The 288358-nt window shown below is 42.8% G+C and overlaps 13 protein-coding genes across 16 annotated transcripts in view; 5 read left to right on the plus strand and 8 right to left on the minus strand.

Annotated features, from left to right (window-relative positions):
- Positions 1-1305, minus strand: part of aplnra (apelin receptor a) — a gene marked incomplete at its 5' end in the record, with an annotated part of 1459 nt that extends 154 nt beyond the window's left edge. The window contains one exon of the mRNA XM_080498980.1: positions 1-1305. This exon is cut by the window's left edge and continues 154 nt beyond it. Coding sequence (XP_080355106.1) covers positions 220-1305 — 1086 coding nt within the window. The 3' untranslated portion in view covers positions 1-219.
- A 33364-nt stretch (positions 1306-34669) lies between these two features.
- On the minus strand, positions 34670-44710 carry LOC308132485 (TBC1 domain family member 10A-like). Its single transcript, XM_080499603.1, has 10 exons — positions 44620-44710; positions 44052-44327; positions 42577-42676; positions 41211-41318; positions 40826-40932; positions 40599-40713; positions 39656-39721; positions 38958-39147; positions 38695-38849; positions 34670-37366 (listed from the first exon to the last, which is right to left on the minus strand). The coding sequence occupies exons 2-10, from the start codon at positions 44225-44227 to the stop codon at positions 36812-36814; spliced, it is 1572 nt and encodes a 523-aa protein (XP_080355729.1). The 5' UTR covers positions 44228-44327; positions 44620-44710; the 3' UTR covers positions 34670-36811.
- Positions 44711-45852: 1142 nt separating this feature from the next.
- Positions 45853-51084, minus strand: sf3a1 (splicing factor 3a, subunit 1). Of its 2 annotated transcripts, XM_080499801.1 has the most exons (16): positions 51030-51084; positions 50827-50902; positions 50051-50160; positions 49759-49963; positions 49429-49680; positions 49272-49346; positions 49032-49182; positions 48752-48945; positions 48472-48589; positions 48070-48377; positions 47682-47930; positions 47388-47595; positions 47076-47230; positions 46465-46566; positions 46282-46353; positions 45853-46187 (listed from the first exon to the last, which is right to left on the minus strand). In XM_080499801.1, exons 2-16 carry the CDS (start codon positions 50869-50871, stop codon positions 46086-46088), a joined length of 2346 nt encoding a protein of 781 aa, XP_080355927.1. In that variant the 5' UTR covers positions 50872-50902; positions 51030-51084; the 3' UTR covers positions 45853-46085. The 2 variants fall into 2 exon arrangements, with proteins under 2 accessions (XP_080355927.1, XP_080355928.1); XM_080499802.1 differs by lacking the exon at positions 51030-51084 and having other exon boundaries at positions 50827-51014.
- A 1407-nt stretch (positions 51085-52491) lies between these two features.
- ccdc157 (coiled-coil domain containing 157) lies at positions 52492-57936 on the plus strand (the record flags this gene model as incomplete). The annotated part of the gene is made up of 8 exons (XM_080499206.1): positions 52492-52739; positions 53156-53306; positions 53544-54081; positions 54349-54521; positions 54604-54771; positions 54861-55029; positions 55310-55449; positions 57898-57936. 8 exons carry the CDS (start codon positions 52492-52494, stop codon positions 57934-57936), a joined length of 1626 nt encoding a protein of 541 aa, XP_080355332.1.
- Positions 57937-61249: 3313 nt separating this feature from the next.
- Positions 61250-66638, minus strand: slc7a4 (solute carrier family 7 member 4). Its single transcript, XM_080499034.1, has 5 exons — positions 66539-66638; positions 63817-64880; positions 63007-63713; positions 62788-62896; positions 61250-61605 (listed from the first exon to the last, which is right to left on the minus strand). The coding sequence occupies exons 2-5, from the start codon at positions 64796-64798 to the stop codon at positions 61397-61399; spliced, it is 2007 nt and encodes a 668-aa protein (XP_080355160.1). The 5' UTR covers positions 64799-64880; positions 66539-66638; the 3' UTR covers positions 61250-61396.
- Positions 66639-68698: 2060 nt separating this feature from the next.
- Positions 68699-70495, minus strand: dgcr6 (DiGeorge syndrome critical region gene 6). Its single transcript, XM_080499595.1, has 5 exons — positions 70356-70495; positions 70112-70272; positions 69296-69396; positions 69079-69219; positions 68699-68920 (listed from the first exon to the last, which is right to left on the minus strand). The coding sequence occupies exons 1-5, from the start codon at positions 70454-70456 to the stop codon at positions 68843-68845; spliced, it is 582 nt and encodes a 193-aa protein (XP_080355721.1). The 5' UTR covers positions 70457-70495; the 3' UTR covers positions 68699-68842.
- A 696-nt stretch (positions 70496-71191) lies between these two features.
- Positions 71192-91166, plus strand: rasal1 (RAS protein activator like 1; the record flags this gene model as incomplete). The annotated part of the gene is made up of 21 exons (XM_080499594.1): positions 71192-71256; positions 71523-71579; positions 73251-73364; positions 73680-73741; positions 75423-75552; positions 76127-76208; positions 76618-76755; positions 76919-77010; positions 77787-77913; positions 78121-78274; positions 81585-81649; positions 81971-82083; positions 83150-83342; positions 83464-83601; positions 84990-85134; positions 85768-85940; positions 87684-87821; positions 89205-89340; positions 90268-90388; positions 90653-90732; positions 90855-91166. 21 exons carry the CDS (start codon positions 71192-71194, stop codon positions 91001-91003), a joined length of 2472 nt encoding a protein of 823 aa, XP_080355720.1. The 3' UTR covers positions 91004-91166.
- Positions 91167-98210: 7044 nt separating this feature from the next.
- On the minus strand, positions 98211-142600 carry dtx1 (deltex 1, E3 ubiquitin ligase; the record flags this gene model as incomplete). The annotated part of the gene is made up of 9 exons (XM_080500058.1): positions 98211-98435; positions 98514-98603; positions 100424-100585; positions 101956-102114; positions 102235-102291; positions 104496-104662; positions 104851-104912; positions 112991-113738; positions 142342-142600. The coding sequence occupies 9 exons, from the start codon at positions 142598-142600 to the stop codon at positions 98211-98213; spliced, it is 1929 nt and encodes a 642-aa protein (XP_080356184.1).
- A 2982-nt stretch (positions 142601-145582) lies between these two features.
- slc20a1a (solute carrier family 20 member 1a) lies at positions 145583-151563 on the minus strand. The gene is made up of 10 exons (XM_080498902.1): positions 151071-151563; positions 150838-150978; positions 150650-150735; positions 149324-149420; positions 148093-148212; positions 147158-147367; positions 146574-147048; positions 146296-146481; positions 146129-146213; positions 145583-146037 (listed from the first exon to the last, which is right to left on the minus strand). Exons 1-10 carry the CDS (start codon positions 151417-151419, stop codon positions 145882-145884), a joined length of 1905 nt encoding a protein of 634 aa, XP_080355028.1. The 5' UTR covers positions 151420-151563; the 3' UTR covers positions 145583-145881.
- A 5869-nt stretch (positions 151564-157432) lies between these two features.
- vgll4l (vestigial like 4 like) lies at positions 157433-161061 on the minus strand. The gene is made up of 5 exons (XM_080499829.1): positions 160932-161061; positions 159289-159412; positions 158933-159182; positions 158316-158397; positions 157433-158172 (listed from the first exon to the last, which is right to left on the minus strand). Exons 1-5 carry the CDS (start codon positions 160996-160998, stop codon positions 157889-157891), a joined length of 807 nt encoding a protein of 268 aa, XP_080355955.1. The 5' UTR covers positions 160999-161061; the 3' UTR covers positions 157433-157888.
- Positions 161062-166396: 5335 nt separating this feature from the next.
- Positions 166397-174884, plus strand: syn1 (synapsin I; the record flags this gene model as incomplete). The annotated part of the gene is made up of 13 exons (XM_080498962.1): positions 166397-166767; positions 167555-167612; positions 168278-168369; positions 168502-168658; positions 168747-168836; positions 169846-169908; positions 170864-171006; positions 171117-171191; positions 171278-171380; positions 171465-171614; positions 172371-172440; positions 172510-173035; positions 174749-174884. 13 exons carry the CDS (start codon positions 166397-166399, stop codon positions 174882-174884), a joined length of 2034 nt encoding a protein of 677 aa, XP_080355088.1.
- Positions 174885-185013: 10129 nt separating this feature from the next.
- On the plus strand, positions 185014-192478 carry unm_hu7912 (un-named hu7912). Its single transcript, XM_080499854.1, has 2 exons — positions 185014-185104; positions 187976-192478. The coding sequence occupies exon 2, from the start codon at positions 188028-188030 to the stop codon at positions 191238-191240; it is 3213 nt and encodes a 1070-aa protein (XP_080355980.1). The 5' UTR covers positions 185014-185104; positions 187976-188027; the 3' UTR covers positions 191241-192478.
- Positions 192479-195049: 2571 nt separating this feature from the next.
- On the plus strand, positions 195050-222867 carry gapvd1 (GTPase activating protein and VPS9 domains 1). 3 transcript variants are annotated; one of them, XM_080499334.1, is made up of 28 exons: positions 195050-195188; positions 200515-200732; positions 200963-201230; positions 201332-201904; positions 202008-202091; positions 202192-202326; positions 203886-204078; positions 204667-204747; positions 206336-206490; positions 206763-206892; positions 207130-207255; positions 207341-207514; positions 210187-210324; positions 211525-211659; positions 212334-212453; positions 212777-212854; positions 213581-213927; positions 214021-214108; positions 215584-215655; positions 215735-215863; positions 215946-216072; positions 216199-216311; positions 217183-217342; positions 217524-217711; positions 218049-218262; positions 219117-219189; positions 219326-219523; positions 219740-222867. In XM_080499334.1, the coding sequence occupies exons 2-28, from the start codon at positions 200548-200550 to the stop codon at positions 219878-219880; spliced, it is 4425 nt and encodes a 1474-aa protein (XP_080355460.1). In that variant the 5' UTR covers positions 195050-195188; positions 200515-200547; the 3' UTR covers positions 219881-222867. The 3 variants fall into 3 exon arrangements, with proteins under 3 accessions (XP_080355460.1, XP_080355462.1, XP_080355461.1); XM_080499336.1 differs by lacking the exon at positions 204667-204747; XM_080499335.1 differs by lacking the exons at positions 219117-219189; positions 219326-219523; positions 219740-222867 and adding an exon at positions 218332-218558.
- Positions 222868-288358: the final 65491 nt, after the last annotated feature.

Consider the following 288358-nt stretch of genomic DNA (forward strand, 5'->3'; position numbering starts at 1 on the left):
GAAGTCCACACGGCACCAGAGCACCGACCTCGCTCGCTCGCTGTACATTAGGGAGAACACGTAATGGATTTCATGACTGTAGGCAGTGACAATTTAAAGTTCATCATCTCCTCTTACCAGCTTTCAACAAATGGACACAGAAGTCTGTATTTTTACAAGTGTTCCAGTGGTTGGAGCCGGGACCGTCCTGCGGCCCCGCTTCAATTCTCTTCTTACCCTCTAAACCTTCGTCGCCAGAGACTGAACCTCTGATTTCTGAGTCTGGGCACTGAGGGTGGATGACATGGAGCTCATCTGACCATGCATAGCCTTCTTCAGGTTGAGCAGGCACAGGCACTGGGAACGAAAGCGCAGGTCAAAGAAGGCATACAGGAACGGGTTGAGGCAGCTGTTGACGTAGGCCAAGCATGTGGCGTAAGGGTGAGCCAGGAGCAGGAAACGCAGGAAGCCACAGGAGCTGGGAGCCAGGTTCAGATAGGACAGGGCGTCCATGCTCTTCAGCACGTGGAACGGAGTCCAGCAGATGGCGAACACCACCACCAGGGTGGTGATGATCTTCAGCAGACGCTTCTTCTTCTGGTCCTCCTTGCGCAGGTTGTTGAAGTGGCGCGTCACGGTGCAGCCGATGAAGCAGTAGAAGATGGTCATGGCCAGGAAAGGCAGGAGGAAACCCAAGGCGGAGGAGGAGAGGCTGAGCCCTGCAATCCAGAGGTACTCGTGCTTCTGGTTCATGGTCACAAGGCTGAAGTCCATGGCGCACATTGTCCGGTTGCTGTTCTGGTCATTCACGGTGGTGCGGAAGAGCAGCGTGGGCACAGCCAGGAGGCCGGAGAGGAACCAGATGGCCCCCAGGGACGCCAACATGGTCCCCCGGGAGCGCAGCCTGCTGCTGGACAGCGAATGCACGATGGCCAGGTAGCGGTCAAAACTCAGGCACGTGAGGCAGAAAACGCTGGCGTACATGTTGACCAGGACCACGTAGCTGCTGATCTTGCACAGAGCCACACCGAAGGGCCAGTGGTAGCCCAGAGCCGTGTACACGGCCCACAGAGGTAGAGTCACAACAAAGGTGAGGTCGGCAAGGGCCAGGTTTCCGATGTAGACGTCAGCGGCCCGACGCTTAGATTTGGATCTCCAGACGGTGAAGATGACCACGCCGTTACCCGACAGGCCCAGGATGAAGATGAGCATGTAGAGGACGGGGATGAGGGAGTAAGATGGCTCCCACTCCGAGAAGTCACAGGCAGTCTCATTATCATCATAATACTCATAGTTGTCAGAATATTCCCCAGTGGTGATCTCCATGCTGAAGTGGGAGGGGAGGGGGAAAACAAAAGAATCCTTTCTTTAGATTGCAATAATAAATACAGTCCAGTGAAGTTCCAGTCCCCCCCTCAAAAAAAACCAAAACAGAATCTGAGGCGCTGCAGGGTCTGCTGCTGCTGAAGGACAACTTGTGTGTGAGAGTGAGTGGCTGTTGGCGCTGTCTGCCTTTTTAAACTCGGCCCTCCACACCCCTGGTTCCCTCCCAGGACCACCTCCCCCCTCCTCCTACCCCAGTAAAACATCCCCCAGCTCCCTCTCCCCCTTCCTCCTCTGGCAGGGCCCATCCCTCTGCCCTGAACAAGACCAGCCCTGCATGAGAGACAGACAGGCCAATCATTCTGACCTTTTATTTACAAGTTTGTAAAATTGATCAATTAATCAATGAATCAATGAAGAAGAAAAAAGAAACAAACAAGGTTGTATTTTTAAACTATCTAAATTTGCACATTTTAGGAGCTCAAAGTTAAATGTATAGCAATTTTCAATTTTGATATTGTAGAGATGAATCAATAATAATAATCTATAATAATAATAAAAGCTGCTTTCCACCGTTATTAGTAAACAATCAATAAACAATCAATGCGCCACATGGCCTCATTGTCATGTTTAATTGTGTCTTTAATTGATATGGAAACTTACCTTATTTCATTGTCACGTCACCAAAGTCTGTTCCTGTGCAGAACACGCCCGGACATATCAGCTCCTCTTACTTTGCATCACAAGCACCAAAAAAAAAACCAAACTGCTAAATGTGCGAAAATGTTGTCCAATGAATAATGTCAGGTTTCATCCTGGAAAGAAAAAGAATCTTAATGGTGACGTCATTCGAGTAACATTGCGAAATGTTTGAAATTAGATTTAATATAGTAACTGAAAGGCGTGAGTTCCGTGTGTGTGTGTGTGTGTGTGTGTGTGTGTGTGTGTGTGTGTGTGTGTGTGTGTGTGTGTGTGTGTGTGTGTGTGTGTGTGTGTGTGTGAATCCTATTTTCAAGTCTGCGGATTCATTTCCATATTAAAGGAACACGCAAACACGTCGATTTCAAACACAAACAGAAGGAAACTATGCATTGATGTTTCCTTGATGATTTAAAAAAAAAAAAAAAAAAAGTGAAGCTCATGCAACTTCTCCAGCCAGCATCAAAAAGTGATCCATGCAGTACAGATTCAATTGCAGGAGATGAATAATGTATGTTGCAAAGACCATTTGCATTGTAAAATAAGCAGTTTTAACTTACAGGCAAGAAACATACTGGAATCATCAAGTCAGCACAAATTTAACAATTTTAGAATTCAAGGAACAAAAATATATCCAAAACTATGACAACTTATGAAATCCACTCACGGATTCTGTACATTTTCTCACTGCAACCAGGAAGACCAAAAGAATGCTTGAAAAAGGTGACAAACCCCGAGGTTAAGTTTGGATTATCTGCTCACAAAAAAAAAAAAAAACCCAGGCCGCCTAGTGGAGACGACAAGCAGCAGTTCCAAGACTCCTCAGTGGATCATCGTTACCAGAGAGGAGTCTCCCTCTGAATCACCTCTTATCAGCAGGCAGGGAAAGACTGGCGATTGTACTGTACGTGGAGCATCCAGAGCCGGCAGACAGGACTTGAACACCCCGGCGCCTTCAGTCTGGGAAGATTCCCTGAGCTCACACATTGAACATTTGAAAGTCACCACTGTGTAAAGTCATTGGACCGTGAGAGGATATCACACCCGTTCACGCACAAGGAGAACCTGCAAACACTGAGAATGGAACTTCTCACTGAACCTATCAACCATTTCAGGTTGGATTTTACAGTGAGAGTTGTTTACACCCTGCAGTTTCCTCTCCGACCCTCTGAAATAAAGCTTGTAATGCTCATTCTGCCCTTTCTGCACTTTGACCACAGAAACCCAAACTCAAGGGCTCAAACAAACCTTCCCACACACACACACACACACACACACACACACACACACACACACACACACACACACACACACACACACACACACACACACACACACACACACACACACACACACACACACACACACACACACACACACCAGGTGTGTCCCACCTCGGCCTCATTCCTCCTGGGAGGGGATTGGTGCCTGCTGCTCGCAGGCCCGCTATCCCTTACACAAATAAATTGGCAAATTTAAAAAATAAAGGGGAGCAGATAAGAAACAGATGGTGAGATTAGACCGTCAGTGTGGATATCTGCGGAGGACCTCCTCACTTGTTAATCATAGCCTTTATAGGTGCCGAGATAAAGCCCCGGTTCAGATCCTGAGGTGGGGGGGGCAGTGTTACACTCTGCTGCATTTCTTTCCAAATAGAATATATACAAACTATACACACTGTCATTTTAGACCCAAAACAATCAAAGCTGTGTTTTCCTTTTGCCACCTTGCCACTCAGGATAGCTGCAGTGTGTCCCTGGACCACACATGTGTCCCCGCCACAGCTGGGGCTGCTTTTGATCTGCTGCTGTCGATACGCTGATCGTCCTTATGTCCGCTGTGGGGTGGAAAACAAAATGTGGCAGTAAATAGTAAAAAAAACAAAACCCTGAACAGGGAGAAGTGTGTAATTATTGAGACATACAGTGAGAGGACACTGAGCAGGACAGTCAGCGTGGACACAGGTCAGCTCCAGTCTGCAGGAGATAAGGGGCTGAAGGTGTAATCTGTGACCCGAGGTTTGTTTGAAGTGTAAAAAGTTTGAGGCGGCACACCGATTCCCCACCTCGCCTTGATTTGTGGCCGGTGCAGCAGACGTCAGGTGGCCGCAAATCACCACGAGGGATCGTCGGCCCCGCGGCTGCCAGGAGACCCGGGGTCACGGCGTGGTGCAGTTTGAGAGATAAGTTTGGTCCTGTAAGTACACATGCTCTCTGCTGGAAGTACTTTGATCGAAATAAAGATAAAAAAAAAAAAAACGCAAACAAAAAAAAAAAACTAGACTTAATATGGAGCATACATTTTAATAGTTGAATGTAATGACGGGCTGTGAGGCACAGCCTGTTCACATCAGAACGCTAAATGCCGGCTCTGCCGTGTCAGACGACGTCGCACTCCTGTGCCGCAGAGCCAGTGCCACGCCCTCAGATGGGCGACGGCACGACTCCTGCCGAGGCGACCGGCAGAACATTTTGTCAAAAAATACAGTTTGTTGTGTGCTACTTCTGCCAAATCTGTGGCCGCCTGCATGTGTGCACGTATTAGACAGCGAACTGACCAACTGGAAGAGCAAAGCAGAACATAAGCAACATTCTTCCTCTGTGAAATGATGAATTCGGCGTAAATCCCCGAGAGCAAAGTGCTTTACAGTTTTATTAAACTCCTGCGCGAAGAAATCACAAGCGGATATCTTTTCCCAACATGTGCAAACTCTTGACCTCAACATTGAACTGCGTGGAGAGACCTCCACCCATCGTAAGAAGTGGTGGTGCAGATAAGGACGCCCTATTGTTTCATTATTGTCGCTCTAAGCACTTTTCTCTTAATGAGCAACGCACCTGTTGAGTGTTTCATTAGAATTTCAATACGCTTCCTGGGTTAAATTGAAACAGCGGATGCAAAGGGGCTTTTTTTTTTTGTTGTGTTTTGTGATTTCATGGACTTTTTTGGATCCAGAAAAAATGCTTATTTGCCAAATAAGGTCATTTCTCTGCATAAATGAAGAACAGAGCGCTCTTCTCTGTATATACTCACACACACTTGCATGTCAAGGCGATATTCGTAGTTTATTGTGACCCAACTACTCTCACGAGTGAAGTTAATGGAGGTCTCATTCTGACAAGGATTTTTTTAAATAAAAAAAACCCCAAAACTTTGCAGTATTAGTTTTGTTGCTTTCTATTTATTTTTTTAATTATGAATGCGTGTGAAGGGTAGCGCCTGAAACCTGTGTTCTTGTATTCTTTTCTCATTGAAGCGGCACTGAGCTCATATACATCAAATCATTGAAACAAGCCCTCACATGTTGAGACTCTGAGCTGTTGGGTTGTTATTATTGTTAAACACCGAAGGCCGTGTTTCAAATGGCTTGTCCTGTATGCAAAGCTGAACGAATCTTAATTAAGAACTTAGTTAATGTCTGCAAAAGCATTTCAGGAATCTCTTTGGGCAGCTTGAAGTTTAGCTGGAAAAGGAACGTTTTGACGTTCATGAAACAGCAAAATAAAATCTTATTTAAAAAAAAAAGAAACTGAAAGAGTGGTCAAGTGTTTTTTCGTGATTTAAAAAAAGAAAAAAGTATAACTGGGCCTTACGTTGTAGTGTTTCGTGCTCTTGCGTCACAGCATCAATGTCCCTGGTTCAAGTCCAGATGGGCTGACATGTGGAGATTATACATTCTCCTGTGTGGCTTTTGAACTCAGGTGTCCAAAAAAAACATGCATTTCAGGTTAATTGATGACTTTAAACGACTGGTAGGTGGTGTGAATATGAGAATGTTTGAATGCGTCTGTCTGTTGAGCACAGTCATGTCTGAATAAATGTATAGAAGATAGAATGATTGTATTTCTTCCAGGGATTAGGTCTGAAAATGTACTTAGAGCATTTTTTTTCATGGTCCACATTTCCTTCTTGGAGCTTTCAGACTGTCAGTGAGCTGTGCGGGAAAAATGGGCATCAATTCAAATTTTTCTTTGGATTTGGGTGAAGGGTGGAGGGTGGAGGGTGGAGGGTGGAGGGTGGAGGAGTTTATCTGCTGCAGGAGTCCTGCCGTCAGGGCCTGGGAGACAGTCGGCTCTGACATCCATATCAAAACCCAAACATGGTGCAGCCGGAGCCAAACTGCAGCCCTGTTCTGTTCGCAGGCCGATTGTTGTTGTTGCCACGAGGAACAAAATCTTCACTGTTTATTTGCTCCTTATCTGCCTTCCTCGGAGCGCGTCTGCCAAGAAGTGAGCGCACATGGTGGTGTTTTCATCCCCGCAGAGGTCGTTACATCGACGGATACTTCTCCTACACCAACCACAGCCATGACTGACATTTAATAGTAATCCTCCTGCTAAAGCTAACTGATAATAATAATAAACCCTGATGTTTTCCTTGTGGTGACTTACAAGCAGTGAATATCCAGCTATTATCCAGACATTCAGGGTTCATGTAAGTTCAGTCAAACTAAAAGTCGAAATGTCCATTCATTTTTTTCTTTTTTTTAATTTGCATTTTACGGAGGAGGATGTTATTGACACTTAACAAACATAGCAGATTTAAGAAGGTCCTTGTGGTGTAAAAACACACACACACACACACACACACACACACACACACACACACACACACACACACACACACACACACACACACACACACACACACACACACACACACACACACACACACACACACACACACACGAGGCAGCTGTCCAGAGGTCTGCAGCTCTGCTCTTCCATCCTTGTTGACTCTGAACCTCCAGTAGCTCGGTCAGGAACAAGCGGGTCACAAGGTGTTTCCCCCTCTTCCTTCACGGGACGGTGGACCACCCTCGCATCCATCCTCTGCGTCCCCACCACACCATGTATCTGTGTGGATGTTTATGTGTGTGTGCGTGTGTGTCAGTATACAAAACGTCATGTACCACAGGATGTGCTATAATAGGAGTTTTTTTTTCTTCCACAGATACATGCCCTTTGTTTAATATCAGCTTAGGTTAAACTATTTATTTGATAGATTGCATGATTGAGAAATAATATAAACTCATATACATCCCCACACAGCTCTGGAAGTAGGTCAAAGCATTCAATTTTACATTCAGACAAGATTTTAATATCTTGGCAGGGTTGTCCTAAATGTTTAAGAGGCTTCAGATTTATGTTTCACCTGCAAATCAGGAAGGAAACCTTGCAGACAACGGAGAAAAACAATAGCCCCGGAGAAAATAAAAGAAGTGGGAGATGGGTCTAATGAAAGAGGTGATGTTGGAGAAAAACTAAAGGGACAAAGGACGGGCTTGATGAGAGGGTCGCGGTTGGCAGGCAGGCCGGTTTTCTCTCCGCTGCAGAGTTAATGACAGGGATTAGGAGCCGGGGGGACTGCTGGGATCTGCAGGCTCTGCTAGACTCCAGCCCTGCCCTCCCATCATCCCAGGAGATCTGCGGGAATCTGACTCCATTTGGCCTAAAATCTCCTGACAAAACAAGGACCCTGCGGCTCAATTAGGAGGAAATTAGTCTCTTTTACCCCCCCCCCCCCCCGTTAGAACAGCTCCTCTGTTTCTTCCCTGCATGCCACTTCTGAAACCAGTGCCACTAATATGATATTCAGAATCAATTACCTGGGCTGCATGTGATATTGCCTGCCTGTTGCTTTAAAGTTGATTAGTAATCTTTGGTCTCGGGGAGTCTGATCTGTTGTAAAATGACAAGTCTTACTTTGGTAATCAACAAGCAGTTTGAGCTTTTTCAAGTTAAAACATGATTATCGCCTGTTTTCTTTTAAAACTAGACAAACAGAAACCTGAAGCCGGTCCGTGTTATGAGACAAAAACCTCAACGGTGACCCGTGTAAACCCCCCCCCCCCCCCCCAAAGTATGAGCAAAACCTTTGTGTGTAATGCGATAATTGCCTTTAGGACTTATAGTGAAAGAGCCACTGCAGACCCGACTGGTAGTGAGAGAGAGCAGAGTGTTATCCTGACAAAAATGCTTTTTCTGAACATTTTCCCATCTAAATGACACATTTATAATGATTTATAGGCCCCAAAATTCAATGTGTGCAGCAGGGCACATAAAGCTGGCTCATGGATGTAAAACAGTAAAGGCTGAAAGTGGAACTCAAACCTGGAGCCTTTCCAACAGAAACCTGAAGGACTCTTGTATAAAAGCACTAAAATAAGCAGCATGTTGTTTCTTCCCAGACGAACATAGAGAGAATATTGTAAATAACGTATGACAAAAATGGCCTGTGCTTGAATTTTGGACTTTTAATAGGATTTGCAGACATTTGCAGACTAAATCTGAGAGAATGAAATTGAACAAATACAGGATTATAATCTACTTTGATGAAAACAGTGGTGGAAGTAACAACCACTAAACATTAACATCACTGTCATTTAGAGCTAATTTTCTCAAGTATGCAATTTTATTCACACATAAGTACAATTTACACCATGAAATCTATTTCATTCTGTTAAAATCACAACTCGCTACAAAGAATATTCAAACTTTCTGGTCTGTTTTTTTTGTAGTCAACACATTTATTAGTTTTACAAACAAGAGTCCTTCATTTATGTCAATATTTGTTCGCATTTGTTTATTTAGGGCTTGTATATTTATGTTTATGTTCTTATTTCAGAAATACGCTTTGATCACACGTATTTTACAAAAATGTAAATTGAAAGGCTATAAATGCAATGGAGTATAGTATTGATTTACACAACATACTTTCACAAACACAAATACAGTGTACAAAATATATAAATAAAGCCAATGTAACTGAATGTGGATAAAACAATAAATAATACTTTGGGTAATATTTGAGACGAGTACAATGTAATTCTACTTGACCGTTTTTTAACAGCTGTACTTTTTCTTGTACTTCAAACAGTCAGTGATTATTTAGTTTTTTAGACCACATTTCTGCCCATGAAATAAAACTTATAGGACTTATATTAACAATTGGTAAAACCAGCATACATGCCTTCACAGATATACTGTATGTACGAGTGAACATGTATACAAATAACACATAAAAACACATATGGTATACGAAAATACTCAATAAAATCAAACAAAACATAGAAAACCCGAAGCAGTGTACAAGTGGACATTTTCTGATGTTAACCAAACTCCACTGAGTGATTTCATTGGTCGTCGTAGGAGGAAAACTATAAAATGTGCGCGCTGCTGTTGCTGCTTTATGGCAGCCGTTAACCTTCCCATCAAAATGAAGGAGCAGCGGCCGGCATTCCTGCCACCGGTGAAACTGCGAAGCATCTAAGAAGTGGCGACAGTGTGTCGGGGGCTGCTGCTTCCCCCCCATCTGTCAGCTGTTTGACAGACAGCAACAAACTGTAAATCAGTCACCTCTGAGATCAGACCCCCCCCTGCTCAGAGCAAACAAACTGCAGGGTGTGTGTGTGTGTGTGTGTGTGTGTGTGTGTGTGTGTGTGTGTGTGTGTGTGTGTGTGTGTGTGTGTGTGTGTCACAGTGGTACAGGTGAGCCAACTGGGGGGGGAAAAAATGTAGAAAAACAAAGAACGTTGAACTTATGTGGGACAAAAACAATAGCATTTTGTAAGTAATGTTTTTTTTTCACTCTCTGTGTAATCAGTTGCTTTTTGTGATCCAAGTTAACAAATTTGGCTTCAGTCAAAACATGAATATAAATAAAGCTGGCGTCTGTAGCAACAAGTGAGTGTTGAGGCTGTTTGGTTTCACAGTTTGTGCTGTGGCGAGAAACTGCCGACGGCTTTGAGAAGTCAAACAATAAAGTCGACTTTTACACTCTGTTGACAACTTTGATGTGCAATCACAAGGCGAGAGGAGGAGCGAGGGGGCAGAGTGGGAGTAAAAACATCCTCCGACTCACCCTAATTGTTTCAGCATCTGTTCTGCCGCTGCTATCACCCAGACAGGCCCAAAACAACTGAAAACACACATTCAAAAAGTTTCCACTCCAGTCCATTTCCTTTAATCAAGCTGCCCTCGCGGTGACTGATTGCCAGACCAGACCTTGGCCTCGCCTCGCCTGTCGCTCCGTCTCTGCTGACTGTACCACTCATTTCAAGGTCTACAGTACAAGGGTTTCCCCTTAATAACGTGACTCTTTTCTCCTCCCGACGGTACGGCCTACGCCAACACATTGCGACTAATGATTATCATCATGCGATGTGACTGCGGGAGGAAGCGGAGCATGTGTGCCGGGTCGGATTGGGACCAGCAGGAACAGGTTGTGTTTGAATAAGGGTCCCAGGCCGGGGTCTGCAAATGAAACGAGACCAACTGGTTGTGGAACGTGGCGTTCCCATTATACGCGTACTTCAGGTTTCTAAAAGAGGAAGCGGGACACTGTTAAAACACAAAAGGCCCAGATGTGAGGCCCCCTTGAAACACATCTCACTGTCTGCCCCGTGTTGAATGCTGACAAATTGGCCTTTAACGATCCCATAACAGGCTTAAAGTCAATGTCAAAGCCATGTGTCACTCTTCTTGAACCCGGCGTGGGACGGCCAACTGCCTCCAGAAAGACGCAGGGACATTAAGAAAATATTTGGACAAAGCCCTGCACTATTTCACCTCCCAAAATGGGTCGATCCGCATACTCTGCACTCAGCACATGTTGTTGCACTTCATCTCTCCAGAAGATTGAGGAGCTTTGAAACACAGCTGAGGGATTTTCGAAAGATTTCTTGCAGTATTATTGAAAAAGTCCAAGCTTTTGAACTTGAGGAACAGGTAAGACTGGCACGAAAACGTCCTCCGTCCTTTGGTGAGAACGTCCAATCAGCCGCTTCCTTCAGGGGTCACAACGGGAAGTCATTACAACTCACGCTGAAGACATGAGTAAGTACTGATTAGTAATCATTTTGCTCTGCCCTCATCATAAATGTTTGATCCAAAAGGGCAGCGATTGTGTTCCTGGATGTCAGAGAAGCCATGATGCAAACACGTGTTCGCTGGCAGATCGAACCCTCGTGAAGCTAAAAGTTCACACTCAATTAGTCATGATGAGACAGCTGCAGACCACACCCTCCCACCTCCACACCCACGCTTCTTTAATGAGGGTCCACCGCCAACGAAGAGAATCACCTCTTCGGGTTCAAATAAATCCAATATATTCGACATGCACACGCAGATATGAAGATGAAAGCTTTGCGTAATGAATCAAAGAGTGTCTCAAGCTGGATTTCAAACACAAATTAGGTCTCATGGCTCCTGAGAAACCTGCACAGCTACGTCATCGTATGCATGGCATCCATATGTTCACGATGCTGCCGAACAATCTGGGAGAGCCATCTCGAAATCCAAGCTTTAACACACGCCACTTTTGCTAAATAGTTTAGCGATACGATAAGCTTCAGTGTTTTTCTGCTGCTCTCCTATGGTTGCATGATGTGTGTTGCATGGACTTATTTTTGAGTTTCCATAGATCAACCAGAGCTATCATTCAATAAGTCAATTAGAATGCTGTAATACAAAAATGTGAAAATATCATTTTACTACAATGTCAAAAAGTCCTTCATGTTCATTCTATGAGTGTCGTATTTTTCATGTTGTGTTCACACATGAGATGAAGAGGCGTACTGGTGCAACATCAATGAACAAGCAACAATTAAAAACTTCAATACAATTAAAGAACACAAAAAGCTTCAGGTCCAGTTCAGGAAAAGCAATTAAGCTCTTTTCCTAAACAGTTTGTTAAGAGATTTGAATTCACTCAGGGAGATAAAAAGCCGAAGCAGCAGTGATTCCTGCACATCGTTGCAGATGTTTAAACAGGATTCACTTATCTTATGAACAGTTCTTAGTAACCTGATTAAACCACATGGTACACTATAGTTCTACTCACGAATACATTGGCCTGCTTGTTTCTCACATGACTAACACTGAAGTTGCGGTGCTTTTGTCTATGACCAGTGAGCCTGTTTACATGACCATAAAGATCTGATAACTGGGAGCAGCCGCATAATTGTCCTGCTCAGATCAGTTTACATGCAGGTCAGGAATGTATGAAGTTTCAATCCAATGTCAGATTTCGTCTGGACTAAATACGTACGTGAGCTTCAAACTTCCTGTTATTTCCAAAACATCTGGCCCTATCTCGTGGAACATGATGAAATTCTGCTCCACAAGTGGCTCCTGGTTCACTTTCTGTTGCTGTGTGTCATGTTTGTTGCTCAGTTACGCTTATGTATGATATTGTTGTCACACATGAGCATATGTAAAGAGAACTAAACAAGATAAACTGGTGAGTGTCTTGCAGTCAAATCTTTGCCTTCCGATGTGAATAGATTTGCTGATCGACAGAAAATACTTTATTAATTCCCAAAGGGGAACAATAGAAAAACTAACTAATTGTAATTAAATCAAATTAAAACAAGTGAGGTAGCACAGATAGGTAATTTAGGGTTTTGTATGATTCCCCTGTCCAAAAACATTTGTTGATAAGTGGCATTGTGTTTCCCATTTGTGTGTATGTGGCTGTAAGAAAGACGGATGAACGACAGTGGAGAATTGCTGAAAAATCCAGCCATCAGATTACGACAGTTTTCTGATTACACATATGATATTACACTGTTTTGAATGAATAATCTGATAACTTCAGAGAACACAGATCAACACAGTGTGCATGTAAACAGGGTTATTATTTAAAACAGGGTTACGGCTGAGGTTAATATGGAGGACATAAGCTTTGAAGCTATTGGAGGCATAAAAAGCACAATCGCACAATCGAAATTAATGTTCAAGAAATAATACGAGAAGTAAGGCAGCATTAAAAGGAGCGTCTCTGTCTCAGCCAGTCAATTTAGCTCCAGCTGGACTTTTTTTTACCTTTTAATACAAGAATAAACTCGTCAACCGTGTAGATCCTCACCACCAACTGATTCACACTGAATACTTCTCCCTCTTATTTGTAACCAATTATTCATCATAAGAACAAAGGCCTCACTTACGAAGCAGCTGCTCACAGCTCTGTATGTACACTTCTACCTTTTGATGTCTGAAGATGGACGCCATGAATTGAAAGTGTTTACATTGTACTACAGGAGAGGGAATCGTTTGAGAGCCGATTCTAAACAGGATAAACAGTCTGCGCTACCCATCACACTCGGCGGACGCTCCTGCGCGGCTGATGGATGCCGAGGCTTGGCCTGGCTGTGGGGTTCGCCTGCTCAGCCCTTCCTGCCTTTGTTTGTCTTTGTTTAGGATGGTACGCCCTCATCAAACAGGGATATGCCCCCCGTGTGTGACCTTTGCTCTACCGGCCTGTTGTGTATTTATTTGTAAATTTACTCGAGCTTTAAGGAGATACCTGCTTTTGACAGGTATCATAGAAACAGAACGTTTTTCTTTCTTCAGAGAAGGTGAGATGGGTAACAACCCCGAGGCCCTGGAGGATCCAGGGATGAGAGAGAGCAGGTCCAAACCTGCTCGCTTACCTTTCAAACTACGTGAATGAGTCGTACCGTGACGACCACAGAATCCACAGGTTGGAAACATACATGCACACGTATCTGAACGAATGAAACGTGTCATTAGAACATTCATGCCGTAAGCTTTTGACCGCAGTTGTACGCTGAAACGTCTGTAATTAAAGCAGAGGAGGTCCTCCCCCCCCCCACATGTGTGTGACTGTGGCTTCATGGGTCCATGCAGAGGGCAGCAGGCTGCTTGACAGAAAGATCAAGGTCAGAGAGTTTGTGAAGAGGGAAGAGGAAAGAGCCTCTTTTTATGGATAATCTCTGCGACTGAAACACAGAGTGACATGCTTTCACGTGCCCAAAAGACAAACAGCGCTCCGCATTCCAGCTCTGCAGACACACAGGGGTCTTTTCATAGGACTCATCCTGCCGCGCTCATCCTGACATGCTGAGGGGGATTGTGGGGATGGAGGAGAGGAAGCCTCACCTGTCGAGGGCTGAAAAGCCCCTCGGCCACGACACAACAGGCGGAACAGAATCTGACAGGACAGAGGTTTTCTATAAACACACACAAAGACTTTGGAGGGGAAAAAAAACACACCTTACCAATCTTGCCATGGTAATAGTTGTGTGACACGAGCCTGTAAACTGAGTCTGAGAGAAACGTATCGTAAACACTCACTAATTTGTACCTGTTTAAAATTGTATCTCCATCCGAGTTAGAATTGGTGTAACATTGCATGAGCTCTCTCACGTTTAAATAAACGTGCAAACAGAAGTGCTTGATCATATATCAGTGACCACTTTCTTATCACTGTCATATCTGTAATATCAGCAAATAGTAGCAAACAGGGTGAAAAAGCTTTGTTTTCTTTGTTCAAAGATTGAAAAATTCTCCCAGTGAGTCCCATTAATCAGAACGGTACCACAAAGCAAGTAAAATACACTTTATAGCAAATTTAAACAAGATTAAATTATGAGTTATAATATAATGTCATTGTGGTCAGTTTTATTTTTAAACATTTTTTGTATATAAATAGCATTTATATGTGTTGTTGGTTGTTAATACAATAAATCAGTATTGAAACTGTCTGTTCTTTAAAGGATGAAATATTTTTGACTTTGAATTGATATAGTGTTGAATACTCTAAAGACTCATGGAAGAGAGCAACAAATAAATAAAAAAAAAAGTTAAATAATGTTGTCATTGTATGAACACACCCCTAAAAACTAATGGGGGTCGTCCTCTTTTAACAGAAAACATTTTTTTGCTCTTGATAATGTGACTTTTGCTAATAAATCAGCCTCCATCTTTACTGGAAGAGATTATGTAGCTTAATCAATAAGAAGTTTATTCTATTTGGCTTAAATAATAAATAAATAATAATAAAGAAGAAGAAGAAGAAGAAGAAGAAGAATATCGATCAAAGACAAAACAACTCTTTTGACCTGAATATTCTGTGTTTGTCAGAGTGACTCAAAGACGATTCAAATATTATACAATAATGAGAAAAAGTTTTTTAAATCCTCTGGGCTCAGTGTCTTTTTATATAAATCAAATCAGAGTATATTTATAAGAAAGTGAAGTCACAGCATGTATGAAAATGTTACGCCCTCGCTTCAAAAATCATTTGAACAACATTGTGAATGCTGTGAGAAGTCAACAAATCATGTTTTCCCAAAATAAATCTTTGGCTGATGTTTTCAAAGCAATCAAGCTCTCGACTCCGGTATTGTTCGGAGAGGTCATTCGGCTGCTGCTCTGTAAATCATAATATTCTGCTTAGCAATGCGGAGACGGCCTGCTGACTTTCTTTTCTTTTTCTTTTTCTTTTCGCAGAAAATGAGAGAGAATCCAATTGTTTTCCGCCTCCCTCCCCCTGTCCCTCCGCAGCTATCAGCGGGTCTCTGGAGAAGTGCTGGTTTCCGTAAACGTGATGGGGAGATGTTTCCTGTGGCAGGTCTGTCTGCTGCTGATTAGAGCCCATCCATCAGCCGGACCTCCTTGGAGCAGATTGGAGGGCACTGGCCAGATCTGTCTTCCAGTCCAGATCGGCCCCTCCGCAGTGAGAACAAGGTGACAACAGATCCTCGTTGAGACCCTCCACCCCGAATAGCACGGTCCCATAAATCCCTCCATCAATGCTTCTTTTTTTTTTGAAGCAAGATGAGTCACAAACTCAAATTTAGACACAATAAACAATATGAGAACTAGAGACACAAGAGTTTTTGCTAAGTATACTTATTGACATCTTGCCAAGTGAGTCTTATCTCTTGTCGTGATCTGTATTTTCATCGTTCTCAGCTACTCGGCTCAGACACAATAACACAATATGCAGTGAAAATATTCACACATGCGTTTGCCTGTGCTGAAGGTTTTACAGTCTGAAACGGCTGCCTGGAGCTTTACAGAGGTCAGGGAGGCTTTTGTTCCTCCTCTGCAGACATGATCCCTCATCAGCTCTGGCCTGGAGGCGCTGATTGCTCTGAGAAGCGGCGCAGTGATTTGTCTCCCTCTCTGGACGTCTATTCCACTCCTGGGTATCAAGCACCCACAATAGCAGGATGACGGCAGTCTAAAAACAGGCCGCCATGTGCGTGCCTCCTGCGGCGCGGAGGCATTCTCTCCATCACTTTCTTCGGCCCTCGGCATGAAGAATAAACAGGAGGTAGTAGAGTATCCTCCCTGGCCGGGCAGAGGAAGCCACACATGGTCTGGAGACTGAACCCTCCTGTGGTCCGCTGGTCAACTGGAAGCGACGCCGTGAACATGTTGAGTCTGAGAAAGTGCGTTACGCCTCAGCTCCATTGTGTACGACGGCTCTATACGGAGAGATGTCCAAAACAGTGTGACCTTGCATGAGGAAGAAACATTCTCCCGTGCCGGCACCGCCTCAGGTGCCCCAAACAGGAAAGATTTCATTTGACCAGTTTTACCAAACGAAGGTTACTTATGGTAAAGCTTCCTTTAAGACAGATTCTTTTGTTTGACAAGGACATAATTGCCACGCAGGAAAAAAAGGAATCCGGTTAAATTTATGCCACACTTTGACTTTAAGATGCTGTAGCTTTTACGGGCCCCCGGCAGGCGTGCGTCTGTACAGACGGAACATTCCTGAAGGAGCACCGCTGACCGTCCTCCCCTCAACCTGTCAGCCTATTGAACCCGAGGCTGCCTCAGACAATGCCCGGGTCAACAGGTCTACGCTTAAATCACTGCAGGCAGCAGGCTGCATTACTCAGGTAAGACCTCTGACATTTCCAGAGCTGTCAGAGCGAGGGGCAATCAGAAAGGTCGAAACAACAGCAACACATCAGTCAAGAGCAGTTTAGTGGAAAATGTTCAATTGAGCGGACAAAAATGTGATTAGAAGTAACTAAAGTCTTTTATTGTTCTAAATACACAAAAAAGAAACACAGTGGGACATTTGCATTCACCTTTACTACTTGATTTAACTATAAATAGCAACTTTCAAGTTATGGACATTTATCTAGACTGTTGGACAACATCATTTTTGTACTTTAATGAAAACAAATAATTATGTTATTCAGGCCACATTACTGCTGATCACATCAGGAAGTAACTTGACGTTTTTAAGTTTAAAACCATTTATCTATAATATTTGACAGAAACAGTGGCAAGACTGATTCCAGAAAACACATTATATTTCAAACAAAACTAGAATCCTCAACTGACTTAAAATGAAAAAAACACAAAATTTCATTGAGAAATTTTGTTTCTGGACACAGAAATGTGTTAAATATACTTTTGTAAATCTATAGAAAAGTAGGAGAAAGACTAAAAAAGACTGAACGATGTTTACATGTCATATGATCAAATCAGCAGTTGTGTTGTTTATTGGTTGTTCAGGTGTGTGTATTTCACAATATTTCTTTGTAGCAAACTAATGTGGCAACTGCAATAATCAATCAATCAATAGTCCATTTGGCTGAGGTGAGATTCACGATACTTAAAGGTTCATACTACGGTAATACAATTTTATTTGTAATCCATTCTATGAAGAAATGTTATTAAAACAGAATATGTCGTATTCGACACATTGCATTGGGTTCAGGTAAGTCTGCCAGATGTTGGCATAAGAATTTAAAGTCTTTTATCGTGTGCCAAGTTGTTTTTTCCCCTACATGGTAGCTGATCTACAAGGCTGTACTTAAGATGTAAAGATAAACGTTAATAACAATTTAAACTGTGATAATCCATCAACGGGATTCTTTAAGCTTTCTTGCGATAAATGAAGTGTTGATGTCACTGGAAAAGCCAGAAGATTACCCAGGTCTCTGCATGTCTCTCTCTCTCACTCTACATTATGAACGTCTGCACTAATTTGAAGGAAAATCTTCAAAAGGTTTGATACAGACTCTCAGAGCTGCATTACTATTAAAGTCAGAGGATTACTGAACTCTTCTGGGGATCGAAGCTATCTGGTGCATATTTAACGGAAAGCCATCTCACAGTTGTTGAGATATTTCAGTCTGGACCAAAGTGGTTAACTGACCGATCTGCCCGGCCATCCCAGGAGCCTCGCCGCTATCATGTCTGAAATTTCTGTGGAATGTCCTCTGTGCAGGATTACGTGTTATCAGACTCAAAGCTCAAGTTAATTTCCTTCTGTGAGTGCATGACAGGGCCAAAGCTCGCCAGATTTGCATCACCAGCAGCCTCTTGATTAGACCTCACCTTCTGGTAGAGCACAAACAGAATATGGGTGAAGAGTGTGACCCCGGCACAGAGGAGGAAGTCAGCCTTTTTGGACGTGGAGTTATTAACCGGCAGAATATTGACATCTTGCTGCTCTGAGGGGAAAAACGGGACGGGGGGGTGAGGGAGGGGGGGGGCTCAGGTCTTCACAGCTGCATGGCTGAAGAGGGAAATGAGAGGTTCCCTCGGAAAGATTTATGGGCCTCATAATAAATTTCCCAGGAAGGATTACACCATTACATTGTACGTGTGGCTGCAGTAAAGGAGGAGCAGCGCCAGCCGGGGACAGTTCTGTTAATAGCACGGCCACCGTTGCTGTTATTGTCCACGGTGTGGACTTCGCTTAAGTTCAGATGCAAGTGTCACAGGCAGACACCGAGATTTCCTCTTTGCCATCCAGCTGCTGCTTCTCATGGCCGAGAGCCTCTGAAGTTACAGCCAGCTGCCCCGGCAGATCAACCCACTAAGTTCACACTGTTTTGAACAGCGTTTTTCAATGACTTCTTTTTTTTTTCTTTTTTTTTTAATGAAATGTATAAGTTCCTTCTTGCTTCGCAGGCTGTCTGGAAGATGTGCCAACAAATACAGCACACAGAACCTCCGTCATATCCTCCGGTTGCACACTCACTTTTCTTCTCCCTGGATTTATACTTTTCATGCATAACTCCGCAGAGGTTTTCCACATGTCTCTCATTCCATTTCAGCATCTACCTGACCTGGACAGTCTGTGGACAGACGCATCAAATTCCACCACCGACAGGCACTATGGGGCGAGATGACAGGAGGCTCATTGATTTCTAGAGGAGGAACATCTTATCATCTGATCAGACAGAATACCACCAGCATGTAACTGACCATAAGATTAATTTATTCAGTCAACAAATACTAACTTATTGAATCACAAAACTCTAATTACTCATCCAACTGTCACGGTTCAACGACACTGTACACGCACAGAATGGCCGCTGTCTCAGCTCTCTTCTTTTCTTTTGTTGCTCGGGCGTGGGTTGTCAGATCGCATGTACTCGGCCGCGGCACATTGTGTGAGAGGACGGCAGGCTGCTAAAAAGCTGCAGAAGCCAGTGGTGTGACCTGACGCTGGCCCCTGCCCTGCGCCCAATGAGAGCGAAGCTCAGTGGCAGGGTGCCACGGATGACATGACAGCTCCTGCTGGGAGGCGAACAGACAAGGCGCAGCTCACTTCTAATCCCCACCAGTGCAGGTTTTTCCCGGGCCGGTACCCTGTCTGCTGTGCTGCACGCCCCATAAGCCCACTGCTTGACTGAAAGGAAAGCCCCCCCCCCCTCCCCTCCCTGTGTGGTGAACAATGTCTAACTAGTGAAAAATGTCTTTGCAGGCATGAAGATATTTGCTCATACTTTGCGAGTGCGTTGGTAATTCGGTCATGTGTGCAAGGCCCGCATGCACCGACATGCTTCAGATAGCATGGCGTGTACACCGAACCTCAGATGTTGCCTTTGGGGCACAATGCCCAAAGCAAATACTGCTGATCTCCGAAGAGTTGAAGAAACAAGGAAAAGGCATTCAGTGGCTCCCTGTAAGCAATTATAGTGCCTTACACACACACACACACACACACACACACACACGGTCAGTCAGCGCTGAACGGCTTGACTCCGCAGGCTCCAGTTCTTCAAACACACCCTTTTCCTGTTTTCATAGGGAGAAAACAGGAGCAGCACTGGAGAGGAAGAGAGGAGAGGCTCAGCAGGGTGAAGGTGAGACAGAGGTATCGATACTCTGCGGTCAGGCAGGGGCCAGAAACCTGCGCTCGTCACTGCATCTGTCCTAACTGCGGTCGACAGAAACGTTATATAACGCACCAAATGTCAAAAGGTTTTAGAGCGCGATCAATTGTTTGACTCTTTTCTAAAAGAACAAAGTCAAACACACTCTGGATCCAACTTCTATAGGTGGACTGTTTACTTAGTTTTGTTTTTGTTTTTCTTCACTTTAGGCATTACAAATGTTTGCCTATAAATTTCAGGGACATTAGTTGGACTTTTGTCTTGATGCCGCCATGATGTCCGGTGGTGACATGTGTTCTTTCAGTGTGCAGTTATTGGTTAGTTGATCTACAATGCCACAGAAAAACAACAATAACCAATTGTGAGCCAGAAAGTTACCGTCCTCGTTTATGTATCAGTAAAAAAACAACGAAAAAAAATAACTCCACCAGTACCTCCAGTACCTTCCAACCTGCTGTTTCCTCTCGTTACAGTACACATAGTCTGAATACATGCGAGACGAGGACAACCTCAATCAATTTGCCTTTGAAAACCAGAAAAATACATCAAGCTGACATGTTTATATGTACTTTTAAAATCCACTTTTAGTCTGACAGCCCGTGACGTTACATTGGATAACGCCAGTATAGAAGATAGATAGCGTTGGAGATGCAAAAACACCTCAAGGAAAAGTGGAAACAAGGGAATGGATGTGTGACTGAGGAGTGTGTGAGTGTGCATTGACAAGATGATCGAGGCCGTGAGGAAATCACCGAACATCATGCCAGAGTAGTGTTCCCATCACACTCAAAACACAGTTTGGATGTTGCACATCGTGGTTTTCCCACGTCAGAGAACAAAAAAGAAAACAAAGAGAAACCATCCCTGGCTTTTATCCACCGGCTTGTATCCACAGGCTGAAGGTAGAGGGCCCGTCAGCGAGGTGGAGGATTTTACAAAGCAGAGGAGGAAATACCGGGAGTTAATTGCGTCAACATGAAAAGCTCTGTATGCTGAAGTGTTCGTATAACAGGGGATACAGTGAGCGGGTTTACTGTCCCGCAGTGTGGGAAGAGGCAGGAGGAAGACTTCAAAAGACTTTCACGCTCCGCTGCGTTCTTCATGTTGCCGGTCTCTCAGGAAAAGTAGTTTTGAAGATTATTAGCTGCTCTCATGAAAAACAGTAGATTAGTCATGGTGTGAAACAGAGGATCCTCGCGGTCTCTTCCTGGACCTTGAGAATTTTCACTCCTGTTTTCTCAGTTGTGTGAGAATAACAACACTTACTTTTTAGTGAGGGGGAAATCCTGCCCACAGGAGGCCGCTCCAATGTAAAACTGTAAATTGGAGCCCTGAGCAAGGCAGCAATCAGCAGAGTACAGTGCTGCATTCAGCAGTGTGAACACGGCGCGGGCCGGTGAGGCTCCTCCTGTCGTCACATCAGTTTTAATGGGACTTCCTGAGGGGCCCCTGGATCCTTCACAGCCAGTCATAATTACACTCACGGCATGAAAAGAGTGCAGGAGGACAGATAGCACCGGCTCATATCAACCAGTGAATGTGGAGATTTCCCTTACAAGTCCTCGTTAAAGACTGAATGGGTTTCATTATCTCTCGGTTTGAACGGTGCTGCACGACTGAAGGCAGGGCTAAAACTGAAAAGCCTGTGTGGATATTGATTTTTCTCCCCCTCCATATCTGCACTGGGCAACATCCTCACCCGAGGAGGGCCTCCTGGTCCGACCGCGGCAACCTCTCCCATGACATCAGAAGGATATCTGAAGCAGGCAGACCAGGAGAGGGGAGAGGTGGAGCCCCAACTGGGCCACTTCCACCTGGCCAGCTGCGTCCAGGCCTCCTGACAAAGAACCAACACACGTGTGCAGCACGGGTCTGTCAAACCAACACTGGATTATCCATACTTGAATGAGCTACTGTATTTTACACACTCTCGCCCATATATGACTGCAGAACAAGAGCTGACTGATGTGATTTGGCTAAACAGGTCAGAGGTCATGTTGATGTAACTCTAAGTGGGATTTACAATAGTTAAGGTATACTTAACTGTGGCCGAGATAGAAAATCCCCTCGAGTATCAGATAGCATACAACGAGATATAATAGCTATTTTTTTTATTCTGTAGGGAATCTTTAGTCAGTGAACTTGATCTTGTGTCTCTGCAACAGGCTGCGTAGAGGAAGAAGGTTTGTATGGAAGGAGAAAACAATCTGATGACAATACACAGATCGTTCCACCACACTAAGTTTCACATCCAGAATGTCCAACAAACAAACAAACAATAAAAAGTGTTGTTGATATATATTCTACAGATACCATTTAAACATCAGATGGCAAAATGATGAATAGTCCAAACACCTCAAAACAAAGCATCTGAAAGAGCTGAATGAAACGGAGAGGAGATCTAATATGAAAGCAAAGCTCACAAAAACAGGGGCTGCAGATGACTGATGTAGGGTTTTCTTGTTCAATGTGACAATAGGAAGACTTCCTGCAACAAACTTACAAATCAATACTATAAAACATATCAAAATAATGTAAAACCTGAGTGTCTCTTCTCTAATGATGATGTCTGCGTTTCCACTCTTCTGTTGGAATATTTTCACAACAACCAGATTAAATCTACCTTTCATTAATAGCGACCAAAACACCTTAACTAAAATAAAAAAAAATATCAATATGAGTGGAAAGAGTAGAGTTGCAAACTCTCGTGATCAATTGACAAAAAGAGTAGAGTTGCAAACTCTCGTGATCAATTCACAAGTAAACTTCACGCATATTTTTCCTCAAGACTTATCTTTATATATTGAGTTCATTTATTTTGGTAATATGTATTAATTAAATTCCTTCGATACTAAGTTAAATGATGTGTGTTCATATTTAAAAAAAAAAAAATCTAATTTAAACTCCACTTATTTTCTTTTAATCATCATTTCTTTACAAGATGTGCAAAAAAAGGCTTTGAAAATCCTTCCTGGGATATATAATGGAAAATGCCTCCCAGCCACAACCATTGACTATGAAACATATTTCTGATATGATACTTTGAGGATCCGAACAATCCGCTTCAATGCACCTGGCTGTTTTCCCTCTCCTCTCAAATGATCTTTGAGTTGGACATCTTTCCACCAGCACAGCTTCTTCCCGGGTGGCAACATTTCTCTAAGATATAATTATTCACAGCAGGGTTCGTTTCATGTCTTCAAGATGTATGTCACCTGTTGTTCACACAACCAAACATCTCTGCTGGGCCTGTTTCTCCCCCTGCTCTTCCCGCGCCAACGTCTTTGATCAATAATTCTGCGGCCACCCATCAGCCACCAGTGTGCTCACCAGAGAGAGGCTCATTGTCATCTAATTACAGGCCGACTGCTCGATGGCCGAGACATGCAGCGCCGTGGCGGCTCTGATTAACAGCTGCGGCACGCTTTGGTTCCTCGGGGCTCTTTCAACTGGAACCAACAGCTTGCAAATGCAACACATCCAAACAAAGCTTTCTTCAGCACGCTCCGGCTGGGAATGAGCTTCTTCTTCTTCTTCTTTTAACATTATTGGTGCCGGCGCTGTGCTCAGATGGGGGTTTATAGAACTTAAGAAGTTGTTGCTAATTTGTGATGAAATTGAGAGCACCTGTGGCATCTGGCGGGACTGGAACAGAAACACATGAGTTCATCTTTGGATTGAAAGGAAGCCGACACGGAGCCAACGACCATCACAGGGGGACGATGACAGTGAGGCTATATGATTGGAACCAGCCAAAAAAAATGTGTTAGAGCAAAACAAAAGAGGTTTTTGAAAGCTTAGATGTGTATTACAGCTTCCAGTGCCACCATGTAATCATGACCTACCAAGAAGTGGGCCAGGGGCCCGCTAACTAGTACTGCTACTGGAAAAACCACAAATCTGAAGTCAATTATCACAGGGATGCCAGATGACTTACTACAACTACAAAGTGATCCAAACCTAACCACAAGGAGATGAAACAACTCAAAAATAACCACAGATATTCCAAATCATTTACAGGCACATTAGCCAGGGAATGAAGTCACAAAGTTCCACTAAAAGATGCAAAAGTAGTCCAATAAGACGAGAAAGAAGTGTAAACGAACCCCAGAGATCAGGGGCAGATCCAACACTCATGAAAACAAACAGACACAGATTTTGTCACGTAGATGTTTACAACAGCATCGAGATGCAGAAATGACGAAGAAGAGCTGTGAAATAAAAACTAACATAACAGTGTGGTGAATACCTACGTGAGCTTACCAGCATTCTGAGGACAAAATGCATTAAAAGGTTAAAAAAAGAAAGTAAAGCTATGGATTCCTTTACAGTGTCTTCAGTGTGTGAATTCAAAGTTTCTCAGTGAGCAGCAACCCAGACCTACTTTCCAGTCTTTGTCCGCCTGCATTGACCATTCAGTCAGTCAGTGTTGGCAAATATTAAGTATAAGTGAAGTCGATTTAGCATCTATTTAACAGCCTTTCTTATACTTATACGTTCAAAGATGAAGTTCTGAATGGGTGTCGCTACAGCCAATAAGATGGACAGCGAGACTCCAGCTCACAGTAAACCAGTTGTATTGTGGCGGATGGAGGAGGGCTTTTCCGGAGGGATCACACAGGAACCACCTTCTCCTTTATTATCTTTCCTGCTGTTATCTCCGGCAGCGCCTACACGCTCTCTTCACTCCTTTGTGATCTACGCAGCGAGCGTAGCCGGCACGCCATCTCAGTGAACTCCTATTTCTCAGGGCGCCGCTCCCTCAGACGTCTACGTCCTCCAAGGCCGGTCTCCTCACGTCACCCTGTGATTCATCCAAAAAGGCGTCAGACAGCAACAATCATGCGTTCGGTATGTCAGGAAAGTGGAATCACATTTGACCCACTCAGCCAATACATGTTATCTGTTAGTGCTCCATATAATTGCAGTTAAATAAAAAAGGGCGATCCCAGTCTAGCATCTGTGACTCGCTTGCCTGTTCATGTGTTGCTGAGAGATTTAGAATTAGTGCGCTCCTCGCGTGCTCTGACATCGATCACGATCCGAGGCCAAAGAGCAGATGTAAGTCTGGACTGGAGCTCAGGTGACAACAGGACACATATGCAATCATGGCTACAGCGAGATTTATGATATGGTGTAATGAGTTCATACTAATGCAGGAACAGGACCGTAGCTCCAGATGTGCTCTGTTGTGGCTTCACCCACTGCACCTCCATCAAATTTATTTTGTCTTGTTAAGAAGTGGCTTATTTTCATTACAGCTGAGGTCAAGAGTCACTCATGCGGTGCATTAAAATTAAATTAAAACATAACCAAGCCATGATTTCCAGGTAGTAATTACTGTATGGAAGGGAGATCATACGTTGCAAGTACAACAAGGCTCTCCAACTTAACAAGTGGACATTGATACAGCACCAGTGATATTTGAAGTATGTTATGATGCATGCCCCCTGTAATACGATCGGGCTCACGCTATTTAACAACATTCAAAGAACAGACTTTTAAAATGAAAAATGGTGCAACTCTTTGAGCACAAAAGTCAGGCTGAACTGAAGTAGATTTCTTCTCCCTTTAGCTCCATCCTTCTCTAAACCTCTGTCTCAATGCACTTTTTTTTAGCTACTCAATGGAACTGGTGTGTTTGTAAGATGTGAGCATATATGTAGGATTAGACGTATAAAATGTGGGAATTGTCCTGCTGCTGAACCCGTCACTAATGCCTTTATTGACACAGAGAGCAGGCCAGCGGAACAGATTTGACTCACAATCACTCCTTGTGGGTCCTAATCCAGTAAAAACCAACAATATTTCTGTGACCAGATCCGGCCCCACGGGCTCAACCTGGAACCTGCGCCCAGCTCTCCCCGCCAGCGGCGTTAACAAGTCCCACCGCTGCGGCCTGATCCTCCACGAATCATCGCCGCAGCCTGGAGATGAAGGAGCTTTGTTCAGGCAGCTCGGAGGACACGACGCCGTCTGTGCCGATACATGAGCTGCTGCTTTATCCCCGCAGCTCATTGTCAATATCAGAAAAGCCCATCTCTCGCTCTTTCCATGGGAAGCGGCCCCGCTTTACGCTCCTCACTCAGTTTATCTGCCCGGCTCAGTTGCTGCACACCTCGTCTTCCTCGCAGTGCTTTGACTCCAGGGCCAGATCTTCTGAAAGGCCCCGTCTACATCGCTAAATATCAAAAATAGTCTGTTGGGTTTATGGCTCCTGCTCGCTAGCGCTCAGGTTTCTTCTCATCCGGTCTCCGTACAGATGAGCTGTGTGTGAATATATTGCATTTTTGAGAGTGTGTAGAGAGTGATTTCAAAACAAAGCGGCTCATAGCACATCCTTCGTCACAGCATTAGTCCCAGACGATTACTTACTCTCATGCAACACCACGATTCACCCACTAAATCAATCCGTGTGAGCATCCATCAAAGTAGATTAGTAAGGTTGGGAGCTTTTTATTTTCTCCATCTGATCACACTCACATTCACACCATTGGGGGTCACCAGTTAGACACGAGTGCATATTTTGTGGACTGAGGGAGTAAAATGGAGTAAATGAAGAAATAAAACATGTGCACATGGAGAGAACAGGCAAAGTAGAACACACAGTCGATAGGCCTGTGGGCATAAATTAAGCCGTAGACACTTTTTAAATAATTGAACAAAGAGTATTTATTGGCACTTCTACATCAGAGGGTGCTTCTTTTTTTTTTTTTATCTGTGCAGTGGCGCTGTCTGCAGCGCCGCAGTGTCCTGGCACAGTTTAACAGGTTATCTGGCTATCAGCATCCCGGCATGGAGGAGTGTCAAGCTGCCAGTCCAAAAGACACTTCACAGCTGTGAGGATGATGAATCACCAGAAACTGTCAAGCTTAATCTGTCAATTATTAGTTCATTTTAGGTGTGTGGATGCATCCCTGTCCTCCCATGTCAAACCTTTATCCTGCTTCACATGAGCTTATATTAGGAGAGAAAGACCTCATGCACTATTATTGTTGAACAATTTAACTTTCATAAATGAAAATGGGCTTATTATCTCCGCTCTCTGCTCAGACATGACATTATAGTGAAAGAACTAGTTTCAACCTAGTCTCTTGCAAAGACTGACGGATTGCTTACATGTGTATAAGATATTAATGTTGTTTTCATCAATAATATGTCATCCGTGTATGTTTCTTGTGCACAAATCTCTTGATAATCTATCTGTCTGACAAGAAGCGTTCATGTTCTTTGTTGATAGGTGTATTCTTTAATTTAAATGTGTATTCATGGTGCAGTGAGATGCTTTGCAGGAAAGCATCAAACCATCAAGCAAGAATATGTTTGTTTAACTCCTTAAGTGTTGATGGAAAGCTCTTGGTCCAGCTGAGAGCTGACAGTTGGGGTCATCAAAGAGGCTTTACTGCTCCTGCATCCCCCCCACCACAAAAAAAACCAAACAATGGCAGGAAAGGGGCTGCAAGACTCCAGGAGATGAGCCACACACAAACATCTTCAAGCAGGATTCATTAGACTGGCGCTGAGTTTGGCGGGCGGGGGGGGGGGGGGGCTCCGTTCATTTCCTGTTTTTACCTCCAGGCCAGGCGGTGACGAGGGTCCACGTGTGCCAGCGCCACTAATGACTACAAAAGCTCTTGAACCACTACTAACACAATCATTCAATACATTATTGTGCCCGGAATGGAAGCAGTGCAGACCACACATCCCCGAATCTGCACACGTGCATTGGCAACAACATGGACTCATCATTAGTGGCGACCAGAAGTGATGCCAGTGACGGTGCGTCTGCAGCTCGGAACACAATGGCTTGTTAAGAGCCTCCTAACACAGAGGACATCCTCCCCATATGGCTGACGGAGCCTGGCTCCAATACTAATCTACTCCCACTGTTTATAAAATAAACAGACCCCTGAACACTAACCTGCAGACCCCCCCCCCCCCCCCCCCCCCCCTCCAATCCCCAGGCTCCTGCACCCACTATTCTGCATCTGGCTGACCTTTGACCCCGGCCCGTTTGAACTGTGCTTCCTGTCCAGTGCAATGCGAATATAGCATCGTGGCAAAAATCTGCACTGTCGGCATTTTTATGCACAAGAGGAGGGGATTACCAGCACATCCTCACGAAGGTGGCACATGAGACAGCACGGGCAACACAGTTTCCTTTGTGAATCAAGGTACAACGCCGATATGAACAAAAAAAAAAAAACAGCTGGGTTGTCCAGAATTAAACATTCTATGAATGAAGTCAAAATTAGGAGAGTTTTCCCAGATAAGTTAAAATATTATTGGCAGATTCCCAAATGCAAACAAAAAAGTCTTTGTCCTCTTTAACATATGGCCTTATTTTTAAAGGGTATCAAATTACTGCTGAGTCGAAAATCTGTGGCACCGAAAGAAAACAGCATTACTTTTTCACAACAAGGCTGTTTGGGCAGACACCCCACCAGACACCCCCCCACCCCCTCTCTCTCTCTCTCTCTCTCTCTCTCTCTCTCTCTCTCTCTGGGAGCTTGGAGCTCGCTCGGCCCACTGCTGGTGGAATGAGACGAGATAAGCCCATGGTCGGCCTCCATCAACACACCAGGCTTTCCAAAGCGAGTAGGGTTACAGACAGGCGCTCCTCCGGGGCTCAGTGGGAGTGGGAGCAGGCAGCGGCGGGGCTGCTCAGACACCGGTTGGGCTGCTAATCTGCCCCCAGCCAGCCCGCTGATGCCCACCATCTGTGTCTGTAACTCATCACCCACCGGCCAGGAGCCTCCGCAGGCACATACCAGTAAACAACCCCCCCCCCCCCAACCCATCCCATCCCAGTGAGCCATTTAATGGCTAATTCTCTACCTGGCTCGCTTAATTACTGACTGTCAGAGCCACCCAAACTGCAGAGTGGAGAGGTGAAGGAGGGATCAGGAGAGGCCTCGTCCACTTCACATCGTTTCATTGTTGTCGTCAAAAAAAATAGAGTCCAATTAATCCTCACGGATATGTTGAAAAATAAACTACCGTGAAAGCTTCAGTTACCTTCAGCAGGGAACAAAGACTGAAACTAAGTCAACAAGGCTTAAGCGGCGTCGTTAAAAAAGCGGCTGCCGGTTCTACTCCATTTACTTGACAAGACTTCACAGTCATAATTGTGCGTGCCTCCAGCTCCGCTGAGCCAGGGGATGTAGGGGGGTTAGGAGGTCAGGAGGATGGGCGTAGGGGTGGTGGTGGTGGGGGGAGGAGGGGGGGCAACTGACGGAGATTAAATGAAACGTCTGAAACTTCTCAAAGAGTATGACAGCCACACAGGTGTGCTGCGTTTACCCCCCCCCCCCCCCCCCCAACACGCCCATCGTTCAGAGCTGGAATATCCTGCGGGCGCAAGCAGCCGGCAGGTGATTAGCAGATACAATTACCACGCTCCACTTACCTCTTCACCATTCACACACTTAAATCTCACTCGACAGAGACGAGCTCGTCGCTCCATGTGATCTGATGGTGGAGTTAAACGGCCGGGGCCTTTTTTACACAGGCCTGCCAGAGGACTGTTGTTAAAGTCCTTCTTTGGCTCATATGTTCATGTTGAACTAAAAGAGCTGCGGGTTTGAACAATCACCATGACCAATGCAGTCCAAAAATATTCAGAGACGCCTTTTTAATACATTGGAGTGGACTTTGACAACAAAATATTATATGTTTATCGATTTAGAGTTTACATTTTGAAGTTGAGGCTTTGTATTTCTAAAGGAACTCAGAGGTGTAGTGTTAATGTGACCCTTTGTGTACCGCGCTAATCCATGAGCTTATGTTTGACAACACAGCGTCCAAGATGAATAGATTGAGCTTGATTGAGATTGAACACTTGTTTATCTCAATCTATCTTCTAAACCACTTTATCCGACTCAGGGTGCTCCGTTGATCCCAGTTGACTATGAGTGAAGGCCGATTTCACCATCGGCGGATTAGAACCATACAGTCACCTTCACAGAATCACCACTGAACATCTAATGCCTGTTGTTGGACTGTGGTCGTTACCACACAGAAACAACAGGCAAACTCCAACCTGGACAAACCCATTTCTCCACTGTGTTAGCCAAGTGATATTAGACAAATATCACTTGGCTCCTTTCATTTCACCGTAAATCAAAACTAAATATACAATTAAAACATCTGGAGTCTAAAAAAAAAAATCGATTTTTAGGTTAATCATCAAAAAAAAAAGATGAAGCTATGAGTTGCTCTCATCTGTTTACATTTTGCAGTTTGGCTTGTTAAGCCAGGATCTAGAAAGCTAATGGTGAATGTGACTAATGACAGGCAGTATTTACTGTGACTGCTCTAATCCTACAGTGTTTTAATGGAAAGGAACTTTTGACACAGCAGAACCACTGGAGACTTAGCTGTCATTTACCAGTAAAGTGCCATTATTAAAAACACAAATATTTTTTTATTGAAATCTCATTAAGCTCCTTGAGCTTCCTTACTTGTGAGCGGAGTGTCTGAATCAGATAGGAGTAACCCCGAGGGTCTAACATTTCAAAAGTCAAGCAAAACTCCCTCCACACCTCAGTGATTTTCCTCTGGTCCCAAACACAGAGTCCTCTGGGAGTTCCTGGAATGAGACCTGAACTGACATTAAGAGCACTCTGCTGAAGGCACCCGGGAGAACGGTTGTTATTCTATGTTAAATTTACCAGTTAGGATTTTCAGCCACATCTCCAGTTATTTGTAGACCCTAAATGGAAGCTAAGTTATACAATGGGAACAGGGTAGGTGCCAAAATTACATTTCCAATGTAAGCAGAGCCTCTCAGTCAGCTGAGCCTGCAGGTCCTGCTCCAGACTCCGACCACTAAAACATATTTACAACATTATTTAACAGCAGACTGCATTTAGGATAGTCCAAAATAGCTCACTGGAGCCAGAAGACAGAAAATATTTATGAAGCTGGAGGAGGAGCGGCCATGTTTTCGTCGGGTCCAGACTGCAGACAATTACCTCTCATGGCATAATTTCCTGTAGCAATAAACACTATGTGTGTTTGTTCATATGAGAAAGAAGAGAGTGATCCATAAGGCTGAGAGAAGAGGATAAAGTGGAGGGCCTCCTCTTTGACGGATGAACATTAGAGGCCCGTGAAGAAAGAACAACACAGGGATGATTCAATTATCCACCCTTGACCGTGCGCAGGGATCAAATGCGTCCTACACGAAGACTAATGTCTTCCCTTCGCGCAATAAATAAGTGTTTTATTCCCACTGCGGAGGAAAGTTCACCTGCTCGGCCGATCACGGTCCGCCCTCGCGCTTGTTCCTGTGGCCTTTTTAACGTGACCTGGGCCAACCTGTCATGCTCCGTCAAACGTGGGAATCGGATACTCTCAGGAACACAGGCGCCTTTTTCGCGTTTGCATTATTGCCCCACCACCACCACCACCACCACCACCACCCGAGCCCACCGCCGCCTCGGCCACCTCCAAGGGCCTTCACACACTGAGCCTGGGAGCAGCGAGAAAGTCGCCCGCCTCACATGAATCAAGCACTGTGACTGCGGTCCGTTGGGTCTGGGATCACACGGAGGACCACAAGTCTCTCTTTTTACTGCTCCCTCTGCCGTCTCCATTAGCTGGGGATGGGAGGCAGTGGGGTGGCCCTCCAAAGGCATATATTTCCGTTGATGGAGAGATAAATCAGATCATTTCTGGAGTGAGGAAGGGAGCACAGAGAGAGCCTTCTTGCTCGTCCCCCTTTGAGATGTAAATGGCACGGTGGCACTGAAAGGAGGCCAGGTGTCCGATGCAAAGGAGGGAAAGCGTGACGGTGCATGCATTCCTCCGGGACCTCCACCATTAACTGTTGCTGTGCCTCGCGTGGCCAAACACCAGCAGACACCAGCAAGGTCCGTCATGGAGAGACAACAATGGGGATGAATTTCAGTCAGGTTTGTATTCATTTCTAAATACTCACACACTTGTAGTGTGATCAAGGTTTTTTTTTTTTTTTTTTGAATGTATATTTAAGACAGCAATAATGTTAAAATGAAGTGGATCTACTGCAGTTTGTCTCTGCTGAACCCCCGATGACCAGAGGTTAACAGCTGCAGCTCACACCTTGCTGGACAATGAGAAATGAGCCGGCCGGCTTACTGGGGTCGTCAAGGCAGCAATTTGCAACGAACCCCTTCAAGCCTGAGGCCAAAAAAAAAAACTTCAAATATCCCTTCACCTCAAGGTGGAGGAAAAAGTTCAAACAGTGAATTAAGAAAAGAAGAGCAACCTGTTATTAGTCCAAACGAGAAGCAGGAGCAGGGATGACCTCCGTGGTGGGCGGGAGGTCACGCAAGGCTGGAGGAGGAGAAGAAGAAGAAGGAGAAGAAGAAGAAGAAGCCTTAAAGGAGGAAGGTCAAATAATGTTGGCGATGCACTTGTACAGTGAAACACCATGTTTCTTCCACAGCCAGGATCCACAGACAGACAGACAGACAGACGGGCACCGGAGCACAGACTCTCACCTTTGTAGCATTTAATCACAGAGAGACGCTGTTATGAAACCAGCTTCAATATGATGTTGTTGAGTATTGTGATCACGGTGTGACTCCCAAGTTTATGACATTGACACGTTTGTGCTTCGTGAGTCGGGTTTCTAACCGCCAACGCTTTTTACCCTGTTGGACCCAATTCTGATGAGATGAGTAGCTTAATGTAAATTCTTCCTTAATTGTTGTTGTTAGACTAAAGACTTAGAGACTGAAAGTGACAAAACCCTGCAGTTCACTCAGTATTTTTTATTTTATTTTTTTAGCACACCTTATTACAACAACGTTCAAACTTTAATTTCACTTAAAATACGTTTGCGTTGTTTGGCATTCCCGCTGTGTGATCGCTTGACTGCTTAACTTGACAGAGGTATTTAAAACATGGAGAAACAGCTGGTTTGACGGTGCTCCGGAAAGTCAAACACACACATTCATGCTTGACGAGTCGTTACAGACACATGACAACAAGATATACAGGCCACAGGTTCTGGTGCAGATATGAAGGAAACGATTGTCCTCCAGTACACGATCAACACAAATAAGACTGTCCAACTGTCCATCCATCCATACTGCGTTTGTCCAGGTCCGCATGGCTTTGAGCCAAGGCAGGGGACATTGTGGACAGAGAGACAGAAAATCACTCATATTTAAACATACAACTTATCAAGATTACTGAGTAATAGTTTGCGTATATGGACTTTGCTTGACAATTCTAATCTTCCATTATGTGAATTTACACCATGTAAAGTCATAAATCAGTGCTGAAGCTCATTACTTAGATTCCTTGACTTACATGACCTCCACAGAGAGGGTTTCAACACACATATCAAATTATATTCATATGAATAGACTTCTGTGTCTTTTATTCAACTTTCTTGGTCAAAAATGAAAGATCATTAGAAATTAATAAGGGGAGAAGACAACGATTCAAACTGAACTCGGGTACATTCTCATTTGTCTGATGGACACACACACACACACACACACACACACACACACACACACACACACACACACACACACACACACACACACACACACACACACACACAACCTTCCTCATAGCTTCTATTTCATTGTGAAGCAGCACCATGTACCGTCGATAAACCATTAGTTGATCATACTGTATATTCTGTGATTTGATTTACATCACCACCGGAGAATCAAGGTGGGGTTTCAGGTGAAAATATCGTCAGGACAATCCCAGGATCAACAAACTATATACTGAAAAACAGTTCAAGCAGACTCTGTGTCCTATAAACTGCTGGAAGAATTGTGAGTGGATCAGTTCACACCAGTCCACAGAGCCATGGACGCTTCAATGTCCGTCTGGGTTATCACTTCCAATTGTCTTTCTAAATCCATTTCCTCTTGATCACGTTCACAGTAGTTTGTCAGGAACCCTTCAAAGTAGAGTTTGATGCTATTGGAATCTTTTGTAGGCGTTCAACACAATAACTCACAATATCCACCACGTGCAGAAGCCTGATTCAGTTATCAGGTAAAAACACATACAGATATACTCAAACATTGTAATTTGATAGTTCTTGTTGATTGTTCTTTGATATGATGAGACATTGTTCAAGAAACACTGTGAAATCATGCGTAGTCTTGAGATCATTTTCTTTGTGACTGTATTAAATTATAAAATGGTTCCTAAGCAATTGTTTTGACCAAAAGTAGTCAGTGATACACAGTATACTATATTCCGTCTGATTATTTGTTATTGTCAAAATATTCAAGAAATTCAATGCAATAAAAATGTCATGAAAAGAAAATCTAAGTTGCATAAGTTTTAATCGACAAAAAACAGTTATATGCATTATTGCACTATTTAAGATGTGTCTTAATAGAATGATCATTTTTGACATGAACTTGAGGTGTGTTCTTCTGATGAATATGCAGTGAATGGAGATTTTTATGCAGGCAAATTTAATCAAGTACCTCAATTTAAAAAAAAAAAAAGCAAAATTATTTCTGTTTCACTACAAAATTAAATTCCTCTTTGCTCTAGAAATCCTGCTGTAAAGCAGGGAAACAGCAGAGAGATCTACAAAATATAAAATGCTAAGATGCATAACCATAATGAGAATAAAAAGGACTTAATAGACTAAAAAACTGAACACAGCTGGAGATCTGAAACGGCCACAACAAAAATTAACTACCATGAAAGTATAATGCCAGTAAGAGAAAGAGAGACGCCAATAGATTTGCAACATATGTTGGATTATAAAACACACAAACACAAATCAAACGTTTGTACATTTTTATTTAGAAGTCGAGCTCTCACGTCACTCTTAAGTGTGGCAGGCTTGAAATTAAACAACAAAAACATTTAGCCAATAAGTGTTGATTGTTGTTACATGTGAGGAAACACTATCAAAAAGAACGCACAGTAATCAAGACTTTGGGCCAACATGGCTAATTCGTTTTATCTTGTAACATGAAGAAACGCTTCACTTTTTCAGGCTGACGACTCTCGCACGCCATCTGCTGGTGGGCAGAAGGTATTGCATACAGACACATCCTCCACATGATGACGAACATGATTTTTTTTGCAACTCAAGTGAACCTCGAGGCTGTCAAACATCTATGTAATACATAGACAATTGTAACTGGAAATGGAGAGTTAAAAAAAAGTCAGTTTTATTGTAACATTTATCCCAAATTACACTTTTTTTTTCTAGTATTACAAATTATTTAGAGACATCTGTGCATTTTCTTTTGTGTAATAACACACGGAACCAGAGTGAAAAATAAACTCATTAAAAAAGTTATTTCACATGTCATATCTACAAAAACAGCATTAAATTAAAACTTGAAAGTAAGGTGTGTAACGCAAAGTAAAAAAACAAACAAAAAACTATTGCATAAAGGCAAGTGACTGCTGTTAATTGTCTCTTAAAGGCCCAAAGTACTTTTGAAGTTGACCTAAACAAAGCATTTTTTTCCCAACAGAATTTAAATATATTAAACACATTTGACAAGTGTGCTCATGTTTTATACTCCCTTTACCGTTTTGATGAATTTAAGAAGGAAAAAAAAAACCTAATCCCAACTAAACAAAGATTGTCACGGGTTGTCAATTTTGCTGCTCGAGTCCTGCAAGCCTTAAATGTTTCCCAAACACATAAGACAGGCCGTCGACGTGGAAAGAAATGCTACAATTATCCCAGTAACCCTTGAGCTTCTCTGAGAGAGCGAGAGAGACAGAAAGCTAAGAGAGAGAAAGAACGTCACAAGTGGCGGTCGCAGATCGTCTGGAAAGAGCAGTCTTGATTTGCTTTGGGAATTCTAGCAAAAACACATGAAATTTAAAAAAAAAAAAAAAAAATTGACCAAATGTGATATTGGTTCCATATAGTGTCAGGAGGAAACGTGTCAGCACCATTAGATGATTAGCAATCACTCACAGACATGCAGCAGCACGTACAATATACAATCTGCATTTGGCAAGAGAGAGAAAGCTTTTAAAAATGGCCGAGCTGGAACGAAGGCAGGAATGTGCGATAGTGAGGAATGTGAAACCCCCCCCCCACCGCACCCCCCCGGTGACCCAGCGATCGGGAGGTTCTGCTGCTCTACAGTGGCGGGAGTGTCTGGCACAGTGAGGAGGGAACAACTGGCTGGACTGACTCACTCTGAATGAAGTGAATCTTTATGCAACAGCCATTTGAAGTGTTTGTTTAAATAAATAAAATCTGTAAAGAAAAAAAAAGAAAAAAAATCTATTTCATGACCTTTTATGAAGCCGGTGTAGTATCGTCCTCACTGGAGAGTAACGCCTCCCAAAAACAGTGAATCTCATCTGTGCAGCGATGAAACACTTAAGGAACGAACAGGACCAGCAGCAGTAAACCTCTGCAAGGCTGCCCTCTAGTGGAAGAGACCACCAATGAACCCGAGAAGCAGAGGAGTGTTTCTGGGTTTACGTCCTCAGGCGCACTGCCAGACTGGTGAATAGTGTTGAACTGAACTGGAAACAAAACACAGAAATGTTGAACCTGTAAAAAAACGGGAAAAAAAAACAACAAAACAAAACAATTTGCTCCCAGAAATTGAGTAACTGGTCTCACTTCACAACGACATTAAGACTTGAGAAGCGTCCAGAAGAGGCGACGTCCTGTCTGCTTCACGGTCAGCGATGGCACAAGCGTTAAAGTATTGACACTCAGCAGGTCTGCTTTAGTGCTTGCTGAGAATATCAAAGGCAAAAGTGTGTCTAAAACTGAATAGATGAGTACAAAGTCGTCCAATAATAGTGACGCAGCCAGTCAGGAAACTTTGGCGCGGCAGGCTGGTTGTTGACTGGTATCGTGCTGGTGCTTTGTCAACTTCCACACACACACTCTCACACACACACACGCACACACACACAGGAATGGCTGCAGAGTTACAGGTACGTGTCCTGCTCTGTGCTGCTAAGGCTTTGTGTGGATCTCTGCAGGGTGGATTCTTTGGCTGGGGCGTCAGCAGCGGGGGCCTCCTGCTGGAGAGGCGAGTCTGTTGGTGGCGGGGGCTCCGGCACCGCGCTGCCCTCTGGAGGTAGGGGCGGGGGAGGGGGGTCGGACGGTGCCGGGGGAGGGGGGTCGGGCGGCGCCGGGGGAGGGGGGTCGGACGGTGCCGGGGGAGGGTCACTGAGGAGAGGGTAAGGGTTGGGGACCTCCTCGATGGGCTTGGACTTCTTCACGCTCCTCTTCTTCTTGCTCTTCTTCTCCTCCTTGCCCTTCTTGAGCGGCGTGGCGGGCGGCGGCGGCACCTCCAGCACAATGGTGGGGTTCTGCTGCAGGTCCTGGCGCCGCGGCGGCTCCGCCAGCATGACCAGCCGGGCGCCGTGCATCCTCGGGGGCGGCTTGAAGTTCAGCTCGCCCCGGTTCTTCTTCCAGCGCTTCAGCTGCGAGTGGTGCTCTCGTTCCACCTCCCGCGCCGTCACCGGCACCTCCAAGACCTGCGGCGGGAAGAGACGCGTCACGTCGGGTCAAGGTCACGGCCGGGCGGGACGCGTCGCCGTCGCAGTGAAGCAACAAGGGCCAGAAAATGTGCCGCTTTCATGTTGGGCCACTGAGCTAAATAATCTGAACTTTGTCTGTGAATGCCAAAGGGCTTTCGGTCGCCGTGGATCCCCCGGCCCCCACGGGCGACTCGGCAACATATCAGAGGGGCTATTGTTCCCGCAGACAGAGACTCACACAAGAACCAGCCAGTGGAGAGCCAGCGCCCTGCTCAATCTGTCCATCACTTCATTTCCCCCTCTCAGGCAACATTCACCGCCACTCATTGTTTCCTCCTGCTTCGCGTCCACAACAAGACAAGGTTCTAGAAAACAATGCAGCACCTTCTCACCGTCCAGAATGCCACACAATGTGAAAGAAATAGAACTCATGTTGCCCGACGCCCCAAATATGAAAAGGGCAGTTTTAACCCTTTACTGGAATAGATAAACAGACTTAGAGTGAAGGAACGCCGAGTAAACAAAACAAATCAAACAGGCTCTGCAACTCTTCAGCTCTCGTAAGTGCCACATGTCTTCTCTCCATTCTCACATCTGCTGAAACCGCGCAGGCAACAGTTACCATGGAAACCAGTGATAGCCAAAACACTGGCTCCGTGCCAGCTCTCCTGCATGTCCATTTCTCACAACTCAGCTCAGAGTTATACAATAACCACAACAAGCCCATTCATCGTTTTGTTGCCAATTCTGTTGATGATCGTCACTGAGCCAAAGACTCGTCTGTTGAAGCAGAGCGGATATCAGACTCTCTGCTTTGTGAGAATAAAATAGTCTATTCTAGTGGTGGATTGTGACCAACATGCTGGGCAACCTCCAGCAAGACCGTCTGAACAGGGACCGACGTGGGATTTTTGCCACCAACAAACTGTTTTATCACTAAAAGATTGTCTCAAAAACACTTGGGGCATTTTTCCGCAGCGGCAGCATTTTTTTTTTTTCTCCACTTGTTCAAAATGAGGAACTACAGAAAGCTCGTATGACCACAGCTGTTTCTCAGAGCAACCAAACATTATCAGACAAAACAGACATCCCACCTCGACAACCACCAACATGGAGAAGAAACTCCTCCGTTTTGTTTTTGGGTTTTTTCCGGGCCGACTCTGTCTCATCTGACTTTTATGATCCGTGTCTAATAAGAGTCAGGAAGGTTGCATCACATGGTCGAATGTTTGGACCGAGTCATCTAAGGTGTAGTCGGCCTCCCTTTAACACACGACAAGCATTCCTTAAAAACAAGAGTGCGAGAGCGCCGCCTCAGTTCTTACCTCTCGAACCAGAAAGCCCTCCTGCATGTAACGGGGCTCGATGGCGCGGAGCAGCTCCATGGTCTCATACTGGCCCTGGCAGGCCTTCAGCTTCTCACGGGTTCCCAGCATGCACTTTAGTAGCACCAGACCAACGCGAAAGATTATTTTCACTCCTGAAGGAATGAGGAAAATAAAAGCAAAACACACGTTTTGTTTTTTTTAAGTGTGAAGGACATTCTGAATAACCCCCCCCCCCGCCCAGCGTGTGGGCACGCTCTTACCGTCACAGAGGAACATGTCCCAGACGCGCAGCACCGACGCCCACGGCAGCGTCCGGGTGAAGGCACACATGAACCATTCAGTCATGTAGAGGATGGGGTCGATCTTATGCTTCTCCAGATGCCGGAAGGCCAGCGGGGAAACGCGCCGCAGCAGAGCAAATAGGATCTCTCCATCCAACTGTATCGCTTCCTGAAAGGGAGACGGGTCCAAAAGCATTGACAGAGGGAAGAAAAACCAGTGTCCTGTGGATTAGAAAGGGTTGAAACACAATACAAGCTTATTTGTTTCACACATTTTGGACCATCTTCTTTGAGTCTACATGGTATGACCATATAGAGATAATTGAAGTCTTTTTTTACACTTGGAATAAATTGGATAATCCAAAAAATAATAATAACTCCACCAGATTGATTACAATCTTAATCCAGTCATGCAGCAGGCCAGAGACATTTGCGATTGTAAATTATGGCTCGACATTACGGACAACGCCCAGGTGGTGTTTTTTTTCAGTTTTTTTTCTTCATGACCACAGAATCCCTGTGTCAGACACTGCGGGAAACAAAAATGCATCCCAGCCTGACTAAAAACAGAGACGTCACTCCAACCGAGTGAGAGAAGTCAAAATAAACTAGATCCTCTCGGCATATCCAGCCGCAGCTGATGTCATCCCGCAGGCTTTCACAGGCTTCAGTCTCACCAGGCCAGGACTGTAGTAGCCGGGCAGATACTTCTCACAGATTTGGACCAGTCCCCAGAAGGCATCCTGTGGAAACAAATACTGATGATGTAAGGAAACTTTCTGTTCCTCTGTCTACGTGGAAGGCAGATAACGGGGAAAATGTTGACTTTTAACAGGTCAAAAGAAGTCTTTCAAGCCACGATTCACCACAGTGGAGAAGCTGATCAATAAATCAGGGAACTGTGCATGAATCAAACCTAAAATCCATTTATACCTTAAAACATTTGTCTTTAATGAAGTTCTTTGTTATTTATCATACATAACAACACTGAAAAAGCACTTGAGCAATAATAAATCAACCTGCAGGAATTGATTTCTATTCAATTGGGATGAGATATTTCAATCAGACAGATGTATGAATGGCATCTTGATATCTCATGACCACACAGGATCTGGGCACCGATGAGGTCACTGTGAACTCCAGTTGGGGATATTTTGGCTTCAAAGAGAAAACTAACCACTAACAAGCTACACAAGTGATGTATGTGTCTGATGTTCAGCCACATGCAGCAGCAGAGCTGGAAATGCCAACCTGGAATGAGTGGAACAACATCATCCCACAATAACAACCAGACGAATACAGTCAACACATCGAGTGACTGTGTGGGTTTGGCTAATTGGGCCGACTGTTCTTTCTTTAAACGAGCTCAGAAAGCCTAAAGCCTTATAAAGTCAACAGGACCACTATCAAAATGTTCTTAAAGCTTGTGTATTACTCAGCTGGCGGAGTCGCTCAAGGACGAGTCTGCAGATTGCGTCACATGCGTAGTCTACCTCCTGGTTGTTTGGCTCAAAAAAGGACTTGTACAGGGTCACACACACAAAAAGAAAAAAAATAGAGAGGAAGAAAAAGAGCAGCTGACCACATGGACGACAGAGAGGAGTTTACAGTGTGCAGTACCTCAGCAGGCATGTGCATGAGCAACACAGCAGCGATTGGGGCCTGAGCCTGGCAGTAGCCCTCCTCTGGTCTGTAGAGTGTGTACGCTTTGAGAACACGAAACAGGTCCTGCTGCCTGCGCACCAGCAAAACACACACACACACACACAATGTTTACACAAACTTGATGTGAGGCAACACAATGCAATCAGTTCTGTTTGGGGGGGTCGTCGGGTCAGGCAGCATACCCATGTCCTCCTCGGGAGACAAACATCTCATGAAATGGAAACTGTCGATGGAGGTCCTTCTCGATCACGTCCACCCATTTGGGGTCTCCCGGCTGGCTGTCCAGCTCCTGACGAAACAAATGGGGGGACACTTGAAATCGCCTACATAGTGACCGATTTAGGTTCTGCACCACATTGAAGATTCTTGACGATACTGAGCGGGTTTAGCATTGAAAGGAAACTGCGTGAACCCAAAAACCTGAGGCCAGATGTGCCAGCCACATCGGGCCTCTCGCACACAAAATGCACGTCTGATGCGTGACCACAGTTTCAATAATGAAATGAGCCCGAGATCAGCCCCCAAAAAGGAGCTTCGGCAAGGAAGTGAAAGAAGAAGCTGTCCTACCTGAAACTTCCCGTGGTTCTGCTCTCTCTTCACCTTCCCTCCCGACAGGTAGAGCCAGGCACGGCCTCGCAGGGCGGGAGGGATTCCTTTTTGGCACCGCAGCCTCACCTGGGCCGCGGGAGAACGGAGAGTCATCAAATAGAGCCGTGGATGAAATCACACTTCAGGAAACGAGGATGAACACAACTTGGCAATGAACAGTCTTAAAGCTGTTATGGGAGGTCAGAGGGTCAAGTCATGAAGCAGCCATTTAGTGAGAAACAGTACATATTAAGATAGCTACACACAAGAAATGAAATCGAGTGACCTTTATGAATGCATAATGTAATCACTCTGCAAAAATGGTAGTAGGAAACATTCCCTTGATGAATGCTTATCATTCGTCGTGTGATGTGTAAATGAAGAGCAGCCATTATCTTTCAAAAGACGAACAAGCTTTTGTTGAGGCAACAGACAAACTGATGCAAGATACACGTTCTATTCCTCAAGTATGTACCAGACATTAAATCTGATTCAACATACATTACGTTTCCATGACTAGTCAAATTCATTTCTAATATAAAACGAGCATACTTCCCTGCTTCAGTACAAGTATTATTACTAAAAGTGAGCACTATTATACTATTTTCACACAGAAATCACTTTGTTTAAGTTGATTCATTAAAACAGGTCTTCCCTTCCTCATCCCAGTCATGACTTCATCACCGGGGCATCAGAACGCAGCGAGGTAAACAAAGGTGGAGTCACGGTCCTGTAACGTGCAAACTAATCTCCTCCTCCACACAGATCAGCTGATTTTCCCTTCGTCTGTTGCCAGTCCAGCGCCATTTTTTTTTTTTTTTTTTTTAACTGAATCCTTAACCTAATCTACTCGCTCCCTCATTAAATTCTTGCCGGCTCAGAGGTTAAACCGAGCCCCACCCTGAACGTGAGACTGTTAACTTTGTCACGTGGTGCCCGGGCTGAGGAAGCGATGGGTTGTGTCCAGGCTTGCTGCTGACTCATGGAAATGAGGTGAAGCTGCAGCTCCGATGGAAATCGCTCAGAGCGTCTCGCTCACAAAAACCAGCTGAACAAGTGGAGGTGCAAACAAAGTACTGACCTTGTGCAATCAAACATTTTGGGACAATGCAAAATATATTGCGTGATCATGGACACGGAAGTCCCAAAAAAAACAGTTTGGAGATTCTTCCTGTGGATGTTCCGTCTCACACTCTCAAAAGCATATACTTGAGGCTAACCGGTAGCTCTTAACTGTGTGTCGGTGAGAATGTTTGTCTGTTGATGTTTCTCAGTCAGCTGTGATTGCAGCAAAGCGTCGGACGAAGCGATACAGAAGCTGGATGGGTGAACATCTGAAGCTCACCTTATCGAATCTCTTGATCATCCACTTGTCCCAGTGGCTGAGCATGTCCAGCCATTTCACCTCCCTCTGTCTGAGCACCTCTGGAGGCACATCCTGAGCCCTGCAGAAACCATGGGAGAACAGGAAAAAAAATGCCACATCACAGACATCAAATCACTATTAACCCCACCGAGGACTTAACAATATACATCTCAAACTGAAAATAATAATAAAAAAAACAAAAAAAAAAACAACTCAGGACAGTAAAGACATAGTTGGGTGGCTGCTGGACGAAGGGCCATAGCTTTTACAATGGAGTAAGACAAAAACAAGACAAACAGAGGCTGTTTATCTTTCTCCCTGTGCAGGCTGCTCCGCGTCACTGGCCATTATCCATACAGAGTCAATAAACCACCACTCAAAAATAACAACTCCTACTGTAGCTTAGAGAGGTTATAAAAAAGGTTGTAAAAAAAAAAATCAGACCGAGCTGGTTTATCTACGGTTTCTCCTAATTTTTCATTTTTTTAAAGCTTCCCTGCAGTCGTTATTTTCCTGTTTGATGATATAATTCAACCGTAAAGTGTGTTGACCTCACATTACATGACATTCTCTGACAGAAAAAGAAAATGTCGTCTTGCTGCCTATATGAATAAGGGCTTATGCTTTACTAGGATATGTAATTATCTCATCGGCACAAGCCGGTAATTGTGGGGTTTGAATGTCTTCAAAGAGCTTTTTTTGTATATTCAGGACAGCCCTCTTTCAGTTAAAAGCGGAGGCTCCATGTTGCAGCGGTAAAACTCCAGCTTCAGCCTCCAAAGCCCTGAAAACAATGAGAACTTCACTTTCATTGCCGGTGTGAATTCAGACTATCTAGAGAAGTGAGCAGAGAGAGAGCGAGAGAGAGACTATCTGGAGAAGTGGGGAGAGAGAGAGGGAGAGAGAGGCCCTGGAGAACAACGGGCACCAGAGCTGTGGATCCCAGTCTGCCAAAAAACTGCAACAAAACAGAAAACCTCCTTCCAGCTGGTGCTTGGCACAACTTTCACCCCTTTCAGTATTCCAGCACTGACATTTAAACTGAATGCCTCCATAAAAAGTGGAAGAAAGAGGGAGTCCCTGACAACAAAATACTGTACCGATGCCTCAATGGATCAATTCAAAAGTGACACCGAGGCAGGGAGAAGTGCTCTTTTACACTTGCTCACAATGAAATGAATGTGTGAGTAACAACGTATATGATAGAAAACCCGCTTTATCCTTAAAGAAAGAAGGGTGGACTTCGTGGTGTCCTGGTGGTGAAAGACACGGTGCCACGCAGCTGGAGGAAGACCTCCGTCTGTCCACACAACGACGACACCGCCTTCACGACCCGATCACACCGCCACCACGCTTTTAACTCACTCACACCCGGACTTCACGTTTCAAATTAACGTAAATCAACAATCCGAAGCGAGTGACTCGCGGCTGGGTGCGTTCTGAAGCGAACTTACGAGTCCCCCGAGTGCTGCTGCGCCCCGCCGATGAACCCATATTTATCGGTCTGTCGGTCGCTGGTGAAGCCGTTGATCTCCGAGTCCAGCGAGCTCTCGTCGTCCAAGTGGCTGCTGCTGATGGTCCTGATGCTTCTCGTGTCCGCCGACTGACGGCCGTTCTCGATCCTGGCCATGTTCGTTAGCGGGGCAGAGCTAGGCGGCTAGCCGGGGGTCGGCTAACGGTGACAGCCCGAGTCAGACGTGCTCCTCTCCGGCATCTGTGCTCCGAACACACTGCAGCGACGCCATGATGTTAAAACTTTACAGCAGCTTTGAAACGACATTCAAACAAACAAACAAAAAAAAAAAGCATCTATCGCCACGACACGAACTGTAAAAGCAACAACAAACAGACCAAGCGAACGTTCGCTCGTTTAACTCGAAGGTTTATTCTGATTTAACCATTAGCTCGCTAACGACGGTGTGCTAACAGTTAGCCCCAAGTACTCCAGGCTGCAGTAAGTCCAACTTCAACAACCAAACGACACACCAGCATCTCACTCTTCCGAGTTAACGGCTTACTGACCACGTCAGCCGGTCAAAGTTCCAGTTTCTGGTCTCGGAGAGCGTCTCCTGTCATCCCGGGCTGCCGGACAGATTTGTGGACTCAGAGTGGAAGAGTCTGGCGTCCCGCTGCTCGCGACTCCCGCGATGCTATGGCGACCTCTAGTGGTGACACACAGAAACACCCCTGAACGAGAGACAGAGACAGAGACAGAGACAGAGAGAGAGAGAGAGAGAGAGAGAGAGAGAGAGAGAGAGAGAGAGAGAGAGAGAGAGAGAGAGAGAGAGAGAGAGAGAGAGAGAGAGAGAGAGAGAGAGAGAGAGAGAGAGAGAGAGAGAGACGCCACTCTGATCATTTGGATCATGCATTTCGGGTTCGGAGTTGTGAGAAGTTGGTAAAACTCATACATACAAACTAATAAATACACGCAGCCAAAAAACTAAAACAAACACAATCTTCTGGGCCACATTTGTCACTATGGGATGTCCCATCTGAAGCTCAACTTTATATTAGATCCGGTTTTTAAAAAGCTGTATTTGTGCTCCACTTAATCGAGTTTCGATCTTCCATCCATCCATTCTGTACTGAGCAGGGTGAGGACGTCCTGGGCAGGTCGCTGGTCCGTCACAGGATAAACCACCACTCTCATCTACAGACAACCCATAAATAAACAACTCTCAAAAATTTTTGTTTTTGTATTGTAGGAGCAAATTCCCACACAGCAACACCGAGTGCAGTGATTGTCTGATGGAGGGAAGGACTGCAACCAATACACCAACCGTGTCTGGATGGGCTTTAACCCCTGTATTCAACATGTGATTAAAGTGCAATATAATCACACATCAAAATGGAAAGACTCTCCCTTCTTCACACAGTTGGCATAAAGAGATTCTAACTCGTATTAAACTTGGAAATATTTCATTTTCACTTGCAAATTCAAGGAAACCTGGCAGCCCTTCATAAGCGTACTTGACATTGCTATTCACCAAGGAAGTGTGTAGATGTCTCCCCCTTTGTCTTTTCATTTTTATATATTGTTTTACTTTAGCTATGTATTATTTCTGTCCTATATGTTGTTTTCCTGGTGTGTATAGGGATACCAGGTAACCAGAGAGTATGGGTCAGGTGTCGAAGCCTTTCTGGTTCAAGTCGTTTATTTTTTTTCTCCACGTGAAGCAAATATACCTTTCAACCCATCCATGCACAAATGAAAACTTTAATTAAAAAGATGAAAATAATCACAACATATTGACTTTTCAATCCTTTTATTTAAATGAACGAACAATGAGACTTTACATGTTACTAATTACTGTAGATCACAACAAACCAATATTGAGACACCAGGCTGGCTTGCTGGATTATAATTCGTCATACAGGAACGTGATTCTCCCCGTTGAAAGAAAGAGGTAAAATAATTTCCCACCAAAGTAAAATGACATGACGCCACTGAGGGACAGAACGTCGGCCTTTTCTTCTTGTACTGTGGCTCACTTCTTTCTCCCTCCTCTCTCTTTCAGGGCCAAATGAATGACTGAGCCGTTGTTCATGTTGTAAAAAGCCAGGGAGTTGGAGTCCTTGATGAAAATGCCCTAAAAAAGGAAACACATAAAACACATTTTATTTATTCATTCAACGTTATGCAGATGAGGTCACATGTTCCAGCACATAAAAAAAAAACGTTACCTCATACTGTAACTTCTGTTTTCCTGCAGCCATTCCTGTTGCTTCATGGATCTTCACCTTAATAACAGAAACCTGTGGGGAAAAAAAAAATCACATTTTCATAATTATTAGGCTCGATTACGTACGTTCTCTCTTAAAAAAAAACAAAAAAAAAAACATCACGATAAAACAAAATGTACACACCTGGTCTGTGAGTGGAACAGTGAAATTCAGTATTTGGCCGTTCAGCTTCCATTCGGTCTTGTCCTGCATGTTGGGCACTTGTACTTTAACAGCAACCGGACCCTGAAGACGAGAAAACAGGTTTCAAATTAACACAAAGCAACAGACGAAACAGGAATATAATGACATGAATGATGGATTCTCCACAGGAAAGGGTTGGATGTGGTTTTCACCTCATAGTGCGACAAAATTAGGTCAATATAAATTATTATTTGTTCGCTTGGTTTCCATCTGGACGGCCTTGAAATAAGACTGCAGTCTTGCATAATGTTGCAAATTTGTCTTTTAAACACACTGCATGCCGAGGCATGAATAAACAGCATAAAGCACATAAATGCGACGGGACATATTTCAACTGGGGCGCAACAATCAATTATAAATAAATAAAGGTCAACCGAAGAGGCAAGACGTGATAAAGCTAATGACAAAGGCCGCCATTTCATAAATATATCCAGTCTGTCCCACTACTGCTCAACGATGCAAATAGAATCACAACTTTCCCTTTAAAGTGACCATTTTATAAATGCAAGGCGAACCACAGTGTTCTGGCCGGTTAGTTAACCGTAACCAACCTTGTTTCTGCGGAGAAACTCCTCCTCTGGAATGAGGTTGTCCTCCGTCTTCATCTTCTTGTTGACTGGCTCATCGTCGTGGGGTGGAGGAGGGTGAGAGGGAGGCGCGGGAACAGAGGACGGCGGCTGTGGAACAGGCGGAGCCGGGACAAATGCTGGGAGGAAAAGAAGAAGAAATACACCCTTCTGTGTGAAAATTATAAAAAAATTAAATAAAGGCAGTCCAGTTTCCAAATGAACACAAAGAAAAATGATCGAGGAAACTAAAACCGTTCTTCTGAATGTGGCAAGCGGTTGGATCTCCGATCTTACCGGCTGGGACGACCATGGGAGGGGGTCTGGGGGCCATGATGTGAGGGGCCGACGGAGGCATGGGAACCACGTTGATGCGCTGAGCAGGGATCATGGGAGGCATCTGTGCCAGGACTTGTCCCGGTGCCAGGCGCACCACGGGAGACACAGGGGGTCGTGGGATCACAGGGACGGCAGACAGGAGCGTGGTGCGCACTGGAGGGGCCATCTACAGAACACACAGCAGTGAATTAGGAGCTATACAGTACGTGCGGCGGGGGCGAGAACAGACATTCTTTGACGAGAGAGGCTCACAGAGATGGGTGGACGAGGCATAGTGTTGATGATAGGACTGGGTTTGGGCAAACTGGCCACAGACGAGGGCATCGGAGGCTGGTGGTGAATGTCACTCGGCTTGCTTGGGCCGATCTTCTCCTTGGTGTCGTCCTCTCCCACCAGACCTTTGGCCTTGTGAATGGCTTCGATCTGCTCTTGCAGGGTGATGTTGGCCTGTGCGGCCTGCTGCGTGCGAGCCATGCTGCCCGAATGGCCGTCCCAAGTAACCTAGTGAGAGGGCAAGGCACCGATTAAAAAAAAAAAAAGAGGCTTTGTAAGATTTGTACACAGACTTTCTTTGCAGGATGGATTTTTTTTTTTAATACCTCGAATATTCAAAGAAAAAAAAAAATCAAACTCTTCTTACCTTCTCCTCTGGCTTCTGGATTTCTTCCTCGCCGATCTTTTTACCGATGGCCGTCTCTTCCACACCAAAGATGTCGGTACGCCTCTCAGCCAGCTGCTTCAAGCTGCTCTCGATATCCAAACCAGGGGCATAGACCTCATCCTCCGTCTGCCTCTCCCTGATGCTGCGGTCTCTCTGTTCCAACCAGCGCGGGTCCAGCAGACCAATGCGCATGTGCTCTTGCATTTTACTGGCTGGGATCTTCTCGCCAGTAATGGGTGAGATAAGGTACTCATCCGGGACAGCGATTGAAGGCGGAGGCTTGGAAGCTGTAATGAAAAGCCAAAACAAAAATTCAGACACATGGCACGAGGTAACGCCCAGATTATGCATTTCTTTTTTCTTGCACAGGGAGATCGATACCTTTTGGGTCGTAGTCCTTGCGAATAATGACCTGGTCTGGAGTTGGGGGCAGTGGCGGTGGCATGGGGTTGTCTGGTGGCAATGGCGCCTTCATGCCATCATCATCATCATCTGATCCCTTAAGACAGAGAAGAGAAATATGTAAAAAACCACTTATCATTCATTGATGACCTTTAAACCTAGAAAATAAAGGCGTTGAACTAAAAGAAAGAAGAAAGAAATATTATATTCTCGAATCAAACAGTTGGGGGAAAAACTCAAATCAAAACGTGTTTCTCACCTCATCCATGTCCTGGACTTGTGTGTCTTGATCAGGTTGTGAAGGATGACCGTCACCTCTGTGCTCCCTCTCGTCCTCTTCATCGCTCTCCACCTCCATTTCGACCTCCTCACTCTCCCCATACTTCTCGTAGCGCTCTTGGATCAGGATGCGAGCACCAAGCTCCTCCGGTGTGGTTGGCGGGGGGAAGTGGCCTTGAAAAACCAAAAAAATCAATACAGCTTCATTCTTTTCGCCATAATTAATATTTGACATGTTAAAATATTAGAATTAGAATTACCTTGTTCATTTGGCTGGAAGTCCACGGTCTCAACAACCACAAAGTCATGCCAGTCTATTTGAGCATACGCCACGCGCTCCTTTTCTCTTTCTTCCTCCTCTTTCTTCCTCTCGCGCTCCTGAAACTTTGCCCACTCGACGCGGTACCTCACCTGATAGTCGGATAAAAAGATAGTCGATTAACACGGGCCCTCTGCTTCGAAAAGCCCATTCAGAGCAATCCACTGTTACAAGAAATTACCTGGTCCATAACCTCTCTTGGGTTCTCAGCCTCCTTCTTAAGTTTGATCAGAAGGCCTTTGGGAGGAATCAGAATCTAAACATGACAGAGAAGATAAGACACAGTCTATCAGCACCTGTCAAACCCGGATGGCAACATTAGAGTGAAGTGTCCTCACCTTGGTGTACTGCTCAACCAGTTTGGTAAAGTAGTTGAAAAGGCTGTGTTGGGGCCTCAGAAAGTCAAACTGGTAGTTTCTCTGTTCTTTCTGCATAAGCTGAGTGAGAAACTGACGGCCGTTACGAGCAACAAACTGGGCAGTGAGCTTGACCACGTCCAAATCGAACGCCGAGATAGACGGAGGATCTGCAATGAACTCAAAATCGGGGGGAGGCTCTTTGGGGATTATCGCTTCCTGAATGACTTGTACCTGTTGGTGATAACTACACGTTAATTAAGAACATGGAAAAGAGTCTTGCAAAAAGCACAGTGGAATGTTGAGCCTTACTTTTTGCGGAAGCTGCTGAGACTGCTGCATGGCCTGCTGCATAACCTTAGGTACAGCTGCAGACGGCTCCTGCGCTTTGCCTTCCTTAAACTCATTGACTTTGTGTCGATAGTATGCATGGTAAGGGTCATTGGGATTAAGGAAGTTGAACTTTGGATTGTTGATTTCATTTTGACGGATTCTGGCTTCAAACTCTGGTCCATTCCTGCGAAATGAAAAGTAACCAGCCATGTCATACACGTACAGTATTGTTGAGAACACTGCTTTTCAGATCGAAGATGGAGTAACCAACCTGGCAACAAAGCTGGCGGTCTTATCAACAATGTTTCTGACTTCAGGAGGTGGGTATATGATGCCAACAATGGGTTTGGTGGCTGGGGTTTCTTCTGGTGGTGCTTCACTCTGTACATGCAATACAAATGTAAGTATACATATATTGTCATTATTTGCAAAGTATATATACAATTCAGAAATGTAAAATATAAAGACACTACCATTAGTAAACCATGACACTAAATGCAACCAGAATAATAACTGAGTTACTTGAATGGAACAAAGATTGTATGGCAATTAATCACATTTTAGGTTTGAGTTCAGGTCATCTGCAAGCTTCACTTGAACGATATGCTGATGGTCGCTGTTTTAATCTCTAGAAAGCTTAAGAATTCAATGTTGGCATTTAAACTTAGGTCAGTGCAAAAAAATAGCATCTAAAAAATACCATTTGAAAAGCACCGTTTTAATAAACAAACTGATAAAGTATAGACAGGCAATAGATGAGAACCCATTTGCTTTTGTCACAGTGAATTACAATTTGCTCAGACATTAAATGGGCCAGATATCAAACTAATAAAAATGTTGGTTATTTTGAGCTGAAGTTATTCAAAGCTAACATGCTAACATGCTTCAATTTCTCCTAAATGAGTTTCTACAATAGACGCTCGAGGTTGAACCTTTCAATGACTGACCCAATCTGCCTCTTAGAAAGCTGAAAGTGGACCGATCGATCATAATTTTGTGAAAAGACACAGTGAATGGTCCTGTTTCGTCACGTTAGCGGGTCTTTACCTTGTTGGGCTCCGGCTGGATAATCTGAACAGGCCCGGGTGGCATGGCGGCGACTTTCTGTTAGTCTACTAACTATCTGGAAAGATCCAAGCACCACAGACGGAATGTGAATTTTTTGGGGAAAAAGGTTTTCTGATACTTGGTTTTTCACGGACGCAATGTACAAGAGTAAAAAGTGCAGTTTTCTTGTGATTGATACTCACTGCGTCGCCGTTACGATGACCTAATGGAGGAGTATTACTTCCGGAAACAAGCCGCAGTGCATTCTTCTTCTTCTACTTCTTCTTCTTGGGTTTAGGTAGTCCAGACGCTGCAATGGCATTTTGCTGCCCTCTACAGTTTGTTATTCGCATTCCTTTTGTCAGTCATTCATATTTTCTGGTGCAAAATACAATGCAGGGAGTCCAACAGTTTTTTTTTTTATTTCTTTTATTTTAGTCCAGTTATCCAGGTGAAGCAATGTGCACAGATTAAAAACAGTTTCTCTTGCAGCTCCCACCTTTCTTCTTTGAATTGCGGAGTTCTTGCACTGGACGAGAACATGTCCTTAGGGCATTTAAGGCCTTAACACGCCTTAATTGGCGTGAATGAATCACTAATAAAAGAAAGAAAATTAAAAAAAAAGAAGCTCGGCAGTGCTTCATCGCCGCTGGAAATAGTGTGGGAGTCACAGAGAGATCAGTGACTGCAGAGGTGGAGAAGAAGAGTCTGATGTGAAGGTGGAGGCCAGAGGAGAATGACATCATGGTTGTGACGCCACCATGTCAGTCTTTGGCACCGTGAAAACGTGTGCTGCCGCTGCAGGCGAGGCCACGCCCCCTTTCCGCTGCAGACGCATGACCACGGTGAGCTGCTCTTATCAGGATATACAGCCGTGACGTCAAAATATACTAAACTGTATTACGTATCACGTATGTATAATAATAAAACAAGCACTATACAATCTAGAATTTCTTTATTTCACAAGTAACCCATTGGTAAATCATCTCAATTGCAGCTTGTTTTTTGCATGAGACTTTCCCAGACACTCACTTTGGTTCTTACCACATACTGTTGAGTAGATTTGTACGTTATAGCTGTAAATCCTAAAAAAAGCAGCTGGAAAAGAACAGACGTCCCCAGCAACGCCCGGTTAGTCAGTGTGCGCTCCCGACACCGCAGCTTTACGCACGGCTGTCACTGCGCCATTTATGCGCTTACCCTGAACTTAGACTGATTTTTACACACTTTGTCACAATTGATAATCAATCAGATCTAACCACCGCTCTGTGTCATTTGAAGATGAAGGTTTGACATTTGAACATCGTGCTGCAGTTTAATGGCGCACTAAAGAAGCACATCTATACCACTGCAGCTTGGCTGTTAATGATTACGTGGATGTGTAAGTCTGACATTTGAAGATATTAAATGTACGAGATGAATCTGGCTTCACTTCGCCACCTCACCATCAGCGCTACGCATAAGTACGGACATTCTCCCGCAAAGTTTATTTTTTTTAAATCACAAACTTTGCGTGGGAAGTGGCGTGCGCATCTTTGTGGCATCGCATCTGCGCAACATCCCGCAGTGCATTCTGGTACTTTTAGTCCACTTCGACTTGTTGCCGTGGAGACGAGTTGTCAACGATCGACAATCGACATACGAGAAAGACGTTCCGTGTGCGACATGTGTGACTTATTAGGACGTCAGGATGACATCGAGAGCCTCCAGAACGACCTGGTGGAGCTTCAGGGCGCCATTCTGGAAGTGTTTTCTCGAACCGGACCGGTTCGGTTCCCTTCCAGAAAGTTCCCCGACCAGCTCTCCTGTCACCTGGACATGCCGACTCTGCTGGAGCAGTACGACTACATGGACGGGGAGGACGCTTTCAATCAACACGCACACGTTGTTTTACAGGAGCTGGTAATTGACAGGTAATGTATATTATCTTTACAAACACAGCAGTTTATCTTAGTGTTGGCCTGCTTGTTTAATAAAGAATACTGCATTAAAAGTACCATAATTTGTCATAATCTGATATGCAACTGTTGGTGTTAAATTAACCTACGAAGAACCTTTGTCACTGAATGTTTGAGGGGTATGAGTTTTTTTTGTTTTTTACTTCTTCCAACTCCTTTTCATTATACAAATGTCCATCAAGTGGGCAGTGTTGTTTCATTGTTGTTGTTTTTTGTTTGTTTTACCAATTTAAATTAAAATGTTTCTGTTTTCCTTTCTTTCTTTTTCTCGATATTTGTATTTTCGAATTAAAGTTTCATTCATTCATTTAATATAATTACTGTAAGAGGTCATCTAATGCTTGCATTTTCCCACTTTGCTTGAAAACCAGGCTGCTGCTTCTTCTACAAAGCTTCAATTCCTATGTCGTGCAGCTGAGGAGCAGTGCAGGGAGGGAACAGGAACTACAGAAAGGATGCCAGTCAGTAGGCCTTGTTGCAAAAAGCTATTGGACCAATTTAGTTGAGTTTGTCAAAATGAAGGTACGCATATTACATAGTTTTGTACAATCAGTGTAATATGATGCATCATAAATTCCAGAACACTAACAATCACACTTCTCTTTTTGCTAGGAGAGCTGCAGAGAATTTGGAAACATCCCAATTCGCTCTTATGGGACAAAGACAAAAACACCCATGTCTACAGAGAGGAGCTCAATCGCTGATATGTCCAGACATAATTTATCTGCCTGCTCTTCAAAAAGTTCAATTCATTCACAGAAGCATGTCCCCCCCAGGCCGACACACGACGCCCCGTGTCCTCCTCCAAACAGCAGCCATCATAGAGGCTGCCAGACAATACAGTCGTCCCTCGTTCCCTGCGACGCATGTCGTGAAGTTCAGTCCGCTTTGAAACAGACCGGAGATTCTCTGGTGGATTTGCTGGATGGCGAGGGCCTCCCCTCGTCCCTGCAGCCTCTGCTGCTGGCTGTGGAGGACACCCTGGAGGTGGGACACATGACGGCCGCTGACGTTGCTCAGTGGGGCAACGAGCAGCTCAGGGACATGCGAAGGCTCGCCAAACATCTCGAGCAAGTGCGGGGCACCGTGAAGCCTCTTCAAGAGCGTCTGGCAGCTGCAGAAACAGAACGGGAGAGATTCAGAGCCCAGTTGGCAAAGTCACAGACGGAGTTCAAGCAAAAGCTTGACAGACATCAAGCAACCAGCGTCCAGCTGGAGTTTTCACTGCGCAAAGCAGAGAGAGCCGTGAAGGAAACGGAGAAAAGGCTACAGGAACAGCAGAAACAATTTCAGAGTGGTGAGTAAAGTTATGAACAAACATGAGGAGCTTTCTCTCACGTCACTTGTCACCTAATTAACGTTTCTGCTCCAGAAATTATGACCTTGGAGGAGACGAACTCCAGACTGGAAGAGAAAGTGGCATCACAGCAAGATACATTAGAAACACTTGGTAAGCACATGAGGTTTGGATCACCACAGTAACAAACTTGTAATGATCAGATTTTCAAAGTGCATGGAAATACATTGTATGCTGTGTAATTAATTGTGTTGTTTCTTTTTCTAGAATGTGACAGGAGTGGCCTGCAGGGGAAAGTGAAGACTCTGCAAGTTGAAAAAGAAGAAGAATGTTGTCAACTACAACAAACAATTCAACAATTAGAGCGTCAAAACTCTGACATTCAACTCCTCCTCGACAAGGAGTCTGACAAATACCAGAGTGCATGTCGTGAAAAAGAGGTCAGTATCAAAAATGAAAGAAATGTATCTTTATGTTGTTACTTTATTTTTTCTCTTTTGCTTCTTTCGGTTATGTGTCCAGTCAATGCATGCAAGGCAAAGATCTCTGGAGAGGAGAATTTCTACTCTTGATGAAGATTGTGAGGACCTGCAGAGGGAGCTACAAGAGAGAAAGGAGCTGGAGATGAATCAGCTGCAGCAGATGTCAGAGGAGAAGGAAGAACTGCAGACTCAGCTCACTGAACAACAGGTATATCACAACTCCTTATTATACATGACCGTAGCTACTTTTATTCTAATGCTCTTCTATACACATATATATTTTTTTATATCCATTAGGAGCTGTGTTTAGAAGCTCACAAAAGGAAATGGATCCTAGAAGGGCACGTAGGAGAGCTAAACAGCAGAGTTGCTAAGCTGAAGGAACACATGCGATCTTTAAGGGAGAGGGAGAGAGTGTTGGTGGCGTTCCCAGAACTCACTCCTCTGGCTCGGGCTCAACCACAGAGTAAGTAATTGGAAGTCACCTGCACACTAGCATTACCTGAAATATAAATACATGAATCCTGTGTAGTGAAGCAAAAAAGAAAATTCCTCCTGTCCACTTGCTCATGGGCGAGACCACCATCATGTCTTACATCACCAGCTGGTCTTGCCAACAGTATTACACGGAAGAGCAAAGTGTGAATTTAGAGCTCAATCTTGTAATCTTTTTGGCAGCCATATTTCTTTGAAGGGTTGTTGTTGTTTTTGAAAGCTGACTCGTATATGTTTTCTTTGCAAACAAGCTACAGGCAACGTGATTCTGGATATGAAGCAACAACTGGAAGCAAACAACATTCGAATTGAAGTTCTGGAGCAGGAAAATGCTACTTTGGTACAAAGTCTATTTAAATTGAAGGAACGAGACCAACATGATGGAACCAGGGTATGAAATTACCTGTACCATAAACAAAATAGTTTTTGGGTATATGGCTGGTAATGTTAAAATAAATAATAATAATTTAGAGATATTTCTGTCAATAGGAACATGTTCCCCAGCAGGCTTGGGCTGCTTCTCCTTCCACAACATCAGAAGAAGAACAACAAAATCCTCAAACACGAATGCAGACGAGTCCATTGTAAGTACTTTACTACTGAAATGTGTGCCGGCAAAACACGACCCTAATATTCACATTGAAGACATACTTTATGAATAAATGATGAATTGTTTGCATTTGGTTCCTTGGCTTGACAGGCAGAGCAGCAGTGTGGCGCAGATGAGATGCAGTAACAGAGGAAAGGAAGCAAGTGGAGGAGAAAGTGATCCGGAACCAGACAGGTCACAGGATCGAGTGTCCAGCTCCCACCCGGCCCTGCAAATTAACCTCCAGCCACTCCACCTCAACACAAAATCCACTGCCGTTCAAAGAAATGTGAAGAAGAAGAGCATTTTTCTGCACCCTGACTGCAGATTTGTGAATGACAAGAGAAAATGAAACCTTGAAGGTGTATTTTCACACGAAATGTACAAATTTCAATTCCTGCCCAAGGATCAAGATTTTGATTTTGTGCCGGGAATGACTGGAAAAGGATATGTAACTTGTCGTGCCTATGTGTAAATGCATCTTTAATAAAAATTCAGCAACCTCTTCCCAAACGTTCTGTAGGTTTTCGTATGCTTTTTGTGTCCATGCTTCCAACAATGCGGGACGAGTTACGCACCAAAAACACGGCAGGAAAAAAAAGCAAAGAAAATTCCCTTGCATGCCTGCTTCTCCCTGACGACTACCTGTGTTGACCTTTTACCAGAGATATTTGTAATCTCAGCAGCACGTCTGCTATCTTCATCCCCCATATCAGAGACAATCCCATGATGCTTTACGCGTGGGAGGATGTGACGTAATCGTGAGTGAGGTCTATTACATTGTGGCGGACGGCAGCCCAGTGGTTTTATCTGGCCTATAAAACCGGTTAGACATGGAGCGCAGATCAACACGAGCGATGTTTACTGTAAAACTCTTCATTCAGAGATAGATTGTCGGTGCCGTTCACCGTCCAGAAGGAGCTGCTGCGACGCAACACTACAGTAGTCCCACCCACCAGATGTTATCAGACAAAATGATGCAATATGGCGGTGCCCTAGTTCGCCCTGAAAATATTGACTGACATTAAACCGGTCTGTGGAGTTTGGGGCTTTTATTTTGAAAGCCAATAGCCGAGATTAGGTGTGTGTGTGTGTGTGTGTGTGTGTGTGTGTGTGTGTGTGTGTGTGTGTGTGTGTGTGTGTGTGTGTGTGTGTGTGTGTGTGTGTGCGTGCGTGCGTGTGTGTGTGTGACATTACATTACTTTACCTGTCCACATGTTTTCATTGTGAAAAAGTATCAATAAAGTACCAGTAGTGATCATTAAAGGAGCACTTCTCCAGGTGTGTGTGTCGCCAGGTAGATTAGGTGCAGGTGTGTCTGTTGCCACACAGGAGCAGAGCGCTTACATTAACAAACATGAATCAATGGTGTGGTGGCCTTGAACAAATAAAGATTGTCCCAGAACCATCAGACTGATTTGAACTGTTCTTTAACCTTGAGGGTTAAAGGAAGTTCATGGATTTACTGTGAGCGGCTCATGTTGTAAGATCCTCCATTTCCCAGCAAGGAGGTGAGACAAATATCTGTACTTTTAGTTTTCAGTGACAATTTGTCTCCCAAAAAATTCATGGGAGTGCATGGGAGAAAATCTGGCGCTTGCTGCGAATAAATGCATTTTTAGAGAGAATCATTGTCCTTACAGTCAAAAGTGGCCCCTTGTTTCGCAGCACAATGTCTGTAGCTTTGTTTTAGTTTGACTCGACTCGCACTCGAGCCTATCCACTCCGATGATAAAGCAACGTTTTAAAAGTTTCATCAAGTCTCTGGCTGAAAGTACAGAAACGTCACCCGGTGTTGACGAAGAAGGATTTTTTTCTCAATTCCCTTCTGCTTTGTATTGCACATTTTTTTGTGGGATTCTGCGAGTAACTATAGTCCTGCACTGTTCGAAATGAACCCATCTGAACCCATTTGGCTCATAAACAAGAACAATCGGAGATATCTCACATCCGCTAAAAACCAAATGAAATCCTGATCTAGAATCTGGATCCAGATCCCGATCACCTCGATAATTTAATGGAAGGAAATTTCAACAAATCTTTCCAAAGCATTGTTTTGTGTAAAGCTGGTTGGAAATAACATTTTTGCACCCGTTACTCAAGTTTTTGTAATTTTGTACTGCCGAGTTCTGACAATCTAGCAATAAACTTGCTGTGGATGCAAAGAAGGACGTCTGCTGTGTTACTGCCATGACAACGTAACGTTGAGGGCTGCTTCATGATGTGTTCAAGGCATTTTATCTGTCTCAGGTGCGGTTGTCTTCACAGCAGGTGTATCACGTGGCTTGAGGCAGACGAGCGGTTTGTACAACCTTGAAAGCGACACGTCATGGAGACAGATGCCCGTGTCATTGTTTGTATGCTCTGCAACAAGCGAGGGGAGGGGGAGGGTTTCCATAGAAACACAAGTGCATGCAGGGTTTATCGGCTCCCTGCTCGGCCTTTAGATCCGCCTCTCCAGTGTGTCGTGCATCAAGTGTAAAACCAGACACTTCGGCTCGTTTTAGATTTGTTGACTGTTGCTTCACACATCTGAAGGCTTTGAAATTTGAAACGCAGTGAGCTCGGCTTTGTCAAATGAGTCTAACAGAGAAAATGTTCGCGGCCACCTGATTAGAATTAGTCAGTTTCAACACTTTCATCTCTCATCAAACTACTTGAATGGACAACGGATGTGTCATTTCATTCCCCTAATCGACAGCACGTGACCTGAGAGTTAATCCTTCACTTTGCTTAAGTTGTGTGGTGAAGCATGAGGGAAGTTAATCTACACATGATTCACTTTCTAGTGGAAATGATTTCAGTAGTTTGCTTGACCAAACCATTAATTATAACAAGTGTTGTGCAAGATAGTGATTATGAAGAACAGTCACTCCCTCCAAAAGTATAGTGCAATTGTTTTCTTATATACCTGTAAAGTACCTCTTGTGCTACTTTTAATGATCTCTCTCAGTCTTAATATTGATATTTGTGAGGAAGCATTGCGGTGCCACATTAGCTCATTAGCTGTTGCTGTGTTTGTCAGTCTCATGAAGCATAATAACCTATAAATGATCACGTCGTCGGATGTTTCTTTTTATGTCAGTGCCCAGCTGTCTGAATGCACTGTGGGAAAGTCCACATTTAATTAAATATATTTTCAGAAAACGTTAAAACATGACGATGTTTTCAACAATTTTAACCTTCTATTTGAACCAACAAACTGCACTTTGAGGGACAAATAATAAAGATGTACGTCGTATTTTCTCTATGAATTTTGACCTCTACAAATCACCTGTATTTGAGTGTTATCTGGTAGACCTGCTACAATTGTTCCACTAACCTGATAACACTAACTCAGAATACACAAATCTGTGTATATGTACCCGTTTTATATTGCTCTTAATTTTCCAGCTACTACTTTCCCAGGTCTCCTTTGAAGAAGAGAATCTTAATGAGACTTCCTGGTTAAATTAAGATACACAATGTGTCGTATGTGATCTGCTAGTACATGATAAACAATAACTTTTTTTTTTTAGCTTTTATATTGTGTATGCATGTTTCTCACAAAAGAAAATTGATATGTTTTGTCCTTTATGAAAATTAATTTCTTTTAAATTTCCAATTATACCTGAATTCTTTCTTTGTCAAGGTTTATACTGTAAGAATATGCACGTTGAATTCCGAGGACCTGTGTCTCATATGAATGATCACTGAAAGACACACCACAATTCAGATTACTTTTTTTTGTAAATGCTGCTTCAAAACATTTTATTTTCTTTAACGTCTTTTGCATCTTAGACAGACATACACTCGAACAAAAGATTTCAGACATGAATGTGCATGTACCGAATAAAATACTATTTAGAAGTAAGAAAAAAAAATGCTGTGCCACACACACACACACAAAGAAAGAAAAGACAGAGAAGGTGAGAGAGAGAAAACTCAGCTTAAAAAAGCACCACAGTATTAATATGTCACTGGCCGCAACATTAAAAGCTTAACTGTGACACACAATTACCAGACGATTGTATGCAAACTGTGCAAAGTCGTACAAAAATCTCTTGAACTTAAATCCTTTATGAAACTGTGCTAAAATGTTTCCTGCTGTACATTCTCTTCCACATTAGTGTTTTGGTTTAATAATTCAAAAGCATGAAATCCTGTATAAGATTCTTTTTTTTTTTTCATCCGACAGACACATATAGAGCACAAGTAATCCATTTGAAAACAAAAAGCTTCAGCTTCTGAGAACAGTCTGCATTCTTGACAACACATTTAAGGCCATTGGTTTCTTACGTAACACATGCAAACATAACCTGGAGGATAAAATCAGAACGGACATCATCTTTATTTACTCTTTACACGTGTAATAAAAAATAAAGCCTCATTTGAGTTCACACATTGACACGAGTGCAGACAGTGGGAATGTTATCTGTACGATATGAGAGCGTTCTCACACACGAGGCCATCGCTAATCTAGGTCAAGCTGCAAACTGGCGACAGGGACTGTTGCAAATCTGCCGGGATTACCGAGGCCTCAGAGATACGAAGCAGACCGCGGCGTAATATAATGACCAATGTCTGCCCGCATGAGCGATCCGTGTGCGAAGACTCCCATACTGGATTTGTGCTGGCCTACACAGTTACATCTAATTATTTCTCAGGTTATATCAGTACTAACGACACTGATCATATGATCTAAACGGTCAACGTGCTTTGATATAGAATCCGGTGCCCGTGTGGAGGACGTGGAAAGTGCTGCTTTGTGAAGGAGCGTGGGAAAAATATTGTGCTTAAATGTGAGGACGGAGCAGGGTCACGGGATGAGATTTAGGAGATTAAGAGAAGAGCTGACTGTTCAACCAATGAAAAAGTGAGCATAAATTATTGATAGAGACTGATACGTGTCCATGCAAAACATTAAAAACAGATAGCGCGTCAAACAAAAACAACAGAGACAAAAACAGGAAATATCAAGCTAATAAGACCTGTATAGAATAGAACTGTAATTCATAGCGATAGAAAAATAAATGCGTACGGTATCTTATAATAAATGATTAAATACTTTGAGAAGTCTACAAATAAATACCCGAAGGGCAGGACGGAATAAATGGACTCGAATGATTTAATCCTGTTTCTTTCCTCTGTGGCTTTGGGCAGAGAATTCTGAGAAAAGGCAAAAAATGTAAACTCACAACTCTGTGCATTTCACTGCTTAACCGAAGACATTCATCAGATGAACGCTTACTCTGCTCAAAATAACATTTAAAAACAATGCAGTGGGGTCGTCATCCAGTCTGACAACAAAACAAAACCCCCTCAAAAAACGCCTCATCTTCACTTTCCTGCTCCAGGACTTTAATGATGTTTAAAAAAAAAAAAAAAAAAAGTCCTGCACTGTTTGTGACTAAGAAAGCACCACATACAACCGACATCTGTGTGGAATCAGACAAACTGGAAAAGCTGCAATAACAGAGCAGGCCCGAAAGGAAGAAAACAGGGTTTGAGCCTAAAAAGGTTAAAAGAACGGTAATAAAGCTCTCTACTGTACACAAGTATTACAAGATATTCAAATATGTTTCACCAACAAGACAGAGAGGGTGTATCCCATCCTGCGGTGTGCATACATTATTCAGAGCAACGAGTACAGACTGCCACGCGCTGCGGGGAGTGAAATACAAAGAATTACACTAGTAATAGTACGGAAAATGAGTGAGAGACGACAGACAGCAGAACAGGCAGTGGTAATGATGGATCCAGTCACACATCATCTCTGTGCTGCACTCTCCTCGGCTGCGGAGGCGCTGATGTGTTGCGCTGTGGCGTCGACTTCACCGTCGGGCTGGACGGACTGCACTGTCTCTACCAGGCTGCCGCTGGGGAGCACCACGTACCGGGCGGCCATGTCTTTGGGCTGCAGCTCTCGTATTCCCTCCTTACTGTGCCAGATCCCATAGCCGAAATACACAAAGAGGCCTGGAACGCAGACAGCAGAGCAACATCAAAAAATCAATCAATTTGAATTTAGAGAAGCGTGTGCAGAAAGAAGTGGGACTGAAATTATTTCATGTTGTTGTTACCTCTTTGTGCTTGAATATTCATACTCATGGAAGAGCAGTGCTTCGGGAGGAAATCTTACATTTACCGTAATACTTTTAAATGTAACATTTGTTATTCACCTCTCATTGGGAATGTCAAACCATTTGCGTGTATTACGTGAACAAACCGACACCACCTCTCCCTTTGAACTGCCAATCAGGTTTACGGTGGGATTATGCCGAAAGCTTTACACTTAATGTTGCTCAAATACTCTTGTAAATATACCTTCTAGGGTTTTCTCTCTCTTAGCTCTGAGAGTAAATGAAGAATTTCTATTCTTTTCCTTCAAATTACATTACGGAGGTCAGTGTCCAGCGAGCTTAGCCGCAGGCCTTGTCAAGCCTGATACTCTCCCAGTGTGCATCTTGTTAACTCGCCGCAGTGTGACAGGGACGTTTAAGTGGTTTACTGATCCAGAGAGGCCTTAAGCCAATTCAGATAATCGCGTTTGACCAGCGGCCCCGCCCTCGCCGACAGCATCAACACCAATCAACCACCATGTACATCTCAAGAGGATTGGTGACTTGATTGGATTAAAAAAACTGGATTGATTAGTCAGTAAAGTTGTACACATGTATACACTAATTTCACTATCAACAGGAAGCAGGTGTTTTCTGGTGCGGTATTCCAAATGTGTGCTAAAACACTGTTATAATTTGATGTTAATCATAAACACAATGAAGAACTTACTAAAAATACTATTAAGTAAAACAGTTAACTGTCTTAGTTATATCTATTTACCTGCTTAAAACATAGTCAGATACATACAGACTTAAAAAGGAGTGAGACAAATTTAATATAACCTCCTTAAGCCCATGTGTAACATTACTTATAACATCTACATATTTATAAGCTTAAAAAACGTAACTATGCTTTATGATGCATCTATAAGTATGAATAAGTTATTTCACTGCGACATCTAATATTGTACATAGAACTATGAATAAAAGAGACATTGTGTGATCAATAAACACTGTAAATCTATTTATTCACCTGTTCGGAGTAAAGATGTGTTTTTTTTAAAACAGGAGTTAAATTCAAAAGTCATTGTCTTCTTACCTATGGCAATCCACACAGTGAATCGGATCCAGGTGAGGTAGCTGAGCTTCAGCATGAGGAACACGTTAACGAGAATACTGAGACCTGGAGTCAAGGGGACCAGAGGTACCTACACAAAGACACAGTCAAGAGTGTTTATCAATGCAAACACAACAAACACAATTCATTAAATACATTTAATCGATACGATTTTCGATGATTGATTTGAAGGTGGCTCACCTGAAACGTTTTGTTGTTTCTTTGCGGCTCGTGGGCCCAAATAAGCGCCAGGCTGATAACGAACGCCAAGCTAAAAATCACGATCAGCATTGTGAAGCTCCACAGAGGCAGCTGCAGCTGCTTGTTTCCAAACTCCAGCACTGCACAGAGTGACGCTGAGCTGACGATCAGAGTCATCACGCTGAAGGCCACCACCTCGCCTGGCTCACAATCCCCCAGCAGCCGGTCGAGGTATGGTTCCCAGAAAGCCTTCAGCTGCCCGACGCCACGCCGCTCCTTTTGCTTCTGCCTCTCCACCAACTGGAGTTTGTCGGAGAAAGACTCGTACTGCTTCATCTCCTCGCTGTCCTCGTTGATGGTGTGAGACTCTGCAGGAATGGGGGAAGGCTCAGCGTTGGGATTGGGAGACGTGGAGGCGGTTCCCTTGGAGCTGGATTTTTCAGGCTGGAAGCGCAGCACGATAATGCTCGCCGCCACGAAGGTGTAGGCGAGAAGTGTGCCGATGGACAAAAACTGAACCAAGGCTTCCAGGTCAAAAATGAGCGCCATGGTCGCCATCAGGATCCCGAACACCAAAATAGCATTGATGGGAACTTTGGTGATGGAATTGACTCTTGAGAAGAAGGAGAAGAACAAACCGTCCTCGGCCATTGCGTACACAATGCGAGGCAGAGAGAAGAGATTTGCCAGGAGCACAGTGTTCATGGCTGGAAATGAAAGCGGCAGAAAGAAAGTGAAGCAATGAGAAGTCAATACATTTGCTGACAAATATGCACCGACATCTATCCAAATTGCACTTTTGACACTCACCACAAATGGAACCGACTGCCACGATGATCCCCGCCCAGCTGTAACCACGGCGGAAGAAAGCATCTGCCAGGGCTGAATTGGGGTCCAGGGTACGCCAGGGCACAATTAACGTGAGCACTGTGGACACCAGGATGTAGGCTGTTGTCGCCAGTGCGAGGGAGATGGCAGTGGCAAGAGGAACGGCCTTCTGTGGATTCTTCGCCTCCTCGCTTGAGGAAGCGATGACGTCGAAGCCTACGAATGCATAAAAGCAAGTGGCTGAGCCGGCAAGGATTCCTGATATCCCATAGGGTGCGAAGCCTCCTTGTTCCGGGCTCCAGTTGGCCGGCTCAGCCAGGATAAAACCGAACACCAAGATGAAAATGATGACAGCCATACTGATGGTGGAGAAGATGTGGTTTAGGTACGAGGACACTTGAACGCCGAAGGAGATGAAGAACGAGGCGGCGACTATAATTCCTGCAGCAAGAAGGTCGGGGTAATGGGCGAGGAAGGGCACGTTCCACTGCATGATGTGCGTCTCTGTGAAGTTCTGGATAGCGTGGTTGAAAATGGAGTCTAGGTAGCCACTCCAGGCGCGCGCCACGGCAGCACCACCGATCATGTTCTCCAGAATCACGTTCCAGCCAATGAGAAAGGCCCAAATCTCCCCCACCGACACGTAGGTAAACATGTAGGCTGATCCTGTTTTGGGAATCCGCGCTCCAAACTCGGCGTAACAGAAGGCGGCCAGCAAAGACGCGAACCCGGCGAAAAGGAACGATATGATGACAGCGGGCCCCGCCGTGTCTTTCGCCACCGTTCCAGTCAGGACGTACAGTCCAGAGCCCACCATGCCGCCAACACCCAACAGAGTCAGGTCTAATGTGGAGAGGCAGCGTTTCAGCGACGTTGCCATCATGTCGTCATCGAGCGTCTTGAGTCGGTTCAGTTTCTGACAAAGGCGCACTGCAGGCGCGCAGCCTAGTGGACAGGTTGCCATAGTTACGGAGTCAATGGGCCAGCTGGGCAGATCGGAGTTGTGCCAGTCAAATTGGTTCCATGTCCCGGATATGAAGGAAGACCTGCAAGACACAACACAGCATGTACAAATGTATACATTAGAACAGGATAAACAACGACAACGACAGGATCAGGATACTATGGAGTCGTCTAGATTGTTTGGTCTGTGGCAACACCTGACTTAAACATTTTTACCGTTCATATTCAAGGCATATAGAAAGTATCGTCCTTAAATATTACATTTATAATCATACAAAATGTTCTTGCACTATGTATGCTTTTCTTTTTCTTTATTTACAAAGTCAGACTAATAAAGAATTGCAAGAAATTCAATCTAACTGCAGGAGAGGAAAGAACCTAAACTATGTAATATATCAACTACGTATCAGTGGTGTATTTGACAGGAGAAAAATGAACAATTTAGCCTTAATAAAGGGCCAATAGGAAAGCAATGGAAATGATTTGTCAATAGAGGTCCAGTGGTAAATGAAAGTCTTTTGGGTTCCTTGTTGGGTCGGAGTGAACGTCTGATGATGGGAGGAAAAAGTTATGAAATGTTTCTGGAATGTCTTGTTTATTGTTAATAACTTTATACATAAATATGCATGTTTGTGGAGTTTTAGATGAAATTGGTAAAAGTTTGAACTTTCTAAACAGAGGTGCAGTTGACTCTTGACTTCTGGAATATTCAATGGTTTTTAAAAACTATGTTTTATACAAGTAGTATTTTGTTGAGTGAATAAGGCTGTGAGGCAGACCAGACAAAACTACAATATGTGAGGCGTTGACATATTAAACTGTTTTACAGTGACATTAGACATGAATTATTTATGAAATGAGATACAGTATCCTTCTGATAATACCATAGGATTTTAACACTTTGTCGTAGTGTTAAAATGTGGTTTTCCTCATGGTGCACTCTCATGAACTAAAACATTCAGATATTTTGTACCAGAAAGCGGTTTGATTTCAGTATCATTGTTCAGTAAATTTAGATCACTTTTGGGATATGAGGGAAAAAAGTACATTGCAAAACTAAAATGTGAGCATTTCACAATATATCTTATTCAATTAACACACATCTTATTGTGTAAACATTGGATTACAGCCATGATATATAAATAACATTTAGTCATGCATTATTTTATGTGACTTTAACGGTTGTATATTTCCACATGTTTTTAATACTAAAACCATGAGCGCTCAACATACATACGTCATCCAAAGCACAAATGTGCAAAAGTACAGCATGATAAAGTCTGACTTGTGGTATTTCGTTCCTCGGGAACATGCCAGCAGTCTTTATCCTGCCGACCTGGGCGGTGCAACATCCGATTCCTGGCCTCGGTCGGCATATGGCGACAGCAGGATGCCTCCATTAACATTACGTAACGCTTTATTCCCCCTCTAGAAATAAGACCGATGTAATAAAGTACAACAGCCGCTCAGCTTGCGTGTTGAAACAAAGCACCAATATTTTATAATAATAATAGTAATAATAATAGACGCCCACATGGAAGAGAAAGACGCTTTTTTTTTATTTATTCCAAATTAATAATTTAGAACAAAATGGAAACGCAGATGGTGAACGCACCACAGCTGTGCCAGAAAGACTGCGCTCATCCGCACTTCTCATATCCGAGTAAGGTGCGATTATTAGAATACACATAGGTTAAAAAAAAATAAATGGAAAAATAAATAAATAAATATATGTGTTTACCGTTGATGTTCACGGGCTGTCGGTGGTGCTGCGGCTGGTCCGGGGCCGGGAGAAGTTACCGGGCCACATCGTCTGCGCGCGGCGGCAGTGATGATGGAGCAGGAGGTGCGCTGGAGGAGAAAACCAACACGCGCTGCCTGGACGGCTTCTTAAAGGCGCAGCGGCCTTCACCGCCCCTCCAGACCCCACCCATCTCCGGCAGGAGGATCCAAAAAAATGGAAAGTAAATATACATTTCCTTTGGAACGCTAAAGAGGAACAATGTTATACTCATTGTAGAAAAAAAGTCAAACATTTCAACCGTTTTTGTGGTTTAATCATTCGTGTAAATAAATCATTCATCCATCTTTCATACTGGTCTACAACTTCCCACCTGACAATGAGTAAAGGCACATCCTGACAGAGACAGAGATATTTTAAAGTCAAAAGCAAAGGATCCATTCGTGTATCTTCTGCACTGGTCTATCCTGTTCATGGTCGCACGATATCACTGGGTAAACACAGAGACACAAACCAGCACACACATCCGCACCTCTGGCTAACTTGGAGTTAACAATGAACCTCAAATACATATTTGTAACTGTGAGAAGCAACAAGAGCTCTCAGAATAAACCCACGCACACGAGGAGAACGTGGAAACTGCAGTGGAAGGCCTCCCAGCCTTTACTGGAACTGAGAATGTTCTCACTTTGAAGAGTGCTTGATTACTGCACCATGTGTACGGCCTACCACTAAACTGTCTGCTTCATAAGCTCAGATGTTTTTTTTGTTGTTTTTAAACTGAGGGTACTCTAACAAAAGAGGAACAAATCTGTTTTTTGTTTTTATTAACTGTAATATCATCAATGAAATAACTGACTAAATGAGCATTTCAACTTTTTAATAATTATTTGAAATGCACCTGTAAATATTTGTCAAAACGAGATACAGCAGCCATTATAGGTTGCAGTATTAACCTCCACTTTACATTATTCATACAGCAAATAGACCTGAAACTCATTGAGCAAAACACACTGAAAGAAAACGCAACACAAACACAAGTGAATAGCGACTGATGAGGGCAACGGTGACTGCAGTCTTCATTGAAAGGACATGTCTTTAATTTATTTCAAACAGTTCCATCATACTTGCAATTCTAAAATCATGAAGAGGGCGGGACTCACAAGAAAACAATAAAACCTGATTTGCTTGCTGACCCAGAAAGATTCCTTTTTTACACCACTAAGCAAAGACAAACAGCCAAATCACCTTTTAGAATCTCTGGCAGCAAACTGCAGATATGGGTATGAGGCACAAAAAGCCCTCACATGTCTGTCCAATGTGTTTTACAGCAGAGCACCAGAATTCAAGTAAGTTAAAACAAGTTTTCACTCTTGCTTTCTCCAAAGCATTCAGTTAATTCCAAATGATTGTAAACCCTTTAAAGGTTTAGGACATTTTAAAGACAATTTATGATTCAGTAAACCCTGATGAATCCCAATATTGTCCGATATCAATCCTTGTATGTAAAGTATTCACCAGTATATGTGAAAAGATAAAAGCTGCAAAAAAAAAAAAAATCTTTTGAAGGATTTTATTCAACAAATAAAGAAACCAACACAGAAAGTCAGTAAATGTTGGTTCGTCGCAGCTTAGAGAATAAATCAATAACTTTTAAACATCACAAGACTAAAATAAAATGTAATCTGGACCAAAATTGAACATATAAAAAAACATGTATACATGATCATCAAATCAAAAACACATAGGAAAGCTTGTCAGAAAACTGCTCAAATACAATGTAATAACATTATTCAGAACATTATGGCAGTTAAACTTCACGCACCAGTGCAATAAACAATAGTGGCCACAAATTAACTTGTTTCTGAACAAGACACTGATCACCAGATGGTGTCAGAACACTGCTGCTGTGCCTCTGTGCACAACTGAACTCTACTCCTCAACTCAACCCTGCTGACTGCTCTCACAACCTCAAGAGACAGTTGAGGATTCGATCTCACTGCATGAAGGTTGAGAGAATCTCCTTTAGTCCTTCAAAATGTGCAGAATAATTTCTCACTAAATAACTTCCCACGTCAACACCGCGTGACGTAGCACTCAAGCCGTCACGTCTTGTTTCTGCTCTGATCAAGAGCTCAGTTAACATTCTTCGGCCTGGGCGATGACAGCAGGCGCTTTAATACTTTCTCAATGTATTGTAGCGCGCTGTCACGTTCACCAATTCAAGAAAGTATGAAGGCCGAAGCAGTTGTAGGTCTGTGTATGAGTGTCTTTCGGCGACACTGGCATTCTTCTTCATGGTCTTCATAGTAATCCTGCCTGTGACTCCCTTTGTTGCAGCTTGTGGATCAGTTCAAGTAGGTTCATCTGCATCATCAGCTCCTGAAAGGCAGTGGGAGAGAAGTTAGTGACGACATATATCGCCTCCTGCTGGACATTTGTATCCATCACATAATGCGTTCTCTAATTGCCACAGTACCACTGAATGTGGCATGAGTGAGCATTTGAGTGGCATTGAGAAGGCGGTTGGCGACACCGACCTGGGGATTTGTGGTGATGAAGAACCCAGGCACGCCCGCTTTCTCCAGGGTGTTTTGCTGGTCAATCACTTTTTGATCCATTTCTGCAACAATCTTTTTGTCCATCATCTTTTGTTCCTCTCTCACACGCATCTCTAATGCCTAGTGACAAAACATGTTACTATTAATACACTAATAAGAACAAGGCTTTACCATAGCCCTTTCAGTAAACACTCACCTCTAATTCTGCTCGCTGGTTCGACTTCAGAATTGCGAGGTTGTGTGACTTGCATGATTGCAGAGCGTCTTTGTGCTTACGAGCAAGCTCTTGCTTGAGGCCTAAACACACAAAAGGTATCACACAATGGCTGCGCACACAACAACTAAAACCAAAAGCCATATTACTGAAGTGTCTACTGTGCACCATACGAAATTACACTTTGTGAAAGTGTAAGATAGGTGGATCTAAACCTTAGAAAAGGTTGAGCTCTCCAAATCCCACTATTATGAACACCTCGACCATACAGTAGTGGAGTACTTGATTAACTATCAGTAGTTCACAAAGGAGACATGCTTAATCCTAATAATCACTGATCAGTTTTTCCACCCACAGATATAGTCTACAAAGAAGTAGCATTAAAATGGGCTCACAAGTGTATTGGTTGATATTTACTCTGATGCAGGACTACAATGTGGAATGAGTTGGCTTCTGATGTCACAGTGCAATTCATGTTAAAATCTAATTAATAATCCTTGTGTACTTTCTGCAAACCCGGTGTTTCGGGTTAAGTAGTTTCCCCGTTAACTGGTGACCGACTTCCTCAAGTGTGAGTCGTTGCTACTGGTAACAGCAGACATTAATAACCCGACAGACACCCGTAGCTGCCATGGAAAACAGCGTTTAACCGCATTTACAATACAGTTTCGAAGTTTCGTAAATTTTATAAGTCCTATTTTAAAATCTGCTGTGACGAGCAGCAACAACAGACGCGCAAGGGCGGTGGTCACCAGTTAACAGGGACACCAGTTTATCCGAAACACTGGCAACACCTACCCTGGTGTTCGGCATGTAGCTTCTGCCGTTGATTGTACAGATTCTTCTCAGTCAGATGTTGGATGTCCAGGAGTCCCTGCACAATCTCGTACACGGTGCCGTCGATGAGCGCCAGAGCCAGGTCACTGAGCGTGTTGTAGGACAGCCTTTGCTGGAAGGAGCTAATTCATACGAACAGCACCACAGTCCAGTCACAAATCACTCACCACGAGAACACTGAATTATGTGATTAAAGCCACAATACCTCGGTAGATCTTTGACCAAAGTTTGCAGCTCGGACAAAAGATAGTAATGTCTCTCTTGGTGTTTTGTTGAGTCGTCGATGATTCCCAAATAACCATCCATCTCTTCAAAGAAAAAACAACCCTCAATGCTTCAGGTTTATGATGCTAATCTAACTATTCAAACATTAAATATGCTCAGGGAAGAGCTATTTAACGTAGAGTTTTATGTGTCCACCGACCTCTGAAGCCGAAACACCTGAACCACTTTAATAGGAATTACAACTTTGTTTTTAGCATCTATCGCTCATAATGTTAAGTAGGACCCCAAATAGCTGGCCGTCTGAACGCCTGCCTGAAAAGACACCTAAAGTAGCGCAACGCGTTCGCCAGATGGCGCACTGTCCAAAAGTGGAGAGCCGATGGACCACGCGTTCACCAGGTATGACCATTTACGCTTCATTCAAATTAACACAATGTCATGGTTAACAATGACATGATCCCAGCCAATTGTGATGTATATAAAATGAGACTAATCGTCTGCAATATTTTTTCATCAATCTGTGAGTCATAGGTATTTAAAAAATCAGCTTTTTATTTTTTTTATTATTATTTTTTTCAATCGTTCGTCGTGAAACCGGTCTGCCCACGCCGCGGTCTGTGCGGTTTGACCAGCTCAGCCGACTGGTCTGTGGATGATGCGCGCCTGAGACGCGCGCCTCCGATGGGCTGTGCGCTGTCACGAGCTGAAGGTGTCATGAATCGAAGAAAACTCACTTGCGGAGGGGAAGAGCACTATCTATAAGGGCGCGTATGGAAACATAGGCGAAACTGGACTATTATCTCACTCGATTGAAAGATGGCCAGAAACACATCTCTTTATTTTCGCATAGTTGAGGGGAGGAACCTCCCGGCCAAAGACGTGTAAGTAATTTCTGAATGGCATGCACTTCTGTTCTCAAGTATTTTCCTTTATGATATTTGGTCCACGGCAATAGCATTGTGTAATTTTACCGATCAAGTAGGATGCAATCAATCCATCGTTCAACTGACATTTCTAGCATACAATCTGCTGTGAATTAATCAAAGCAGTTAGAGGTTAGGTCTGTGTAATTAAATACAACATGGGATTAAATTAAGGTTGCTCCTGGGGATATTGACAATGCTGTATCTCCCTTTCTCTTCTTCAGATCTGGTACCAGCGATCCATATTGCATTGTAAAAATTGACAATGAAGTTGTGGCCAGGTGAGTTCGCTCTGATTGCATAGAAATATGCACGGCATGCAGGTAAAGCATCTTGTTTAGTGCGGATCAACAGATTGCCTCGTGAGTTGATGGGAGTTTGATGCTTTCTTCGTTTTCATATGAAGTGAGTTTGACAGTGCTGCAATTTGCATCAGGATAAAAATTGGAGTAGAGTGCGTGTGATCACAGTGTGGTGGTGCCTTCAGCATGGCCCCTCCGACGCCAAGAACTTGATACTGGTCTGGCCTTTAAAACACCCGCAGGTAACCATGGAGAAGGTACATCAATTATTGCAGGGAGCACTGGTGTAAGCAAGGGGAATGCTGGGAGGTGGGAGCAGATCCCCCAGAGCAGAGAGGTGGTGTAAGTTTGAGTGTGAGACCTCAGTTTAATACAGTTTTTCTACGAAATACATAAACTGAGTGGCTGTTTTTCCAGTTGTTCTAGTGAGGAAAACGGCTCAACGATTCAATGCAGACACTCGACCAATTATCTTGCACTCGTAGCTTGTTACAGGCCAACTGACTCCTGGAGTGTGATGTTCATGGATGATGATGTGGGTAGTGATAATGGGTGCAGTGTACTCTCAGAAATCCAAGTGTTTTTTTATTATAACAATGCAGAGTGTGGTGAAATCATTTGATTCTGCTGACAATATGTTTACTCTAATAACAGAATACAAAGTAGTTTTTTTTTGTGACGCTCTTTGATAAGTGACTCTTATCTTGTGTGGATAAAGAAAATTGTTTGTTCAAGCAGGCTATGCAAGAATATGTTACAGTCTGCTAAAAACAACTAGTAACTGTTGCATGTTGACCCTAATGCCGAAGGAGCGAAGAAACCGGGTTTATATACACAAAGATAAAGGTCTTAGAGGCCTCTCTGAATTTTTTGTCATTGTGTTGTGGTTTCATCAAACTAAAAGATGCATTCAAGGTTAATTGTTGAACTCTAAATCCCATATGTTCTCTGTCTTTCTCTTTGTACTGTGATGGAGTGGAGACCTCTCTTGTTTGTAATCTGCCTTCACCCGTAGTTAGCTTTTATCGACTCCAGTTCTCTGCTCCTCTGAGTTGGATAAGGCAGTGCAGAAGATGGATGGATGCTCTTTTCAATACACTTGAATTTTGGGACGGGGCCACACACAATGAGTACAGTTACAGTCAGAGATTAGATCAGACACACAGGTGTTGACTGGAGCTTGATTTTCTGTGTTTTGTTGTAACAGATTTGCAGGCAGTGAAAGATTTATTTTTTTTTAAATCACAAGAGTCTTGCATGGTTCTACACAGATCTCTTTGTTTGATCCTAAATCCCGCTATGTTGATCCTCCTCATTATTTATAACACGTTCATTTTGCCATATCCTTCAACATCCTGCACAGTCAGCACATCAATCTGGCACAAACAAAAGGAAGTAAGCACTCTGTTGCATTGATACTAACATTTCATAAAACTATGTTGTGACTCATTAGCGAAGCTTTGAACGGTCATATTTCCTGCATATTACTTGCAAAGCCTGAGATCTGTTCTCACACTTCCAGGTTTGGTCAGTGAGCCTCTGATGCTGCCGTCATTGTGATGACTGCCACGAGTCTGCTGCTTTCCATGGCTGCGTCCGTTCATGTGATATGTTTTCTCTGCCAAAGCAAGCGTTTTTAACCTTTTTCAGGACCGCTACCGTGTGGAAGAACCTCAATCCTTTCTGGGGGGAGGAGTACACGCTGCACCTGCCAATGGGCTTCCACGCGCTCTCCTTTCACGTCATGGACGAGGACACGATCGGGTAACGCTGCCACGCCAAGCCGTCTCCAAACGACGCCATAATCAGCCGCAACTTTTCACATGTGGTTTCTTATCTTGGCTCAATAATATATTTGGGTTAGAGCCTCATGGTTTAGCAAAGAAAAACACAGTTTGAATAAACAACCATCAGCAGACAGATGGTCGTCCAGACTGAGTGATTAAAGGTTGTCCCCCCCCCCCCCCCTCCTCTTCTAATGACCGACATCACTGTGATGATTCAACTCAGCAGCTCTGAGTGTTACTTCATTACATTTAATCTATAAATCATTTTTTTCTACTTATCTTTTTTCTGCAGGCACGACGATGTTATTGGAAAGATCACACTGAGCAAAGACGCCATTGGAGCTCAAGCCAAAGGTGAATAGATGTGAACTCTTTCTGACAGGAGGAGTGAATGACGAAAGCTCAGGAGGTTAAATCCACATGGAATTCCCATGATGGGAGTCAAAAGTCAGAGTGATTGAAGAGATCGGACTTTTTTTTTTTAATGCTGGGAATGTTTGTCAGTGCTTCTTCGCAGGTTTATTTTAATCCGCTTATTTAATCTCAAATTCATCGTCGCAGTTGTTTTTGTCACGTCTGTCCTTTCGCCGGTCATAATAAACTATGAGATCTGTATCGTTCTGTATTATGAACCAACCTACTGTGTGTCAAATGAAGAAAATGACCAATGCATTTGAAATGGCCTTGAATCGCTTGCCACGCGGTTCTCTTGCACAGGAGCCTTCACATTCAGGATATCAGTCACAGCGTCAACAGTGGCTCAGCCAGACGCACGGCGTCTTAGCTGTTGCATGTCATGACCGTGTTGTAGTTCTGGTGAATTGGTTGAAGAGTTTAACGAGGTGCATTTGGTGCATATTGATGATGAATGGCCACCTGGCATGGCCTTTCCTTACTCTATCGCACAATATTTCTGACTGAAAATGTATCATTTCTTATGCTTTATTGTTAGAAGAACGAAGAAAGAAAGAAAGATTTATATACAAAACAACCGCATATCATTTTGATTGTGTATCATAAAGATGTTCATAATCAATTATGATGATACACTATTTCATACGTGCAGCAGTGGTTACCACTGTCGTCTCACAACAAGGAGAGTCCTGTTCGTTTCTCGTTCCAGGTCTTGCAGCATGCCTTCATGCTAAAATCCAAAGATATGCCTGTTAGGTTCATTGGCTATGAATTACCATTAGGAGAGTGTGTGTACGGGCGTGTGTGAGTGTGTGTGTTGGCCTTGTGATGGACTGGAAATTTGTCAAGGGTGTTATTTGGCTGTTGCCTCCAACCCCCTCCGAGCCTCGACATGAATAAAGCCACTAAGAAAGACAGATGGAATCATTTAACATCCCACCATTAAAAATATCCTCCAAAGTATTCCAAACGTCAAAGTGAGGGTTTAAATTAGTTTGTTTTCCAAAGAGACATCCAGATATTTATATGTAATATATCATATTGGTTTGAGATGGGGGGGGGCTACGCAGTGCTATGGTGGTTAGCACTGGCTGCAGGTTTTCACTACACGTACCTGGTTTCTCTCACACAGTCTAAAACATGAAACACGAAATGCATGCAAGTGTGAATTCTATTGAAATCTCTCCCTCCCTCCCTCTCTCTCTCTCTCTCTCTCTCTCTCGGCCTGGTGAATTGTCCAGGGTCTATCCTGCTTTCACTCATTGTGAGCTGTGATTGGCTCCAGTGGCCCCGTGACCCTGAATTGAACACAACAGTAGAAAAGATGAGTGGGTGTATCGCTCACTGTACAACTCCCCTCAATTCAGACACAAGAACTGGGAGATATTTGACTTTTCTCTGCGTGAAGCAAACAAATACAGTGTACATTTTCATTTCTCTTCAATTTGAGTGTTTTAGAACTACTTTAGTTTTTAATAATTGTGATGAACCCCCCCCCCCCCCCCCCCCGAGTCATCATTCAACTGACAACCGTCGATTTGTCATTAGCTGTCATTTCTGGTGTCTTTTCTTCAGATGCGTCAATGCTTGAGAGAGAAATGTGTCTGTGTGGTGTGAACAGGGCTTGATAGCTGGATGAACCTGACGAGAGTGGATCCTGATGAAGAAGTCCAGGGAGAGATCCACCTGAGTCTGGGGCTACTCAAAGACACGCAGAGGATCAGCCTGCGTTGTCAAGTCATTGAAGCCAGGTAACGTAAAATGCGGTGAAAATGTGAAACGAAATGAGTTGACGGAGAGATAAGGACGAGCTGCATCGGCCCAAACATTCGATATCAGCCTTGTGATCAGAGTAGTAGATTAACCTACACAGACTAATAGATATGAGATGCTATCTTGGGTGTACTTAAGATTCTGCAGCTCAGCTCCTTGTAAAAGAGACCTGGCTGCATCATCAGAATTCTGATCCCCATCCCCCCGCCCCCCCCCCCCCCCCCCGCCAGCCTCCACACTCCCCTTGAGTCATGCTGCCACTATCACACCACTCATTGCCCCATCTGTGTGTCCCAGGCTACAATCTCACCCTCTCAGGCGGGGCACTAATGAGCATGTCAGTCAGGGTTTGACACTGTGTTATTCAAACATGCCGAGAGACTGTAAATTCACTTTGAGGGAACAAGGTTAAGCGGGATGGAGCTGTTAGGCTTTTCGTCCTCGCTCTGCCACGCCGACTCATTGGATTTGCAGAGCAGCTATCAGGAGTTTGTCGAACATTTTCACGTATTGATCATTGCCCCCTGTCCTTTGGTCTGGTGATCCCTGCAGAGACTTGGCTCCCAGAGACATTTGCGGAACCTCTGATCCCTTCACCAGAGTTATTTTTAACAACCACAGTGCAGAGACCTCGGTGAGCTGGATGTTTGTGTTGTAATATTCCCACGTAAACAGTGCACAAGAAAGTAAAGCCACTACTCCTTCAATAGATCTTATATGATTATAAAACTAGACTGACCTCCTTTTTTAAATGGCGCCAAATGTACTGTATATGGATACAGTAAATTTGGCACCATTTAAAACAGGAAGTGAATAATCTATAATATTTATATTTTATCTATTATATTTATAATAATCTTATAAATAATCGATCAAACATACATTTCCTTTGTTTTTGTGCAGAGTTTATTGTATTTTCAGAACCAGAAAGAGGTGTACTTGTACTTGTTGACTGTTTATCAATCAATCTGTTATACATTTTGCATTTGGACACATTTCTCAGGGCAAATCAGTGTATTAATTTATGTGCATTTGGTTTGTAGATCATCAAAAAGACACGTTTCCCTCACTGGGCAGAGACTTTGGAGTTGGAGCTGGACCCAGAAGAACTGAGTGCAGAGACCGTTACTGTGGAGGTCTGGGACTGGGACATGGTGGGAAAAAATGACTTTCTGGGGAAGGTGAGAAGATGCTTCAGTTTTATTCATTTCTTTGTTTAAGCGTTCGTGCCATGCTTACTTATACGACTCCCTGGGAATACACCGTTTCCCCACAATCAAAGCAGAAGGATCTCCTTTAGTTTTGGTGTGATATTGGATCTTTATTTGTTCTTTCCTTCCCCAGGTGGAAATCCCTTTCACTTGTTTGCACAAGACACCTCTGTTAGAGGGCTGGTTTCGTTTGCTACCCTTGGGAAACCACGAGGTTGATGCTGGGTGAGGTTTATGGTTGTGCTTGTTAGTACAACGTGGCAACGTTACCCGTTTGCATATCCGAGAAAGCTGTAACCTTTAGATTAAACATTACGGTTTATTTATTTACTTAATTTTTTGCACCCAAGAAAAGTATTGTAGTTTCTCCAGGCGCTGTATCTTGTCCTTTAAATAAACACTGACAAGTATGTAGCCAGGTCTCCAGCAGCATCTATTTCTGGAAATAATTATAGAAGCAAGAGCTTCCAGAGGATACTCTCAGACTAAACTTAGTCTTAATGCTTCATTAAGAAATCACTTGCATCTTAAAGGCTTTTTTTTTTTTTTAATAGAATGGTCGAACATTGTTTGAGGTAATAAAGCAGTATGTTGCAGAAGATATTCACAGACCACATGTTTTTGACAGCAGCGGCAGAAAACCTGAAAGTTTTCCTGAGAAAAATAAACAAGTGGGTTTCCCTATTATGCAAAACTTCAAAGATGGTAGTGTTTTTCCAGATAAAAGTATTACTTTCATGAAACAAAATGAAAATAAAGCTTTAGTTACAGTGCTTAAAATGATAAGACTGGTCACTGGTCATAGATTGGTCATATAGTACAGGAAGTTGAGAATATTGTTTTAATTGCTTGAAGGTTCTAAGATACTTCATAGGGACACTGTTTAGCATTAGACGATAAGCTGGATTGAGGACTTTCTCGATATTGTTGTAGCTGTTCAAGTGACTATTTTTCCACATCTGCACTGTTTGAGATGTTGAGGTCCTGTTTGTGGTTTGCAGTGGGAAGCTCGGAGCTCTGCGTCTGAAGGTGCGCTTGGTGGAGGACCGGATCTTACCGTCCATGTACTACCAGCCACTAATTGACCTTCTGGTTGAGTCGGTAATCTCCCCGACGGAGGTCAGCATCGTAGCTTTCCTCAGCACTGATTCTCATTTGTTCACGAACCCCCATCTCCAGAGACCGCCGTGTGCATGACTTTCTCCTCTCTGAAGTGTCTCTCCCCCCCACCCGACATCATCCACAGTTGCCTCGACTCCGCCGCCGTCACTTATATCCTCACGCTCGTCTTCACGGACGTTCTCAACACGTAACACGAGTCTCCTTTCCCACCAGGTGGAGGACAGCAGTGCTCTGACCATGCTGGAGGACGTGACCACGGTGGAGAGCAGGCAGGATGTGGCGATGACCCTGGTAAAGATCTACCTGGGACAAGGCTTGGTGGTGCCCTTCCTGGACTACCTGAACACCCGCGAGGTCAACCACACCAGTAAGATCATATCAGGGGGTCTTCCACCTGTGGCTCCGGAACATCACGCAGTTCGGCTCCCTGGCACTTTCCTTTAGTCACATTTAATGTGTAGTTTTGATCAGATCGTTCCATTTTGTCGCACCGGCAGACAATCTTGCAGTTTTAAGTGACAAACGTGACACAAATATAGAATGGTTAAATTGTTTTAAAAAAATTAAGGAGAGATTACGTGTCATCATGGCCGCCGTTTAATGCATTTGTGTATATTCTTTGGTTTTTATGCTCGGCTACCTAACCAGAGTTATTTCCAAATAAAGAAAAGTCTTGGTTCAAAATAGACATTTTAACAGTTCAACAGAAACTCATTGGCTTTCACTGCCAAATGAGGCTGGTTTAGGTTTATGTTCGATATATATGGAGCGATAAACAACAAAGAGCGAGAACAGGTCAAACTGCTAAATTGGCTAATTAAAAATTAAAATGGCTGAAGCAGCTAAGAATAGTCGTGCAATGTCAGCGGGTGGATGAGTGCAACATCAACTACAGTTTGGTGGTCATGAAGCAGAACCTTTTAAGAGTTTACAAGCTGTGCTCATTTTATGTTGAAGGTAAATATGATTTAGGGCTTGTTAAACAACGACCCAAATTGTTATAAAATATAATGTAATAAAACCTGAAATGTAATAACTGGTCGATAATGTAACAACAGTGTTAAGCCTGACATGTAATACATTTTTTTTAATAAAACCCACAATGTAATAACTGGCCAATAATGTAAAAAGGTTTAAGAGGAATTTAAATGTGATGTTAATGTGTTTAATGCTTTTACATAATTTTGTACAGATGTTTGGACATGCATAAAGACTGTAAACTGTATAAATATATATATATATATATATATATATATATAAAAAACAAATAGTCCAGAGATGATAGTTCAAACTTTTCAAATTTTTTCAGTGTTATTCAAATTGAAACAGTTCAAGTTCAATCCATAAATTGTTGATTCACTTTATGATGTAATACAATTATCACACTGTGAGGGGAAACATATTTTGCCTGCCACATAATGAATATTGAAACGTTTTTAAGTTTTTTTGGGGCTCAGCACTTTTGTTACATTATTGATCTGATATTCCATTTCGCGTTTTAATACATTTTAATGCATTTTCTAACAATTCAGGTTGTTGTTACTTTCTGGGTCGTTGTTACATATTGGGCTCTAACGGGCGTCGAAACAGATTGTCTTTGTTGTGCGTTAGTGGAAAGCAGCTTCAGAGCCGTGAAAGAGTAACGGAAACACATTATATTGAATTACTTGAAATTAAGTGCAGCACTCAAAGACCTTTATTTATTCTGCATCATGTAGAGACACATTTGCAGTCTCCTCTGCAGTTCAGCAGAGTAAAATGCACAGTGGTGGCAAGCAATCAAGTATTTGTAATTTGGTACCGTAGTTGGAATGTTTCAGAAGGTTTTTACTCAGAACTGTGACTGACACGACTTAAATCATGAGCTGTTTTGTTTTTCCAATAGCTTAAGTTGGTGTGTTCATGCTGACAAGTACTGTATTACAAGAATAGAATAGAAATACTTAATTGATCCTGGAGCAAAAACCTTTAACCAAATGCTTTAACCATAGCTAATAAGAGTAGTTATTCTGTAGAGTTGAACTCTGGCCTCAGAGTGAGCGGTTTGAATCACAGCCGTGTCTTCCTGTGGGGAGTTTGCATGTTGTCATGTTCTCCCTCTGTGTACATAGATTTAATCCAGGTGCTCAGATTCTCTTCCACAGTCCAACAACAGGCATGTGAGGTTAACTGACGACCCTGAATCCCCCATTGGTGCCCCCATTCATTATGTACTGTCATCAGATGATGCAAACATTTTACATACAGAAGTTGTGTTTGCACAATACACAATGTGCGTCAGATCTAAGTTTGCCTCCATTAGTCAGACTGTATTAGTCAGACTTTGGGGCCTGCCAGGATTCTGTCAATGATCCCTTCAGGGTTCCTCCTGTTTAACACTGAATTGACATGAAGGTCTGCAGCCGGCCTGGTCTTTGTGTGGGAAGAAAAGCCTACCAGCGCTATATTTACTACCATGATGCCAATTATTCACTCACGCAATAGTCTTTTCATGGCTCCTTTGTGGTCGGGATTAGTCATGTTTTTGCCTCCGCACTGTACCCCCGTGACAATTCACACTGAGTTGTGTCGCGCTCTTTAGCTTCTGTTGGTGTAGTTTGAGATAATAAGCATAGTGCCTAAGTTTCCATGGCAACTCCACATGATCCAAGCGGTAACTGCTTGAATAAGGATGGAGAGCCGAGCTGCCAGAAATTAAAGTTGGGCACACGGAGGGCAAGAGTGTCCAGTACACCCCCTAAGCAGACAGGAAAAACCAGCCTTTCCCCTTGTAGGTCTGAACGTTGTACCTGGCAGCTCGGTCCGGCCATCATGGATATTTTAGTATCGCCACTCTGCAGGATTTACCTTGATGCTGCAGCAAGGTCACCCTGCCCCCAGCAGAGATTTTATTTATTTATTTATTTTTTAAAGGAGACTCCTCAGCAGATAAACATGGATCAAGCAGAATACAAAGTGTGTATTATTAAAATGTATCAGCCATAATATTATGACCATACCTGGTAACCTGGAGGCAAGTGCAAAATAGAAATACAATTAGAAGATAAAGATTCATGTGGAAATCATTATCATCATCATCATCATCATCATCATCATCATCATCATCATCATCATCATCATCATCATCATCATCATCATCATCATCATCATCATCATCATCATCATCATCATCACAACTGTTTATTTGAATGATGAATTACGATTTCCAAAACACTACATTACAGACTGAATGAAGAATTTTAGATTGACAAAGAAAAACAATGAAACCCATTATATTCAAGTTTCAGAATATATACTTATGCATTGTTTTAACATTTTATTTGCTAAACACACCCCAGATGATATAATATACATGTTATGTTCGCAAAGGTTTATTGCACTGATTTGGAGCCTTTAATACCGCTGGTACATATTGTTCCATTCTTCTCAACTCCGCAAACTAAGAGGTTTATAATATTCAATGTTTTTTACCATTTTCTCAAAGAACAGGGGGCCTTTTGTGCAGAGTTTGCATGTTCTGTACATGTTTGGGTAGCGAAAGATGACTATACAGTATGTATGTTGATGGATAAATAACTGACAGAAACAGAAAACTTTGCAGACTTTTCATTTAGTTATATTTGTTTGAGACGCACATGGATAGTGCTAATTATTGTACTGATGTTTCCCTCTCACAGCTGATCCAAACACTTTATTTCGCTCCAACTCGCTCGCCTCCAAGGCCATGGAACAGTTCATGAAGGTGCGTCGAGCTTCTTGGCGTTTCATTTTCCCAGCTTTGCAGAGTGATCGATTGTCTGTCTCGGCTGTGAGACAGTTTTTTTAAATAAATCTCTGTAATATATTTGAAATGCCCTCATCAATATTTACTGCTTTTCTTCCTCAACACCCTCGATCTCTATTAAATGTGCAGCGAATCAGTCACGCGTGCTGTGACCTCCTCCTGCACACTATCGCACCTTGTTCACTCAGCATTGTGTAGATTTACATAATTCTGCTATAATCCCTGTAAGCAGAGGTGTAAATGAGGTGGCTTCAACATGTGGTATTGTGTTGCTGGCAGGCCGTTGGGATGCTCTATCTGCACGAGGTGTTGAAGCCCATCATTAACCGCATCTTTGATGAGAAGAAGTACATTGAGCTCGACCCCTGTAAGATCGACCTGAACCGCACCAGGTAAAACTGAAATGCACACGCTGGAAATGAAAACACATTAAATGGATGTATATTTTATATCATGTTTTATTGAACTAAAAAAAAAAAGAAAGTAGTTATACGTTAAAATGATTTATTGATTTATTTTTTGTGCATTTTTATTGACATGCTTGTCACCGATTAAGTATTCATGTTTTTTCCTATTTTTCTGTTTAATTTAATTTAACATTTTTAAAGTAAAGGTAAATTTTTGAGGTTTTGGTGCTTTTTGACTCATCTGATTGTTCTTGCATTCAAGTCATTAACTTGGATTTTAAAAGTGCAAAGTAAATAATGTAACGTGATTGTTCTGGAAATACTTCTTTATTTTCTTTTATTTTCCTCCTTTCATTTTTTCTTTAATGGTTTTCCTTTTTAAAATGTTCCTATTGTATTTTTTTTTATTTTATATTCGTAATTGTTCCCCTGCTTTTTATTATTCCCCCTTTTTCTTCAAGTCATTTTTAATATGGTTTATTCTAGGATGTGTGTTTTTGTGCAGAATTAAAGTGTTAAAATGGTCAATTGGAAAAATCAACCACATGAGACTGCCCTCTTCCGTTGTACTTCCCCCTTGAGAAAAAGACGTGCATGTGAGAAAAGGAGGAAACTAAATGGAAAAAAAAACAAAAACAAAAAAAAAAAAGGACAGGGAGGGCTGTTGCCTAGCAACTGCCACGAGCCCCCCCTGAGATGTCTATCTCTGTCATGGAGTGAGATCCAGGATCTAACGTCCTCTGCGTCTGCAGCAGATTTGTTGTCTTCGGTCCCCGTCGGCAAATCTCACCGAGACATTTTCAAGACGTGAGCGTTCATCTGTCCGGGCTCTGAAACAGCACGCCTCCGCATGTAAAGACCTCGTCATGAACAAGGAGGTCATATGAGTCACTGTAAATAGAGGGTCGAAAGGAGTATATCTCATTAGCGAGGCTGGATCGAGTGCGGCCTTTACATAATCCCGCCACATCTATATACATTAGTGAGCATTGATTTTTACATTTCTCGGTCGGGGTGGAGTTATTCACAAACGCTTTCTCCGTCTGCGAAGGCGGATTTCGTTTAAGGGTGCGGTGTCAGAGGCCGAGGTGCGCGACAGCAGTGTGGAAATGCTGCACAGCTACTTAACCAGCATCATTGAATCAATCGTGGGCTCGGTCGATCAGTGTCCTCCCGTCATGAGAGTCGCCTTCAAGCAACTGCACAAGCGAGTAGAGGAGCAATTCACTCAACCTGAGAACGAGGTCAGTCCGTGGCGGCGCCCACAACCTCAGACACACGATGGAGTTCATGCGCCGGCACTATAAATTAATTTCATCTTCTGATTCGCTGCCCTTCACTGATTTGCCTTCCCGGTGTTTGTAGGATGTGAAGTACTTGGCCATCAGTGGGTTCTTCTTCCTGAGATTCTTCGCTCCCGCAATCCTCACACCCAAACTGTTCCAGCTGAGAGACCAGCACGCAGACACCCGTACGAGCAGGACGCTGCTACTACTGGCCAAGGTATGATTCAAAACACAGACATACGCAAAGACACTTCCATGAATAATTTATTCATGTCCAGACATTGCACTCGAGTGCAGAGATAAACAAACCGTAAAAGGGGGGTGTTTTGGATGTGAAGCTACTCGCTGCTTGCCAGCAGCGAGTTTTATGCTTCAGGTGTGAATAAATACATATGAAGCACAAATTGCATTTTATATGCAGTGATGGACGAAAACACCAGATACAGCTTGTTAAGGGAATTGCATAATGCCGATTTTGTCAGCCGTCTATGATTTTAATTAGCAGAATATCGTGCAAAACACAAACACCAAACTGAAATACAGTGTTAGCTTATATAACCCGAGCCCTCTGAGAAGGCACTAATTCATTTATTATATTTTATATGCAGAAAACACTTTAAAGTGGATATTGTTTTTGCCAACGTTGGCATACCTCCTGACATGGCTCCGTATTTTAATTGGGAATTGATTCAACAGCAACAGTCATGCAGTGATAAGGAACCACTTTCATGTCCTGTGATTAATGATGAATGTTTCGTATCAGAAGCACCAATGCTCCAATCTGATAAAGTCTCCATAAAATGGGAACAACACCGAACTATAGACAAACAAACAAATAAAACCATTTCACTCCGGAAATTAATCTTCTCTTTTTTTCTAGAGCTTTGCTGAGATATGTGGCTTTCAGATACAGCCGTGTCTACCCTCATATCTCTATCTGCTCCTGCTTGTAGGTCGCTGGATCATTTCTCTAATTCTCAGTTCAGAGTAGAGAGCAGGTGAAACAATTGAAAAGAAATGATAAATACCACTTTTGTCTATTGTGCTGGTGAAGTAGTGATGCAGAGGGAGATAGATTTAATCCCTCCCCGTGGTAAACACAACAAAAACACAATATGTAGACCTCATCACTCCCCTCAAGTCTCGCTCTCAGTCACCGAGAGGTGAGGTGACCAAACTGAAGTGACGTATCAGTGCGGCTGAAACAAACACCCTCAGTATCTTCAGCGCGGGGCGTCAGAAAGTAAAACATCGCTCTCGCTCGCATGTGGTTCGTGTGGTCGCTGTCCGTGGTACTGAAGTGCCGTTGCCATGGGTCCTCTACAGAGACGGGCCACAGGTTATTTTTACCCCCATGTGTGCAGTGGTCGGACTGCGGTTCAAAGCTGAGCATCAGAGAGCGCTGTGTGGAGGGACTTGCTCCGCGCCCGAGGCCAGGTGTGGGCCGGACAAAGGGCCTCACAGCAGGCTTGTCCCCGGGGGCCTTTTTTTTTTGATCCTCGACTTTGAGATATGCAGTCACTCGCTGAGTTCTTACAGCTGCTGGAGATTTGATGTGATGAGGATGTGATTGCAGAGGTAACGCCGCGTCCTTTTGGCCATCAGGCGCTGCAGAGCGTCGGCAACTTGGGCCTGCAGCTGGGCCACGGGAAGGAGCAGTGGATGGCGCCGCTGCATCCCATCATCCTCCGCAGTGTGGCCTCCGTCAAAGACTTCCTGGACAAGCTCATCGACATCGATCATGACGTCGGTAAGGCTGAACTCGGCTAAACTCACCATCAAGAGTGAAGCGTCGGGGTCACGCTCCTGAGCACGTCGGCCGCACACCATCTGTCAGCGTCACGGCTCCCAGTTGATGTCAGGATTAAGTGAAACAATACTGTAGCCATGTGGTGAAATATTCATAACTAGCTGGTCGTCCACAAAAGAGATGAAATGGTTACCGAGCTGGCAGGGAGCCTCGGGCGCTGCCGACAAAAACGTGTCTCGGCTGCTTTCTTACCATCGTGTGTCGGTGAGGCTGTTGTTGTGAAGCATCTTCCCCCTCTGACATATCATGTTGCAGCCTCCTTCTTCACATCGACACCCACTCTTTTCTCTCAAAGGCCAGTTTGACATTTACTGCTCTTCAGGTGGATTTGTTGAACAAAAGTGGACGCTTGTTATTCCTCTTTGAAGCCGTCTCTCGTGTGGAGATGGAAGGTGTCTGATATGCTATTATTAATAGCAGATGCAGCTTAACAACAGAATGTATGCCCTTTGTTTTTGTTTTTTGTTTTTTTTTATCCACATAGCACCATCTTGTGTCTGCCTGGATGTACATGCATTTACCTTACACCATTAAAGCTTTACGCCTGTTTCCCTTTCTCCTCCTCCTCCTCAGTGTCAGAAGTGCCTCAGAGGGCAATATTCCTGCCTTCGGTCACAGTCAAGGAGGGTTTCCTCTACAAACACAAGGCAGAAGGGCCCCAACTGCTGTCCCGCTTTGCATTTAAGAAACGCTACTTCTGGTTGACCAGTGAGACGCTGTCCTACGCCAAGACTCCTGACTGGCAGGTTTGTACAGATCCACCAAAGAAAATATCTGAATATTATAAAACCTATGTCACAATTAATGGGATTTTGGATGCTAAATTCTGTATCATACAAGGAAAAAGGTTGCATTAAATATAATATAAATATTAATCCATCCTTCATGCCATATATATATCATGTTCAGTGGCCCTGGAGCCAGTCGCAGCTGACTATACAGGCCGGACAGGTCATAAGGCCATCACAGGGAAAACATAGAGACAACTACAAACACTCATGGACAATTTACAGTCACCATGTAACCTCACATGTCTGTTTTTGAAGTTGCACACTAACCACGGTGCCACCATGAATCTGAGGGGGAAAAAAATCTAATTCTATTGCAAGAAAGAAATGCATAAATAGGACAATATATATATAAAGTAAAAGCTTGATAAATTATAAGGAATAAAATAATATTATGTAATTTTAAGGCCTGATTTTAAGGTTTGTTCCAGGAGTGAGGAGCAGAGCAACTACAAGCTGCTTCACCTTGTTTTTTTTCTTTCTTTGGTGCCTGGATATTTCATATTATACATATTGTATAGATCTGAGGTGTATTTAGGCCCGAGACCATTCAAGGCTTCACAGATAAGCAATGACATTTTTGAGTTAATCATTGAAAGACTGACGGTCAAGTGCTCTGACTTAAGCTCCTGTATAATGTGTTGCAGTTTAGAAAATTAACAAATAAACAAATAAACACACCATTATAATAATCCAGCCTGCTGGAAATGAATAGTCTAATCCTACATACCTTAAACCTCGTTTTACCACTATTGCTGGTATAGTGTTAATTCATCTGTACTTAGACACAGACATAGATTGCTTCCAGGAGGTTTTTTAAAAATTATATTTATATATAGTCTAGTTTTCACAATGAGAGGATGTTGTTTAACGCCGCCTATAATGTGGTTCGTTGAATGTGCAAATAGCTGTATTACTAATACAGGAACGGTCACAAAATGCAAGAACAAATGACTGAAGTTGGACGCAACAAAGCCACATTAAAGTGAATCATCCATTTCTCCACTCTCATATGTTGTAATATGATGAATTAGTTGCTGTTTTTGGGAGGACATTTGTCAACTGGGTTCAAACAAAGAGGAAACATTTGAGTCAGTTGCTTTAATGCATTTGTGTTGATCTTTTTGTGTGAACATCATTAATGTTATTACCATGTGTTACCTAACCTTGTGATAATGATCTCCTCTCATTCACCAACCAGTGACTGAAAGAGAGACGGAGCCGGAGAGGGGGAGCAGCCTGGTCCGGCCCCCTAAAAAGCTCTCTCTTTGAGCCAGTCTCCGCTTTGTGTGACTGGAATAAAGGCGAGGGTTAATTGAAGGCTGTGGATATTCATGCTAACATTGCAAATCAGATTACAGACAATATCCTGGCCCCTGTCCTCCATGCTGGAGCACTCCAGTCTCAGGGAGGCCAGCTCCCACTGCAAGAGGCTGATTTACACTTTAAAGTAGCCTTTGCTGCCACGGTGGTCTCATCTTCATCACTTCCTCCTCGTCTCGCGTCGTTTCTAAGCTGTTCGACTTTGTGTGAATTATTTCAGCATCAGAAACGGCCTCATTAATTTTGCTCTGTGATGAAATGTCTCCTTGATTTCACTTAAATCTCAGAGCGAAATGCCCGAGGCAAAGCATGACACATCACGAGCCTCGACATGCTTGTTGTTAATTGGTCTTGTGGTTTATGGCTGAACTGTTGCAGGTGCGCTCTTCAATCCCTGTTCAGTGTGTGTGTGCCGTGGAGAGGGTGGATGAAAATGCCTTTCAGCAGCAGAATGTAATGCAGGTCATCACCCAGGACAACGATGGACAGCTGCACACCATGTACATCCAGTGCAAGGTGCATAGTACCACCCACACAGGCATGATCCACTGCAGGCTCTCACTTGTTTACGCTTACTTTAGGCTTCGGCCATTATTGTTTAGACAAGCTGAAAACCAAACAATGGAGATGATGTGTTAAATGAAAACACAATGCAATAATTGGATAAATCTCACAAGCCTGTGTTGTATTCCCATGTCAGATGTAGAAACTGAGGCCACGTTTACACGTACCTGGGTATCTGAAAAAAAACTGTGATATCTCTGCGCATTTACACATAAACGCAGCTACGACTCACCACAAACGATGATTCCTGGAAACTCTGTCCACGATGGAGATCTGGATAAAATCCGTGTCTCTGTTTGCGTCTAAAAGGAGGGTAGGCGGATATTTATGTCACAATTCGTGACGTCCTGTTTTTTTTTTTTCCAGGATTCTGATTGGCTATCATAGCTTAATGCTTCTTGCTACACTGCCCCCTACAGGTTTGGCTTGGTCATAGCAGCTTTGAACCAGCTGTATATGTGGGTCAGTGTTTTTAGAGAGGGAAAAATCCGTTTAAAAAATTTTTACTGGGTACATGTAAACGGAGCCTGAGACGTTTGACCATTTTATAGAGAATATTTAGAAAGTGATGACAGCAACATATTAATAGCCAACTGAAAGAGCATTTTCACAACAAACCAGGCGAATTGGCAATAGATGAGTGATGTGAATGAGGATAAAATGAGTGGTTCAGTCTCTCAGATGTAAAACAAGGAAGATGTTCACGAAGAAAAATGCAAATGTAGGATGAACTGCAATTATAGAAAATGTGTTTTACAATGTAAAATTGCAAATTTTCATACCAACCATACCATACCAATCATATACGGCATCTCAGGATGACAATATTTAACCACATTCGTCACTCCAGGACTGCTGAGCAGCTTGGATCCTTCATCAGACAAGAATAGAACACTTTTTCTCTCTTAAAACTCCATCAACTTGTCTCCTGACTTTCTAGATGTTTACCTACAGTTGTGAAAAGAAAAAAAGGATGTGAAATAATACAAACATTGCCCTGTCCATCTGTTTTTTTTTTTAAATGCTTCATGCCATCAAATTCAAAATGAGCTCATATTTTTCATGAAATGGTCAAATGTCTCAGTTTCAAAAATCTGATATTTTTTTTATTATTATTTCTTTATTTTCAAATACATATTACAGAGGATTGGAAATCATTGCATTTGAATTTACATTAAACGGCGTCCCAATTGTACTGAAACCAGAAGCGTTGAAGTCAGTCTTTTATGTGCTTTTTTTTTTAGGGAGACAATGAGACATTTTACTGACCTAGTTTAACAGGCTGTGTTCAGTCTAATAAACTCATGGCTTGTGGTGTGTTTCTAATCTAAATAGAATGTGAATGAGCTGAATCAGTGGCTGTCTGCGATCAGGAAAGTCAGCATCTACAATGAGCGCATGCTGCCCTCTTTCCACCCAGGGGCTCATCGCAGCGGCAAGTGGACCTGCTGCCTGCAGGCGGACCGTGCTGGTAATCCTGCTTTTATTACTTCTAATGCTGCGCAAGCCTGGATGGGCACTCAGGATGTGGCCTGACTTATTTGGCTTATTTTTATGGTAATGTTATGAGAATTTAAGCTCAAATGTGCAATTACAAGTCCCCCCCCCCCCCCGGGTGTCACAAAGATTGTCTGGAATTAACATGCTCAAAGAGCATAAATGGTGCCGTCCATCAACATGCAGGCCTTTTGAGAATGACATGACACTTGTGTACCCCTCTTCCTGGCGGACAAACTTGTAACTGGCTTCCAAAAGTGGATGTGATCCAGGCAATCCATATTTAATGAGTCAAATTTCAAATTGTTGCAGCCATGTTTTCACTGCTTCAAAGGAGAAGAGCATGCCAGAATTATAATGACTTTTTTTTTTTTACATTCAGTCACTGTATGTGATTATGCTATGTTAAGTTTACTAAACAATAATGTAAATATTTTTGCAAAAACTCAACTCCTCGACTCCTCTGACAGGCCCTTGAAATACCAAGATATGTGATATCTCAAGCGGGCCCTATTTACCTCCTTGCCCCTACCTGTCCCTGATATATCTCCAACACGGGGTGACCAGAAGCGTTTGAGACCGAGTCTAGGAGTCTTCACTCTTGATTCACACCCTGAGGTCCCTCAACATGGAGAGGTTTCTTCACCCTCCTCCCTTTTTCCCACGTGTGAACCATGGCTTCAGACTTTATAGTTGCTGATCTGCATCCTCTCGTTTCCAAGCGCTGCTGGGTTCTCTCATACATTAGAGCCAAAAGGACATCTGCATAAAGCAGAGACGCCAGTTTCCGGCCTTTCTCCACGATGCCCCTCCTGACCTCAATTATAAGGGAATGTTGTAATTTCCTTGTGCGAGCTGCTTATGCAGCACATCAATGTTAAATAATAGCCCTGCGTCTCAGTTACAGGCTGCAGTCGGACCCACTCTGCTGTGACTCTGGGCGACTGGAGCGACCCGCTGGACCCGGACGTAGAGACTCAGACGATTTACAAGCAGCTTCTCCAGGGCAGAGACAAACTCAGGTTAGTGGTGTGTTAACAACCCCCCCCCCCCCCCCGCCCCCCCCTACACACACACACACGCACACACACACGCACTCCTTAATGCAGTTCACTCAGCGGACACTAGAGGTCAATGTTGCAACACAGGAGTGCATTGCTCTGCTGCTGGCGCTTCCTCACTTTGCCACGAATCAAATATTCAGCTGCCACAAGATGAAAGCATGAAAGCATCTCTCAGAGGTCAGGGAGTATGATCATATGACATGATTCTGACTGATACCGCAGGAAAAAATATGTGGAGATGCCCGAGGCTGACCAGATATTGAGCAATAATGAAAATACAATCAACTCTGACGTTCATCCCGGTGAGCATTTCTACTACTACTGTGATTATGCTTTCATTCTTATTGTTGTCTTTACGTTGTCTGGATTCTTGAAAATTGTGAAGGTCTGTGGGTTAATGTATTTATGTATTTCCATGTCACAGGCGGCGCCGGATGCAACGTGCATCTGTTGAAGTCCGGTCAGAGTCTGGCTGCTCGACTGTTATCGGTGATCGAGGATCTGGAGCAGGCTCATGCCACCTTCCAGCGCAGAGAGAAAGAAGAAGCCACCGGTGTGATTCTGAATCCCTAGACTGCGACGGGATACATTAACGGCTGAAAGCAGGGTCTGGGGGAGGGGCGCGGCGGCAAGGACGCCACATCCCACACCAACTGGAGTGAGCATCAGCTTAGCAAAGTGGCCTCATGGTACAACCTCTCCTCCGCCCTTCAGCACAATTCTCTGTCGAGAACTGAGGGAATTCTGTCACTTTTAATCTTTTTGTACTCTCCCACTGCCACCGACAACAGCGCCGGGGAGAGATTATGATACTTGACGGTAGATGGAGGCGAGGGACTTTGAAGCATGATCTGATATTTCTTATGTAGATAACAAGCAATCTGTTGCATGGCCTGCATCCACTTGTTGTGAAATGTGAGAAGGAGCTTTTATATTTTGAGATACTGTACAGATGTCCAGTCACACATTTTTTTTATGCAAAAAGCTTGTTTTATTGTAATCCACAGTACCGGATTGTAACTTGTTTTGATATGGCTTTTCTCCGCGTTTTGTATTTTTGAGGCGGTCGATCATCACGGCCACAGTGTAGCATCGACACGTTACAGGTTACGCCGCCATGAGATCACGAGGTGGTGAAACACAAGCCACTAGTATCACACAGCCTGTACAGCGAGTGAAACTAATATTTTCCATGTTGCTTTGGTCCCTTTATACTCAACCATGTGCTTTTGTTTGGTGCTACGGCCAGTCATCTGAAATGTTTTGATTCTGTTACATTTTATGTCGCATGACTAAAGTCATATGGGTAATATTTACCTGGCAATAATAGAAAGTCCAGACATAAAGGGAATTAATCATCAGGTAATTTTTGGGAGAGTTTGATGAATTTGACTCACAAACATCAGGATTTGTTTGAGATGCCAAATTTGCTTTGAAAAAGATCCACCCATTCATCTTTTATACTGCTTTATCAAATTCAGGGTTCGGTCGGGGCTGGATATCGCCAGACTATGGCGGAAGTCAAGTTACATCCTGGACAAATTGGCTGTCCTACTGAGACTGAGACCGACTCATAATCCCACTTCCAGACAATTTAAAGTATAGACATTGAAGATATTTATGAACCATTGGAGGAAACCCACTCGCGCACAGGGAGAACATGCAAACCCCACTTGGAAAGGACCCTGAACCGAGCTTATTCTCACTGGAGAGGCATTGTGACATGGGGATTCCCTCACGATACCTCTCCAGATTATAATCTGATTCAGATTTGTTGAGCAAACATTCATCACGCCTGTTTTATACTGTAGTGCGCACGCCAGACATCGCAATAGAAAGCCTATCTTGATATAAGTATCTTGTTATTTACAGCTATCCACATTCTTTAAAAAAATACTTATTCATTTGCCACTCAAGTCTTTGCACAACTCGAGAAGACGTTACTGGTTCGTGAACCTCATGTTCCATAAATGAAGGAAAAAAAATGTTGCCTGTACTTTATTTTGCAAATTAACATTTTGTTCCAAGTGGATTATTACTGTGAACACAGATGTATTATTCAATAAACTATTCATTAACCCTTTATAGAGCTCTCATAACATATTTGCTATAAATGCATTAAACAATGCTTCTCATACATCTGATTTTTGCCACAAATGCATTAAGATGGATCCATTGTGGTTGACTTGTGTTAAATGAGGTGCAGAAGAGATCAATCCCAAGTCTCTAATTTCATGACTCATGTCCTGTTGTCTTCTGGATCATATTAAAGTGGAAGGTCTGACTCAGAGCAGCGACGACATTAATTCAGCCCTTGTATTACAGGGAGCGTCACATCGTGTCTGACACACCACAGAGTCTGCTCAGTGTTATGGTTACAGCACCAGCCCCATTGTGTGAACTTCGAAATAGATTTAATAAATCCACCGTAACCACACTTCACAATTCAAGGCTCAAGATCTAATGTTGAATTATGGCACATGAACAAAGTGTGTCACCATTTCAGCTCCGGGCCTTATTTAAATGCTAATGAGAGCAGACCTACCTGCAATGATGCAGCAGAGTCGTCCTCATTAGGCACGAGAGGTGAGCAATGAGAGGAGGTGGGGTGGGGTGTTAAGTGAGGAAGGTGAAGATGGGGCTGCGCCGGAGTGCACAATACAAGCAAGTGTGACCTCCTATGGGCATGGCAGATCAAAAAAGGCATGCTGAAGCATGGGCTTCACCACACGACCGACACACAGCAGCCTGGGTCAGGAAATGACCATAAAGCAGAATGAGTGCGAGTGAGGAGTGTTCCTGCTGCACCCCAGAAAGCCTCACTTATATCCATATAACGAGGCGCGGAGCACAGGGCTATATGAAAGAAGCAAACACACCACCAGCTAGGAAATACATTTTAAACACACAAGAAAGATTCAAGGTGACGAAAGGTCAAACAAACCACCCCAGCCTGTCGGGGGCACATTTATTTTTCCACAAGAAACACACAAACATGCAACAAGGTCATCACAATTCAATAAAGACCGATAGATTAAGAAGCCCTTTATAGTTAATCAATGTCTCTCTACATCTCATTTTCTCTTTGTGAACCTTTTCAAATAGCAATATGCAGACACTGCTTAAGAGAAATCACGCAAGTCATGATTTGAAAATGTCATTTAAATGGGCAGTGAAAATGCAAAACATTCAGATGTTTCACAAAAGTAAAGGGGGGGAAGCCAAACGCTATCACATCCCCGTCTGTGGAAACTGAAGCCAACGGAGAAAATAAAGGCTTCTATATTTTTTTTTCTTCTTCTTCTTCTCGCTAACTGGAGTAAAGTTGCAAAAACCACAGTGCTAAATCACCAGTAAAACCAGGGCGATGTTTCTAAAGAAGCCATGATGGGTTCATGTGCAGATAAGCTCACAGTTCAGTCAACATGCACCTCTAGGAGAACATTACTGTATCTTTAAAGGACATGAACCTCAGCTTTGTCGACTGGACGCCCATTTGGCGCACACACACACACACACACACACACACACAGACACACACACACACACTCGCACGTACTCACACAGACCAAACAGACACAAACGCACAGTATATCCACACAAGATCATTTAGAGAGAGAAGTATAGTTTGCAGTAGACACCACAGGAGAGTACAACTGTAAATAGAATACTTCATATGTAAGGACAAAGCGATACTTTCATCCCTTATCCCACCTCTGATCAAATATAACAGAATGGAATGAATATTAATAAGAGTAATACAGCAATGTAATGTAAGAGTTCATTAAAAAAAAGACATCAAAAATATATGTTTTCTAATACACGTGAACATGTTCTGATTACAACCTCTTTATAAACCTGGAGGTCGGAACGCCGTAAAGAAAAAAATCCACTGTTATTCAAACCGAATGAAATCAGCCTTCTTGCTACACATAAATCATGTAATAGATCTTAAAAATAGTAAATTGCATAAAAACCATCTCTTTCTCTTTTTCAGTGAGACAAATATCAAACCGTGTTTTCTTTTAAAATTCACCGTTCCCATTTAATTCTGTACACACCTGAAAAGTCTAAAGGGCCTGCATCGTTCGCGTTACAAGACCAACACATGGAAAAGCAAAAGTCAAAGAAGCCAACATTTGGATTTCTCTAGTTGATGAGTCAACGTGGAAAAATGTCCCTGATAGATTAGAACCACTCGCTCCCGCTGCCCCATTTTTACGTTTTTCTTTTCATTTCAATTTCTTATTTTTATATTTTTACAAAGGGCATCTAAAAGTCATGAAGGAGAAAACTCGAAATGGAACAAGTAAAAAAAAAAAAAAAAAAAATGCAGTTTTAAAACCTGGGACTACAAAGACTGACAATTACTTTTAGTAGTTTGTTTTAGCTCGTGTACATTCAAGAAAGTTGAACTTACTCAGCAGAGAGAGAGAAAGCACGCACACACACACACACACACACACACACACAAGAAGTAGCTATAAAAGTTTGCATCCAGTTTTACTCGACAGCTCCAGAATAACGTAATCATTAATTTGAAGGCCTCTACCTGTCAGCTGGTTAATATGATTCCAATCGTTTCGTGATTGACGCTTGACATACTGCTGAAAGTGATTGTATTCAAAAGGTTTAATATTGCATTGATACATATGTGACATCTGTTGCAGCTGCAAATCTGTTGGGATCCCAGCCTGTGGTGAAGCGTTATGGATGCAGGTTGATCACAGCTGCGGTAATTCATGAAGGGTCTCTGTGTTAATGCAACACTGCAATGGCCGACCGTCAGGCGGCACAAGTACACCTCGAGAAATTAGACTACAATCCCAACCGTACAAATGTTGTCAAAAGCACATAAATATTGAATAAGTTTCACTTGAAAAAACGTTTTTTCTACAGCTATAAAAACAAAATGAATCCATGTGTCCTTCAGTAATAAGAGGGTTCACATCTATATGCACTCAGCGTTATTTGGGAGTCCCTGTAGGATTTTCTCAACACATCGTCTGGACAAACTTTGTATCCTGTGTCCAATTGGAAGTGTGCGTTAATGTGAAAAATGTTTCTCAAATATCCCGGGTCAGAACAAACTTTACTGTTGTTCTTGCCACCTCCAGAAAGCAAAAATGTTATTTCTGTTATTGTGACTTGGTTTCAAATGACAAATCGGCAATATAGTTCAGATTTGTCACACATGAGCTGAAATATTGCTTCTAACTTTTTGGTAGCATTTTTAATCATTTTAGAAATCAACCAATGAAAGTCAACACATACTATTTCAAATATATTCATTGAGAAGTAATTAAAAAAAAAAATTATACTTGAATTAATTTTGTTTTATGAGTAGAAATAACTGAAAAAACCAATGATATTCAAATTTGTCGAGATGCTCCTGTATGATGCACGGACGTAACTATAAAAACGGAGTAATAACAGAAGTGCTGAGCAAGAAAATGCATTTCAATGTGTACAAATTTCTGATCCTGGCATTAAAGTTGCTTTAGTTGGCTAAAACAAACTCTTAAGAGTATTTGCAGCTGATATACGACCCAGGTTGTTTTCACCATGACACCAAACCGAAATAAATGGCAGAATGAATCCTTTTCCCCATTTTTCTGGACAAGTAGAAAAAGTGAAACGGCCCCTTCGTGGGGGAGAGGTCGGCCCTCTTCATGCTGCTAAAGCTCCCCCACCAATCATAGAGACACACTGACTGTATTTATTGGTGTCCCTCAGGGAATCAAATACATAGATTCTATATTAAGGTAACGACAGCAGCATACGCTAAGACTATTTGTAATATAAGACGTCCATAACAAGTCATACATGTTTCAGTCCCTGACATACTGACAAAAATCTTTGCCAGATTTGTATGTATTCATGTTAATATGTGCCTGTGTATAGATATGTGGGACAGTCTTTATATTTTTCTATATAGAAGAGTACAAAAATAAATTAAACTTACACCATCCACTCAAATTGAGCTTGAATTTAAAGGTATATCACATCTGCAAATGTATATTATAGACATATATACGTATATTTATATATTTTAAAGCATCGCAAGCCAGTTTATAAACATCAACATAAAAAAAAGACAGATTTAGTTGCAATTAAATGTTTTTTTTTTTTCTAAAAATAAATGACAGATTAAACAAAAATGTTGCCTCAAAGTGCTATGGAAGACTTATGATTCACCCCAAGATTTATCCCCCGGCCGGGTGCGCACACCTGAACCCTAACCCCCAACACCCCTGCTCATTAAAACCCATCAGACACACTTAAGGGGAATTACGCAGCACTGGGTTATCTTTAATCTTAGAGTAAAGAAACATCACAAGGCCTTCAAAAAAAGTCATTAGCTCCTGGGCACCAAGTCTCAATGGGAGAAGAGAGCACTGGAGGAAAGATTTCCTGGCCAACAACACACTAAACTAACAGGGTTCCTCGACTGAAGCGCTGTGCAGATGAAAAGGAGGAGGAGATTGGGGGCAAGGCAATACAGCAGGATTGACCCTAACGACTCTGACTGAGCTCATCCAGGGAATAACATGTTTCGATGCTGCCTAACAGCAAACAGGCTCGCCAGAGACTTGCGGATGACAGTCGAGCAGGAGCGCCGCCTCAGACGGATCTCCAAAGGGAAATCCGTGTTTGAAAGAGGAGCGTCCATTTGTGTGTGTTCGCCGTGTTTCTCCTCGAGGACCCGGAGCCGGCGCATTAGTGGCTCGGAGCACGCGACCGCCTCACCGTATGGTCAGCATGATGGATCATGGCTACGCCTGCTCGCCGAGCTCCAACGGGGAGAATAATAATGCGGGCTTTATATTCACAGAGGCCGGCGCCATCAGAGTGTCAACAAAACAAATGAGTTTAACCTTGGAGCACAAGCACAGATTCCACTTCACAACCTCAGCTTTTCAAAATTACAACGCCTCGTAACAACTCGTCAGGAAGCCCGCTCCGCTTGTTCCACATCTCCCTCCTCACAGACAGTCCACAAGGTTAACCAGACAACGTACATTTATTACCACACTGTTCCCCGGCTCCGTGGGATCTACGTCATGCAACACCGAACGCATTCCCTTCATATAGAAAAACTGAGCTGTCGCACCTGAAGGGGAAAATGGCAGAGATGCCCAGAGTACGCCGCAATGACATCATCAAAGCCAAAATCCCCTTCGTCAATGTAAAAGAAAATTCGGGCTGTAACTGTCGCTCAACAATTCATGATAAATGTAAAAGATTTATTGAGATTTCTTTCTAAGTGGGAAATTCTCTTAAAATGTCTCAACACAACATCGAGCGACGACCGCTCCACTGACACCCCCCCCCCCCCCCCCCCCCCAGCGCACGTTTGCTCAACATTGGTTTTGCGGCGTTAGTCAGGACCATGCATTGTGGAGTTTAGCATTTACAAATATACCCTCATATATATATATATATATACATATATGAGGCATATATAAATGTTTCAGGTTGAATCTCAGATGGGTTTGATGCCAAATCCTAAATCTCGTCACCTCCTAAACCCAGTGAGACACTTTGCCGTGGACACAACGTACTCGACACATGGATCAGGGGACGGCGGGGGGATTTTTGTTTTGCTTCCTCTGCTCTCATGCCGTCACTTCTGCTGGGTATATTTGTTTGTGGAGGGGGAAGTGGGGGGGGGGGGGGTAAAGAGTCGGCTGCTTGTCGGCCCGTGTCGCTGCTCCCTGATGGAGACGGCGGGGCGTGGTCGGCCGTGTTCCTCCTGTCCACCGGCTCAGAACAGCCGTCAGTCCTTCAGGTTGTCCTCGCCGACCCCCTGGGCCGACAGCTCCGTCAGGACGTTTTCCAGGTAGTTGGGGTCCGGGTAGCCGTGGCCGGTCAGATTGGAGCCGAACTCTGTCTTGTGGTGAATCTCGTTCCAGACCACCGTGTCCGACTCCCCCGTGGTGCTGGACGTGCCGATGGTGAAGATGAGGCGTCGGTCCCAGGCCATGATCAACAGCTTCAGGACCTGAAGGAACAGGCGAGGACGATGGGAGGTTTCCGCCTCACCGCAGCACGGGCTGGAGCAGTATTTTGCGGGACTCACCTTCCTGCCTTTCTCGTTGTCCGGGAGGTAGCAGTGTCGAGGGAAGCCTCTCGCACTGAACTTCTTTCCTGGGTTGGGATGCTCATTGGTCTAGTGGAAATGCCAAGGAAAAAAAAGACAAACATTACAAGTCCTCCTAATCCAATTACCACTTAACGGTGTGGAAAATGTCAACAGCACCCAAAGGACAAGCTTTATTGTTCACGTTGCTTATAACAGCAGCGTGTAAGTATTATTTCAGAGATATGTGGCAGTAAATATCCAGTTATCTTCACTGATATGTTCTCACGGCTCCAGTGGGCTCAAAAAAGCTTCGCTGGGTTTCAGAAACAGAGAATCCTGGAATCCTGTAAAATAACCTGAGTCTTAATGGTGGAGAAAGCTGTGGTATAAATATAAGTCTCATCATCATGCAGTCCTTTATTATTTCCAATTTTAAATAGTTTGCCTTCTAACTGCTTTGTTTTCTATTTTGCCACCAAATATGACTCTCGCGAATGGTATTTTAAATCTTGATTGGTTGCAGCTGTTAAAGGATGATCAGATTGTTTACAGGGGAACGAGAGAGAGATGATGATCGCTGGCTACGCTGTGCCGACGCTGACCTCCGTGTGCAGATGATCTGCAGTTCACTCTGGCCCAGGGGACACCAGGACTCCGCTGGAGGGAAAAGGTCGCCCTAATGAACCCGTTCACAGGATGAAATACACAGCCGCCCCCCCATCCCCCGTCCAAACCCACCATCTCAAACTGGCTGCAAATTATTCTGTACAGTTACAGAGACCAGATGTGACCTTTGTCGTATGACGTTTCATGTGAATCCATTTGGATACAAAATGGATTTCTTTTAGAACATCCTAATTCCAGTTCATTAGCAGAAACAAGAAAAACACTTTGCAGGGCTTTCTAATGATCAACTGAACGAAGGATTGATTACTGATACTATGCTTCTTTTTTTTTTTTCTTCTTTTAAAGCTTCATGTCATGGTGCACATTTTCTATCTCCTGTGCTAATTTAAAGTTGCTGTCTCTCAACTTCCCCGCCTTGTGTTTGATTGCTGTTCCCCGCCCTGGATTCAGTGTATATAGATTTTTGTTTTTTGACGACTACGTCTGACTCGGCAGCTCGCTCCACCGCCCCCTTTCGCCAATCCTTTACATAAAAAAAGAGCACTAATCTCATCAGTTATGGTTTTTGACCTTTTGAGTCCTCCTCTCAGCAAAACCCGGGAGACCCCAATTTGTATTTAGGACTTTTTAAGTATGATTATTTTATCTTACACGTGTAATGGTTTCATCTGGTTCTATTGCGTGGTGCTCTCAACATTAATACCTTATATTGTGTGCGCGGTTCAACAAGAAAATGACATTTGTGACTGTCAGCCACGTGAGCTCAACAAGACCATGCATGAGGCCGTAACATAATTCATGGAGACATGTACAACTTCAACTCGACCTACACAACCTACTATTTCAATTTTAAACACAAAATACTAGTTAAAATACTGCACAGATGAATATAGGGATGCTCACAGCAGGAAGGAACTTATGGATGTTCGACAATGTATTTATATAGTATATATATAGAAAAAGAACTGACAGACTTCAGCTTTCTGCAGTGAACAAAACATATTATGGCAGGAGCCTTCACAAGACGGGCTGATTCCTTCACCCAATCAGGTGACTATATAAGATCAATGCTTCTGCACGTTTAGAGTCAGCAATTAATGTCTTTGAATATTTTTGGGCCAGTAACACTTACACTTACATTCTGAATTGTTGTAACTTTGATTATATCCACAGAGCGATGCCTAAAAATGCTGTTTCCTCAATGCCCAGACACTGCGCCGCCCTGCAGGACTGACTGTCAGTCAGGGCAGTGGATTTCGTAGCGTGAGTCTTGTTTGTACCTGGATCCCAGCAGGAATGTCGTAGACTATTCGGATGGTTTTGGAGTCTGGGTAGCCGGGCAGGCAGTGGGGGATGACGTGGTACTCCATCTTCCCAGGAGGTTGGGTGCCTGTTTTCTCCCCGTAGATGGTTTTGCATGTCGGACACTGAAGGCTGCCATCCTGTTTGTTTGGAAGATAAATAAAGAAGGACTGCTTAATACTAATGAAACGGAACAATCCCACTCTGGTGTGTGTCACTATTAGTTTTAGACCTTAGTAACACTGGTAAATAGAGCAAAATTCACTCACCACTTGTAATTAAATCACATTAAAAGAAAAAAAAAAAGCAGCTTGTAAGATTAAGACATTTTGTTTATGTATATGAATGAGCTCACTCATTTCATTAAGTCTCCATTTCATATGGAGGTTTAGGGAGACGTGGGTTTATTATCGTGCATTATATTTCCCTAAAGATAAAACAGGTTATGTTTGAATTTGAGTATATTGTTTAACTTGTATTTATTTGTGTGGGAAAAATGCGAGGCAATAAATTATAGTACAATAAGCCACTGTTCAGATAAAATCAGAATACAGTTGTAATCCACCTTTTTTGACACAAAAGACTAATTCAAAGCTGGTAGCAACACGAATCACTACAACAATAAGTATTTATATATGTGTGAAGAGAGTCAAGTAGTTAAAAACAATGATTTATCATGGCTGGAAACCGAAACTGTCGATTTAACATGCAACATTGTTTCTTAAATATTCATCTTGATTTGTTTCGGTGATTCTTTTAAAGATTTGTTGCCAGGTTGGTGCACAGTCACAAGCATCTTTTGGGAGGTTTAGTGGTGCATGAAATACAGATAACAGCATAAAACACTTTGAAACGATAAGTGGTATGATTATGAAAATAAAAGATCACATACAGTGAGTTACACTATTAACAAAAGTGGAACAAAAGTGTACTGTGCAATTACAGCAATCCACAATATGTTAAAGAAACAAGCCGCGATTCTGTAGCTCTTGTTTCATTTTCAGAGTTTTGTGTGTGGGTTTTCAATTGGTTGTTGATACCACAACTTAGCTGTCCTGGTTTTGTTTCGCCACTCTTAAAAGTGTTGTTTTGGTGGCGGCGGATGGCATTTTTTAAATATCGAACTGCACAAAACAAGATAACCGCACTGCACCGAACCGCAGACATGTTAACAACTGGCTGAAGCAAAGAGGCGGAGGTTTATGTGAAGAGCTGATAGCACAAAAATTAAAGGGACACATTTGAAGGCCAGTGTTATCAACAAGGCGTTTTTCCCAAAATGAAGTGTTTCAGTTTCATAACAGCGTTTTGAAAATTTTACAAAGTGATTTTTACAAAGTGCGATGCTTGTTACGTGGCTGATCCGAGGAGACAAGATAAGATCCCCATCTGTGCACAGCAATATTGAGCTCTGATCACTCACCACAGTCAAGCTGTAAGACGTCGGAAGTTTGTATTTTAATCCGAGAGTGACATCATGACAACGTCTGGCTCTCAAGCTTTTACCCACCTTATTGCCATTGTTGTACATGGCCACCAGGCACAACAGATGGTACATGTGCCCACATTTGCCAAGTTTGCCCACCAGCTCTGGCTTGATGCCTTTGTGCTGCAGGACGCCTTCGTAGCCGGACGACATGACCAGCCTCTCCATACAGATGGTGCAGTCCTGGGATAGCCAAACAAAATACTTCAGATTCCATTCGATACGCACACCCGTGTATGATTGAGTGATCTCCACCCCAGAGTGCATCTCGACCTTTGTTTGTCCATTGTGTTTTTCTTTTACCTCGTCTGGAACCACTTTAATCTTCTCGGTGTATCTCCGAACCACGTCCTCTGGGTTCTTCCCTTTGTCATAAAATACAAGAGACACCAGTGACCGTCAAAGAGGAGAAGAATCTGTATTTTACAGAAACTACAAATAAAGATGAGCTCCACTTCGGCATGGTGTCATTTACCGGACAACAATAAGAAACCCCCTGTCAGATTACGCGGCGTGAGTGTGCATGTTTATGAAGTGCACACGATTGCGATGTTTAAGAGGAGGTCACCTTCAAACTGGCACATACCAAACAGCCTTCCCCACAGTCTCCGATAATCCCCGTGTGCAACCGGGCTAGCATGGCTGAGAGCACACCCACAGCTTACACCCCTAATACGCTTACAGGCAACCTCTTTTCCCCCTGAAGCCTTTGTTTGCTCATTTGAGGGACAGCCAGTGAGCAGAGGAAGAGAGAGCAGTGGAAAGACACAGTGTGTGCAAAAACAATCAGAAAACGACTGAAGGTACGGTGGGTTGTGAAGAGAGGGGAGAAAAAAAAAGCAGGAAAAAGACGCACGAGATTCAATTATGTATTTCAGACGACCGCTATTTGACGGCTTCATTAGCTGGATCAAAAGCCTCGCCGAGCGTTTTCTGTGCTCAGAGCAAAGAGGGATAAAGCTAAATCTCTCTAAACAAGAAGAAAACAATCATCTGCAGCGATTTCAAAGCCCTCGAGTGAGTCAGAGTTCATGCATTGTGATCCCTCAATCCACTACATTTTCTCATAGAACTTATTTTGGGATGATCTACATTCCGTATAATGTTGATCGTTTAGTCGGACGTAATTGGAATTGACTACCATCTGCATCAAGTGTCAGTTTCCCCAATAATTAGTAGATAATGACTTTTTCCTCGGTAGGAATCTTCTTGTCAGTCCCGTCCGAGAAAATCATGGGAAAGAATGTGACCTGAAAAACAAATTGTCGCAACGCTGTTTGCACACAACAGGGTTTATGTGTACAGTAAAGAAGGGAACTGAAAGGGCTGAATGAAAGGACGAGTGTGGCGCAGCGATGGAGGCTCAAACAGCCTCACTGATCAATTAGGACAAAGGCTCCCGTGGGAGGGCAGCAGTTTCCACAGCTCGCATCGACCGGCACTTATTCAAGCCAAGAACCGTCCAGCGGAACACCGGAGCCTCTCTCAAACCGGCTCAATGCAACAGACCTTGTTAATTACTTTCTTTAAAAGCACCTCGGTCAATCTGCAAATAGTGCTACATCTATGAAACGGTTCATCGCAGTTTCAATATATTAACCCATAAATCTGAGACATTGTTATATATTTGCGTAGACCCGAGGATTGTGTGCGGCCCGGGGGATGTATGACGCCCTCTGAGCAGGAGCGGTCAGTGAGGAATTATCAAACAAGTGGAAATGAGTTCACCTGATGTGTGTAATGTAACCGCTTCGCTTGTGTGCATGACTTTAACCATCTTTGGAATGATTTGAATCTTTTAAAGTCACATCTCGGCCCTCCAAAGCAGTGCGAATCAGGCGGGCTCAGCAATATCACAAATTTGTCATCACAATAAACGTGTCGCGAAAACCAACTGAATGGCAATAAATAAGGTTTTCATGCACTATGCGTTTATGATCTACATGCCAACACATTTGGCCAATCAGATGGAGCGTCACTGTGCTGGAGCCCACCGGGGAAATGAGATTGTTCACAAAGATAAGTGAGGTGTGAATTAGTGGCAAGAGAAAAAAAAAAACAGTGTTATTCAGAAAAACATGTCAAAGTATTGTGTACATAAGTCTTTGTATTTATCGCAAATCATATAATTATCACAATACTCAGCAACATTATGGACCAATTGCTAATTATTAATATGCCCTCCTCTGTGAAACTAATTAAATGTGTAATAAATTATAGTTTTCTTTTAATCGAAAAGGATGTTACATAAAATGATCTGTATGCTCACACTTAAAAGCATTTTCTTCTGTTTAAATAGAAGGCATTTAAAGAACAATCATGAATCGTTCCAACAGTTCGTTTGGTGGTTTTGTTTTCAGGCTGAACAACAGACTCACAAACAGCTGATATGGAAACATCTTGCAAAACTTGGCAGGACAAAGAAAATCTGCTGACTGTCAGCAGTTGGTATGTTCCTGTCCTCCAAACATTTCCTTCTTCTTCTTCTTCTTCTTCTTCTTCTCTAAAGGCATGACAAAAAAAAAGTGAGGGAATTTCTGAGTGTCACTTCTTTTTTTGTTCACCTCACCTCTCCTCAGGTGCTTTTTCTTAGTTTTGCGGCGCATGCCGTTGATCCCCGGCACGGGCTTCATGTCGCTCTTGTTGATGGGTGGCGGGTGAAGGATAGGCTTCGGGGCCCGAGTCAGACAAACTGGCAAACCTGCAGCGCACATCAGGATACCCGTCATACCTGATGCATATATGAAACACACACAGACACACACAGAGGAGTGGAAAAAGAAAGAAAGAAACAAACAAACATACCCATTTTAAAAATAAGAATTGCACATAAACAAGCTTAGAAATGTCATTTTTGATTGGAAGAATTGACAGTTTTTGCGCAGTTACATAAATGCGCCACAGGAGGTGTTGTCAGACCTGCTAGTGCTGGGTGCACTGGTCCAGAGCCAGTCAGGTTCTTAACCGGGAGGGCAGGAACACTACAGAGAAAACAGAAAAAATAATGTTAAACCATTAACCGTTCAACCATAAGAAATTATTTTATTGTTGATGAGAAATCACTTTCTTTAAAGCATCTGGTTCAAAGTGTAACTTGAGGTTTCAGAGTATTTGTTTGCTTTAGAAAGTCCAATTCCGCGTGTTTCAAGTCTTGTTTGAATAATCGCTGTCTACTTTTAAAGTATGACAGTCAGTTCTAAATATGAAGTCTGTGGGTGTTTTAACGACATTAGGTGAGGTTTGAAAAGTCCAGGTCAAGAGTCTGTGAATACTTTACAAGGTCTTGTCTTGTTTAAAGAGTCTGGATTCAATATATCTGGAGCTGGTTTCAGCTCTGCTTTAATTTTTTTTCTTTTCTTTCAGAGGATGTTAAAGCGTAAAAGAAATGAAGCCTCTAACATCTACAGAAAAAAAGCCTGCTCAGATCAGACACTACACAGAGGAAAGTCCTTCTTGCTGTGTTCGCTTTCAAATCTATATTTTTAATATTCTCTCACCGCCCCGGGACCTCTAAAATGGGCAGTAAATTGTCCCAACAGCGCACCGCCACTTATTTCCCCACAGCTGAAAAACCCTGAGAGCAGCAGACAGCATTGCTCTGCGTGCCATGAGAAAACGCTTAAGCTAAAATGTCACATGTGCTTCGCCACAGAGCCAGAGACAAGTGCGATGGGATGAGACAGCCTGACTCATGTACAAAGCACTGCAGCAGAGCCTGATTCAGCGTGGCATTTGGAGAGGTTCGGAGTTCGTGGCCAACGCAGTCGACAAAGACAATTGACTTACGCACTCCTCCAGATCTGTGGAGCAGAGCGGACAGAAGTCCTCGGAGCATTCATGTGAATGAGTCGTCCTTCGGAAGCCCGGATTCAAACAGAATCCCACAGAAAGGCACAACACTCGGACGAAGTCTCCTTTCCTGGCGTACAAAGTGAGAATCTCACCACACAGCTCAGGTCAAAGCTCAACCATCACCAGATCCTGTTTGTATTTAAAACACACTGGACAACACGTCACTGAATCTCGTCTTCGGCACACAAATACCTATTTATGCCTTGTCATTTCCAGTTAAAATAAATAGGTGTCTGGGTTAAAGTCACAAAGTGTGAAATTCCTCGGAAACTGCTTTGAAATTTGTGGCTTCTCGCTAATTTACATACGGCTGGATGTCGTTGGACAGTTAAATTCAAAATGTTAGCAATTAGTTAGAGTTTGAGCATTATAGGAGCTGTTACAGTAAAATAAAGGGAATATTTGTAATGTTGAAATGAATATGTACTCAACATTTTCCCATTCAGCCCCAAAACTCAGTTTTAAAACAACTGACATTAACATGTATTTGTGGTTTGCAGCTTTATGTGATGAAGTAATAAGTTGAGACAGGTTTAAAGTTCAAAAAAATATCAGACTTATTTTGCACATTATGAAATTACTAAAGCAGGATGTTTTAATATTTATAACTTGGAGTGATAATATGTCACTTTTCAGTGGACTGATAAAACTAATACAAAGCAAGAACTTTTAGTCTTTGTTTGCAAAATGTGACTTTTGTAATTGAGGTTACGGGCTTTTATTCTTTCGTTCTTTGTTGCTGTTTGTGTTGTTATATTGACCCTTCAAGGCCACTGAACTGCCCAATAACACAGAGCTGCCACCTGTCAATATCTATCACTCTGTATAAATGACTGGTATTAAAAAAACCAAATGCTGTTTATTTCACTCATTGCTCTTTTCACATGTACAGCAAGCAAGCATGATGAAAAGTTACCGCGGCAGAAACCATCTAATTTAACAAACTGAGCAAAATGAAAAACAGTAATATTGACAGAGTGATCCTGAGCCCATTGGAAGAGCAGCACACTGCTGTGCATGTACTTCTTGAATCTTGCGGCTCTAACGCGAAGCAGTCGAAGTCTTTGGCCCAGCGGCTCCACGGCGCTGCGCAAATCCGCATCAAGCGACTGCTTTGATATTAGAGAGCTCTGTTGGTGTGCCAGGGGAAGTCTTTCAGAAAGCTGAGTGCAATAACAAAGAAAAAAAAACAAAGCAAAGACAAGACAAGAGGACTGATTGCAGCCGATGTGTCACATCTCACATCTCTGGAAGGTGTTTTAACACTGGGTCAGACACAGAAATCTGCTCAACCCTGATGCGAGTCAAAATGAATGCATGGGGATGTGCAGGTGGAGAGGGGTGAACTTGATTTATATTTTTTTTATAATGCAGCGACTACATGCAGGTTTTCACATGGGTGAACTCACCTCCTGCATTTATGGCTTATAACAGAAACTGCCCATGGGGCATCTGTGTGCTTCACAGCATATCGCTGCCCTTCACTCAATAAAAGATGTTGGCTGTCTATTGTTATGCCTGGAGAGTAAACACTGTATTGGGCCATTAATTAAAAAAAAAAAAAAAAAAAAAATCGGAAAAAAATATAAAAGTAATCAACTAAAGCGGAATCTAACTCTCAAAAACAAAAGAACAAAAGGTGCCGCCCAGGGGGGGGGGGGTTCTCCTGCAATTAAACATGCATTCAGGCTTTAATCAAATCAGAACACACCACCAACAAGCCCCCCTTTATGAGGGCATGTATAATTTAGGGTGCTCACAAAGAGCATCGTCATCAAAAAACATCTATTTTCATAAGCGGAGGAAATGGGACAACACATCACAAGAGCCCTTAACATCACTTCATTGTGCACATTTTACACAACTACAAGCAGTCTGTCAAGGAGCCGTAGCGTGACATTAATTAGGAATGTTTCTCATCTTTACAGCGTTTTTTTTTTTTTAATGAACGATCTCACAGCAAGCCGGAGAATCTTCATCCATCCTTCTTCCACGCCACTTTCCAGGGTTGTATGAAACCAGAGCATGCCCCAGGAGAACATGCAAACCTCACACAGAAAGACCCCTGAGGCCTGGAAACTGTCAAATGATGCACTTTATAAGATCATATGATTCTTCTCGTGTCTTTCATTTTACATTTTTTTTTTCATCCATATGATGAGAGCCTTGGCCAAGGCAATGTCTGTCACCCGTACAAAATTGTAGGAGCTCCAATCAGGAACTTCTTCCATACCTACTGAACACACTATTATTACTCTGTTCACTGGACAAACTAAACTAAATACTGTCTTTATATCTTTGCCTTTGCTGTAACTGTGGAGCTGCAGTGATTACTGACCTTTCCCTGATGAGGGATTAATTCAGCTTGGTCTTATCTTGAAAAAGTAAACAAACGCTGTATCCGTTGTGTTTATGGTTTATTCATACAAAGGTCTGTCCTTGTTGTGTCTTGCCGAGGACACACTTACAATCCTCAACACTGCACGGTCATGGGGGTGCAGTGGAACGCACTCTCGCCTCACAGTAACTATATCCCCATCCAGACTCCAGGGGCTTCCAGGAGTTTGCATCTTCTCTACAGTCCAAAATCATACGCTTGAAGCCAATTGGTGAATTGCCTGTATAAATTATTTGGCAGTTGCCAATAGTTAAGATCTTCTTCTTAGACATGAAAAATGATTTGGCTTGTTTTAAAAGTAATTTTTTTCTTGTTTCAAGACTCTTTTCTATACGGACAGATACTTTCTGTAGTTTTAGATCATTTTCTTCTGTTTATACCTTGTATTTTGGCTACCCTCGTACGTGTTGTCAGTGACGGTATTGACCTTATTCCGCACCGCCCACTTTTACTTCTGTCCCACACTTCCGTTTGAAATGAACTTCCGGTTACAGCGAAATCGAATTCATTTCAACGGAGAACTACTGGGAAGACTTTATATTAGCTTTATATTGGAAACAATTCAACAGACTGGTATCGCAAATCAAGTAGCGTGGAGCTAAACCGGAAGTGTGATTACATGCATGGCGCCGCCTACGCAAACTTCCGGAATAAGGTCAATAAGTGTGCATGCTTTATGGAGAAAAAAAAAACAACAACAAAAAAACCCGTTCCTATGTATACACCGCTCACCAGCGATCGCTACTTACTGCATTTCCATAAATAAACCCCCCCCCCCCGAAAGAAACAAAAACAAATCAATGACGCTGAACAACAGCCTGTTTGCTCGTGCAAGCAACTATACCTCATCATCAGTGAACAGACGCTGACCTTTGACCTCGTCTCCACGGCGACACTGCTGTTGTCGCACCTCCGTTTTGATGAGGTGAACTCAGTCAACCTCACTGAACTTTGTCACCTCCGCGCTTCTCTCGCACTGCCAGCTCTCATTCTTCTCTTCCTCCTGACCTGTGATCGCTCCTTTACTTCCTTCCCTTCTGTGTCGGCAAAAGAGAAGAAACAGCTGAGCCACGCAACAACCCATCCTCTCCTTACAAGGCGGCAGCGTGAGCTCCAACCCCACCGCCGGAGGCAAACGCTCCTCGTATCCAATGCTGTAATTTTGACTTAAAATCAATAAAACAGCTTAACGTAATTGTTTAACATCAAATTAATCGAGGCCCCCTTGGAAGTCAGGTCATAGGGGGTCACTGTCCCTCTTCCGTTTCCTGTTCAACCCCCCCCCCACTCCAGGTTTCCTGAGGGGACCTCCAAGCAGCCTTAAGGACATGATAAGATAAGACGTGATTCTCCACATTAAGCCAAGTTGGAAAAGTGCTGACAGAGGAGCAGTATCTCTTCATCTGTTTATTATGCACTATAAAGACATAGCGAGGGGCGGACGATGAAGAGAACTGCACGAGTGCTTAATTGCATATTGATGTCAGCAGCAGGAGCCCCCCCCCCCCCCCGGTAGATGAGCTGGGAGCGCATGTCACGCCGCACCTGAAATTCCCCCGAACATAACCAGTAACGGCACCGACAATCTCCCCCAAACGGTCCCCGTTCGTAATGCATGCGCTCTCAAGGTTTATTCATTTATTTCGGTTTTAATTGTTATTGTGAGGGGAGCTCCAGAGCACCGCGGTGAAGCGGCCCACTGAGGGATAATGATCTCTGCACTCGACACACTAACAGCCCTCCAGTCAAAACTCAGACCGGTGTTCCTCACACAAAGAGCTCGTAAACACAGCGCGCAGGCAGGCAGACACTATTCACAAGCTTTTTGCTTTAACTGAATGCGTTTTTGGATTTTTACCTCGCCCCCCCACTAATAAGCATCAAGGAATACCACGCAGTCGTTTGACCGAAGGCGTGCAGTTGAACAATTTTTGATCACTGATCCAAATGCACAGAGAAAAGGTCAGAGGGGTTGGTTTGATTGAAGTTGGACATCAAAAAAAAAAAAAAAGTCTTTCGATCTACTAAAGTTCCACCACAAAGCAAGTTTTTAACTTTTACACTGGCAGCTGAATCTCCAGCGTTTCTCCATTTCATCACATGATTAGGCAAAATCTTATCTGGAGTTCATGCTTCAATTTTGATTTCAGGATGAAATATTGATAAATGATGGCATAAACTTGTATTATTTTCATTATGTGATGTCTTGCTTTTAAATAAACAAAGTAAAGCTTCACTTAAGTGCCGTTAAGGATTATATCAACAATATTAAAGAACATTTTTAAGATTTTATCAAGGTATTTGTCAACTCACGTGTAGAGGCAAGTGTTTTGAACGCTAATAAAGCTTTAATCATCATAAATACATCCATGCAGGAGACATTATCAGCACACTTAATATTATCAGCATATCTGCCTCCTAGTATTCAACAAAACTATTACATCCGCTAAAAAAACAGATGTGAAACTCAACACTGTGATCTCATCTTATTGTAAAAATAGTTTGTTTGGGGGAGTGTTTGACATCAAAAGATGTTGATTTATAATTGAAATACTAGTACTAAATACAAAAGCTTACCTGTAACACACCAGTTTAAAGCTTTAATTTGAAAGTGATGGTCAATTTCCATTTATTTTCTGCAACTTATTGTTTATTTATAACTTTTAATTAAGGCATTTAGTTAATGTTGCTGAGGTGAAGTCAGTGGTTTGTGCCTTTATGTATTATAGGATATGTAGTCAATATGTTGTGTTCATTGTGTATCAGACATCAGCCATGATTCAGTCCCTGATTGCAGCTCTGCCTCCCGCGCATGAAACAGTGTGAATCAGATCTGAGCTCAATATTAAAAAATGTAAAAATAATCAAAAGCAGCCTACATCTGTCGCTACTACACCGTGCAGGTGGTGATATGTGGGCTGCACAGTAATAAAATGAACTGATGTATTGACACAAGCCAGCAGATGGTGCCACTTCTAATATTTGTGCATGTGAGACAGACTCATACAACACTCCAGCCCCCAAATACACCCCCCCCCCCCCCCCCCCCCATCCCCCACCGCCTGTGAGCGCCAGTTCTTTTAGGCGATAAAAAGATCAATATGTGAACTGCATCATTCATCTTCAATGACACACCAGTCATAAAAAAAAGCATATATGGTATCTCATGTAAGGATAAAATCAATCACAGTTTCAAGTTATAGGCCCGTATGGAAACACAGCATGGTGGCTTCATAGGGTTATTTATATAAGCGGAACAGTAAAATAAACTGATGTAAACAAGTCTGGATGTGCTAAATACCTTTGTTGTACCCAACAACACTTACATTAGGGCGTGGGCGCGTAAAAAACAGATCTGATTTTTTTTTTTTTTTTTTTACATTCTGTGTGGGCTCCTCTGTTATCTGTCGGTAGCGCGCTCGTGGGAATGTGCGAGGGAGTTCACATTTCAGTTGGTGTGTGCGTCTGCGAGCTCTCATGTCCTGCTGCTTGTACGTTAACCACACTCATCCTGTTCCGCCGAGCCACTCGCCTGGGAACCCGCGTACCCCGCCTTCACCCCGCGTCTCTTCCTCTCTCATGCTCTCGCTCCGTCTGCCTCTGCAGAACGTCTCTGTGTGCCGCGAGGTGAAAAAGTCACAAGGCTTCCACAACTCCTGCACACCTGAGATTTCACCGTTCACTCGCATGCAGAGGAAACGACTCCGAGCGGGTACAGGTACGCCGGTTTCCTCCATCACGCACGCCTTTGCTCAGTATACTGGATGATACATAATTTTCCAGCCATTTGCAGTATAAAATATATTCGGAGCCTGCCACGGTGAATAAAAACTTCCTGTGCGACACTGAAATAGGCCACAGAAAGTGAAAGAGTTCTCGGCCCGGTGAAGGATGGTATTATTCAAACGTGCAGTAAGTGTGTCTCTCCCCATGAGCGGTGAGAACAAAATGGAATCAAATTAGATCAGGAGAGGGTTTATTTTAGCAGAAGAAAGCAGGATGAGGGACTGAAGTATCGGTTACAACGCTAACACACTTCTCTTCCCGAGTTCCTTTCTCTGGATCGCTCTGAGGTCAGAGCGCTCTGCTGAAGCTCCCATTTTTCCTTGATCCATTATTCATTCTTCCCCAGTGGAGCTCTGCCTCCATGGCAAATAGGTTTCCACAGCTAAACCAGAGCCCGCTTCACATGTCTGACTGTGCGTACACGCTCGCGCGCACCAGCGAAACCAAGACGCCGCTAAACACGCGCAGATTCCGACGTGTCGCGTCGAATGTCAAAAACTGCCTCGTGTCCCGCGACACAACAATCACAGCAGAGTGTGATACCGGCAAATGAGTTCAAGGCTGAAGCAACAGAATGATCCAGAAGAGCTGCAGCATTTCACGCCTATTGGGGCCAACATAAGCTCATTATTGAGCAGCACCCAAGGCAGACGCACAGAAAACTGGGAGAAGAGGGTGACTCCTCATTGGAGTGGAGTGAGGGAGAATCAGCTGAGCTTTTCCTGCAGATCTATTGATCAGCACGTTAACGAGGGCCGTCATAAATCAGCAGAGCGGGAAGTCGAGTAAGAGAAAATGAGTACGGCACGCCAGACACACACGGGCTAAAGCTTCTTGAAGCAGACATGGAGATTGGCTCTTGGCTTTCTATATCCGTCCAAGGCCTCGGCGGAACTGTAAATTCAACTGAATCGGAGCATTATGCCCACGCCGTCGCAAGTGAAAGGCGAGTGCAGACTCCGGGGGAACCCAGAGGAGGAATCTGCGGGTAAAGCGTGATATCGTGTTTTCAAACATTATTACCCTGGTGGGATGGCTCCTCTGGCAGTCCCCACAGAAATGCGCTGGGTGCCGGGCCGGTTCAGGTTGTTCTGTCCGTTGATGGTGAGCGCGTGGTGGCCGTGAGCGGATGAGAGCGATGGCATCACGGGGGAACAGGGGAAGTTGGCAGAGGACAGTGGCAACTGCACCTGTTCGGCTTTGGCTTGCCCGCCTCCCACACTTATGTTATTGTTGTTGGAGCTGGAGGAGCCGGATGTTGGAGACCAGAGGGACGTGCCCGCGAAGGTATTGCTCTGCCTCACCACCGCGAGGGTTCCCGCGGCGCCCGCGTTGCCCGCCGTCCCCCCGTAGAGCTTACGCCGCTGAGAGGCCAAAATAGCGTTGGACGCGGCTCTCGTGCTGTTGACCAGGATGCACTGCTGACACGAGCAGGGCTGGCCCGAGCTGGCGCCCACGGGCCAGGACTGGGACTTGGGGATGGAGCCCATGATGAGCGGGTAGGCCAGGTCCATGCGTCTCCGCAGCCGCCGCTTGCGCTGGCTCTGCCTGTTGGTCTGAGACATGCTGTTGAAGTCGATGAGGTAGCAGAAGCCCAGAGAGGTCAGGTCCAGCCAGGGGTGCTGCTTCTCGTAGGCATTCTGGATGGTGACACAGATCTCCATGTCGTACGGCGTCCACGAGCCGTTGTCGTTCTCCCACTCCCACACCACTCCTTTTCCCGGGGCGGACGACGGCTCGTAGAAGTTCCTCTGCACCGGCCTCATGGTGCCTGGAAGTAAAGAAGAGGGAGGAGAACGTTATTGGAAACTCATGTGCTTTTACTGTGGTTTTAATTTGCTCACGTGTGGCAGTTTGAACACCAAATAATCGCACTAACACACCTTAAGGTTTGCCTTGGCCCACCTCCAAACCAAAAAACTTTGATGCAAGTCACTTTAAGTACTACAGCAAGGACCCAATAAATCTCAGCCAACCGAACACAGGGTGTAGGAACTGTTGGACCCGTCATCTCCTAATAGATCTTCACTGTTGAATGTAAAGTAAACCAAATTAGATGCAATATTGTTTTGGAGGCACTTGTCCAGTCTCCAGGGTGTTTCTCCAAAAGCCTCTCCAACAGCATCATTCATTATGTTTTTTTTTCAATTTTATTAATAATGCAGTGAAACAGCATGTTTAGTTTGACTTCTCCTCCTTCCTTTATGCCAGAATAATTCTTCCACACATTTATTCTACAGGCCAGAAAGTCTCAAATCAAAGGAAATAAGCGCCAGATGATATCATCCGATTGTATATAATGGTGTCTGGCTCTGGAGAAAAATGTCTAAAGGGTACATAAATCTCTCTGATGATGTTATCAGGGAAACTTATCTTGCATGAGTCAGACCTCTCAGGAGTGGCACTGCTCATGATAAGGAGATGGATGGAGGGATGGATGGAGGGATGGATGGATGGATATTTTATAGTTAAGAACAGTAAATAATCCTTCACATCTTGTGGATGATGTAGCTTTCATGTCTTTTTTAGCTTCAAGCTCATCAAATTAACTAACAAGTGTTGATACAGCAGTTCAACCAACTGATGAAAACGAGGTCCAGAATGTCGCCGTCTGCCCGAGGCACAAACGAGCAGGGAAGCACATTTAAGTGAAAGACTTCACAAATAGAAGTGTGTATTAAACTGCGTGCAGGGCCTCTCAGGAACGCAGACATCATACTTTCAATGTGGCTTCAGTCTGCATTCAGATCTACAGTATATGTCAACAGGAAGGAGGAGGAGGACGAGGACATTGAGCCAGTGGCTTTGTATTTCTGTTGCCGTGCCGATGGCCACTCAGCTCCCACCTCCATTATAACACAATTACAGTCGTCACATGGGAAATCAGGGCACCTTAGCCTATCCATCTCCGTGCTGCACGTCAGCAAGGGTAACCAGGCACTCCGGCAGAGAGCGTCAACCCCCCCCCCTCTTTCCCCACCTAATTTAACGGGTAAATGCACACTCCCATGCCAGAGAGGACCAGGGTGATAATGGAGGAATGGGAGTGTGTGCACGGGATGAATGGGTGTGGGAATGAGGTGGGGGGGGGGGGGGGGGGGGGGGTGGTGGTAGGGGTTAACCCCTCATCCCCTCATCTGGCAGCGTGGTGCGAGCTCTGGAGAATAAAATGCATCAGCAGAATCAGCAAGTCTGACCTTGAGTCGCTGCTGCAGACTGCTGCTCTAAAGGACTCAGCTTGATGGCTAATTTCATTTGGAGCTGCTGAGAAGTGCACGCGCACGCACACGCACACACACACACACACGCACACACACACACAGATGACTGCTCAGTGAGCCAGCTGCCTGTGTCTCTCACGTCTTCAGTCAGTCAGCCGTGCACAACTTTCTCAGCCAGTTGCATTCGTGCCGGCTCACAACTCGCTGGCTCGCTGTCTCACATTCCCAGAGAAGATAATGAAGACAAAACTTCAAGGTTCCAGAGTAAAACGCAGATTCCCTCAAAGTCACGGGCGTTTCTCGGTAATGTCAGCTGCAGCAGTGGGACGCTCCATCGCCACGGCGAGCCACGCGTTCGAACTCTCCAGCGGGACGCATCCTGCTCAACGCTGGGAGCACGGCGGCGTGTTTCTGTCCACGATCAATAGCGGAGCATCTCCACGGTGCTGCTCTGCGCTACGATTAACACAACATCCAAGCTTTATAAATATTTGAACATCTCGGGGTGGATGAAGACAGAACGACGGACCCTCGTTCAGACAGACGGTTGAGCACGGGTAATCGCTCACGAGAGTTGCGACAAAGCCGGATGAATGAGATGTGTTTAACTGGAAGATTTTCTATAAACACTTCACAGGGCTCAGTGGGACGGACTGCTTGGCAGTCAGACTTCTTGAGCGGAGCTAAAATGAAGCGAGGACCAAACGTTGCCCAGCCTTCACAGCCGGCGCCACAGTTTGAGAGTCTAATGTACGACGGTTGCTTTCCAGACATGGGGCCCAATTCTCATTTTGCCCACAAAATACCCAGATGGTCCTCTGACAAAGCTTACATACTGCTGTCCCCAGGGTGCAGCTGAGACCGTCCTCAAACATTTGTCCTGCCGCTTAGACTAAAAACAACACATCTGTTGAGCAGCGAAAACGGTGGTTGTGGTTTGATTTGTTTGAAGCTGTTTTCTTTTGCGGTAAGTGAACTGTGTCTGAGCTGGAAAGTCAAAAAGTACAACAGGTGCACCTAAAAAAAAAAAAAAAAGCCATTGTAAATTTAATTGTTTATTCAGTTATATCTTCAGCAATCAGTAGAAGGAAAAATTTAAATGATTATAGTGTATTTTTGATTTTCCTGATTTACAAGCGGAGATTTTAAAGATTCAAACAAGTTTTCAAATAAATGTAAAATATATGGAAGATTCACTGTAGAATAAACCTTTCCATCGTATCATGTTATTTAGAGAAGACCAATACACTTTCTTATAGTACTTCAGTATAGTTTTTTTTTCTTTTATCTGAAAATTCACCACAAACTTGTACTTTTCACTCTTGAAGTCAGTGAGATTTGCTTCGCTTTTGCCTACCCAACAATAAAACTGACTTGTTAATCAATAAAGGATAAATTCTCTTTGTATCCATGAGCACGTTTCATGCACAACAAGCACAGAAAAACATACGTAGAGCGCTTTCAGAAAGCAGTCAGATACTTTTCACTCCACTATTTGGTCACGTTGCTGTGAGATGGTGAAAAGATAAGAAGATCTCAATACGCTGTATAGGAAGTAAAAAGGTCGATCAGGAAGTAGATGTTTGTGGCTAATGAGTGAACTAAATAGAATTCAGTACAGAGACTATTTAGAATAAATAGGACACTTGCCATCAGCTGAAATAGTTGTCGTTTGTGGGCTAGAGGTTAGTGAAGCAAGTTTGTAAACAGAGGGTCACCACAAAGAAAGACTCCTGACTCTAAACTGCTCCGCTTGAGTCAGAACAGCTGTCAAACTTGTTCTAGATTAGATATTGGGATCACATGAGCTGCAGTCTTTCTCTGTTCATCTCTCTTTTGTGAAGGGTCGGATCAAAAACAGACAACAGCTCACAAAAGTCTCCTTCTAAGACAAGGGTGGGCTATTTATCCTACCAAGGGGACGACCATGACTAATACAGAGGGCCGACTAACTACTTCTACTAAATTCTTTTAAACCCTTTTCAAAAAGCAGGTAAAGTAAGTTATAATCTGCTGTTCTTGCTAAAGTTTTCTGTACTGTTTAAAAAGATAAAGGTGATTTCCTCCGGACACTCCCGTTCCTCCCACAGTCCAAAAAAACATGCATGTGAGGTTGATCGGTGACCCCTGATGGACCGGCGACCTGTCCAGGGTGTAACCGGCCCTCGCCCATAGTCAGCTGGGATTGGCACCAACGCCCCGCAACCCTAAACTGGATGAAGTGGCATAGAAGATGGAAGGATGGATGGATGGTTAAAGCTACACCCACTAGCAGGAAATACATATACTATAAAAAAAATATTGATCTCACCTTGGAAAAAACAACAAATCAAATTAATTGCATGCAACATTTACACAACTGTTAATCTGACTACTAGAGTGGGAACTTTGAAAAAAAAAAAAAAGAAGAAGGTTAAAATGGGTTTAAATCAGCATTTTTATTCATTTACTGCTTTCCAAGAGTTCATTTGAGCAGCTATCTAAATGTTTAATTTGTTACTGTTGGGTCATAAACAGGTACAGTAAATGAGAAATGAACTAAACTATGATGATAAAAGAACGCTGATGTCATTTTCACAGCTAGATTGCATGTTGCTCTGATGGTCCGTCTTGGTTTTGGTTGAGACTGCGGTTCCACAGCTCGCATTTATTTTTTTTAAGCACGCTGCAGTGAAAGCAGATGATGGTGATAAAAAACAAAAAAACAAAACACAACCAAAAAAAGCAAATATCCATTAAATACAGCAGGATTTGTTAATATTTGCATTCTCATTCAGGGACAAAGCAAAATATCCATTGGGGATTTTGGGGGGGTGAGAGCAGAGGCCAGAAAAACACAGCAGCCCCAATCAAAACACGCAGCTTTATTCTGCTGTAATTCGCTGCTGTATGTACTGTGCGACTGCCAAAAAAACAGGGCCGAGTTGTTGACGTTTTCCGTGTGACCCTCCGTGCGCTTCCTAACAGGAAACCAAGCGAGAGCGTGGCCACTTCCCGTCTGACCCTGTGTCCCCTCAGCGGCCATCTTTCCTGCCCCCCCCCCCCATCATCCACTTCAGCCGTTATCTCCCGCTCATGATGTCCTCCAGCTGTCCTTTCCCAAACACCAGCACGGTTCCCCTCGGGGAAACTGGAGCTGTGTGATGCATCGCCACATCGGGCCTCACTGCGGGACTCTCACCCCGCCATCAGCCAGGGCCAGGTGGGTTCAGGGTGAGCCTGGTTGACTTCTCACATCATAGCCGGGGGGGGAATTTCCTGCAGTCTGTTCGCCACATGAGGCCATGCCACGTCTCCATACTTAATGGGTTTGTTTTCCTCCCAAAGTGAAAGACGGCCTGTCTGAATCACTCCTTTAAATGGAAGGACATGCATCATTAAATGGCAACATCCTTCAATGCACTCAGAGGCAGGAACGGTGGGGGACGGGGGGGAGATGGGGGGGGGGGGGGGGGGGGGGATAGCAGATTGGTAAAATGATGGTTTGTAGTTAGTTTCACTTTTTTGCTTTAATCAGATCCGTTCAATTACTGCACATACTTTGAGGACGATATACACCGGGGCCTAACGATGTAATTTAGCCTCAAAGCAGAAAATCTACTCCACTGCACACCGTCCTCAGTAGCTCCTATATCTTTAATACTGAGTGTCGCAATATAGCATGTTACCATAATCACATTACATTTGTATTTAAATCAGTGAAAAAAATTCATTATTTCTGGGTATTTAGTAAGTACTCTTTGAATCAAACAATTATGTTGGAATATTCCATAGTTAATCATCTCTGCATGATTTGTGGGCCAAATTAGTTGGGTTTTTTTGTGACTGCCTGCTGGAGGTTTATGAAGCAGGTTGCATCATATTCCAGACTCGTGATCTTTGACCCGGTTTTCACCACCAATGCTGCTGTTTTGTCGCGGTAGCCGATTTACTGATGGGCACAATCGCAAAAAATTTTTTTGTACTTCCTTATCGTGACAGGGATTTGTGGAGATATGTGCTCACATGAAAGTGTTCTGACTTTTTCACATCTTGCCACAGCACTTTATATTACTGTCATACATGGTGGAATTTGTTGAGGAGAATGGAGAGACAGATCTATCTACTATCTATCACCTTTTAATGTCAATGCTTTCACCACAGAAATACCACGGTTAGTCGTTTTTACTCGACCGGCAGATAAAACATATAAGACAAATGTCTTTTAAATCCAAACAAAGCAGAGGTGTCATATATGTGAATAATTGTGAAATCACACTGATGACTCACACTGTTTGCTTCACACAAATGAGTAAGCTCAATAAAATTAAATTTTTATGAATTTCATTTATTGACAGACACTAGTTTAGAGTTTTAACCTTGTTTTCAGTAAGTCAAAGCACCTGAAACATAATTATAACAACATAATAATTCAACTGAAACACAAAGTTGTAATGACATTATAAAGCTTTGTCTTTCTTTTCAATTCATATATGTACAGCTCTATCGCTTCTTACAATATGCACACACACTTTGGGATGTGAAAGCAGGATATATGTATGTAAAAATAATCTGTGCAAATGATTTAAGTTAAAAGAAAAGTGGAGAAAGGGGAGGATACATGAGTTTATACTTCCACTTTTTTGAACACATTTGTTTCCTATCGTCACATTATTTTTGAAGTTTTGTTCTGAATAAAGTAATTATTCATGTTATCCATTTTTTGGCCATCATTGCATTTATTTTTTTTATTTTATTTTAAAGAACTGATAAAAATAGGTAAATATAACTTGTCAAAGTCATTATGTCCAGGGTTTAACCATCCTAACTTCAGCTGGGATGACTTGCAGAGCACTCACTCACTCAGACAAATTATCAGTGGATAAATGGACACATTAAACACATATCGGGAGTAGAGCAGTTTCACGTCGCACGGCGAGCGCGCACATCTGTCACTCGGCGTACATGTCGCGGACGCCTCTGTGGCGCGGCCATCCGGAGAAGCGAGATGGAGGCGACTTTTAATGGAAGCTGTCGGTGAAGTGTTACCGCAGGTAACACCTGAGCAGCTGCTCTGAAATGCACGCTTTGTTGTCACGGAAACACTAAAGGAAGGTTTTAGTTGTCATGGAAGCCGTCCCCGAGGCCGAGAGAGAGAGAGAGAGAGAGAGAGAGAGAGAGAGAGAGAGAGAGAGAGAGAGAGAGGAGAGAGAGAGAGAGAGAGGAAGAGAGAGAGAGAGAGAGAGAGGGCCGGCCGTGTGTGAACCTCTCCACGAGTCTTTTCCCTGAGAGCGGCATCAGCACAGTCACCTCCTCTCCTGCTGCTGACGAGTAGCTTTCCCCCCCCCCCCGCTCCCCTCTGTCTTCCCTGGATCTTTACCAACGCTGTCGCACTGAGCCATTCTTCACATTTTCCACTCTGTCACTCACTGGACCTCGTCCCGCTCGCACGCAACGCTCCGCTTTTTGGAGACGGACGAGAAATCTGTGTCATTGAACCAGAGCCTGCTTCACCTTGTGGTTAATACTCCGCCTGGCGCTGCGGCTGTGGGAGGAAAGTCAGACGAGCAGCTCCCAGATCGAGCTCTATAATATATCCTCATAATTGACAAGCTTCTCCAATTTCCCCGGAGCTGTGTTGAGTCTATTAGGCCAGGGTGCAGCATTTTTCCATTTAACCACAGAAGAAAAGAGGCCAGTAACAGGTCCGGCCTCGTATGTCTCCACGCTTTCTGAGGGGTATTTAGAGCTTCATAATTTATAGTTTCTGCTGGAGAGAGAAGACACAACATCACTTTCATGTTCTGAGGGGAAAAAAGAGATTTTTGTTTCTAAACTTGAAGCAGTACCTACAAAGATATTCCATATGCTCATGCGGCAAAGACTAAAATTTTTTAGTTTAAACTATTTTGAAACATTTGCGTCTACAAAATAATAACCTTGCTTAAAGGGATCATATTATGCAAAATTCCCTTTCTAATGGTTTTCCAACAGCAATATACGTCCTCAATGACACCCCAGAAGTGAAGAAAGTCTGTCATCTCGCTCCCTGGCTTGTTTCTTTTTTTAAAAAGTGTGTTGCTCCAATGAGCTAATCAGAAATCAAGCCCGATATAGTGTCACCAAGGGTTTAGCCAATCCCATTTAAGGTAGGTCCTCCCTTTGACACTCCCACAATTAGGCAGCTCTGCTCCTGTTCCTAAGATGGGTATGTGTGGGTGGAGTCAGTCCAGCTCACACAGACACAGCAGATTCTGAATGCAACTCATATGATTCAATATTCAAATGGATGAAAATTAAGGAAAAGTTGGATTTAAAAAACTTTGAATACAAAGCTTTTGGACCAGCGAGACCATGGGAAAGTGTTGAGAAGCTGAATAATATGACCCCTTTAACAAGATATGTTTTAAATGCAATTCAGGGGGCATTGAAGGAAGCTAGTTTTTAGAGCGCGATCCACTAAATAAATGCACTTTTAAGGTAGAAGACAGTACAACACAGAGTTTATCACATTGTCTATAGAGATTGGGAGCTGAAATTATTTCCTGGATTGTTTCGCTTCTAATTTTTAACACAAACACAAAGAAACGTCTTTTTCCAAGTGTGAAAAACACAAACAATTGCCGGGTAGAAAATATGGGGTACAGAAATGCTCTGTTGTTTATGTAAAAAATTATTGTATCATTATGATTCAAAAAGTACATCTCAAAAGAGCTTCAAGCTGGTGTAGGTGGATGAATCACTTCAGCCTTGCTCCACATAAATTGTGGCATACAGGGATTTTAATAGGCTGGATTTCTTTCAGCTTCCTGTTTGGCTTCACACAGTTTTGATGGTCGCGAACTGTTTCCAGCACAGTGGCAATGCTTCATTCAGACAGCAATCTTCAGCAAACTTGGGGAGCCAGTAAAGGTGAAACATCAAACTACGCAAGAGCCGCCTTCTCGGCTCACTAATCGGCAACAATACCCACCGGTCACGCAAAATGAAATTCATCACAGCGGGAAAACAAAGTCAATTTCTACTTAAGCTCTTCGCCGCAGAGAGGCAGCCACAGCGCGTCACCTGTGTGTGAAGCACAACTCCACATTCAGCGGCTTTGTGTTATTCTAACAACAAGGTCTGCTACACCACCGCAGCGCACGTCTACTTCAGCAGAAAACTTTTTTTTCTTTTCTTTGCTTGTGCATTGTGACTGAGCTCTTGTTGTGTAGCAGAGAAGCCCTGATATCTGTTTGGGTGATTGTTGATTAAAGCCGAGGCAGACGAGACAGCAAGAGGAACTGGAACCGGCTTGAACGTACAACAAACATTCATCATAGGTTGAATTCACAGACTCAAACTGATAGATATACATCACGTGCTGTATTAAAATACTTCTTACTCAAATGAATTTCCTCGGACTTTAGAAACACAAAAACAAATTGGAGACATTAGTTTAATCTTCGACATAAAACTAAGTTTGACTTCAAGTCACAAAACCTGCTTTATAACTAAGTCATGTGTGTGTGGTCCTGAAGTGATTATTTTTCAACTACCTCGGCGGATTGCCTCAGAGGAATCCAAGTTTAGTTTAGTTTAGTTTGTGGGCTTTATTTAATGGCGACTTGATACTTGTTCATCCATCCATCTCGCATACGGGCTACTTTCACCTATGGATTCAAACAGCTGAACAAAAACGAAAAAAAATAGTCTTTAAATACAAAATTTTTCCTGGTACAGATGTTTCATTGTGCTGTTTAAGATATAGTACTGGTTGTATTCCAAATTTAATGATTGCATGTAATTACCAGAGGTGGCCATAGAGGCCGCTGTTGCCACTGATGAACATGTTATTTATTGTTGCTTTAATGCAGATCAGAATGTCTAATTCTCATGTTAAATAAGATCTTATGTCACTATAAAAACCAACACGGCCTCTTGAATTAAAAATGCACACTATCCAAACAGTGGAAAGCAAATAAACTCTGCAGTTCAAACATGGTTGGACACACACGTTTGTTGACTGTCTCACAGAGCTGCAAACGACTCGGCATTACTACAGGCCCAGGCCATGAATTATCATCTTTCATAATACCCAACATGTGAATAGGGAACACATGATGAATATGCTAATAACGTCTACAGTATGGGGGGAAATAAAATAATTGAAGCGCGTTTGATGTTTTCAAATAAACCCCAGAGCACAGCTTGAGAAAAAAAAAACAAAGGACTTTCATCTTCCACAAAGGGCCTTCATAAACAATAAACCGAGCCAGCTATTAGGGATGATAAAGAATATTGCACGGTGGTTAAAAATACATCACAGACCAACAGAAAACATCTGTCTAAAAGACATCTGATGCTCCAGCATGTGGATCTGATATGAAGAGAAATTTTCATTTAGACGCACGCACCAGCGAGGCTTCAGATGTGAAAACTCCCCTCTTTCGAAAAGCCGTTGTCATACCTGTACATCAAAGTCTCGCAGATCTGTAAGCGCATTATCTGCTTATTAACGAATACCCAGAGATCAGAGAGCGTCGTAATGAGCATGACAGTCTGGCATTAAGCTGGTTTAACGGCATTCAGTGTTACAGTATTTCACTTCTCTGGCTCCCTTTTTTCTACAGAATCACACATTGAAACTCATTTTCAAGACTGAGATGACACTTTTAGCTTCCCCAGAATGCGGCTCTTTTATAATGAGCCACAGTGGTGAATAGTGACTCGGATTCCCTTAAGCGTCCTCGTCGCTTTGTTGGCAAACGTGATGGATGAACAAAAGCGAGGGAGCAGCCGCTGGTTGGAAGAGAAAAGGAAGGAGGAGAGGAAACAGAGAGGAGAGAAAAGGAGACTGAAACGTGAGAAAAGAAGGACAGGAGAGAGGAGAAGCTGGGGGGAGAGCCAGATGAAGGGGAGGTATGAGAGAAAAGTAGAAATGCTTCGTGTGTATATAAGGAGGGAGGGAGTGGATAGGAGGCATGTGACGAATGGAGGCTTTTTCGCCAACAAACAATAAAAATAAATAAATAAAAAGGAGGATGTCTCACTTCTGTCCGAGCTTAAAAAGTGAACACTGCAGTAAAAAACAGCCCAACTAATACAGTTTTGCTGCCAGCAAGACAAAGCGGTGAGGAAAAGTGGCTTAACTCCCACTGCAACCAACCTCCCCTCCCTTAAACTCTCCAAAGTCTCCCACACCCTGGCTCCAGACGCTGGCCCTTACTGTGCACTTGTGCAGAGTTTGCACTTGCTGAGGCAACACGGAAAGACAGAGCAGTTACATTTAAAAAAAAAAAGAAAGCAAAAAAAAGATATAATCCTGAGAAAATTAAGTTAGAGCGCTGTCCACCTGCCAACTTCATGTACTGCAGCTATACAGACCCTGAAACAACCTTCTGACGCCGTGGATGTCGTGACTATCGTCAGCTGAGCCGGGGCTCTCTGACTCACTCTGACTGTGTCCAGTTCATGCACACGAGGGGGTGTGTGTGTGTGCGTGTGGGTGTGTGTGTGCACAACAGAAGCGGCGAGTGTGACTGAATGCACAGTGTGTGCATATGTGCGTTTCAACACAATCGCTTCCACTTCACACCACTTCAGCCTCATCGCGTCCAGCGGGAACCTCGTTAGCATGTCCGCGCCATGCCGTCACGTCACCGTGGCACAGCTCAAGGCTCTCACACACACACACACACACGCACACACCTGCAGCCTCAGCCTCGCATGCCAAAGCCCAGCACTTCCAAAGTGGAGTGTCAAGGTTACAGTAAAACAGGTTTCTTGTTAGCAGAGGAGTCACTTTCACACACAGGAAATCTTATCGCATCACCTTCATCCTCTAAGGACGGGATCTGGATTACAGACCGACACAATGGACACATTTTACATGGTCAGTCTCATTTTGAGACGTGAGGCTGACTCATTTCTGGGATTTATGCCTGTGTACACCCCGTATGTTACAGAGACTTATTTTTATTTGTATTTTTTTTTTTTTTTTGCAGTACTTTTTCTCACCCCCTGATCACTGCCAATTGTTGACTTCTCCTGCCTGGGTGCTACCAAGCTTTCTTATCCTGGCATCAGTCCAATTTCATCACAGTGTCACCAAATAACAACACGCATTAAAAAAAAAAAAAAAAAAGTCCTTTTATGGCTGAATGCCAGGGTTGGTCTTTTTTTTTATTTTTTATTATATGTTAACTGTTGTTAATGTGCCACAATTCTTACTTTTTAAAATTGTACTCTCATAACTTCAGTTAGTCTCCAGTGCATTTACAATCATTTCCATTATAAAATGCGTATTTCTGCTAGCATAATCAGTAGTTTTTCCTTATATTTGGTTATGCCAAAATGAAGCGCTATGTTATCGCCTACTGGCGGCCTGATGGATGGATGCATAGGTGCATGAATATTATATTGATACATCCAGTGTTATATTAAATATATTATATTGGAATATTTGAAGAAAAAAAATCTTCAACTTAATGTGTGGGTAAGTCATTAGTGAGCTGGAACGTGCATGCGCAGTACATGGATGGGGGGCGTCATGTGCGCAAAGAAGACCATTCTTATACTATACGAAATGTACACATACTAGATATATGAAAAATATATATATAAAAAATAGCAATCAGAAATAATATAAAAAGTACATTGTACGATATTTATTTTTTCATAAAAAATTCTGAAATCTCATCCGTGGGCGAATGAAAAGCCCTCATGTCTAAAGCAGTGGACTGATGGTGGAGGTTCATCTTGACGAACTCCTGGTCCACCGGAGGCACAACGAGCCGGTGTTTTAGTCTGAGCTCGATCCCTCAGACTTCACTTCAGAGACCAGGTGAGGCGCGGTGAGACGAGTCGTCACGTTCATTAACTCATTCACTGAGTCTTGCTTGCTACAGCTGCAGAGAGGAAAACACAAATGTCACTGTTGTGCTGCTGCACCAATATAAATACATCACTTTACCCACTTTAGTCGCCCTGTGGGAAAAGTAGCCGTGCGGCTACTTGCTAATAGTTGCTAATTGCGGCTCCCAGCGAATTTGGATCTGAAAAAAGACCTACCTAACCTCATTCTCCTGAAAGAAGTGACATATTTTGTGTGTAAACTGACTTTCAACATCCAGCCCAATGAATAACGCGTTGCTACACGTCTTTTTCAATTTTCATAAATTTCGGTATTGGTAAATTTTTGGTTTATTACCTGGCTCCATGTTCTCTCCTGCGTTTCCTCCTCACAGCCCCGGAAGTTCTTCTTGGCCTCCCATTCACCGAGGCCATCCACGTGTTGGGGGTGGGCTGTGTCCTTGCCTTCTTTTACCCTTTTCCAGTAAACGGCGAATATCAGATGGTAGGTCTGCTTCTTCCAACATGTATCCCAAAGAAGTTGGAAACCTTGTAAGAACATCTGCTGATGTCTGTGATTCTGTCTGCAGATGAGATGCATGGTTTCGATACTTGGTCAGCCACAGGACCAGCAGCTCTCAATGGGGGGCGACACCAAGTACTTTTTCACGCAGGAGGAGGTCGATGACAGCTCAAGATGGTGGCTGATGGTAAAGTAACTTTTCTGGTTGGACTTGGTTTAATAATCTAATAATCCTACTTGAACATTTCTGTAACAGTTGTGGTATTTCTGTTCCGGCAGACACCTGAGGAATACACGGCGGTAAACACCATGCCTGCAAAAGAGAGGAATTCGTATTTTGAGCTGCCAAGCGGCCTGGATGAGCTGCTTGAGGTCAGTACTCTCTGTCGGTTGATTGACTCTCACTGCTTCCATCTTCTTCACTTTAAAAAGTTTCTTTTTCAAAAAATTACATTAGTTCAGTGGCTTCAAGCACCGGTGTGATGTAAACGGGCTGTGATCCGTCTCTGAACCGATCCACTGACCTGACTTTGTTTCTGAATGCAGATCTATCCAGTTGTTGATGACGCTGAGCTGGAGGACAGGAAGGCTCTGACTGACCCTCTGAAGGGACTCTTGCATCTCGACACAGAGCAGAGACTGACCCCCCCGTGCAGCGCTGGCGCACCTGTTCATCACAATGTCCTACCGGGACGAGGACCCCCCCCAGATTACCCTTGGAGGACAAGCTCAGTGTGTGTCCACTGGAAGAGCCAGCAGAAACAGGCACCAGCTCCAAGCAGGAGGCCCCATAGGACTCAGAATACCAGGCTCCCCAGGACTCAGACTCCTCAATCGACCTTCTGAACCAGGCCCCCCCCCCCAGCTTACCCTTGGAGAACGGGGTCAGCATGTGTCCACTAGAGGAGCTAGTAGAAAAAGACTCCGGCCCCCAGGACTCAGACTCGGGCATTTCTGAGCTCCATGACACCTTCAGTGACTTTGTTTCAGTCTCAGAACTGACTGACACAGACTTCCTTGAGGACAAATCTTTTGAGAGCTCTGATGAGTCTAGAGCAGAAGACGTCCCTCGGTCCAGCCCACCTCCACTGGACGCTTGAAGCGAGTGAAAGAGAGCGAATCCACAGAGTCTTCAAGAGGATCCAGACCACATTTTGTTGCTGTGTCAACAGTCAAATGGACTAATTGCTTCCTTTTTTGTGAAAGAAATTAAAAGGCACTGTTGTCACAGAATACACTTCTTCCCATCTGTGTTTGTCTACTATACTTTACCTGACGCCAGGCTACAGATATGTGGCTCAAGAAAGTGAATAGAAAAACTGAATTCAAATGGAGAGAAGTGAAACTGAAAAGTGAGAATGAATTGGGGAGTTTGTAAAAACTTACAGACCGAAACAGCAGAGTTTGTTTCACATGTGACAAAGATCGGACGCAAAAACATGAGCTTTGTTTATGTTTTCTTAAAAAATGACGAAACGCTGTTCTATTGTCATGTTCTGTAAAGCCTTGTATTTCAGTGTATTTTTCTTAATGTTTCCACTTCATTGCAAGTAAGGGTTTCTTCAAAATGAAAATTTAGTTCAACACAAGTGCACCAACATTTCCATAATACTGCAGGATTAGTATTGCAAGAACACATCAGTAGGGTAAAACTAACCTAAATAATATCAGAATCTATATTTCAAATAAGTGTTAACAGAACATATTAGATTCAAAATATAGAATTAAAAAAATTTACTTTCTTATAACTGTCATCTGTTTCTCAAAGAAACATGACCGACCCGGAAACATTGATACGCGCCTGAGCTGTGCACTGGTCTCTGCCACTTTGTTTAAGAATATATCATTTTCCAAAGACATGAGGATTCCTTCCTCAGTGCTCATGAGCATGAATGCCTCAAGTTTCTTCAGGGTCAAAGTGTTCCTGAGTCTGATTTTAATGAAATGTACTGTAGAGAAACTTCTCATATCTTCGAAGTACTCGCTGCTATAAACGTCCCTGTTCGGCCCTTTTTGTGCAACGCAATGATGACTGCAGGTAACCATGGATAACAGAAGAGGAACAATGACTGTCAAGCACCATCCTCCTTTTAAAGTGTCCAGGCTGTTATTCTAACTCAATGATGACAGATTGATCTCCAACCTTGTCCTCATCAACGCCCACACCTGCGTTAACGGAGGAATCATTGAAATGATGTCAGCTGGTCCTTTCGTGGCTAAATGCAGTGGAAATTTTGTTTTTTTTGGTGATAAAGTTCATTTTCAAGTCAAAGAGGGACTTTGTAATGAACTGCAGTTGAGCTGATCACTCCTCATAACATTCTGGAGTATCTGCAAATTGCCATCATCAAAAGAGAAGCAGCAGAATCTGTGAAAATGTAATATTTGTGTCATTCTCAAAACTTTTGGCCACGACTGTAATGCTTGGGACTTCTGTTTGGTGGAGGATGAATTTCATTCAATGTTCTATTGGCCACTGTATAGTGATCTCAGAATTGCTTTGTTTGAAAAAGAAAAAAGAAAAAAAATGAACACAATAATCCTGATCTCTTTTGGTTGGCAGACGGTGATATGCTGAGTTGGCTATTTAGAAATGACATTTTTTAGTTTGGCAAAACATGTGGAAAAAGCCTGGACAATGAGACTGAAAGCTTTGGATCCAGACTCTTGACTTGATGAAACGTTTGTGTTCAATTGAAGATGCACCATGACTGTCATCTTCCTATTAATGTATATAGTGTCATATTAGCCCATGTGGGGGCACATGTGTCCAAGACACTTAAATAAAAAGAAATTAGAATTTTCAAATGGAGCAGTTGTACATCCTACTCTTCATTATAATGAATAGCTCTATCCTGTGATTAGTTCTACCTACTTGGTGTTGCTGGATCCTCTTTCTGAGGAACCAAAAGACAAAGTTTCCCAGTTACGTAACGTTGCATCCTACTATTATTCAAATTCTATAATTTTTATGTTAAACGCCACAACGCCACAGAATTTATTGACTTGATAATTGAACTGAACAGTGGTTTGGAGGTAAAGTTACCGCTTCCGTCGTCATTCGTTGTTTTTGACCGTGAGGCTGGTTTTAATGAAAAAGTTGCCAATTTGGCACATTTTGTTGCATCTGTATTTAATTCTAGCCTTCTTAGTGCCACCTTGTTCTTTCTATCCATCTTCTTGCATTATTGATTTGAATTTCAAAGTATATTTGACACAAAAGCAGAAGATATATATTTCATTATGAGGCAGTTTTTATTGGACATCACAGTAGATATATATATATACACACAAATGTAGAGGTCTACAATAATCAAGTTGAGTTGTTCGGCAATCAGCCTCCCGTGACCCTGCCAAGCCACAGCTTCTTCCTCCTTTATACCACTATTTATTGAAAGATACTGAACACTGCAGCTCCGAAGTGACCCCGAGCCCGACCTCGACCCGTCACAGTTCCGTCCTTGTCTGAACAATTATAATCTTCACACTTGTCAAGTTGTCCTGCTTCTACCAACACATCAACTTTGACAATCAAATTTCACTCGCTGCCAAAAATATTATCCAAATGTCAAAAAGCAGACGCAACATTAGAGAACTACTTTGGCAGCAGAACCAAAGTGAAGCTGAAAAACTTCGACAGGTATTTAAAAAAAGTCCACACTGCAGACATCAAGACCTAATAAGAGTCTCACTGGATTAAGGGAACTTAGTCGACACTTCTGCACTCCAGAATGTGTCACAGTTCTCTTACTTATTATTTATTATGTGAGAGAATTCTGGAATGTGTATATCATTTATGAGAGTTCCATTAACTGATCATTCGAGAGCCTGTTTTGAAGTGTGTGAACATTCGATTATTGCAAGAATACTTGAATGTATAAGAATATTTCAATTTATGAGGGTTTTAAGAACATATGAGACTTTGAAGAATGTATTTCCATGTAAATAAAGGAGTACTGGAAGACCACAGGCTTCAGCTGATTATTTCTTCAATTGCTGGATGGTTAATTTTTTGTGAAACAATGTTCTTGTGGCCGTTTTGTATAATTGCGACTGAAATAAACAAAGTACTTTTTGAGTAGTTGTTGTTCTCCTTCCTTAGGCCATAATGTCATACCAGAAGAAACAACATGAACAAACTACACAATCAACGTAGACTGTCGGGAACAGCTTCATGTTGCAGCGAAGAACAGATTACCAGATTGGTATCCTGATATTATGTGATTTATATAAACTGTCCATTTGTTCCACCGGCCGTTTTATAAGGTATAAGTGCGACTGTACTTTTAAAGAATACATCTCTCAACGTAAGCTGGTAACATATATTACAGAGGTCAGATCCGAGGTGGCGCTGCACTGCATTTCATTAGACTAAGAGGGGTTATCCTCCCTTTTATTTACATAGTGAGAGTGATAATAGAATCAGACCTCGGTGTAATGTACGAGCGTGACACTTTTCAAAGACGCCCAAGATTTCCCCGATGAGAGTCGCGCACTGCATCGCTTCCTCCCTCCACTCAGCAGGAGAAAGTGACACACGTGTGCCATTGCTCACGCGTCGACACGCCGCAGTGTACGTCTGCAACGACACAATATTTCATGTCGGGCGTCGCACCGCGGAGACAGACTGTACATCAGAGAAGCCGTTTTTTTTTTTTTTTTTTTTTGCGCAGTCAGCGGAAACCTGATTGATGGCGAAACCACATCAGCGGGGACTTTGAGGAATGGCTCACGCGGCTCTCCGTCGGATGACCTCTGCCACGCCGCGCATGCGACGCTAACTGCTACATGACCGCGCCATGAATTTATGGCGGCGACTGTGAGGTGTGAGTACACGGGAAGCTGCGTCGTCGCGATAAACTGTAGATCACCGTGCGAGTCGGACAACTGCGGCGTGAGATTAAATTCCTGAAAGAGGAAGAAGGTTTCCACCTCGACTTCGTGCTTTTTAATCTCTGGTCAGTGTTCAGACGTCACAGATTTCTGACTCACTTCCTTATCCACAAAGCCACCTACATGCTTTCTGACTCCTCAACAGTTACTGCTCATAACATGCATAAGAGAGACGTTTTTGATTGAAATATGAATCACGCGGCGATAAAATGCGATGATTTCTAATGGCAGCAGATTGGAGAATAAGAAGGAGAACATGACGCAGTAAATGGGTCTGCTGAGACGGGCTTTTATGAACCCGCTTCATGCCTGTCAGACGCAGTCAGGACTTAGCAAAGGAAACGTCTGGCTACATTAAAGCAGATTGTCACTGTGCCAGAATACACCGCGCCGCTTCCATCAGCAGTAAACTGGACACGGTGCGAGGGAGGTCAGAATGCAGCGAAGCTCCACGCTGGAGGGTTTTTTTGGTTTTTTTTTTTTATGAACGACGACGGTTTGTCCACCTGGACACTGACAAACTGACCACATGCAACTTCGCCTCAAGCGCTGCATCCTGGTTAGAACACTGATCAGGTTATTATCCCTTGTATGAGTCCGGGTTCAGCTTGGGGAGCTTTCAAGGAGGAGCTTGCATGTTCTCGCTGTGCTTTCCACAGGCCCAGGATAAAAATTAATTAATTAACAAACAAATAAATAAATAAATATCACCCATAGTAAGTTGGAATCTGCTCACACTCCCACTTTCAGATTATATAAAGATATATAGAATCAGACTCGGATACACATTTATGGCCAGGAATAATTTTCTTTTCTGGTGCAAAACAGTGAAACAGTCAATTAGTGCAAGGAAAGGAAAGAAAATCGTAGCAAGAGAAAAAAAAAATATATAAGTGAATTCAAGAACTAAAATGTCCCAGAAATAGCATTTACAGTGTAGGAAACTAGCCTCTCCTTCGGTATGTTGTTCTTCCTCTTTGAATTTCCCTGCTGAATTACAAAGTTAATCACATTACCGTCATGTTACCTTTAAATTAATCAGGATAATTTTTTTTAATATATATATTAATTGCTCAATTTCCGAGCTCAGTTATTTTTAGAGCCATGTTTGAACGATGTCAACTTTTTCTAAATGTGAATATCAAGTCATTCAGGGGGGTGACGAGGATATTGAGGGAGCCAGCTCATGCTTGTCGGGGCTAAATGTCACGGCTGAATAAAATCAGGGTCATGTCCTCGTTGCAAAGTCACTGCTGGATTGCTATAAAAGCTTTGCATCGAGCTTAAAGGCAGAACCCCAAAATCCAGCGGCCCTCTTCAAAGCCCACCGAGGACCCCCCCCCCCCCCCCCCCCCCCCCCCCCCCGTGGAGGGTCAAAGCATGGAGAAAACCACCCGCTTCACAAACCCTCTTCTTCGAGGTCCTCGATTCTGCTGCCGAAGAAGGAAAGGCAAGCTGCTAAAATATGAATGATGTTGTGATGTGAAACTGTGCTTTAAAGGAAGACCGCGTTTTAGAGTGCTATTATCATAATGAAAGGTTGTTTTCGGTGTGATATCAGTTCAAGAGGATGACTCCGGGCCTTAACAGCTGTAGGAAACCTACATAATTTATATGGTGGTGTAATGAATAAATCATTGAGGATTTTCTGAGAAGGCGTAATTACTCCAGAACACATGAGGGTCAACTTTGAAATTCAATTTGCGCTGCACTCGCAGGCCAATTGCTGGGGTAGGATTAGTGGGCTTAAAAGCGATGCGTGCTACCCTGTTGCGATGTTACCTACCTCAAAGCTCCCAGGATCCACAGCTCAGCCGCGGGCACCGCCTGCAGCTGTAGATGTTTGGATATTAACCACACAACTCCACACCAAAGACCTGGATCACAGGGAGCATTTTACAGTGAAATACTATAAATATTTCACTTTAAAGGCTGGACGAAGAGAGCTGATGTCCGAAATCTCCAGCCTTCAGAAAATAAGAAAACATTTGAACTTAAAGTCCTTAAAATACTTAAAAGTACCAATAAATCAGGTTCAAAAATGTCAACGTGTATTTAAAAAAAAAAAAAAAAAAGACCAGTGCAAAAAAAGCCTCCACCGACTGAAGATATAAAACCTTGGAGAGTTTGTAAGCTCCCATTCATAGTGAAATATCTTCTTTTTTTTTTTCCCTTAAAGTGGCTGTGTGCGAGCAGCGCCTTTGAGTAGCTGAAGTGGAGGTTGGCTGCCTACAGCGTCCAGAAAAAAAGATTCCTCCCAACACATGCTACTGCAGGATGCTCCTCACGCCGACCCGTCGCGGGACTCGGGGTTCTTCCCACGATTTAGAGACGCTTACAGGCGACGAGGAGAGAAGAGGGAGGGGACATCGGCACTCAATCTGGGCAGCAAACTATCAAAAGGTGGTGTAATGGTGGAAAACGCACATGAAACCTTCCTGAGTTCTGACATAATAATTCATCCCGTCATTTATCATCAGCCTGCGAATTCGCGGTGATACGTTTGCACAAAAAAACAGCTTCCATGGGGATCAGAACATGTTGTGCGAAACCAACAACGTCGTGAAAGCCAGTTTTAATTATTGGCTCGTGTCCTGTGGTGGACATGTTGCCCAGAGCCATCTCGCTTTATTCGTGCGAGCTACTTCACTAATTTTAATCATTATAAAGAGAAGTAGTTCCCTACACTTGCCTTTCAGTTTGCCCTGAAGGAACGCTGCCGAGACCCTCCATGGTCTCTGATTACAGTGAAGCCTGATTTCTCTCAAGGATAAACTAAAGCAGGAACATTTAAAATAAAAATCAGACTTCTGGGGAATCTTGAAAGTAACGATTGTGGCAAACGCAACCACCCCAACGATAACAAGCGAAGAAAACTATTCCAGATATGATGCAAACACTCGCAAAAATGTGTGTCATGCCACTGTCAGATGAGTGTTTATGCAGTGCTGAAACGGGAAACGGCTAATTTAACTTGACACAAAGTGTTACACCACAAGAGGGAAAACAACTCTCCGTTCCACATGTATCATGCTGACGTCTGCCATGTTTAACCTGTATATCCACCCGTTCACAAACACAAAACAAAGAGTACAATTAAATCAGACGGCGAAGTCATTAGCATGCTCCTGCAGTCCTGCACATTGACCTTTCCAGTCTCGTTTAATATGTGCTCATGTTCAGTTGAAAAGTCCTCATGTGGAATAAATAAAGTTGTTGTTGGGTTTTTTTTTTTTTTTTTTCAAAACCATCAGGGAGAATATTCTAAAAGCAGCTTGTAAAGAAACTAAAAAAAAAAAAAAAAAAAAAACCCCAGAAGCGAAATGAGGACATTTCACAGCATCGCAGCGTGCGGCTGATCGTGGCTGCGTCTGGGCGAAGTCGTGTTCAGACTTTTCTCTCCAGTACAGTTGCTGACGCTGGGACAAAGACGACCGTCTCCACACTAACAAGCGTTTGAAAAAAACAAAAAACAAAAACCCTTTCTCAGTTTGGCTTTTAGTGATTTGTCACGCCTCCGCGGCGCCTTCGGTAAGAGTGTTTACTTATTTTGTTTAAAAAAAAAAAAAAAAAAAAGTGAAAATGCTGAGACCAAAACAAAAAAAGTCCCGCGTTGTGTTTTCTGCATTCACCGAGGCTGATCAAGGCAGTCGGAGTTTGGCTCGCTTCAGCCGCTGGCAGCCCGGGTTGCGTCATCGCTGCTCTGCTCGCAGTCTAAAGATGTTCCGAGTAAAAGTTCGACCACGGAGATCAAAGACCCTCGCAGCAGTTACGGCGGGAACACTGCGTCTCTTGCACACGTGACAGCAAACACTGTGCTGAAAAGTGGGAGCGCTACAAAGCTACAGAAAATAGTTCTATCATTACAACAGATGGATCAACATTCACTTCATCCTCACAGCTCTGTTGACTTTAGTGTCGCTTTTTTTGGTGTGTTTTTTTTAATGAATGAACAGATTTGGGAGTGACTCGGAGAATTACTTTTCGCGAACAAAAGCAGTCGAGATACAAGCGACGGCGCTTGGCTCAACAAGCTGTGGTGAGTCAATAACTGTAACCAATGCATGGAGGAGAGTTTATTCAAACAGTGGCCGGGGTGATTCCTCATTTCTATTCCGGCAGCAGGCGGCTGACGGGCCGAGGCGGACGCCAGCCTCCGATCAGAGTGACCTCCCGCACCGGCGCCGATAAGCACCCGGCACGGAGAGCGGCTTTAAAGCGGCTTCCTCGATCAGAACGCAAGATAGCCACTTCAGAATAAAAGTGGTGACTTGCCGGATTAGAAGTTAAAAGGAGATGCGGAGAGAGACGCTCCAGCTACGAGCGCCAGGGGCTGCCGGAGGCGGCGCCGCCTGCTCGTCACTCTAATGCAATAATTGCGTGCAGAGCCAAGAGCTGCAACCCTGGAAACAAGGTCACTCCTTCAGAGGACAGTCCCACTAAAACACCATCAAGTGGGGAGCGCTTTACAATATTTCTCAATCAATTGTTGACTTTCAATTTGTTATATTGTATATCTATTACTCTTGTCTTAGTGAAAGCCTTTTAATAATAAATAATTGCGTTTTGAACAGTTGACCGATTGGAGCCAGTAAAGACGTCAGCTCAGTGTGGTAATGCACTCAGGCTGGATGAGACGTTTCTTAAAATACTTGTTTGATTGCCGCATTTATTTTCACGTGAAGCCTGTCCCTCTGTATATAATGGATGTAACGTGTATATATTGATGTTTACCGATTCTATTGTATTTAAGTGTTTAACATTTTAGACATTTGACCTTCTAATAGTGGAATGATATTAACACAATATTAATAAAGTATTTTTATTCTATTCGATCATGGTGAATTTGTTTTTGTTTTTTTGTAGCAACACTGCTACAGTGTGCCTCAAAACATGCAAGTTTGACAGTCAGGTTGGGTTTTGTTTGGCAGCATCATATTTTTCATTTTAATCAGAAAAGAAACATTTAATTTGTACCATAAACCCAAGAAAGAACATCTGCTCAATACGTGACATCCTGTTTTGCTGTACAGACCAAAAGGGTTGCAACAAAATGTGGGACCTCATCCTGGAGGTGAAGCGGGACTTCTCTCGCCCTCAGGTGCAGTTTGATTGTTTATTTTAAATCTGAACGCAACAGTGCTGTAAACGTGCCACACACAGGACAGAACTGGTTTCAGAAGCTTGATAAGATTAAAAGTCAGTTAGAAAATATGTATTTAAAAAAAACAAAAAACTGAACCTCAGATGTATTTTTTGCTGCTTTGCCCCCTGTGATGCTCTCTGGCGCCTCCAGTGCGCGGAGGCTCGCCCCGCACTTTGAAAACCACTGAAATTAATCATTTGTAGTTTATGATCTATTTGATAGTCGGTTAATGTTTGTAGCAGTAATATCCAGACTGCATTAAATCCTCATTTCGCTGAGCAACGGTTTCAGCGTTCAAAGAATTAGACCCTTCTCACACGTGCCGGCATGTTTAATTCAGTCATTCACGCATGTAAAAGCCCCGAGTTATTACAGAAATTTTACAGTAAATGACTTTTGACTGGGAAACATCTGTCTCCGTTCATTAAAGTTGGAGTCAGATCATCGATGGAAGATACAGGCTTCAGGCGTCGAGTAATTGGAATAAGCGCACCTTAAGGGCCCAACGCTGAGACTCTGTGCGCGTGTGTGTGTGTGTGTGTGTGTGTGTCTCTCACAGCTGAGGGTCTACCAGTGTTATTATTTCTCCCTCCACTGTGACTGTCACTTTCCATCAGGAAAACGTTCCACCTCTCCCTCTGTTCCTCTTCTCTCCTCACCTCCCGGTGCTCCCACCCCTCCTCCTCCAATCTCCTTCCTCCCGACATGCAAGTGGAATTCGGCCAGCTGGTCGCGGCTGTAATGGACCCCTGAGCCCGGTGGCAGCTTAACCTAATGGACATGCACTATTTTGTTCTCTGCTAAAGACCCTCTCTGACCAAACACCGCCGCTGGTTTTATGTTGAAAGATGGCAGATTTATAATGGTCGCTGGAAGTGGCGTGTGATTACCATGTGGAGGCATCAACTGAAGTGAGTTGCATTTTCACAGATTCCAGCTCCGAGTTCATTTTCAGATGATGAAAATATGTCACAAGGTAAAATATATTTATTTAACAACTGCCGTGAATCCCATTGAAAGTTTTTACTGTGAAAAGCCAGACACATCTTGATGTTAAAAGCCTACAATTGGCAGTGGAGGCCCAGTGGTCAGAGAAGTGGGCTTGGGATTGGACGTTCACAGGTTTGAATCCCATTCTTGGCAGGTCACCACATCAGCTCCCCGGGCGCGGCGCCGTGGCGGCCCGCCGCTCCTCGTATGTGTAGTTAAGATAACTATGAAGAGCATGTGTGAAAGCAAGTAATTTCCCCAAGGGGTTAATAAAGTGTGCGGCTGGATCTGTTACAGTCACGGTGTTGTACGAAGAATTCATTTATGCTTGTGATTTGCCTTTATTATCTTCATTACATCACATTCAGTTATAAAATGGGTGTTTAAATATAGTAAATATCAGTTTTAGACTCCACTTTTTTCCTTTCAAAAACATCTCTGCTGAGTAGGTTGTAGACACAAATTCATATAATCAGCTGTAGCGACATAGTGTAGACATACAGTTGTTCTGTCACGTGTGACTCCACCTGACTCAGCTACGTCTTTATTTCGACTTGTTCCTTCACCTTTCTATACTAACTTTAGAGTCTAAAGTCTTCTCTCTACACGCTTTGCTCATTTTGCTTTCTTCTGACGCAAGTAGGATTTCACAGTCAGAGCTGATGCATACAGCCCCTGACCTTCAGCACATACATAGCAGGGATCCTTTTTAAAGCTTCCTCCCACAGACCACCAAAAGAGCTACCACACGCGCATACTACATACTAAACTACATTAAAAAATAAAAAAAAAAGTAAAAAAAGAACCAAATGCGCCACCCTCTTCGACGAGCTGCAGCATCACACATTCCCTGCAAGTTAACAGGTAGTATACAGTAACGACCACTACAGCGGCCAGTGTGGTTTGTCAGCTCAGCACAAAACACGAGACGAGATCTTTCGTCTTCTGGGGTGTTTCACTGTAATTAGTCAGCCAGGGCTTTTAGCGGAGGGGAAACAAGAGCCAGGAAGAGGAGGTTTCTCACGGCTCCGCAACCAAAACAAATAAAAGCTTTGCTCCGGCAAAACAGCAGCAGCCAGCAGCTGTTGATAGGGGGTTATCTCTGCAGTCACACATGGGCCATCGCCAATGAGCACGGGAGCCTTTGTAAGGCCACACCATGCAGCACTGCTATAACAGCACCGTAAATTCTCTGCATGTGCTTTCAAGGAAACGGTAACGACGTTGTGTAGATCCCATCACACAGAACATGTAACGACCGAGATACACGCGAGATGAGAGATGCATTTCAGTTTCAGTCTTCACGAGCATCTTCTCACACCGTTAGAGAAAGAAAAAAGAAAAAAAAAATCACCATACTGACCGTGTTCATCATTTAGAAGCATTTTGAGTTTGTTTGGCTGCAACATTTGTGAGACACAGTCTCTGTGCTTTGTAAGAGCTGTGTTGTGAATTTAAAACCTTTAGCTCTGCTTCGACGACGGCTCGCTTTGAAGCAAACATCTTCTCCACTAATGTGAAATGATGGCCCATCAATGCCGAAGAATGCAGATGATGTGGTTACCATTTCACGCGACCGCGCCGTCAAAAGGGAAAACGCGAGCGGTTTAAGTGCTTTAAAGCCGGGCAGCAGCGGTGCCTAGCTGTACGAAATCCGTGAGGCAAGCCACAAGTGTTGGTGTGTATGATGGAAATGGCAGATAAGCCCGTGTGTTTCGCTAGGAGAGTGGGTGTAGTGAAAGGGGATCAGTCCACAGCAGTGTTTAGAGGTTCAAATGCCCCTCTGGGGAAGAGAATGAATCGATCCCTCTTGGCTGGGAGTCAATCCTCTTCCCGCCTTCAGCCAGATATCCATCCACACTATACCTATAAAAGCCTCTGAGCCTTCTCTCCAATGTTATACTGGGGTCCGGGATTTTACCACAGAATGCTGAAACATAGTGGTCTGAAATCCCTCCATACCCTGTGCTTTTCAATGCCAACACAATGCAGACGTGTTGTTTAGGTCCTTCCTTCCAAAGAGGAGCCCTGCAGCGCCGTCTGTGGCATGTGTGTGTGTGTGTGTGTTTTGGTCATGATGCTCTGATTACAGGGAGCCATGGAGATAAAACTACAGCTGCTGTCTCATTAGTCGGAGTGACTGTGCCCAGTTACCAACCACAAGGAGATCCTCCCACACCCGCGGGCGAGCAGGGCGCCCCGACGCAGCCTCCAGGGAGAGCGAGAGGGCAGAGGCCACGCACAAACGTCGGCAAACTCAAGACTCGCTCACACATTTAATATACACCGCGACCATCGCGCACACTCAACCCTCTACGCCGCTCTTGCCGAGAAGCAGCCTCGAGAGGGCGAGATCATTGGCTCTGCGACAAAATGGGGGGTTTCCCCACAGGGACACTCCGTAAGCCCTGCAACAGAGCAGAGGCTGCGGGTGACCTGCTGAGCTGCAAATATAGCAAACACCCGACGAGAAACAGACGCATCACCATCCGCATTAGAACAAGCTTATCGGAGGCCCTTTGTGCAAACGCTCGCACGTCAGCATCACAACAGCCTTGGAGCCGGGGGGGGGGGCCTCGCGGGAGCCTCGATCGATGGCGAGGGCCGGGGCGGAGCCCCGCCTGCGTTTAAGGCACAGGGACAAGAAAGTGCGGAGAGGAGGGAGAGGAGACGAGGGGCGTCCGGGCTTGCCGTCCGTCACGGCCCCGCCGTGACAGGTTTATCCCCGCCAAGGGGAAAGGCAACACACCGAACGGCACAACGCGGAGCGATAAACGTCAGGCCTCGCCGCCGCGACGTGGTAATGGCTGACAAACGGCTCAGTGGCTCATCTCACTGCCAGTCATGCCCAGACACATGTGTTTGCCCTGCGTTATGTTCAGTCAGAGGGGAAAACACTAACAGCTGAAGCGGAGCCGGGCCGCTGCGAACGCTCCGATCCGCAGAAACACAAGTCCAGACTGAAACACCTGAGAGGAACGTCGTCTTCATGCCTGCTACAACGCCGCAGATGCAGGAAAGTTTTCATTTTTAAATACCTTCTATAAAAACTCCAAAAAGTGGTCACATGTGCTTGTTGTGGATGATGACGTGTTCATTTAGCATTAAAAAAAAAAAAATTGTATTATGGTTCCCATTTGACCACTTTCACATCCCACAGAGGTTATAGACTGAACCAGTTTGAAAACACCCATTTGTAAAATAAAACACACCCACTTCGACTTTGCACACACAGCGGCGAAGTAATACCACGGTTTCTATTTGAACTAATCAGAGGAACAAGACTGGAGGTGATTCAAACTGTATAGATAAAGATTCAAGTTCATTCTGCTTCTCCTGTATTCTGACTACTGATGTCGGCCAAAGGCACAAATATGTATTAATGCAAATGCAAGCAAACAATTTCAGATTCATAAGAGGTGACATGATGCGGATGCATGCAGAGTGAGGTCACCTTCTGTGTATCTCTCTCCCTCTCCCTCTCTCTCTCTCTCTCTCTCTCCCTCTGCTCTGATATTACATAACGCCTTGAGATACAGTAAGAAACCTGCCCGTGCCTTAAAAAAGTGTGAAGAGTTTTACTCCCCATGCTTCGCCCCATCAATGGAACGATAAAGCCTTGGTTTATTGCCGGCATGACCCGTCCACTCCCCACTGCATCTCAGAAAGGAGTTGCAATAAATAGCTAATAGATTTATAATTGACTCCGGCACAGTGATGAGGAGCTCAGTCGCAGAGCTGAGATTCATCCGAGGCTGATTCTAACAGATGTCTACTACAACCTCCTACATATTTCTGCTTCGAACACTGAGACAGCAGGAAGGTGAATTCACACACAGAGACCAACACGAGGAGTGTGCTGAGCCTTGGTGGAGCATGACAAAAACATCTGGTCGTATCTAAAACGGTAGCAGTCATCAGAGAGGATTACAGTGAACCAAACAAAGGCTGTGCCGGGTGGATTTTACTCTGAAGCCATGTGTCGTAGCAGGAGTGGGGGTGTTCAGGAGCGTTCGCTGTCAACGCGTTATGGCCAGAGGCAACCGATCCCTCAGTCACAACAATGCCGGTTCCAAGCCGCCTCACACGATCCACAATATAAACTTTTTTTCGATTGGCCTCACACGCCAGAGTGGGATTCGGTCTTGAGTTCTGCTTTACAGACGTGACTACACTGCACACGCTCCTCTCTGATGTGTGAGAAAGCTGAGAAACGTACCCCCTCGCACGGCGAGTTTAACAGTCACTAAATCACAATCCGCACGTGTAATATCACTCTTCTGAACCGGGCGAATACAGTGAGGCGAGAGGAATGCGGAGCGCTGCACTGAAACACAGCTCTTTGCCTGATGGATGCAAAGCCCCTCAGACGTGGTGACCTTTGGCAAGGTCGTGGCATCCCAGCAGCTGCAGGAGGATGCCCCCGAATGAATTAATAATTGATGGCATTTTGTCGTGTGGATGCTTCTTTTTCAGGTTTTGTCGCGGCGCCTTTCAGCAATACCTGTAGCTCATTTGCATGAGTCCCACAGCAGGCGGGGGCATTCGGGACTCATTTATTCCTTGAAAAGTGACACGGGGGTTTGTGCAGCAACCACAGTGTGGCTGGCTCCGCCGTCCCAAACAGATACCGCCATCTGTAGGGCGGGCAGCCGAGCATAAATTATTTATTAATGTATTGAAGACAAGAGATCCACAGGGTGCTCTGTTGTGTTTACGTCTATGTTAGGTGTGCTTGATACCTGTGACATTTGTGTGGACAGACGACACTCTCCCCCCGTCTCCTTACCTGTGTCTTGCCGGAACTGGTGCATGGACTGCAGGTCAATGATGTAAGGAGCGAGCTGGGCATCCACCTGTCCGAGTACGACACTCCCCCGGGCGTCCCCCTTCAGCACGTTCTCGATGTGGTGGCAAACCGCCGCGCTGTAGGGCCGCCAGCGCCCGTGTTCGTTCAGCCACTCCCAGACCACCACCCTGGCAAGGTTCTGAGGGGGGTACCCCAAACCGTTCATGGGCACCAGCAACCCCGATCCCGGACGAGCCATCCCTCTCCCCCCCGCCGCCGCCCCCCCACCCCTGCTGTGGTGTCTGCGCTTCCCCTGCCGGCTGCGTCCCGTTGCTAGAACACCACTGCAACCCTGTCAGTCAACTGACACACCGGAACATTTCTAGCAGTTCCGAACAGAGAGAGAGAGAGAGCGAGAGAGAGGAAAATAAAATGCTCAGATCAGCGATTAGGACAGTACTCCTCAGTTATCTCATGCTGCTTTCAGGCAATCGGCTCTGCCGGAGTCATCGTCTACAGGTACTTTCTGACGGCTGGACCCTTTGATCAGCTGAAGAGCAGCTTCGGTCCTCCGGTGTCTTGTCCTGTTTGAAGTGGCAGATGTTGATGGTGATGAGATTTGCGGCGTTGCAGAGCCTCAGTCCTCCACGGCTAACCAGAGCAGATCTGCAGCAGGTAGACGGGAGACTCTCCCTCTAAAACAAAAGACGAGGGGGACAAAAGACAACACCGGTAAACAAACGCTGTGATTTATCCCTGGAGTTATTCCTCAACAGTCAGGGGCTGTTTTAGGGAAGATGACACAAACCTAATATGCTCCCTGCTTACAAGCACCATTAATGGCCCGTATCTCTTGGCAATACTGTTCACTCAACATTGTAGTGAGGACAAACTGCCTTGTGAGTCTGTGTGCTATTAAAGCAGCAAAACCTTTTGTCATTAGATGTGTGGAGAGAGGGACCAGTCAGATATTTCCCACGTAGAGATCTGTTCCGATGGAGCAAATAACACACAAGAGACACTGTCTCTGTTGCTGCTGTATATCCTCCACAGTATTCAGTGCTAAAAGATCACATCGGATGCTTTTTTTCATGCACAACATGCTTGAATTGATTGTACAAACCTGTAGGCTGCTGTCGAGGTGCCACACGTCTGTCAGGTGGAGGCTGCATGACCACAAGAAGGTCTGATCGCAGTAGGGGAGAGAAGGGAAATAGAGAGGGGCAAATCTCTCAGCGCACCTGCCGTTTCACATCTGTGTATTTGCGATATCCTCACTACACACAAAAAAGAGAGAAAAAAAGGGGGAAAAAACTGCAACCTTTCTCCAAAACCCGGAATAATCCAGCACGGAAGGAATGAAATACTAAAAAAACAAAAGAAGAAAAAAAGAAATAAAATAAAGAACAGAGGGGGGAAAAAAACCGAGCTCAGACGTCGTTTTCTTCCCGTGGATCTGCCACAGACTACAGCAGCTTGTTGGTGCGCTGTGTTAAGTAAACGCATGCCCCAGTTGTGCGGTTTTCAGCCCGTGAGACGCCGCGCTGTGCACGCGCATCTCCCCCCCTGTCACGCACTCCCACGGTAAACACGCAATCCCCGCAGCCCGCAGACAGACGTCCAGGGACACCTGTATGTATGAGCGATCAAACCAGAAAAAAAAGTGTCAGTTCACGGAATATATTAATAACACAAGAAGAAGAAAAAAATACGACATCCGGTGTCCGGTTTCAGAATAAAACTCCAGGCTGGCTCAAGAAATAGAGGATGGAGGAACAGGAAATAAATAATCTAATACAGTTATATTATTAGATTATTAAATTACAATAATCTGCAGATTACTGTTTATTCTCACAGTAAAATGCTATTAAAATATTTGCAGTGTTTTTTCAACACTGTTCTGATCTTAAAACCGTATAAACATGTGTCAGACCACGCAACTAATCCCAGAAATGTGTGCAAACACGATCTTCAGAGTAAAGTGAATAGGGGGAAAAAAATACAGTTTGCAAATATCTTGCAAGACTACAAGACTCCTGAGATCCTTCAACGCTGACTTATCAGTGGCTTACCAGGAAACAACAGCTTAAATATAAACACGTATGTTGTTAGACTGAAATACTACAGAGCAGGGGCAACAACACATTTTAGTCCAGGCCCATACAGACCAATATCATCTAGAGTGGGCCAGATCGAAACAACACTTGATCTTTCAAGTTTTCACCAATTCACTGTGAGAGGAAACCCCCCCACACACACCGGGAAAACATGCAAACTCCACACAGAAAGACCCAGCCCCTATATAAATATGTGTTGTTGTCTGGAACAGGAGAAAGTGTTACATATTCTACTGTTCAAGGTTTATAAGAGGACCTGTGTGGTCCTCATCATAATCATAAACCTTGAACGTCTGAACAAGCAACATGGAACAACAGTGTCCTCTGCTGTCTCAACAATGTCACTGCATGATCAGCCAACCTGTACTACATCTTTATACGATAGAATTAAATAAATGATAAAGCATGGTCACAGGTAGGCCTCAGTCCAAATGAAACTCAATTTAAAAAGACAAACCAAAAACTGTTCCTTAGTATATTACTCCTATACCTCAAGAACCTGGACGTGCCTGATGGCAACGAGGTGAACAGCTGCTGTCCAGGATGTGAAGGGATCATTGAAGATTTGTGCCTCCCTGCTCAAACAGCGGGAGCTGGCAATGACCTCCAAATGATGCAGAGGCCAACCGATATTTCCAGTAGTTCTAGTGCCGCCCTGTCTGTAGCTCAACACACGATGATGCAGTCAGTCAGCGCACTTTCTAAGGTGGCATGATTGAAGGACACCAGCAGTTTGTCCTTCAGGTGGCTCTTTCTCAGCACCAACAGAAAGTGGAGTTGCCGCACTTATGTGTTAAATATGAAAATGTATTTGTATATTTTTTTATTTTAGTTGTGGGGGCATGATAGTCATGTTTAAGTGTCATTGAAGCTTAAAGCTTCATCTGTCTGTCTTCTGTGCCATTGGATTGTGGGACATGCAATGTATTATTTATACAACATCAATCATGTTTTGTCAGAATAGTGTTTTGTTTGTTAATAATCATTTCTTCCGGACATCATATACACAAGTCAATCTGTGTCAAAAAAAGAAAGTTTAATAGTGAGTAAAATATTTTATACAAATCAGGCAGATTTATACTTTAGTAAATTAAAATATGCAAACAGATTCTTTGTGTCGCTTCTTTTATCCTGTCAAAACTGAATGATTTTATGAACAATTTTATTTTACAAATATACAAAAAGATATACACAATCACAGTCTTCGATATTTAAACAGTGGCTTTAGATGTTGCATACGTCATGGACTCATCCACGAGAGATAAAATAGCGGTCTCGTCTGACACGGAACACGACAATATAAATCAATAAAAAAAGGGAACCAATGGGACACGTTTATTGATACAGGCTCATTGGAGTCAAAGAAAAGCCGTTGGAAGCAATCCATCAGTTCAAGAAACAACGTCGGAGTACAGTGGGAACCTCAAAGAATGACGTATATGAAGAGGGCCATGATGGCAGCGCTGATCAGCCCGGAGATGGGAACTGTCACGAACCACGCGATGAAGATGTTCCGGAATAAACGCCAGTCAACTGATTTCCTGGAGCGCAGCCATCCCACCGCCACCACAGATCCCACCTGGGTTCAAACAGCATGAGAGTCAAACAAACAAACAAAGTATGGCTCAAAGAGACCACACACACACTGGTGACTGAGAGGTCCTGGCTACCTTGCAGTGGGTCGTGCTGACGGGCAAACCAATATTAGACGCCACAACAACAGTGATGGCGGAAGCGAGCTCGATGCTGAATCCACTAAAGTGGGACAAAGATTGTTAGTACATCCTGACAACAAAAGTGGATCATTGTTTTTGCTCCATTAAAAAGTGCAGCATACCTGGAAGGTGTGATGGGAGTAAGATCTTTGCCCATCGTCTGGATGACCCGCCGGCCCCACACCCACAGTCCGGCGCAGATGCCGGCTCCGCCGTACAGGAGCAACCACATGGGCGTGGGTGCGTTGGACACCACTGAGCCGCTCTCATACAGAAGCCAGAGGGCCACCAGTGGGCCAATAGCATTGCTGGTAGCAACAAAAAGCACACAGAAAAAAAAAAAAATGGGTAAAGACGGATGTAAATGCCAATGAATTTCGTCAACGCAGCCTTTGCACACCTGACATCGTTGCCCCCGTGAGCGAAGGAGCCGAAGCAAGCCGTCAGAATCTGCAGGAACTGGAAAAGCAGGGAAACGGCCGGCTGGTCGACCTCCAGCTCATCGTCCTCCGGGCCGAGGTCCGCTCCAGTCTCTGGATTCACATTCTCGTCTGGGATGGAACTCTCGTTTGTCTCCGTCGAGTTGTAGCTGCTGCAACTGTCCACCCTCGACCTCCTCTGCTGCCCGCCGTCCACGGCATCTTTGTATTTGGGATCTCCTTGAATTCCGTAAATGGCCATGGTGTAGGAGGTGTAGCTGTTGTTTCTCCGGATGGGCCGCTCCTCCGTGTCGCTGTCGCCGATGCAGTCGCCAACCTTGGCCTTGTGGAGTTTGTGCAGCAGGTCTTTGTAAAGACCAGAATCCTTGTGGATGGTGTGGGACCGCCCGCTGTGAGGGTCAGTGATCATCATCGGGCCAACTGTGCCATTCAGACCTGTTAAAACACATTGTTTTCCCCCTTTTCAGTTGGTAATACTGCAACTTCCAAAATGGAATCACTGAAGATAAATATCTTAACTTTGACTGAACCAGAAATGTCTCACCATTAACGATATCCAGGTCTTTGGTGTCCATGTCATTGTTGTCTAAGTCAGCCTCCTCTGAGCCTCCCAGCTTGAACGCCACCTTCTGATTATCTGCCGGACGGATCTGACCTTGAAGGTCATGTGGCACGGGGGCCTGCTCTGCTGGCACACTTTTGGTGGAGCTCTTCTCCATTAGTGGCGTTTCACACGGAGCAGCAGCTATTTCCTCTGAAATGATTAGTTGGTTTAGTTTATTTGTTTATCTTTCAGGGACCATGTACAAAAAACATTATTCTTAAAGAAAAGACACTTTGTACCAGATTTAGCCATTGCTAGTTGCCGTTGCCAGAACACAACATTATAATACATATTACAAATATAACCCACAGTAGCATTAGTAACACTACCAATAACCATTCAAATGATTCACCTGGTTTCCTAAAATTCATAGAGAATACAAAAAAATATTATTTCTTATAATGAACACAATATTACAAAACACCTTACAAATACAACCTACAGTAAAATTACTGTTTATTCTTCATCATATGAAAGTTGTAGATTTGACCGTTATAGCAAAATACAACAAACTACTGAAGATTCAATTAATTTACTCATGGAGGCAATGGAATATAGAGTATTGTGTAATACACAGTCATACAATCGATTCCTTAGTTTTGTATCCAAGTCTTCATATGAACAATTTATTACTAAGAAACCAGTGATAAAACAAGTGTAGTAAAACTATAAATAAAGCATTTTTCTACTCTGTATTAAAGGCAAAACTGTGTTTAAGTGATATATATATGAATAAATGGGTTAAGAAGCTTTTCAAAAAATATTTTTGTGTTAATTTGTGCAACTCTTGGCTCTTCCAATCCCTCCATCTTCAGACAAGCAATACGTCAAGTTTCCATTCCTTGTCCTGCTGCACGGTGATCACATTTACTCACTCCTGATTTTCTTCTTGAGACGCGGACAGACGACGAACCAGACGACCAAAGCCGTGACGACGGCGAAGCCCAGAGAAATGCATATGGTTCCCCACCATGGCACTCGGTCAAAACCCAGCACTGCGCACACAAACCGAAGACACAAGAGGAAACGTCTGCTTCAGAGGAAAAGGGAGGCAAACTGTGTGATTTTATTAATATACAACTTTGCTGCTCCTTTAAACCAGTGAAATATGATCGTTAGTATAGATACAAAACAATCCTGTACTTGCTAAAAAAAAACAAGGGAACATATTCAGAGCATGAATGATTCAAGAATGAAAAGTCATCATATTTCTTAGCGAGCAGAAGGAAGCGCTCTTGTCTTGTTTCGAAAGCTGCCAGTGGTCTTTTGACAATTTACTCAGAAAGTCTCAACGGGCTGCTCTAACTATTCAGCATGTCCTCAGAGACAAGAGTATCAGTGAGCGTACACATTTGCACAATCAGATAGAGAGCAGTCTTGCACCGTGGCGATAAAACACAACGCTCCGTCGCACTTCGTTTCACTTTTACTCTCATGCTTCCTTGAATAGCTGTTAGTAATGCAGTCATTCAAAAAAACAAAAACAAAACCTCTAAATAGTGCGACTTACCTGTTTTACTTGACGACAGGACCAGCTTAACAATAAATAAAAGGCTCCATTGTAAAAGCTGACGCTTGTGCGGGTGTACTCCAGCTTACACATGCATGTGAAGCCACACTGGTTTCAAACATGAACAAAATCAGCTATTAAAAAAACAAAAAAACAACAAAAAAAACTTTTTTTTTATGTAACTTTGCAGTACCAGTGTGTAAAGTGCACTCGACTCTACTATGTCGTAATTTTACAAAGCTGGAGTTATGGTGTGTAAAATTCCCCGACCGGCCTGCAGCCTTCAGTGAAGGGCCCAGGCCAGTTGACTTCTTGATAAGTTCAATCCTGCAAACAAAACAAAAAGGAATGGAAATGTTCCATTTAATAGCCGTAGTTGCTTGGGACTTCCTACCACCTACTTCTGACTCATGTTTGCTCCTTTCGCCTCAACTTATATAAAGTGTGCATCCTCGCGTCTACATGCTGAGAATCTCAGTGCAGCCTGTCACATGTATTCACCTCATCTGGGAGCGGGGCTGCCGCCATCGCACAGTTCAGGTAGCAACAGTCAAGAGTGAGAGGCGGGTGTGTGTTGTTGTTGACGTGACACTCACAAGGTGCTCCTGTAAACATGATGGAGAAGAGGTTGATGCCCATTGTGATGGCATAGAAGAGAGGGAGGGCTCTCAGGCCGTTGGGCACCGGGTTGGCCTGTGGAAACACACACTTGTCTTGAGAAGAAAAAAAAACCTCTCAGGGAATCAGGGAACGCCTCGTCCTTCAACACGAGACGCTTTAAATACGAGATCTTTCACTTCTTAAACCATGAAACTCAGACGGCAATACCGGTAGTGATACAGATAAATCATGATCATTCACTTAAAGAATTACTTTGTTCATAATTTTAAACATTTGCATTTTATTTTTTTTTTCCAAACTGCTCCTTCATATCGCTAGAACACTTTTGTCTGTGATGTTTATTGGCTTCTCTCTGTACTAACAGATACACAGTTCAGCCAAAGCAGAAGAGTTTTTTTTTTTTTTTTACTCTTCTGCTCGTAAAGCCAGTTATGAAGACTTAAATAGTTTTTAATGCGGTCTTCTGAATGAAAATCGCCATCAATGACAGCCTGGAGCAACAAAGCAGCCTGTTCATGATGTTCTGATCTATTAAATAGGACATAAAGCAGGAAACTGTATTATTTTGTTAGACAGCGGTTGGTTAAACAGGAAAACTCCTTATATTTTATAGACTGCAGTTCAATCACAAATTATCGAAGACAAAACATGAATTACCTCCACCCCTGCAGCTTGCTGTGGAAAACAAGCAGCGTGTAACGTCTGGGTAATATTAAATAATTCCTTGTTTTAGCTGAGTAATTTGACAAAACCGAGAGCTGAAAATATGAAGCGTTTCACAAAAATGGCAAGATTTGATTTCGTTCTAAAGTGAATGAGCAGCTGAAATGTTCCATTAATCATCTTACAAGCTTTCAGATTGATCATGTGACGTTGTGAGAGAGAACGGCCCTTCAGCCTGAACAACTTCGGCTTTAGAAAAACTGTTAAACTAATAATTATGATCGCTTCATGGTCTAAACCATTATTCTACCTCTCGGGTTTGTCTGAAGCAGCTCTCCACTGTTGAATAGCAGAAACTCTTATTTGAATAGTCGTTTTACGCTGGTAGTATGTCAACAGTGTGCCAACAGTTAAGTCACAAGACCATGTTAGTTTGAAACACTAAATAATCTATATTTGGTTCAGGTTTTTTTGTTTTTATACTTGAGAAAAAGTGACTTTTGGATTAAGATGGTTTGTTTACTTTCATTTACAAAGCAGAATTATTAGCTATAAAAATGTGTTTTATCTTGTGAGAGGGGAGCAAAAACCTTCTTCCACTCCTTGATGACTCTGCAGGCTGAAGAGATAAGCCTCACCTTGTTCAGAATGTATCTGCGGACGAAATAGAAGAGGATTGCTGACATGATTCCCGACAGCACCGGTGACAGGAACCAGGATGACACTGGGGGAGGAAGAGGACGTGTAAAAAAAGGGAACATCAATCTTACATAAAATAACATATCCTTGCTTTAAACGGTAAACAAAAGCAACAGCATGTGCTCACCAATGCGTAGCAGTTCCATCCATTTGACCCCTTGGTGACCTCTGGCTACCATGGAGTAACCAATTGTGGCTCCGACAATGCAGTGGGTTCCAGAAATGGGGAGCTTCAGGAATGACGCAGCCAGCTGCCACACAGCAGAGCCTGTGAGTTTTTTTAAAAAAAAAGCTGTTTTTTAAAAACTTTGGCTGCACCATTCAGACTTTGAACAAGCACATTCCCGGGGGAACACCCACCAAACATGGCACTGATGGATCCCGCCATCAGGACGTGCTCCGAGCCGTTGTACATGGTCACGTCGATGATGCCCTTTCGGATGGTCTCGCTCACTTTGGCCCCCAGCAGCACCGAGCCCACCGTCTCGAAGACGGTGGCCAGGATGCAGGCCTGCCGCAGGGTGACCACCCCGGAGCCCACCGCCGTGCCGAAAGAGTTGGCCACGTCATTGGCGCCCACGGAGAAAGCCAGGATGAAAGCGATGACGAAGCCCACCACCAGGAGCCACGTGTAGCCGGACATGTCGGTGTGGAAGGCCACCGCCATGGTGGTGGCAGCCGCCAACGATGCGAGCGTGGTTGTATCCATTACGACTGGTTTGTTACAAAAAGTGTCAGTAAAACCAAGCCAATTTGATTTGATCACCGACGTCTGAGGTAATTATGTTTATTCAAAAATTAAAAAAAACACCAAAAATATATATATTTTTTTTAAACTTTAAGTTTATCTAAAGTGGCAAATAGGAAAAGAAAATATAAATGTATTGATATATTATTAGGATTGTTAATTTATTGCTAGCTATATATGTAGAGTTTGTGAGTGGGCTTCATTGTAAAAAGACGGGATATAGAGAAGGGAAAGACATCCATTGTGACTGCGAGCCTCGGACGATACGCACTGTGGAAACACATGAATGCACACAGGTTAGTGATTAATACTCCTCATTTACCGGATCATAAATAAAGGGTTAGAGTTACATTTTAACAGGCCTGATGTGACCAGCTGGCATCAGCCTGGATGATTTACTGAGGTACAGCAGAGGGAAGTGTTAATATCAGAGTTCAACCTGTGAGACACCCTCGGGTTTAACATGTGAATTGAGTGCCAGCGTAGTAAAAGATTACAGGAGCAAAAGAAGCTGTAAGTAAACTTTATATATGTCAAACATGACAGACCTGTTTACCTCGACATACTCCAACATTTAAGGGGTTTATGTTGATTATTTTCAGCTTAATGATGACGTTCAAAAACCTCCATTGGAACCTGAGCAGGTTTGAAGTGACTTCACTTTTTTTAAAGGGTTTTTAAATCACTGGAGGTGTTTTAATGGGATTTGTGATCTGAAATATAAAAAAAAACATTCATGCAACGGTAAACTTTGCATTTTGCGATCCAACAGGTGATAGGATCATGTCATATTAAAAAAAAGCCAAAGCAAACAAAGCCAGTTAAACTTGGGGGAGGAGGTGGCAAAAAAGACTGTTAATAATAACTCACTTGTTCAATATTCAGTTTTTTACCATCAGTATGGGAAACAGCGGTATGTTAATCCCCTCAGTGTTGCATAATTCAACGACGCCTCAGTGAGAAGTAACGGCAGAAAGTAGAGAAATGCAGGAGCGGAGGAATAAAACAAAAGTGTGACTTACATGCGGGGCCACGGTTTTCCTCTGCGATGTCTCAGGTGTTGGGGGGGGTCCTGCAGGTGAGGAGCTCCTCTGGCTGGAGGATGACGAGAAGCGGCTCGCGGCGGCCTGCTGCGTTCAGACGCTCGCGCTCCACGACGCTTTTTTTTTATACAAGCAGCTGCGCGAGAACACGCCTTCACAGTCATGAGACACAGGGCTGCACACACAGCAAAGCTAATGTTTATCTTGTTTGTTGTTATGGGGGAAGAAAGAAAGAAAGAAAAAAAGAAAGAAAGAAAGAAAGAAAAAACAACACAATTATAGTTTCTGTCGATTATGTCGCCCCTCTCGTCTTATCCCCAAATTGTGTTTTCCCAACAAGCGTGAAGAGACAGAAATGTCCCGTGTTTTGACTAAATATATCCTTCCACCAGTTCCTGGAGATAATTGGGAAACATATTTCAGGAGACGGTGTGTTTTGTAGTAATCACGACTTTAACACACACGAGTATATATGATCGATCAAACGCACCTAAATATTCCTGGAAACAGCCTCACAGTGTTTAAATGGACTGACCGGCCTGTTTATTATAGAAACTACCGTACATTCACATTGCTTTCACTCTGCTGCCACCTGCTGGTCATCTCAACCATCCACCCACCCATTTTTGGCCCAAACCAAATATTGACTTCGGGCCAAAGCATTTAGGCATTTAGGCGTATCATACACATGCTCACATTCACACAAACACGATCTGAAATACATGTTTTTTAGACTGAAGACTCCCACATGCATCCACAGAGAAAAACCCTGCTATCAAACTGAATCTTGAGGCAAGATGAGGAAAAGAACTGTGATGAAGGTTGTCCTTCTGTCATTCCTGCTGGAATCAGCACTCTTCTGACCTTAGGAACCAGGTAGAAGGACTCTCTGTGTACCCGCTCACATGTTTTCTCAATTAACCCTGAATACGGACTAATATGTTTGGTATTTATAATACAATTGATTAAGTATGCACACGTTTTAATTACATTTGATTTTCTTACCATCCATGAATGAATAAATAAAATGAAATTGATTAATTTAACATAAAAGTCTAATTCTCTTCTTGATCACACTCAGTGCTGCTCACATTTAATACAATTCAATAAAATGTTTTCTTTCTACAAACGTCTCCCTATGTTGAAAGAAGCTCCACCACCGGACTAAAAGGTTTTGCCGCTATATGACATGATTAAAGAAACATTTTGGCTGCAGTTAGCACAGCTTTTTTGTGTGAAGAAACATATGAAGCAACACTTCCAGACTGAGTTACTGATCAACCCGTTACTCCCCTGGAACACTCTGGGTCACTCTGTTGAGAACCTCCGCGAGGCCATTAGGTTGTCTTCAGCGTCAGCAGGAACGGCTTCTTTCCGAAATGCTCCAGTGCTTCCAAATCTGCTGATGAGTTCCTCTTCATTACTTATTTATTGACAGCTTATTGGATGATGTAGTTTGAAGTGGTGACATGTGCAGACAAGTGCATGCCGTGCGGAAACATTTTGACCTCTCTGAAGCATGTGACTTTTCCAAACCTCTTAAAACCGGAAATATGAAGCTGGTGGAAACAGTTTGTCACTCCAACATGCAATTCTTATATCAGAGATGATCATTATCAACATCATAATAATGACTCACTCTATCCATGTATGTACCGATACAGTGCAACAAAAATAATTGACATACTGTTGCTTTGTGTAGCAGGAGCAGATGATCTGCTGAATTCCACACACACACACACACCCACCCAGTCATTATGTATGTTATTATGTATCGCAGATAACACTCTGGCAATTGCAATCAGCTGAGAATATCCCAAATAAATGCTCATTATCCACTCCGATGGATAATGAACTCAGATGATGCAGCTTTTTTGTCTGACAGCCTCTTTGGCAGCTTTACATAAGCTATAAATTATACCCTTTGTGTTAATTATATGCTGATTATTGTGGCGTTTATCTTAATTATCCTATTTGCAGTACAAGAGTCACTTGTATTCACACCAGAAGAAGAAGGCAAACTTTTGTCTTCAATAACAAAAGGCAATTTGCTCTTCTTTTTAAAAACATTTAAACTCAATTATTCTTGACCAGACTTAAGTCCACAGATCAGACCCAGGGCCAATCACAGCCACGTCACATTTTACATGGCCCTCTGTGCTGAAATGTTTGGTAGTTTTTGTTTTGTTTTGCGCCGACAAAATGATTAAATGCATGAAATGAAACATGAAAATGTCTATTTATAACCCATGTTGGCAGCATGATTGTGTAGTATAGATGCAAATTGTGTAACGTGTGGACTAATCACAGCCGAAGTCTCCCGCTGTTCTGTGTTGTAAAAATAGTATAACACATTTCCCCCCAAGATTTATACAGTTTTGTCGCCCCTCCGTAGCTTGTTATGAGAGATTAAAGTGCTAACATCACATACTAAGTGACAATTTTGCATCGACTCTTAAAATAATCAGGGGCTATCGGCCCTGGAGCAGTTTTACATGATCAGATCTGGATCTTATTGACAAAAGTTTGGACACCCCTGCTACAACCTGGGACAATTTAATCCCAATCCCTAAAAATGATGCCAATCTGTGAGTCATATTTGCACTGGTTTTACTCTCAATTGGAAGATAATAGTTGAGTGTACATAAAATGCATCTGTGTAAACAGTGACTCCACAAAAAGTGGGCATAAGAAATCATTTTCATATAACATTGACATGCTGCAGCAGGTTCAGCAAGACTGCCACTTTGTGATTGTGAACACCCAGTTCTCTACAAACTACATAACCATTGTCAAACAATAAGCCAAGATGACAGTGTTTAATCAGTCGATTTAAAAAAAGCTTGAGAAAAACTTTGAAAAGGAATCATCCACAGGGCCACAGAAGCCACACCGTTATTTCACCCAATCATGTTCTCAAGAGATTTGCGCGTGAATTTTAATTATTTACAAAATCATTCTCCATTTGTTGACAGTCATCTCACTTTTGACAGACCAGAGACATTTCTAGCGCTTTCCCAGAAGGCTTCGCCCATCTCTCGCACTTTAAAGCACACTTAATTACCATTGCCACCAGTTAAATGTTGTTTTCTGTCAGGTTTTAAGGTATGCAGGATTGTAATTATCAGTCATTGTTGCCTGGCCACAACAATGTGCACTTGTTTTGCAGCAGCATGAGAAATTCCCCTCTTGGGATTCTCATGGCAGGCTTGAGCCATGCAAGCTGAACTATGAACTACTTTTATCGTAATCATGCTGAACAACAGCACTTAAAAGATATACCTGTTCCATTTAACACGTTTTCAAACAGAGAGTATAAAGGACCAATGGAAGGAGACATTTGAAATCCTTCTGGAACTAAACACTAAATGACCAGATGATCTCTAATATAGATTCCCACCTGAAGGAGGTGCCACGCAATAATTATTTGAGGACACACACACACACACACACACACACACACACACACACACACACACACACACACACACACACACACACACACACACACACACACACACACACACACACACACACACACACACACACACACACACAAGCTGCTGCACATTTTGGACATGCAACCAATGTTCTGGTTTATTATTTGAAAGACCTGTGAAATCACCTCGAGGTAGAAAGATGAGCGAAGCATGTTCTTCTGAATTTGTAAAGATATCTTCATTCATGCAGTGCTCTCTTTCACCAACAAGTTTACACACACAGTTGTGTTTTTTGCTGTTTGTGCAACACGAGACCGTTTGTCTTTGACGCAGTGAACTGCTGGAGGTGTACCTCGAGGCCTCTAGGTGGCATCAAAGCCCCTGTTCAGGTTACACTGGCTGGCGAGTGTTCTCAATGTCGAAATACCAGTTTGTGACTTAATCAGGAAAAAGTAATGATCAGGAGTCAGGTTTTTTTTTTTGCCCCACTTTGTATTAAAGAGTAAACTGAAGTGTCCATGCTCTGTGGATTTGGAGAGATTTTGTGCAGATTGAGGGACTCCACCCGCCACGACACCAGTTTGTACATATCCCGTCAAGTTACATGTAATTGCTTAATTATTTACAGCATATTCAGTTTCTTTTTTTTCTTTTTTTTTTTTAAATCCCCACCTTTGATGTGCAATTTTCATTTTCCCAAGATGTTCAACTCATCCGAAACATTCATGGGTAATCCTCGCCCTCTGACATTTGTCCAACACTGTAATTTAAAACACAGGACGTTTTGGACTGGTGTTTTTTTTTTTTTTTTTATGTTTTCTGTCGTATTGAAAATTAAACAAGATAGAACATGCAAATAAGCAACTGAAGAGCAATGCTGGTTCTCATGCTCAGGCCTATGTCAGCCCAACCCTTGTTTCCCCTCTTCCCTCCCTCCTTTCCCTTGCCAAACAGGATCTGTAGGATCTTACAGAGTCATTTTCTCAGGAGACAGGAATGTCAGAACACAAGGCCGAATGCCTGCTGCAACACGCTCCCCACATTCTAGCAAACTCACAGGGAAACAACCACACACACACACACACACACACACACGCACACAAAAAAAGTCCAGAATGAGTTGCTCACGCATGCATTTAATTTCCACTTAAAGTGAAGCAATAACTATCAGTGGCAGATGTCGTTTAAAAGCCGGACATGCTGCAGACGTACGGTGTGACTCACCACACAAATTGTCTGGTACAACACCCTCCTCGGTTTTTACAAGGTGACTGTGGGTTCACAACCTTCCCGCTCGAAAACGACGTTCCCTTTACATCTTGTTAAATCCCCGACTTTCTTTGGCCATTTGGTGTCTGTGTTTGTGGGAGCGTTGTGTCTAACACTATTAGAGACACACACACACACACACATACACGCGCGCACACACACACACTGAGGTTTTTTTATACATTTTTTTTATTTCAAAAAGTTTTGTGTTTGGTGTACATTTTATAAGCATAATATAATACAGCAGACAGGCTAGTCATTTAGACTATAAGGATCCCACATGAATCTGAATATAAATACAGTACAACACATTAAAGTTTGAATCTTCAGGCTGCATTATCAGTATGACACAAAATCAAAGAAATGTTTAAGGATTATTTGGTTGGATTTTTTATTTTTTATTTTTTTTTAAATCATCCCACATTACCATCTACAGTATCTCAGACGCTATCAACAAGCAGAGAGTAGAAATGTAACAAAAACCTGGACGTCCTGCTTCGTGCTACATTTGTCTGCGTTTGGACGCCGCGGCCCAGAGTGACGCCACGCTCTGTATCTGTGAGCTCGCTCTCTCAACGCTCGCGCCGCCGTTCCCATTGCATGGACAAGCAGAGCTGTTTGAACTGAAATCTCACAAGTCCTCGAAGAGTCCACCTTCCACCAGAGCTCGCGGACGCTCTAGTTGACGGCCCAATGGCTGGAGGCCGGCGACGAGCTGCTGGTGGACTCTCTGTGGCTGTAGGTGGGCGACTGGGTGAGACTGGGACTGCTGGGGGGTGTGGAAGAACAGGAGGAAGACTTGGATTTTATCTGCAGCCACTTGTCCCCCAGAGCCTTGGCGAAGTGGTCGTCGACGGAGACGCTGATGGAGAGCTGCTGAGAGCGAGCTTTCTGGTAGTTCACTCCGAGGCTCCTCTGGAAGTGCTCCTCCAGGTCGTGATCGTAGTTGGATTTGGAAATCACTGGAGTCGGGACAAGGAATAACAAACGTGAGGAACACACCTTGAGTGAGTCAGTCGAAGTGTGTGGTTGGATGAAGTGTGAGGCGATGACTGGGGAGTGACCGTCTGGTGAGCGAACTCATCTAAAACAGTGTGAGACTGACCCGATGAGTGGCTTCTGTGGAGCTCCGGCTTGCTGGAAGGATTTCTTAGTGAGGAGACACAGGTGATCACAGAGGGCCGTACCTGGAATAGAAGATAAAATAAATTCAGTGTGAGAGATCAATTTATCAGTGAATGATGTTTTCCTTTGCTTAACATCTGTATGACCCCCGTTGAATATCACCTAAACCTCACAGGCTACTTTATCCAGCTGCAACATTAACAGCATACAAAGTCAAAAAATTGAGAACAAAAATGATTTGAGAACTGATTAAACAGGTTGGGTTTGCACACGAACAGTCAGATCACTCCCAGTGTGGCGGTATAAACAAGCCAAAGAAAAAGCAGTCTGTTTGGTCTTGTTGATGGCATTCCTCCCTCCATTGCTCACATTTTCTCCCTGAATCCGGCTGGATAGCATAGCTGAGGCAAGCTTAGGCCTGCATGGACTCTTAGAAGTAGAACGGCTGTGCTGTTGGATCCACTGGGAGACGTACCCCTGCAGTGGGTAGCCTGGAGCTACGCCGAGACTATCAAAGGACAAGCAGGCCATGTTTTCCCAAATTGTTGGAATATCATGAGACCAGCTGATTGAAAACACAAGCAGCACTGAAAGTACCTGGATTTGACTGGCCACGGTGCTTTTCGAGGTCTCCTCCGTAATTTCCGGGTCTTTTTTTGGCTTCTTGATGAGTGCGAGGGGCTCGTCCATGACTGGCGTGTAGTACACGTGGGTGGGCAGAGGGCTGGTGGGGCTGGGTGCCGGACTCTGGGCGGATGTGGGACTTGGTCGGCTGCCGAACACCACCGGTGCCGGTGCTGCTCTCTGGGCCATTTTACTGTGGCTTCTGCTTATAGCGCGCTCCCGCCTGGAATTACAAAACAGTTGTCAACCACAAAATGTTTTTTTTTCAACAGTGTTTGTATTTATTCACTGAAATGTTCAATGTCGCATTTATAGACTGATCCGCTGACCTTTCCTCCAGAGTTAAACCTCTGTCGTGGCTGCGTTTGCGCTTGATGGGGTACCCTGTTGGAACCCGGGCCCGGTCATTCGCCATGTGCCTGTACCTGTCTTCGCTTCTGAGGTGAGGCTGACCTGTAAAAGCACAATTAAATGCAGGATTAGAATAAGCACACAGGCTTATAATGAAGAAAGTTAATGATTCATTTACTACAACAATGAATTCTGTGACCGTCACTGGTGATTTCGTTAAATTCAATTTTGGCGTGTCACATTATGTGATGAGTAACTACTTGTTTTGATCGGTGACATCGACCTGCAGGACGGCTACCTGTGGGAAAATGCTGCTTGTCACCGTTAATCGTAAACTCCGTTAAGCTGCAAAACTCGATCTACCTGATCAGTGAGCGTTACAACACGACGCAGCTGATTCAGTGCTAACGGTAAATGTTGTTTTTCTGCATGATGTTGGCATGCAGCCCTGTCACACGCTCAGAAAGGCGCACCGAACGCTTGATGGGAGAATAGAGCGCCAAACATCAAACGGCACTGGGGACCCTAAATTGGGCTGCACCTGTCTGTGGAGGAGGACATGAAAAGACCATCTGCAGTCACACGAGTTGAGACACATCAACCAGGAGCTGATGGCATCACGGGGGTGCTAAATGATAAAAGTGTCACAAACGGTTGTTTGTTTGGGTTTTTTTTTTTTTAGGTTTTTTTTTTTTTTTTAAATCAGATTGATCACTTAGGTTTAATCAAAGCTTTATGGACAATGTATATTCTTTCTATAAGTTCATGTGTCATGCATACAGGCAAAACTCGGGCACTGAAAATATACTGGCAGCATAATTTCACTATGATCTGTCGCCAGAGTTGAAAATCTACAATCAAACAGCATCAACATCCAATGAGTGTTTTAAATCAAATACTAGTAGATACTGCCACACTCTTTTAAAAGGTACTCTAAATATATCTGTTTACATTAAAAAAAAAATTTCTAGCATATTAACCGACTGCTTATTTAAGTTCACATCTCCTGTGTAACCACTGCAACACCTGTGTGTGACTCCTACACACTGCACCATTGTGCAGGGGGGGCAGGTATAACCACACCTATGCTGATTTTCTAATGCCTCAGGCATGGTTATTTCTTCCTTGTTAATGGAGGGAATAAGTTGTCTGACCTTCTGGTTTATATTTGATTCCGCTTTCATTCATATCGATGTGTTTAAAGAAGCTCAGAAATCTTAAGACCGTGAAGGCATGAGGAGGGAGTTCCTTGTGTTTATGTTAGAAAGACTGGAAGTGTGTCCCTTACTCTATTTTAAACGTTCTTGTTTTGTACATTACATTTTTGTCTTGTATCGCCTTGACGTCTTTCTATTTGATGCTGTATTTACATGAATGTCATGACCGGAAAGGAGGTAAAGCACCAGTGTTGTAAACACAAACATTAATAAAGGTTGTGACATGACATATTGCCAAAACATTTAAATATATGTATATATTAACTAACACTTTATCGTATCTAACCATATCTACCGATTCGAAGACTTTATTGTACCGAGCAAGGTAAAACAAATACTTACTGTCATTAAGCATTACAAGACAAAGAGAATAAAAAAACAAGGGAAGTCTTGATCAAGCTTACCTTCTAAGATGTAGACCTTGAATCCACTGCTCATCCGAGTAATGTACTGGAAATTAGCCACAGCCATGATTTGTTGTCTTTGTCAGAGTGGAGGCAAATACAGAGAAACACCTTGACTGCTGGAGTTTACAGGACACAGAGAGGCTCAGTGATAGATTGTATTGGAGAGGTAATGAGATGCTGGGTCTTAGCTCACTCAGGTAAAGTATCAGGTGAGTGCAGAATAGGTACAGGGGCATCCATGTGACTCCTTCCTTGCATGCAGATTGGCTGCAGTGTGGACCAATAGGAAGCTCTCACTGGCTCTGCCTTGTTATTGTATTGCAGTGTGGACTCAGGTAGACCTGCCTCTCAGTCAGAAAGTGAAGTTGTTAATTGTCACAGAACAAACTCTACGATGATTGCAGACGTTTTCCCCATGTGCCACGCTTTGTTTTGCAAAGATAAAGCATGAAGCCCCCATCTTTATTCTTTCTTAATATTACTCCCATATCTTCCACAAATCTGTGGGTGAAATGTGTCTTTTGTTTTCCTCCATGGAGTCAGCACCTGTCCAACTCACCCCCCCTCCCTCCTTCCTAATCTGCAATCTCACCAAACTGCATTTTTCTGAGCGCTTAGCCCACCGAGGCTCCAGTCATTCCGCTGGCCAGCCCATACACGCATGCAGCTGTACTCTGAGCCTGCCTCACCAGTAATCCAAAGGCTTTTGTTGATGGCCAGACAAAGACTCCTAAGTCCTGGAAATGCTGCTGCCATGAGAACAATCTCATCTGAGAATAGTGTGCAGTTTGGCCTCAGAGGGTACTTTCTCAGATACTCTGGTTCGTTCAGAGAGATGCTTGTGCCCCGATGCATGGTGGCCCAGTCACCATGTTACTATGTGCTCTCTTTGTTTGGGCTCCAGGATATTGTTTGTAGTGGGTATATATAATGGCGAGGTCTGGTTGACATATATTCTTACTGTGAGTACATGGGTAAAAGTACTTAAAATTAAGCTCAACAGCGCCCTCCTAAGTCATGCACTACAATAGCAGGCCTTTAAGCAAGCATATATGGCTCGCACACAATTCTTCACGTGTCTGCACATCAAACACCAGAGTTTGCCTTCTTTGTATGTTGACTATAAACATTTGCTCCTCCTCAAGTTGCCGATCAATATTGTCATTTTACGGCAAAAATATAGCATTTTCTTTTAGTATTTTCATTCTATTCTACTCTGTTCATGGCTATTTTAAATATGCATATATTGTGATGAGTTAATCTAATCCAGTTGGGACTGTAATGCTCGGGGTATGATGACCTCACTAATTTACACTAATATCTCATTTGTCTGTGGAGAATTGAGATTTGATGATAAATTATGTGATTGTAGTAACTTGTATGAATATAGAATGACAAACCAAGTGTTTATCAAATGTCAAAACACAAGCAATATGACTCTTCTAGTAAAAAACAAAACAAAACCCAGAACTATTGATATTGTCAGTCTAAATCAATGGAACCATGTTTTAAAAGCTTTTTATGACTTTAGTGCAGTAGTCCTGGAACACGATTGAAATGCTCCAATGCTTCAGTTTGTTGTCATGTAAGACTGTGTGGAGGAAAGTTTCCGCTATGGCTTACCGTAAGAAATACATCACTGAGACCTTTCACAGTAAGGATGTGTCATTCTGCATCAACGGTTATGCGTTGGTAAATAGGAAGGGAGTGGAACACAGGTGACGCATTTCATTGTTTTCTCCTCTGCACTTTCATGATTCAAAGGAATGGATCTGTAGTTGCTGATATAATGCTATATGCTGCAACAAAATATAAAATATTTGTACTTAATTACTTTACTCATGTTTAGATTTCCATGTGTTTGTACATGAGTAATGCTTTCAAGAGGACTTTATTTTACTTTCACTTATAACACAAATACACAAATATTTGTTCTTTTTAGACATTGTACTCTTTAAACTGGCTCGTTTATTGTTTAGCTCAAAAGTTTTTATACAAAAGCTGCCAACTTTAACAGTTGTCCATACTTAAGCTACAAAATGTGCACCATTTCAGGAGAATTCAAGCTAATCATCAATATCATCAACAATTGTTTAATGCCATTGGGACCGTTGATTTGAAAGTTTCACACAAAATGATTCAAGTTTTAAATAAAGTCCAATCAAGTAATTTCCTGTAAACCAAATGGAGAATAATAGTTCTAAAGTTGCAGTGCTAATGCTGAAGCTGCTCTGTTCACAACATGCCGTGACATGTCACAATAACAATAGGTGTGTGTGTGTGTGTGCGTGTGTGTGTGTGTGTGTGCGCGTGTGCGTGTGTGTGTGTGTGTGTGAAGCTAAAGTTGAATGTCATTCTTACAAGATACTTTGTACTTGAGTACATTTCAGAAACTGTATTTTACTCGTACTAAATAAGGACAGAAGGTAAATCAATACTTTTACTAAAGCTATTTTTCCTCACTCAAGTATGTAACCTAGTAAATAATGTCATCAATTTAGTTAAATTTGATTACAATAATCATTCTGTAGTTCAGTGTCTGTAGTAGTTGTTATATTTGCTGAGACAAATGACCAAAGAAATAAATCATAGCTCAACTTGCTCAATAATCAGTACATTCATTCTTCTCATAAACTATTCTTCTTGTCGAGGTTATTTATTACTTATTAAAATTCATGTTTGTTGGTGCACAGAATCACAAACACAAAACATGCAGGGCAATGGGCTTCCATGAACTAGATTGTTTAACAACGCTTTAGGGCAACTGGGTGAGTTGTTGCCATGTTGCCTATCCTCAAAACTGAAGAATGTTCACGTGTGTGAAATGATAAACAACAAATACTGGTTCAACAAGTTACAAAAGAATGAATTATAAGGCAAAACAAACAAGCATATGTGAATGACATTTATTGACTCATCCTGAGAAGCTTTAAAGTCAAATAAAGAAATTGTAAACTAAGCACAGTTGCACAACTGTTTTTATTACAATTTGCTACCTGAGCTATATCAATACGCTCAATTAGCTCATGATAGGTCGCATGAAGCCGTTACCACCACAGAGTGCAGTTTCCATAGTAGAGCCTGGAGCTCCCAGTGGGTCTGTGTTGATCACTGGCTGCATCGTGCAGACACAAGATGCGTGTCTTGCACTCTGTATTGACGAGATCAAAAGAAACACTGTGTGCTCGCCTCATGAAAGCCAAACAGTAAGTGTGTCACATTGTTTATCGAACGCTGCAGGATGCCTCATGCCATCAACACCCGTGTGCATCCTGTGGAGGCAGCAGCAGGCTCTTGTCTGACACCGAGAGATGCTGCATGGCGGGAGGATCGTGACCCAGATTGTGGATCAGACTGAAATGTATCAGTCAGATCATATAGGTTGTTGTGCTGCGAGCACGCTTATCATTTTCTGTCGATCCATCTTCGACCACCTTTGTATAAATGAGGCTCATTATAAAATCTGCTGTGAGTGGACCTCCCTACACATCTGGCATATATTTGGAATATAATTTTTTTTTATTAAATGCTTGAAGCGGATACTTATAATACAAGATTTGTGTTATCTTAAATACAACATTTTTTTATTTTTTTTATAAATCTAACCTAACATAACTTGGTTGACTTTTCTCTTTTTGAGACAGGGGAGGCTTATTGCTGTCCACGACTGGTTCCAAACCACATGTGATGTAGGAAAACGCTCAATTTCTTTGCATATTGTCAGGAAGCTGCACGGGTTGTCAGAATAAAATGTAAAGTAAAATCCAACAATGTTGCATCCTGAGCTTTAAAAGGTAATCTGCGGTTAATTTAGAGCTATAGAATAAAGTTACCTGTGTATTTTTCATATTTTCTGGTGCCATCAGTCTCATTTTTTCCAAAAACAAAATATGATGGAGTTTAAATGCATATAAAATAGGTTTCCAGTATATTTTCAATTTACTAGCCCAACTACATTTGTTGCATGCTGGGAAATGAGATTGCTGGGAAATTGTTGTTTTGTCTGTATTAGATGATATTTCTCATTGATATTTTATGCATCAATGTTAAATTGTGAATACACTATTGGTTTATGAGATTTTTGTTGTCTTGCATTTTTAATTAATACCAATTTCTTGGACTATAGGTTATTGAAAGTGATCTAAAATAGAACCACAGGAACTAAATACAGGAAATATTGTATATTATCATATTATCCTCTAATTAGAGTTCCAAAGGTGCATTTTATTACTTGATATTGTTGTGGTACGTGACAGATATTCAGATAGAAGAATACAATGCAGCAGGTACAAAAAAGGATCAATGCCAGTTCTACCATTATACTGCACTTTCAATCTGGGATGTGAGGAGACCAGATTCTTGAGTTTTAGAAAAAAAAAGTGGCCTCATCCGGTCTGATGATGTGCGAGGCCTCTTTGCATGCGTTTTTAGTCTTAAGAAGACCTGAGTCTATTAGAAAGCCTCATAATTAAAACATAGTCAGACTGCATCAAATACTGAGATGTGCGCTCTGCTCCTGGTTGTGGCACTATCCTCCATCCATACATATGACTGCGCTCTCATCAGCACCACCCTTGTTACGCATCAGATCGCTGAGTCAAGTCAGACACAGACCGACGGAGCAATACAGGAAACCTGATGCAATAAAATATGCCTACAAATCTGAAAATCTGCTCAGTAATTGGAGACTTTTGAAAAGGGACATTACTGAAAACGATGCAGTAAAATGTGACAGTCTTCATTGACAGAAACGGGGCGGATCTACGAATCGATGTGGATTTATTTGTGCGCTGCAACCGGATGTGCAGACACGCACTGTGTGTATCTTGATGGCTCGACGTCCTCACAGGCACTTTCCTTCAGGATGACTGGGAGTGACGCAGGGCAAGACGGAAAATAAAATAATAATAAAAAAAAAAAAAACCTGGTGCTTGAGGGGAAGGACAACGGTGATGCAGGAAGGACTGTAGTCGTATTTATTTCACAGGTAGGTTGAATCCCGATGCACCACCTGCATGTGTGCACACCAGAGTGTAAAAGGCTTCCCTGTGAGGAATAACCAGCAGCTGGTAAAGGAACCGTCTCCATCCGTGGGGCAGATCAGTTTGGACACTCCCAGGTAGGCTTCAGCATGGCTTGTTATGGATCTTACTACAGGCTGCATTCTTAATTCAAGGATTACATCAAATTTCAAGAGAGAAATGAGAGTATGTGTGTGCGATTTCTGCAGATTGGGGCCAGTTTGACGCTTTCCAGCACCTCAAGCAATTTATCATGCAGTCACGATTTCCCCCCCCCCCCCTACTACTGTCATCAGATATTGAAAATGTCTCCCTGGTGTGACGGGATACTTATTTCTCTTTAGGTGGCATTGATGCTGATGGTTTCTCTCTAATCGGCCAAGTTGTAAGTCGCATTGATCGGGAGGACATTTGGACCGTCGTTTCTCGCCAACCTCCATCATGAACTACCTTCGTCGACGACTGTCGGACAGCAATTTTATGTCCAACCTGCCAAATGGCTACATGACCGACCTCCAGCGCCCCGATCCCCCGCAGCAGAGCCCCGCAGTGTCGCCGGGGCCACCGGAGAGGCGCCAGTCCACCAGCCAGCCGCAGCCTAGTGGCGGCGGCGGCGGCGGAGGAGGAGGAGGAGGAGGAGGTGGTGGAGGAGGAGGAGGTGGTGGAGGCTCCGGATTCTTCTCATCCATATCCAATGCCGTCAAGCAGACCACCGCCGCTGCGGCTGCGACCTTATCCGAGGCGGCGGACCGGGCAGGGGTCTCCAGCAATGCCAAGATCCTCCTGGTGCTCGACGACCAGCAGACCGACTGGTAAGAGCGCTGCGCACCGGAGGAGCGCGGCCCCGCGTCTAGACTGGGGATGTGTGCCAGGTCGTGGGGCTGCTGCAGCAGCCAGCCAGCCAGCCAGCCAGCCGGCCGACCGGCCGGCCGGCCTCAAGTCACATCCAGAAGGTCATATGATTCATCACCGAGAGGTGCATCACGTGTGCGCGCCCGTGGGTTTCAGTCAGAAACACCTTGCAGACATGTCAGTGCGCTCAAGGGGCCATATGGCACAGGCGCAACAGAGCGAAGGGAACATGCAGGAGCCATTTTCGTTCGAGGAGCAGCGATTTGCTGTGTTGCAAATACATGCTTAAAACAGATGCCAAATGCAGTAGAGGTGTGTTTACGCTGACGCCAGCACGATGATGCAGGTACTTCGAACTGAAAACCGTGCAAGAAATGGTTATCAGGATAATGAAGCTCTTCAGCGGTGCGCAAACGCACCTTCACTCGAGCTGTGCACAAAAAGGTGTTAAAATGCTACGTGATTACCTCAAAACGACATCCAAAGGGATAAGCAACTATATATATGGCTATATCATGTAAAACTCTTGAACATGCTTTGAATGACTATAGAGGTGTGGAACCTACCAAATTGTGATTCAGATGCAATATAAACTGGTATAACAGGATGTAGCACGGTGGCTTTTATGTATCTGATGTATTATTGAGCAGGATTAAACTGGGTTATTCTCCTATTAGAGCTTGAATGCTGCAAGACAAAACAGTAACTGATACAGCGGTCGCTTTCAGCATGTTGCTTTGCATTTAGGGTGAAGGTCTTCAGAGGAAGGAAGGTCCATGGTGACTTGGACATCAAGGTGGAACAGGTATGTTTTATGGTAGTGATCGTTTGTTTTATTATGATTTAGTGTAGTAATACTGTAAATGCACAGTATTACAACCATACGAAGAGACCCCAAGGTAAACTTTGATCTTGAGATGTTTTGGGATTTATTTAAAAAATGTCTGTTTTGCTGACAGATAACATCAAACCAAAAAGAACATGCAGCGTGTGGCTTTTCTTTCTGTGTAGACAAAAAAAAACCAAAAAACAGTGCCTTGTGCATAACAGAATGAGGTAATTTGATTCATCATAGATCAATTCTAAATGGATTTCACTTACATTATATTGTGATTTTCTTTCTTCTTCGGCACTCTTAAAGCAGTTTACACTGTTAGTCACATTTCTCCCACAATCTTAAGAGAATAAATTGACTCCCTTTACTAACTGAACTACAGACAACTTATTTTACATTCTCAAAGCATCAGCAGTGTTCAAGTAAAGCCTGAGAGGGATTCATGTCTCCTGGTCACGTTTACTAGCCAGCTAGTCATATTCATTGTGAGTTTGCATTTGCATATTATAAAGTGAACACACTTAGATGTTTTTTGGAACTTGCTCTATACAGTCTGAACTTCCCACTTTGATTTTCTGCCACTGTCTTAGAAAGTTTGACAGGCATTGATAACATATAGATATTGTACCTTTCAGGCAGAATTTTCCGAAATCAACTTGGTTGCCAATGCCACTGGCTCCTATAATGTGAATATGGAAGCAATCAGAAATGGACATAAAGTCACTAAGTAAGTATTGTTCTTAAAGACCATTGTAATGCTTCTTAGGGTCTCCTTTTCTCCAAATAAGTTAAATGAATCCTGACTAATCAGTTTAGACTTCAATGCATTTTAAAATGTTTCTCATGTCCCTGGTGCCAGATCCTTTAAGCCGGACTTCGTGCTGATCAGACAGCACGCTTTCAGCATGGACAAGAACGGAGATCACCGCAACATAGTGATCGGACTGCAGTACGCCGGAGTGCCAAGCTCCAACTCTTTGCACTCGGTGTACAATTTCTGTGACAAACCATGGGTGGCAAGTACTATTTATCTTATGTGTTCATTTGGATTCGGGGCACTCGGTCACATCCCTTCAGCATCCTTAACGTCCACGTCTGTTCCAGTTCGCTCAGATGTCTCGACTCCACAAGCAGCTGGGCCCAGAGGAGTTTCCATTGATTGAGCAGGTTTACTATCCAAACCACAAGGAAATGGTGAGCTCTTTGGTTGCCTCTCTCCTCTTCTCTCCTCTTGCTCTTGTGTTCAAACTAAGCAATCCTGAAGGACTGCGTATACCGACAGATCATTTTAAACACAGGTCAAATAGTGATTAACCTTTATTCGATTGCCATTAATTGGTGGTAAACAGCAGCTCGCGCCACTCTTTTCTGTTGGCTGCCTCCTTATCCAATGTTTTGGATTATTTTCATACTTTTGTCCTGTGGTGTTGTTGGTGGTGGAAAAAGGACCCAAGAGGCCAAAATCTAGATTTTCGAAGATCAAGTGAAAATGGAAAAAAAAAAGGGACAAGACAACAACAAATAGGGGCGGAGATCAATAGACTAGAAACACAACTGATGATAAACCAAGAGACAGATAATGTGCAGTCGCAGGGATTGTGATGACAATGACAAGGTGCAGCTGAAAACAATCAAGGGGAGTGACGGTGAGGGAGCACAGAGGACGACGCCACGACAGAGCGACAAGACCGGAGAGAGAGAGGAGAGAGAGGACACATGAACAAAGACAGAGAAGACAAAACCAGACGTCAACTATAAATAGAAAATGAAACCAGAACCATAAAGGGACTAGAAACAACATAAACAACAAATTACTAAAGGAACCATGAGATACAGACAATTCAAGTAAACAATTAAAAAACTATGATAAATTGCATACATGTGCCAATACAATTAATTTTCAATTTGAATGCAAAGAAAAAGTGATGCCCTGGGGCTGGACGTGGGGGGAAATTGTCTGAGAAATGGGATATCAACATCAAATCATTCTGAATTATGGTAGGTGATCTGTCACAAAGCTAAAGCTGTTGAAAAACCAGATTAACAAATGGAATTCAGAAGAGTGCAGGACCTATGAAGTGACACAAAACCAGAGATATGTATATTATTAATAGAATTTTGTTCTTCACCTTCTCTTGGACTGTAACACTAAACAAACAGTTTGCTGATCAGTAACAAGCCCGTGATCATGTTTTTGTTCCAGATCACCTCTTCTCGATTCCCCGTCGTGGTAAAGATGGGACATGCCCATTCAGGAATGGGGAAGGTACAGTTTGCCGCTATCTCAATATGAACACCTCATTTCCGACATCGATAGGTGTCGCCCCTCTGGTGTTGCGACCAGAAGGACGACCAGGTTGTGGTTGTCTCAACGTGTTGAGCTGTGGCAGGAATAGAGAAGACGCACACGTTGAGCTGACGTTGTCGTCATACAGGAAGGCTTATTCTTTAACAAGACTCAGATAACCAACAAAATCACAACTGACCACCATCTTTGTTCACATTCTCCAGAGAAATGTACTGGATAACTCATTTCCTTCTCCTGACTCTCCTTTTTAATATTTAATACAAAACAATGAACACATTTTTACTCAGAAACATCATTTTGAACAATATGAAATATATTTAAATCACAAAACCTATTTTACTTGTTGTCTAATATATACAATATTTACCTACATTTTGACGATACTGATCTGGTATCTACCATGAAGATGTTTTAAACTTCAAAATCCATCAGAATTATCATAGTGCAAGAATATTATTCATGAAGTGCAACTTGTGTTCAGTTTAAAATATGTATCTCAGTTACTTCCCACACACACTGCTCTACATTTTGAAACTCAGCAGTACCAATTTCTTGTCGATCGACCACACTTCTAAAAAAACAACGTTTGCAACTCCCGTCTCATTTTAAATGACAATTTATTTACCCGTGGCAAGAAAAGAGAAGATGCAGAAAGTGAGCTAAAGTTGTAGTCAAACAGGAAGGTTTATTCTTCCTCTGGGCGTAAATCTACTCCATATCAATAGCACGATGCGCCCCCTAGCGGCAGAATGTAGGAGCGTGATGCGTTCGCGGGGAGTTAATAAATATTTGGATGACAAGTAAAACTCAATAAAACTTAATGACAAAGACAATTAAACTGGGGTGTCTACTTTTTGCTATAACCCTCTACAGAGGCGCTACCATATGAATATTTTGACTCTTGCTGTTCCAGGTGAAGGTGGACAATCAGTATGATTTTCAAGACATTGCCAGCGTTGTAGCACTGACCAAGACTTATGCCACATCTGAGCCCTTCATTGATGCAAAGTACGACGTTCGCATCCAGAAGATTGGTACCAATTACAAGGCTTACATGTGAGTGAAATTAGCATGTCTGACGTCCGCCCTTGATAGCATGTGACGTCCCCAAATATATTTCCATAATCTTCAACCACATACATGAGGAGTTTTATTCAAATTAACAGGAGAACGTCCATTTCTGGGAACTGGAAAACTAACACTGGCTCATCTATGCTTGAGCAGGTGGCCATGTCGGACAAGTAAGACCTTAAAAATTGCAAATTCAGTGAAAGTGTAAATCACATCAGATCACACTGCAGCATAATATCTCTGTTTAACACGTCAGGTACAGAATGTGGGTGGATTCCTGTGCAGACATTTTTGGAGGATTGGATATTTGTGCTGTGGAGGCTCTGCACGGTAAAGATGGCAAAGACTACATTATAGAGGTACTCGAAAACAACTTCATGACATCAATATTATCGGTGATCACAAAGGGATTATGCCATATCCGTAATATTTTGCCGTTTTAGGTTGATGACTGTTCTATGCCACTGATCGGAGACCAGCAGGACGAGGATCGCGTCCAGATTGCAGATCTCGTGATTTCCAAGATGAGCCAGTCTGTTCCACGCACTCCAAGCCCTTCTGCAGTCCGCGCCTCAGCAGGGCAGCCGGCCCAGGTGCACAAATCAGAATCACGTTCGCTGTTAAAGCTGACCTTTACATACCAAAACCATAAATTGTGAAATGATTGTAGAATTTGTCCTTTGAAGGAAATAACTCAAACAATAATTGGTTGCAGGGAAGTATTGCAGACATACACTGAGGGTACACAAACACCAGGGGACATACCATAAATGTCAGAAACAGTTGATAAATGCAGGACTTCATCATGAAACAAGGTTGTTGATAAATGTCTAAAATGACACAAATGTGTTTTGCATATTCACTTTATGAAATTCTGAACCTGTATGTCTGTAATAATTACTCTTCTTCTCAGAAACACAGATTTTTTTTTTAACATTCAAATGCATTAGGTGAGCTGATGCACACCTCTGAAGTATTCCATGTGCAGTTTCAGCTTGGACACGCCAAACACAGACTCCTGTGACATTGCAGACTATTTCAGTGAAAAACAATCTCATTAGCGACACATCAGATAACAATGAAGTGGAACTGAGCTACATGGGCCAGAAGGATTCACACACCCACACTGAGCATCATTAACACTTCCACACACTTTTGGAAAGCCTTGATGCACATTTCCCACCACTGAAAACGAGTGTTCATAGTTGGAATATCATTTAGTTAGATTTAGTCTCCCTGGATCATCTTGTCGCAGAACATTTTGATAAGAAAAACTTTCCAAAAGATCAAAAAGCCTTTTCACCAGAAATGTTTGACTTTTTTCCTTGTGACCGACCTTTGTTCTGCAGAAAGCAGTTTCTCCTCAGCCTGTCTCGCAGCCCAAAGTACCACAATCTCAACAGCGTCCCTCACCGCAGGGTAAGAAATAACTTTTATTTTTTTCCAAAAGAAAGTAAATGTCAGAGTTAATTGATCATTGTTCTTCAGGCGGCCCTCAGCAAAGTCCCCCATCTCAGCAACGCCCGCAGCCACAAGGCCAGCCCCCAGCACAGGCCCCGCAGTCTGCTGCCAGCCCCGCTGCTGGAGACTCTGGTACCCAGGCTAAAGCCAACCAAGGACCTGCAGCCCAACCACGGGCACCGGGTCAAGGTGCTCCTCCGGGCCAGAGACCTGCTTCTGGTCAGGGCTCTCCTCAGCGGAGCCAGGGGGGCTCCCCTCAGGCTCAGAGGCAACAATCTGTAACACAACAACAGAAGCCTGCTGCTCCTGGCCAGAAACCTCCACAGCAGAGGCCTGCGCATCCACCGAGGCAGCAGTCCCAGGGAGGGTCGCAGCAGCAGAGGGCCCCCGGCCAGCAGCCGGGTCGTCCCGGGCCGCCGACCACCCAACAGCCCCGACCTGCTGCTTCGGGTCAGGGGGGCCCCGGAGGGAGACCCCCTCTCCAGCAAAAGCCTCAGCCGCCACAGAAGCCAAGTCAGGACAACCCAGCGATGAGCAGCTCTCCACAACTAAAGTAAGTCGCCGCAGATGACAAGTGACTGAGGATCATTTTCATCTATTTTCTTCATAAAATGAAGCTCATTGCTCAATGTGTACAGAAGTTGGAAATGACCTCATTGGTAATTGTTTTAATGCGTCTGTTTTTGACATCACAAGTTGTTTATGAACATAAAAACTCGGTGACCGGTCGTTGATTACAATAATGATCTCGGCAGGATCACTAAAAATGTTCAGCCAGAAACTGATCAGACTGATCTGAACAGTGTCTAACAGAGCGACAAAGCATTTTCAACCTGGATTAGATCTCGACTGATGATCAGATATTTGCAACTTTCAATCTTATCTTTACATAAAGGCACTTCCGATCTCATTTATGAGTATTATAAGGAAAAGCGAGTTTCAATTTTCTTCAGTCTGGATTTAAATTAAGCTGTTACCATGCAAAGGCGAGCTTTACTTTCTTAAGATAACAGAACAATTAAACTGTGATTTCAAGATCATTAAAAAATGCCATCAGCCATTCTCATTTTCTGTACACATGAACAATAAAATAAATCCCCTCCTACTCTTTGCCTGCACTGGGAAATGCATGCCATGGAGGAAATGCCTTCATTGACGAATTATTTCCTTTTGAATGAGCATGACTTGTTAATTACTACATTTGATCAGTCTTTCCACAGCAGATTCACAAGACATAACATGTCCGATTGTCTGGAGAGATTGTGATTCATTAAAACAACAAGTAGAAGCAGAAATTAATGTGTCACAGATGTTACATGTTGTAAGAAATAGTTTATGAAATATTCTATTTAAACTCTCAGCACAGATAAGGAAAATTGGAGCAACTTGAGATATTTTTCTGGATTAGCTTTTTAATCATTTATACTGTTAACTTAACTGTTGATAAAAGTGTGCAACTAAATCAAAGTAATTTTAGCCACTTTTGTATATAAATTTCCAACTGATGAAGGGGTACATTTGTGTTGAAGTTATCGTGTCCAGGATGTACCTGCCTGAAGCCATATTCATCTGATTTAACCTTTTAACCCATGCATTGGATAAAATAGTTTATAATCCCAATAATTGCTGACTGATCATGTGGCTCCTTTTGATTGAGAAGTTGAGCCATGTTTTCTGCGAGTTGAACACTTTGTTAAAGTAATGACAAAAATGCACTGTTGCTTTTACTTCAGCACCTTTTCAAGCTGACGGCTTATTAGAAAAAGATGACTGGATACTTTCCACCGGTGCAGATCGTGAGCTGCATGTTTGGCTTGACACGAGTCTTGCGCCTTCTGTGCATCCAGACTCAACTCTCGGTCGCATTTGACCCTCCAGTCACTAGCTGGATGCTCCAACCGTTCGAGTCTAACCTCTCGGCCACCACTGACCCCATTATATTGATAATCTCACATAATCCAGTTGCTGTATTTCATTATACAGACCTGAAGGTTATATATCATGAATCCCAGAGAAAAACATGCATCATGTGGCAAACATGTCATTCACTATTCATATCATATCAAAGCTTGCTTGAAATGATAAGGTAATAATGAATGACCTTGCAGGAACAATGTACTTTCTTTTCATCTTTTACTGAGCTCTCTCTCTCAGGTCTCTTCCTCTCTCCGTCTTGCCATGCTCCAGTCTTTTCATTCCATGGGTTTGCTGCATGACTTTTAATAGCCTCTTCCTCTCCTCTATTGCCATTTTCCTCTCTTTATAGCAAATCCCAGTCTCTTACCAATACCTTCAACATTCCAGAAACCCCAGCCCCGCGAGCCAGCCTTAGCCAGGACGAGGTGAAGGCTGAAACCATACGCAATCTACGCAAATCTTTTGCCAGTCTCTTCTCAGAATGAGACGGCGTACGCCCCCCCTTCCCTCCTACCACCGACTGAATACTGGACAGGCAATCGAGAAGAGACAGACCACTCCCTTCACACCCAACAAGGACCAAGAGGACGCCATCGCCAATTCATGTTCAGGAGCTGATATGGAACAAAATGTCCACTATTTACACTCACTGCCTACAGAGCTTAAATCTTTAAAAAGAAACACAAAGTAGAATCCAGTGAGGCACTGAAGTCTGAAACATTCCTTGCCTTGTCTGAAGCTCATTTACTCAACATGTGCGCGCACCACATGAAAGCTTGCGTATATGCATGAACACACATACACAAAAATAGGAAACGAGACAACCCAATACTGCTCTCAGTTGTTTGTTGGTGCCGTAAAGTCATTGTGGTCCGATGTTCAAAAGCAATTACGGAACTGTACGAAAGTCATTCTCAGAGGGAGGATCATTGGATCTTTAGTTTCACTTAAAACGATGCCCCAGTTATCTGAAAATAATGCATAGCATTGTGGAATCCCATCTGGTTGCTATGGTTGGATAAAGGGCAGGTTAGTCAACTGTTATTACAGCTACATAATGGGGAAAAGCAACAATTTGATCAGGAACGGCTTTTGGGCAGCAGCAGCTCAAATGGTTAAAACTGCGCCTATAAACCATAGCATTGTTTCACCTGTTTGGGCTCTTTCTCGAATATCCCGTTCATAAATGTAGCTTTTTCTCAACCAGAAATATGAGGTAGAAACAATTCAAAGATCTGATTCTAAAAAGCACACTGCTCCTCCTCTTCTGCTGCCCTCCCTTCAAATTGTTTTTGTACAGTACCGAACTCATTACTGCTGCACACATACAGTGTCCGGTGTTAGCAGAATCTAGAAACGTTTGAGCTCCCGACCACCCTTGGTGATGTCTTAGCTGCATGTCAACAGGAGGCAATGGTTGCATTCTCCAACCTTTGACTTTGGTGCTTGTAAGTGTGTCGTCACATGTAGTTGAATTAGTTAGTAAATTAGCTTCGTAGGTGTCGTGAGTGTGTTGTTGCTCCCTGTTTTTCTTCACTTTCTTCATTTATTTTCTTCCTGTCGCACAAAAGCAAGAGCCCCAAAGCTCCCCACTTTAAAAAGCATGCCTAACACGGGCAAGACGGTCAAATCAAATGGAGTTGTCTCAGGGATGTCCAGTTGATTGTGACTCTCGTGTGTGTGTGTGTGTGTGTGTGTGTGGGTGAGGGTCTTCCATTGCAGTCTCGATGTGTTCGTTTACTAGTGATGAAGGGAAAAAAAAGAAGAAAAAAAGCATGCAGTTCAATGAGGCGGAATGTTTTATTGTTTCCAATGCACACAGACTTTTACTGCAAAATTATACTTGAATACAAAAGTCACGGACTGATGTACAAAGTCTACATTTTCAGGTTTTATTCATCTGCCAGTTAGACGACGCAGCAGCAGCGCGCAGGTCCCACTGAGGGGTGCTGCTGTGTCTGTGGCAGGTGTGGTACAGTGGGACAGGGCATCGACAGGGTTGGCAGCTGTGCAGGCTGAGCAAGGGGGAAGGGACATACTTCATACTTTTATTTCATTGTCCCTTTAGGTTCAAAACACGGTGACGAGACAAGCTTTTGAATTGTAAACCAGCTCATGTTTTAATGGATGTATACTACGTTCTCCGGTGTGTCGGGTTGATGGTCAGTGCAGTGGGATTTTGCACTTTATCGTACAGAACAACAGAGCCTTTGCTTCCATATATGCTTCTCGGTTTTCAACGGGTTCGTGGCCTGGAGGTTGCAGGCCATACTCAAAAGCATACTAAGCCAAGGAATGTGATAACATGGGTTCATCTGTACAATACAGCACGGTGAATACCGTCAAGGTGAAGGGAGGTCAGCTGTGGGCCGCTCCACTGCAGTAGATTCAGCCCTCACCGGCACCAGTCTTTTGCACTGACAATACCCTTTCTTGATCACTCCGCTAAATATCTAAGCTGTTACTGAACAACAATCCCAGGCACTTAAAACGTCTTCCAGAAGGAATGCATTAGATCTGAATGTCTATGTAGTACGGCAATATTGAGGTTTTCTTTTCTTTCTTTTTTTTTGTCCAGAGATGACCCAATAACCAAGATTATAAAGAAGTCCCAGTTTCCCTGCAGATTCTCCATGCTGCCTGTGTTTTTCGATCTATTTGCATAGCCACAGTGACCCCTTGTGCTCAGTGGTGCATAAATGTGTGAATGTCGTTCTGTAACTGGTCAAACCAAATAGATGTGCTGTGCAGAGCCGAGTGATGCAGATTGTCATGTTCCTCCCCTTGCTGCTATTTGTGCTTGTTGATATTACACGTGTCTCTGAGTTTTCTATTTTCGTTTCTTGTGTAATTAGTTTTGTACATGCATAATTGTCCTTGTATGAGGCACGACTATCTGGGGCTTGTAAGTTTATGCATTAGTTATTCAGGGCTTCATTTTTAAATCTTACAGTATCTCAGTGTCTTTATATAATTGCCAGATTCACCACAGCACAACTACTGTCAAGAGAATCAGAAAGAACAGTTACTGTTACACTGAGTGTGTAATTTATGAAAATGAGCCATTTACAATTAGCATGGATGAATAACTCTGAAAAAACGTTCTTCTGTCACTCAGAGGCTGCTCGGCCATGATGAGACATAACATTTGACCCGGCACCTCCAGAGTCTGACAGAAGGAGCTGTGGCGTCCATGCAGAGTGTTTTTTTTAAAAAAATATTTTCAGATGATTTTCTTTATGAAAGTTTACATTATTTATTGTGGATGTATTTGACTGTGAATGTACATCTTTTGTTATCTTCCTCTATTTTTTGTTTTATCGATGCACTGTATAATCATTGTGAAAAGATCAAATCCTTAATAATTTGAGTGAAAGTGATTGTCGGTCAATGCCTGCCAGATTTGAAAACGTACATCTTAAATGTGAGTGCAAAAATCAAAAAGAGGAGATTTTTATTGATCCAAAATAAGAAAGTGCATAATGTAAGTCACAGTGGATTATTGAAATAAGCATAAAAATAGATGTTATATGCAATGTAGCTATATTATGTGAAAGATGAGTATGTTAATGAAACATGCACATGTCCAATAAAGTCTATGATCAACACTGGCTGCTTTGTTTCGAGTTATTGGCTAAATACAGTAACACTAACCGAGGAGTATCCACGGTTTCAATTTTGCATTCATGTCCATCCAGAGTGGAGGAGAATATTTTACATTTTCTCATTTAATTGAACGGCCCAGAGTAGAGGTCATTATGAGTGACTTTTTCACACTTTGAAACAAAAGCTTTGCAAAAAGCTCAAATTGTGGTTCTAATTCTCATATTTATGTAAAATTTTGTATATGGGAATATGTTAGTTCTTTCCACAAATGGTTTTTATTGAATTTCAATTATACACATATACAAACATTTGTAAACAACCCCACCCTCCCCACCCCGCAAACAACATCCTTGGACAAATGAAATTGACAAATACATTTAAAAAATAAGAAACAGTGTAAAAAAAAACAAACAAAAAAAAAAAAGTACATGAGTGTTCAACCTCAGAATAGAGAATGCCGGCCCAACACATTACATGTAGACATTCATACAAATCCTAAAAGGAGAAGCATAGATGTCAAATGGACAGAATTACTACTTAGGCATCGGGAAGTAACTTTAGCTTATCAAAGTGAGAGATAAAGGGACTCCACCTAGTGACAAAATCGTTTAAGGAACCTCTCAGAGTGTATTTAATCTTTTCAAGTTTGATAAAGAACATAACATCCCTCAGCCAAGAAGATGAGAGGGGAGGCTTGGGAGATTTCCATTCAAAAAGTATTCTTCTCCGAGCTAAGAGAGATGAGAATGCAATAACATCTGCTTGCGGTCTTGAGTAGGCAGAATGCACCAAGGGGATCCCAAAAGTGGCTATCGAATGACATGGCAAGAGGTTAAGCTGCAGGACGTCGGACAGTGTTTTGAATATAAAACTCCAAAAATTATTCAATTTTGGACAGAAAAAAAACATATGACCGTGGTCAGCAGGGGCACAGCCACAGCGATCACACCTATCGTTTACGTCAGGGTATATTTCTGACAATTTAGCTTTAGAAAAGTGGGTCCTATGGAAGACCTTAAACTGTATGAGCCCGAGGCGAGCACAAGGAATATGTTAGTTCTTGATTGTGTGACACATCTGCCAATCACCAGTGATCTCAATCACTGTCTTATTTCCTTTGTTTGCACTTACGAAATATGACTTTTCCTTTGACCAAAGAGAAAATAATTTCAGATTGATAATATTTTTTGTGCAAAGTTACTGACCCATCTCGTAAGCCCACACAATCACAGAATTATGACATAACTCAAATAACTGTCTTTTCAGACTAAAGTGGGCTGACACATGTCGAAATAGCAATCACACTGATGCTGCAACTTAAAGACGATTCAACTTTCCAGTGCAGGATCTCTCAGTGAAACTCAATACCATCACAGTCGCTCTTATGGAGAACAGATAGATGTATGCTTTACAGATTCTTTACTCATAATGTTAAAAATCTGAAGTAAGATAGTTAAATGTGGATCTGTTTGGCTTATATCTTTGAATATGGCTATAGATCAATAATCGTACCCATGTCTCTTAGGGCTCTGATAGATTAGCTGTTGTAGAACGACCCAGTATATTGAACAGCAGACTTTCTAATGTGACCACAAGGTGGTGTGGGCCTGCAGTCAGACTACCACAGGCTGCTCGACTCCGTTGAAGGAAGAGCTATTTATTCCACTACTTTAGGCTGCATTGTGTCAGTTTGACTTAGAACACATGCGATCTGAAGCATTTTATAAAAACTGAAGCTATTTGTCAGGATGAGAACAGCATTTCTTTCAGACAAGCAATGCATCGCGATTATATGTGTACAAATAGAACTATATATATATTTATATAAAACAACAACTGCCCACCAAACACCATTCATCACACTGCCGTCCATCTTTTCTTCACAGACTCAAGCCCGAATGCAAGTATTATGTTCCCATGGAATTTCTTTAGTGGTTCACGTCTGAATGCAGCAGCTGCAGCTGACAGAGGCGACTAGTATTATTCTCCCTCACTCAGCAGAATGATGTGTTTCATAGCTTTGTGCAAATCAATAGCTTCTATCTAAAGCTGAAACAAACACATCACATTTGGGTTGTTATTTTTGCTCCCACCCCCATCCGAGTTTAAAAAAAACAAAAACCCCAAACATTTTTCTTGGGCTGACAGATTTTGCTCATTGAGCAAGAAGGTTCAATTTTAATCACAGATCAATTTTATCTTCCCTTGAAAATTTCAGTTGCAGACTAAAGTGTCTGGAGAGCAGAATCTAATTTGCAGGCAGGATGTTATATAGCCAGTCGCTCATGAAAGGTCAGTGTGATTTTTAATGCTCTGTCTGCGGGCTTGCGTTTCTTTTCCCACTGCCCAGCAGGCCGTGCTGTTCTAACCTGACAAATCTTCATTTGGTGAGCAGGTAAATTGCTCATCTGGTCAGAAAAGACTTCAGAATCACTGTCACTAAAAGAACCAATAACTTTTGTGTCTTGACGGAGGACAATGAGCCATAATTGGATCGAGTCTATCATTGCCTGCCATATCTGTTCCCAAGAACATGAGAGAAATGGTGACTCCCTCCGAACGCAGTCTTCAGCTGGAGCTTAATCATCCTGATGAAACTTTTATGACTTTGCTGCTCACAAATAAAGGTTTCAAGTACAGACAGGGGAGAAGAGCAAAGTGGGTTGGGAACTCACGACTTCATCCAGGATATTTCTAGAGCTGACCCATTTAAACAGCTCGGAGAAGCTGCAAGCACAGGTGCATCTGGATGCTTACAACCAGAATGCGTAATTACACACATTAAGGTGCCATTAATTCACATATTAAAGCAAGTGTCAAAACTGATTTGCAGACACAGTTTGATGGGTTGCAGTGCAGGGCATGCTTGATCTGAATGGGAGCAATTTAAAGACATCGGGGTCAAGACATATTTACATTTATTTTCAGGTCAAGGTTGTCATTTAAAATACAGAAGAAATCACACAAACATTCTCAACGATTTGAGAAATTCTGATGTTAGCCTTTGTTTTATTGAGTGTTGCAAGAAAGTCTGAATGGGAAACAGTGGCTGTTACGGCTATTATACATGGCCTACAGCCTCAAACAATTAGTGCAACCCCGTACTGCTTTGCATTGTGCTGCTGTGCGATTCAGGGTGAATAATATCCATATTTAGAAAGCCCTCATTGATTCTTCCCAGCTGAGGCACAAAAGATTTCTTGTCTGTCCAGTCTTGAATAGCAGGACATTAATGACAGCCCTGCTTTATAAAACCTCCCGCTGACCTTAATCAGTGTTTGACAAACTCACAAAACTCTGAGCTGGTCTGCATTCGCGTGAAATGGAATATATCTGCTCTCTGTTTCTACGCTGTTGCATAACATTATCATGGTGACCACAAATAATTCACATTATCAGGAGCTTTCGGAAGGAAGCGGCACCCACTGAGAGGCCGGTGTACTCGTTCCAAATGTGGTTCCCCTTTAATAAACTTGCACACATGACTGAGTGATTCCTCAGCCAAAATGGCAGATGATGAAGGATGAGAGAGTAGTGTGCAATAAAGATTTAATTAAGTCTCACCATGGGATGTCTTACTGTGACTCCAGAGACCACGACAGAGGAGTTTGTGTTTGCCCAGTGCAGCTGTGAATAATACCTACACTATTCTTAATTTGACCCACATGAGGAGGGTCTAAGAATATGTTCGCACATGACCGCAGGTCTCTCTTCCCATCTTTATTTCCACCGTGAGGGTGCCAGAGGGGCCTCTCCTTATGTTGAACCTTATGTTAACTTTAAGACCGTCAATCTGAGCTGGGGATAATCTGGAGCAAAAAGACACACTGTATGAGTAAATGTACAGTCAATACGAGGATGCTCGGCCAAATCCCTCCTACGGTGCATTCGCAGATTGCTGAGGAGTTTACGAGCGATTTCCAAACCTCCCCTCATTTTATCTTCATGACGTAAATTTTTATGGCCTCAGTGGAAGACTCCCATCAGCATTTTACTTCATTCGCTTTGAAATCTGTTCAGTCGCTTTTGCTCCTACTCGGTGTAGGTTGCCATGGATACCGCTCCCAAATGGTTTGGCTTGTTCATGAATTTGTTTCTAAGTGTTACTTGAAGTCCACTGGAAGGTTGTTTTTTTTTGTGTGCAGCCAAGGTAAACATAATTACATCATTAAGAGCTGGGAAAATCACAATAAAGCCAATCCTATCAACAAAATGTCTTTAATATTCTACCTGCATGACGCATATTCGACAAATCAAACCTTTATCAGGCAGTGAATCACTTCTTTAAACAGCTTCAATAGTTGCAACATGCAGCATCAGTGACCTGGGGGACAGCATCCAACACTGCCTCCAGTAATTCTACCTCACTTTGGAAAAACCTACAGTTCCACTGCAAATAATATGATGTGGATTTTGCATGTTCCCACTGGGCCAACAAGGCAACCAACTGCTGCTCGTCTGAAATCCTCATGAAAGCACTTTGTGGCCCGTTGAAACTGTAAATGATGTCTGGGGCAGGAACGTTTCACAGAGAGGATTGAGTGGTTTAATTTGTGGAGGAATTAAGCAGGGTTTCTTTGGAATTAAGGGAAGACTGTGTGCCTGTCCCACTGAGCCTCCAGAGTCACCACTGCTGCACTTCACTCCCCTCTGAATGAGAATCCACTGAATCACAGTGTCTACACACGGATGTGGGTGGATCTGCAGGAGCCAATTACATTCAGCCGTATGTCTATACAAGAGGTCTAATTCTGGTTGTGTAAAATATTCATCACCGCAGGGGTCATGAGGAACATCTCGAGGTTCACCCGGGGGGTTTCTTGTGACATCAAGAAAGAAGCTGAATTCGCTCGCCTTACTTTCCCCAACTAATGTGCTTTTCGTGTTTTCTTCACTTCACGACAAAATAGATTTGGATTATGCGCCACTGCCTATTTTGGTCTGAACTCTGCGAGCAAACGGGGCTCGACTGTACCGTGTGCACATCCTGTGCAATTCCCTCCGACGGGGGCAGAAATCAGAAAGAAAGTTTGCAGGGAGTCACTGAATCTTACATAGAGTTAATTGGAGACAGCTGGAGAGCTGAAGGTTGTTTACTGAGCTGCATGAGAGCTTGTTTCAGCAGCGGAGACAGAGTGAAGCACTGTGCTGCTTTAATGTCGTTACTTTGTGGTGGTATGAGCCTGATTGATCCCCATCAGAGGGACGTCTAATCAACAGAGAGCCATTGATTTCCTCTCCACGGAGTCTAGGAGGTGCCTGAGACACCTGCTAGCGGCCAGCTGACAGACACTTATGCCTGCAAACCAACAGCTGACACAAACTGATGCCAGTTCACTGTGTTGGGGAGAGTGAGTCACACATGCTCAGATAGATCCCATCTCTCAAGGATGCTGGATGCTACAATGTGAGATCCACTGTATCGTGAATCACGTCTCATGCACGCGGTATGTCGCAGATGGAGTCTCGGTGAGCTGCGGTGTTTCGCAAGTAGCGCGCGAGGAGAGGAAAAGCGAAGATAGCAATGAGCGGGGGAGAGAAGAAAAAGAAAAGCCTCTCACATACGCTGCTCAGGGAGTGGAAAGCTGTCCTCCCTGTAACGAAATGAGGTCTGTCAAAGCGAAGTAATCATTACGATCTTCAGCCTGACCCTCTGCACAGTTTGTCTGCTGATTTCTATCTGCCATGAGAGTGCTTCAGTAAGCAGTTCTTGGGCGGCAGTCACATGCTCTGGGCCGAGGCTCACCGCCAACTGTCCCCATCATCTATTCAGACAATGCACAGGGACGTGGCGAGGTGAGACGGAGGCAGATGTGATAACACAGCTCATGAAGTCAGACAGTGCAAAAGGATGTGGTAAGGATGGACTTCAGGCCAAGATGACAAAAAGCAAGCCAAGGAAAGTTGCAACGTTTGATTATAAACCACATGAGGTTGAGTGAGAGGAAACATTTTAGTTGTCCTGGAAACATGTTGCGTTCATGAGGTATGAGACTATATTTTAGGTGCAGTTTATTCACATGAGAAGTTAATTAGAAGAGCACATGGGTCAAGACAGCCTCCACTGCAGTTAAATGAATGATTTTGTCAATGGATACCAAACATTTGCAGAGTAAGGCTTCTGAAGGGTAATAATTTCATGCTCCTCTGTGACAGACAGTAAATAAAGCCACCATGATGAAGGATGTGGTGAACTATAGAGGTTATGTGTGATAACAAACCACTGACAATGGTTAATAATAACCCCCCCCCCCTTCTTGCATTAATAACGTGATATAAACTCCTTGAGTATGATTATATAGAATTCACAAGCCCTGCAACAGGTTAATTAATGTATGAGTCAACAACATAGATGTTGCTTTGTGCTTGAATGCTGCCTTAGAATTCTTACATATTAAAAATAACGGACTCCAACCACATTAAATAATGAAAAAGAAAGCTGTGTATTGGCACAGGATGGATTTTACTCGTCATCATTTGTGGCTCATCGGTGTGGGAGGACCATTCGGGAGGAGGAGAGGCTCAAACCTGCAGGGAAGTGTTTCGATCGTGCCTGTTAAAAACTTCGTATAAAGCGAGTAGTCACGTTTGGTCTTGCTCGCAGTAAACAGGACGTCACACTGCAGGATGACCACGCCAGCGGCAGCAGGTCTCTGGGAAAACACCCACACAGTGGACGCTTAAAAAAAAAAAACAACCAAAAAAAAAAAACTCGAGATGTGAAAGATGAACAGCGAGACCGCATTGCTGCTCCAAGACTGAACACCCCTCGGTCCTCCTTCTCTTCCTCCTCCTCCCTCATAAAAAAAACACGCACAACCACGCCTCCAGATCCACGCGCACAGGCGCAGGCTCAGACACACCTCCTCCTTACCCCCCTCCATCACACACATACACACACACACACATACACACACACAAACACACACAAAGGCAGTGTGAGTGCAGGAGCATCGCAGGCTGAAGCAGACAACATGTAAACGGCGGCACGAAGGACGAGTAGTGTTTGTCTCCGGGAAGCTCGCAGTCGGCAGGTGCAGCGGGACTGAGGCTGCACCGAGGCGCGTCCGTCATGCGCACCGCATCCGACCAACTCTCGGTAAGGTAAGGCCCTTCTTCCTTCTGCTTCCACTCGGGGGAAATCCGAAATGAGCCCAAACTTAGTCGAAGTCCCCCCCCAACCCACCCCCCCAGCTCTCGTCCTGATTTGAACCCGCTGCAGCCCGGCTCAAAGGCATCGGGTCAGGAGGTGGGGTGGGGGAGGATGGAGGGTCGTGCGTGCCGCATTACCCAAATAAAAAAATAAATAAAATAGAATTAAAAAAAAATTGGTGCCCGAGTGCGTAACAGCAAGTATGTGATGAGGCTTCAAGGCTGGATGCGCCTCCGTGTGGGCCCGCAGGGAGGCTTCGGGCAAATCTGCATCGTATCTGTTATTGTCTGGGGGGAAAAGCCACAAAAAGGACGAGTTGCTTTCAAACCAAAATAAATATGAGCTCAATTTCCAAGCGGCTGCGTTGGAAAAAACCTCCCCGGCTCATGCAGAAATAAGTGCCCAGGAAAATTCTGCTCTCGGGCTCTATGAATAGGCTGTTATGTAATATCGTTGTTCCGTCCTTCGATATATAATTGCCAGGGATAAATATGCCCCCGCAGATATTGAAGCTATTCACATTGATTAGCCTATCAGGCATTTGCTTCCCCCTCCAGACTGAGCTTTCTGCCCCCAGTGTTCAACTGCAGGGGCATTTAATGGTTCCATTGCTGTGTGCTGTAGCCATGGAGACAGCATGGGGCATGTGGTTTTATACTTGTGCTCGAAACTAAGTGTAGTGCCTCTCCTGAAAAGGAGCCTCAGACCATTAAGATGAGCGGAGGCAGGAATGCATAGGTTTACTGAATGGAAAATGATCTGTCTTCTTAATTGTAAACTAACACAGCAGCTATTTTTTCCTCCACAGTTGTTGTTTTAAGAATCCTTCAGCAGATTTACTGACTTGATACACGGATATTCTAAATATTCTGTGCATCGTCTGCAAAGGACCTCTTTTAATAGCACAGATGCATGGCCATTCATAATTCCTTTTGCATCAATAATTGATAAGCAGTTGATTAAAATTGTTCATGTATGCTCTTGTGATGTCACTGCCTTTTTGAGAAAAATAGATTGATAATTTTGGATGCATAGAACAGCGAAGAATACATCAGAAGTAAAAGTACTGAAGTTTCAATAATTGTGTTTTTGCATATCCCTAAGTGCAAACATGTTCCTAAAATTACAACCATGAAAAAAAATGCCTATTTTAAAGCATTAGCCCAAATTATGTCTATTCATAAGTCTCATATACATAGCCTAAATATAATATTTCATCCAAAAAGGGGTTAATGTTGTTAAACTAAATCTGACCTGGTTCAATTATAACCAGAGCCCTATACATTTTTTACATTTGCCGTTATTCTGTATTATAACATTAAATTATATTAAGACTGTTTCTGTTTTGATGACACAGGTTTATTTTTTCAAACCTGAAATGATTTGAAGCTTAAAAGTAAGAGGATTTCAAGAGCATTTCTATCTATTCAGAAAAAAAATAGATATTCCTATCATTTCGAGACTCTTCATTAATAGGATATTCATATTTTCCTTCTATTACATTGGAACCAATGACACAGAATCTGTCCCAGATTGTACTGATGGAATTCAGCCAATAATTAGAGATTAGTCACTATAGTCCCGGGAATGATCGAGCAGCAGATAATAGTAGAGTAAGAATCTGCACTATGAAGGAGCCCAAACTTTTCTCTTGAATTGCACTATATATACGTTTAGGAAATATAGATGTTATCACAAACACTGCAACATGGTTCAGCTTGCAGTTATTACTTGTAATAGAAGCAATGTCATATCATTGGAAAATATATTTTAAATTGATTAACCTACTGTCATGTGATCTGTAATCCTTTTGCAATTTTTTTTTAACCTGATGATGCTTTACAAAATCTCTCTTTTGATAAATCAGCATATATTTCTGTAAAAAAATAGCCACAAATTCCACACATTGGTGCTCTCTGATATGTTTTTGAAACATCCAAAAACTGAAGAGACCAATTGCAAATGAGTGACTAAGTGTGTTTGTTGTGTGATGGGGTTGGTGGGGAACAGTCATGATTTCTAGGTGTGCTGTAGAGACATGAGAGGGGGACGGCTGGTCAGTACTCTCTCGTCACGGTGAACAGATGGTAACTCAGGGTTGGCTTGTGGGTGAGTGCCAACAAGAAAGCCCACGTGTGTCTGTGACACATAAAATCCATTGTCGAAATATTTTAGCCCTGAAAATATACTGCTCTTTAAGCTGTGACTCACAAACATTAACTGCGTATCTTGTATCAGTAGAATTTTGATACAAGCTTTACTGACATGATATTTGTGTTTCTATATTTGCTCTGAGGTGACAGGCTTAGATCAAGATCATTGTAAATGTTATGTAAACATTCATGAACTATGAACTCCATTTAAAAAAAGATAATTCCTGTTATTCATGTTTGTTCTGTCTTGCACTTTTTATTGTACTGAGTACTGCAAGGTATTGTGAGTATTGTGGGTTTCTTTAACAGTTTCCTAAAGGTATTTCCTCACTTGTTGTGGTTTAATTACGAACAATTTGTCACCCAGTTCTATTGACTCACTTGCTTTAAAAAATTCTAGAGTTTTGTGTTGCTAAGGTACAATGTTGAGTTCAGACGATAACTGTTTGCCCTGTTTAGTAAATGTAAAACTATGCCTGTTAATCATTTGCTCAATAACATTTACTGATTTATAATGAAAAGAGCTGTGAAGTGAAACTTAAATTCTACCCAAATGTGATTTTCTTGTATATGACATTCAGTTTGTTTTTCTTTTATAACTTCAATCCTACAGTGACATTGATTTAATTGGATTTGCTTCATTTTCATCTCCTTCTTCCCACAGGCTGTGTTGATCATGAATCACACCGAATGGAGAGCATTGAAGTTCCTCTAAGATGACACGAACGCATCCTCCTGATATACTGGCATCAACCCTGTATCAGGACATTACTCTAAATCCCGTCAGTGATCGCTCCATTTCTCTGCATTCAACCCAGCAATGTGACTCAAAAATGATTGATAAATCAGAAATCATTAATAAAAGACACTGCCGTAGTTTTGACTTTATTGAGTCGCTGGATGACCCACAGCCCTTCTCTTCCTCAATGGAGTACCCTTACAAGAGGCCCGACCATCAGACACTGAACAAAGATCTCATGTGGAATGGACTAGATCAGCCGGGCCATCTTCGCTTTTCATCTCCTGATCTGTTCAACACCAGGCAGTTCCAGCAGCACAGCACGCAAGATAAAACGAGCCATCTCACATGGTCAGACTCTAAAAAGAGACCCCGTTCTAAGAGTGCTCCTCGCGTTAAGGCTACTCTAACTCCTGTACCCATCTCAGTGTCTCCTCCTGGGGTCAGGAAGGGGAAGGATGCGCCTCAGGTTGTGTCGGATAGCTCAAGAACTTCTGAAACACAGCGAGAGTCCTTTTCCTCAAACAGGGCTTTTTTGAACGAGGTACATCCCATCAAATTGCAACCTCACTCTCCCCTCTATGTGTCGGACTGCTTTGAGGAGGATAAACCAGATAAACCCGCCCTAACCCCTCATGTCAGGTGCCGCGTGGACATTAAACCAGATGCTGCTGTGCTTCAGCATGCATCAAGGCAGGTTCCCAATGTACGGACTGAGCATCCTTGGCAGAGATACTCCCATGCCAGTAGCAGTAGAGGTTTGTATGTACCACGGCAGATTGTCTCCTCACCAACACCCACTCCAAGCGAATGTTACAGTGGAGATTTTCGACAAGGATACCAATACACAACCAGCATGTCTCCAATCTCTTATCAGCATGTAGACGTGCACAGAATGCCGTCACCAACAACACCATATCTGAGTCAGGAACATAGAGCTTACTCTAATCCCAACATACCCACAAAGTTTTTCTATACAGAGGATGCCATTCGGTATCCAGTCCATCCCTATTCTAGAACGTACTTTCAGGATGATCGGTCCAGTTTAACTAGCCATGGTAGTACAATGACGAGTCAGTATGATCCAAGGACTCGATGGGTGCACACCCTTCCTGTGAGGTCATATTACACAGACCATCTTTCCAATAGAGAATCAGTAAACTCTGTATACAGCAGACCTTATTCTACAAGTGAGGCAGGATCGTACATTTCTCAAACACCACTCTCGAGACCTTATTATGGAGAGGACAGCCGGTTCAATCCATATCATATGAACAGTTCAAGGTTGCTCTACTCCAAACCGTATGGCTGTTCTGAGGAGCAGTACTTTCCATCACGGCCATATCACACAGAAGGTCGTCGACGCCCCCGAATGTCCCAGGCATTTTCAGATGACTGGTATCGTTCAAGTATATCTGGTTACTCCAACCAGTCTTCTCAGCACACCCCATCAAGAGTGAGGCCAGACTCCAGTATGCCCCCATGGTTTATCAACAGCTGTACCGAGACAAATCGACTTGGAGCGGAGGTCAAAAACCATTCAAAGTCTTGGGACAATATTCTTTTTCCACGACATGACAGAGAGCAATCGGTGCCACGTGGACGGAGCTATGAGAACCTATTTTACCAAGCAAAACATCCACCATCCTCAGATGTTACATCACAACCTGTAATACTTAATCTTTCAAGTTCACCCAGGCGCTATGCTGCCCTGTCACTTTCTGAAACCTCCTTGGAGAGGGGTTCGAGCAATCCCTGGAGGAATACAAAGAGTGGGCACTGGTTTGTAACTCCTGAAATCACTATTACCGACAATGACATATGTGCAGGCAACAACAGACGACGTGAAGTCCACTCTGTCACCTGGGACATGTTGGACAATGAAAAAGGACCATCTCCAAGCGTAGCCCATCAGAAGCAGCCATCTGACACAACAGACTTCACCAAAGACAGGAAACACAACAACTTCTCCCTTCAGCAGAGTCTGGAACAGCTGGATGAACTCTTAGCTGATCTGGTTGTCGACTACAAACCACCTACGAGCAGAAAGTCAAGCGAAGACCTCATAGACCAGCTCAAACAACTCATCACAGAAGACGATGACAAAGACAAAAGACCATCTGGACTGGAAAACTTAGGAGGTCTGAACACACAGCTCCCATCCTCTAAATCCAGCCCTGATACAATCAAAGATCCTGATAGTGGATGCGATGCTTTACAAAGAAGCACAGAGGAATGTTCTCCAGACCACAGCACAGATGATGACGACACCATGGTGTGTGCTAACAGGAAGTGCAACCGGGTTGAAAATATGTTCAATGCCTGCTTGTACTTCAAATCGTGTCACAGTTGCTACACCTTTTACTGCTCACGAAATTGTCGCAGGGATGACTGGGAGATCCACAAAGAGACATGCCTGTACGGTCGTGTCAGCAGTGTCTGTCGGCATGCTCTCAAGTTCTGCAGAGAAAACTCTGAAATACACAAAGCGTTCTCTCGTGTTGCTAAAGCTGGCTATCTCTCCAGAGGGAGAGGCGTCCTTTTTCTGGGTTTTGCTAATCCAGAGACAGCTGACAACTTCCTGCAGGTTGGACTTGAGAGCCTCCTGATGTCTCCCACATACTTATCTCTCAGAGAACTGGATGGGTTCAAGGATAACCTTGGTGAATACTGCAAGGAGTTACAGCAGGCAGGTAATGAATATGACCCCAATGAATGTTTTCTTCTGAATGTATCCGTAGCTGTTGGTGAACTAGTGCCTAATAGACCCTCTCCGAGGGTCCAAGCGCCAACAGTTCGAAAATATGCAAAGGTGTCCTTGGCCTCCTCAAGCCCTGACAAAAAGGTGCTGAAGACGGAGAGTGAAATGGAAACTCTCATCCTAACTCCACCTCCAGGCACACCAGACATTGACAAGGAAGGGGAGGATGGAAGAAAGGCCAGGGAGGTTTGCTTTGTCAATATTCAGCGTGAGCTCAGGACCAGGGGAGTCTTCCTTCGTCATGAGTACCCCAAAATCTATAATCAGCTGTGCGAGTTTGTGGAGAGCAACAAAAGGTTCACTCCTACTACTATTTACCCAATAGACAAGAGAACAGGGAAACAGTTCATGTGCATGATCATGGCTGCGTCTGAGCCAAGAACACTGGACTGGGTGGGTACCCCTAATCTCTTGGATGATATTATATAGAATAGCACTAAATAATATGATAATGATGTCAACCACACAAAATGTATATACTGTAAATACGGTGTGGATATGGGATCTCTCTCACGCTCTCTCTCTCTCTCTCTCTCTCTCTCTCTCTCTCTCTCTCTCTCTCTCTCTCTCTCTCTCTCTCTCTCTCTCTCTCTCTCGCACATACACACACACATACACACAGATAGGTACATGCGCACCACTTTTAAAGGTTGTCCTCTGTTGTTTTTGGCTTGTTTTGATCCTGTTGCTGCACACAGAAGAGTTAATACCCTGCATGTAGACTAGGCACAATCTCAGTTATCCAGGTGTTTAAGATGTGAACATGTATGACCTGTGCAGTTTCTGCTGACAATGTATGAAGCACACAATATATATAAAGTCCACATTTCATTGCTGCCACATAATAGTTGGCCAAACCAGGTTTCATATTGTTATGGTCTCACACTTTTTGTTTTTCCAGCAAATGTTGTATCAGAAATTTAGACTAAACCTTATTTGAGTGGTTGTAAAATTACAACTGTTATTTGTAATTAAGTATTTTATTTTAGTATGCTATAGCTTTGTCTGCATTTTATTTTACTTATTTTCTTTTATTTCCGCTATATTTAGTCATTGTTTCAGACACCAAGAAAAAAAAATAATCCTGCCACTCATTTGTTTTCCCAGGCTTTTAGGTTTTCAGTTGGATATTGTTTTCATCTTATGGCTAGACTTGATGTCATTATCATATAAATTGCTTTGTTTGAAAGTGGCCTTCAGTCAAAAACAGAAAAAAAAATGCATTTGACACAAAGCAATGTATAAGGTTAGGTATTTCTAAACACTTAAGAGCTCTAGACATATAGGTTGTATGAACTACCATTGTAAATGAATAATTATTTTGCTCAAAGCATGTTATTTATATTCAGGTATTTTAATATTGATATTGCCTATATTTAGATTTATTATGTTAGGAAGATACCATTTGATGCTTTGAAATGTAAGAGGTATATTATATATTGAGTATTACGTAATTTGAACATCATGACCCTGACACCTTATTATAACTAATTCCACAGTTTGTTCTTAAAGTATATGCAATAAAAGAGCAACCTTAACATCTCTATATTAAAATCCTATTTTATTATATAAAAAAGAGCCAAAAGCTGTAATGAATCTGTTTGCACTAAAACATAAATTATAAAATGAGAATGTTCCTAACATAGCACTGAACCCAGATATGATGATATGCCTGCTTACGTTGTCATTGTTGACTAAACTAAGGTTGCTCTTTTACTTTAGTAATGATCTTTGTGCAAGACTTTCCTCAACTTTATATTTTGTGATGTTTATAGCTATACGTATATGAATATATAATAAATGGAATTTAATGAGTGACCTTTTGTCTTTGACTTTTTACACAAACACAAATCAATACACTCCTACTCATTCCTTAATAATCTTTTTACACACTGAGCTATTTCTTTATTATAATCTGACCTTTTGTCAATGTTTTTTTAGAAATGGAGGAATTTTTTCCCCCCCGGAGCTGTTATTTATTTATTTATTTTTTTCCATTTTTGACTTCTTAACACAAACACAGACACATCACCAGCCTTGCTCAGGATGTGGAGCCATAGGCCATTTTCAGTTTGCTCTCTATATACCCTTACCTTCACGGAGGCGTTTTAGTTTCAGGCACCGTCACTTTATATTTATTTGTTTGTTTTGCTCGGGAACTCTATAGCTCTGTCAATCAAAGGAATAACCCAAATAGAGCCAAATCTACCAACACATTATGTGGCTCTGTAGTGTGAATGTTAAGAGGACTAAGTAATGCGATGAGAGTCTTTCCTTTTTTTTGGTTTTGTTTTGTTTTTAATAAAACTTCATTCAACTCAGGCAACTGCTACCAGATGACCATGGGTGAAAGTAGGGTACATTCTGAACAGGTGATCTGTTCACGACAGGGCACACCCAAACAGACAATTGATTACATCTGCAGATACTTTAGAGTCACCGGTGTCTATTGAATACTTGTTTTTTTTTTGACTGGGAGGAAGTACTGATGGGAAATACACAGGGAAAACATACAACCTTAACACAGGAAGGCACCCAAGCCCAAACAAGAACTCCTCTTGCCACTGTAGGTATTCTAGAAGAGAGCTATACAAGCCTTCAATAAATAAATGAATAAATAAATAAGATGGAAGTAGGTTATGATCTAGATTAGGCCTCAGGATGATTTATCTTTCTGGCCTCACAGTAGACAAGTGCAACGTTTCAGTTCCAAGCTGAGGAGTCTTCTTATGGGCTTGTGTGGGTTTGTCTCTTGTACTCTGGTTTCCTCCCACAGTCCAAACATTCACATAACCATAGTCTTTTGGGAGACACCATTTCATCAGATACCCAGGTCTTTGTGTACATGGGTGGACAGGTCACCCTGACTCCTGATCAGTGTTATCTGGGATCGACTTAAACTACTCTACAATCCTTAGATAGATGAAGGAGATAGAAGATGAATGGATAAATACCCGATTCACGTCACTGTGCTGGTGCTTCCTGCTACTTCTTTCCACCCCACATCATTAGACTACCACCTAGTGGACAAGAGCATGCACTACTTTCACTATCTTGAGTCACAGAGAAATACAACCCTCAATTCACGTCCCAAAAATTCGTGGCTTTACAAATGAATTACTTAATAATGTTTTCTTAACTTTTTTTTCCTACAACTTTTAGAAATTATACAATTCACTATAAACCATATCCACAGATAAAGAAGGACAATTATTACCTTTAAACTGTAGCGACTCGGTGATGAGCCGAGGAGAACTGATTAATGCTATCAGTGAATTTGTGTCAAACTATAACTGGGTTCACAATGTGTGGAAATATGTGCCACTGAGAAACCTCCCAACTGCTGGCCCACATGAGGGTGGGTCTTTTTATACTGACTGCGGTTAGTGGTACAATGTGGTTTTGCACAACAAACATTCAGTGAAAAAAATGATGTTTTACTTGCTAATTTCTTTTGTCATGATTCTTTTTCAGATATTGAAAGTAAGAAATTATGTTGGGAAAATGCAACTCCCATTGTAACCTGATTTTTCAACTTTCAGGTGAATCGGCCTGCCCCACATTTTGAAAACCTCTATGCTGAAGACCTGGGAATCATGAGGCCTGGGGGCCCTATGTGACCTTTGACCTTTTCTGAACTGCCCCCAGGGTGTCACTGGGAAGTCCTGAATCACAAGAAAGTCGTTGTTTTTATTGGCTTTTGTTAACATCTAAAATGGTCACATATTTCAGGTTATTATTACATTATTGTTATAGGCTGGCAATTGTTACCTCAAAATATTTGTGTTTCACAGCAGGGGAAAAAGGAAAAGAATATAGGTTTGATTTTGTTATTTACCAAAGACACAATGACTGGGAATGGCTCTGATAAAAGGTGTTGCAGAGCTCATAACCCATAAATTGTATGGAAAATGGAATTTTATCTGGAGATAATTCATATTGAGCAAAATTCAAGTAAATTTTTCATTTGGCCCTTTAGGTACATTTGTTACCATCCCATCCCTGCTCTAGTTCGTGTATCTAGATTTTTTTTTTTTTTTTTTAAATCCGGTAAGATGACAGGTAAAGCTTGAACATCAACACGATACAAAGCGAATGTTTTAAACAGCATTTATTAGAAGTGACGTGTATTGTATTAGTATTTGTGTGCAGTAGTTAGTGTGGAAGCTCCCTTTAAGTGGAGAGGCGCTGATCGTGCGCATGCGCGGTGCGCAGGTCTCCTCGTGATGACAGCGGATGACAGCCCTGTTCGCTCCTGCAGCAGCCGCCGTGAGACCCACTGACCGCCGACAAACTCCTCTTCCTGACGCCACAAATCTCATGATCAGCCGCCCTTAGAGGCACTGCGAGCAACCAGCGCAGGGTAACCCACGCTAGGTAAGCCGCCGAATTCACGTTAGCGCGCGTCGCGAGGCACATTCGTCACACTTTGGGGAGCTTGCAGCCCGAGGCTAAGCTAACGCGGCTAACCAGCTAGCTTAGCTGACCGTGTTTGACTAGCAGGCGTTAGCTCGGGTTAACTTGGTTAACGTTAGCAGGCGGCTACATTGGCTAACTTCACCGGTTAAATCGGCGCTAACTCGAGCTTCTTCTTCACTCGTACCGCTTTCACGGCTCGGTCTGACTTCTATCAGTTTGTGACATAGCAATTAGCTGGCTAAATATTAGTTATGTCGTATATTTGATGTGCTGCACGGCTCGTCCGGCGATAAAGAGGCAAATAAAGCTCGCAGGCGACGTGCGAAATGAATAATCGACGTAACCTCTTGTGATTTATTGTCCTCAGTCGGTCAGTCTGGGTCGTCCAGGGCTTCATCAAACCAAGGACACAACAACCTGGACACATTGTCGGTGTTGAATGTTTACCTTACATTTTAGTATCCAGTGTGCCTCCGCCCACATGCCGAAAGTTATAGTCATGTATATTGTACAGTTAGACACGATCCTGCTGCTTAGGCCAGGAAATGCACCGTCAGTTATCACTATTCATGTTTTTAAATTTGTAATATCACAGTATCTTTTGATTTCGTACACTCGAGCTGTTTTATGTTTGTCTGAATGTAGTGATTTGTCCCATTTCTATGTGTTAAATGAAATATTTTACACTAACATTGACACAGATGCAGTGAGTTGCTGGGTAAGCTTTCACCCATTCAACATCAAGTGACTTATTTCAGAGATAATATGAGTTATATATTACATTCCAGTAAATACATTTTGGGCACAGTGATAATCAGGTGTGACTAAAGCACAGTAAAGGGGACTCTCTTTCTATATCGTGGTGACTGCACATTGCCTGGAAATGGGGTCAATCAAGGTTTAAGCAAGGGATCACTTTAATATTCAAGTGTGACCAGCAGATCATTCTTTTTGCTTTGAAATGGGATTTACAGTTATTCCTGGACTCATGCATTACTTGAGAGGATACATGTTTCTAAAGGGTTTTTTTTTTCTCCAGTCGGTACGGGAATGAATGCCAGTATTGTTGATATGGATTCCAACATTAGTACCCTTATACTTGGTTTAATGTAATCCTCCACCTCCAGTCTGCTTCATTCATTCCTCCAGGAAGTTAACAGGACACCAAGCTGAAGAGCGAGTGTTTGTTTGTTTTTTTTCTTTTGTCAGTGTAAGTCAAAACATTTACCTCAACTGTATTGTGACAGAGCTCGTTTAAGTTTAAGGTTTTGTTTTGGGTAAAATATTTGTGTATTCATATTCAACAGGATTTCTACGATCTCTCTGAAGCGGTTTCATTCTGTATTGTATATTGTGTTTTCTCGGCATCAATTACTTCATTTTTATGAGTTTGTTAGGAAGCTTGGCTGGATTTAAAATCATTCCTCAGATAAGAAAAACATCCAGTTTGTAACAGAAATGCAATAAAAATGCGAAGTCGCTCTCTTGCCAGTAAACCATCTTAACTTGATTTGAACCTAATAGTGATGACACGAGTTTCAAATTTTGATCGTGGTTATATCAAATCGTGTTCACTATGAAGTTGTTTGCTTGCCACCCTGTATGTAGCTGCACATCATATTTAAATTCAATCAAGAATAGGTTCAAGATTGTGTCAACAATGCCCAATGTTGTTAAAAGCTATTCATATTTTTCGATAAGGTTCATGCTTTTACTGGAATGCAGATCTAAAAAGGAGAAATTGGTATGTTTGGTGTCACTCACAAGATGAAAGGATTTCCCAGCTCTACATCGGGACTGGTGGATGTTGTGAAGCATTCCTTTAGGGGAGTGGTGGTCCTGATTGTTGGCAGGAAAAACCTGAACGTGCTCGTCTGGACCTTACTTGTGTAATCGTCGCAGTGTTTTTAAAAACCTATCCAGAATGTAATTGCCATCAGTGGTATGCAGACGGGACAAGAGCAAGAAGATAAATCCCTAATCCCCATTCTCAAATCTCCTTTAGTTTTATTCATTTCATAATTAACAGCTGAGTAGTTGGATTACTTACAGGATACCTTTTTTTTTCTTATTGTAAATTTAAATACATCAATGTGATTGTCACCTTCGATTTAATGGAGACCGACGTTATAAAGTCATACCAAAGTTTCTGAAAGCCAAATCACACTGTGTAGCAGGTGAGTCGGTCTGTTGTAGAAGCCTTTGGCAAACATCCCTTGCTTGCTGAGAAGTGTAGGGAATTATGGGAAAAGGAAGTGTGAAGAGGATGTCTCCTCACCACAGATACGTTCTGTAGAAAGTGAAATCCTTAGAGTATGTATTTAAAAAACAAGGTTTGTTTCAGGATTCGGTTCGTGTGTACAGTAGAGTTGTGTAGTTCTTCAAAATCATGATTAGCGTTTGAAAAACAAGTTCCAAATTTATATTTTCCTTCTGACTTATGTTTAATGTTCCTGTCGTCTCATGGGTTGAAGCAGATGTTGACAGTACATGTCTCACACCGACGTTGGAGCTGCAGACTATCCCGTCAGTGGTTTGGTTTCTCTTCTGCTTTAGAGTTCCTCAGCGCTCTCCACGACTGACTCACCAGGTAGCGCTACACTGTGGATTGTGTTGCAGCTGAGGGGCACACGAGGCTGTGACAAACCGCAGTAAACCTCTGCGCTCGCCACTTAATAGCCGAGTTGCTTTTTCACTTCTGTCCAAGTATGTGAGCTATGCAGACTTGAGTACGCACAAGTCGGCTCTTAACCTGTTGATGTTTACATTCTGACGTCAGACGGAATCCAGCCAAAGTGAAGTTACCATTGCTTTTCCCCGCGGGACATAAGAAAAGTAACTGGTACATTACAAGTGGTTGTTTTCAATAACACAGGGCCTGCTTACTTCTTTTCTACTGACGGTGAAATCGGAGGGTTTCATAAATTTGCCCTCGAGCTTTTGAAACAACTGAATACAAAAGGATTTCCATGCTATTTAATGTCCATCAATTATTCTCTACAGCTCCGTTCAACTCGGACACAGGATGCCGGTGCTGGTCTCGGAGGAGTTTATGGCGAAGGCAGAGTAGAACAGTCCATCACAGAACAAATACAGAGGGAAACAATCACACGAACTCGCATACGGTCTACATATTACAGCCGTCCATTGGCTTCTAGTTCTTGTTTCGAGGCTGTGAAAATAAACCAGTGAAATCCCACTCGCATAGAGAAAAGATGCAAACTCTGCGCAGGAAAGCCTCGAACCTGGGGCTCTCACTACGAGGCGACACTGCAAATCCCTGCAGCGCCTTATTTAATGGCCGTTCATGGTCGAGCTCTCTGCTGCTTTTCTATAGAATATACACACATTTTGAAAAGTTGATATGAGTAAACACTTGGATTGATGGTTGCATATGTATTTTAAGTGCATCTCATATTTGTACGACTCAGGATATGTCCACATAGGCATTTTAAATATTTCTAGAAAGAGCCAGTCATTTTGCCTTTACCTTTTTAAATCCCATCTAGCATATGTAATCAGGACATTTTAAGGCATCTGTTGGGACTATTTTATGTTGATAGGAGTGTCATTAGCTTTTAGATGTATATTATTTTTCCTGATAGTCTGCACATTAATGTAATATATCAGCTTGTATCACAGACTCCACTTAGTGGTGCTCGGTAAAGGATTTACAGGTGCTATAAATACATGCTATTAGATATCTCCTTACAGCAGGACGATGTGTTATATTTAGATATTTAGATTTTGTCTTTGGATTATAAGAAAAAAAACATCAATGACTTTCAGTCTTTATGTTTGCAGAATCAAGCTATTGGTAAATGTGTCATTGAAACGGATGCAATCATCAGTACATTGATATATAATGAAGTAAGGTGTTGCATATTTAACAGCTTTATTGCTAAATAGCTGAATGTTTTATTCCGTGTAGGATAGCTTGTTGTTGCATTGATTGCAGGATTATCCAGCTAATATTATGTGAAGCAGCACCCCATAAATAATCTTTTATTTCTACCCAGATAAAGAAATGATCATGCTCGATGTGTATTTGAATTCATATCTGGCCCGTTTTCTGTTTTCTAACAAAATGACAATCCAGAGGAGTAATTAGAGATCCATAATCGCTGTTTTATTTAGGTTTGCCAGGGAATTCATTGTCGAGCCTATCATTATGCGTTTAAATCTGCATAACCAATTTGATTTGTCAGGCATATCAGCTCCAATGTTGTGGTTGCCTGTTAGCTTGCGAGCGAGAGTCTGCCTCGCAGCCATCCCCACTCTGAGGCACTTCTCGTCAGTCTCCCCTCATTCTCATCCCAGAGCTCCAACTCCACTGTTCAATCGGTGTTTTCAATGTCAGCAACCAGCCACAAAAGAAGCTTTTGTTGAAAGGATTCAAACCAAGAAATCTTTTGAATTTCATGCCCTCGGCTCGGGTTGTATGTTTTGGCTGTGCATATCTGGAAAAGGATGAGTGATTTGCATTTTCGGTTGCGTCGTGTCTCCCAAAGCTTGAGAAAGAGCGCGCTTTTCCCGTTCCTGGTCCAGTGTGTGAACCACACTGGATGCAAATCATCACTTCTTTTGCATTATTCAACCATCAATTACAAGCTGGTCTTAAATCGGAGTGATTCAGCTTCAAGCAAACTCGGCTAAACTAAAATATCCAATAGGATTCATGAAAAAATAAGAATTTGTCAAGATAATTTAATCTTTTGTAAATGCCAACCATTCACAAAGAATACTTCTGGAGTTCATTGGAGTGCAGATATTGGCTGACGGGGGGCCTTTTTGTGCTGAGTGTTCACATGTCCCCCCTCTGCCTGTGTTTCCTCGCTGCAAGTGACAGTCCTTCTCCCGTCAGTCCCTCAAAGATAAGCTTGTTAGGTTAATTGTTGACTCTTAAGTTGGCTGTTGGTGATTATCTGTCTCTTTGTCTCAGCCTTCATGATGCTCAGGTGACCTGTTCAGGTTCTTTGTCTTGCAACTCCTTATATGGGCTTATTTCAATAGAATTTGCGACACAAGCCGAGAGACTCCCGATGTTTGCATATTTTTCTCTCCACGTTGCCCCAGAAGACATTGAGCAATCGCTTTCTAAAGCTGATCATACTTCTCTCGACAGGCACAACAGTTCCCCTTCAACACAGCCAACTTCTATTGTTTTTATTGTTTTGCCTAATTTGACATGTTATTCACAGTTGTTGGAGCTTTTGCGTAGTTTCCCCTCCCACGTATGCGCCTCATTTGACCTGTTTCCATTGCTTCTTGTCACCGTGTGCAGATTTGACCTCTCTGCCTGTCCGAGCTGGTGAAGATGGTGAAGCCAGACATCCGCACTCTGGCCCACCACCTGAAGCAGGAGCGGCTGTATGTGGCATCAGAGAAGCAGCTGATCCAGAGGCTCAACAGTGATGTGCTGAAGACGGCCGAGAGGCTGTACAGGGCCGCCTGGATCGCCAAGCAGCAAAGGATCAACCTCGACCGTCTTATTCTCACTAGGTAAGACCTGGCGTCGCTGTTCACGCCTTGTTTTTTTTTTTTCATCCGTTTGAATTTAATTTCGCTGATTACTCACAATCAGGTTGTATGTCGTCATAACCACATTAAAAAAAAAAAGATTTTTCTTTTAGCGCCGCCACTTTCACTGGTGAAACGAAATGTAAAATGAAATCATGTGGTTGTGTAAGACTTGTGCGTTGCAAGCGTGTAATGAAATCTCTGTCCTGCAGTGCGGAGGCCTCTCCGGCTGAATGCTGCCAACATGCCAAAATGCTGGAAGACACGCAGTTTATTGACGGCTACAAGACCCTGGGCTTCCAGGAGACAATCTATGGCGAGTTTGTGGCCAGGTTGAGGGAGAACCCCAGACTGGTGGCGTCCTGCCTGGTGGCGGGCGAGAGGCTGAACCAGGAGCACACCCAGGGCGTCATCCATACAGTCTTCACCTCGCTGTACGGCAACTGCATCATGCAGGAGGACGAGAGCTACCTGCTCCAGGTCAGAGGTCCTTCTCATCTCCACTGTGCAAATAGAGGGCGGTTAAGTAAGTTGAGAGGCGCTTATCCGGGTCACGCGTGTTTTCGCTTGCCCACTTCTAGGTGTTGCGATATCTGGTGGAGTTTGAACTGAAGGAGAGCGACAACCCTCGCCGCCTCCTCCGACGGGGGACCTGCGCCTTCAGCATCCTCTTCAAGCTCTTCTCCGAGGGCCTTTATTCCGCGAAGCTCTTCCTCACCGCGACCCTTCACGAGCCGATCATGCAGCTCCTGGTGGAAGACGAGGACCACCTGGAGACGGACCCCGCCAAGGTGACGGAGCGCCTGACTCCCGCCCAGCAGGAGCGCTTTGGAGAGAAAGGCTCTGAGGGCTACAAGCAGAGGGTGCAGGCCGCCGTGGAGGCCAACGAAGCCAAGCTGGTGGCGCTGGTCAACAAGTTCATTGGCTACTTGAAGCAGAACACCTACTGCTTCCCTCACAGCCTGCGCTGGATCGTGTCGCAGATGTACAAGACTCTGTCATGTGTGGAGCGTCTGGAGGTGGGCGAGGTGCGCACCATGTGCACTGATCTCCTGCTCACCTGCTTCATTTGCCCAGCAATAGTCAACCCAGAGCAGTATGGCATCATCTCAGACGCGCCCATCAATGAAGTTGCCCGCTTTAACTTAATGCAGGTGAGTGTCGGCAAGTTGTCCCCCTTCATTTCCTCTCAACTGAAGGCCGATGATTCACTGTAGAAATATAACCCCCCCCCCTTTTTTTTTTTTGGTGATCCAGGTGGGACAGCTCCTGCAGCAGTTGGCCATGGCTGATGATGATGCTGACCCGAGACGGAAAAGCAGCTTGTCAAAGTTTGATAAGGTGTGTGAAAATGCAGTAATGTTTGTTTTTTTTCTTTCTTTCTTTCTTTCCAGCTGCAGCGTTTGATCGTGTTTTCATGTTCCCTTTTCGTTGATTGCAGAATTGTGTTGCCGCCTTTCTGGATGTGGTGATTGGAGGGCGAGCTGTGGAAACTCCACCTATGTCATCAATGAACCTTCTGGAAGGCCTCAGCAGGACTGCAGTCTATATTACACATAATCAACTTCTAGCACTGGTAGGTGTTTTTTTTTTTTTTAAGTTTATGTACAACTCTAATGTATCATTTTAACAAACATTGTTTGAAGTAAGTTCACAAACTGTTGAGGAGGATTATTCAGGTAACCGGGTATCCATTCTTCTTCTATAGCCACTTTATCCAAGTTAATAGTCAAAAGGATCTGGAGCTGATAATTATCAAAAAACGCCGGTACATCCTGGACTTTCCATGACGGGGCCAACAAACTGAATTGTATCATCAATAATCTAATATCATGTCCTGTTGATTGTGTTTTCATGCAATCGCTGCAGTGTCCTGAGCCTACCTTTGTCGTCTCGTCCTCGTCGAGAGGCATGTGCTGCTGCAAAGTCTGAGTTCATTAGTTTCAATCGGATGCGGTCATTTTCATTCGGCACCCGCATTGACCAAATAGCAAATGACGCTGCTCATATTTGTTTGCCCATGAGTGTGTTAAGCTTAAAGCGATGTACAGTTAGTGCATTAGTGGCCCTCTGTCATCCTGTGGCCATGGCAGTGAATGTGCCACTGACCTTCGAAGTACCTAAAGCGAAGCCGCGGTGGTAATTAGATCAGTTTCATTTGCTGTAACAGCCAACATATTCCAATGTATTATCAGGCCAGGGCTGCAGTGGTGGGCACTCTGGCCTCATAGTGAGAGTGGGCTTATGGACTTTTCTTTGTTGAGTTTGTATGTTCGACCTGAGCACTCCAGCTTCCTCCCACAGTCTAAAACCTGCATATGTGGTTAATAGCAGACTCTTAACCTTAAATTCCCAGTTTGTATGACAGTCGTTGTTTGTGCTGTGAAGAACCTGTGACCTGTCCAGGGTGTATCCTCTCCTGTGTCAATAGTCAGCCGGGATCAGCAACCGTGAGATGGATAAAGTGGAGTAGCAGATGAATAGATGAATAAACAGTAGAAAGTAGTACAACCGGTTTCAACCGGTGAGCCAAACTTTGTGCACAGATTAGCCATTGTTGGAGTGAGCCAAGTATGGGCTTGCCCAAAATATGCCATTAACATAGTCCCCATTATTGCAGTGTATCACAATTCACTGTTAAATTCATAGTGCTTCGATTATGACTTGGCAGATCACATTTACAAAAGAGTCGGCCATGCAAGTCACTTGTTCCTGCAGTTGTAGGCCATGACGGCCTCGTACATGTGTGACAAACGCTCCTATAATTAACTGGCCAAATATCTGACAAACGGCTAAAAAGTTTGTTAATGGAGATAATTGAATTGAATGTTTCAAAAAGACTGAGGCATTTAAAGGCCTCATGACTGTAGTTTGATCTGATGTAATATAGAAAAACACATTTGTGGAAGGGCCGAAGGCAGCTCATATGCTCATAACCTTGTTTGTATACGTAAAAAAACAGTATAAAAGTGTTGCCGTCTTTCTTTGAAACGTATCTTGAAGTTGAACCTGCAAATAATTGGACATTCCGAATCAGACCTGTTTCACAAGGAGCGCGTCTGGCGAGTGCAAACCTGCCATCAAGATGTCTTCCAAATGTGAAATCATTCCTAACAAAGAGTGCTTCTTCCACAGGTGGACTTTGTTCGGAACGTGATGGCAGGCGACCACCTCCGAGAGGAGGAGCACGTGGCCCTGGAGACCCTGCTGGCCAATGTGCCCCAGTCTCGGACCGTGAAAAGCAACAGCCTGGAGCTGACCCCCTCCAACACCCCGCAGCTCTCCCCAGCCACGACTCCTGCCAACAAGAAGAACAGACTACCCATAGGTATCGTTTCTCACTGCCACCGCACCTCTTTCATCTCGGAAGGCGTATTTCCAGATGTCCTGAGTCTGTTGCAATCTCTTGGAATTTCTTTCCCGATGTGATGGTCTGAAGGATATTTTGCTCTATAGAAATCTCATGATTTGAAGCTGAAAGTGTAAGATGGTGTCTAATGAGCAGCAAAGTAAACAAGTGGAGTTGAGTGGCGATGGCTAGTGAAAGCCTGTGTTTTATAGGAAGCTAATGAGCTACTTCTCAGCTTGTTATAAAGATAATTAGCATGGCCTGGATTGAGGCTCAATTACAGAAATGACAACCAATTAAATTACCAAATATAAATGAACTAATTTTAATTGGAATGGATGGAAAAGATGCATAGATTACCTTCATTAGCATTTCCAAGACAAATTATGCTGTAGCAACACCCCCTTAATTAGAAATGAACCACTTGTGCTTGAAATATGACAGTTCTGTACACAGTATTGAATTGATACTTGGAACTATTTGAATTCTGAGATGTACTCTGTATTCTTTTTCCAACTCCCTTCCTTGTCCTTCTCCTTCTCTTTTGTGCTGCCAATGAATGACCAGGACAACACTTAGCCGCTATAACATCCTGGGACCCCACAAGCGCCGCTCTGTCTGCCCACATACCATTAGTAACCCCATTTGGTGGGTAGACTGTCGAGTTGCTGTAGAGGTGGAGCGAGAGAGAGAGAGCGAGCGAGCTTAACCCGTATTGTATCTGTTGTGTCACCTGCTGGATAACGCCATCAAAGCACTAGTTCATGCTACAGGCTGCACAATAACCACGCTTTGTAACCCAGCACTGCCGCCCTCCATGCTTGCTTTGCCCTGCATTGTGATTTTGAACAAGGATGTTTCCTCACTTCTTTTGTTTCTTCTAAGTCCACCTCCCCCCTTCTTTTTTTTTTTTTTTTTTGTTTGTTTGTTTGCTTCCTCATTCAGCGGAATACGGCTTTGCATTACCAGGTAGAGTGGAGGAATTGAATCAGTCCTCGATCCTTTTGAGGTGTGGCTAAAGTAAAAGAGAGGCAACTCAAACTTCTGCATTTATCATCTGCAACCCTGTTGGCATTTTTAAATGGCTAAATCTGCTTATCTCACACAGGGCAAGGGTGAGTTTAATTATACTGATACTATCAAAGATTCTGTGTGATATTTATCAGCTCACGGTTCTTGAGGCACAAATTCAGGTCACGTGAAAACACTCCAGTGAGACATTATTTGAAAAAAACAAAAAAAATGTCAAGTAGCTTGGCCTTTTTTGCCGATGATTTTAGACTTCATAATTTACCAATTCTTGAGTGTGCCTGTGTTGCCTTGTCCTGGTACCAACATTTATAGATTATAGCAACAGCTCTTTATTACTGAGTGTCTTTATTATATTTATCACAGAAAATAAAATTCATGCTTTAATGAAAACAGCTTTGTTTGTAAAGACTTTCTCCTTTTAAAAGCAGTGTGATAACGTTGTATTTTGGTTAGTGATGTGATAACTGGGTGTTACTTTAGAAGTAAAACTAAAACGTATACTATGTTTAGTATAGCTCTAAAATTCCAATATTGGTAATGTGTCTTTAAAGTAGTATTAAGTGGGCAGAAGATTCTTTTTTTTTTTGGAATCCACATTTTTATCTCCGAAATTATACAAACAGATTATGTGGTGTTTGTCTTGTTATACAAGTTCTTTGTTTCAGTAATCGCAACCTATCTAACATATACCATTAAAAAGAAAACCCTCTTTTCAAATGACATAAGTAACTTAAATGAATAAGTTCCCAATTCACATTCTGAAATGATCGAACATTTTCATACTTGGAAAACTAACCAAATTTTTTTTTTTAAAGTAAGTTCTGATTAACATTTACAAATGAGATAACTCATCTTCTGTCATACCAGAGCATAGTCTCATCACGGTGCAAGTTTTTCCATGTCTATTTTGTTAACTGATAAATACATTTTTCCAGCTTATGTTGAAATCTGAACTCTGTAATAAACTGCTCGCAGTCATTCTCATTAAATAGGAATCACAGCCGCTGGCAACTCGTTGGTATGGCATGGAGTATGAGGGTCTCAGTTGTCTGTATTCCAGCTTTTGTGCAATTAATGTCAATTTTTCACAAGTACTATTGGGTAGTTTGTTTGTTTTTGTTTTGTTGCTGCCAACTCTTACTTGTTCCAATTCAAACAATAATACTGGTTGCTTTTCTGTTGACTTCCACTCACTGAACCACAGCTGCTCGTAGCCGCAGTCGTACCAACATTGCCCAGGAGGGGGAGGCAGAGGCCAGCTCCCAGGAGTCCATTCAGGAGGTGGTGCCAGAGGAGGTGCTGGTGATTTCACTAGCAACCGGTCCACAGACCGTCCCCGGGATGATGTCAGAAAATGAGGTAATGGGACTTGAATTAATGCACTCATTTACCGGAGAGATGATGATGTGATAAAACCAATGTCATATTATTTTATCGTCACTGAAGGAGAGCAAGACTTTTTAGAGTCCGTGCCATGTATTTCACCGTTCTTTATGCGAGCTTGATATTTAATTTAACTCAAAAGAAATGAGGTAATGGCTCCAATAGCAAAAAAAAAAATTACTCCTGTCAACGGAGGTTTGCAGCCGGATATAAACAAAAAGTGTTGTGTGTACTCTGCTGTTTTCTAGGTGTTGAACCTGCAGATGGCAGATGGGACCCAGGGGGATGGGCATGCTGATGATACCAAACTGCACGGCAAACCAGACAAAACCTTGCGCTTCTCACTCTGCAGTGACAACCTGGAAGGCATTTCAGAGGGTCAGTCTGAAGTCTGAGCACACGTGATGCTTAAAGGCGACAAAATACAAGTTATCTGGACCTTTTGCATGGCTGTTTTGATTGTAATGTATAGTATTTTGATGTAATCAGTCGTGGTGCACAGATAAATTGTTTATAGATCATAAGGTTCTGTTTAATCTGTGCAAAACTTGATGGTAGTTTAAAAAAAACAAACCTGAATTCATTTTTTTTTTGTTTTGTTTTGTTTTGCTTCAGGTCCATCCAATCGCTCCAACTCGGTGTCCTCTCTGGACCTGGAGGGAGAGTCTGTTTCTGAGCTGGGAGCAGGACCGTCGGGGAGCAACGGGGTCGAGGCGCTTCAGCTTCTGGAGCATGAACAAGGTAAGCAATAAGCATGGACCCTCTGACACTGAGAGCCGGAGAAAGAGTGACGGGCCCAGTTTAACATACAGCGTGTCTCATTCAGCGACCACACAGGACAACCTGGATGACAAACTGCGCAAGTTTGAGATCAGAGACATGATGGGTCTGACAGACGACCGGGACATCTCTGAGACGGTCAGTGAAACCTGGAGCACCGATGTCCTCGGCAGCGATTTCGACCCCAATATGGATGAAGATCGGCTGCAGGAAATAGCAGGTGGGACATTGCTTTGTTACTGTTTTTCGTAGTTTAAAAAAAAACCCAGATATAACCCCTTCACAAGGATATTGTTTCACTTTTGAGGAGATATTTGCTGATTTTATAGAGTAGATTAAGGGAAATGTCATCACCTTGTGGTAAGTGGGTGAAACAGCGCTGAATTGCAGCTCCCATGTTCAGCGGAAGTTCTACCAGGAACTGCACCAGACTTGCTTCACATCTGGGACACTTTCTATTTCAGTTCTTGGTTATTAACATTAATGAGTTGATGGCTTTGTAGTAGTAGTTATCATAAAATATTGTTTTGTCCAATTGTCCTGAAAGATGTCGACTTTCTAAATTTGTATCCATGTGAATAAACTACATATTTCATCAAATCTTTTTAAAAATTATGTCAATTTACCAGTACTTTAAGGGTATTTAAGTATTTAAGTTGGACAATTGAAACATGCATTCACCACAGGGATATGAGTGGTTTATAAAAATAAAGTAGAAGTGAAAGTGGCCATTGTCTCACCAATCTGCCAAGTGCAATACAATAAAGATTTCTCTCAACAGTTTTAGGTGTGTTTCTGCCATCAAATACAATATTTCCTATTATTTTTTTTTAATGAAATAATCGTTTGTCCTACTTCCAGCATCTGTGGACACCCTGGACAAACACCAGACAGTCGTACTTACTCACGTGTGTCACTCACTACCTCTGGGAGGAAAACCCTTGCAGTCACATATGGAGAGAACATTCAGTCTCCACACAAAGGCCTCCAACTGACCTCCAGAATGCTCACTATTACATCACTGTGTCTGCAATAATTGGTTGGGGGTGGGAAAGAGTGGCCTAAAAAAGTATTCAGTGTATAATCAGTCCACCTAAAGTTATGCCAGTCAAGCATCTATTTCTACACATGACTTGATATTCTCCAGTATGCAACAGCTGTTGTCAAAATATTTGATTCTGGATTTCATTCACGCCCTGTCCTCCTCCTCTCTCCTTTGCCTCCGTTTTTGTTCAGCCTTCCCCCTGCCCATCTCTTTCCCTCCCTCTCTCTCTCTCTCTCTCTCTCCCTCTCTCTGACATTCACTCAGTCCCTGCAGTCTTATTGACCTTGGTTCCTTCTCATTTGCATCCACCATTTTTCATTCTTCGGAATATGGCGTTGGGGGACTTTTCCATCATTAAGTGAATTTACAGCGATTTCCTTATGTGTTTTCTCCAAGGGATTGGGTTATGAGATGCACATTAAATATCCATTAATACCTCATTATCCCACTGATAAGATTACCATGATAATGAGGCAGAAATTCTAATTGTTTCACTTCTTGTTGTGCCACTCATTTAATCATCCACCTGAAAGACAAGTACTCTGCGCCCCTACCTTGAAGACTGTAAACACGGACAGCGGGATAGAGCTCTCCCACTGCCAACGAGAGCCCTGCCCCCGCCAACCGCCGTACACACTGTTGCCCGGGTGCTGGCATGCGTGTGCACTCGTGGTGCGCGTGTGCTACGAGCTGGAATCATTACGTACCGGGGGGGGGGAGCGCCGCTACCACAGGTTGATTTTTGGTTATGAGCCGTGGACATTGACTCCCACTCACACCTGCTAGCCCCCCCCCCCCCCCCCCCCCAACCCCTGCATTCTTCCACCCTGTTAAGCCACAGCTTACCAAATGGAGATGGAGGGACTCTTGAGCTGAGGACTTTGTGGGAGGCTGGACAAAACAGTAATTTGGTTTTGAATAATGCCGGGTTTAATCAGCTGCTCAAAGTCAGGGCCCCGGGGGCCAAGGCAGGGTGAGATATTACCATTAACCTCCGACCTTTGGCACAGTGGTGGACCTGCCTGTGGGTCCCAGCATGAAATGCTCGTGACCTCTGTGTCCCTGTTTGGTAAGCTCACTCTGTCGGAACCCTCTTCCAACAAGTCATGAGTTTGTAATATATTTTTTGCGGTTTTGCTCTGTTTATAAAGTGATACCTGAAGGCGTAGAAGTGACGGCGGAGTTAAATTTTTAACTAAGATGCACTATATGAATCATCAGGTATACGTGAGTGATTGGTGGACTGAAAGAATTTAACTGATCACTTTGAATCGTTCTCAAAACAAAAAGGCTGAACTTTTGCATTTGACATATAGCTGCTTTTATATTTTGTTTGAAAATCTTAAGAGAAAATTACACAATTATAAGCTTCCAATATTTGTGTAGTAAATATTTCACACAATAAACTAGCTTTTTAAAATCAGTCAACATTGACTGAATTCAATGGCTGGTTGACTGAGGTAGTAAAGCTTTTGCTTGATCTGTAACATTTTGGAGAATCATGAAAATCTACAAAACTTCTTCTTCACACTTCCAATTTCAACTATGTTCATAACACTTTACCTTTCAGGACACCAGTTCTTTTCTATATTTTTAGAAAATATAAGCCAAAAAAAAGATGTGACACTGTCAACTTTTTATCGAATACAAACAGCGTGTTTAATTTCCGTGACCTAAATAAAAATTAGAATATTCCACAATAAAACGCTTGAGTTTCTATTTTAAAGGATGCTCATATGTTTTCCTATGATTGTAACTGTTGGCTTCTTGTTGGACTAAACCTCTGAGTGTGCTGCTGAAGGAGCGTAACTCTTTGTCTCTCTCTCGCTCTATTTCTGTTATCCCAGGGGCAGCTGCAGAGAACATGCTTGGCAGCCTGCTGTGTCTTCCTGGCCCCGGTTCAGTTCTCCTGGACCCCTACGGCTCCACCATCTCCGAGACCACGAGCGAGGCCTGGAGTGTGGAGGTCCTGCCCAGCGACTCAGGTGTGGAGCCAGGGTTTTTTTTTTTTTTTTTTTTAGCTGGATATTGTTCTTTCTTTTCCCTCTGGTTTGAATGCACGTGTGTGCATGTTTTTATTCCGTGAATATAGTGGGGGTTGGGGCACCAGGTGTGGTTTTGCGCTACATTCCACACCAAAAATGTGTGCATGCATCTGTCATCATATTTGTATGCACTTGCTTGTCTTTCAGGGCAGATCTGCCCGTGCCAGTAAAAGGCAGCTTAGAGTTTCCTTAGAGGGACCACCAGGTGTGTTTGCACCTGTGGTAGAGCGGTGGGGAGGAACGCACAAGGACAGCAGCTGTCCTCAGTCAGTTTACATGGTGTCAGTTCTTTATATGGATAGTTTTAACATGATGCTGCTCAAAGATTGGTGTACATATTCTGTTGTGTGATAATCGTTCATCACTCCAGTTAATGTCTGCTGTGTGGTTGTTTTGAATATTAATGCCACGTTTTAATTTATACACCCCACGATGTCTCCTCTGAAAAGTACAGATTGAACCTTTTATTATTTTGAGAGATTACTTGCTTGACTCCCCTTTTGTAAAGCAGTGTTTTGTGGAAATAAGTAGGGAGCATTATTAACATTTTAAAGTGTTTCTTTGAAAACCTTGGGCCTCATTTTAATTGAAGTAGTACACCAACTCAATATGTGCAGTGCAGAAATGACATGCATTAGTGTCTTTATTGCTTTTTGTTGGGTTTGCTGCTCCTATTCTGCTCAATAACGGTGTGATCGGAGGGTTTGCTTCAAGTGGAGCGCTTGTTTCATGGCCAGGCAGCAGAAAACTACACTCTGAAGAGCACTTCACCAACACATTATTACTAACGAGCATGCAAATGAGTACTGCTGTTAGTATGGAGCCTCTGGGTTCGACCCAACTGCTCCATTGGGTCGCCCCAAGAATTGGCCAAAGTAGCTTTATGGTTTGGATTGGCAGTTATAAGACATGATAATATATGCTTTGTTTGATTTCATGCATATGTGCACACATGGTTTCCAAGTAATCATAACCGTGGAGGAAGTGCAGTCAGAATGACCGCCTCCAGCAAACTTCCATGAGCGCTTTGGGTTTTGACTCCCATTTTTAGAGACGCACACCTCTCTGCCTCTGTCATGCCTGAATCAAAGAGGAAAATGATTGTTCTTTCCTTTATTTACTTCTGGTGTTGATTTGCAGAAGCCCCGGACTTGAAGCAGGAGGAGCGTCTGCAGGAGCTGGAAAGCTGCTCTGGGGTTGGCAGTACCTCGGATGACACGGAGGTCAGAGAGGTCAGCTCGCGGCCCAGCACACCAGGCCTCAGTGTTGTTTCAGGTAAAAATCCATTGACCCCATCCCTGCCCTTTTCTATAACTACACTGTACTTTTTCTCTTTGAAACTGTTCTATTTCTGCTTTTGACTCCATAGTTCTTTGTTGTTTTGGCGAGTCCTTAATTGACTCACACCTGAGACTTGGTTTAAATGACTGTGTTGCTCGCTCCCCTTGTTCATGTACAGAATGGTCATGTTGCCGGGAGGGTTGTTAACCAGCGCAGCGGGGTCAGTTTGAATTTTTGTGTGCGCCACAGAGGTTAATGCCGGTTGTCTTGTGTATGGGCTCAGGTGGACGAGCTACGCTGACATGCATGAAGTAGTATTGTAGATTAAGAAGCCAGCGGTGACGTTCCTGGCTCAGCTCACAGGCAAGCGTCCCGTGGGATTCAGCCGATGGATTGTCTGCGTCTGATGATCACTCTTATTTGTGCCTTTCCCTCAACCCATGGGAGCTTACGCTACCAATTTAGAGTTCCCAGTGGGTTCCCATCTGAGAGAAACCATACAGCATAGTCTAAAGAGAAAAATATCCTCTTTTGTTTCTAAGCCTTTGCATATGCAACACTGTTATTTGGGAGCTGCCAGGCTAAAACAGCTCACTGCAGAGGCATTGCAAAGTGACTTTTGTCCTGAATGTCACCAGAGCTGTTCCTGTTGTCTGTGGGTGCCACAGGTATCAGTGCAACCTCAGAAGATATCCCTAACAAGATCGAGGACCTGCGGTCAGAGTGTAGCTCGGACTTTGGAGGGAAGGACTCTGTGACCAGTCCAGATGGGGAGGAGTCAGGCCACGGTAGGAGACTGTCACATTCCCACTAGGCTGCCGAAGCCATCAGTCTCGTGTCTATCTGGTAAAAACGGCTTCAGCCAGAGCGATCCATCCCTGTCACTTGTACATCTGTCACCCAACTAAATCACTGTGGCGCTCGCTTAATAGGTAATTGTAGTTTAAAGTTGCACTGAAGGGCAATAAATACTTTAAGCACACAAGGGTGTTTTACTTTTTAAATTGATATAGCGGCACGTTTTGAATTAACACTTGCACCCCAGTTCTGTGTTTGCACTTGATGCAGTAAACTCTGTTAATTGTCTCCTGTCCTTTATGTGTTTGTGCAGGAGCACACCATCTGACATCGCCACCGTCACAGGCTGATTCCTTACTGGCCATGTTTGATCCCCTCTCCTCTGCTGAAGGTAATTTGCACTCTCCGAATGCTCCACAGCCAATGAGAGCTGGAAATGATTATCATTAAATCCCTGCCCTAATGTCGTGGAGTCACAGAACAGCTTGAGCAGTGTGAAATTAACCAAAAGAGTGGCTGTACCCCTCACCCCAATTACTGGACGTATTATTAGACGTGCAAGTGAAATGTCACTTCGTTCGTCTAATTCAGGACCCCAAATTATTCGTTGCGGCCTTTGTTCCTGCTCCGATGCATTTTGTTTGGCGTGCAGGAGAGGGGAGTAGTTGCGAGAAGAATGGTAGTGGCTTGTGTGTCTGTGGCAAGGTGAAGGGATGACAGGTTGAGAGACCTCACCCCAGGCTCTTTGGCACTGTCCCCTCGTCCCACTGTGCTCATGGCACGAAGCTGCCTTTGGAAGCTTTTCAGGAGAGCGAGTCTACCCTTGGAACAGGTGGCCTACCGACACCCAGGGCTCGTCTCCCACCAACATCTCTCTTTAGCACTCTCCCCACATTTGAAGTGGTTGTTTTGTTTTTTTTTCTTCTGCTGATTATTTGTATTTTTTGGCAACTGTTCTGTTGAAGAAAGTGTTGTTGTCTCGAAGTTTTGTAAAAATCTTCATGGTACATTTAAAGAAACATTCTATTGAGGCAAAAAAAAAAAATTTAATACATTGAAAACAAAAACAGAACAATGTATATACACTCTAAATCTTTTTCCTTGTCTTATTCCTCAGGCTCCTCCACTGGGACAATCGTGAGACCCAAAGTGCACTATGCCAGGCCCCCTCACCCTCCCCCCGACCCTCCTATCCCTGAAGCCAGTGCCCTGGGGCCGGAGGCACGCCACTCTCTTTTCACGCCCCACTGCTTGGCGCAGGCCGAGTTGGAGCACACCAAGCAGCGCCACTCCTTCCCCGACAGGCTGGTCCGCAGCCGCAGCTCTGACATCGTGTGCCCGGGCCGCCGGCCCACAAGTGACCCCGGCCTTAACCGGCGGGTCGCGGTGGAAGAGCGCGACCCCGCCGGCGCCTTCGCCTTAGGACCGTCCTCGTCCCCCAGCAAGGACTCCCTGAAAGGAGAGGTAAACCAGCGGCAGTGGGGCTCGCAAGTACTGACCGTCTTTCTTATATACTCTCGTCCATTTTGATACCAATGTTCTGTTCTGTGTTTGAAGGTTGAGGATCGGAAAGACAGTGACGACGAGAAGTCTGACCGCAACAGACCCTGGTGGAAGAAACGCTTCGTGTCAGCCATTCCCAAAGGTAGAAGACGAGGCCTCGTGGTCATTTTGAGCATGCCCTCTTTTCTAAACTGAAAAATGTAGTGCGGTTCATTTAAAAGCGATGTTTTACTGCCGCGGCCCTTTATTTTATTTTTATTTCTTTTGTTGCGAGAAGGGGAAAAAGTTCTCTTAATCACAACTGACAGAAAATATCACACTTTAAAGAGCAGAGCAAAAAGCAATTTATAATGTGAGAAAGAGAATGATGATCCATGTTGTCCCCTCCATCGCTGATGTTCCAGTTGGAAAATGATGTTTCTTGTTGTTTGAAGTTACTCCAGAGACGTGTCCAGTCCTTTTTCTCTCAGGTCTCACTAGCCGCAGATTTATATAGACTTTTCAAAGCTAATCAGTCATCAGAGGAGCTTTAGCTGTGTAGATTGTATGGTTGTAGCCCTCCCAGCAGTGCTGTCAGCCAGCGGCTAATGGTCATTAGATAGACCTCTCTGTCATCAGCACTGATAGATGACACATCTCTTGTTGCAGTTCTACTCTGCGACCATCTCTCATACATCTGTCTGCGAAATAATGAGCTGTGCCCACATGGAATGACTGCTTATTACTCTTTGAGATAATGGTATTTCTTAAGTAAACAATAAATTGACATTCTGAAAATGGCGGGCTGTGCGCATAATATGGAAAGCCGTGGTTTCCAAACCACCAGTGTGACGTCCAGCCCGTTGTGTTTGTCCTGTTGCTGTGCACGGTGATGCACAGTCCGCTGACCCTCGAAGTGGCAGCCCGTGCTTGAAAGGCCAACCCTGTCTGTTGTGTTCCTCACAGTGCTGTATTGGACGGCTGAGAGTGATGTCCCAGGTAACGCTTTCGCGCTGTCGTCATTGAGCGAGCTTTACTGCCGGAGCCAGCGGCTGCGTGCCATGCTGCTTTATAGCTGCTGCCTTTAGAGCCGTAGATCTGTGACGTGACATGGTGTGGCCTGAGTTGACACGCTCACACTCCTCATCCATGCATCCGTTTTGTCATCCTCCCTCTCCATTTTATTTCTTCATTTTACCGTACGCAGAACACAGAATATCAATGTAGGTGTTTCACCCAACGTTCTCCAGCGTATGTCACTTTGTTTGTCCTGTTGGCGTCTTTGTGTTAAAAGGCTGAGCGGCAGTCTGATTGTCTACTCCGACATACACTTAACCTTTCGTAACAGGTTACAGTGGACCGCTGTGATATTCTGCTGTGAACAAAATGTACACTTCACCATCTGAATGTTTTCTTTGGCTTCTTTCTTGGTAAAGTTTTACATGAGACTTGTGCGATACTGTTTTGGTGCCATGCATCACATTGAGATTTTCCATTTAAACTACGGCTTGTTTAAAGATACTGAAGAAACACCTCAGTGGCTGACCGCAGATGACCCACAATCAGCTTGTCATCAATAGTGAAAGTGATTTTGCTTTGTGTCTGTAAGTCATTGTGTTGTTTTTTTCCCCCTCAAAGCTCCAATTGCTGCATTTAGGAAAAGAGACAAACAGGAGAAAGACGACATCAACCAAGAATGTCTTCCACAAGGTCAGCGATGAGCCGTCTTATCACTACTGAAATAGAAGCAACATTGTGAATTAAATTTTAATGTGATTGAATCTTTCAGATGACCCCGTGCCCAGACAGAACTCTCAGGCCCAGGCAGCAGAAGACATCCTAAACAAGTACAGGAATATTAAGAGGACCAGCCCGAGTGACGGAGCCACAGCTGGAGCCTCCTATGATGGTGCAGGAGGTCAGGAGAAAACAGGAATGTATGCATGCGCACCCTTTTGGCAGACAAGATTCTTATTTTGTGTGCTTTTTTCCCCCCACAGATCTTTGTGGTGAGGACAATGTGCACGACTCGCCTCGAGAAGACACTCTGCAGAACATTTCCACCGATGACCTCCCGGACTCCGCCAGCCAGACGGCGCAGCAGCATGACTCCAAGTTCTCTTTCAGGTCACACACACACACACACTGAACCCTTCGCGAAATTGGAAAACAACCATTCACTTTGTATTTTTTCATAGATTGTACTAAGCAGATGCTTTAAAAAAAAAAAACATGCTGTGGTTTGTCTTGCAGTGATGCAAAGAAGAAGTTGAGACTGGCCTTGTGCTCTGCAGACTCTGTGGCTCTTCCCATCATGGCTCCGGCAACCACTCGGAACGGGTTGCCAGATCACATGGATCCTGAAGGTAGGAGCCCGAGAGCCCCTGTGGCAATTCCATCGTGTATTAGTTTCTCAGCTCACACCACTTTTCTACTCTACTTGCTTTAATGCTGAATTGAGGGGGTGTGAAAAGATCTTTTAGTGTCTTTTCAAACAGAGTGAACATCATTTTTTTTCGCATTTTTCTTTTTGAGGCATCAGTGCAGTGAAAAATGTGACTGCATTTAAGTCCGAGTCAGTTCACCCGATGCCGGCCTGCGCCTGACAGATATTAATGCTTCGCTGGTGATGAATAAGTGGTAATAACATACATTCATTATGACAAACTATTCAGCCAAAACATGTTGAACAACAAGTTTGGAGACTGTATTAAGTTAGTGCTCTTGTAAAACTTGCCGTCCAGAGCGGAGACCTCTGTCACGTCTCCGTAGGGAGCAAGGTGCAGGCCTGTGAAGTTGGCAAACATCCAATTTTCTGAAAGTGTCCTTAAGCAAAAGCACCAAAGCTGTGCCACCTTCACCTTCGGAATCACCTCTGAAGCTTTGGGGCAAAGCAGACGGAAGTGAAGAATGTTGAAAGAGAATTTACCATATGGTGTCAGTAAAATATCCCATGATTTAATAATCATACTCGCGTGTGCGCGTAGATTGGTTTTGGTTTATGATTTCATCAGAAAGGACACGAGTGCTCTTCAGAAAAATAGCGGCGGCGCTCCCACACGGTCTTCACGGCAGAATCGGGTGACATCCTGTGAAATCGGTTAAAACTCTAAGCCTGCCTCTGTGGCTGTCTGTCACGTTGCCACGCGGAGGTTGATTAGATTGCGGCGGGCAGCCGCTCCTTTGTTAGCGCGGAGCCGCGTTGTCACCGTGTCTCTCTGTCGCACTGTGTCCCAGACAACGAGATCGTCTGCTTCCTGAAGGTCCAGCTCGCGGAGGCCATCAACCTCCAGGATAAGAACCAGATGGCTCAGATCCAGGAGACCACGCGCTGCGTCAGCCGCTTCGACGCGCGCACCTGCAGGAAGCTGCTGGCTGCCATCGCGGAGGATTACAGGTAAATCTTGGAATCCTGGAGAGATGAAGTGAGCTCCCTCAAGGCTTCCCCGTGGGTCTTTCTGCTTGTTGTCTTCTCCGTTTGATACATCATGCCAGAAAGAAAATCTGCATGCAACCCGGAGCACGCCGACAACAATTAAATCCACTTTACCTATTTTTTCCTATTTTTTTTATTTTAGGAAGCGCGCTCCGTACATAGCTTACCTAACAAGGTGTCGTCAAGGCCTCCAGACCTCTCAGGCACATTTGGAGCGGCTCCTCCAGAGGGTGCTGAGAGACAAGGAGGTGGCCAACCGCTACTTCACGACTGTTTGTGTTCGGCTCCTTCTCGAGCATATGGAGGCCAAGATGCTCGACTTCATTAAAGGTATTTGAGTGTTATTACATTCAGTGTAACCAACCAACGGCTGAGCTTATTGAATATCGAGCCTCCAGAGTACCGAGCTTCCTGACCTTCCCGTCTGTCTGTGTTGACATGCTAAACAGGATTTGCAAGGCTTTTGTTCCCCCAGTCACTCCTCACACAACAACACTTGTAAAATAGATGTTTTCAAGGAAAGATTTGCACCATCTGGCGATGATGGAGACATTTATATTTCCATTTCACTGTATTACATTTGATTGAAATGTAGTAGTCTTAATGGAAACATTATATTTAATGCCGCGGTTAGATCTGTAGTTTATCCCCCACCCCTCCCCTCCAGCATTCCAGGGGTGCACAGCAGCTGATGACAAGACGGCAGCAGTGGAGGACTTTCTGCGCTACTTGTACGGCGCCATGGCCAGTGACGCCATTTGGCAGTTTGCAAGCGAGGACCAGCTGCAGGACGCCCAAATGGCTATCGAGCGCAGCGTTATGAACCGCATCTTCAAACTGGCCTTCTACCCTAATCAGGATGGAGATATTCTCCGAGACCAGTGAGTAGCTGGAAGATCTACTTGTTTGTTACAAAGTGCTTCACTCCACACTATTGGATTTTTCTGCAGTTACTCAGTGGAGCTCTGTGGACGGAACAGAGCGCAGAGCGTCTTAGCAGGAATTCAGGGAAGCTCTTTTGTCCCGGTGTTTCTCTTCTCCACTCTTTTCACACCTGATGACAATGAAATGGGATGTGGATTGATGCATATTGTTGGAATGGATGTCTTGAGTTCACTTGGTTACTAAACTGCACACCACAAGAAAGCTCACGTTTGTTTGAATTATTTCTTTGTTTTAATGCTTCTTTGCAGTTAATGTCATTGTAGTTGATAAACCTGTGAATTTCCATGTTAAATGGTGCCACATTTGTAGGGAACATGCATTTGTGGGATAGGCAGCAGCACGTTGAAACCTTCATGGACTTACAAAACAGCAGCCTGAGTAGAGTGCATATACCGCCACGCTGTCATCTCTCCATTGAGAGGTGACAATCAGACACGGGATCGTCAGCACAAAGTTTCAGAAGCTTTAAGCAAAAGTCGATAGTGACTGCAAAGAAAAACAGAGAAGGCGTAGGAATTATTTCATAGGCCATCGCTACATACTCACCTCTGCTGCTCATCCCACAAATGCATGTTCTTTAAAAAATGATGGATGTAAACAGCCTTTCTGATGGTAAAAGGTTTATTCATTTATGGTGTAAATAATATAGATTTATTGCTGAGAAGCTTTACATTAAAGCAACGATCTTTATCATGTTCAGGTGTTAATCTGGTGAGAGTTGCTTTGTGATTTGACACAGAATCTGTACTTTTCCTTTGCGTCTCACTCCGACTTGTTTTGTCACACGCAGGCTTTTCCATGAGCATATCCAGCGACTCTCCAAAGTTGTGACAGCAAATCACAAAGCTCTTCTCGTCCCTGAGGTATCACCTGACTGCCTCCCCCCCCCCCCCCCCCCCTCCTCTCCCATCAATACCTCACATTCATGCAGGAGGCACTTGAAGCTGGAGAAAGTTGTTTGAACATCTGTTGTGAGTTGATGAGTTTGCGTGGTCGCAGGTGTACCTGAAGGAAGCTCCCTGGCCGTCCGCACAGTCCGAGATCAGGACCATCAACGCGTACAAGACGCCACGAGACAAGGTCCAGTGTGTCCTGCGCATGTGTTCCACCATCATGAATCTCCTCAGCCTGGCCAACGAAGACTCCGTCCCCGGAGCAGACGACTTCGTCCCCGTGCTCGTCTTTGTTCTCATTAGGGTAAGTTTTCCTTACTCATTCAGGTTCATCACGTTTGCCTCCATTGTTCATCGCCTGTTTTTCCTTCGAAATGACTGTAAACCCAATGAAGTGTAAAGATCTGCTAACACGTGTGCACGTATTTCCCCCATATTTGTGACGGCAATGTGTACGGCGTGGCATGAGCTTCCTTTGAGCGGCTAATGCGGGCCCATCCCCACATCTCCTCCCCTCCAGGCAAACCCGCCCTGCCTGCTGTCCACCGTTCAGTACATCAATAATTTCTACGCCAGCCGGCTGAGTGGGGAGGAGTGCTATTGGTGGATGCAGTTCACCGCGGCGGTGGAATTCATTAAGACCATCGACGATCGCAAGTGAAGCAGAACAGCCACCTGTATGGGCAGACTGCGGGGGAAGGAGCCGGGAGACTGGGAGACTTCCCAACCAACTGCTCCCTCTGCACAGCCGACGAAACCTGGCCGTCCGCCGGCTCTTTATTTGTATAGCTTGTACATAGCCAGAGACGTTGAAAGATTACAAAATATATATTACTGTACGTATGTGGACAAATCCAGGTTTTAGCCGTGCTGAAAAAAACAAACAAAAAAAACAACAACAACAAAAAAAACGGCCTTGGGGGAAAAAAAATTGGCAACGTGTAAACTTCGAACGTGATTTTGAAATAATTTTTTTTTTTCCCTCCTTCCTTTAATCTGTTTGTCTCTCCTGTCAGGTTTCCTTTTGGGGTCTGTGTTAGAAATTTTATATACACAATTACAAATATGACGTTAAATCAACTGAAACGATAATCCTATTTAAAGGGACCAGACTTCCTTGATGTGATCGCCGATCTTTTTTTTTTTTTTTTTTCCTTTTCTTTTTTTTTTTTTTTCCCCCCCGGGTGAGAGAAAAGGGCTTCCAATTAAATTACAATACAATGTTCATTAAACGCATTGTGACGTGGGGATTTACTGTGAGTGATAGTTACTGGTGGGATTTACAGACTCATAAACACTGAGATCAATTCACAATTAACCGTACTACTCATAAGATTAGTGTTTCGAACTGTAGGGCAGCTTATTCCATAAACTGTTTACTTTTGTTATATTCCCAAACATGCAGCATTTTTGGACAAAAGGGCCCACGTATTTATATGAAACGAAATGTATTTATTTCCATCATTCTATTTAATGCTTTGTTTATCTAGTTTTTAAAAAAAAGAAAGAAGCAGTGAATATACATATCAAGCCCATTCGAGATGTCTGAGGCGAGTGATATTCTCAAATGAAACTTGCCGAGACGAGTCCAGGAGGCACCTTGGCGTCGACTTACGGCTTACAGGGTCAACTCGTGCACAGAGTAGTTGCGGCATTTGTGGAAATATTGAAAATAGTGCCTTTGACGTGGGGCGCTCTGTACAGGTAGTTTGAGTTTTTTTTTTTTTCTTTTCTCTCCCCCCCCCCCAACAAAATGTAGGCATTACTCCTCCACAAAACAGAAAAGAACAAAACAAAACGGGCCAACCGCACTTCACTGAGAATCCTTAGGAACCGGGGAACATAGAAATGGCCGCATCTCTTATTGTCCCTTTAAATGCACTCAAGTTCGAACAAAATTCCCCTCTGGTGTTGCTGGATCCTACCTCAGAGTTGAAACCAATGATCCTGATGTCATACGCGGTAGCTGTCCTGCATTGGTTGAGGACTGGATCACTTTTTTTGCACTGGTTTAAAAATCGTTGGAGCTGCGAGGGGGGAACTGAGGAGAAACGGGAGATTCTGAGCTGCTGTGTTGCTTGTTGTGGTCACATCACCCTTAATTAACTCAAGCCTTTGTCTCGTGAGCAAAACGCGTTTCAGTTTCTGATGCCTGAGATGCCACGTGTGTCCACTCGGGTCGACGAGTAAACTATCGGATATCGGTTCTCTACCTCCTCATAAGTTCAAGAAAGGGACTCGTGTTTATGTGCACTTACGTTTTGTTTGGTTTTTTTTGCTCCCCATTTGGCGTGCTGTGATCTCCCAGTGTCACTGTATCTTTCCAATTCTAGTACAAGCATGTCTTTAATTAACCAGAAACGACTAAAGCTCCTTTTCTCTTGAAATCCTCTGCTTCATTTTTGTGCACGGACGTGCCACATGTATTATAGTTTGGGATGATTCTTTACTTTTTCTGGGTTAAATGGCACGACAGCACAATACACGGTAGGATAGACGAGCAAATAATCAACACTATTGACTTGTGACTGACTTGCAGTTCATGCTAAAGTGGTTGGTGTAGTATGTGAGTGTTTTCTTTCTTTTGTCCAGTGAGTGTGTGTGTGTGTGTGTGTGTGTGAGAGAGAGATGCTTGTGTGACTGGTTGACCCTCTGCCTCCTCTTGCATGAAGTCATTGAATGGTCTGCACATTCTCCCATAAGTGTAGAATAGAATTAGTGTTCGCCACAGGCCAGTAAATGGAGCCTGCAAGAGGATGCAAAGCTTTGTGTCTGTGATATCGGAACTCCTCGTTTTAATTTTGCACAAAAAAGAAAAGAAAAAAAAAAAAGATGTATTTTCCTGCAAGATTTGACAGGGAGCAGTGCATTTTCTTTATGTCCGGGCCTTTATAGTCATCTATCACAACCATATTGTGGTTCAATTAATAGTTGAGTAGTGAAATGACGCACCTGAGCTGATGAACAGTCACATTCACGGGCAACATCACAAGATGTTTTTTTTTTTTTTTCTTTTTCTTTTTTCTTTCCATTAGCCTGCAGAAGCACACGCACCAGACCCGTATGTGCGGTGCACTTCCTCGCAGAGTCGGCGTAATCAATTTGATGAGAAAACCATGCACTGGAAAATCAAGTTGCAGGTTGCATCTATACTAATTAGGTTTATGTGATGTCACTTTAATTGGAAATACATACTGCACGGATCTGATGAAATTATTTGGACCTGGCTTATGTTTCAGTGTTTCCGCTGATAGCTGAAGGTAGCAGCTACGAATGACCCCCCCCCACCCCACCAACACCACACACACACACACACACACGCCCAAAGTACTGATCAAAACAACCAAATTATTTATGCAACAATTCATGTGATTGTTTTAACGATTCTCAGCCTTGATTGTATGCAAGCCACTGAGCAGTGGTGTGAAGTGTTGCTCTGCTCCCTGTACAACTGAGCCGACAGGCTGAAGGGAGAGAAGAAGATGGAAAAGAAAAAAAAAAAAGTTTTACATCTTGCGTCTAATTTTAAATTTAATTGTGAGCTTGCACAAATATGACATGTGGGGAAATCCGGTTTGTCTTTACTGTGATTAATGCATTATGTAATTCTTTACAAAAAAACAAATAAAAGCAGAAGTTTTTTTTTTCCCTTTGCCTCTTCAGGTATATTTTCTCAGTAAAAGGTCGGCTGCAGGTACATCTTGCTCACAGTTCCCGCAGTAGAAATAAAAGAAAGCTAAGGAAATATATGCGTGATGTATAATTGTTAGTGGGGGCAGTGGAGCAGCATCATCCAATCTAGCAGCCACAAATAGCAACCTCTGCGCAAACATTTCATTACTGCTGACAAGTGTTTCGCTGGATTGTAATTGGAGATATCCCCTCATCTAAAAGCCCTCCTTACTTCACCAACTGCCTTCTCTAATGCTCATCTTTTTATTTTTTATTTATTTATTTTTTCATCATAAACTTCTTGGTGGGGTGCTTTGTGTCCCCTGATGATATCTCCCAATTGTTAATTTAAATTCAAATTTTGGTGTGTGAAGTTAATTACTTGCATAAGCCAATGGCTAGATAGGCCAGATTCAGAGATTGGATCTTTTGACTGTGTGGCACTTTGCTGATTTGAGATAGAGGGGGAGCTCGGTTTTGTTTTGGGTTTGTATTAAACTGCCTCGCACGCCGCAACACTACCAGCTAATACTTGCACCTTCTGTGTGGATGCTTGATCTTACATCCAGTTAGGACGAGGTGTCAGTTCGTTCACCGGTGATGCCGCGTGAATAATAAGAGAGCTTTCGACCTATTTGAGTTTTATATTGATGCCACTCCACTGCCTGAAGACATGAACAGGCCTGAGGTCTCCCCCAGATGGCTGTGGGATAACAGATGATCAGTCCAGAGGGGCTCGTGCATGACTTCACACGTTGGTATGGGACTTCCTGACTGTATGGAGAGGGGGGGGGGGTCTTCTCATGAAATCGCTAACGTACCTCTGAGACTTGCCCTATAGTTACGTGTCGTATTATCAGTCAAACACCTCCCATTGAAGTAGATGTAAGTGGAAAATTACACTTTCACTAGTGTGAAGACTTGCTGTGAAACAAGTGTATTACAAGGAGGGATGCATTTGGACATGTCCACCATGAAAGTACACTTGATCCATTTAGTTTTATGGCTTTAAAAATAAAAAATTAAGAATTTAGAACAGATCATTGGCACAAGGTTTTTAGAGCATGCATTCTTAACTATATATTTCTACCTCCAACCCCTGATTTTATGAAACTCTGTAGGGTGATGCTGGACTGGTTTTGGCCCCAAATTCTGACACCCCTCACCAAGTCGATGTGTAAAAATCACATTACATGCACTTTTTCAAAACAAACAAAAAAAAAGAGTTTTAAGTTGCCTAATGGGATTTGCAGTGTTTTAGTCAGAGTAGTATCAGAAATTAAGATTGCACTTTTTCCAGGAAATGCAGTTGTTTATAACAGATTTTGTAAAAGCTAACCATTTTAAAAAGTACTTGAACTTATCATTTTGAAACAAAATAAATGTAAATTCTCTGACGTTATTTAATTATTTTCCTGTTTCGGCCCAACAAAGATGAGCTCTATGTGACCCCTGAAAGGATTTTAACACCCCTGTTCCAGGTATTGGTTTATGCCAACTGTTCAAGAAGCAAAACTGCTTGATACTTAAGTAAAAGCAAAGAATAAAGTTGCTCTCGAGCAAACATGGAAAACATGAAGTCGCTATCTGCATTCATTGACTTGCCAATTGAACCAATTGGTTTCACAAAGGTAAACACATTTACCTCATTTCAAGATGTAAAAAAAAAAAAATCCAATAACATTAAATGCAAAAAGCATAGAAGTGGTAGAAATAATTACTGTAGCCTTCTGGTTGGTGAGAATAAAAGGAATGTGCTTTTTACGATCACAGAGGCTCAATATTTAAATCCACTTACATCCATATAGTTAGATCCAGCTGAAGCAGACATCCAGGCTCATTGTCTTTCATAAATGTTCCCATGCAGCTGCAAGAGGCGCAACACACAGTTGCGTGCGGTTTGTAAGCAGCGCGTGCAGTACCGCCAATGTCCTGCAGATGGCAGACGCATCATTCACGAGGACGCTCTTCAGCCGAGATGAGAGCGGCGCAGACAAAGAAGACCGCGGGGCGACGGCGTGACATTTAAAACCAGGGGGACATCATGCTGCCTGCAAAGAGAGCTGCGCTGTTTATTACAGATCCTCATCACACAAGACTATTATTGTTAGTGATTAATGCATTATACGTAATAAATCTTTAGGGTGCAGGTCTTTGTGCAAAGTTCCTCGATTAATTTTTATTTTTTGATATATTTAGAAACACTCGAAATCTTCATATGGACATCATGCATACACATTGCACAGTATACAGTGCTGTACATGCTGGTAGTGGCAGGAAATCTTCACGAAGGACAAAAACAAACAGCACAAGGCAGCAGCACGTCAATTAAATTAAGTGTGGTGGTGGTTGTGAGTGGGGGGAGGGAGGGTGTGCCTAAATGAACAAAATGTCAAATACACATATTAAAACTTAAATGAAATAGCCGCGAGGATGCAGGCAGACGAGAAGATTAAAACTCAAAGGGATACCAGGATCCAGTGCCCCGAGGTGGTGATACTGAAAGAGATGCAAATAGTAAAAGTGAGCACCATTCTCTGCAAAGATCTCAGTCTAAACTACAGAGACAAAGGGTTGAAAGGGAGATTTGTGTCTTGGAACAAATAACATAATAGCTCAGGTTTATTATAAGGTTGCTGCAGAGAGTAAATATCAAACACAGCAAACGCAAACACTGACGATGATGTTGGCTGTAGTATCATTGCAGAGTACAGATACGTGGGCTTTTCATCTGTTTGCACTTTTATTAAGGCTTTTTTTTGTCTTGTGTATATAAAATTAAAGACTCGGAGATAAAGAGCACACGTTTTCCTTTACTACTCATTAGAAAGGCTATCAATTAGAAAAAAAGGTGTCAATTACAGCGGCGCTCATGAGGCTGCAGCTCCTTCCTTATATTTTGCTTATATCATTAGAAAAAGAACAATTTTCACTGGCTCTGCTGATCACCTCCGAGAAAAAGAGTGGGTGGTGACATCAAATTGAACCGTGGAAATGGAACAGGAATTAGATGCACTTAGCCATCACATGTTAATGGCAGCAATCAACAGCCAATTACCCAGCATACTTGAGTACCTTGACAAGTGCAGGTGTACCCTGCGACGAACACAGGCCTCTTTCGTGCATTTCCATAAATCCGACAGTAAACTCTCTCTCTCTCTCTCTCTGATTGAGCATGCATGTTTGAGTAAGGTTGCAATTAAGCAATATTGTTAGGAACGTGTCAAGTGTGGATGGAAAGGGGAAAAAACCCTTAAGGGCAGTAATAACATGCATTTTATTGGGATGCCTGTAAATCAATAAAGCTGTTATTTGTTTATATTAAAATGTCCTTTGTTGTTATTGCCCAGAGAAATGCTGCGCGGCTAATACTTATGCTGATTTAAAACATTTTTTTTCTCCAAATCGGTGATTAGAAATGTGTTGGCTGGCAGTGTTTCTCATGTCCAGCCGGACAGTGCAGTGGTGTCGGTGCCTGGCACGGCCCTCATTGTGAACATGATCCGGGCTGAAGATCTGCTGCTGATGCTGATGATCTCTGTCACTGGGGTGGATTTCAGGGCTCAGCTCCGGCTGCTGCCCTGACAAGGGAGACGACACACACACACACACATACACATGCACACATACATGCATCAGATGAACACATCAGCCCCGCGCACACTGTGAGGCCAGCGTCCCGGCATGACCCACTTTGATTATTCTGTCCTTAAGCAACAGGTGATGGGCTTCCCCGGATGTCATCTGTGTCGTTGGCCTCTGTTCAGAGACAGCATTCAGGACCCAGGGAGAGCTGGCTGGCAACATGCCCGATCTACAAGTGAGCTGTCCTATCATTGACATCAAGTAAGCCGAAGATGTCATGTCTTCATCTTGTGAGAGTTCAATCCCCCTTTCAGGATGGATCAAGCTCTCTGTCGCTGGAGAGAGGCTGCGCAGAGGAGTGTAGCGGGTCATATGTCCTCCTGGGAATGTCTGGAAAATAACCCCTGGGATACATGCATGCTAAATACAGGCTGATCTATTGTTAATGGTGATGCGACGGAGAGCTTCGTCTCATTTATGTCCGGGCATAAAATGCAGCATTTTAAATGTTTAGATAATCTGCATGGCATCATGTTTTAGTGTACCGGTACATTCTTTCAGTCCACAGATCCCGCTGTCTTTCTGAATGTCCAGACACAGAAATGCACTTTTAAGAGCTCTGCATGACTTGCTGCTCCGGTTAGAGTCCATCTGGTGGATATTGCTGTAAGCTGCAGCAGCCGAGTCCAGATATCAGCAGCTGGTGGACAGACTCCAGTTAAGACTGCAAAGCTGTAGAGAGAGGAGAGCATGGGTGAAGCTTTTTTTTTTTTTTTTGTATGCAACAGTGTTGCATCAAGAACAACCAAATGAGCAACCTTCAAATGTAAAAAAAAAAGAAAGAAAAGAAAAACAAAAGAAATGAAGACATGTTATTTCCGCACTACTGAGATTTCTTTCATTATTTTAGGTCAAAGTCTCATTTAAATACGGAGCCCTGGAAGACTAATAGCACAGTCCTCACATGAAGCAAATATGTTTTTATAAAATTCGATATATTACAATATGACCATTGACAGTCCATTAGCTTTTAAGAATGACCTGTTCTTTTCCTCCCCCTTCTCTCTCTTTTGTTTGCCCTCAAGCTGCTTGACTTGTTCTACTTGACTCCTGAACCATTTTAATATCAGGCTGCCATGAGTTTCCTTCCTGTAAGCCACTGTCTTCATATTTCTGTTTCTGCCCTACCAGACCGAGAGATAAAAACTGGAGTGCTCGGCATGCTGCTGGTATCCTTTACTAGTGTATATTAAAAGAGGTAGTGACCCTGTTAATGGCCCTTTTAAACGCTGCAGCGTGTGGCGGGAGCACAAATGTTGAGGAAATATGTTGGATTAATTTGAGTCCGATATGCGAGTAAACATTAAAGAAACACCTCATGGAGTCCGTTCACAACAAATGTTACATCGAGACTGCTTGGGAATCCTTTTGAAGACGTAATGAATATTGTCAGTCTTTTTTTTTTTTTTTTTGGTCAATGTAAAAATCAAAGAATTCATTTCAGGTTTGTTTCGTGCAAAATGCAACAGCTAGTTAACAGTCGGTATTAATCACATTTGAAATGACATCAATAAAGCAGTCCAATGGAAAAATGGCAATTAAGCAGTTATTGGCCTAAAGTGATCGCTGTGGTCAGAGGTCGTGTGTGTGTGTGTGTGTGTGTGCGCGCGCGCGCGTGCACCCATATATTTTGTGTGCTTATGCACATGAAGTGCAGCCCAACTTTTTTCTTTATGACAAACAGCCTCTATAAAAGATGCAGCCGGTCTCGCCGCCGCAAACCTCTTATGTGCCATCTCTCTGTCACCGGCACTTCATTGCTTACTCACAGAGGAGTCCACAATGCTATATATTAATTAAGGGTTTCAGAAACAATAATGGTGACAATAAAGACAGTCCTCCCTCTTTGTCCTCCGCACACTGCCGTCAGACAACATTAGGAGGCATGGGAGAGGAGATAGGAGGAGGAGGAGGAGGAGGAGGAGGAGGAGGAGGAGGGGATGGAGAGATAGAGCTCCTTCTCTCCAGAATGTAATCTCCCTGATGTTACATGGTGCAGCCTAAACTGATAAATTGCAGATTAAATGGCGGCCACACTCCACTTCACCCTACAGCCTGCACCACACCCCCTTAGTTCCTCACATTTTTGCTATTCACTGCCTTCTTGGCCTGTCAATTCTGCCTAATCGTGAGAGGCACTAAAACACCAGGTCTTGACAGAGCTAGATCAAGAATGATGAACATCTCTCAATGGCAAAAGACTCGCGCTCCTAACTCTACTAGAAGGCTCGCATCACTTATGCAGAAATCAGCGGCGTGCCAGCATCCAGGAATTATGCCTGCTGACAGGAGATGCATGAGGTACGCATTGTGCGGCTGGAGCAGCCTTGACAAGTTATAGTTAACTGCAGCAATGGCGACCCCGAACACAAAGGATGCAGCGGCTTATTAATGGTAGAGCATCCATGTCAATAATCCCTGCTTTTGGGTTGTGTCCAGAGTCATGCATCTTGCCACTACAAGTGGCACACACACTTGGTTTTTACTGCATTGAAACACGCGCACACACACACACACACACACACACACACACACACACACACACACACACACACACACACACACACACACACACACACACACACACACACACACACACACACACACACACACACACACACACACACACACACACACACACACACACATATACTACACACGGTGCACAAATTCCCTCAGTGTATCTGAAGTTATGGGCCGGAAAGCTTTCTTTTCCTACATGAATGGCACAGCGGCAAAAAAAAAAAGAAAGAAGAAAGGTGAATATAAATATCAATATATATGTCTGTGTTTAATTATTTATCTGTTTCCTGAAAGACCCTGTCGTGGGAGGGATCTCCTGACCTAATCCATGGGCAGGAATACAAAGAAATAAGTCATTAAATTCCTAACTGCATGTTGCTGATGTCGTCTATGGAAATATTTGTAATGTATATTCTAATTTTTCTGAATAAATTAGGCAGGGATGCATTTCCATGTAAATTTATTCAAGGCACAAGGATGAGGAGTGTGGGGGGTGCGGTAAGATCTGCCAGATTATGCATAATTGTAGTATTGTAGCCCTCATTTCTACATCTAGCTCCGTATTGCGTGGTCATTAAATTCTAAAATAATGGCAACCTCACAGCTTCTCCGTCCTAATTGCCCCTTCCATACAATTGCCTTCTCAAGACAATATGATGAAGTGTGCTGTAGGATGTGTTAATAAGATGGCATTTCTAACTGAGGAAGACAATGCTTTGGAGTTGTTCCTCTCGACGTTGTGCCGAGCGGAATGACTTCACTCACTCAGTGTCTGTCCTATTTGTTCACCTTTTACTCTCGATGCCTTGAAAGCGGCAAACAACTGGGCTGAGTGGAGTCCTGACACATCCGGAGGAAGCTGGGATTTCAGCTTGTCTCCACTCATCTCAATATGTGGAGAAATCAAAGAGGGAAACGGGCTCATTAATGAAAAGACACATCTCTAATCCACTCACGGGTTGGAGGGAAATTCTTTTAATGAAATGCAACACGTTACTTAATTGCGCGGCCGCATCAGCCGCATAGTATACATTTCAAAGGAAAATATGCATGAATTTCAAATGTAGTATCTCTCAACTGAGACCCGGTGCGAATGAGAGAAAGGGAAGGGGAGATCAATCTTTGTGATGATGTGTGAAAAGGGCACGCTTCCTGCCCAGCATGTACTTTTCCTCATTACCTTTCATTTAGCAACTGAGCATCTTCCACTCGATCCAAAATAAACAACTTCAGCACAGAGTGAGACGATATTCGTCCGTCTGCGGACGCCGCTCCGGAGCCCCCGCGTCTTCATCCCAGCACATTTGTAAACATCCATTTCAGACGGAGTGCTTTAGTTGTGCTTGCATGATAGGAGGTTATTATAGCGTGCTTAAAGTGTCCCCCAGTGGACATTTGGTCCACGGCGAGACTTGGTGGACTCATCACCGGCAGTTCTGCAGGCCTGAACTGTCTGTGCCGCGCAACCCCTCACACACATAACACCCCAGAGTGCTCTCCTCGTAGCCTAGCCCACCTAAACATCCGCTCCGCTCATTCTGCCGCTGACGTTTAGCCATGCTTCATCTCCACATCCTTAAAAGCAGAAATTAATGACAAGCACAAAGCTGCTCATTTATAATTGCTTCATTATACTGTTGTGTTCTCCTGACAATAATGGTGTTGCTGGTGTTTTTCTAATTATATGGCATTTTTTTTTTGCTCGTTATCAAGGACTTCAGGTAATTGTGGAGAAAATAATGACTGCCTGCCTGCCTGCTTCCTCTGTCTCTCATGGATTGCACATCACAAACAGTCTCAGTGCAACCCAGAGCCTTATCAAGGAGGCTGCTGGGTTGCCTTTTAAAGCTGACTCCATTTACACCGTTAGTCATCAGCGGCTCAGTGGCTCAAGCGTCTCTAATGAGCAACTTGTACTGTGTTTAACTGAAGCTTTATGACAGATTACAATTAGCTTCTATTTTTGTTGTACTTGATTCAGAATAGCCTTCCTCGCTAATTCTCCTTTATTGTTTGCTCCCATTGTTTGCCTTGCTGAAACATCTCCTCGGGATGCAAGCGACTGGTACAACTCAGAAACACTAGAACATAGTTTTTTGAAGCCAAATATTATGAAAAAAAAACAGCATGCATGAGACTCCTTCAATAACCATATATGTCTCATATGAAAAGCCCCAAATTTGATTTACAGCAGTGACGATAACATCACTAATAATGCTGTCTGTGTATTGTGATTTCATTCAACTGTGTGGAGATTAGTGATTTGCATTTAATACCCGGTGTGCTCTGCTGTTCCTTTTTTTTTTCATGCAACATTGCCGGATATGGATGATGACATTATAATAATTAAAGAACATTATGGACAGAGGGTGCTTCGCTATTTGCTACCATGCATAATGGCAGCCAACGCTGTTATTTCTATTTGAAGAAGGCATCCATGTGTGAAATAATAATACTCCCTCCAGGAATACCATTGTCATATTTTATTCGTCAGTATAAAAAGATGAAACAGAAAAACATAATAAAAAAAATGAACTCTCACTCTTCATTTCCATTCTCCTTCCTTTTGTTTTTTAATTCTGCTGTTGCAGCATCCAGCACCATTGCTGTCTGCAAACCTCAGAGGCGGACTTAATTAGTTGCTAAGAGAAAGCTGCCAGTGGTGGGGAGCTAAGAGAGTGGGGCAGATTTTAGTTTGCTCTGAACTTTGCTAATTATCAGGTAGGATGTAATTTTCTCCGTTCCCAAGAGGCGCCCAGCAGAGAGCTGCACCAACTAAAAGGAGGGAAACGAGGCTGAGCCCAGGAAAAAAAAAAAAAAAAAGTATGAAATATTGACTGTTCTGCAATTTCTCTTGTTACTATTTCTTCTTCCACATCGCTAAGAGTTATTTTTTTCCTGCCATTTCTAGGGGTGTGATTATAGCCTAATGCCCTGACACGTCGTGGACGCCACCTGAGAGGGTGTGGGAGAGAGCGCCTGCACAAAATAGTGATCGTGGACAGGTGGAAACAGGATGTAGTGCGGCTCAGAATGGGGAAGGCAAGCGCGGGGCGTTTATCATTTATATCCAGCAATGTCTGAGCAGTGACAGGGACTGTGTTTAGCAGGTTCCTATCCCACATGCATCACATTATGATTCTGAAGTGCCTCAGACGAAAGAGGAGGTTGAATTGCCGTTGACCTGAGTGAGCTAAAATGACATAGATTCAGACAAATAGAGCACTGAGCTAAGCGGCAAAAACAAGATGGATGTCTCGCGGCGGCACATCTGCACAGGCTCTCCCGCTCGCTCGCTGTGCTACCGAGCCCAAACTTTTTGACATTTTCACCACATCTGAAGCTGGCACACTTCGCGTGTACAATTTAGAAACTCCCCAAATTACTCCATTTGTAAGATTCACAAACTCACGTTTTCTTTTAATGTCACGTCTCAGAGGAGATCTTCTAACTTGACATTACTTTTTTTTTTTTTTTTTTTTAGTACAATTCAGATCTCTGTGTTGTGAAATGTCAACGGGAAGTTTACAGAGCGGCTTTTTTTACGGGCTTCACAGTTTAAATCGTTGGCAGAAAGTGTATCGCCATGGCTGCAGCGTCTGATATGCACGCCCCAGTGCATTGAGAAAAGAGAGCACTTCTTCCTCACTTGGTTTAATTGTCCCTCAGAGACCTGTGGAATTGGAATCTAAGTGGAATACCAGTCTCTTTCTCCAGCCTCGCTCCACCCCGACAACACGCACCCCCCCCACCCCACCCCCCCGTCCCCCACCCCCCCTCTCTGCGGAGTTGGAGCGGGTGTTGGGCGACTCTTGATTTGGTCCTGTCTTTATTTCATCACAGGCATCTTCTCGCCGCGGCGCCTCGTCGTGGCGCCTGAGCGCCGCAGCGTTAGGCTTTATTAACCCCCCTAAGCAAGGAGTACCTAAGGGAGGTCAGACGCTGGTCGTTAAAAATCTATTGTGACTTGTCTGAAAAATGAATAAATGAGCACATTATTTCCCTCCGTTCCACAGCCCCGGTGCACTGTTTGTCTAATCAAGTGCGGGAGCGGGCAAAGTCAACCAGGGTTGACATGCACATTTTATTTAAGTTTTTGTCTGTCAGAGGAGTTTAAACGTGTAATGAACAAAGGAGTGGTGATTTGAAATATAATCCCATTACACTGATGAAATTACAAAGACGGCGAGAGTTCACAAATCATGCTCATTGTTTTCTATCATGAGCGATGCCCCTGTTGAGGTTGTGGCGCGAGGAGGAAGGGCAGGCCGTGAATGAATAGTGACAGCACTGTAAGGGGATTGGGAGTGCAGCACGGCCTGGCCTCGCTGCACCTTCCTGTGCCGGGAGACGCTTCGGGGGCTCTGCTGCGGCTCCAGATCAACCCGGAAGAACGAGCCAGACGCAAAATTGAAGCGAGAATCTTATTCTACTTTGGAGGAAATATATTTTTGAACTCATTTAGAAGCAAACTTTGGGATTATTCAAAGACACAGTTGCAAATTAAGCCAGAAAGCTTTAACCAAGCAAAGGAAAATGGGAATTTTCAGACAGCTTTTTCAAGTTTTTCTTAATGATGACACATTTTTGGAGCTTGTGTGCATTAAATGAAAGCAGGCGACTCAGTGGAAAGATTCAACATTTAATTGACTGCAAAAACAGGAAACTTTTGGACTGTATCAGTAAAATTTATAATGTACATTCATAACTTTAACAAGAAAGATGATGAAGGATTTCAGAGACTTCATAAATACTTTTGTCAATTACAACTGACATTGAGGAGTGGAACAACCAATCATGTAGTAACATTAACTAGTATCATTTAAATGCCATAGAACCAATAAGGTAATAATTTACCACCAATACAATAATAATCAAGTAAAAGTAAAATATTCTTTACAACCTTAATTGAGAGACCCTCAGTGAATAAGTAGACACACACTTAGATTAGCAAACTGCGCAAAACCAGCAAAAAGAGCTTTCATTTCCAAAAAAACACAGTCCTATTTATGTATTATTACAATGTGCCTACAGGTCATACTTTTTTTTGTGGATAGGAATTGTTATAGGAATTGTAATTAATGTGATAATAATGTAATAACTAATTTGATAGAGAGAAAAATATGATTACTATGATGGTTCAAATATACTATTACAGAAGTTATTACATTATTAGCTTTACTACATTTAAAATGGGCAAAATTCTTACATAATTTGCAGGTATTATGGTATAAGTCTTATGTTATTGGTTGTTACAGGGGGTTTTGACGCCTCCTTGCCTATCAAGATTATTGTCACCACAATATGTATGACTTGTGGACCTCCACTAAAAGTTCCTCCCACAGTCCAAAAACATGCATACATGGTAAATTGGTGACCCTAAATCGCCCCTCAGTGTGAGTATGAGTATACTCCATGTCCCCGGAATGGATAAACTGGTACGGAAGATATGTGGATGGACTGTATCACAAATGTAAAGATTGGTTTCCTTCACCACTGAAAGAGAATATATGGAGAAAATGTACAAATTCCAGTGGATGTGTTCACGTCTCTGAGCCAAGCTTGTGAGATTTTGTCTTTAGGATTAAAATAGCCATGTGTGCATAAGCTGCAAAAGCCCTTTGATGTTTGCCTTTGATAAGGAGGGTGCTAACACTTGGGCCCATGGCTTAGAAAAAGTTGCATCTAACTCGAGGAAAAGAAAAATTATTTGGAGCAACTTCTGTTTCAGTTTTCTCCGGCTTTAATTGGAAGCCTCATATGCCCCTTAAACAACATCATCTGAAGCTAATAAGACTTAAAAAGTACATCTGGCTGTAAAATGCTTACCATTTTTAACACTAATGAACTGAGGCGTGCAGTAGAGATAGCCAAACTGCGGAGAGATGTACAGTATATTCTGGAGAATTCCCCCGCTGCACAGGAGCTCATAAAACACATCTGAAGACAGGAACTTGTATCTGGTTATTCGTGTTTAATTGGAGGCGCTGAGTGATGCAAACTAGGTTTTAATGCCCTCCCCTGCTGCCTGACTACAAGTAGCATCAGTGTTGCCACCCCTCCTTTTCCATTTATCCTCGCAGAAATGACCAAACATACTGCTAACAACGGCTCAAACACACTGGCGCAGACTCCCGACTAAATGTGGCGACACAACATGCAGATATTACGCGCTAAATGTGTCTAAATGCCGCAGTTTTGTTTTTGTCCCTGGCATGTGAGGAGGTGCGAAGGCGCTGTGACGAGGCTGCCAAAGATATATTTCAATGACTCAAGTGAGAGGTTGATTAAATCATGTTGGTTTGGGATTATTTCGGGGATTTTTTAATAGCCGCCGTTGCGATTTACAATGTGATACTTACATCATCAGCGTCGAGGAGTTGAGGAGTCTCGGCTGCCCTTTGAATCACGTGGCGGGGGTGAAGGGGGAAAATAATGCAACATGTGGAGTGAGAAAGCTGGGTGTCATCTGCGTGATGCGGTAAATCTTTACCTAATCAAGTTGACAATTACATCATTCAGAACGCGGCGAGGGGAAGGCTCCAGTAAACCTCCCGACTGTAGGCGCCCTTTGATATTAATTTTCCTCCAACCGTCACATGTGCTCTCCGTCGAGCTCCGTCGAAGTGTCCGGCGGTCTGGTGACACGACGGTCCGTCTCGTCCTCGTCCAGGCTTTGATCTTCTCCGTGTACAATATAATAGCTCATCCTGTAAACATGGAAACAGATTGAATAAAGAATACTTTACTTTCCCCTGGCCCTGGCAAACAGTTCTGTCATGTGCTGTCCACGCTCATCTCAGCTCAAGACCGGCTGCGGCGCCTTTATTCAATGTGACAGAGGAGAGCTGGGGACTCTTTCTCCTGGCACCCCGGTACTCGCCACGCTGACACTCTCCTCTGAAGTGCCACATTAATTCTAATAAAGCGCTGCCTTACCAGGGCCCATGAAGACCAGGGCTGTTTGGAAGGAGAGGAGGAGGGGGGGGGGGGGGGGGGGGGTTTGCAGACGCTAGTATAAATACCAGGCTTAATGAAGGGAGGCAGTGGTGGCGCAGGTGGCGTGGCAGTGCAGGTGGCACCTCTCGCCCCCGGGCTCCTGGGTGAGTCGGCCGCCACTGCCACTCCGGGGGGCACAGCAGCAGAGATTGCATTTTAATTACCAGGCACACCTTGTCCTCCTGACGGGTCAACCACCTTGGTGGGAGTGCAGACGTGCCTGTTTTCAGACCTTCTTTATCTCTACCTGCATGTTTACAATTAGATATCCCCCCCTAAACATGGCAGTGTGATGCTCCAGCCCGGATCTTATTGTTCATGCTTGGCCTGTCACCACTCAACATAACTAATACTGTATAAGGGAGAGACCGGAGTCGTCCCTGAATTATGTGCACCTCTTTCCCTGTGGGGAGGCATCCATCCAGCCCCAGTCACTGCTAACCCTCCCCTTGAGGAGCTCTATCCACAGGGAGGTCCACACCTGTCTCCACCCCCCCCCACCCCTTCCTTCTTACAATGGAAAAATCATCTCTCTCCCTCTTCTAGTGGTAACTCAAAACTCTTGACATTTCAAATGCTTTTTTAGTTGGGGTTTTCAAGTTTTGTGCAAGCGGCGTACCTGGGTGAGAAATAGATCATGGTTTCACTGCACCCATCCCCTGCATGTGTCAAGACCCTGTGCAGATGGGTGATGGGGGGGGGGGGGGGGTTGTGTGTCCAGGACATGTGAAGACACCACCCCACCACCTACGCTCCCCCTCACCCTCCCTCTCTGGGGGACGCTTCTGTCAGCACACACACACCAGCACTCAGCAGCACAGATGTTGTTGCATTGTCTGGAGCACCAGAGCTTGGATCAACCCAACCGGGAGCTCCTACTCATTAGCTATTGTCTCTGTGTGTCTGACTAGGCCTTTGATGAATGCAGCAGTTAGCTGAAGATCAGACACCAGACCCAGGGAGTACAAAACCAACCAGCTATACGTCCCCCCCCTCCGTGTTTAAATGACCATCCGTGATTAGAAATGTCGAAATGCAAAGATACTGTACATCCATTCAAAGCTGAGGCGTATCTCCTCCTTGGTTGTCGTTGAGATGTGTCTGCACTCTGCAAACATACTATATCGCCTCAGCTTTGTATTTACCATAAAGAGGATGGGATCTAGGCTCTGGAAAATAAAAGGGCACCGCGTCTGCCACTTGAAAACTCCGCTTCCCTCTTTGCTTACTCACCCAGAGAAAGGCCAGACTATTATTTATTTAATTCCCCCTCCTTCTCTACACGTCCATCCAACCAGCCAGCCATCCAGCGAGCCATCCAGCCAGCCAGCCGGGCTATGAACACATTGCGGGGCCTGAGGGCAGTACTGTGGACAACCTGCGCCGTGTTCACATGGCTGAGCAGAGCGCGAGTGAGGAAGACTGGCACGCTGAAACCAAACAGGTGTATGATTCAGAGGCGTGAGCTGTGAAGGGTGAATTTCTTATACAAGTCAATGTTGCTTTTGGAGCAAACAGCGGCTTGGAACCGTCCCAGGAAACATTTACATGCACTGTGACTTTTTCCTCTAATAAGCCAAACATGCTCCCGTTGTGTCACGGCGGGCTTATCAAGTCACGAGTTTAATTCAGCGTCTGTGTCAAACATCGAGAGTAACGCAGTGAAATTCATCAGTACGTACGGTAATGCTATGCATTTGAGATTTATGGTAATGTCAGTCCGGCAGAATCTGTGATAATGTGACTGCTTTTGTCTCCTTTGTGTTTACTGATTTCAAACAAAATCTTTTTCATCCGCGGACAAAAAGTCTTGGTGTGACTGTGTGACTGTGTGTTATTCTTTGGAAGGGTCTGACTGGTGCACAATAATTACTTCTACAAATGAAAAACATTTTATGAGCTGGATGAACACTAAGACTGATGGATAATGCGCCGTTATCACTGGTAATAGAGGACATTAAAGTTTATTTTTGTTTTAATTGTGGAACGTCACAGATTATTACTTCTGTGTATGAACTCTGTCATTTTTCTCCACTGCTATTTGATGTGATTTTACTCTTTCATCGGATGTCACCATCTGATGGTGGTCTGTTTTTTTTTAATCCTGTTCCTCTATGCAGCATTAGTTGGACGCCCTGCTCATCATGATTACTCTGGGAAAGAAGTAACAGGGTACAACTACTCACATTACTGTAATGAGTGGTATTATGCGGTAATTGCATTTTTGAGAAGATTTGTAAACATGTAATTCTACTCATATTGGCTTGGAGGCTTTTATGTGTGGAATTTGCATGTTCTTCCTCTGCATGTGTGTTTTCTCAGGGTAAAATTATTTTTTCCCACAGTCCGAACACATGTGTTTGAAGTGTACTCCACCAAGGCTACAGCGAAGTGGCCATAAAAATTCATAACTCTTCTTTGTACACTGTTGTTTTGACTTACAATCCCTTCTTTGTGTACATGTTGAGGCAAAGATTGGAATTCTCTGTTGAACTTAAAGACGACAAGTCACTCCCAAAAAACATGATTTGATTAGAAAACAGTTGATAAACATGTTGATTATCAATTGCAGATATATGAAAAGACAAGACAAACAAGTGTATATAACTGTATATATATATATGTATGTACAGTATATACACCTACTAATATTTATCTATACAATATTTTGTTGTTTGTACTTATTCAATACTTTAATATCCTATAAATACTCTATATTGCATGGAGCTGCAAGAGATTAGCCTGGGAAGTATTTCTATCTTATTGTATTCCATTCCATTAACAGGTGACTCTAAGTTGCCCCTTGGTGTGAATGTGAATGTGGGTGTTTATGCTTCTTATGCGCCAGCTGTGATCAGCTCCAGTAACTCAAAACCCTGATCTGATGGACTGCATTTTTGAATTAAAAACAAATAGATAAAAATGTACTTATCAATTACTTGCCATACCACTAACTGTTTATTAAAATTCCGGTGGACTATGCAGTGATCCCTGTACCTTTTCACTTTATTGCTACTGTAGAAAGTGTGAAAATTGAGAGTTCAGTGTTTAATAATGCGGTTTAACAAGAATCCTAAAGACTTTTGCACTGTTTCCAATCCAGAAATGACACAATGTCCCAGAGGAGTCACTAAGGAAGCAGACATAAATCTCTGCACAGTCAGTGTTGGAAGACTAGACCCCGGGGTTAAGATAAGAGACCATGTTAGTGGTTATTAAGTGAAAGTTTCCAATCGATAGCCAGAGAGACGTAATCAGGGAGGGTTTAATTGCAGAAGGGGAAGACATCTATTCACGTTATTGCGGCAGCTGTCCAGAAAAGCTGAATTTTTCTGGCCGGGAGTCCCCCCACTACCACCACCACCACCACCAATCTGACCCCCTGAAAGGCTACCGCTTGCAACGTGTGGAGGTGACAGGCAGTCAGTGATATCACTGCTGTTTTATTTTGTGACATTTATATGAGTCATCTTGGGCAGAAATTCACTGCATTACCTGTAAAATTAAAGCTTTAAAAAAAGAAAAATCCTCTTACTTTATTCTGTGTTTGAATCAAGTGAGTCAGTGTGGTGGGGGGGGGGGGGGGAAGTTGATCAGATTTCCAGGCGGAAGAAAAAAGAAAAGTTATGAATACAACTCCTTCTTTACGACTCAGAATTCTCTAAACCATTAACCTTTAAAAATTAGATTTACATCTGCATTCGTCAACCTCCTCCGGGTAAATCTGGCAATAAACACCTCAGAGACTCCAAACATCTCTCATGACCTCAAAAATATTTGACTCTCGTTATATATCAACCATCAATTACCACTCGTGCCAAATGAATCACGGTAGTAGTCTTTTGCTATGTGCTGTCCAGTACATCAGCAAAAGGGAATAAAGTACACAGATACAGTGGAGAGATTTCTCAGCAGTGGCGCGCTGCATTAATCACTTTAAAATCATTGAATTTCTCTTTTCTTTTTGCTAACACGGCTCCACTTAATAAAATGTTTAAATATAAGGATTCAGCATTGCCGACAAATTAGATTCCCACAAAGGAAATTGGGCGCATTATTCAGTGCAGCGGTTGTCTCTTTTCGTATTTAAAGAGACTCTTCTACATTATGTTGCATGATCATAATAAGCATAAAAGCCCATTCGTTTCTACAGCAGCCGGTTCATTTCTGGCTCCATGTACTGCTTGATCACCAAAATCCAAAGTCGACTTATTGCGGGGAGATTTCATGCCATGAAATGATGATGATGATGTGAATGGATGGCTGATGCCACGTCAAATCCAGTAGATGTCAGTAAATTGGAACATATGTTACTTAAACTATAACATCATGATAATTCTCCTCCAAGATGGCTCATAAAACTGGAATTTATTAGCCTAAATCTAGGGTGATGATAACATAGATAATTTTTAATGGAAGGTTAATGCAAGAATCAAAAGATAAAAATGGACCCTTTGGCCTTGTATCAGCTGGATCCTACAGTGCTGCGCTAAAATCTGAACAATTTTTATGCACCGTGGGGTGTTCCCTTTTCATTACATTTTATAGCTTAAAGCATAAAAATATACGGAACATTTTCATGGCTAATAAAATCCCAGATCTTTACATGATAAGCAGAATAGAGACACAGTGTAAAGGAAATCTAGCCGGAGCGAGGCGTCTGCAAAACGCTCCCCCTGTTATTTGTCCCAGTGCTGTCCCACCAGAATGAGGAGTGTGTTCAGCTGCTCGGGAGCCATACCTCCTCCCAGCGGGAACCTGGAACGCCTGCTCTGACACAAGCGCCGAGCGCTTCCTCTATTCCCACAGACGCACTTTTAAAATAGGCCACATTGGAGAAAACATGACTTTTCACTATTCTAATAAATGGGAGCCTGCCTGTTTATTATTAATGACATCCCAGCACACTTTTCAGATCTGGTTGGTGTTACGCCACGCGAGTAATTTATATTCATGCCAGCGTGAGAGCCTGCGTGTGTACGCTTACTGTCTTTTTACTGTCAGCTTTGTGTAGTAGTTCCATGAAATTTTAATGTTTACCAGGTCAGTCCTGACCTTCCTAATCCTCCTGGTTATTAATACGGTAAAGCCAACGCAGAAGAACAATTAATCAAAAACACCTCTTTTCTTCCCGGTTCCACCTTTCATACATATTAATTATATTGGGCTGCCTTGGGCTGAGGAGTGCATTAACATGTATGTAGCGGTGTGGAGAAATAAGTCAAAAAGCAGAGCTCCTCTGCCCCTACAGCGTGAGGTAGTTCCTCAGGATTAGCCTTATGAGGCTGAGTGGCAGGAACTTGAACATGACAGAGCACTGATACACTTTCTTGTCCAGACAATTATCCGTGCCCTACTTTTAAGGCTAATTCTACACGGGCCCCCCAGGTTGTGTGTGTAGCATGGGGGTGGTGTGTGTGTGTGTGTGTGTGTGTGTGTGTGGGGGGGGGGTCGGCCACGGAGGGTGTCAGTCACAGGAAGACCAGACTGCCCCCAAGCAAAGCTGCCGGTCCCTTCTCAGAGGGAGGGGGCGGGGACGGAGGAGAAGGGGGGGGCGGGATGATTGAAATAGAAGTTGAGATGTAGGACACATAAATAAAGTCTTTTTTTTTTTTTTTCTTGGAATACACTTCCCTCTCCTCGCATTTACATAATACTCTACCATGCACACCATCACTTCTATCACCCCCAAGGTTTATGGAGTCATGTGGTGATGCATGTAGTGGCAGGATTTGCCGGTAATTCACATCAGCATCCAAAATATTAGCAGTACAACTCAAAACATCATGTTTATTGCAGGTGGGGGCATTCGTATATATTTCACACGCGCATTCACGCTTTGCCTCGCCGCGCTCGCCTCCCATTACTCACCATTCGGGCTGGACCTTATCGTACTCGGATGTGCAGGCCCGGATTCACTCTTGCCAGCGAGGCTATTGTACTTGAACGCCGCGCGTGACCTCCAAGGAGAGATGGAAAGACAATGCGAGCATGCTGGATGAAAGGGCATCGGAGAGCGGCCGCGTCCATGGGTGGGGAAAGGGGAGGATGGGAAGCAGATGGCAGTGGCTCTGTCCCATCAGCACAACAGAAGGGGGACTCAAGATGGCCACGGGCCCCCCTCACATTAACAGCATTCAGGGAGACGCCTTATCATCCCGCCAGCGTGATACGTTTTTAACAATATCCAACCTCCCCCACCACCACCTTCTACCCCTCATCATGCTCCCAGAGATGCTGAATCAATCATCAGGGTACTTAAAGTATTACATTAAAGTCAAGGGTAGGCCCTATCGCGTGTAGCCTAAAAATGGGATCGAGATGAGCGAATATATACCTCAAAATGAGGTTTAAGACGACGGGGCGCGACCCGCCTGACGTGGCTCGTGGTGGACTATGAATGAGGCTGCAGCGTCTCCGAGCAGCTTGTCTGGGAGATAACCTTCAGGCAGCCTCGCAGCCCTCACCTCTCCTCGCGGTGTGAAGAGCGTGTATTGAATAGGTGCTAATTAAGCTTTGTGAATATAAAGAAGATGCCATACTGTTGCAGCCAAACGAGCTCGTGCACACACACACACGCACACACACGCACCCGCACACGCACACGCACACGCACACGCACACGCACACGCACACACCCATCACAGTTTACTAAGAACACCACTGCTGGTTTAATGCATGCCCCTGAACTAAAGAGAAAAAAAAAACTGGATTTGAGGAATATATATGTATAAAGCCACAGTAAATCAGAGATCGAATCTAAATTGTTCATCTGATGACTTTTCCCGCTGCAGCACAGTTCATCATAAAGACCAGTGACAGAGCAGCAAAAAACCAAAGAATCATGCATCTTTGCGAGTAGAAATTAATAAAAACACTATGTCAAGGAGCCAGAAAAAATGGTTTCCCCTAATGGATTCTCCACAGAAAACAGCTTTTAGACAATCAATCTTTTCTTTGAAAGCCCAATTATTTAAGTAATTGTTCCTTACAACTGCCACAGGAATTTGTCCTCTGGACGCTGTAAAAGTAAGCATCTTTTGTCACTTGTAAAATGGCTCATACCATTTTTATTGTAGCCGTTTAATTTTCTTTACCACGGTTTCTACTTACCACCCTTTGTCTCCATTTATAAAACTCTTCATTCCCTATTTGTCACTGAACAAACACACTCAGACAAACACACGGTGTTGTAATATTACAGCATAATCGAACGTGATACGGAGCGCGGTGTCAATCAGGACCGGAGCGTTTTGTTTACAGCCGCCTATAAACACCTGTTGACTGACAAGTCATTTCTCCGGTATATGGTAATGGTTATTCAGACTGATATCTTATTGACAAACTGACATGGCTTGATTTAACGTTGCCACCTTCACTCAGCCGGGGAAATGTCATCCAAAACGGATCACAATTGAAATGACTATTCATGAAACAATAAATATGGCCGAAACTAAGCCCATACTTGAAAAACTATTCCACTTCTTTTACTTTTTTTTTTTTTGGGGGGGGGGGGGTGTTTAACTTAGTAGAGGCAAAGCTGCAGCAAGTCATGTTTTATGTAATATGTGGTGGGAAAAAAAACAATAACAAACTATTGTTGAATTAGATTACAAGAAAAAACAACAGGGGGAAAATGTGAAGAGTTCACTTATTTAGGTAGATTTCAATTGAATTAACTGGAAGTGTTTGGAGTCAGGTTTTAATATCAGTTGAGATTTGGGCTATTTTAAAACCATTTTATTGCCATGACTGCCATCTCTGTGGCTGAGACGAGTCGAAACTATAAGAGAAAGAAGGAAAAGTTCACCCTCGAGTAAATCACAGATTCCTTCAGGCAGGGAAATCAAGAAGCTCTGATGTGACGACAGTGAAACTATCAGTATCGTATCTGCTTTATAATTTCAGACAAAGAACAGTCCAGTCTTTGGAATAACTTGTTATTGGTAGTAACGTGCCAGTTTATCCAGTAATGTGCTGCTAATTGATTACTGTAAAAAAAACAAACTGTCATAACTATTCAATGTTTATCTCACCTCTAACTAAAATAAATAACCTAAATAAAGTAACATGGCTGCGTCACCATTTTACTATTTCAGCAAGCTGATAGGACTTCAGTTGAAATTAATGGCCAATTCACCAACTAGTAACTTGTAAAGTTACTCCACTACTCCAAACTAGCTACTGTATTCAAGTACAATTTCTTTAGGAACGTTTAATGTTTTGATGCTGCTTCAAATACACTGTGATTGTGATGCAATGTTAAGATGAAGGTGAGCTCCTGCATGCGAGATGATAAAAGACGTTGTATAGGTTTGGCAAACGATTGAAACTGACTTGACAAATAAGGTCAATTGCATTTAATTGTTATGGATTTGTATAATTGAACATTTGGTGACACATTCAGAGATGATTATTGTAATCTTACAGTGCAATTTAAAGAACAAGCGTAAAGTTTTACTTTTGATTTAATGTTTTCAAGTGAATATAAGACTCCCAAATGTTCGCAGGATCGATCTCAAACTGGCCTGGAAAGAAGAGATTATCACAAGTGAAACACATTTCCCTGCTTTCCAGGAACATCCAGCTCGGGCCAACCGTGAGAGGCTTTACTTGCATCATTATTATAATTTTGTTTTGCTTGTTAGTGTCCAGGTTACTGACAGCCTGCAAAATACTGTTACAATTAAGCCTGGCAGCCGTGCCAGATGTTTCCGTGAGCGGAGAGAGGGAGATGTCAAAACACCTGTCTGATCACCATGGTGCTCATGCTGGTGCAACCAGCAACAGTGCATGCAGTCCTTGTTAGTTTAGTTTGCTCTTCAAGGCCAGTCTGCGACTACACAACGGACACCTCTGCTGACAAAGACTTTTTTTTCTTTTTCCCAACATTATTTTGTACAAGCCCCTGAAGGCAGAACTGCCGTGTTTATATGGGAATGAACAGGAAATAGATCCTCGCTTTAGAAATACTTTGAGAGTATTGGTTGACAGTGTGTACAGAATAGTTTAAAGTCTCACTTTGGTCACCTTGTTCTTCTTTTATAAAGGTGAAAATAGTCCAGAGGGACAAAGTAAAGTCAGATCTGTGGGTTTAATTAGGATTGGTGTGGTCAAATCTTCCCCTGATGCACTTGGACGTTATACATTAACTTCATATTATTAACAACAACAACAACACATAATTCAAATGTGTACTAATGATAAACCGAAAACACAATTTTTACCTATAATAAACAGGTTGGTACTCAAGTTTACACTTGGTCTTCTATCTATACATTTGGCTTCCAGGTGCTTTCCTGCCTACGTTTTTCGTTTGTTAAAAATTTAATGTAATGATTGTGAGCATGTTTTAATTAGACCACATTGATGCAGAAAAGTCTTGATCCTGTCACAATAATTATAGATTTTGATATCACTTAACCTTCATCAAATGATGAGGACAAGGATAGTCATGTATCACACAGACATGAGAAAGTTGCAAACGCACACTTTTACACATTTCATTCACAAAGGAAGAAACAAGATCTAGAAACAAGAAAACAAGAAACAACTAACAGTGATAAGGCAACTGAGGCGTCACAGAAATGACATAACAAGACATCACTACTGTACAACACACATCTGTATTCATATTCCCCCACCACTATTCTATTGTTATTTTTGACATTTGAGCTCATACCTGTGCTTTGTACTCTGACATTCTTCAAACTGGGTCTTAACTTCCATGAAGATGATTGAGAGTTACTGTGAAAGGATCAAAGAACCTGACGGGAATCTTTATCAATAATGAAGCTGCAGAAATTGACAAATTCAAAACTATGTATAATAACTTCAAAAGTTATTATATCAATGGCCAAAAACCAAGAGGTTTTATATGACCAATAAGGTTTTATATGAAATCTATAGTGTTATATATGACGTCCATTTCTCATTCAGTAACTGACGTGGTTTTTGTCCTGAGATCTGGATCATTGGTCATGTCAAAGCTGGTCTATCCATGCTGATAAACTTCCTGTTACAATAACAATAATCCTTGTACGTGATGAGCGTGTATGTGGATAAGACCCAGACACTAGACGGAACTGGACCAGTCAAATGAACTGAACTCTACACTGGAGGAATAGTGGACAGAGAGCAGATGAACTGACTCCTCATGACACAGAGCCCATCGCCCAGGCTACATCTGCACTGCAGCTCTGAATTCAGATTATTTTTTTTTTTTTTAACATTGTATTCTCCCCTTATGATTTCAAAGCATCAGCGATCTCACTGCAGTACATACACTGTAGACTCTACAGTCTATGGTCCTGATCTGGCCCACATACAGAGACGAAGACCACAATCGGCATATTTTGTTCAAAGTAGATATGTCTGCTCAGCATATCAGTCTGTGTGCATCACTCTTTATGCCGTTGTGTAATCAACAATTTGTGTAGCAGGGGCTTCTGCCTCTGTACAGGATGTATATGTGGGTGTAAATGTGGAGATCTTCACCCGTCTGTATCATGTGTTTCGGGCAACCTCTCCGTCACTTCCACTCACAGGTCAAAGGTTAGCAGTTATTCTGTCCCCAGGCAAAGTCGAGCTTTGTTTCATGTCGGAGATGCTTTTTGAAGGGACTTAGGGTGTTTTAAACAAAGGCTCGGCGTGCAGTGATGATGTATTTTCCTGCTTTGCCACTGTCCCAGAGTGTATTGGCGATGCCCTTATGAATGCTACTGTCTGCACGTGATGTCAGTCGCGGTGTTATTCTTAGTAAATCAGCTGCAAAACGCATGCAAACTGAAAGTGCAGCAGAATTGTATGAGTGTTTATTTTACTAGACTTTATACACGATCTTAATAAATCAGACCCATAGTAAACTGGGATCAGCTCCAGTGACCCTGTGTTGGATGAAGATGAATGGATATACTGTGAAATTATGCAAAATGAATTGTTTTTATCATGGGAAATGGTAAAAAAAGAAAAAGAAAATCACATTTATAATTGTGATGGTAAAGGTAAGTACGATGTTCCACAGTACATTACGTCAGGCCTTTATTACTGCATGTGTTCGATACATTTTTCTTGGGGCTCGTGGGCCAATATACACTGTAGTGTTACTCATCCTTTCAAGTGTTCAGGTCAGTTACTATGGCAACCTGCACAAACTGGGGATGAGATAAGGGCCGGAGCCGTGGCCTTGAGGGAGTCGTTAAGCATCTGTCTCCTGACTCCCCCCTTCAGTCTGTGTATGGAGGAGGCTGCCAGGGAGGCAACACATAAACAACAAAGGTGGCTCACCCCTGCTCCCTCTCCAAGGGCTGACCATCATCATGCTGAGTTAACAGTGCCACCCATCACTGCTGGGTATGACTGAGACCGGGGAGACGGAGGTGAGCTTTCAGAGGGGTTTGGACTCGGACGCTTTCCTCCACGTTTGTAGAGGAGAAACTGAGGAAACTGAGGAGAGGAGGAATCAGAATGAGGAAGACATTTCAAATCATATGAGACTATAAGGCGAGAATGAAGGCCTATCATCTTAATGCATTTGTTATTTGCAAAAGACAATTTAAATCCGACATGAGCTACAAACAGAAACCGAAGAAATGGTTTCTCTAATGTCCATATGAAATGTAGTGTATTTGTCCCCTGTGGGAACAGTTCAGCTACTTGACCTCCAGTTTTTGGTTCCCAAGTTTGAATCCAAATTGAGGTGTATAAACTATCCTCCTCCACAGTAATGTAAATGCCACTGACTTGGAATGGATTCATTTTTATAATCATATTCAGGCTTTATATTGTATATTTATGGAGTTAAAGACTATTTCTCTCAATTTAATTGATCCCTATTAGTAAATCTGTTAACATCCTTTATTCATTCTTGTACTTACTCGTTCTATGTCCGTCCCTGTTCTCTCATAATATCATTTATTCTCCTGCCAAACTCTGAAAAGTCCTTTACAAAGTTCAACTGATTAATGAATCACCATAGCAGCCTTCAGACTACATAGTTGACTATTTTTTATTGAGTAGCGTATCAAAGAAGACAGATCAATATGATCACTGTTTTGGCTCAAATGTGGCAAGAAGTTTCTTTTTCCCACTTTTCAGACTTCTGACCCATAACACGTACAGAATATGAATATTTGCCTCTTGATAATTATTTATTTTTATTTTTATTTTTATTTTTATTATTATTATTATTATTATTATTGCTTAGAAGATTTTAGAAATCTTGTAATTGTGAGACCTACTCATCCTGATAATATTTGTCTCAGATATTTTCACTCTTTTCAATAAAGTTATGTTAAATGGCAGTTTCTTCTACAATTATTTTACACTGAACAAGTGATTGGGACTGGATGGGGCTCAGAAAGTTTTTGCTTCAAGCCCCATTTTTCCCGGAGCGGCCCTGCATGCACTCATTGTATTTTTTCAAGGTCAGATGTAATTAAACTAATATATTTCTCTTCATCTTTTGGCTGCTCCATTCAAATCATCTGCCTCCATCTCACTCACCTTTTGCCCCGCCTTCTCCTCTCTTGCCCCGGCCATCTCAGAGTCTTCCTTCATCACGTCCATGATTTTTCTCTGAGATCGTCCATGAATCATCCCACCTGACAACATCCTTTGCCATTAATTAAACAGAAAAAAAGAAAAAGGAAAAAAAAAACAATAATTGTGTTGTTTTCCCCCCCACACACAGCAGTGTGAATTTTCTGTTCTGTAATTACTTTTCAAAGTGGAAAAAAAAAAAAAAAAAAAGGTGAGAAGCATCACTATGGATACCTTGAGGGGTGGTTGAGGGTTGGTGAAGCCGCTTGGGGGGAGGTGGGGGAGGCGGGGATGGTTCCACATGTGTACAAAAGTGAAATATTGCTTTAAATTATTCTGAATCCGTCGCTGTAAAAGTGTGAAGACAAGAGAGATGTCAGAGGCTAAGTTCATCAGTGGATTGTGATGAGGTCGGTGCTGCTGCAGTGAGCGAGCACGCCTCGCTGAGCTTCAATGCAGCTGCACGTTTCAAGATGCTCCAATCAAGATGTTACCGTCTCCCTTCCACAACTCTGTCTCACAGCACCACCGAAGACCATGATTTTGTGCTAAAAAGTCGTCAAAATGAAGACTTTTTTCGCCCCTCGTGGAAGTGCAAATGTACCGACGGTGTTTTGTCGAGGTTTTATTGTTCTCAGAAAGGAAATATATTTTGTATTTTTACTATTACGTCAAGAACTCTTCACATAAATCCAGTGTAAATACTCACATTGAGAGCCTTTCCTTTCTTCTTACTTGTCAGCATCCATTTGTGGACTGAATCCAGCCCTGCCTCCACTGAATGAATTAATCATTCTCTAAACACACAGAACAGCAAGAGTCAGCTAACAAGAGGCCCCTGCTGGTTGACCACAGCATGTCAATGTCAATAACAGCAATATTTAGTGGACTCTACACCGCCCGCGCAATGAGGACAACAATTCAGAGGTCTGATACCCCTTAAGATACTGCCACTCAGGGTCTTACAGTGGAGCCTCTTATGTTAAAGTGTCATGTTGCACTGCGAGCGCCGAGCATCAAGGCTGCGGTCCACCTACAGCCTCACCTAGCAGCGTGCAGACCTGGAGCAGCCAGCCTTGCTTTAGAAACAGATGATAAATAAATCAAAGTGCACTAAGCACTGCTTCCACATGGCAATCGCCTCCTTCATAGCGTCTGCACCTCATCAATCACGCCATTGTCTGCTTGAAAGGCGAGCCTTGTAAATGTCATATCCACTCAAACCCAAGGAGAGGCGGATCAGAATGCAGCTGAGTTTTTTTTTTTTTTTTTTAATTGGATAGTGTAATTAAACTAAAAAACCCTGCTAGGCTGCCTTTTGACAGGACAGATGAAGACCCCTTTTAATAGGGCTATGAAACATATTTGTTAAAAGGATGAGGCAATATGTACCATATGATTGGGTGCCCTTATGTGTCATACATTTCATTTATGATTAAAATGGCAAAAAGGTGTCTTTTATGAAAAAAAAGAAAAAAAGAGGAGATCTCTAAAAGACCTCCCTATATAAGAATAATTAATGAAATTTGCCATCCAAATTGTACAATTTATCCAAACGAATTGAAAAGGAAAGCGCTCATATATTACATACACCAATCAGGTGCATATATCAAAGCATATGTTCGGCAGCATTTGTGAAACATTCATCTTGGGACCCAGCGATTAAGAGAGGTAGAGCTTGTTCTTGATTAAAGTAACAACTGAGAGAGGCCAAGCTATAATATTGATTACATGCACAAACGGGATACGGGTCACTTTGCTACCCACACATGCTTTCTATTTAATTTCATTAGCTGCGTTCCTTCCTGATGTACTAATGTTACACAAACACCACAGGAATACAGGCGCGCATGTACGAGAGAGAGAGAGAGAGAGGGAGAGAGAGAGAGAGAGAAAGAGAGGGAGAGAGAGAGCGAGAGAGAGAGAGAGAGAGAGAGAGAGAGAGAGAGAGAGAGAGAAAGAAAAAAAAACAACAGCCACTCACTGTCACATGTTCAGGGTCATAAAAACATACACACACACACACACACACAGATGAACATCTACTATCCCAGTGCTTTAGAGTTGATTTTGATGGCCGCTAGTGAGAACCTGGCTTGAGAGGTCTCTCTTGAGAGGCAGAGTTAGGCCTCGCTGTAAAAGATCGATAGGACAGGGGTGCAGGAATAAATCAGCGTGCTCTGGTGACGTCTGTCATAAAGCTCCCGCCACAGTTGCAGCTCTTAGGTTTATGGCTGCGTTGAGTGTTATTGCAATCTTTTGATAGCTTTGGTTAATTTATCTGATTACAAGAGCACCCAAAGAACAAACTGCAGTCAACCTTTCACATGTGTTGCATCTCAGCAGTTCTGAGCTCCTCGTCCACGACGGCGCCGCCGTGATTTGCAATGAGGTGTCAATCCCTCGTTGATAAGAAATGCACAAGAATTTTTTTTATAAATGAATGGAGGTTTCTTTAAAGGTGCTGATTTATTATATAAAATCAAATGGAATCTTTTTTTTTTTTTTTTTTTTTAATTGTGAGGACGCTAAAGTGCAACCACTGATCAGTATTTAGAATGTAAATATGGAAAGATGTGTAAAAGAGGAACAGACAAAACAGCAGGGGAGCATGAACTATATTCATATATCCTAGACTAGACCGATGTAACACTAGAGCCACTGTTGTGAATGGAAACCTGCATTTTGTTATTGTTACCAGTGAAAGATGAAGGACAGACGGTACAAGGCGAACTAGTTGCTGTGTTTGGTTACCAGACATGTCGGGGTTTTATTGATAGATAGATAATAGCACAGTAAAGGAGCCGACGCTTTTCACAGTAAAAAAAATCTTCTGATATGATTCATGCAAGAACAGCAGAAAGTCAACAAACAAAATATTATCGAGTCTCTAAAGAGCCACAAGATTCAACGGAGACCAAAACAGAGCAAAAAGCTCAGGTAAAACCTTTTCTGACAACCTTAAATAAACTATAATATTGTGTTACGTCAACGTTATTATTGACCCTTGGTTGGTTATGTCAGCCAAATTCATGAAGAAATCCAACACACACGTCTCACATTGTGTGGATTCATAACAGTGGCAATAGTTCAGAAATCAGCTGTTTTAGGGACGTTTCTGGATTAACACTTGAATACAGCTACGTTTTTTAACAGTACAGTTAATTTACATCAAAAAACAAAAACAGTACTCTTAGGATGTCCATATAATCTGCCTGTAGCTGTATTATAGTGGCACATGAGTTTAGCTATTGAGAGTCAATGAACTGACTGCAAACACTAAAACACACATTATTTCATTTTGATTCAGTTAATCAGCCTTTTAGTTTTCTTCACCACAAGCCCTCCAGAGGTGGAGGTGGAGGTACTGTACACTTCTGATTAATACACAAATAGGCAGCTGAGATAAACAACAAATGTGCAAATAGCAGCACACGACTCTTATAAAGGTGAGTTGATGTTTAGGGGCGACAGATACATCGCTGCTGAGGCCGAATAACACTGAACAATTAATAGGACAGCGAGACACAGCAGCTCCACAACTGCTTTTATTCACAACAAAAGTAAAGTGACAACCACCGACAACAATTATTGGAAGCTTCAATAATCCCAACTGTTAATTTAATAGAGGTTATTCACATCAAAAGCTTCAATACATTTTGTGGAGTCGCGTCTTTCTTTTTTTTCTTTTTTTCTAGCTTGATCGAATTTACGGTGGCGTTACTTTAAAGCATGGCCTCACACAGAGTTCACTCCTTCAGCTCCATCATTTCATTCTTATTGGTGGCTCAACATCTGCAATGAAACCCTCTGGAGTCCCCACGAAAGTGAAGACTGTAGACCTTATCCAAAGGGGCATTTGCCAAAAGTGAATGAACACGTCAGCTACCTCATGGTTTTAAATGAAACTGCATAAATGGCTGCCCCGCCATTCTATCCACTGGCAGCCGCTGTGAATTGTGCTGGAAAATCTATTTTGGAGAGCCGGGCCTTTCAATTCAAAGGGAAAAGACTGACTGCTGTAGCGACATCAATCAAAGCAGGACGCTGCGGTGGCTTTGCTTTACAAGTGGAAGGTCCAGAGTTCACGGGTTAAAACAGGCAATATAGAGGGAGAGAGAGAAAAAAAAGAAGGTGTAGAGAAACGGCTGGGCTGGGGGCCGTTGCTGGTCTCCTATCTCCTCTGCAGGAGTGTTGGAGAGGTACCCCCCCCCCCCCCCTCTTGTATTAGCTGGACTTCATTAATCTTCATGCCATCTTCTTTAACTAGTCATGTAGAACGGCTCAATAGAAAGCCGTATAATGGGGAAGGCCCAGTGCCAATTACTAGGTTAACATAGTGTTCAGCCCCAGTGCAACAAAGGAATGAGATGGAGGAGGAGAGCCGGCTCACAGGGGGAGATGCACCGTGTCTGAATTGACACGGGATGCAAACAGGAAGCTCCCGCCGTGATGCTTGACCTGTGGAGAGAAAACTCAAAGGTGCCAATAAAAATATCCTGCCAGTTTTTATCTATCGTAGACCTTTTTCAAGGAGTCGTTCAGCTACTGGGGAAATGTGACGTTCATGTCTAAAGCGAGAGTCATTTGCTCTTTTAAAGGAAAATACTCAATAAAATTTGATGTTTTTACGTACATGCCAATGGGAGCTGTTCGCATTAAATGTCCCAAATAAAATAGTCATTAGTAAATCTCATAAAACAAGGGGGAGGTAACAAAGCGCAGCTTATAGGGCCTCATTTACTAAAGGGTTGCATGTGCACGCGCGTACACACACACACACACACACACACACACACACACACACACACACACACACACACACACACACACACACACACACACACACACACACACACACACACACACACACACACACACACACACACACACACACACACACACACACTGTGGCAGGTAATACACCAGTGGGAAACAGAGAAGAAGATTTACTGAACGTGAAATTGTTCACGTTGTCGGTGCAAACCGGTTTCATTCCCTCAGCAGAGATGCTGCCATTATCACGAGGGCGGCCATTTCTTCAACTGGCTCGCCTCGACTTTTGTTTTGTCAACATTGTTATATATTATTATTATAAGCTGTTGGACGCTGATGCAAATAAAGCTCCGACATGTTTGACGAAGTCCTCCAGTCACTCCATAGTGAACACAAGCATTATTGAACTATTGAACATTCGGGAGATTCAAAGTATGGAAGGATAAACCCCCTTTAATCTTCGTTTAACATTTGGAACTCGAGACTCCCAAATGTTTCTTATCATATAATTCCTTGTTGTTGGCTGCTGGGATTCATGGGCAATGAAGAACACAACCTTTCTGCTCATCCAAAGCTTTGACTTCATATAAAATCTGCAACTGAATAAACTGTCACACATTTATTTAATCATCTTGTTCATCACCATTACATCCACAATAAGTATTTGCTTGATAATTAGGATTTATCCTCCATTGGTTCCTTCATATTCTTACTTCTCTGAGAAGGTGAAATAAAAAGTCATTGACTTTTCGAGATATTTAAACAGTTAAATATTAACTAATAGATCACATCAGTGGCAAAACTGACTTCATGAAGGAAGTTTTTAAATGCTGGAATATTTTTCATCAAACTGTAGCTCGTTTTTCCTTCGCCTATATGAAACAAAGCATATTGACACAGCGTTTACAGAACTAAATTGGACATTGAATGCAACAACGCCGTCAACACATGGACGTGTTCACTATAGTTCTCAGGATTTGTAAGTATCACTCCTGTCATCTTCAGCCTCCATTTACTTTGTTTTTATCCTTCATTTGACTGGAGGGGACGTTTGCTGTGCAAACCACTTGTCATGACTGCTGTCAGAACAAGTGCAGTGTTAAACTGTAGTTATTTAATTCCATGTGATTAAAATAGGACTGGGTCAGTTTGGGAAGGGCCTGGAGGCTATGGTTTTATTTAGAGGACCAAGATTAAACTCAAGTAAAATGGAAATGTCACACCGTCATGGAAGATGCTGCGGGAGTTGTGAGAAGGATAATATTATTGTGATGTGAAGTGATAATTCCGCCCTGTCCACCCTCATTATCCAGCAGCCTCGTGTATTTCTGGCTCGCAGCTGTATGCATGTGTGTCTCGCTGAGTGTGTGTGTGCGTGTGTGTGTGCGTGTGTGTGTGCGCTGATGCCCTTTCCTTTCTCCATACACTCGCTACAAATTCGAATAACAGGAAACATGAGGAAAAAAACATTTGGCATCTTTGCTTTACCCCTTTACTATCACCAAATTGGGACATCGGGAGGACACAGTGAGCATGGGTGTGATTGTTGAGGCAGTAGTAGGAGGAGGTGGTGTGTGTGTGTTTGTGTGTGTGTGTGTGGGTGGGGGTGGGGGGGTGAATGAAGGGTGTGGCCACGCATGAGTGTGTGTTCGGATGGGCCGTAATGTTGCGCTTGCATAAACCCGAGTACACTCAGCATCAAGAGAAGTTCCCCTCTCGCCTCCGCCGACGGCGGCAGTGACACGGAGCAGAGCGGAACATCCTCCACGCCGACACACACACACACAGGAAGTCCACGTAACACGAGCCACGGCAAACAGCAACAACAGCCCATCCAAACGCAAAACACAAAGAGACCGAACGAGAAGATGATCCGGAGAGGCTCCACATCCACGCAGACCCCAGCGCTCTGAGATAAGGTATATTTTTGTCTGGCGAGATAAGAGGGAGAAAGCAAACATATTACAGGGCTCAAAATTCCATATCTATAGCTCCTCTTGGTGAGTCCAATAATTCATTCATTCATGGCCTCTGTTTCCTCTGCCTCTTGGAACATCTGCCTCATACATACATCACGGGGCTGATAAAGATCGCAGACAGAATTGGTAATACACTGTGAATGGCCGACTGCAGCTCTGATTAAATAACTTCGGTGGCACACTAAAATTGAAGCGGCCGCGGGATGAAAGGGGACTTATCGGGGGCTTTATTAAAGGCGGTGGAGGATGATTTTAGGTTTAGGGTGATGAACACAATTTAAGACACAATGTCCTGCAATGCTGCCAAGGCATTTAAACAAAAAAAAAAAAAGGATCTTTTGACCTCTGTCATCACACACACACTCACACACACACACACACACACACACATGCGCATGCACACACACACAAAGGAGGAAAAAATATTATCCTGTATATGTGCAGGGAATAAAAGGAATCGTGAGGTCGTATTGTATAAGGGAGATTTAAAAAGTTTCACTGGAGCAAAGTGCTGAGTTGTGCTCTTGAGAATCTTGTTGATGTTTCAGTATTCTCTCCAAGATTTATCTTGCAAAACATTTACTTGGCGATCCAATGGCTCCTTTTCTATGTCTTCCAATTCATGTTATTCCATTGAAACTTGATCTTAAAGGTGAATTTCTTCTCAACACAGTCTCCCTGACATTTTACGGCACGGACAAGGTTGACCACTGTCTAATCTACTCTGGTAATGACTCTTTTAATCAGTCACATTATTCCTTCAATGCACAAGAAACATTGATTTCCTTTAATCATTCCAGGACACTAAATAGTATAGATGTAAATTTAAGGTTCTCTAAGGTTAAAATCTTGTTGCGGAATATTCAACTTTCATCTTTAACATTAGCATACAGTACATAAAAATACACAATATTAAAACATAATAATATAACATTTCTAGTAATGCAATACCTTCAACAGTGTGTGCTGACACTCAAAAATAAGTACAAATGATTAAATACTACTTTTCTATAATACAATGTGTTATTTATGAAGTAAAATTATGAATACACTTGCAGTATGTTTATGTATCTCACTTATGTTCAGGCACAGATTTACACATTACTTCAAACTGACGACATAAATACATCAGATCAGAGTCACAAACTGGTAGCAGGACATGCAAAGATGAGTTTTTGCAAAAAATACAAAAAACAAAGCTGTATTCTAGTATTTCTTTCACTGTACCGCTGCTAGTTTAGAAGCAAACATAAAGATTCACTAGTTCCAGACTATGGGAACCCATTAATCTCATAAACAGGAGGGAGGCTGAAAAGAGAAATTTCAGTTTCAGTGTAAATTACAAAACACAGTTTAATTGCAAAGATCTTTCTGAATACCAACGTGCCATTAAGGACTCATCCAAATCTCCCCGCTGAATCTGTAAAACCCTGTGAACAGGTGCAAAGTGACCATTTCCATCCTCTTTAAATGTTTCCCAATTGTCTTCTGACCTTATTAAAAGTTGAAGTTGTGACACTTTTTACCAACAACAGGTGGTGGAAATGGTTTGTGGTCACTCGACTGCCTCAGGACAACCCTTATATACTGGACTGGAGGTAACAGATTACAAATACTCACATTACTGACCATGTGTAGAATTTCTGAGCATGTGTACTTCAACATAGTTTACTTAACGACAATGCAATCCTGAATCTAAACTCACTACTGCATAGGGCAACAATAGGAATTCATTTTTTCAAAAGATTTTTTTTTAAGTATTTCTAATGAGATTGTGCTTGTAACAGAGAAAAGTCCAGTTTCTTAACACTATTTGTATATTCTTAATAGGTCCGCTGAAAAGTTATACAAAAATGTGTGCTATACTGCAAATAAATGCAATTTAAAATACTAATAGAGGATTATTTCTATTTTTAACAACAGTCAGCTTACTAATAGAGCCCCATTTGACCAGTGTAACTGTAATCATACTTCAATACTAAATTTCCTTTGTAATTCAATAACAGAAGTCTAAATGCACATATTTTGGGATTTGTGCAAATAAAGATCTTCTGGTGTTTTTAACGTACAGTTTTAGATTTCTTTCTTCGTTTCAGGGTCATGCTCCAAAGTCTCAAAGGGTTCACACAGGTGATAGAATATACTTTATTTTTTACAGTGTAGCTTCGTGTCAACACCTACATGGTCACGACGACACATTGAGCTCAAAGTCTTCAGAGCATATTCCCACATAAGAGCCCATTTAATCACAATTAATTCAAACGGCACATGAGCACATGACAAGGAAGAACCACAAAACATCAAGACACAACTAGAATAGGTAACATTATATTAATTAAAGCAGCATTCAGCTCGTTCTCACTTCTCTGTGTGCTTATTCATTGAGTTATTGTCTCTTTAATTTCAAATCTCTGGGTAAGTTTTGATTTCAAATCCTTTTTTTTTTTTTTTTCCTTTGTATTTTCTTGCTATACTGAATGAACCACAGTGAAAGATTTCCTTCAACTCCCATTGTATTTACATGTGACTCCGAGATCGCCTCAGTGGGATTTACCAGCGCAGTTAATCCACTCTGATGGTCTAACAGGGATTGTCTGCACAGTATCTCCAGAGCCAAATCATACAGTATGAAACTGCATCAAATGAACAGATGGCAGTGACACGAATTAAAAGCACAGAACAATAGTGGAATATAAACCAGAAATGACACCCAAAGTGGCTGTTGATTTATAGCCGTGGCGAGTTTGGTACTGGGCTTCCATGTATATTAGTGCTACAAATCTGGGTCCATTTAGCAGGGAGATGCTCATACATACATCACCGACTCCCGCTCCAAGCCAAGGTCAGTCCTTATTGCATCAATCTTTTCAACAGAGGCTACTCTACACAGCAGCAGTTTTGTAACTGTCGCAGCTGTAATGGAATCTTTTTTCTCGCGCTTCATCTTTCTCTTATCACATGAAATATATATTCAACTTCTCTTCTTTCCCTCATTCTCCTGATTCTTTTTTTTTTCTTTTCTTTTTTTTCTTTTCTTTTTTTCTATTTTATCTGTAAAACATTCCCGGGGACCTCATTTCTTTTCTGGGGTGGGGACACACTCGGTTGGAGCACAGATTTGTAACCCCTTCACGCTCCTCGATCGCAGCGGGTCACTTGTGAATACATAGATATAACAAAATAAAAATTTAAAAGGCATTATGTAAAAATGGATCCGTCCCATTTGTAGGATGACTCTTGGTGACAAGACATTTATTAAAAATCCTTCCACTTCCCTCTCTGCTGTATACATTATTAACAAAGTCATTTCCAAAGGTCTGACACACATAAAAGCACTTAACATGTTAAAGTGTTTCCTTAAATAGGGCTCTTTTAAGCATAAAGTGTTGGGTATTTTTTCAGAGATTTATCCTGAATGTGTATACAAAGACAGAATCGTGTGTGTGTGTGTGTGTGTGTGTGTGTGTGTGTGTGTGTGTGTGTGTGTGTGTGTGTGTGTGTGTGTGTGTGTGTGTTGTGCCTAATGGTTGCGGTGGCAAAAGCCTCATAAAGGAGACAAGAGTCTGAGCTGCTGATATGTGAAGTGCCAATTTGAGACATTCCTGCTGAGTCAGTTTCTGTTGTCCTGATTACTCACGCTACAGCCTCACGTAGTACTTTAATAAATGAAGAAATAATAAAATCAATCATTTTAAATAGCGCCGGACCGTTTACAGAGAAGGGAGGTTAAAAAAAAAAAAAGAGCAGACTTTTAATTGATGAACTTGACCTGCTTTTCCCTGATAACAAATTTCATTTGTTCTATAAAAATTATGCTCAAGTGACATTATTTGACGGGATCTTTATCACCTGCAGAGTAAATAAGAGTAATTTATGCTGTTTAATTTTGAGCATGGATTATAAATCATGGCTCTATCATACATTACGGAGCGCCGCATTGATGAAGGAAGTGAGAGTGGGGGCCAGCTGATTGGGTTGTTAAGGCAGCAGTACAAAGCAACAGTTACAGCAGAGCCTCGTTCTCCCAGCATGGCTCTCCGCAGCCCAGAGCAGATTGATGCGGATGATAAATGATGGTAAACACCCCGCACAGCCAAGTAGTGAAAGATAGACTTTTAAATAAATTATAAAGTATGCATCATTAAAATCAGACAACAGCTTGATGCAGGAACAAATTACAGGTATGTATATTGTCTCCCTTGCAAATAATGTGGTTCAAGTTAATAATCATTACTGTAAATCCAGGAGGGTTCACGCTACACCGCTTTTTCCGGCAATAAAAACATGATCAAATGCTATAATAAAGCACAATGTGTAGTGATGATAATAATAATAATAATATTAAAAAGTCAAAGTGTATTGGTCCTGCCATTGACAAAATGTAATTTAGATTAATACAGACGTCTTTTTATCTGCAAAAGGCTGATTGCAGGCATCACGGCTCCTGTAGGTGAAGCCTTGCGACGCCGTCTCTCTCTTCAGAGGAGAAAACCTCAGATCCTCTGTCGAAAGGGACGGCGTCTGACAAACATCACTCTGCAGTGATGAAGACATGACAGCTGTCAATCATCTCCTAATCACAGACCGAGCCAAGCAGCCTCACATGCTGCGGCGTTGACCTGCGAGGCCACATCGACACACATTTCTCACATTTATTTATCCATCTATCAGCTTTTATTAGCAAATAAAAAATAGCAGACTGTGAAATGTGGCAGATTTCTTTTTCAAAACTGTGGTGGTGCAGTTAGCATGGGCGTGAAAACAACCTGCTCGATTCTTGTGCTTCAAGAAATACACCGAAAGAATATAAATGCATGTTCTTTCCTGGGAGCTGAATGAGAACATTTACACGGCTCACATGTGAATCCATTGAATATGGACACTAACTTACTAGTTAACTCAACAGACCATCTGAAGCTGATTAATTAACACCTTATAACTGAGTTGTTAATTTGCACAAAAATAGCTTGGAAATGACAATCTGTGAATCTGTGACCTCTGAGTCAGATTGTTTCTTGTCCAGATACAGAAGTTTGTCATTTCTTGTAGCAGTTTGGGAAACAATTCCTGACAAAGGTTTGAAATGATTAATTTTTTTGGACTCATTCCACTTCCTTCATATTTCAATGTAAGTTCAGAACAATCAGTGAATAGATGATGGAAAAGTTGAGCTATGCATTAAGAAAGATAAGAGTTTTCTTTGAGAATGTATAGGAAATACAACATTTTGTGGCACTGCTGCTCCAGACATGTCATAATCGCGCGGCTGTATTTCTATATATAACCAAGGTTTATTTATACTTGTTAAAATTTGCATGAAAAATGTGAATTAAATCCACACGTCTCGTAAATCACAATAGGGTTATTCAATTAGCATATTTTTGTACTCAATTACACAACAATCTAGTAAGAAATGTGTAATCTGACATTTCATGTGTCTTAAGTTAAGAAATATTTATACTTTTTAACAGACGTACAGTTTAATGCTGATTTTATCATATTTGAATGGACTTAAATAGCATTTTCTTACATACTCTGAAAGTGTAGTACTGTATTGTAAAATTATGTTGATTAAGTGGCCTATGAAGGTTTAAGAGGATATTTGCACAGAAGCCTGAAATGAAAACATTGTGACAAGGAGATTAAATTTATCACCATGTCAACCAGGCAAAGCCTAATTTTGCGTTGTTATGATTGTGTGCTTTTCTCTGATATTTTGTTTCTGATAGCTCTTATTCTTCAATTCTTCAATTATGGCTCTTTGCTATCCAAATAATTAAATCAATAATTAAACTACAGAACAAGTCGTGGTCTTTGAAATCGGTACTGAAATCATCGTCCCAAAATAACTGTTGACAGAAGTGTCACGGTTTCAAACTGTGTAAATATGCTGCTTGCTTTTTCAACTTCAGTCACTTCCTCACTCGCTGCACTTTTCACCCGATACTGAACTTTATTTGAGCCTCATATGAATAAATGACTGCAGCATCATATAGCGCAACACATGTTCAACTCACTGAATGAAAAGCTTGAGATTCTCCAAAAGAAATCCAGACACCCCTCATCACGATCTGAATTTAGTTCTTCATATTAGCTTTCTACCATTAAAATCTTCAGTGGCTTGCTGAGCACTTTACCTCCAGAACACTTGTATAAAGCACCAGACTGTCCACAAACCATAAACTGTGTCACCTCATTACAATATTTCTCCCTTTTGCACACCGCCACCAGGAATAAAAAGACAAACAACAGAGGAAGAAAACAAAGGTTAAAATGTCCCAGATTTATGATCGTGTGCAGCTTTAGTAAGATATAATTAATTCACTGGTTCAGAACTAAACCAAGCTATTTCAATCACAGAAGCTAATTCCGACATTACAAAAATAAAAGCTGTCTGTCTTCCTGAGAAACTGTTGATTGTCTCTCTATCTTCTTAACCTGGCAGGATGGTGATGACGGACCTGCAGCTGATTAATTCTCTGGCAGTGTTCCTCAAAATGAAGCCAGTACTTCATTAATCAAGCTGTAATGATATCAGATTGCCAGCCATGTTACATAGCAGTATTAAATCAGAGTCTGTGACGTTGCACACAGACGTTTACATAGAGAGAATCATCTATGGTAAAAGCTAAGATTTCCAAATTGCAATACAATGAATGTCTTGATTTAAAGCTTTGCTGTGAGTCATTATTGAGTTTTGCAAAGGTTTACATTGAGTGCGGCCGCCGTAAACCTTTAAAGTTTGCTTCCCTTCACGAGCCCTCTGCAGCCATTTACTGCGACGCAGCCTCATATTGGTTGCAGGCTCATGTGCCGCTCTGTGCCCGGCGTCATGTATTCGGATGAAAAGGGATTAATAATGTTCTTCCTCCTTTGGTGTCGTCCTGCAGAGCTTTATGAGTTCCTTCGATCCCTGCTTTCAGAACCCATTAGCTCTTTTCCTCCTGAGAGATAGAAGGCGAAGCCTGGAGCCACGGCCAGAGTCCTCCTCCTGCGCTAACTAGAAATGACACAATGTCAATAAGTATACTGATTATTCTGCCCATTTGTTTTGCACAATGCAGTTAACGAGCTTTATTACACAAAAGACATTGTGAAAACCTAATAACCATTCTTTATCATTTGTTTTGACGAGAGTAATGGAGTAGCTCATGTGAACGGTCTGTAGAAAGTTCTATGCGTAGTCTGTCGCAGGAGTGCCGGACGACCCGTCACCGTGACGAGTCGGGATGAGGAGATCGGCCTCCGTCCTCGCCGCCGTTTTTGTTGAAGTGTTTGTGTTCCAACATCAGCTGTCCTCCCAGTTCACAATTTATCTCTCCTGAACTGTCCTAACCTTTGTCGGGCTTTCACTTATGACAGATTCCAGATACACTGGGCCGAGCTGCATGCACTGGAAACCAGCTCCACTATCAGACGCACAACTGTCAGTGGAAGAGAAAGCCTTCGCATGGCCTGGCCTCCTCCTATACTGCCACATAAATCTCAGCGGCGGCAGACAGGTGGGAGGAAGCTCTGGCAGATGTAGCTGGACCTCAGACAGGCCCTCTCCTCTCCACCTCTGGCCCCGCTCCTCTGAAGGCAGCGGAACGGTTTGGTGAGTCTCAAATGAAGGTTTTTCAAGTTTTGCTGGCTGTTTCAAAAGTCTGTCAGCGGTAATCCAAGTACAAACAACATCAAGCAATTCATGACACAAAGTAGATTCAAGCCCTTGCCTTGTTCAAGACACCATCTGCTAACTTCCCCATTTATTTACTCTACAACACAAAGTTAAAAACAATCCCCGTGTACATTATTAAATAGTTTTTGATATGCATTGGTACACTGTTCACATAGGTGGAGCTGAGGTCCACATTCTTTTCCCTACAAAATATCAAAATTCTAAGGATATTTTCTTATTTCTAGTGTGTCTGTTGTGTTTATTTGTATCACTTATCACATTTGAACCTATTTATGTATTTATCTATGATTTAAAACTTTTAATAATCACAATGCTTCTTACATGCTTTAAAATATGGAAAACAATTCACCACTATGACAAAGTATTTAATCCTGTGCACTTTTCTACTGAAGAAAATGAATAGTAAGTCATAATATAGTTAGTTTTTGTAAATACTATTATCTGAACTATTAGATTTCTGATCTATAATATCTCAAATCTGTTTGCTTTTGGCAAGTTTTACATTTTAAAGTGATTCTATTCCATATACGAGAATAAAGTTTGCATTTCTGACCAACTTCAAAAAGCCTCAAGATGGGGAAATAATTTGAGTATATACTGGTTCAAATGAAGTGAAAAATGAAACAAGCACATATTATTGCAACATAATACCATTTGTATTCATATCATCGGTGCATATTGGTGCAGATGTTCAACCACTGCTACTTTATGTGTTTAGGTGTATTTTCAAAAGGATTAGAATTATGTCAGGATACATTTCTGCATATATATAGTCTGCAGGTCCTCTGGAACATGAATAATGATGTAAAGTCATTGTAATTGTAGAATTATTCATGTTTTGTCACTATTGATCTTTAGCTGCTGCTGCATGTACTGGATTTTAGGATGTTTGGCATTTACAGGACACACACGCTCCCTCTTCCCGTGTTACCACCAGTGATGTTCATTTGAGAATCTGCTTCATTTATTAAGTTCTTCATTGTGCGATGCCACACGATTTGATTGATACACTATTTCATAGTCTTTTGAAGAAAATGAAAGCCGGTAGTTTTTTTGTAATTCTGCAAAAAGATAAAAAACAAACTAATTGATTAAACTGCATAAATACAACTACAAATGCTGCATTGTTTTTATTATTCAACTCCAACACAGTTTAAAACTTAAATATGTTGTCTTGTTAAATATCAATAAATATGAATTCATAATGTTCGTAACTTAAACATTTATTTGGTTTTCTGTGACTAAAGCTGTGTGTGTTGTTGTTTTTTTTTTGTCTTCAGCTACACTGGAAATGCGGGAGAAAACTCCCTGATCTCATCTGGGTGTTACACCAGGCTGAAGGAAAAAATAGAAACCTGAGATCTCTTCTTGGACTGGAGCTTTCCTGTGGGGATAGCTGAAAACGTCATTTCTATCCGGGAGCCTTAAATGAGCAGTTCTGAAGCGCACTTGATTGACCGAACCTTACAGCTTGTCATCTAATCAGTGAGCTAACCAAGTCTGTGCTGTACTTACCTTGCCATTCTCTGCGTGTTGTTGTTGGAGAGGCTGATGGACCAATTCATTTCTTTCCCTTCAGAGCTACAGTAACAATGCCAAGACACACATTGAGTCTGAGAGGGGCCGTCCAGGAAAGTCTACTGCCTGTTTCTTTTTTTAAAGCTTGTGAATACTTTTAAATTCAAAATAAAAACATAATGAATAATAAAAAATATAAAAAAGTTCAGATAATTAAGTTCCTACTCTGAAATGCATGTGGATACATGTGGATTTTACAACTTTACTTATAATGTATTGTAATCTAATGTGTGTAATGGACATTAGGACTCTGGTTTCTTCTGGTTTTAATCTCTGTGTGACACATTGACAATTATCTACTTGATCTACATAATACGTGGCTCATTTTACTTCTATCTGTACCTTTCAGACAACATACACATAAATCATAATTTAAGTAATTAACTAGAAATACTGACAATACAGATGCACTTTGGTTTTCTTTTTTTAAGTACTTCTACTCATACTTAAGTGGAATTATTTCACAAATAATCTAACAATGTTTTACCAGCTCCCATTAAAGCTTTCACAACATTTCCATTTTTAACAGCATGACAAAAAGATTTAGCACAGAGGCTAAACTGTCCTCCATCAAGTTTTCCTATAGTAGAATTATCCTACAAATAATCTACTTCATGACTTTTAAAATCCTAATCTGAACTATTCTACTATTTAAATCAATGTCTTAACCTTTTGATCAGCAGTTTTGTGGCTCATGATGTTTTTCTTCAAACACCAATTTCTGCTTCGCATCTTTCTTCTTTTTAGTGAAACTTTTAGCCGTTATGGGCATTATCTGTAATGTGATTTGATTGTGAAGGTCAATATAACATCTAATCATCAAAAAAGTAACTAATAGATGAGTAATTTGTGTAAAGAGCATTTTATAATATTACTCAAGCACTTTGTTAATAACAGTACTTGTGCATATAACTGAGTCCAAACTGAATCTAAAAAAATCCCTTGCATGAAGGTACAGCAGCAGCAAAGCATTGTTACAAGATATTCTTATATCAAAAAACTGACTTTCTACCTTTACCTTCCTTTACCAACTGAGTTTTATCAAGGAAAGTTTTACCAACTTCTGTCAAAGCATTCGCACCATTTTCACCTGCTGAAGATTCACTACATCTGTTTTAACAGACACTAAAATCAAAGATCAGTATTTGCATGAATTTAATCACTATTTTCTTTGTATTGTTTGGTTGTGTGTGAGATCCGGGACCATGCAAAGATGATTTGGTTGGTGTGCTGAATAAAAATCTCAAAATCAAAATACTCGAACTTTCAGTAAATCATTAATGAGCTTCTAAATCTCTGGTGACAGAGAATGAGGATAAAACAGTGTTTGTGCCGAAAGGCTTCGGGATGAGTCAAAAATGAAATTTGGGATCAAGATAAAATATTAAATGTTCTTCGAGGTCTGTTCAGGGAATAAATTCAGAGGTTAAAAAAATATTCTAAACGTAGCTTGCATTGCTCAGAAATAATAATAATTCTGAGATAATTCAGGCAACTGTGTGGTGTCCCACAAGGCTCTGACTGAGTCCCACTTTAGACTGTGTAGCAACAATTTCTACTCATAATATCCATCCATCCATCCATCCATCCATCCATCCATCCATCCATTCTTATTCATCCTGTTCCTGTTTTTCTTATTATTGCTGTTGATGTGAAAATACACGCAGCATTATTTCTGTCCAATAGTAAACACTCATTTCATTTGCAATTGAACATCTTCAAAACTACCCTCACGGTATCTTTCCTTCATTAAAATCTTTTTATAAACATTGCAGTGGGGTTTGATTTGAATGCAGCACTTAGTTGGGCTTTTTTTTTATGTATGAAAACAGAAATGACTGTGGATCGTACCAGCAGGTTAGCTGTGAAGATGCTCTGAGGCACAGCAGGAGTTGTTGGGGGTGGGGGATGTTTTCAGCCATCTCTTTGATGGGTTTGCATTTCAAAAGACCTTGGTCCAATCCATTAGGGGTGTAGGAAAACAAGATGTTCATCTCCAGTCCGACTAATTAGGTTTTTTTCTTTTTTTTTTGAGAGAGAACCCTCCGTATCCTTAAATTGCTGTGGGGATCCAGATGTGTAACTAGGCTAATGACTGACTGGCTAACAAAGAAAAATGGGCATGTAATCCTTGAGTAGCATAATAAGTCACCTTCTGCCAAACAGTACAGAACAGTCATTGTCCATATAGCTGCGCTCACTGTGCAAACATACAATGTGCTGCCAACCTTCATATGCTCTGGGGTCAAATAATATGCGAGTTCCCCCAATTAGATACTCCCTAAGTAGAGTGCTTACAAGTCCATTTACATGTGGCAACATCCTCAGTGCAGAGACAGAGGAGATGAAAAGTGACCATGAGAGGATGGGAGTGGCCCGGGGGGTGAAGGGTGAGAAGGCGCGGCAGTGTTGTGCTGAAGCCGCGTGTCGGCTTTGAGGAGGAGTGGAGCTGACAGAGGCCACCTCAAGAGACTCTTCACTCTCCATCAAAGAGCTGAGAAGAAGAGGCAGGGTCTGTCAGGGGTTCCCAATTCCTACAGAGCACCCACATGCTGCACCTCCCACCCTAAACACCTTTAGTCAGTCTCACAAAGCTCCTCACGCTGCCACAAGCCTCCAGACTCATTGGGAATGCATGACCAATCCCCAGCTCAACCACCCAAACATCACCAGAGTTTAGCACTTAGAACATGACAGACATGTCCGGGGGCTTCATTTCCACACAGTCCGCAAACACCGGGATTATACGTAACTCCTGCAGTGTGCGATAAAATCTTATTATAGGTAGCATCAGATAAGATGTACAGTGTTGTTTCACGTCTCAATTATCAAACAATTTTATGTTATATCTGATGGAAATCCTAAACCATGTGGACATATCAGATAAGATTTGTCCCGGCGGAGGCTGCCTGACCATATCTGGACACACAATTTGACTTGTTCCTCCTACAAATTGAGATTCCTTCACAGGCTCCCGCTCTCCCACTGTTTTTGAACAAGGGCCATCAGTTTTAATTTTCAAAACTTTCTCTTTTCCGTCAAAATTGGGTGGGAGGAAGAAAGAAAGAAAGAAAAAAAAAGGTGAACGCAGAAGCAGAGACCACCATTCCAAGTTTTATCTGCTCGACAAAATGCCGTTATCTTGGTGCGGTGTCAAGAACTCTATCTCTTTTTTTCCAGGTGACAGGCACAGACGAGAGATAAGATTGGAAAAGAATCCCACTCCACTGAGTAAATAAATAATCAATACTCATCTAAATGTAAATGAGAAAGTAGCCCCCTTTGATAGGAGGGTTTTTATCAACCAACCAATTTTCTACAGGCACTCACTGGGCCTCAACCAAATCACCATCATTCAGCTCCCATGTAATGGATAAGAAAGGGGAAGGGGAGTGGGGGGAGGTTGGGGGGGTGGGGGGTTGTGGGGGGGCTATGGGGGAGAAAAGAGGAAGGGTCATCTCAGATCAGTTGTGTTCAGATAGCAGCATCAATTGCAAAGGTTTTTTTTTTTTTTTTTTTTTTAATATTTCCTGATTATTGCGTGAAAAATAAACGCGACACATGCAAAGTAGAAGGGTAGAAATAGAGATGACTAAATGCCAATTTTTTCCCCAAAAATTCTTGTTTGAATAAAATTATTACATTGTTAAAAAAAAAAAAAAAAAGCAAACTAAGGTGCAAGAAAAAATATGAAAGTGGCAATCAATTTTAAATACAATAACAAGGACAGAAATGGAGCGTAGACTGGAGCTATTTCTCTTCGCTTCTGTCACCAGTAGAGGAGGGAAAATAAAAAGAAGTTTGTTTTGGTAACATGATTATGTGACCATTTATTATGTCAGTGCTCTGTACATGAACAATCTGTGAGAAAATGTTTTCCAACACTGAGCCCATCGCTCTTACGTTTAGAAGCCTAACCAATCACATTCACCGGTGTCAAGCTAAGTTCCAGTTACATTTCTGTCAGGAAATAAAGAAAGACAAGATGCATTTCCACCCCCTCCCTCCCTGTTCTCTTGTGTTAACATTTTTGACACCTCGGCACTTTCCTAACCTTTTTTGATGTCATAGACGCTGGACGAGATTAGCATTTTATTGTCATCAGAATGCACTGCTCCGACTTTCAATTGATCCAATAAAAACCCTCAAATACTATTTTCCTCATCCTCATTGCATTAGGTTTTATTTCATAACTCATAGATGTCAATAATGGAAACCATTATATAGCAGTATACTCAATAACAGAATTTTCCTGCTTGAAATGCATACAGTATTGATTTCATGTTTTTCTAGGTCCATAAGGGCAAGTAGCGTGGCGGAGGTTGTTTTACTGTAGTCAGTCAGCATTGTGGAAAACAACACGGCGAGCTCCTCTAAAAAAGTACAGCCTCAAGAAAACGATGCACGGACATGACAAAACACCTTAAACTGCCTCTAATGTGTGAAATACAGGATTTAATAGTGCAAGTTTTGCTTTCATTTCACATAACATACCAGCGCATTGAGCCTAATTATTAACAATGCGTTGTTTCAGATAATGTTCAATCACGTCTTATTTAAACTACAAATGCTACTCGGATTATTGCAAATGCAGTGCATGAGACATGGGTAATTGTCTGTGCAGGGAAATGATTGGTTTTCAATTATAGCCCTTTGGTTTATTAGATATAAAACAAATCTTGACAGCAGTGTTGTTTTTGTACGGCGTCTGAATCCGGAGCCTCGGCGCGGAAGGCTCCAGGTGAAACTGCGGTCTGTGGCCAAGCTGCTTTTGATTTTTATTGTGCTGAATTGGAATGACAGAGCAAAGCTTTTCGCATTGTGTGTCTTCCATTTCTTTCCTGGGATCCCTCCAAGCTAGCCTCTCGTGTCCCATGGGAAACGGACCCATCCAGCTAATATGCCATAAGCTGACAGCCCTCCTCTGAAATGTGTGTTAAAGAGCCAGGTTTGGAGACATAAAGGCATTCTTCTGAAGCTGACGCAACTCCTTTAGAAAATCACACCTCTCGGTACACGCGGGATGGCCGTCGCTCGCTTATCACAGGACAAGGACTTTCAGCATCTTCATGCAAACAATAAGTCAATAACTAAGAAATACGTGTGCACGTTCTATTATTAACAAATGCTGGACAAAGAAAGATAATAGAGTCGAGGTGAAAGTAAATTCTGCACACGCAGACAACAAAGTCACAGTGATGCTTTTAGCAATAAAAAAAAAAAAAAGAGCGACTAAAGTATTATATCCCTCTGACTCACTGATATCTATGCAATTTAGTAAGCACACGAAATTGCCCCAAGTTTTTCCAACCTCAACTGTAATCCGCTCAAGGAGGATTTGCAGACTGTTCCTCCAAACCATTTTAAATCAGACGGAGCTGCGAGGGGGGAAAAATAACACTTTAAGAGAAAATCTTGACAGGACAGTGAAACGTTAACATTACAGCACAGCTGCTTTTGTTTAAATCCAACACATTCACACCTCTTAAAAAACATTGCATCACTGCTGGTTAGTAATCTGTTTGCAATTTAGCTCTTTGATGGTCTTACAGAATGAAAATGCCACTTCCAGACATATTTTCATAAGAATTATGGGAACCCTAATATGAGCATTTATCCCACTGCACGAGGCCGAGCCGAAACGTAACATTTAGACTCTATTCACACCTACCGAGAATCCCGTTATTCAATTTACACAAAAATATTGAAGCCAGAACTTTTAAGCACGAGAGGCGATATTGCTGTTTCATGGAGCAGTCTTTCACGAGCACAGTGTTCAACAACAGAATCACCAGCCATTTAAAGACCAATACCGGAGACCATAACGCCTTTATAGTTGGTGTTGTCAACTCAATTTTCAAATTCCGCCCCACACTCCGGCTCTTCTATTGAAGTGTCATCTGATCTACTGAATTACTGACAAGACCACAGTCATCACCGCCACGCTCTGCCCTTCTTTTCAACAACACCCACAGCGGCTGCATTACGTTCACCTTAAACCGAGGAAATAACGGCTCTGTGGAGAAAGGAGGGGAAAAGAACCGCTCGGAGCCATTGTGCCAGCCAACTCTAAAGCGCCGGCATCTTTTATCCAAAGGAGTACATTTCTCTGCAGCGCCATACAACCGCAATGTGTCTTATTTCAATCACAGAGATAACATGTTTCAGCTAATCCATCCATCTTCTGTATTGCTGCTTCCAACTTATAGTGGAGGGAAGACTGTGGGGAGGGTACCAGTCCCTCACAGTCAAAACACAGAGGAAGAGAGACACACGCTCATCCCTTCATGCAAATCTAGAGTAACCACTTAAACATTTATACTGGAGGAGTCCAGAGTGCTGTGTAAACCCCACAGAGAAGCACAGGCCCAAACAAGGGATATGTCTGTTGTGCTAACCACTACCACAGCCTCTATGTCACTAATCAACCAAAGGAGTTACCGGTAGTCGTTTCAGAGTCGTATTATTGCTTCAGGAGCAGGAGGAGAACCAAAACTCAGCTAGTGGAGGAGGAATGTTCATATCGGCAGGCAGAACTCCAGTTACCAAAGACACTTATTAAGAATCAAGCAAAAAATGACAACATCTGATAACAAAGTAAACTTTAAAAGCATGAATAAGCTGTTCATAATAACTCTACAACATTAATTCGGTAAAGACAGAAAACTATGCACTGTAGAATGATACTGAAATACTGCTGCTGCACATGCACATTCCGACTGTAGTAAATAGTTCTTCGACACATGGTCGAGTGGATGGCCTGTAACAACAAAGGCAGCCTCCAGAGCGTCATGACTCCCAGTCCATTCTCCTGGAACTTGGTAGTTTTGTAGTTCAGAATCACCCGTAACAGTGATTCAACTCTGTTGTCTGTCCATACAAATGTCTGAGGACTCGCCATTGTTTGTGTTTTTAGAGAATTTTTCTCTGGCCTCATCGGCCACATGAATCCTCTGCTGTTGTTTACATACTCAGCTTTGCGCGCACGCCGCAAAAGCACAACAACAATGTATTTTCGCTTGAAACGTTGTCATGTCAACGTTGCCTTACATGAATGTTTCTTCTGCTGCTGCTGAGATTGAACTTGATTGAACTTTCTGCAGATATTTATAGCAAATGGTGTCAGTCTAATGTGATGATGGCTACAACACAGACTATATAACTTATCAATGCTTGTAATGTCTAAATTGAGATATGATATTTAATGTATCAAAGGAAAACGGTTTAAAAGCACCTTATTTGTTGTGATTAGTGTTCACAGTAGTAATTGCAATTTAATAAAAAGTGTTTGTCAATGCCCAGCAACATTAAATAGCATAAGGTTTCACTAAAGCTAAGTAAGAATGACAGCACGAGATGTAAACACCCCTGTAAAGAGCGAAAAGTTGAAATGATAAAAAATGTCAGTTGAATAAATGGAAATTGTCTTAAATTGAGGAGACGGAGTTTAAAACATTTCACTGTGTTTCATGTTAGATAATTATGTTTAGTTTTAGGCATGACATTTTGTTTGGGAATGTGACAAATATAATTAGTAATGTTTTGACTTTATGTGGTTGAAATAAATGCTCATGTAGCAGAAAAAACACCTCTTCAGTTTTGTGACAAATATTATTGTTCCCCCCCATGGTAAATAGCAGGATATTTAACTCTGCTCCCGTTGCTTGTTTCCACCTGTATAAAAAAAAAAAAAATTACTACAGTGACTGTCTGCATCTGTAGTGATGAGTTACTTTGCTATCACTTAGGTCAACAAGAATGAGCTCAGTTTTGCAGTCGTAAGACCAACATGACCTGTAACTTATCATCGCACGGGGAAAGATTCAACACCCTCACCTGTGATTCTGGTCCCAGGGGCGGCTGAGTGGAGGTCCTGTGGGGAAACATCATCCTCATGACCAAACAACATTCAAGGACGGCGAGTGCCGAGCGGAGGGGTTGTTATACGACCTGCGGAGAAGAAATGTGACAAGATATTCAAAGTACTTGCAGAAATTCGGTTTATGATGCAACCAAAGAGGCAATGCTTTGTCTTTATAGGTGATGAGGTTTATTTAAGCTTTATGCTGAGATATTCCCACCTGGTTTACATTGACTAAAGGCATTTTTTTTTAGCTGCAATCTGCGGGGATGTATTGGAGTTTGCATGTTCTCTCTCTCTGCACGCTTCAGTTTCCTCCCACAGTGCGGACAACTGAGTCTGATAGGTGTCTCTCTGTGTTCACTTTGACGGACCGGTTGTTTGCCGCCGTCACCAGTGATCGATGAACCGAGGATAGATAAGAGGTATTGAAGTGAAATGGATAGTTGTGTGATCACGTTGAGCCGAATGACTATATGGCAGAGAATCAGTTCGCCTTTACTGCAGAGATAGCTTTCTTACATTTCGATGACTGTTCACATTATCCTCTGGATCCCCAACTCGCAAAAGTCGTGATTTACGGAAAAATGTTAAATGAAGGGTGAATGAACTTCCTCGGCTGGTAGTGATAATAATAATAATAATAATAATAATAATCAGAAGGAAAGTTTTGAAAAGGTTATAAAGTGGTTTAGAAATCCCCTTGATGATTTTTTTCTTCCAAGCAAATGCAATTTCTGCCCGAGGCACTATTGCATTACAGTTCATGAGAGACCCACTCAATGGCTTTATATAGTTAAGCCAGTTTTGAAAACTGTTTCCATATATTATTCATTATCAAATGGCCGAGCTACACTCAGATGCACTTATGCTGAGAAGATCATCATAAGAGCTACATCCTGATCCTGAGCGTGCAATGGAGACTCTCATACTGCTGATTTCACAATATGGTGGTTGAATTCTTTCTTTGAGTCTTCATGTTCACGTCACTTTAGATTTTAGATGTCTTTCATTTATTAAAACAATCATTTATTTGAATTATTTCCAATAAAATCCACTGTGATGAATCATTTTTCACTTTTGGACCCCGAGCTGGAGCAGCATTGTCACTTTGCATTTCTCACCCATTGAGCAGAAAGGATTTTTTAAAGATTTGAATGCAAAATCTAATCGCTAATCTGAAATGTGACAATATCCACTGGACAGTATTAAGGAACAAAAATGCTTTTAGAGCTTTGGGAAAGCTGACCCTTTAAGTTGTGAGCACAGATCGCATTTTCCAAGCCGCTCCTCAGCCACACATCTGCTCCAGCTGATGCCGCCACCGACCAGCGTTCCTGATGCTCAGGTGAGTGTTCTCCTGGTGTGAATTGCAGACCTTGTGCTGAACATTGATGCACTGCCTCCATTATCGCCCTGCCTCCTTCCGAGGAGTCGACGCTATTGTTTATGACACTGACACATGCAGTAATGGGTATTTCACTTCTGCACCTATACTGAGCGCGTGTTGAAACTAGAAACATAGATAAATATGGCGCGTATCCACAACATCAGGAAATTTCTATTCCATCAACTGAAGCATTACACTGATTACTAGCAGGCCACAGTGTAGCGGCGGCATTGCTCATGGGGCACGGAACCAAAAGAAACTGAAATCATAATGTTTTAAAAAGAGAAAGTATAATCCCATGGGTGCGGCAGCAGCTATCACAAACTCACACTGTGCACGCGTCTCTGTTATTTCTGGGTCTTAAATGTTCAGGGAATTCAAGGCGCAAAACTTCTGAAAAGATTCAACTGGAACCTCTCCTTAGGAAAATCATCAAACATGTAAAGATGTGACTCGGGGGATTTGAAAAACTTCACACGTACTGTAGAAGTCAGATGAATCCTCCGGTACAGTACGTCCCTGCAGACTGGGGAACATGGCAGCTGTCACTAACAAGGAAAGTCACATGCCACTCTCCCCCTTTATGTTCAAATACAAACACAGACTCTGGTGTATTAGTGCCAGATATTTTCAATTATCTTGTGTCAACCTTTATCTCTTCACATTTACTGCTGTACAGCTGGATTGATGCCTCCCTTTTTTTTCTCTCTTTCTTTTTCTTTTTTTTTTTTTTCATATTTCAAGCGCCGTCGTACTTCAGAGGAGAACGAGGAGAGAAAGATCACAACAGTTTTCATCCAACTTTTATGTAAGTGTTTTAGATTCTGGTAGCCCGGGGGTATATGGTGCACACTGTTAAATTCTTTAACAATGCTTTTAGGAGCACAATGATTGTAAATAAAAACGAAGGCTCCCGGGAAATGTTTGTCTTGAAGAAATCTTGTTCACCAAACAGCTCATTCATTTCAAACACAGGAATTATCAGCTCAGATAAAAGACGGATCAAGTTTGCTGATACAGAGGGAAAAAAAAGAAGAAGAAGAAAATCCAGCGTTGTTGCATTGTTGATGGTATATATTTGTATTACAGCGTAGCAGTGCAACACAGCATGGGTTTACATCTAATCGGTACTTTTCTATTAAAGTACAACAAAAAGCCCATCTCTGTTTACATAGCAGACTTGCATCAAGTGGAGGATTGTGCACATAAAATTACCATAATAGGCGGCCACCGAGTTTGCTAATGTGCTTCCCCGGATGAGGGGGCATGCAGAGACTCGCTGAGGAACTGACAATGTAGAAATAGAAAAAAAAAAAAAAAAAGGAGTGAGAAAAATCTGAAAAATCTTTAGAATATCCTAATTTTTCCAGGCCCTGTTTAGTACATGGATGCGCCGCCACCCCGGGAGCAGCGAGGTTACCCCACATCTGGAGAAATGAGTTTGACCCTCTCAAAGGGCACAGGAAGTTGCCCCTGAAAGCTGCAAACAAAAGCAGCAGTGGCGAGCAGGAGCCCAGAGCGCCATTCATCGCGGCTAATGACTTGTTCATTAAGAGTGATGATGGATAAAGACTTCTCACGCTGAGATGAAATCAAGATTTATATGCGTTGTTTCCTCACCCAACTTGTGGGAAGATCATCATCATTTAATTCTATCTCTGCGGCCGGTGATGGGCATCCAGAGAGCGGGCTATCAAACGGTGCAGTCAGCTGGCAAAATCCAAAACGTGCCGTTGGCACATCTGGAGCTTGCCGTCGCAGCTGAGGGTGAGCAATGGCTGCTGGCGGGTGGCCAAATTACTGGCAGAGACGCTTCAGGACTCCACAGCCTCCACCCTGGCTTCTCCTCGTTTAGATCATCATCATTATTTATTTGCTTATTTATTATTTTTTCCATTATGTGTGCTGTGTTGCATTTCAACAGCACTTTTTATTTTTCCCTCCGCATCAGCGTATTATCAGACTGCGCTAGACCCTCGACCCACCTCTCTCTGTAGGTTCTTATCTCGAGCTGGAAATAGGCCCCAAGACACTTCATCAGTGTCCTTCACCCTGCTATCTGCTGCTCCCAACTTTTATTAAAACTTCAGCCTTTATCAGCTCCTGGGTAATTCAGGCATGACAAATTGGGCACCAGATGCCACCTCCATTTGAGGCCGCTGTACATCTCTTGCTCCCCTATCAAGGCAATGGGAGGTGGCGGGCTGCGGCATTGTGGGATATCCACCTTTAGCCCACCACATCAGGTTACTTCAACAAACTTCCTTCATCCATCTGAATGCTGAATGCCTTGTTTGCCATTGTGAAAGTTCTTTGTGTGCATTTGCTTCACATCAGTGTGGCGCCACTCGCGGAATCCTTTTCGGGGTTTATCTGCAATCTCATACAGGAAAATTACCACACATCACTGATTTATTCTCAGCCGACTGAAAAAGGCTTTCAGAACTTTCTCCTTATTCTATGTTAGATGGTTTCCAAACAATTTCGTATTATTATAACATGTCAGTATTAAATCATGCTAGATACAGCATGTATCTGGGCGGGGGGAGGGTTTTCACAGGAAATAACAGCAGCACGTACGGTGCAGGTACGCCTGTGCTTGAACTTTTCAATATTGACCCATCTTGGGAGCATAAGCTGCATAATCATTAAAACAACAACAAATAAATAATAATTTTTCATGGGTCTGTAGGCCACCAATGCACAATTAGATTTTCATAAAACATTTGAATGCAGCCATGAATTGATGACATGCACAAGAAGAGTGGTGGACAGCTTATATTTACTGTCTCCTCCTCCTGCGCATTTCATTTTGGGCATATTTAAAGATAGGACATAATTTACGGAGCGTTCAAAAAGAGGGAGTGTAGAGCAGAGTTTTATGCTCAGTTAAATAAAACCACAGCAGAAAAAGATGGAAGAAAGAAATACTCAATGCCATTTGTTCGTTTATGACGGACAGAAACAGACAATACACATATCTACTCATGTGTAGGATAACCTAATTCTGTGGTGTAAAAGGTTTTCAGGGTGACGGCCCCGCACATCAAGAAACTAGTTGGATCTGTTACTGGAACTCTTGAATTGTATTCATGGTGATACGGGCGGTATTCATGGGATATGGTCCCTACCTAGACTTGCACATCATTTGCTCCTCAGGGGATTCAGTGAGGGTCCTGCCTGTAAATAAGAATCCATGATAGAGGGGCAGCAGGCGTGAAGCATGAGATTGGAAACCAAAGGCATCACACTGGGCTGTTGGATCTTAGTGATGTTTAGCAACACATAACTCTGCACACAGACCCTGAATTTGGCATGAGCTAGTACACTCTCGTGCTCACGGGGTCAGTCATGCATGTGAATACTCTCTCACACACTGCATTACATTGAGCTCGCTCTTTCACAAATATATAATGTCTTTCAAATTAGCTGGCGATAATCAAAGCCTCGCACAGAGTTGTCGGTTCAGAAGGGGTGTGTGTGTGTGTGTGTGTGTGTGTGTGGGGGGGGGGGGGGGGGGTGCGCTGGGAATGAAAAGTGTGCAGACATTACGGCAACACTGTTGATCCACTCTCATTACTGCAACCCAGTTCCATTTTAATTTCTCTCCAACATCCCAACGTTTGGTCCTCCCGTGCCCAGCACAGCAGTGGCTGGCCAAGATGCCAGCTGTGTTTCGGGGCTAAAACGTGTTTTAAGAGCTGCTGCAGGATGGTAATGTGTTGTGCAACCTGCCAGCCCATGATCATCCCGAGGCAAATGGGAGAAGCAGTGGTTAAAAAGCAGGCTTTTTTTTGGGCCAGAGCCAGTGAGTAATCTACCACATAAAACCATGGTATAACCGGGGGCGATCATATGGGATATGCCTCCCAAAAGACAACCTCCCTCTTTTTTTTTTTTCGTTTTCGTTTTTAGGCAACCTCCTATGATATGGTGCCAATGGAATTTGGCACTGACGGCCTCTTTTAGTCAATTAACATTTACAATTAAAAAGTGCTTTATGTAGCCGTGTTAAGTACATTAGCAAACAACAGAATAATTTGTCAGTGATGTTGCAACCGTCATATAACCACAGCAGAGAAATCACTCGCCTGAAGAGGAGACGCAGACTGACCTGGCCCTGACGGGGCTGGGCTGAGCACTTCTCTCCCTCCTTCATTTACATATTGGTTTGAAAAATATACCAATTCCCTGCCTGAAAAGCCCTTCATTTTGGCTATTTGTTATGTCAAATAAGTTTGCTGGGTGAACTGGACTTGGGTACAGAAGTCGGTGATGAATAGTATCCATTAAGCAGAAATCTTACAAACCTTAAAGTGAAAACAACGAACCTAAAACAAGAGCATCATTAGGAAAATGAGCAAAGACCTGAACCTGGAGTGTTTCTGAGCAGAGATGAATGATGGCATCACACCTCAGTCCATTATAGACTCTATTTATACACAGGGACACAGAGGAGCAACACTAGTTAGAGGCTTCTCTCCAATTAGGTTATTACTGGTCTGGGAGCCTTTTTACTCAAGGAAATTTCAGAACAGAAATTGTGTCTTTAATCAAGCATAAGGAAATCTGTCAGGGAACACTTCTCTGTTCTTGCTGTTTTTCTTAGTTTGGAGTCAAATTACACATTTGCTTATGCTTTACTTGAGTGATTTTTTATCAAAAGTCTATTTTCCACTGAATGTGCAAATCAAAATGTTGATTACCTGCAATGAAATGTGTTATAAAACTGTATAAAATGGTACAATTAGTGACTGGGGTTATTTAATCTTTTGTTCGGGTCACTTGACAATGAAACAACGTTTTCAGATGTATGATTATTCTCAACCAGGTCACATTATATCTGATTGCAACACAAAGGCTTTTGGACTTTTAAACACATTTCATGTCAAATTCAAAAATAAATGACATTACCATAATATTAGACTCAGTCTGGTGTCCTTGGTGTTGCTTTCTAATCTATATCGTCCTTAACCCTGTCCAGAAGCTCACATCCGACTTGTATGTTCCTTTCTTCATAATATTTGATTATGAAGAATTTATTTTCAGTATGGCTTAATGTTTTGATCACTGACTATAATCCCAGGTCATCATACCATCACTCATCACTACAACAAAACATTTGGACAGCTCAGATTTTCTACAGTTTAAAATGCCTATCATAATTATTGATTTACATGAGGGTAATTACATCCTACCTCCATCCGTTCAAGATGAAGATGTTGTTCAACTACTATACGTGGCTATTTTCTTTGTGTGGCTATGCTAACTGTGCATTTGCTCGTAGAGGAGTTGCAAACAACCTCAGCTAATTCTGAGCCTGAGTAAGCAAAAGGTTACCAGTTCACTTAAAAAAAAACAAAAAAAAACCATGTCTTCTGATTATGAGAGGATCAGAATGGATGAAAAAAAGTTATTTTAGGACACAGGGCACACATGGAGAAAATGCAAACAAAAGCACAGAAAGGTCCTGAGCCAGAAATCAAACCAAGGTCTTCTTGCAGAGTACAAACTTCAAACCCACCAAGTAGGTAGCAGTGTAAATAAAATAAATAAATAAAAAATAGTGATCATCCTGAAAAAAAATAACAGTATTATTATAATATACAGCTGTTAGACTGTTGTTATTGCCTTACTAGTGGATAAAAACAATATTCAAATTGGAATGGTAATATTAGATGAGGGCACCGATGTGATGGGACTGAAAGTTGTCCTCCATAATGTGAGGCGTTGTGTGAGTGAGTGGTCAGCGTACAGTCCCGGAATTCCCCCGTGCTCCTCCTCACGGCAGGACATGGTGGCCTCACTTGAAGCCGAGCGAGGAATAAAGGATTGCCCTCTGTATTTTTTCATTAGACTTTTCTTTTGTTACTGAATACATAAATCCATTGTGGCAAGATGCAATATGTATCATGGCACTCCACCTGCGGACGTCTCATAATGGCTGCCATGTCCCTCCAGTCAGGGATGATAAGTGAACCCCCCGTGAATGTTAATGATAGTGATCATTCTGAACCAGCCCGCCTCTCCGTCTTCGCTCACAGCCCGGGTGTCACACGCAGGGTGGCAAGGTTCAAGGGACTAAAATGAAAACAAACACTCATGGAGGTATATAAATAAATAAAGGCAGAAATGAATGAATGAGGCTCTGAATGAATGAATGTATGTTGCCGCAGCAGAGGAAAACACACTTCAGATGCACGCACGTTTTTGGATTACTTTTTTTTTTTTTTTTTTTTCGTCCCAGTGTTTTCTCTCACAGTGTTGATTAATTATTGTGTCATTCAATGCAAAAGTCCAAGCTGTTGTAATCTTTTTTTATTTTATTTTTTCCAGGCAGGGGGACTTATTTCATTATTTAGAAGGCCCAGTAAACAGTGGGGAGCAGGTGGGTTCAAACAGATGTGGCTGTTTATATGACCGCAATAGTCTGGGCTTCATATCTGGTCATTGCTCATAAATAGCTTTGACAACATGCACACTTGCCGGGCCGGACAAAGGCTTGACTCAGCTAATCAAAACTGACAATACTGAAATCACAATGAGCCTTATTCTATCAAGTGCTATGAGTCAAATGGGACATGAGCTTAAGTAAAGCTATAATCCCCAGCCGCATCCACACAGCAAACACAACCTGCAGAACTGGAAGGGTTTAGCTGCATGGTAACGATACACAACAGAAAACCAATGTCGAATTTGAGAGCAGTTTAATCACATTTCCCCCCCCCACACCCACACCCACACCCCACACACACACACACACACACACACACACACACACACACACACACACACAGCCGACTCTCTGCAAACTTTCAGCACTGTGCCTGTCTCCTTCAGCGGATTGTTTTGACCAACACTGCACCTCTCCAAGCAACACACCCAGCTCAAGTAGCAGGCGAGAGAGAAAGCAAACACAGAGTCCATGCCAGCTCATCCCCCTCTCTGCATCTCACCGCTTCCTCCTTGTCTAACTTTGCCAAAGTCCTTGGAACTTGCCAAATCCGGTCATGCCTGCTTAGCTTGCTGGACTGATTGTGCCAGAAAAGAAAATAAGACACAGATGTATACAAACTCTTGGTGGTGCCAGTGGAGAGACAGCTAATGGCTTCATCTCGACCCTCCCATTGTAGCCGGGCACAGGTGGGGATAATTAGAGATTTCTCCCTCTCAAAGTCGAGTCTTTTCTAGGTGTGACAACTGAAAAGGAGGCCAGGACGCAGCGACTACTCTGCTCTAGGCTGCATCCATGGTTGGGACAGCAAAACATCCGCATCCAGCTTCTTCATTACAGTTTGTGACACAGTCGCATTGCTGCCTATCCATGAAAAAAATGATGAAAACTCAAGAGTTGTCCAAATGCAGACAAAGAAAGCTCCTCGATCGCAGCCCGTTTCATGTCAAAGCAAGTGGAAGAAGCCACAGGGACGGGGACTCATGGAAGGTTTCATAGCCAAGACTAATATGGCACCCAAAACAACAGAAGCTTGGTAGACATAGAAGTGAGGGAAAAAAACAAATGGGTAGAAAAATGTCATATTTCCCAACCTTTGGAAATGGAATACTTTTGAGTGCATCATGAGGAACAGTTAAGTGTGTCAATCCAAGCTGCTGCCTCATTTAATAATTTATGTTTCTGAACTCCAGATGTTTGAATGAGCTCCATGAGTGTGACCTCTGTCCTCTCCCAGGGAGCATCGTAATGAAATAATCCCGCATGAGCAATTCCTGATGCAAAGCGGAGTACTGTGATATAGTCCTGTGTGCTTCAAAAGGCTTGAAAAGCCCTTTTTCCTCCGTTAGCCTGAGTGACAGCAGAGAGACATGTGTCTTCAGATGAGAGGAGGCGAGTCTCATTACGCCGTATTTGGTTGACACTGAGTGATTCAAGTGTTCCTGGACAATTCAGACACACTGATATAAAACACATTAAATGTCTCTCACAGCGCTTTACCTGACACTGTTCATCTGCACTCATCTGTTATCCCTGACGAGCCGGCTTTGGTCGCTTCTTCAAGTCTGGGATCAGGATTGTGGTGACTAAAAAGGAGCTGCAATGAAAATACACAAAAATAAAAGCTTAAAAAAAAGAAAAGAATTGTACAGTATAAGATCTTCAGATGTGAAATATCAAAAATCCCTTTTGGGAGAGGTTTTCAAGGACAGTTTTAATCTCATAAGTCTTTCAAGATACAATATAATTCAGCTCATAAACATAATGCTCTTGGTGCTACAATGCCGGGTTGGGAATACACAGCAGGTACACAGCTGCTGTATTATTTGTGTCAAACCTCATAGACCACATGCAGATAAAATCAAACGGACTGTAAACTTCGCTGACACTTATGGCTGTCTGACAACGTAAACTCCACCAAAAAAAATGATATTTTTGGGCTGTACGGTAATCATACATGACATACGATGGTGATATTTTTGACACCCTGCATTAAAAACGAGCAGTAACACAGAGAGGCGTATATATGATGTACAGTTTCACATGACGCAGTGAACTGAGCAACCTGGAAGACAATCACTGACAATGTGGATTTGCAGCTCAGGCAGGATCAACGCGAAGCTCCACCTTCTATATAAACATTCATTTCAAGGAAGGATTGCAGCACCTCAAACCAAACACAAAGTGCTGCCTGGTTCGTGTGCGAGCATTAGAGTGTATTACACCACATGCAATATATGCAATCACAAATAAAACTTAACAAGGCAAACTTCCACAACAGATCCGAGGGAATTTAAAATGAGTAACAGCTGATTGGTCACTTACACTGGAAGTGAAGGTTTGTCACTTTGCCAGGCTGTGCGTGATATCAAAAACCAACAAATCGAAGTCAGCACCCGGAACCGATACTTGAAAGCCCGCAGTCAGAAATTGTTAGCCTACATTCCTCCTCCTTTGACACTAAGGCGTTGATCCTCATTCTCGCCGCAAAGACTTTGAGGCGAGAGTGAGGCGAGGATAGAGATACGGTGGAGGCGGTGATAGGGCAGGTGAGGAGAGAGGATGCCAAGCCCAGTGGTCAGCGGGTAACGGAGAGAGGGCGGCTGTCACATCCTGCTGACTTACCCAAGACAGATGAGACAATCAGCAACCCAAGGCCCGGACAGCTCTTCAACACAGCCCGCATCCTGTGCTTGAGGACAGCTTGTCCACAACATCTCAAACCGCATCTCACCTTTCTCTTTGCAGCAACGTGGAAGGTGAGGTCACTGCTCGCCAATGTTTTCCCATTTCGTGGGAGACTGCGAGAGGCGAGGTTACATTCCGTCCCATTAAAACGGCTCGTTTTAATTGAAAAAGACGCGTAATGCCGACAGGCCGTTCACGAGTGTTTACGCACGTCTGCGATTTGGTGTTCTGGCCCACAACTTTCATATTCCGGCTGACTTTTACTGCCCTCTCCAGCCTTGTTTCCAGCTACAACAGGCAGCTGTTTTCATCCACAAGACTCAAGCTGGCAACAAACCGCTGAATTGATTGCAGATTCTAGCAGTGGAAAAGCAGCTGTGGGCATCTGGAATATAAGGAGAGTAAAGCAGGTCAAAAATTAAAATGAGAAATTTGTTAGACAACCTAAAAGAAGTTAGTCTGTTTGCTGGAGCCTCCAAGTGGCTCTAAAATCCAATATGGCAGCTTCAGTGTTATTTATTATTAATGATATCATGTTGCTTTTTTGTTTTTTTTTCAAACAATGACTTTCGACCAGAGGTTTTCAAAGAGGCCAAGAAGGAAACATTGCAGTCTTTCTAATTTTTATTTACAGAAAGTGACTGTGAGCGATTGGTTTTAATTTGCAGATTAATTTTGTCTGTATTGTTAAGATGATCCCTATTTCTATTCATTCTTGTGCAAAATCTCAGTCTTCAGCAGTATTTTTTTATGTAAATTAATTATATTTCTACTACACTTGTTTGTTTGTTTATATCAAATAATCGATATTTTTAGACATCAATTCTTTCTTTTCTTGGGGGTCAAAATGAAGAACACATTTTAAATGCCCACCACACTTTTGGTGAAAAATAAAACACGACAGCATTTGACATCATGGATCCACTTCGATTCTATGAACACAAACAAAGGTAGAGCAAATAGCAGTAATTGCATTTGTACATGAAGAGGAAAGAAACTTTATTCCGCTAACACTTTATAAACACCCAGAAAAATGTACATATTTTGCTGTGTGACATTGACTGCTTTGGTCAGGATGTGGACATCATTTACCTCAGATATTGAATGAACGAGGCTCACGTGTTTTATTTACAGAATTTCATATACAGATTTAAGTCAGAGCAAAAATAATGAATAACACACACAAAAAAAAAAACCTTGAACCAGAGAAGAAATAAGGAAAAATGGGGTTACGGGAATGTAGTTTTAATTTTGATAAACGCTAACATCAATAAAGGTGGTGGGAGACAGGAGCAACCAATCATCTGAGCCATTGTCTCATTTGTTTGTGGTAATTAAACCAAGATGTCACAATTAATTTGACAATGACATATTGACGTTAAAAAAAAAACCCCAACAACAACAACACACGATTATGCAAAGCTGCGGATATATTTTGCTGAGTGATTTCTGCACCATCAGTATTTCCTGCTGCTGGCTGCTGTGACCTCACTCCATCCATAAAATGAAGGGAAGAAAAACATCAGGAGGCGGGGAAGGAGGGGTGGGTGTGTTACATGTGTGTCTGCATAAACGTGCATGTGTCAAAAAATCCTAAAGACCATGCTGGACCCCAGGCCAGCTTCCAGCCTCTCTCTTAATTGCATTGATTTTTAGCACAGTAAATCTAGCTGTGTCACAATCTGCACTCCCCAGGCATGATGTACTGCTCCGACGCCTGCCCGCACGTCTGCTCCCAAAATTGCTGGCTTAAAATTTCAACTGTAACCGCGTGATTAATGGATAAATTAATTAATTGCTAAATATATGCTAATTGTTTAATTGGTTGCCTGATCTATATAAGATCATTTATAAATTAAATGAGTTGATTTACAAAGTTTATTGATTAAATGTGACAATGAGTTATACGGCTGACTACCTGATTTGCAATTTTCCCAATTAAATTCACAAAGCTCTTTTAAGTGTGGTTTTGCAAAGTCTGCCCTATCCGAGTGATCTATACCAGACCTGACACTGCTGTACTTATTTATGAAATCAGACAGGTGATAATGATGCATTAATATTAATGCAAACTGTAAATTGTCATACCGCTGCTGCAGAAACTGATCCAAGAACATTTGTCATTGCAACTCACATCTATATTTCACATTTTAGTGCAAATTGAAGTGGAAGTCCTCAGTAAGGTCAAGTATCTGAGAGGAATCAGATTTTTTTTTTTTTTTTTTTTTTTGCCCTCCGTTCTCCAAGCTACAGGTGAAGCGTCTCACTGGGACAGGAAAGACCATTTTAAATAAATATTTATGAATGTGCTGCAGATCCATTCGGCTTCAGGAGAAGCGTGGCAGCACCACTACGATAAGAATTATTCCCAAACTGTCAAACTACTACTTTAAACAAACAAAAAAAAAAAAAAGAAGAAGCTGATAAACAGTATCACATCAAACCTTTACAAGAAATAAAAACTCACAACACTCGTCTTTATCAGCATTTGATGATAATACGGGTAAAGATTTACCTCTACAGTCGCCACAAGAGCTGCTTCAAGATACATTATGGATAAACTCTCAAAGTCCTTCGGTAAATATAAAAACCACAGAAACCGGCTCCTTCGTACTCTTTCCAATGTCAGGAATGAACTTTTGAGTCCACATTATACACGTCAGTCATTGAATTGAGAGCAGCTGTGACTTTCCAGCAGTGCTTTTCATTATCGACTGTCAAGTGTTTGATTGTAGAAATAAATGATAATTAAATGCAAGACGTAACACATTTGTATTATTTCCATTCCTGTAAATCGGTAATGATGTTCAATTAGCCTGAGGTTATTTTTAGGTCGTCATAAATGAGTGCATAATATGACTAAACTGTAATCATTAATTGCAATTTCACTTTTCGAACAAATGTGTTGAGTTTTTAAAGAAGTAACAGAAAATAAACCTTGTGAAAACTATAGTCCATTAGAATTTGTATATCTGATGAATATCTGTGATCTGTAATTTAAATATTCACAAATGTGATGCGAACAAACTCGTCTGTCTCTGGTGACCCGGCAGGTTGAGTCTGGAAAGGTAACCAGTGCAAAAACTTACTTCGGCAATAGTTGCCACAACTTGCTGAGTTGCTCCCTGCAAATGCGAACAACCTCATACAAACTGTAAAGTTCACATATTGCGATTCAGCCATCAGATTTCATTCACTGTGCAAATGAGATCTAAGTGTATTTGCTCCACACATAAAAAACAAAAAAACAAAAACAGGTTTAAAGAAAATGTAATAAAAATGCAGTTTTTAGGTGGTAATAGATTGACAGAATTTAAGAATCCCTTTATTGAGGTGTTTTGACATGTGAAAAAATGTTCAAATCTTCTGAGAGCAACGTCGTGCAATCTGAAGCAAAAGGGCTTATCATGTATTAAACATGCGCTTATGAAATATTGGAAGAAAAATCTGAGGTGTGATAAGATAAAGTGTCACTGTCACTCTTTTGGGTACGAGTCCCCCCCGAAGTTAAGTTTAGGCATCAATAAATGACTCGCAGATCATACTTCCTGCTAATGTGCACCGATGTAAATATTTTAAATAGATACTGTAGGTGATAAATAAATCGGTGGTCCAATCGTGCTGGCTAAGCTCAGCACTAGATTGATAGCAAGAGTAATTTATGGTATTGAGCTCCTGCAAAACACGTTGAAATAAATAATGGACTTCATGTGTCTGCCACGATGCACAGCACAGCTTTTCTGCTGCGGATCACAGAGGGGAAACGAAGCAATGTTTTCTGATGGGATGAAGAAATCTAACCTGAACTGATTTAAATACACTGCAGCATTAACTGTGTAACTGATCTGGAAAAATCCACTAATCCAAAAAGTTATTCCAACTCTCACAAGAGCATGCAATTGTACTCAAATCTGCATGACTTTGTTTTTCATCCAGTGTAAGAAACTGGCAGAGAAACATAAATGTGATTTAAAAGAACACACTAAAGATCTGGAAAGCTCTATAGAGGAAATGAGATGATCGGGTTGATTGTTCTTGGAATCCACAGCAAAAACATCCGTTGTTCCACACTGTGGCGGTTGCATCTTTCTTTGGTCAGCCGCTGTGGCGGATCCGAATGTTTGATTTGGCCCAGATTTTACACTGGATACTCCAATTCTGAGCCGTTGGGTGTCCAGAGAAGAACGCTGACCTCTCGGCCAGGTGAATCAGGGAATAAAAGTGAACCGTCTGGTGACAAACTCACTCCTCTAACCTCTTGTTTCTTCCTGCAAAAAGCTTTAAAACCCCTCACAAATGCATGGATTTCGAAATAAAGACTCTTTTCATGCAAATGCTTACATGTCAAAAATGAAATCCAGGTTTTTATTAAATCCAACTGCCAAAAATCCTCCGTACAGACACATTCATCTTCTTCTTTGTCTTGTCTCCCGCCGTCTGTTTATTCTGGCATTCATCAGCACCATTACTGCCATGCCCGTCAGATCTCTTCGAGGGAAATGAAAAACAGCAGACATTTTAAGGTGTGGGCTAAAGGTTAGTGCATGTAGATGGAGTCTGGCACATAATTCCTTGTATGCATCCATCCCATGCTGGTGGGTTTTGTTTTACACTGTGCATACAACAGCGCGAGTACATCAGAAAGTTCGCAATATGCATCTGAAGGGTCTCACATTTCACTAAAGGGACTGGTACCAGACTATGTTGACAGGGAAAAAAATACAAAAAAAGAACTGCAGAAGACGTTGTGTAACCAACAGACGGATGAGGGGTAAACGTTACAGGTTGTATAAAAGCTTTAAAGGCGACCACATTCAGTTCATGAGGCAAAAGCCACACTTTTTTCAGCAAAGCGTCTTCCACCTCGCGCTCAGATCTTTTTTGTGGTGATTTATGTCGGGGAAAAGAAAAAACATGTTTTCTTTTTTTTTTCTTTTTCAAATGCCTCATTACATCATATCCATCCCTGCGAGTAAATGAAGAGCAATTAGCGCTGTTAAATTCTCCAAAAGGCCACAGTGGCAATAAAAAGGAGTGATTGTACAGGTGGCAAACATCACACTGTCTCCAGGGGGGGGGTTGCATTTTGCTAATGTTGGTGCTGTTGGTCCAGAGGTTACATGAGTAGCTCGTGGTAATTTTTAGTTTTTTGTAGCTTTTTGTAGTTCCTCGGAGGTGATGAATGGCAATGGGTATAGTGCCAGTAGCAATGTCTCTAGAAGTAGCTTATTCTGTGCTGCCAAGCATGATTTATGACGAGAAAAGGGGAGGGGGGAATGTCTGACTTCACCATTTGCCCTTCTGCACTTTTCCATATCGTTCCTGACGAGTTTGGGGGTATCGGATTGACACT

Source organism: Blennius ocellaris (genome assembly GCF_963422515.1).
Source record: "Blennius ocellaris genome assembly, chromosome: 7".
In the NCBI taxonomy this organism is placed as follows: domain Eukaryota; kingdom Metazoa; phylum Chordata; class Actinopteri; order Blenniiformes; family Blenniidae; genus Blennius; species Blennius ocellaris.

Excerpts from the sequence above, each read along its gene's own strand:
- unm_hu7912 (XM_080499854.1), top strand. The coding sequence starts at position 188,028 with ATGACACGAACGCATCCTCCTGATATACTGGCATCAACCCTGTATCAG.
- slc7a4 (XM_080499034.1), bottom strand. The coding sequence starts at position 64,798 with ATGGCAACCTGTCCACTAGGCTGCGCGCCTGCAGTGCGCCTTTGTCAG. Across the intron at positions 62,897-63,006 it reads GAAACAACAAAACGTTTCAG|GTACCTCTGGTCCCCTTGAC; the intron begins GTGAGCCACCTT and ends GTCTTTGTGTAG. Across the intron at positions 61,606-62,787 it reads CACTGTGTGGATTGCCATAG|GCCTCTTTGTGTATTTCGGC; the intron begins GTAAGAAGACAA and ends TCTGCGTTCCAG.
- slc20a1a (XM_080498902.1), bottom strand. The coding sequence starts at position 151,419 with ATGGATACAACCACGCTCGCATCGTTGGCGGCTGCCACCACCATGGCG. Across the intron at positions 150,736-150,837 it reads GATGGAACTGCTACGCATTG|TGTCATCCTGGTTCCTGTCA; the intron begins GTGAGCACATGC and ends TTCCTCCCCCAG. Across the intron at positions 146,038-146,128 it reads TCAGCACGACCCACTGCAAG|GTGGGATCTGTGGTGGCGGT; the intron begins GTAGCCAGGACC and ends GTTTGAACCCAG.
- gapvd1 (XM_080499334.1), top strand. The coding sequence starts at position 200,548 with ATGGTGAAGCCAGACATCCGCACTCTGGCCCACCACCTGAAGCAGGAG. Across the intron at positions 201,231-201,331 it reads ACGAGAGCTACCTGCTCCAG|GTGTTGCGATATCTGGTGGA; the intron begins GTCAGAGGTCCT and ends GCCCACTTCTAG. Across the intron at positions 202,327-203,885 it reads ATAATCAACTTCTAGCACTG|GTGGACTTTGTTCGGAACGT; the intron begins GTAGGTGTTTTT and ends CTTCTTCCACAG.
- vgll4l (XM_080499829.1), bottom strand. The coding sequence starts at position 160,998 with ATGGCTGTGGCTAATTTCCAGTACATTACTCGGATGAGCAGTGGATTC. Across the intron at positions 158,398-158,932 it reads CCGTGGCCAGTCAAATCCAG|GTACGGCCCTCTGTGATCAC; the intron begins GTACTTTCAGTG and ends CTTCTATTCCAG. Across the intron at positions 158,173-158,315 it reads CCACAGAAGCCACTCATCGG|TGATTTCCAAATCCAACTAC; the intron begins GTCAGTCTCACA and ends TCCCGACTCCAG.
- LOC308132485 (XM_080499603.1), bottom strand. The coding sequence starts at position 44,227 with ATGGCCAGGATCGAGAACGGCCGTCAGTCGGCGGACACGAGAAGCATC. Across the intron at positions 40,714-40,825 it reads GTCTCCCGAGGAGGACATGG|GCAGCAGGACCTGTTTCGTG; the intron begins GTATGCTGCCTG and ends GCTGGTGCGCAG. Across the intron at positions 38,850-38,957 it reads GGACATGTTCCTCTGTGACG|GAGTGAAAATAATCTTTCGC; the intron begins GTAAGAGCGTGC and ends TCATTCCTTCAG.
- dgcr6 (XM_080499595.1), bottom strand. The coding sequence starts at position 70,456 with ATGGATGGTTATTTGGGAATCATCGACGACTCAACAAAACACCAAGAG. Across the intron at positions 70,273-70,355 it reads TTGGTCAAAGATCTACCGAG|CTCCTTCCAGCAAAGGCTGT; the intron begins GTATTGTGGCTT and ends CGTATGAATTAG. Across the intron at positions 68,921-69,078 it reads TCATCACCACAAATCCCCAG|GAGCTGATGATGCAGATGAA; the intron begins GTCGGTGTCGCC and ends ACTGCCTTTCAG.
- sf3a1 (XM_080499801.1), bottom strand. The coding sequence starts at position 50,871 with ATGCCACCCGGGCCTGTTCAGATTATCCAGCCGGAGCCCAACAAG. Across the intron at positions 48,590-48,751 it reads AAGTCCAGGACATGGATGAG|GGATCAGATGATGATGATGA; the intron begins GTGAGAAACACG and ends CTCTGTCTTAAG. Across the intron at positions 47,931-48,069 it reads TCCAGAAGCCAGAGGAGAAG|GTTACTTGGGACGGCCATTC; the intron begins GTAAGAAGAGTT and ends CCCTCTCACTAG.